This window comes from Hyla sarda, chromosome 1, assembly GCF_029499605.1.
Source record: "Hyla sarda isolate aHylSar1 chromosome 1, aHylSar1.hap1, whole genome shotgun sequence".
NCBI lineage: Eukaryota > Metazoa > Chordata > Amphibia > Anura > Hylidae > Hyla > Hyla sarda.
This window is the reverse complement of record NC_079189.1, coordinates 189449303-189737660: the sequence shown is the minus strand read 5'-3', so window position 1 is coordinate 189737660 and position 288358 is coordinate 189449303. Positions and strand designations below refer to the sequence as shown.

General features: G+C 43.7%; 3 protein-coding genes and 1 long non-coding RNA gene across 8 annotated transcripts in view; 2 read left to right on the top strand and 2 right to left on the bottom strand.

The window, feature by feature from the left end:
* The window catches only part of LOC130362128 (uncharacterized), a 23468-nt gene extending 12534 nt beyond the window's left edge, over positions 1-10934 (bottom strand). Inside the window, exon 1 of the long non-coding RNA XR_008891286.1 lies at positions 10839-10934. This is a non-coding gene — a long non-coding RNA (uncharacterized LOC130362128). The remainder of the gene's footprint in view (positions 1-10838) is intronic.
* Positions 1-86897, top strand: part of ARHGEF38 (Rho guanine nucleotide exchange factor 38) — a 118542-nt gene extending 31645 nt beyond the window's left edge. The window contains exons 2-14 of the mRNA XM_056566133.1: positions 4562-4749; positions 7513-7636; positions 13002-13149; positions 39338-39355; positions 40333-40532; positions 46040-46170; positions 50803-50907; positions 51151-51273; positions 63756-64076; positions 73584-73721; positions 75584-75782; positions 81932-82194; positions 83579-86897. Of these exons, the coding sequence (XP_056422108.1) occupies positions 4562-4749; positions 7513-7636; positions 13002-13149; positions 39338-39355; positions 40333-40532; positions 46040-46170; positions 50803-50907; positions 51151-51273; positions 63756-64076; positions 73584-73721; positions 75584-75782; positions 81932-82194; positions 83579-83764 (2144 nt within the window). The 3' untranslated portion in view covers positions 83765-86897. The remainder of the gene's footprint in view (positions 1-4561; positions 4750-7512; positions 7637-13001; positions 13150-39337; positions 39356-40332; positions 40533-46039; positions 46171-50802; positions 50908-51150; positions 51274-63755; positions 64077-73583; positions 73722-75583; positions 75783-81931; positions 82195-83578) is intronic.
* Positions 86898-95194: 8297 nt separating this feature from the next.
* Positions 95195-104051, bottom strand: INTS12 (integrator complex subunit 12). 2 transcript variants are annotated; one of them, XM_056566116.1, is made up of 7 exons: positions 103841-103896; positions 101540-101705; positions 100004-100141; positions 99674-99861; positions 99424-99583; positions 98358-98513; positions 95195-95922 (listed from the first exon to the last, which is right to left on the bottom strand). In XM_056566116.1, coding segments are annotated over exons 1-7 (1392 nt in total). In that variant the 5' UTR covers positions 103843-103896; the 3' UTR covers positions 95195-95340. The 2 variants fall into 2 exon arrangements, with proteins under 2 accessions (XP_056422091.1, XP_056422099.1); XM_056566124.1 differs by lacking the exon at positions 103841-103896 and adding an exon at positions 103913-104051 and having other exon boundaries at positions 95196-95922.
* A 46-nt stretch (positions 104052-104097) lies between these two features.
* GSTCD (glutathione S-transferase C-terminal domain containing) lies at positions 104098-263842 on the top strand. Of its 4 annotated transcripts, none has more exons than XM_056566080.1 (12): positions 104098-104236; positions 136157-136593; positions 148679-149113; positions 173831-174082; positions 193199-193292; positions 229498-229613; positions 233312-233356; positions 243439-243567; positions 251229-251362; positions 251786-251816; positions 263081-263150; positions 263575-263842. In XM_056566080.1, the coding sequence occupies exons 2-12, from the start codon at positions 136174-136176 to the stop codon at positions 263709-263711; spliced, it is 1863 nt and encodes a 620-aa protein (XP_056422055.1). In that variant the 5' UTR covers positions 104098-104236; positions 136157-136173; the 3' UTR covers positions 263712-263842. The 4 variants fall into 4 exon arrangements, with proteins under 4 accessions (XP_056422055.1, XP_056422077.1, XP_056422068.1 ...); XM_056566085.1 differs by lacking the exon at positions 104098-104236 and adding an exon at positions 104623-104707; XM_056566102.1 differs by lacking the exon at positions 148679-149113.
* Positions 263843-288358: the final 24516 nt, after the last annotated feature.

Here is a 288358-nt window from a genome sequence, read left to right as displayed (position 1 = left end):
TTCTGCTACGTCCGACCTTGCTTTTGCCTACTCCCTTGTACCGCGCCTATCTTCAGCAGCCAGAGAGGTGAGCCGTTGCTAGTGGATACGACCTGGTCACTACCGCCGCAGCAAGACCATCCCGCTTTGCGGCGGGCTCTGGTGAAAACCAGTAGTGGCTTAGAACCGGTCCACTAGCACGGTCCACGCCAATCCCTCTCTGGCACAGAGGATCCACTACCTGCCAGCCGGCATCGTGACAGTGCCGCTCTGCGACAGTGATTCTAATAGTGACGCCTCTGATCTGCATGTCATACTGAATAACAGTATTATTTCACTAACCCAGCACACACCCTATGCATGTTACAGCAAGGAAAAGTATTCTACACCCCTATTGAGGCTCTCTGTAGGCCAGAAATAGCCGTTTTTAATAGTGATTTGGCGCAAATAAATTCGGACCGAACCAAATTTTTTGAGAAAATTTGGCGTGTCAGCCAAATGGATCAAATAGTCATGGGTGCCTTAGGCTCATTGATACCCATGGAGAACAAAGGCTAGCCTGTTTGGTCAGATCTCATGGACGAGCCACTGTAGTGCAAATTTTCTTAAAAAGTTATTGTTAGCTACTATAAAAAAAAGGTGTCAAAACACACAGGCTGGCATTTATCATGGTATTTAACCTTTTTTCTGTCTATATTTGGCGCTATTTTGGCGCAAGTGTCCCTTTTTGTGAGCCTTTTGGTTTACATATTTCTGCTGATTTTGAGCTTTAATCCACCGATTTTGGCAATACGCATGATATGGACGTGTATTATGAACTGTGCCTTTTTGTGAAAAGGCGTAAAAAAAGGTGCAAAGCCACCGAAAAGTCTCTAAACTACACCAGCCCAGAGTTAGCTTAGCTTTTTGGTGTATGTGAAGAGAGAGATTTCAGAAAATGTGACCTGCACAAAATGTATTACAGTCGGGATCAAAAGTTTGGGCACTCCAGGTAAAAATGTGTATTAATGTGCATAAAGAAGCCAAGGAAAGATGGAAAAATCTCCAAAAGGCATCAAATTACAGATTAGAAATTCTTATAATTTGTCAACAAAAGTTAGATTTTATTTACATCATTTATACTTTCAAAATAACAGAAAACCAAAAAATTTCATCTGCAAAAGTTTGGGCACCCTGCAGAATTTATAGCATGCACTGCCCCCTTTGCAAAGCTGAGACCTGCCAGTATCAGGGATTGTTCTCAATCATCATCTGGGAAAACCAGGTGATGTCAATCTCAAAGGTTTTAAATGCCCAGACTCATCTGACCTTGCCCCAGCAATCAGCACCATGGGTTCTTCTAAGCAGTTGTCTAGAAATCTGAAACTGAAAATAGTTGACGCTCACAAAGCTGGAGAAGGCTATAAGAAGATATCAAAACGTTTTCAGATGTCAATATTCTCTGTTTGGAATGTAATTAAGAAATGGCAGTCATCAGGAACAGTGGAAGTTAAAGCAAGATCTGGAAGACCAAGAAAAATATCAGACAGAACAGCTCGCAGGATTGTGAGAAAAACAATTCAAAACCCATGTTTGACTGCACAATCCCTCCAGAAAGATCTGGCAGACACTGGAGTTGTGGTACACTATTCCACAATGAAGAGATAATTGTACAAATATGGTCTTCATAGAAGAGTCATCAGAAGAAAACCTCTTCTACGTCCTCACCGCAAAAATCTGCATTTGAACTTTGCAAATGAACATATAGACAAGACTGATGCATTTTGGAAACAAGTTCTGTGGACCGAGCAGGTTAAAATTGAACTTTTTGGCCGGAATGAGCAAACGTTTGGAGAAGAAGGAGAACAGAATTTAATGAAAAGAACCTCTGTCCAACTGTTAAGCATGGGGGTGGATCAGTCATGCTTTGGAGTTGTATTGCAGCCAGTGGCACAGGGAACATCTCACGAGTAGAAGGAAAAATAGATTCAATAAAATTTCAACAAATTTTGGATGCTAACTTGATGCCATCTGTGAAAAAGCTGAAGTTAAAGAGAGGATGGCTTCTACAAATGGATAATGATCCTAAACACACCTTGAAATCCCCGGGGGATTACATCAAGAGGCGTAAACTGAAGGTTTTGCCATGGCCTTCACAATCTCCTGACCTCTACATAATTGAAAATCTATGGATAGACCTTAAAAGAGCAGTGCGTGACAGAAAGCCCAGAAATCTCAAAGAACTGGAAGACTTTTGTAAGGAAGAATGGGCAAAGATACCTCAAACAAGACTTGGCTAGCTACAAAAAGCGTTTACAAGCTGTGATACTTGCCAAAGGGGGCAGTACAAGATATTAACTCTGCAGTTAATTGTGCAAATTGAAAGTGTAAAGGATGGAAATAAAATCTAACTTTTGTTGACATATTATAAGAATGCCTTTTTGGAATTTGATGCCTTTTGGAGATTTTTCCATCTTTCCTTGGCTTCTTTATGCACATTAATACAAATTTTTACCTGGGGTGCCCAAACTTTTGATCCCCATTGTAAATGGTCTGCGACCATATAATAAATTTGGTGCCCCTACACATTACCAGCAAACAAAAAAGGTGAGAAAAATGCTTCATGTACACCTACATTGATGAATGTCCCCCACAGTGCATGGACACACTACTATTTATAGGTGGTTGGTGTTAATATTATAGCTGATCGATGTAACTGTGAAATATACAGTTTAAATATATGTAGTTGGAGAAAGCACAATGCTCTCTGGAAGTTAAATGTTTTGGTATAGATTGCATGGTTTTGTTGTTACAACTTCACTACTGAGATTTAATGGGGTTTTTTACATGTATGATTAGAAAGTCGCTGAACCTGAAGAACCAGTTTGAAGGTAACTACTGTATCTGATGTGGACTCTATTGTTTTCTGTAAGCTGCCAATACAGTCTGACTGCAAAGTTTTTCACCCGGCTGACCCACTCAAATGACAGAAAAATTTCAAAGAGTTTGAAATAACATCTGAAACGGTGATGTCTTAACACTGGGATGTCCATTAGTTCTGAGAATGGTGGTTGCAAATGTCTTATTGGCAGTAAAGAGCTGGCTACATGTTTCATATTCCCCACAGACATTGGAATGTGAGAAAGGATGTGTGGCGTATTCACAGCAGGGGACCAGTAACTCATTCTTAGAAACTTAGTAGGGGTCTCAACATTGAAATCTTCTCCCACAAATCCTTGATGACATATCAAATTGCTACACCATACTCATTTTTGAAACTACAGGGTGGGCCATTTATATGGATACACCTTAATAAAATGGGATTGGTTGGTGATATTAACTTCCTGTTTGTGGCACATTAGTATATGTGAGGGGGGAAACTTTTCAAGATGGGTGGTGACCATGGCGGCCATTTTGAAGTTGGCCATTTTAATTCCAACTTTTGTTTTCTCAATAGGAAGAGGGTCATGTGACACATCAAACTTATTGGGAATTTCACAAGAAAAACAATGATGTGATTGGTTTTAACGTAACTTTATTCTTTCATTAATTATTTACAAGTTTCTGACCACTTATAAAATGTGTTCAATGTGCTGCCCATTGCGTTGGATTGTCAATGCAACCCTCTTCTCCCACTCTTCACACACTGATAGCAACACCGCAGGAGAAATGCTAGCACAGGCTTCCAGTATCCATAGTTTCAGGTGCTGCACATCTCGTATCTTCACAGCATAGACAATTGCCTTCAGATGACCCCAAAGATAAAATTCAACTGGATATGCAAAATTGCTACATGATGATGTGTTTCCCTCTTTATGCACTGAAGCTGGCACGTTCCCTGAGTTTTTCCAGCAAGATGGTGCACCACCACATTATGGGTGTAAGGTCCGAGCATTCCTAGATGAACAGTTTCCTGGAAAGTGGATTGGTCGTCGTGGGCCAGTTGAATGGCCCCCAAGGTTTCCCGATCTGACCCCCTTAGACTTTTATCTTTGGGGTCATCTGAAGGCAATTGTCTATGCTGTGAAGATACGAGATGTGCAGCACCTGAAACTACGGATACTGGAAGCCTGTGCTAGCATTTCTCCTGTGGTGTTGCTATCAGTGTGTGGAGAGCGGGAGAAGAGGGTTGCATTGACAATCCAACACAATGGGCAGCACATTGAACACATTTTATAAGTGGTCAGAAACTTGTTAATAACTCATGAAAGAATAAAGTTACGTTAAAACCAAGCACATCATTGTTTTTCTTGTGAAATTCCCAATAAGGTTGATGTGTCACATGACCCTCTTCCTATTGAAAAAACAAAAGTTGGATTCAAAATGGCCAACTTCAAAATGGCCACCATGGTCACCACCCATCTTTTAAAGTGTCCCCCCTCACATATACTAATGTGCCACAAACAGGAAGTTAATATCGCCAACCATTCCCATTTTATTAAGATGTATCCATATAAATGGCCCACCCTGTATATTAGAGGACGTTCCAGCTGAAGTTACACAGTATAGTGATACAAATAAATTCATATGAGAAATTATTGTTTATTCTAACAATGTTGTCTTAGTCACCATTTGCTGATTGTATGTTCTTTACTGTATACAGAAAAGATGGCACCTAATATTCCAGCATCAGCTCCAACCTCACCAATGCAAGACCCAGAAGAGCTCCAGAGGAGGAAAATGGACAAGAGAGCCAAAATTATTGCTGAGCTGATACAGACTGAAAAAGATTATCTGACTGACCTGGAACTCTGCATCAGAGAAGTTGTCCAGCCACTCAGACAACACCATGTGAGTAATAGGTTTTTCATTTACGCTTGTTCTTGGTTTCTATGTTCATATTACACTTACTAAACGTTTTCTGCATATCTTCCGGCAAAATTATAGCCAATTACCATCTTTAAACAAAACTTTTGACATGACATAGAAATATGTCAAAAGATTTGATTGGTTGGGGTCAGGGTGATGAGACCCCACATATCCATAGGACAAGTCAGGAGAAGCTCTTGTCTTGCTGCAGGAGACAGATTTCATAGTAAGTCAGCTGGGTTCTTCTCCAGGGTTGTTCTAGCAATTGGTGGGGGTCTGAACACCCAGACACAGCCATGTATCCAAAAAGTTTTGTTAAATGACATTAAAGTTTTAATCCGGAATATTCCTATGGTCACATAAAATACACCTGGATACAAATATTCACACTGTAGTAGGGAATTAAAAATGAGTAAAGAAAAATAATAATAATAATAATAATAAATTAAAAAAAACAACAACCTAACAATATTTTAGTTGTTACTTATACCAATCCAGTAAAATCCAGCTCCAGTAAATTACAGCTTAAAGGGGTAGTCCAGTGGTGAAAAACTTATCCCCTATCCTAAGGATAGGGGATAAGTTTGAGATCGCGGGGGTCCGACCGCTGGGGCCCCCTGCGATCTCTCTGTACGGGGCCCCGGCTCTCCGCCGAGATAGCGGGTGTCGACCCCCGCACGAGGCGGCGGCCGACACGCCCCCTCAATACATCTCTATGGCAGAGCCGGAGATTGCCGAAGGCAGCGCTTCGGCTCTGCCATAGAGTTGTATTGAGGGGGCGTGTCGGCCGCCGCCTCATGCGGAGGTCGACATGCCCCCTTCCCGCGGGCTGTCGGGGCTCCGTACAGGAGATAGCAGGGGGCCCCAGCGGTCGGACCCCCCGCGATCTGCAACTTATCCCCTATCCTTAGGATAGGGGATAAGTTGCTCACCACTGAATCACCACTGGACTACTCCTTTAATGCCAGATACTGAAACATGTTTTTTCTTCTATTCTGTTTTCTGATTGCAATTTTTTTTAATGTTATATGCTTCACCATTCACATGAATTGGAAACATTACTGGGCATACTCTGTGACCATTTAAGAGGTCATTCACAGGAAGGGGAAGGCTGATCTGTGAGCAACAGCTATTGTGTATATCTCTGTTACCATACACTGTATTTTAAAATTTAGATTTTGGCATGTTCTATTTAAATGGGCTCTGTCACAAAAAAACCAAAACGTATGACATGTCCTAGAGACATGTCAAAAGTTTTGATTTCTCTGGGTATGTGTGTTCAAACCCCCACTGATCAGGAAAACGAACCAAGAGAAGTCCACGCTAAGCGCATTCACTCTTGTCTCTGTTCCACGTGACTGAGCCAACCTTACAATGCAAGTCTATGGGTTCCTCTCGGTTATATGCACAGAGAGCACAGAGAAGAGCGCTCTGCTATGTGCTCTTCTCTCGGGTCATCTTAGCAATCATTCATGGTCTAAACACTCACACACTGCCTGATAAAAACTGACATGTCTCTAGAACATGTCAAAAGATTTTTCAAGTGACAGGTACACTTTAAAGGAAATCTGTCATCCATGAAAATCACTATGAAACTGCTGACACAGCTATGGTAGCACAGAAATTAATACTTGTAGTTAGTATGTACTTTGCTGCAATACTTGAAAAAATTCTCTGGATTCCCCGTCCATGAAAATGGTCAAAATGGCACAGTTGGGACACTCCTGGCTGCAATACTTCTCCCTGCTCCTTTTTACCCCCCTCTCTAACTATGGTTGGTAGGCAGGGCTCTCCGAGACATTCTGAAATTCCACACATGCACCATTCATCCAGGTTGACAGTAGCGTGCACCCGCTATGCAAGTTAGGGGGAGTGGCACCCTCTCTAGCCGTGCACCCCTCCCTGTTTCACAGGAGGTTTTTAAACTGATAGTGGATCCTGCATGTCACCCAGTTAGAGGCTTTATGCCTAGCAGAGGTGAGTGGATTAAGCATGTTAGGGTCCCATCCGACAAGAGGCCACCTCCACATAGCTACAGCCTTCTTTTTGTATCATTACGCTCTGTGCCTCCATAGCTATATAACTGTATCAGTAGTTTTATAGTAATTTTCCAGGTGACAGATTCCTTTTAACAGAAGTGGACTGTTCTAATGGGACAACCTGTAAAGCAGTTTTCTCTCCACAAGAATAGACTATGGGATCCAGTTGTCCAGTTGTCAGGACCTTCATGGTCCTCAGTAGTGCAGACCTGTCACCGTTGTGATTCTGTCCAGCAGATGTGCACGGAACTGTTACATTTACTCCTATGGAAATTTTTTGTAGTTCCCTGGAAAGTGGGTGAATAAGAGAGCTGCTGTGCACAAGAAAAGCAGAAGGGACCTTTGTCTCTTTCATATCCCCACCAGCCTAGATAGCTTTTTTTAACAATACTAACAAAATGAGAAACAGCATTCAGTCAATGGTCAGCTTCTGTTTCAGCATTCGATATCAGCTTTTTCATGGGGCTGAGAGTACTTTAGTTTACTTTTATTCATTATAGCTTTTCTACACAATGGATTATAGGCCATGGACAAGTGTGACCTATTTGTTTCAGTTCTGTATTCCCAGTAGTCGAGTAGTCTTATATGATCCCTTCATTAACCATATGCTCTCCAGGTGTTACAGCAATTTTAACACAGGCTACAAGCAAAGTACAATGTGTATTATACTCTTAATAAGACTCCTTTATGAACCTTTCTTCCCTAGTCAGAACACTTTGATGTGGATGCCCTATTCAGTAACATTGAGTCCGTTTGCCAGATATCGGCTAAAATGGTGTCCCTGTTGGAAGAAGCCACAGCAGATGTGGAACCAGAGCTGCAAGTGATAGGTATTCACACTTTTGCTTTCCTTGTATATGCAGTAGGTATCTATTTTCATGCTGCACCGATCTTGTGTCAGCTCTTTTTTTTCACTACACAATGGGACTCTGCATAGTGAGACACCCTATTATGCTATAGAAGCGCAGTGTAACCCTAGTACTCAATGCCCTCAAATTCATGACGTCATGTATAATAATGACTGCTTTCACATAGATGATCGAAAGAAACCTTATCCTTTTTACTACGTGGAAACATAGAGGGAGATTTATCAACGGATTTAAGCAGATTCGCCTGCGACTTTTTGTGCAACTTTTTTTAACTTTCATTTTCACAGGCACGTTGGGACGAATGGGTAGGAGATGTACAGGAGGGTGACAAGCTTGTCACCCGGCCGCACATCTCCCGCCCACGCAACACTACTACAACTCCCAGAATGTCCTTAATGCAAGGACATGCTGGGAATTGTAGTTTTGCGGCCCGGGGGGAGTGTGTTAGATGGGCGGCTGGATGACAAGCTTGTCACCCACCCACGCCGAATGACTACAACTCCTAGCATATCCTTACTGTGAGGGCACTCTGGGAGTTGTAGTCATGAAGTGGGGACAGGTGACAAGCTTGACACCTGCTTGCACATCTCCCCCCCCCCCCCCCCCAACCCTGCTGCATGACTACAACTCCTGTTATGTCCTTACTGTAAGGGCATGCTGGGAGTTGTAGTCATGCGGTGTGGTGCGGGTGGGAAATGTGGGTTACAATAAATATACTAACCTATTTTCCTTGTTTTTTTTCCCCTTCTCATTTCAGATCCGTATATCCTGTGGACTACGACCATGACCATTGTTTTTTTTTTATTTTTATTTATTTAATTTTATTCTAAAATGGCTAACCAAAGCTTTTGAGGGAGTGTTTTTTTTTTGGGAATAAAATTTTTTTAAACATCTTTTTTTTTTCTTTTCATTTACTTTACAGGCTTAGTAGTGGAAGCTGTCCATTACTAAGCCAGGGCTTAACGTTAGTACCAAAAAACAGCTAGTGCTAACCAATTATTACCCCGATATCCACCACCACAGGGGTGCCGGGAAGAGCAGCTACCAACAGGCTCGGAGTGTCAAATATGGTGCTCCTTGGCCTAGGCGGTAATAGGCTGGCACTCTATAGGCTGGGGGGGGGGGGGGGCAGTAACAATGGTCCTCGCCCACCCTAGAAATGTCAGGCTGTTGCTGCTTGGTTGTTATTTGGCTGAGAATGAAAATTTGGGGAACCCTTTGTGGTTTTTTTTTCCATAAATAATTAAATAATAAAAGAAAAACGCATAGGATTCCCTGTATTTTTCTTCTCAGCCAGATACCAACCAAACAGCAACAATCTGACGTTACCAGAGTGGGCGAGGACCATTGTTACTGTCCCTCCCCAGCCTAAATAATGCCAGCCTGTTACCACCTAGGCCCAGGAGCGCCATTTTTGACGCTCCGAGCCTGTTGGTGCCGGCTCTTCCCAGCACCCTTGTGGTGGTGGGTATCAGGGTGATAATCGGGGGTAAGCACTTAGCTAATGCTAAGCCCCAGCTTAGTAATGGACTCTGTCTATAAGACGGCTTCCACTACTACGCCTGTAAAGTAAATAAAATAAACACATTTAAAAAACTTTTATTACATAAAACACTCCCCCACAAGCCCTCATTAAATTTTTTTTGTTAATATTAAACAAAAAAACGCTGGTCATCGTAGACCACCAAATCTGAAGTAGCCCACAGTATAGATGGATCTAAAATGAAAAGAAAAAAAAACAAAAAATAGGCTAGTACATGAAAAAAGTGGTAAAAAAATTTGATTAAACACACAAATTTTTTTTGCTTATGTGTACTAATAAAATGGTATTCCAAAGGGATTTTATTGGTTTTTGCTTATGTAAGCCAAATTTATCAACCCCCTGTGATAGTATGATAAATATGTCACACATAAGCAAAACCAAAGCAAGATAAAATGCCTATAGAACTCGCTTACCAAAGCAACGATGATAAATGTCCCCCATAGTGTTTAATGAAAGCTTTATAAGACACTGCTAAACAATGTACACATATTTACATTAACAATTGATAATACTAGCATTGTCCGGCTGGGGACAGAATAAGTGTATAGACTTATGTATGGTTCTGATATATATAAGGGCCTGTTTCTTCTAAAACCATTTACAACTAGAAGGTATAGATAGGTTGTAGTAGGTGTCTCTAAATGTATTCAGTTTTCAGTGCTCCAAAAATAATACAATGTTGATCATTTTACCGCATTATAGAAATAATGCATCAACAAGTCAGTATGTCAGGTGTAGCAAGTTCTTTGCATTAATGGAGTTGTCTCAGCATACAGATTATTAGTATAGTGATAGGATATGACAATAGGGTCTCAAGTACGATGATAGGAAGGCACGCCTTTAATTCCTGTTGGCTCCATTCCACTCCATTTTTTAGAGGCTGCACGGATGATAGTAGTCACAATTAAGCAACATACAGTGAAATCTTTTCAAAGCACTGAGCTTTGAGGAGACCACTCTTTTTTTCCGATCTAGCTTTTGTGTGACCGAATTTCAGTCACCAATACTTATTACAGCCATATACATTTATTACCTATCTATCATATGGATAGATGATAAGTGTTAGATTAGTAAGCATCACTTATATTCATCGTAACTGTGCAATAGAGGCAAAAAGCTGGTGTGTGGCCTTTGGTTGGTTCTATCACACATACATATTTTATATGAGGCAGCAGTACAAACACTCGATTGTCCCTGCTTAAGACTTCTGCTTGTTGTGGTCATGCAGCAATAAAGGTCAGGGTTCGTCATTCTAGCAACTGGTGTAGTTTCCAGCAGTCAAAACACTATTACTAATTACACTATTACACAAATTACTAATCTAATTTTTATCACCTATCCTGTAATTGGGTTATAAATGAGGGTGGGTGAAATATGCCTTTAAAGGGGTATTTCAGGCAAAACATCTTATCCCCTATTCAAAGGATGCCCCCTTGTGACGTCACACCACGCTCCCTCCATTCATGTCTAAAGGAGGGGGCATACTGGCCGTCATGACCTCTCCCATAGACATGAATGGAGGGGGCGTGAAGTGACATCACGAGAGGTTAAAAAATGCACAAATCTATAGCTAGATCCACCTTTATGGACTTCTAAACTCCTTTCATGCCTATACCTTACCATGTTAGGCTCTCCAAAATCGAAAATATAGCCATTATGTAGTGAGGGGGAGATTTATTTAAAAAATTTGCCCAGTTGCCGATAGCAACCAGTCAGCTCCCTTCTTTCATTTTTAACAAGGCCTCTGCAAAATGAAAGAAGCGATCTGATTGGTTGCTATGGGCAACTGGGCAACTTTTCCTTTGCACAGGTTTTGATAAATCTCCCCCTTAGTGTATGTAAGATGTAAGAGTGCGCATAGTGAATATATAGCTGAATACATGTTTAGCAAAACAAAAAAGTAGAGATCAGGTAGGTCTCCGATAATTGCCTTTCCATCTGTTGTGAAAATACAGTTGTCAGCTTGCTTAGACTTGGACTGAGTTTTACAACAGCTTGAAAGCCACAGGTTTGAGGCCACTTTCTTACAGAACGGTACTGTCATTATAGGTGTGCGTCATCCTCCTTCTAGGCAGTGGATATTATCATAGTACAAGATAAATAGTTCTGTATATTGTTATAAGTCAGCAACAAAATACTCTGCCCCAGCAAGAAGTTTTTAAGTTGAGCCAAGAAAAATATTTGTATCAGTGATTATTCATTAAGAAGATGTTCCTTATGATAAACTCAATTCAACTGTTTGACATGCAGCTTGAAATGCCTTTACATATGTTGTCTGTCATACGATGTTATGTTAAACAATTCATACATTTTGTTACTCCCATTAGCCAAGGATTCTACGGACACCTCTGATTAACTACTATAAATGTGACTTCTACTTTTTTTATTTAGGAGAGTACAAAAAATGTGATGAGACTACAAAAAAAGGGTTATCCAAAGATAACTCCTCCCACTGTACTCAGCTTTCTTTCCAGTTCCATAGAGTTTGAATGAAGCAGCAGTATGCATACTTTACTGCCATGCCATTAACACAGGGGCACTCTGGTCTGCTGTTCCCATGGTCAATGGGGGCCTTAGTGGTTGGACCCCCAAATCCTTTGGTTAGATGATGTAATTTTAGGATAACCCCTTTAATATCTGAAGATGTTACCATATACAAGAAAATCTGCAGTGTGCATACTCGATTGCCACTGTATTCACACATGGGCACTCTGGTCTACAGTTTTCATGATCTACTCTTCTTGTGATCAGTGGGGGTCTCAGCAGTCATACCCCATCAATCATAGACCTCTCCTATAGACAGATAATAAATTGTAATCCTGGGATACACCCTTTAATATCTAGAAATGTTACCATGCACAAGAAAATATCCAGCCTAATGTCCACTACTATATCACCATTCTGCAGAAGAAACTTATAAAAATAAATTGATTAATGTTATCCTTAGTAAAACATTGCAGAAGATAGACCAATCTCTAATTGTGCTTAAATTCCAAATTAGACTGACAATAGAGGGTTACCATACCTATCCAGTCTTTCTCACATCTGTGTGCAGTGTGAGTAGAAGGGAACCATAACATGGTGAAGACGCTACATAGTTCCATAGTTTATAAGGTTAAAAAAAGACAAGAGTCCATCAGGTTCAACCTAAAACCCTACAGTGTTGATCCAGAGGATGCCCCCTCTCCCCCCTTATGAGGCTGATGCCAATTGCCCGATGATTTGCCAATTTCCTTACCGACTCCAATATGGCATCAGAAAAGTTCTCTGGATTAACTTTGTTTTCAGGGGTCAAGTCCTAAGAAAAAAATTGTGAGAACTCACCTAAGATTTCCACTCAAGGGCTTGTTCTGCTAATGGACACACAACACCATGTGGCAGAGCGTTCCATAGTCTTAGGCCATGTTCACACGGAAATTTTCTGTGCGGACGACTATACATTCCATGCTGAGTCCTCAGAAAAAATGGACAGGTTCAAATTATGAACATACTCATTACTCTAATGGCAGACAGGAATTACAGATGGTTCTTTTGTTCTTTTTAAATGCTGAAGACTGATTTTCCATAAACTTTCATAGGACACTTTAGTTTCCAAAAATACTGATGTTTTTTAAACTTAACTTTACAGCTGTATTTTTGTAAAAAATGCGGCTCATTTTAGAATGTGTAAACATAGCCTTATGTTGTTAGTTCTCTGTCGAAGAAGCAGACAATCACATATTATATGCACATAATATAATAACAACAGTACATTTTTATGAAGGTATTGATTTTTGCCTGCAGGTGAATTGTTTTTGGAGATCAAATGTCCACTAGAAGAGGTGTATAAGATCTACTGTTATCACCACGATGAAGCCCACACTCTACTGGAGTTCTATGAAAAAGATGCAGAAATGAAGGATTATCTAAGACAGTGCACACAATCATTAAAGTAAGAACCGGTTCAAATATATCTTTGCAGGTTCTCTGACCAGTTCAGACTTTTGTCTTCTATGGATGGTAGCCAAGGAAAATGACTCCTATATTTTATTGAGGAGAACACTGATCAGTAAACAAATAATGGAAAATATTTTTATGTATAAACCTGCATTACCCCCTATGTAGGGACTCATGATGACCTCAACTTACACTTTGCACGGGAATGCTGCAGCCAATCACTGCTCACAGCCAAATGCATGTGACCATTGATGACAATGATTGAGTGTCCCGTGTATGGTGAAGTTACCAGGAAGCTTCTACCAGAGACTCCAGAGTAGTGGCAGTTTTAGACAAGAAGGAATAGGACCGACCATGGCTGGGCTCTCTCCATGTGGCCCAATAGCGGCTGCATAGGCTATCTCTATGATATATATACCCTTGTTATTATAAGGGTTTTGAATTTGTATCCTTTGGGCGACTAAAAGCCCATAGAAAGACTGTAAGAGTGGATGGTACTATAAAAACACATGGAGATGTGAATCAGTTTAGGGGTAAAGTTGTTATTTGCGGAGTGCAAATTCCAAAAATATATAATATGTTCATATCTAAGCTTTTTTTTCTTCTTTTCATAGTGGCCAATTGTGGACATATGCCACTTTATGGCATTGGAAATATATGTTTGGGAATACTTCCAACATATGACTTTAATGTATAGTAAAACGCATAGCCATAGGAAGAAGTATATGTGGGAAAACATTCTTAGAATAACCCCCCCTACTAAACCAGCACACATTTCAATTATTTGTATGCAGATTTGAGCATGGATGACAATATAGCATGCACAAGCACTGATATGAGCCTGCATTCCCCGACCACAGAACACAATTTTTGTTCTTTTTAGTGATAGTCAATATCAGTCATAGGTGGATACTTCATAATGAAACTTAATTACCATTTCAATTAAAACGTGAAACCATTGATTCCTCTGTGTGCTTTAGGGGGGTTAAGTAATGACCCGTTCTTCAAAGCCAGGAGAGTATTTATATTTCAACAAAGACAACTTATAGACACCGTGGTCCGGTTTGATGCTCATCCCCACTATACTTTTGCGCAGAGCACATTGATCAGTGGCCTGCAGAGGTTCTTCCCAAAGCAAACAATCTGCTGGCTCCAACCACATCACAAGAACAGCCCAGCCTTCCTCACATAGTTTTAAAATCTCTTTCTCTTTTGAGAGTGTAAAATGTGCCTCTGTCTGACACCACAGCCCGACTGGTATTGAAATCAAAGCATATGAAAAAAAAGAAAAAGCTAATTATGTTGAATTGCAGGCATTGAGCAAAATGTTAAATAGATGCTCAAAATGGTTATTCACCATAGAATGTCGCTTTTATCTGATACTGAATGACACAGAAAAGAGGGAATATGGGAATGGTGTTCCTATTGAAAGCTTTTTAATTATTTACTCTTAAAGGCACAGTATCATAAAAGTATGTTGGTTCTTTCTTAGAGATTGATGACATAATGAGCCAACAATTTCCCTTTGAGGAGCTATTCACATTTGTACTGTATATGCACAGGTGCATGGGGGCATTAACAGAAGCATATAATCCAAATACACCCACTAAAAGGCCGACACTGTATTGTAGTTTTTACGTAAATTATTCAAGTCATATCTTTAATCATAGGCTTTAATCCGCAGAGAAATTATCTTCATTGCTGTCCGAACATGTGAAAGAGGCATGGCTTGGGGTCTGCTGTGCCCTCAGATCACAATGAAGGAGATTTATTATTCTTTTCAAGCGTATGGCTTTAATATGACAATTTCTTTTTAACTTACTTTTGCTTACATGCGACCTATTTATCAAATAGTCGCACGACCTTGATAAATAAATCACACGTAAGCAAAACCCGGGAAACCCGCTTACAAAAGCATTTTAAAGCAGAAAAGTTTTCCCTTATGTTAATAGCCGAAGTTCTTTATCTACCCTTTATAAACAGTAGTGTTGCTAGAAAGTGATGGGGAGGGGGGCGTACCGCTTCAGGTGACACCCTGACTGGCCTGCCTGGCACTAAATAGCTGCACTCAAACTATCCCACAACAACCCATCCACCCTCCTCAGAAATAAAAAAATATTAAAAACACACTATGCCGCTCCATGAATAGCCGTACTCTGGAGGCTTTTTTGTTTAATTTTGAGCCCGCATTTTGTGATGTTGGTGGGCGGTATCTTGCGTCGCTGCGTTGAGGCCGGAGTTTACGTCAGGAAGGAAGACAACGCGGCACCAACAGGCACAAAAAAAAAAGGGAAGCCCCAAAAAAAAATGCTCAGTACATTACCCACCCCAAAATTAAGCGATGGATGTTTCTTCTTTTTAAGGAAAAATTATAGCGCCACATATGAGTTATTTATGTAGTCTGTAAAAATTCTTACACAATTATTTTAAGCCTTATTCTATTTTAGCACAACATTAATTTTAAAATTCAGTGGGTATGCCCGCATGTACGTGTCCTACAACTAACAAGGTGTATGTTACGCCGAGCGCTCCGGGTCCCCACTCCTCCCCGGAGCGCTCGCTACACTCCTCTCACTGCAGCGCTCCGGTCGGTTCCACGGACCCGGGGCGCTGCGATACCGCCTCTGGCCGGGATGCGATTCGCGATGCGGGTAGCGCCCGCTCGCGATGCGCACCCCGGCTCCCGTACCTGACTCGCTCTCCGTCAGTTCTGTCCCGGCGCGCGCGGCCCCGCTCCCTAGGGCGCGCGCGCGCCGGGTCTTTGCGATTTAAAGGGCCACTGCGCCGCTGATTGGCGCAGTGGTTCCAATTAGTGTTTACACCTGTGCACTTCCCTATATCACCTCACTTCCCCTTCACTCCCTCGCCGGATCTTGTTGCCTTAGTGCCAGTGAAAGCGTTTCCTTGTGTGTTCCTAGCCTGTGTTCCAGACCTCCTGCCGTTGCCCCTGACTACGATCCTTGCTGCCTGCCCCGACCTTCTGCTACGTCCGACCTTGCTTCTGTCTACTCCCTTGTACCGCGCCTATCTTCAGCAGCCAGAGAGGTTGAGCCGTTGCTAGGGGATACGACCTGGTCACTACCGCCGCAGCAAGACCATCCCGCTTTGCGGCGGGCTCTGGTGAAAACCAGTAGTGACTTAGAACCGATCCTCTAGCACGGTCCACGCCAATCCCTCTCTGGCACAGAGGATCCACTACCTGCCAGCCGGCATCGTGACAGTAGATCCGGCCATGGATCCCGCTGAAGTTCCTCTGCCAGTTGTCGCTGACCTCACCACGGTGGTCGCCCAGCAGTCACAACAGATTGCGCAACAAGGCCAACAGCTGTCTCAACTGACTGTTATGCTACAACAGTTACTACCACAGCTCCAGCAACCATCTCCTCCGCCAGCTCCTGTACCTCCTCCGCAGCGAGTGGCCGCTTCTGGACTACGACTATCCTTGCCGGATAAATTTGATGGGGACTCTAAGTTTTGCCGTGGCTTCCTTTCCCAATGTTCATTACACTTGGAGATGATGTCGGACCAGTTCCCCACTGAAAGGTCTAAGGTGGCTTTCGTAGTCAGCCTGCTGTCTGGAAAAGCCCTGGCTTGGGCCACACCGCTCTGGGACCGCAATGACCCCGTCACTGCCTCTGTACACTCCTTCTTCTCGGAAATTCGAAGTGTCTTTGAGGAACCTGCCCGAGCCTCTTCTGCTGAGACTGCCCTGTTGAACCTGGTCCAGGGTAATTCTTCCGTTGGCGAGTATGCCGTACAATTCCGTACTCTTGCTTCTGAATTATCCTGGAACAATGAGGCCCTCTGCGCGACCTTTAAAAAAGGCCTATCCAGCAACATTAAAGATGTTCTGGCCGCACGAGAAATGCCTGCTAATCTTCATGAACTTATTCACCTAGCCACTCGCATTGATATGCGTTTTTCCGAAAGGCGTCAGGAGCTCCGCCAAGATATGGACTCTGTTCGCACGAGGCGTTTCTTCTCCTCGGCTCCTCTCTCCTCTGGTTCCCTGCAATCTGTTCCTGTGCCTCCCGCCGTGGAGGCTATGCAGGTCGACCGGTCTCGCCTGACATCTCAAGAGAGGACACGACGCCGCATGGAGAACCTCTGCCTGTACTGTGCTAGTACCGAACACTTCCTGAGGGATTGTCCTATCCGCCCTCCCCGCCTGGAAAGACGTACCCTGACTCCGCACAAAGGTGAGACAATTCTTGATGTCCACTCTGCTTCTCCACGTCTTACTGTGCCTGTGCGGATGTCTGCCTCTGCCTTCTCCTTCTCTTCTGTGGCCTTCTTGGACTCTGGATCTGCAGGAAATTTTATTTTGGCCTCTCTCGTCAACAGGTTCAACATCCCAGTGACCAGTCTCACCAGACCCCTTTACATCAATTGTATAAACAATGAAAGATTGGACTGTTCCATACGTTTCCGCACGGAGCCCCTTTTAATGAGCATCGGATCTCATCACGAGAGGATTGAACTTTTGGTCCTCCCCAATTGCACCTCGGAGATTCTCCTTGGACTTCCCTGGCTTCAACTTCATTCCCCAACCCTGGATTGGTCCACTGGGGAGATCAAGAGTTGGGGGCCCTCTTGTTCCAAGGACTGTCTAAAACCGGTTCCCAGTAACCCTTGCCGTAACTCTGTGCTTCCTCCAGTAACCGGTCTCCCTAAGGCCTATATGGACTTCGCGGATGTTTTCTGCAAAAAACAAGCGGAGACTCTACCTCCTCACAGGCCTTATGATTGTCCTATCGACCTCCTCCCGGGCACTACTCCACCCCGGGGCAGAATTTATCCTCTCTCTGCCCCAGAGACTCTTGCCATGTCTGAATACGTCCAGGAGAATCTAAAAAAGGGCTTTATCCGTAAATCCTCCTCTCCTGCCGGAGCCGGATTTTTCTTTGTGTCCAAAAAAGATGGCTCTCTACGTCCTTGCATTGACTACCGCGGACTTAATAAAATCACGGTTAAGAACCGCTACCCCTTACCCCTCATCTCTGAACTCTTTGATCGCCTCCAAGGTGCCCACATCTTTACTAAATTGGACTTAAGAGGCGCCTATAACCTCATCCGCATCAGAGAGGGGGATGAGTGGAAAACAGCATTTAACACCAGAGATGGACACTTTGAGTATCTGGTCATGCCCTTTGGCCTGTGCAACGCCCCTGCTGTCTTCCAAGACTTTGTTAATGAAATTTTTCGTGATCTGTTATACTCCTGTGTTGTTGTATATCTTGATGATATCCTAATTTTTTCGGCCAATCTAGAAGAACACCGCCAGCATGTCCGTATGGTTCTTCAGAGACTTCGTGACAATCAACTCTATGCTAAAATTGAGAAATGTCTGTTTGAATGCCAATCTCTTCCTTTTCTAGGATACTTGGTCTCTGGCCAGGGACTACAAATGGATCCAGATAAACTCTCTGCCGTCTTAGATTGGCCACGCCCCTCCGGACTCCGTGCCATCCAACGCTTTTTGGGGTTCGCCAATTATTACAGGCAATTTATTCCACATTTTTCTACCATTGTGGCTCCTATTGTGGCTTTAACCAAAAAAAATGCCGATCCCAAGTCTTGGCCTCCTCAAGCGGAAGACGCCTTTAAACGACTCAAGTCTGCCTTCTCTTCGGCTCCCGTGCTCTCCAGACCTGATCCATCTAAACCCTTCCTATTGGAGGTTGATGCCTCCTCAGTGGGAGCTGGAGCTGTCCTTCTACAAAAAAACTCTTCCGGGCATGCTGTTACTTGTGGGTTTTTTTCTAGGACCTTCTCTCCGGCGGAGAGGAACTACTCCATCGGGGATCGAGAGCTTCTAGCCATTAAATTAGCACTTGAGGAATGGAGGCATCTGCTGGAGGGATCAAGATTTCCAGTTATTATTTACACCGATCACAAGAACCTCTCATACCTCGAGTCTGCCCAACGGCTGAATCCTCGTCAGGCCAGGTGGTCTCTGTTCTTTGCCCGATTTAATTTTGAAATTCACTTTCGGCCTGCTGATAAGAACATTAGGGCCGATGCTCTCTCTCGTTCCTCAGATGCTTCTGAAATTGAACTCTCTCCTCAACACATCATTCCTCCTGACTGCCTGATTTCCACTTCTCCAGCCTCCATCAGGCAAACTCCTCCAGGAAAGACCTTTGTTTCTCCACGCCAACGCCTCGGAATCCTCAAATGGGGTCACTCCTCCCATCTCGCAGGTCATGCGGGCATCAAGAAATCTGTGCAACTCATCTCTCGCTTCTATTGGTGGCCGACTCTAGAGACTGATGTGGTGGACTTTGTGCGAGCCTGCACTATCTGTGCCCGGGATAAGACTCCTCGCCAGAAGCCCGCTGGTTTTCTTCTTCCTCTGCCTGTTCCCGAACAACCTTGGTCTCTGATTGGTATGGATTTTATTACTGACTTACCCCCATCCCATGGCAACACTGTTATTTGGGTGGTCGTTGATCGATTCTCCAAAATGGCACATTTCATCCCTCTTCCTGGTCTTCCTTCAGCGCCTCAGTTGGCTAAACAATTTTTTGTACACATTTTTCGTCTTCACGGGTTGCCTACGCAGATCGTCTCGGATAGAGGCGTCCAATTTGTGTCTAAATTCTGGAGGGCTCTCTGTAAACAACTCAAGATTAAATTAAATTTTTCTTCTGCATACCATCCTCAATCCAATGGACAAGTAGAAAGAATTAACCAGATCTTGGGTGACTATTTACGACATTTTGTTTCCTCCCGCCAGGATGACTGGGCAGATCTTCTACCTTGGGCCGAATTCTCGTATAATTTCAGAATCTCTGAATCTTCCTCCAAATCCCCGTTTTTCGTGGTGTACGGCCGTCACCCTCTTCCCCCCCTCCCTACCCCCTTGCCCTCTGGTCTGCCCGCTGTGGATGAAATTTCTCGTGATCTTTCCATCATATGGAGAGAGACCCAAAATTCTCTCTTACAGGCTTCTTCACGCATGAAGAGATTCGCGGATAAGAAAAGAAGAGCTCCTCCCATCTTTTCCCCTGGAGACAAGGTATGGCTCTCCGCCAAATATGTCCGCTTCCGTGTCCCTAGCTATAAGTTGGGACCACGCTATCTTGGTCCTTTCAAGATTTTGCGCCAGATTAATCCTGTCTCTTACAAACTTCTTCTTCCTCCTTCTCTTCGTATTCCTAATGCCTTTCATGTTTCTCTTCTTAAACCACTTATCATTAACCGTTTCTCTCCCAAATCTGTTCCCCCCACTCCTGTCTCCGGCTCCTCGGACATCTTCTCCGTCAAAGAGATTTTAGCATCCAAAAAGGTCAGAGGGAAAACCTTCTTTTTAGTGGATTGGGAGGGTTGTGGTCCAGAAGAGAGGTCCTGGGAACCTGAGGACAATATCCTGGACAAAAGTCTGGTCCTCAGGTTCTCAGGCTCCAAGAAGAGGGGGAGACCCAAGGGGGGGGGTACTGTTACGCCGAGCGCTCCGGGTCCCCACTCCTCCCCGGAGCGCTCGCTACACTCCTCTCACTGCAGCGCTCCGGTCGGTTCCACGGACCCGGGGCGCTGCGATACCGCCTCTGGCCGGGATGCGATTCGCGATGCGGGTAGCGCCCGCTCGCGATGCGCACCCCGGCTCCCGTACCTGACTCGCTCTCCGTCAGTTCTGTCCCGGCGCGCGCGGCCCCGCTCCCTAGGGCGCGCGCGCGCCGGGTCTTTGCGATTTAAAGGGCCACTGCGCCGCTGATTGGCGCAGTGGTTCCAATTAGTGTTTACACCTGTGCACTTCCCTATATCACCTCACTTCCCCTTCACTCCCTCGCCGGATCTTGTTGCCTTAGTGCCAGTGAAAGCGTTTCCTTGTGTGTTCCTAGCCTGTGTTCCAGACCTCCTGCCGTTGCCCCTGACTACGATCCTTGCTGCCTGCCCCGACCTTCTGCTACGTCCGACCTTGCTTCTGTCTACTCCCTTGTACCGCGCCTATCTTCAGCAGCCAGAGAGGTTGAGCCGTTGCTAGGGGATACGACCTGGTCACTACCGCCGCAGCAAGACCATCCCGCTTTGCGGCGGGCTCTGGTGAAAACCAGTAGTGACTTAGAACCGATCCTCTAGCACGGTCCACGCCAATCCCTCTCTGGCACAGAGGATCCACTACCTGCCAGCCGGCATCGTGACAGTGTACAGTGTGTATTATCAACCTTAAAATTAGTTATATATAATTTTTTCTATAATTAACATTAACATTAATGTAGTAGCTTTGTTTCATGATGCAGAGCAAGAACAGTTGTTAAAGTGGGTGTTAATGTCCTTTTGCATTTTCTGTAAGCCAGGTTGGACCTGGAATACATATGCGACTTTTAAATGGAGATGCAACTTTTTTTCTTCATAAATAGCGACTATCACATTTGATAAATACATGACCACTGCAAAGTAAAAAAAAAAAAAAAATTACTACATGATTTCAGAAATATGCTTTGGAGTAAGCAAAAATTAAAAAGCAGCATGTATAGAAAAGTTGCACGTGCGCAAAAAAATCTGCTACGGAGCTTGATAAATCTCCTTCAATGTCTCTCTGCTCTGAAGCCACGCCTAGCCATTTGATAGACATGAAGGACTCTACTTGCTTCTCGGAAATCCGGCACATGCGGCATTGTTGCTGATTGTGGCACACTCACAGTGGGCAAGAGAGGCTGATGCTGGACCTACAGTGTAATGCGCCGCAATCAGCAGTCATGCAAGCAGAGCCCTCCATTTCTATCAAGCAGGGGGCAAGTGGGGCTTTAAAGCAGAGAGGTGTTGTGGCCCGAGGGCATGGTGTACTCCTGTGCCTCGCCTCTTTGACACTTAAGGGCCGCAATAAAGTAAATTTTTGGGTGGATTAAAGAAAAGTCTGTAGGACTTCCGGCAATTCTGCAGATCAATTGCTTTTACAACGGGCTACAGAGTTGCTGGGAGTTTGAACGTGTATCCTGCCATTGCAACTACTTTATAGATACCCATCAAAACTATGCTATGCATAAATCAAGGTATGACTTGTATTATTTATGTGAGAACTGTAATACATTGTCAGCCATTTGGTGGGGGTTTTCAAGTTTACGAATTTAGTGACAGAATAATGTGTATTGATATAATGATTGAGATTTCAATAGACCTGGGGATACATTGATCAATGCTTTCTGTAAAGCTTGTGTGTTTCTTAATGCAGTCATTGGAAAATGAAAATCCTTAATAACAAAATTATGAATAACTACGGTGAGCATTTATGAAAATATTTTTCCTCTGAATAAGGGGTTCTGGTACTACCCATAAATATTGGCATATACACACTGTATATAATGTAATAATAATAAAAAATAATAATAAGCTATAAGCTATTGCAAAGCACTCTTTTGTTGGGATGTTTGTGTCCCAAAACATACTAAAATATATGGCAAAATATGCCTTAGGAATACTTTACCAAAAGGGCCAAAGAGGAACCAGCCCTTCCCAAGAGGCATTGAAAATATTTAATTTAGACTCTCCCTTAAAACTATATAGTGAGTGGCTCTACAGTAGTGGTTTAAAAAGCATATTGTGTAGTTTATGCTGAATGCTTGTCCTACTTTTATCCCATTCCCCTGATGGGCTGTAAAATGCAGCAAAACATGTCTGGGGGCACAGAGGGCATAATGTTGTTTTAATATACTAAAAAAAATAATGGCAGTTGAAAAAAAGTAAGGTGGCTTGCAAGGCTGAACTCCAGTGCGCCAGCAATGAATTTGCAGCAGAGTTTGCTATCATAGTCATATCTGGCAGTACCAATCTAAATAGAAGATTTTTTGTTTGTTTTGTTTGGGAGCTGCATATTGGCAGGAGTGGATGTTATCGACATATGGAGAATTTTCTTCCTTAGAAACATGGCACCACCTGTAGACACCTGGTGTTACTACACCAACATGTAGCCAGTATACGTATTACATTTTATTCTAATGCTTTTCTGTTATAAATACAGACAAAACATGAATGACTGATCATTTCTATTACAGCTGTACTGAGGACTATTTCTTAAATTCCTTTTTTTTTTCTTTCAATTAAATTAGTTTTTGAGGCTCAGGCAGGGTCTATGACTCCTGTCCACCTGTGTCCCCATGAAAGCGCTTTGTGTCTTTACTCTGGTCTAGTGCTGGGCGGTATACCGGTTCATGCCGAATACCGAAATTTTTGTCCTGCACTATATGAATTTTTCCCCATACCGCAATACCGGTTTGGCCCCTCCATCTTGGAATTAATGAATTATCAGCCCAGCGCTGCGCTGTCCCCACATTGGGGAACTAATCATATGTGACCTGCGAGCGCTGTTCTGCCCCCCCCCCCCCCCATTAATTATCAGCCCAGCGCTGTGTTGTCCCCATCGGGGTAAATACTCACATATCACCCGCAAGCGCTTCCCTCCTTATACTCCTATTTGTTGCGGGCCGCTGGGGCTAGTGGCTCCATACCAGTGGTCTCAAACCTGCGGACCTCCAGATTTTGCAAAACTACTACTCCCAGTATGGCCGGACAGCCGTTGGCTGTCCGGGCATGCTGGGAGTTGTAGTTTTGAAACATCTGGAGGTCCGAAGGTTGGAGACCACTGCTCTGTACAGTACGCTGTATCCCTATGCCCGGGCTGCAAAAGATAAACAAAATAAACTTTAACTCACCTTCCCTGTCGGTCCGGACCTGCTTCCTGGAGACGGGAACGTCGGACAGCTGTCAGCCTATAACCGGCCACAGCGATGTTCCGCCTCGGCTGGTGATAGGCTGAGCCCACTGTCATGTAAGAAGCCGGCTTCTTACATGACAGTGGGCTCAGCCTATCACCGGCTGAGACGGAACATCGCTGCAGCCGGTGATAGGCTGATGGCTCTCCGACGTTCACATCCCCAGAAAGAGCGCAAGGCCGCCGTAGGAACATGCGTTAAAGTTTATTTTGTTTACCTTTTGCAGCCCGGGCATAGAGATACAGCGTACAGTATAGAGTGTAAGCGCCAGCGGCCCGCAACAAACAGGAGGACAAGGAGGGCAGCGCTTGCGGGTGAAATGTGAGTATTAACCCCGATCTGGACAGCGCAGCGCTGAACTGATAACTAATTTTGGGGGGGCGGATACCGTTATATACCATGGAGCCGCCATAAGTTACAAAAATACAGTGATACACATATTTGGTCATACCACCCAGCCCTACTCTGGTCGTCTCTGGCCTTATCATATGGGCATTGTATGGGCACTTGTTCTATGCACATTGATTGGATGCCAATATGGAATAACACAGTGTCTAGAATAAGAATGACCATGCTGAAACACAATCAGGGAGTGTTGTCATTGGGACATCAGGGCAGAGGAACTGTTAGCAACCATTTTACATGTTCCCCATGTAGAGACTTTAAAGGGGTACTCCGGTGCTTACACATCTTATCCCCTATCCAAAGCATAAGGGATAAGATGCCTGATTGTGGGAGTCCCGCAGCTGGGGACACACGCGATCATGCACGCGGCACCCCGCTAGTAATCAGTTCCCCCGGAGCGTGTTCGCTCCGGGTCTGATTAAGGTCGACCGCAGAGCCGGCGGCGTGTGACATCACGCCCCAGTGTGATGCCACGCTCCGCCCCTCAATGCAAGCCTACGGGAGGGGGCCTGATAGCTATCACGCCCCCTCCCATAGGCTTGCATTGAGGGGTGGAGCGTGACGTCACATGGGGGGGGGCGTGTCGTCACACGTCGCCGGCTCTGCGGTCGACCGTAATCAGACCCGGAGCGAACAAGCTCCGGGGACTGATTACTATCGAGGTGCCGTGTGCATGATCGCGGGCATCCCCAGCGGCGGGACTCCCGCGATCAGGCATCTTATCCCCTATCCTTTGGATAGGGGATAAGGTGTGTAAGCACCAGAGTACCCCTTTAATATAAAACTTCTGGTAGTTCTCTTTGTAGATCTGCCCATTATAGAGCAATTTCAACTGTAAAATATAATCTTAGTTAATAAGATATTACCTGTATATCAGTCATATTCTCAGCATCTTACCTGTCAACAGATGTAGGCTGATGGACACCAGGCTGTGTCTGTAGGTATATTCAGATGATGGATTCTCAGGACAACAGTATTTAATTTCACCAAGTTTATTTTTGGCTTTTATTAATATTGTACAGGCCTCAACTTGACCCATAAGACTTTATTCTTATATTTCCAGGCTCTGGCAAAGTAATGTTCACAAAAAATTCAGGAAAGCTCTATTTGGAGCTGACTTTAAAATCAGTCAGTTTCCACTAGACTCAATGGATTTAAAATTGACAGGCTATTAAAAAAATAAAAAAAACAAAGATATACATATACCTTCTGTTCTTCCCTGCTTTCTCCGGTAACACAGCTTCTCTTCAGCCAATCACTGGGCGCAGAGGTGTCCTGCCTCAGCCAGTGTTCCCAGCACCTAGAAGAGGAGCGCCGCAAAGACTGTGGCTGGGCCAAATACATCACATTGCCAGTCACTGGCTGAGAAAGGACACCTCTGCGGCCAGTGATTAGCTAAGTGACAGTTGACATATTGGACTCCAGCACTCCGAAGAGAAGAGCAACAGAGATCGGTAGCAGCATTACTGGAGGCAACAGGGAAGCGCGAAAGGTACAGTGGGGCAAAAAAATATTTAGTCAGCCACCAATTGTGCAATTTCTCCCACTTGAAAGATGAGAGAGGCCTGTAATTTTCATCATAGGTATACCTCAACTATGAGAGACTTAATGAGAAAAAAAAAATCCATAAAATCAATTTTTAACTCCTTAACGACGAGGTGACCCGGCGTCATATCGGGTCAGTTCCGGCGGCCATCAACGGCCGGGACCCGCGGCTAATACAGGACATCACCGATCGCGGTGATGTCCTGTATTAACCCTTCAGATGCGTTGATCAAAGCTGATCGCCTCGTCTGAAGCGAAAGTGAAACTATCCTGGCTGCTCAGTCGGGCTGTCCGGGACCGCCACGGTGAAATCGCGGCGTCCCGAACAGCTTACATGACACCGGGAGGGACCCTACCTGCCTCCTCAGTGTCTGATCGGCGAATGACTGCTCCGTGCCTGAGATCCAGGCAGGAGTATTCAAGCGCCGATAACACTGATCACATGCATGTTAATACATGCCAGTGATCTGTGTAAAAGATCAGTGTATGTAATGTTATAGGCCCCTATGGGAGCTACAACATTGCAAAAAAAAAAAAGTTAAAAAAAAAGTGTTAATAAAGATCATTTAACCCCTTCCCTAATAAAAGTTTGAATCACTCCCCTTTTTTCCATAAAAAAAAATAAAGCAGTGTAAATAAAAATAAACATGTGGTATCGCCGCATGCGTAAATGTCTGAACTATAAAAATATATTGTTAATTAAATCGCATGGTCAATGGCGTACACGTGGAAAAAAAAATCCAAAGTCCAAACAAGCATATTTTGGGTAACTTTTTATTCCATTAAAAAAGAATACTCTCCTTCCTCAACATTATTCTGACAAAGTATTTTCTTGAACGTAGTCCTAGGGAATGTATATGTGGATTAGTGTAGCCTTACTCGTGCCCCCTTCTCTGCTCACCACTGCGCCCCCGCAAGGCTGACTTTCTTGTGATTTACGATACTTTGTCTTCAGCCCGAATGGCGGGATTCAGAGGGGCTCTCATGTGTGACGTAGCAAGTTGCTAGTGTAAGTACGTGCTACCGCCCCAGCCAGGGTTCTTCCAGGCCTAACACGCCATTCCCATATTACTGTTACAAGTTGTGGAAGGAGACGTATATTTTCTTACTGTTATATTTCTTTGTATGTCAAAAATGTAATAAAATTTCTATTATGGAAAAAAATTTATAAAAAGTGATCAAAAAGTCTGATCAAAACAAAAATGGTACCGATAAAAACTTCAGATCATGGCACAAAAAATGAGCCCTCATACCGCCCTGTACGTGGAAAAATAGAAAAGTTATAGGGGTCACTAGAAGACATTTTTAAATGTATACATTTTCCTGCATGTAGTTATGATTTTTTTCAGAAGAACGACAATATTAAACCTATATAAGTAGGATATTATCTTAACCGTATGGACCTACAGAATAATGATAAGATGTCATTTTTACCGAAATATACACTGTGTAGAAACGGAAGCCCCCAAAAGTTACAAAACATTTTTCTTCGATTTTGTCGCACAATGATTTTTTTTCCCGTTTCGCTGTGGATTTATGGGTAAAATGACTAATGTCACTGCAAAGTAGAATTGTTGATGCAGAAAATAAGCCATAATATGGATTTTTAGGTGGAAAATTGAAAGGGTTATGATTTTTAATAGGTAAGGAGGAAAAAACAAATATCCAAAAACTGAAAAATCCTGCGTCCTTAAGGGGCTAAAGAATTTAAAATTTAAGATTAAATGTAAGATTCTGCCATGTGAATGGGCCCTTTAAGGGTCAAAATATACTGCAAACCTCTGTGACACAAACTGACATACAGGAGATATTAAAATCCAATTTCATCATGTGGGTGAACTTATTAAAGGGTAAATTTCACAAGCCTGATGTTGCATGTAAGGGTAAAACCACACGTGTGTCTGTATGCAGTATTCTGTATACAGACACACTGTTATTCTGTGTTTTTTTTCTATAGGAGCTAGTCTTGGTGTTAGTAACTCTGCCCTATTGCTAAACAGTGGAATCTCTGCTGTTAAAAACCCACTGCAGACCCCATTGACTTACAGTGGGGCAAAAAAGTATTTAGTCAGCCACCAATTGTGCAAGTTCTCCCACTGAAAAAGATGAGAGGCCTGTAATTTTCATCATAGGTATACCTCAACTATGAGAGACATACTGAGAAAAAAAATCCATAAAATCACATGATTTTTTAAGAATTTACCTGCGAATTATGGTGGAAAATAAGTATTTGGTCAATAACAAAAGTTCATCTCAATACTTTGTTATATAACCTTTGTTGGCAAAGACAGAGGTCAAACGTTTTCTGTAAGTCTTCACAAGGTTTTCACACACTGTTGCTGGTATTTTGGCCCATTCCTCCATGCAGATCTCCTCTAGAGCAGTGATGTTTTGGGGCTGTCACTGGGCAACACGGACTTTCAACTGCCTCCAAAGGTTTTCTATGGGGTGGAGATCTGGAGACTGGCTAGGCCACTCCAGGACCTTGAAATGTTTCTTATGAAGCCACTCCTTCGTGGCCCGGGCCATGTGTTTGGGATCATTGTCATGCTGAAAGACCCAGACACTTTTATCTTCAATGTCTTTGCTGATAGAAGAGGTTTTCACTCAAAATCTCACGATACATGGCCCCATTCATTCTTTCCTTAACGCAGATCAGTCGACCTGGTCCCTTAGCAGAAAAACATCCCCAAAGCATGAAGTTCCCACCCCCATGCTTCACAGTAGGTATGGTGTTTTTTGGATGCAACTCAACATTCTTTCTCCTCCAAACACGACGAGTTGAGTTTTTACCAAAAAAGTTCTACTTTGGTTTCACCTGGCCATTCTCCCAGTACTGTTCTGAATCATCCAAATGTTCTCTAGCAAGCTTCAGATGGGCCCGACATGTACTGGCTTTAAGCAGGGGGGACACTTCTGGCACTGCATGATTTGAGTCCCTGGCTGCGTAGTGTGTTACTGATGGTAGCCTTTGTTACTTTGGTCCCAGCTCTCTGCAGGTCATTCACTAGGTCCCCCCGTGTGGTTCTGGGATTTTTGCTCACCGTTCTTGTGATCATTTTGATACCACCAAGCCCCAGATCGAGGGAGATTATCAGTGGTCTTGTATGTCTTCCATTTTTTTTATAATTGCTCCCACAGTTTCTTCACACCAAGCTGCTTGCCTATTGCAGATTCAGTCTTTCCAGCCTGGTGCAGGCCTAAAATTTTGTTTCTGGTGTCTTTTCGACAGCTATTTGGTCTTGGCCATAGTGGAGTTTGGACTCTAACTGTCTGAGGTTGCGGACGAGTGTCTTTTATACTGATAACAAGTTCAAACAGGTGCCATTAATACGGGTAATGAGTGGAGAACAGAGGAGACTCTTAAAGGGGTTATCCACATCATAACATGGTGATTTTAGTACATACCTGCCAGACAGTAATGGACATGCTTAGGAAGGATCTTCACTTGTCTAGGGGCTAAATGCCTATGTTGTGAAATTACCATAAGACTGTGGCTAGCTTTTTGTGAACTGGCATTTTTGAGTTTTCTTCTTTGCCTACAAATCCAATAATTCCATTTTCCTCCCTTCCACACATTAGCCACCCCACCCATTGGAACATAAATGAGCTGCTTCCATTCAAAAGACCTATGGTTTTCAATCAGGGTGCCTACAGCTGTTGCATTAGTTGCAGATTGATCTCTCTCCCACCAAGCGATCACTCCACCCATTGAAGCAGACAGGCTCCCTGTCATCAGCTGACTAGTGAGTCAGGTCTCAGCTGCACCTGGTGAACAAACACTTATTTTCCATCATAATTTGCAAATAAATTCTTTAAAAATCAAACAATGTGATTTTATGGATTTTTTTTCTCATTCTGTCTCTCATAGTTAAGGGTATACCTATGATGAAAATCACAGGCCTCGCTCATCTTTTTAACCTTTTGGGGACAAAGGGCATACCTGTACACATTCAGCCCGCTCCCTGTCTATAACGGGTCGGGCCCGGCACCTAGCAACGGCCGGGACCCGGGGCTAATAGCGCGTGACACTGATTGTGGTGCCGCGCACTATTAACCCTTTAGATGCGGCATTCAAATCGAAATCGTGGCATCCCGAACAACTTACAGGACAGCAGGAGGGTCCCTACCTGCCTCCTCGCTGTCCGATCGCCGAATGACTGCTCAGTGCCTGAGATCCAGGCATGAGCAGTCAAGCGGCAGAATCATTGATCAATGGTTTCTCATAGGAATCAATGTAAAAAATCAGTGTGTGCAGTGTTATAGTCCCCTATGGGAGCTATAACTTTGCAAAAAAAAGTGTGGAAAAAAAGTGAATAAAGATCATTTAACCCCTTCCCTAATAAAAGTTTTAATCACCCCCCTTTTCCCATAAAGTGTAAATAAAAATAAGCATATGTGGTATCACCGCGTGCGGAAATGTCAGAATTCTAAAAATATATAATTTAATTAAACTGCGCGGTCAATGGCGTCCGAGCAAAAAAATTCCATAGTCCAAAATAGCTTATTTTTGGTTACTTATTATATCATGAAAAAATGAATAAAAAGTTATCAAAAAGTCTGATCAATACATAAATGATATCGCTAAAAACTTCAGATCACAACGCAAAAAATGAGCCCTCATACTGCCCCATAGGCGGAAAAATAAAAAAGTTATAGGGGTCAGAAGATGACAATTTTAAACATATAAATTTTTCTGCATGTAGTTATGATTTTTTCCAGAAGTACGACAAAATCAAACCTATATAAGTAGAGTATCATTTTAATCGTATGGGCCTACAGAATAAAGATAAGGTGTATGTTACGCCTAGCGCTCCGGGTCCCCGCTCCTCCCCGGAGCGCTCACGGCGTCTTTCTCCCTGCAGCTCCCCGGTCGGTCCCGCTGACCGGGAGCGCTGCTCTGTCATGGCCGTTGGGGATGCGATTCGCACAGCGGGACGCGCCCGCTCGCGAATCGCATCCCAGGTCACTTACCCGTTCCCGTCCCCTGCTGTCATATGCTGGCGCGCGCGGCTCCGCTCTCTAGGGCGCGCGCGCGCCAGCTCCCTGAGACTTAAAGGGCCAGTGCACCAATGATTGGTGCCTGGCCCAATTAGCTTAATTGGCTTCCACCTGCTCCCTGGCTATATCTGGTCTCCTCCCTTGCACTCCCTTGCCGGATCTTGTTGCCCTTGTGCCTAGTGAAAGCGTTTTGTGTGTCTAAGCCTGTGTACCAGAACTTCTGCTATCCACCCTGACTACGAACCTTGCCGCCTGCCCCCGACCTTCTGCTATGTCCGACCTTGTTTCTGTCTACTCCCTTGTACCTCGCCTATCTTCAGCAGTCAGAGAGGTGAGCCGTTGCTAGTGGATACGACCTGGTCACTACCGCCGCAGCAAGACCATCCCGCTTTGCGGCGGGCTCTGGTGAAAACCAGTAGTGACTTAGAACCGGTCCACTAGCGCGGTCCTCGCCAATCCCTCTCTGGCATAGAGGATCCACTACCTGCCAGCCGGCATCGTGACAGTAGATCCGGCCATGGATCCCGCTGAGGTTCCCCTGCCAGTTGTCTCTGACCTCCCTACGCTGGTCGCCCAGCAAGCCCGTCAGATCGCCCAACAAGATCACCAGCTGTCGTACTTGACCACCATGACACAGCAACTCCAGTCACAACTACAGCAAGTTCAGTCACAGCTACAGCAGCAACAACCATCTCCTCCGCCAGCTCCTGCACCCCTTCCGCAGCGAGTGGCCACTCCTAGCCTCCGCCTGTCCTTGCCGGACAAATTTAATGGGGACTCTAAGTTTTGCCGTGGCTTTCTTTCGCAATGTTCCCTGCACTTGGAGATGATGTCGGACCAGTTTTCTACTGAAAGGTCTAAGGTGGCTTTCGTAGTCAGCCTTCTGTCTGGAAAAGCCCTGTCATGGGCCACACCGCTCTGGGACCGCAATGACCCCGTCACTGCCTCTGTACACTCCTTCTTCTCGGAAATTCGAAGTGTCTTTGAGGAACCTGCCCGAGCCTCTTCTGCTGAGACTGCCCTGCTGAACCTGGTCCAGGGTAATTCCTCCGTTGGCGAGTACGCCATACAATTCCGTACTCTTGCTTCTGAACTATCCTGGAATAATGAGGCTCTCTGCGCGACCTTTAAAAAAGGCCTATCCAGCAACATTAAAGATGTTCTGGCCGCACGAGAGACTCCTGCTAACCTGCATGAACTCATTCATCTAGCCACTCGCATTGACATGCGTTTTTCTGAAAGGCATCAAGAGCTCCGCCAGGAAAAAGACTTAGATCTCTGGACACCTCTCCCACAGTCTCCATTGCAATCTGCGCCTAGGCCTCCCGCCGAGGAGGCCATGCAAGTGGATCGGTCTCGCCTGACCCTGGAAGAGAGGAATCGCCGTAAGGAAGAGAATCTTTGTCTGTACTGTGCCAGTACCGAACATTTTTTGGTGGATTGTCCTGTCCGTCCTCCACGTCTGGGAAACGCACGCTCACACCCAGCTCTCGTGGGTGTGGCGTCTCTTGATGCTAAGTCGGCTTCTCCACGTCTCACGGTGCCTGTACGGGTTTCTACTTCAGCCAGCTCTTCCCTCTCAGCCGTGGCCTGCCTGGACTCTGGTGCCTCTGGGAATTTTATTCGGGAGTCCTTGGTGAATAAATTCCGCATTCCGGTGACCCGTCTGTTCAAGCCACTCCACATTTCCGCGGTCAACGGAGCCAAGTTGGATTGCACCGTGCGTTACCGCACGGTGCCCCTCCTAATGTGCATCGGACCTCATCACGAGAAAATTGAATTTTTGGTCCTCCCCAATTGCACTTCCGAAATTCTCCTTGGACTACCCTGGCTTCAACACCATTCCCCAACCCTGGATTGGTCCACTGGGGAGATCAAGAGTTGGGGTCCCTCTTGTTCCAAGGACTGCCTTCAACCGGTTCCCAGTACTCCCTGCCGTGACCCTGTGGTTCCTCCTGTATCCGGTCCCCCTAAGGTCGTTAAGGACTCTGCCTGCCTCAGGAAATGCCTCTCCCCCCCTCCCAGTCCCATCAGGCAAGCCTCTGTGTCCCCTCATGGCTCCCGTCCTTGTGTCTTCCTGCCCCGTGCCAAGCTTCACCCTCTGCCCTCCCTCCCCATTCCTACTCCTGCTGTACTGCCTGCCATTGAGGAAACCATCCATTCCTTCCCGGTGTCCTCATCCCAGGGGAGGCAGTCACCGGACAAAAAAAAGGGGAGACCTAAGGGGGGGGGTACTGTTACGCCTAGCGCTCCGGGTCCCCGCTCCTCCCCGGAGCGCTCACGGCGTCTTTCTCCCTGCAGCTCCCCGGTCGGTCCCGCTGACCGGGAGCGCTGCTCTGTCATGGCCGTTGGGGATGCGATTCGCACAGCGGGACGCGCCCGCTCGCGAATCGCATCCCAGGTCACTTACCCGTTCCCGTCCCCTGCTGTCATATGCTGGCGCGCGCGGCTCCGCTCTCTAGGGCGCGCGCGCGCCAGCTCCCTGAGACTTAAAGGGCCAGTGCACCAATGATTGGTGCCTGGCCCAATTAGCTTAATTGGCTTCCACCTGCTCCCTGGCTATATCTGGTCTCCTCCCTTGCACTCCCTTGCCGGATCTTGTTGCCCTTGTGCCTAGTGAAAGCGTTTTGTGTGTCTAAGCCTGTGTACCAGAACTTCTGCTATCCACCCTGACTACGAACCTTGCCGCCTGCCCCCGACCTTCTGCTACGTCCGACCTTGCTTCTGTCTACTCCCTTGTACCTCGCCTATCTTCAGCAGTCAGAGAGGTGAGCCGTTGCTAGTGGATACGACCTGGTCACTACCGCCGCAGCAAGACCATCCCGCTTTGCGGCGGGCTCTGGTGAAAACCAGTAGTGACTTAGAACCGGTCCACTAGCGCGGTCCTCGCCAATCCCTCTCTGGCATAGAGGATCCACTACCTGCCAGCCGGCATCGTGACAGTGTAATTTTTACTGAAAAATTAACTGTGTAGAAACGGAAGCCCCCAAAACTTACGAAATTGAATTTTTTCTTCAATTTTGTCACACAATGATTTTTTTTTCCGTTTCGCTGTAGATTTTTGGGTAAAATGACTGACGTCATTACAAAGTAGAATTGGTGGCGCAAATTAGCCATCCTATGGATTTTTAGGTGCAAAATTGAAAGGGTTATGATGATTTTTAAATGGTAAGGAGGAAAAACAAAAGTGCAAAAACGGAAAAACCCTCCGTCCCCAAGGGGTTAAGTGGGAGAACTTGCACAATTGATGGCTGACTAAATACTTTTTTGCCCACAGTATTTTTATTTTGTGTGCTTATGTGAATAAAATTGGACTCTTGATTTCTACATTTATTTGTACAGTTTTATCTGTTTTAATGCTTGTACTGATAAGTGTCAAATGTACTTTTACTAGGCACTGTCACACAAGAAAATTTCCCCTAAAAGTTCTGATTTCAGAAATGCAATATGACTCACTCATACTTGTTATTTTAGTGTTAGATATTGATCGAGTAGCATAAGTCACTATGGGAAATATTTCTTAACCCTACTGTTACAGGTAAAACCCTGTTTTAAACCAACATAATATACAGTGTGGTACAGAGTGCTCTTTCAGTGGTCGGCTTACAGTGACCTCTACTGGATGATGTGTTGTCCAGAAGGTTATGTGCAGAGCTTTGTGAATTTAGAACCCCTGTAGTTCAGCACACACACTACAATTTATTCACAATTTAGTAATATTTTCACAATTCAGTAATATTTAATAATTATAGATTAATTATTACTGTGTAAATAATACTCTTCTTTTAAATAAAACTTTAATGAGCACTGTCATTATAAAAATGTTCTAAAAGTCATAGAAATATATTAAAAAGTAGAATGTGTCGTTAGAAGTGTGCACGTGCTCACACGGCTCTGTGTTACTTGATTGAGATGGTCTAATGTAAGTCTTTGGGACTTGCTCACATAGACACAGAGCATGGAGATCGGTCAGGGTCCATGGAACATGCCAAAAGTATTTTAGTTAAGTTTTCAGCTTATTGGAAAACTTCACAAATAAAAAAAAAATCAGCATAACAAAATAATATTACAACCCAGCATAGGGGGAAATCAAACAATATAAACAAACAGGAAAAAAAATACTACTGACAACAAATACAAAAGGGCATAGGAGGGAATCAGAGGCAGATATAAGAAACACAGCAGGGTCATTCATTCAAGGACCTACAATATCTAATATCAGGACAAGAGCAGGAGGACGTCCATGGGGTCCAGACACGATCATAGTGCTCGGTCTTAACTTTGGGATTTATGAGAAATGACTCAGCAGCAAAAAGTGGTAGAAGGTCTGCCCACAAAGTCTAGCTCGGCTGATTATGTTATGATTAGACCAAGTCCTTACCACATGTTGGGAGTATAGCAAATGTGGAAGGGTGTCAGAATTGGTGGACAGCCAATCAATATGGGTATATTGGCTCCGAAATGAAGAATAATAATAAGGGTACCATTTTTTTCTATCCACATGTCTGCTAGTGAAAAAGACCCAAAGGTTGAATAAATCAAGGGCTGTTTCAATCTCCCGAGCTCCTTCCTCCTACCTGACTCGCCTTTCCCTCTACTCCTCTGACGGACCCCTTACTTCCTTCTTTGGGAATAGGGCTTTCTTGCCAGCTTTTTCTTCCTATACGTACCTTTCGTTCACCAGAACCGAGGTCACTGCGTTTCCCTCTCTTTTGACTGCATCGTCCTTGAAACCTCTCTCAAACATTGTAGCCAATTCCCTCTTCTCTGACTTTTCAATATGCCCAGCTTTAACACTTTTACGCGGCCCCTAAGACTAGTCTGAAACTACATCATTCCCTTACGTTTCTGTGCTACTTCGGCTCCTGCACCCAGAACTATCAGTACCCTGTATCCTTTCCTCCTGGACACTAGTGTGGTGACCCAGTACAGAATCACGTGCTCTTCTCTACTCATGCCCATCCTGTGTGGCAGATGCTGCTTCAATGTCCGTCTTGGGACCACTCTCCTCAGGACTCTATAGTTCACAGTATAATGCAATGTTATGCAATGGTTAATGGATTGGTATTTTCTATGCACTTGTTACTTTAAGAAACCTGTTGTCATGGACCTTGTTGCATGGGGAGTATGCAAAGGTTAACCAGGTGACTTATCTGGCCAATGGGACCTCTCTAAATTCCTCCCATATATAGTGAGGTCAGAGTTCAGTTCAGTCTCTTGCAGTGGTACAGTTTGGTGAAGTGTGAAGTCTGTCTGTGAGGTGTCGAGTCTGTCTGTGAGGTGATTCTGAAGGAGGCCTGAGGCCTAGTCCAGCAACCAAGCATCAACTACCAGTTAACCCCAGTACCCAGGTGAAAGTCAAAGCCTTGCGGTAAGCACTTCAGTCCAGGAATAAATTCAAGTCAAGTTCAAGTGACCAAAGTCTAGCGTGGGCTGCATAAAAGTCAAGCTAATCATATACAGAACAGCACAATCAACTATAAGTCCCAGAAAGCCAATAAGCTTCCCAAAGTTCACCTTGCATCTCCTTCACACTTATCTGGGCTGTAACGGATTGTACCATCTTTTCAACCACAGTAAAGCAAACCAGTTATCCATAATCTTGTGTCGGAGTAATTTTTTGCCCCGTACCTGGCACAGGAGAAGCTGGTCTACCTCAGGTACCATCATCTGAATGCATTTGTCCCCGTCCCCCCCCCCCCCCAATTTTTTTTTATAATGACAGGTACACTTTAAGGTTTTGTACATTTACCTAGGGGATGATGCTAGTGCTAGTTCTTAAAGGGGTTATCCACGATAAGGTTATTTTAGTATGTACCTGGCAGACAGTAATGTCTTAGCAAGGATCTGCGCTTGTCTTGGGGCTAAATGGCCATGTTGTGAGATTATCATAACACTGTGGATAGCTTTTTGTGAACTGGTATTTCCTGTTTGAATTTTCTTTTTTTGACTACAAATCCCACAATTCCATTTTCCTCCCTCCCACACATCAGCCACCCCACCCATTGAAACATAGATGAGCTGCATTCATCAAAAGACCTGTGGTTTTCAATCAGGGTGACTTCAGCTGTTGCAGATTGATCCCTCCACCCATTGAAGCAGACAGGCTCCCTGTCATCAGCTGACTAGTGAGTCAGGTCTCAGCCGCATTGCAAGCTGGGAAAAATCTGAGACAACAGTAATTTTTTATGCTGGTAAAAATAAATATTGGAGTGAAAAGCACAGAAGAATTGTGAGAAAACCGTCACACACAGGTACAGACACCATATTATGAACTTTACAGCCCCTGTAGCATATTCAAATCAAAAAAATTCCTGGAATACCCCTTTAAGTAAAAACATCTTTAGAGACACCTTTCACAGCTTATATCTTTCTATACTGGAAATTTGCCAGTCCTCTGCTTTATTATCATGTATTGATCTTGGGTTACATCAGGTCTTACAGTCATTCTCATTTACACTTGTGGTGTTCTGCTGGTTTCTCATCAATGATCTCACGTTTTCCAGCAACCAGTGTCTGCAATGAGAATGTAATTTTGTTGTGCTATATTGTCTATATCAGCCATGAGCCTGATGAATAATTTTAGAACACAGAAATTTGCCATGGGGAGATAAATAAAAACTGTTTTTATACTGTGTAAACTTGGCTATGTTCACATGGCTGAATTTCCAAGTAGAATCCGCTGGAGAAATGTAATATATGAATCTGCTTGGAAATGCATTGCCGTCTATGGAGATGCCACATTTCCGAGTGGTCCTAGTGCTGGCAGGGCATACTGTTTGCGGAATAGCACTTGCCATTTATGGAATGTCCTGCCATGTTTCCTGCAAATCTTCCGCTATGTAAATCAGGCCAAGAATGTGCCAGATTTATCACAAATGTAACATGTGAGTTTTACCATATGGTAAACTCAGAAAAACTTATTGCCCCACAAAATTGTGCAATTACATTTTTATTTTTTTTATTTTGTCCTACAAATAATTTTGTTGCAACTTTTTCCCACAAAAACTCAGTGGAAAGAAAAAATGTATGGGTCTTAGAAGGAGAAAGTAAGAAGGAAGAAACCATAAGCCTAAAATAAAAATTTGAGGGGTCAGAAAAAAAATTAATAGGGTACTTCGGAGGGGAAAAAAATATTTTCAAAACAACTGGTGCCAGAAAGTTATATAAATGTATAAATTACTATTGTTTAAACATTTAAAACCTTCCAGTACTTATCAGCTGTTGTATGCTCCAGAGGAAGTTGAGTTGTTCTTTGCAGTGTGACCACAGTGCTCCCTGCTGACACCTCTGTCTGTGTTAGGAACTGACTACAGTAGGAAAAATCTCTATAGCAAACTGCTCCTGCTCTGGACAGTTCCTGACATGGACAGAGGTGGCAGTCAGACTGGAAAGAAATTTGAAAAAAAAAATCAAATCTGTGCCCCTTTAAGGATCCTTCACAGCGTTGACTGGTGCTAAGCATCGTTGGACTGTGGTTCTATAGCTATTATTCTAAGGGCCCACCTTTCATCTATACAGAACATGTGCACACCCATTTTTACTTACATTGCAATCTTTGTTGTTATTATTGCATACATCAGATATATCATCAATAAGACCCTAGTGACACATGGAGTTGTATTTGGCTCCACCATATTGTTTTAGAAGTCCACTATTGTAAAGGGACCTGGGCCCATTGAAGGTTTTGCTAGTATTCTGGTTGGTCAGTACCAAAGTGGTTCTAAGTGGCTACCGGCAGAATACTGAATGCAGTTCTCAGTCTGTAGATTACTATTACAATTCTTTTTGCTTAAAATGATGTCTAGTTTATATAAACCTATTAAATAATTTATAGGTAAACATACACTTTATTACACAGCATTCTATTTTTTAACTAATTTTAAGTGAATGTTTTGTAAGTTATGAATAACAATAAAGCGCGGTCACTCCATCTGCCAACACATATGGTATCCTTGGTTACATTGTTAGTTATGTCTCTAGAAAACAACCTCGAAATTTAGCATGAAATGTGCTGTGCAGATTTTGATGCTATTTTTGATGTGGTTTTTTATGTGGCTTTTGAGGTGTGTTTGTCAAGTTCCCACCTATTTTAACGTGAGTTTCCAAGTGGAACGGTGAAATGTCACTTCTTTTCTCTGCGCAGTTTTTTGAAAAACACACGGATGTATGAACAATTCCTGTTAAAGAAGTTTCAATAGTAATGTCAATATGAGATGGAAAATGTGTGTTTTTTGTGGTGTTTTTGTGGTGTTCTTTCTTTGAAATGTATACTCATGTGTACATACCGGACTTTTTATGCACCATAGGTAGGTTAGTAGCCTATCTAAGTGTGCATACTATGGGGTAATGCTGTCCTTGGCCTTACTGCAAAATAGTCCTTTTAAAAAAGGAAATGTATGTAAATATGGATTTAAATTAATATTTATAGTTGACATGATATCTTGAAATTGTGTTCTTTTGCGCATAAAAAGCTATAATTATTTAAGCTAACGTTATCTATTTTTCTTTTTTTCACAGAAAAATATATGAAGAGCAGTAAGTATTTTTTTAACTGACTTTTAGTGAAATGTTTTAGATAGGATAGTACTCACAACAAATTTTTATCATAGTGACAAGGGCTGCAGTTTTGCAAAATTATACGAAGAACCCCAAACCACTGATTCAAATGCTAGAATATATGTCCAAGCTCAGCACCTTCCCATCTAGCCAGTGGTGCCCTCTGGTAACATAGGGAGCCTGGATCATATTTTCTGCAGAGTATCTCACAGGTCAAGCTGTCTGGATCTTCCCCACCCAAACCAATGCAAAAGTCCATTTGTATGGGAAGGTTAGGAGAAATAACTATTGGCCAAACAAATGTTCAGCCGACAATTACTGGAAATATATGGGCACTTTTAAATTATTGGAAATATATGGGCCTGTTCAATATGGCATTATTATAGCAAAACAATTAAACAGTATAGCCAAGTTCATGAAATGTATAGATAATATATTTTAATGTTAAAGGGAACCTGCTACAAGTTTTATGTTGCCAAACCACAAGCAGCACAAAACTGGTGCAGGAAGCGTGAAACTGGTTCAGGGATCATGATCCCAACACTCTTTGAATTACTTTGATACACGTAGAGAAATCATGGTTTAAAAATGCTGCTGGGACCTTTGGAACAGGTCATTGGGAAGGGCCTTTGCAGCTGCCCTCTGCCCCACAAGTGACGTGTCTCTATACACACATTTCTCAGGGCTGGCAGAGTGGAAAGCAGCCATGGGGACCATCTCCCGTGACTACTAACCTAGGTCCCTTTGAACATTTTTTACTAAGATTTCGCTATTCATAGTGTGTCAGGATTGTGCTACCTTTACCAGTTTTATGCTGCCCGTGGTTTGGGCAACATAAAACTGGTGACAGGTTCCCTTTAAGAGTAGCTATTGTCTGCTGTTTATGTCTCATTGTCTTCTTGTCTTAAAATGCATTGCTGCTCATTGTAAAACACAGCCCTATTTTTGTTCCATAGAGGTAAACCGAATCTGCTAGACATGGGATCCCTGATGATTAAGCCAATCCAAAGAGTCATGAAATACCCTCTGTTACTTTGTGAACTACTGAACTCCACTCCCTCATGTCACCCAGACTACAGGACACTGCAGGAAGCCTTTACAGCCATCAAAGATATGAATGGCAACATCAATGAACTCAAGAGAAGGAAGGATTTAGGTACAGTAACAGAATTAAATTTTCCACTACTATGTTTATTTACATTAAGAAATAATATATGCAGGTAACTAAGTTATTCTTGGAACTGCAGTAGGTTGCTGCCCACTCCAGGGCCCAGTCTTTGTTGACATTAAAGGGGTACTCCACTGGAAAATATTTTTTTTTAATCAACTGGTGCAAGAGAGTTAAACAGATTTGTAAATTACTTCTATGTAAAAATCTTTATCCTTCCAGTACTTATCACCTACTGTATGCTCCACAGGAAGTTATTTTCTTTTTGAATTTCCTTTCTGTCTGACCACAGTGCTCTCTGCTAATACCTCTGTCCATTTTAGGAACTGTCCAGAGCAGGAGATGTTTGCTATATGGATTTTCTTCTACTCTGGACAGTTCCTGACATGGACAGAGGTGTCAGCCGAGAGCACTATGGTCAGACAGAAAAGAAATTCAAAAAGAAAAGAACTTCCTGTGGAGCATACAGCAGCTGATAAGTACTGGAAGGATTAAGATTTTTAAATAGAAGTAATTTACAAATCTGTTTAACTTTCTGGCACCAGTTGATTTAAAAAAAATTGTTAATTGGAGTACCTCTTTAACGGATGTTTTAATGGCTAATATCGGAAGTTCCATTTTTTATATGCAAGTTTTAGAAAATCTTTTACCATTTTACTTACGTTAACATCAGTATATCAGTTATGAGTGACCTCCATCATGTGTCAATAACGGACATTTCATAACAGATTTTAACAATGCTAATGTGAATATAGCCTTACTCCTTTCTGTTTTCTCTCTTCTCTTTTTTGCTTAGCATCTGCAAATCATAACATTTGGTTTATTGACATAAACTTCTTTTATCCTTAAAGAGGTTCTGTAGCAGCTGGTATATCTTTTCATATTAAGCTTCTCTGACAAATTTTAATAGTGATGTTTCTATTCCAATGGAGAACTATATAACAGAGGATATGATAAAAAAAAATTAATACAGTGGTTCCTCAGCATACGATGGCCAGACATATGATAGTTTCAACATACAATGGGCTCCAAGAGCTCATCGTATGTTGAATACAGCATCGACTTGTGATACCTGTGAATGTTGGGGCCATTGTCCAAATGGCTATCCATTGGCGCTAACTGCTGCAGCTGCCGCTGGGCCATTAAATCTGCCCCATTACGCAGTGCAGAACCTAAACAGATACTTGTGTCACATGTCCCTGGCTGTTCAGCTTCCCTGTCTTACCGCCACCCCCTCGGCCATGTCCGAAAAGACTGCCACTCCTTGCTGCATGCATAATCGCTGCCCTCCTCTTCCTTCATACACTAGAGGTACCACTTACCTCTAGTGTTCACAGCAGTTCATGCATATTCCAGATCGGACAGTGACTACAGTACTGTACTAAACGGAATGTACTAAACAGTACTGTACTAAACAGAAAGTACTAAACAGTACTGTACTAAACAGAATGTACTAAAGAGTACTGTACTAAACAGAATGTACTAAACAGAAAGTACTAAACAGTACTGTACTAAACAGAAAGTACTAAACAGTACTGTACTAAACAGAAAGTACTAGACAGTACTGTACTTAACAGAATGTACTAAACAGTACTGTACTAAACAGAAAGTACTAAACAGTACTGTACTAAACAGAAAGTACTAAACAGTACTGTACTAAACAGAAAGTACTAAACAGTACTGTACTAAACAGAAAGTACTAAACAGTACTGTACTTAACAGAATGTACTAAACAGTACTGTACTAAACAGAATGTACTAAAGAGTACTGTACTAAACAGAAAGTACTAAACAGTGCTGTACTAAACAGAAAGTACTAAACAGTACTGTACTAAACAGAATGTACTAAACAGAATGTACTAAACAGAATGTACTACTGTACTAAACAGAATGTACTAAACAGTACTGTACTAAACAGTACTGTACTAAACAGAAAGTACTAAACAATACTGTACTTAACAGAATGTACTAAACAGTACTGTACTAAACAGAAAGTACTAAACAGTACTGTACTTAACAGAATGTACTAAACAGTACTGTACTAAACAGAATGTACTAAAGAGTACTGTACTAAACAGAATGTACTAAACAGTACTGTACTAAACAGAAAGTACTAAACAGTACTGTACTAAACAGAATGTACTAAACAGTACTGTACTTAACAGAATGTACTAAACAGTACTGTACTTAACAGAATGTACTAAACAGTACTGTACTAAACAGAAAGTACTAAACAGTACTGTACTAAACAGAAAGTACTAAACAGTACTGTACTAAACAGAAAGTACTAAACAGTACTGTACTAAACAGAATGTACTACTGTACTAAACAGAATGTACTAAACAGTAATGTACTAAACAGAAAGTACTAAACAGTACTGTACTTAACAGAATGTACTAAACAGTACTGTACTTAACAGAATGTACTAAACACAATGTACTAAACAGTACTGTACTAAACAGAATGTACTGATTTAAATCTTTTTTTTTTCTTGGGACGATTAATGTGATTAATGTTGTATTTATGGTTGGGGACAGTGGAATACAATGGATTGTACAGTTTTATATTTAAAATAAAATAAATTATATATATAAAAAAAAGAATGTACTAAACAGTACTGTACTTAACAGAATGTACTAAACAGTACTGTACTTAACAGAATGTACTAAACAGTACTGTACTAAACAGAAAGTACTAAACAGTACTGTACTAAACAGAATGTACTACTGTACTAAACAGAATGTACTAAACAGAATGTACTAAACAGTACTGTACTAAACAGAATGTACTAAACAGTACTGTACTTAACAGAATGTACTAAACAGTACTGTACTTAACAGAAAGTAGTAAACAGTACTGTACTAAACAGAATGTACTAAACAGTACTGTACTAAACAGAATGTTCTAAACAGTACTGTACTTAACAGAATGTACTAAACAGTACTGTGCTAAACAGAAAGTACTAAACAGTACTGTACTAAACAGTACTGTACTAAACAGAATGTACTAAACAGAATGTACTAAACAGAATGTACTACTGTACTAAACAGAATGTACTAAACAATACTGTACTAAACAGTACTGTACTAAACAGAAAGTACTAAACAATACTGTACTTAACAGAATGTACTAAACAGTACTGTACTAAACAGAAAGTACTAAACAATACTGTACTTAACAGAATCTACTAAACAGTACTGTACTAAACAGAAAGTACTAAACAGTACTGTACTAAACAGAATGTACTAAACAGTACTGTACTAAACAGAATGTACTACTGTACTAAACAGAATGTACTAAACAGTACTTTACTAAACAGAGAGTACTAAACAGTACTGTACTAAACAGAATGTACTACTGTACTAAACAGAAAGTACTAAACAGTACTGTACTAAACAGAAAGTACTAAACAGTACTGTACTTAACAGAATGTACTAAACAGTACTGTACTTAACAGAATGTACTAAACAGTACTGTACTAAACAGAAAGTACTAAACAGTACTATACTAAACAGAATGTGCTGCTTAAGGGTATGTTCACACTGAGGAATTGGGGCGGAATTCAAGCAGAAATTTTCTGCCTCAAAATATTATTACTTTTCCACAAGAACTCACAGAGATTTTGCGCAGAATTTCGCGCAAAATTGGCGTGGAAATCGCGCGGAATTCCGCGTGGAAATGCAGGTTTCATGCGGAGGAGGAGTATAAAGTATTTCTATTCATAAATTTTTTATTTATTTTTTTCATGCGGAAATTCCGTGCGAATTCCGCACAAATTCCGCGCGAATTCTGCACCAATTCCGCGTGAATTCCGCGTGGAAATGCTTCTGACTGAAAAAAATATATAACATTGATCTCTATGGGAGAACGACGCTGATTCTGCCTGAAAGAAAGAACATGTTCTTTCTTCAAGCGGAACAAACTTCCTCGTCAGAATTCTGCTTGAGGAAATTCCTCAGTGTGAACTGAGGGGCAGAAATTCTGCACAGCTCTATGGGGATTTCACTGCTGAATGATTTGGAGAGGGAAAAGCGAGCAGATTACTCGTGGAAACTCCTCTCCAATTCCTCAGTGTGAACATACCCTAAAAAGTTTCAATAGCATTGGCCTATATCCCTTTTCCCTTATGCATTACTGGACAGTAATTTTAAATGAAAGGGAAAAGGTTTATGCAGTAATATCAGGTAGGGGATTCATGGAATAACCTTCCTGTAGAAGTGGTCGCTGCAAATACAGTAAAGGAGGTTAAGCATGCATGGGATAGGCATAAGGTTATCCTGATATAAGATAAGACAAGGGACTTTTGATAGTATTCAGAATATTGAGCATATTAAATGGGCCGAATGGTTCTTATTTAATTTTTGTATAGGTATTATATTAAGTGACACATTATATAAGTTCTGCCGCACAGACAAACTTAGTCATCTGCACGTTTCTTATACTGAAATACAGCACAGGACACATAACCAGGCAGGTGGCATTGGGAAAGGCAGGGACTTGTTGTTTGCTACAGTAGATAAAGGCTGTAGATAGATGAGTGCAGTGACATTGGGTCCCACCTAAAGCTCCTAAATCCAATGTGACATCTGTAACAGAGTCCCCTCACCTACCATGTGCCGTTTAAAAAAACTGCTGCACTTCTATTCCTATGCCCCTTGTCCCAGCACATAAAATGCCATATGTCTATATCTATTCTGGCAACTGTTAAAGGGGTTATCCAGGAAAAAACTTTTTTATATGTATATATGTATCAAATGGCTCCGGAAAGTTAAGCAGATTTGTAAATAACTTCTGTTAAAAAATCTTAATCCTTTCAGTACTTATGAGCTGCTGAAGTTGAGTTGTTCTTTTCTGTCTAAGTGCTCCCTGATGACACGTGTCTCGGGAGCTGTCCAGAGTAGAAGCAAATCCCCATAGCAAACCTCTTCTACTCTGTGCAGTTTCCGAGACAAGCAGAGATGTCAGCAGAGAGCACTGTTGCCAGACAGAAAAGAACAACTCAACTTCAGCAACTGATAATTATTAGAAGGATTAAGATTTTTTAATAGAAGTAATTTACAAATCTGTTTAACTTTCTGGAGTCAGTATATATAAAAGTTTTTACCTGGAATACCCCTTTAACGTCCAGACAGAATATATATATATATATATATATATATATATATATATATATGCCATATTCCAGACATATAAATGTCAACATTTGTAGTGTCTTGTATTTTCTAATTTCATAACCGGTGACTTCGGGCCTGTTAAACTGTGAGACACAAAAGAACCACGGCACAAGCTTCATTGTACTGCGGCTTCACGCCTAAAGTCTGCGGCCAGAAACTGTTCCTCTTCTGTGAAGACTTATTATAAATTGATTCATTATCTTCTAGAGTCCGGGCTAAGGGCTTTTTGACATCCATGTCAATATAACATTACAGAAGCTGCTTGCCCTTTAACATCTGTGGGGTAATATTTGATGCCTTTTGATATCTGTTATTTTTACAGTGCTGAAGTACAGGAGGGTAGATGAAGAAGAATCTCTGAAAGACAAACTTTCCAAGCTCAGTATTCACTCAATTACAAAGAAGTCAAAGAGAGTGACCAGCCACCTGAAGATCCTGACTGGTAGAGAACAGGCACGTACCACTTACAGGAACGCTAGTCTTTAGTCCAAGCACATATACTGTACATCAGGGAGAACTTATCAATGTTGGGGATTCGTCTTTTTGTTTAGTAGCAATGTGTACATGCACCAAATTTAGTAAATGGTTGCACAGCATGTGATAAATATGGTCCTAGAACACATTTTAAACTAAAACTTCAGTAAACCTCTGTGTATGATTCCCCCGCTGTGCAAAATTATGCAACTTTTTAAAAATGCTCTTCACAGTCTCATTAATAAGCCAGGTCTGGACTGGTATATGCTTGCGGTTTAATTCAGGGCATTGAGCCAAAAATTGCATCTGTTTAACCCCTTAAGGACTCAGCCCATTTTGGCCTTAAGGACTCAGACAATTTAATTTTTACGTTTAAATTTTTTCCTCCTCGCCTTCTAAAAATCATAACTCTTTTATATTTTCATCCACAGACTATTATGAGGGCTTGTTTTTTGCGCGACCAGTTGTCCTTTGTAATGACATCAATCATTATATCATAAAATGTATGGCGCAACCAAAAAACACTATTTTTGTGGGGAAATTAAAACGAAAAATGCAATTTTGCTAATTTTGGAAGGTTTTGTTTTCACGCCGTACAATTTATGGTAAAAATGACATGTGTTCTTTATTCTGAGGGTCAATACGATTAAAATGATACCCATTATTATATACTTTTATATTATTGTTGCGCTTAAAAAAAATCACAAACTTTTTAACCAAATTAGGACGTTTATAATCCCTTTATTTTGATGACCTCTAACTTTTTTATTTTTCCGTATAAGTGGCGGTATGGGGGCTCATTTTTTGCGCCATGATCTGTAATTTTTTTTTGATACCACATTTGCATATAAAAAACTTTTATTAAAACTTGTATTAAAAAAGTAGGAATTTTGGACTTTTTTTTTTTTCGTTCACGCCGTTCACCGTACGGGATAAATAACATTTTATTTTAATAGTTCGGACATTTACGCACGCGGCGATACCAAATATGTCTATAAAAAATGTTTTTTACGCTTTTTGGGGGTAAAATAGGAAAAAACGGACGTTTTACTTTTTTATTGGGGGAGGGGATTTTTCACTTTTTTTTTACTTTTACTTTTACATTTTTTTTACATTTTTTTTTACACTTGAATAGTCCCCATAGGGGACTATTCATAGCAATACCATGATTGCTAATACTGATCTGTTCTATGTATAGGACATAGAACAGATCAGTATTATCGGTCATCTCCTGCTCTGGTCTGCTCGATCACAGACCAGAGCAGGAGACGCCGGGAGCCGGACGGAGGAAGGAGAGGGGACCTCCGTCCAGCATTCTGAATGATCGGATCCCCGCAGCAGCGCTGCGGGCGATCCGATCGTTCATTTAAATCGCGAACTGCCGCAGATGCCGGGATCTGTATTGATCCCAGAACCTGAGGGGTTAATGGCGGACGCCCGCGAGATCGCGGGCGTCGGCCATTGCCGGTGGGTCCCTGGCTGCGATCAGCAGCCGGGATCAGCCGCGCATGACACGGGCATCGCTCTGATGCCCGCGGTTATGCACAGGACGTAAATGTACGTCCTGGTGCGTTAAGTACCACCTCACCAGGACGTACATTTACGTCCTGCGTCCTTAAGGGGTTAAAAAAAAAAATTAATTAAAATTAAAAAGACAAAATCATATCAAAAGCTGCTGAAAAGTTGCAGATATTCGCGCAAATTTAGCAACTCTTCTACAACAACAAAAAAGCTCTTAACTCAAGGATAAATTCCCACATCCTTTAAAAAACCTGTTTTCTGGTGTTTTATTCAGACCTAAGGTAAACTACTGTCACTTAGCATTTGCTATGTAGAGGATCCAGAAGACAGAATAATTAAACTGACCTAAAGATACCAAAAGGACTTAACCAGAAAATAAAGGACTATTTTGTCCCTTAAGTGCAATTACCCTTTATACAATAGTCAAGATTTTAGCTTCCCCGTGAATATAAGACGTGTTAAGAACTTCTGTATGTAACGTTTGAAGCGAATTTTGGATTTAAAGGGCAAATCTTTCAACTGGTTCTTGTTATTATTATCTTAAATGTTGTAAAAATAAAGAAAATATGTTACAGTCACAATACTAAGTGATGAAATATTGCTAGGGCCTATTAATCTCTAGAGTGAAAGCACAGGAGTGCTAGTCGAGCGCAGCAGCTGCTTCACAGATTTTCCCTGCACAGCTATTCACCTGTCCCCCAGCTTGAATGGGGCTGTCTGTGTTACCATTCTCTCGTATGACTGGCTATATATATATATATCCAGTATCTCAATTTCCATATACTTCTTATATGAGGGGCATGTTACACTTTAGTAACTGCTTACTGCCTTCATCTTATTTGTAAAAAAATAAAAAAAGGAAAAGGACATACCAGCCTCCAGGGTACACTGCTACAGTAGTAAAATTTCTCTTAAAATTTTCCCTAAGATTTATCAAAGTCACAAGACATCAAGGACAAAGGGCATACGTATAAATCCAGGCAAATACCAGGAATATGACTTGGTCTATTTGGAAGTGATCATGTTTGGTTAGCATTCTGCTGACATAGGTTCTAGTTCTGCGACTCAAATGCATGGTAGATTACACTTCTATGTCCTGCAGACCAATGTAAAACAGACCAAGCATAGTCACTACTAGATTTCAGTTGGTCTACTAATTCTTGTGGGTATGCAGCAAGTATGCCGTAGTATATGCCCGAATAGATTTTTGACAGTGCCCTTACCGATACAGGTGTTGGAGACCTGAAACACATGTGAGTGGGGCCTCAGATTTTACTATTCTGCAACTGAAACATGAAGTGTACATGTCATTTGCAAAAACTTTTATTTAATGTAGATAATACCATTATATGCATGTTTTTAATATGCATTGGTTAAAAATGTGTATATTTTTTGAGTGAAAAAATGTCTTGTCCCGGTAGCTATTGCCTGCATGTCTCTGGGAGAGACAAAATACAGAACGTGAGGGCAGGACAAGCAGGGCTCTGTGCAGGCTCCTGGCTTGTCAATTATCCTGCTGTGTGAGCCGAGAGTGTGTTACAGAGCCTCATCGCACAGAGCCCTGCTTGTCCTCAGTGCATAGAGCCCTGCTTGTCCTCAGTGCATAGAGCTCTGCTTGTCCTCAGTGCATAGAGCCCTGCTTGTCCTCAGTGCATAGAGCCCTGCTTGTCCTCAGTGCACAGAGCCCTGCTTGTCCTCAGTGCATAGAGCCCTGCTTGTCCTCAGTGTACAGAGCCCTGCTTGTCCTCAGTGCACAGAGCCCTGCTTGTCCTCAGTCTACAGAGCCCTGCTTGTCTTCAGTGTACAGAGCCCTGCTTGTCCTCAGAGCACAGAGCCCTGCTTGTCCTCAGTGTACAGAGCCCTGCTTGTCCTCAGTGCATAGAGCCCTGCTTGTCCTCAGTGCATAGAACCCTGCTTGTCCTCAGTGCACAGAGCCCTGCTTGTCCTCAGTGCAGAGCCCTGCTTGTCCTCAGTGTACAGAACCCTGCTTGTCCTCAGTGTACAGAGCCCTGCTTGTCCTCAGTGCATAGAGCCCTGCTTGTCCTCAGTGTATAGAGCCCTGCTTGTCCTCAGTGTACAGAGCCCTCCTTTTCCTCAGTGCACAGAGCCCCGCTTATCCTCAATGTACAGAGCCCTGCTTGTCCTCAGTGCACAGAGCCCTGCTTGCCTCAGTGCACAGAGCCCTGCTTGTCCTCAGTGTACAGAGACCTGCTTGTCCTTAGTGTACAGAGCCCTGCTTGTCCTCAGTGTACAGAGCTGTGCTTGTCCTCAGTGTACAGAGCTCTGCTTGTCCTCAATGCACATAGCCCTGCTTGTCCTCAGTGCACAGACCCATGCTTGTCCTCATTGCATAGAGCCATGCTTGTCCTCATTGCACAGAGCCCTGCTTGTCCTCAGAATTCCAGAGAGTCAGCCAGTAACACGGAAAGGGCACTGCAGCTTGCTTGGGCAACACTTTTGGATCAGACTTCCATGCAGTCACTCTGACTATATTTGACTTGACTGGTAACTTGACTTGGTTGTAGGTAGAGACAGTAGACATAGATGGCTGGACTTACTGACATATGCAGGCTTGAGGCCTCCAGGTGTACTGGATGCTGGATCTGAGGACTGTGCTTGGCTGTCCTCAGCAAAGGTCTGGTGTAAGAGAGAGATTTGGTAGAAGAGAGATTGTAATGGCTCTCCCTCTTATAAAGGGGGGCTGAGCCAGAAGCTCATAGGTCAAGCTGCAGGTCATCTGTTTAACTGGTGCTCTCTGGGTAACGTGATAACATAACATGTGATAACTCCAAAGGTCCTTTAGACATTTACATTGGTCCTCCAAAGGTCCTTTATACTTTATATACACATAAGACATAACCTTGTACTGGCTAGACATAGTAACACTAACTTCTTTATGGGGGAGACACTGCAGGAGAGCCCCAAGGACACTGAGGGACTCAACCTGACAAAGCCTAAGTGTAGTACAGGACTATGCTTTGTACTGGGACATTACATATATAAAACATATTTGCAAATTACAGTACCCATTTAAGAAGTTTTATGTATATAAAGGTCTTACCTTGCTCATAATACTCTAACACCTTATAGGTGAAAGATCAGATATTCAACAAAGAAGAAAAAATATTTAGAGGCTTGGAAAAGACTGTTAAATCCTGCCTTAAGAACATTTCATGTACACTCCAGCATATGCAGGTAAGCTTTGCATTTAATACATTTTTTACTGCTATAATGGGAATATATTGGTGATATTATATGCTTCTCCCTTTTTCAATCTCTACCCAAACTCATCTATAGTTCTGTGGGCCACCTTATCCCAATGCTTTATTCTTGAAATCAAGACAATGCCCTAGTCACGGTTATTCCACCTGTGTGAAGTTCTACAGTATATTTATACACAGGACCACTGTTTAATAACTATCTATTGTGTTATTTCAGGATGCGTTGCCTTTGGCTGGCCAAAATGTTATTGAACTACAAGATGTATTGCATGATGACACCCAAGAAAGTCATGAAGATTTAAACCTGCAAAGCAGTGTAGGAGTACAGTATGAGCAGCTGGTGAGAGTACCTTCCATAATAACATAAGCTTTGCTAAACAACATTACAGGCTTAGATCGAAGGATGGTTCTGGATAACCAATATACTTCTAGCTGAGTATAAGTTCATATTTCATTAAAAGGGCTTTCACATCAAAGTAAACATGTAATAAAAGAATCATTACCCAGCAGAGACCTCACTGATCCCCAGAGACCTCACTGATCCCCAGACTGGGTCTTGACTGCCAGTTGCCATATTGCCACTATATTTTATGGGCTCATGCACACAACAGTCTGTGCTGAAGGCTGCATAGCCCCATATCAGCTAACCCTACATGCCAGTGGGGGTTCCACTGATATAGTGTATGTCACGATGCCGGCTGGCAGGTAGTGGATCCTCTGTGCCAGAGAGGGATTGGCGTGGACCGTGCTAGTGGATCGGTTCTAAGTCACTACTGGTTTTCACCAGAGCCCGCCGCAAAGCGGGATGGTCTTGCTGCGGCGGTAGTGACCAGGTCGTATCCACTAGCAACGGCTCAACCTCTCTGACTGCTGAAGATAGGCGCGGTACAAGGGAGTAGACAGAAGCAAGGTCGGACGTAGCAGAAGGTCGGGGCAGGCAGCAAGGATCGTAGTCAGGGGCAACGGCAGGAGGTCTGGAACACAGGCTAGGAACACACAAGGAAGCGCTTTCACTGGCACAATGGCAACAAGATCCGGCAAGGAAGTGCAGGGGAAGTGAGGTATTAATAGGGAAGTGCACAGGTGAAGATACTGATTGGAACCACTGCGCCAATCAGCGGCGCAGTGGCCCTTTAAATCGCAAAGACCCGGCGCGCGCGCGCCCTAGGGAGCGGGGCCGCGCGCGCCGGGACAGGACCGACGGAGAGCGAGTCAGGTACGGGAGCCGGGGTGCGCATCGCGAGCGGGCGCCACCCGCATCGCGAATCGCATCCCGGCTGGATGCGGTATCGCAGCGCCCCGGGTCAGTGGATCTGACCGGAGCGCTGCAGTGAGGAGAGTGTAGCGAGCGCTCCGGGGAGGAGCGGGGACCCGGAGCGCTCGGCGTAACAGTACCCCCCCCCCTTGGGTCTCCCCCTCTTCTTAGAGCCTGAGAACCTGAGGATCAGACTTTTGTCTAGAATATTGTCCTCAGGTTCCCAGGATCTCTCTTCTGGACCACAACCCTCCCAATCAACTAAAAAAAAGGTTTTCCCTCTGACCTTCTTGGATGCCAGAATCTCTTTGACGGAGAAGACGTCCGAGGAGCCGGAAACAGGAGTGGGGGAAACAAGTTTGGGAGAGAAACGGTTGATGATGAGTGGTTTAAGAAGAGAAACGTGAAAGGCATTAGGAATACGAAGAGAAGGAGGAAGAAGAAGTTTGTAAGAGACAGGATTAATCTGGCACAAAATTTTGAAAGGACCAAGATAGCGTGGTCCCAACTTGTAGCTAGGGACACGGAAGCGGACATATTTAGCGGAGAGCCATACCTTGTCTCCAGGAGAAAAAATGGGAGGAGCTCTTCTTTTCTTATCCGCAAATTTCTTCATGCGTGATGAAGCCTGTAAGAGAGAATTTTGGGTCTCTCTCCATATGATGGAAAGATCACGAGAAATTTCATCCACAGCGGGCAGACCAGAGGGCAAGGGGGTAGGGAGGGGGGGAAGAGGGTGACGGCCGTACACCACGAAAAATGGGGATTTGGAGGAAGATTCAGAGACTCTGAAGTTATACGAGAATTCGGCCCATGGTAGAAGATCTGCCCAATCATCCTGGCGGGAGGAAACAAAATGTCGTAAATAATCACCCAAGACCTGGTTAATTCTTTCTACTTGTCCATTAGATTGAGGATGATATGCAGAAGAAAAGTTTAATTTAATCTTGAGTTGTTTACAGAATTGATGTAGAGGGGTCTGGCGAGACTGGTCACCGGGATGTTGAACCTGTTGACGAGAGAGGCCAAAATAAAATTTCCTGCAGATCCGGAATCCAGGAAGGCCATAGTAGAGAAGGAGAAGGCAGAGGCAGATATCCGCACAGGCACAGTAAGACGTGGAGAAGCAGAGTAGACATCAAGGACTGTCTCACCTTTGTGCGGAGTCAGCGTACGTCTTTCCAGGCGGGGAGGACGGATAGGACAATCCTTCAGGAAGTGTTCAGTACTGGCACAGTACAGGCAGAGATTCTCCATGCGGCGTCGTGTCCTCTCTTGAGGTGTCAGGCGAGACCGGTCGACCTGCATAGCCTCCACGGCGGGAGGCACAGGAACGGATTGCAGGGGACCAGAGGAGAGAGGAGCCGGGGAGAAAAAACGCCTCGTGCGAACAAAGTCCATATCCTGGCGGAGCTCCTGACGCCTTTCGGAAAAACGCATGTCAATGCGAGTGGCTAGATGAATGAGTTCATGTAGGTTAGCAGGAATTTCTCGTGCGGCCAGAACATCCTTAATGTTGCTGGATAGGCCTTTTTTAAAGGTCGCGCAGAGGGCCTCATTATTCCAGGATAATTCTGAAGCAAGAGTACGGAATTGTACGGCGTACTCGCCAACGGAAGAATTACCCTGGACCAGGTTCAACAGGGCAGTCTCAGCAGAAGAGGCTCGGGCAGGTTCCTCAAAGACACTTCGAATTTCCGAGAAGAAGGAGTGTATAGAGGCAGTGACGGGGTCATTGCGGTCCCAGAGTGGTGTGGCCCATGATAGAGCTTTTCCAGACAGAAGGCTGACTACGAAAGCCACCTTAGACCTTTCAGTAGGAAACTGGTCCGACATCATCTCCAAGTGCAGGGAACACTGGGAAAGAAAGCCACGGCAAAACTTGGAGTCCCCATCAAATTTATCCGGCAAGGATAGTCGTAGACCAGAAGCGGCCACTCGCTGCGGAGGAGGTGCAGGAGCTGGCGGAGGAGATGATTGCTGAAGCTGTGGTAGTAGCTGCTGTAGCATCACGGTCAGTTAAGACAGCTGTTGGCCTTGTTGCGCTATTTGTTGTGACTGCTGGGCGACCACCGTGGTGAGGTCAGCGACAACTGGCAGAGGAACTTCAGCGGGATCCATGGCCGGATCTACTGTCATGATGCCGGCTGGCAGGTAGTGGATCCTCTGTGCCAGAGAGGGATTGGCGTGGACCGTGCTAGTGGATCGGTTCTAAGTCACTACTGGTTTTCACCAGAGCCCGCCGCAAAGCGGGATGGTCTTGCTGCGGCGGTAGTGACCAGGTCGTATCCACTAGCAACGGCTCAACCTCTCTGACTGCTGAAGATAGGCGCGGTACAAGGGAGTAGACAGAAGCAAGGTCGGACGTAGCAGAAGGTCGGGGCAGGCAGCAAGGATCGTAGTCAGGGGCAACGGCAGGAGGTCTGGAACACAGGCTAGGAACACACAAGGAAACGCTTTCACTGGCACAATGGCAACAAGATCCGGCAAGGAAGTGCAGGGGAAGTGAGGTATTAATAGGGAAGTGCACAGGTGAAGATACTGATTGGAACCACTGCGCCAATCAGCGGCGCAGTGGCCCTTTAAATCGCAAAGACCCGGCGCGCGCGCGCCCTAGGGAGCGGGGCCGCGCGCGCCGGGACAGGACCGACGGAGAGCGAGTCAGGTACGGGAGCCGGGGTGCGCATCGCGAGCGGGCGCCACCCGCATCGCGAATCGCATCCCGGCTGGATGCGGTATCGCAGCGCCCCGGGTCAGTGGATCTGACCGGAGCGCTGCAGTGAGGAGAGTGTAGCGAGCGCTCCGGGGAGGAGCGGGGACCCGGAGCGCTCGGCGTAACAGTGTATATATATATGTATATGGACTGTCACCTGACATATTGCGGTAACATTTACCAGGCAAGCAAGTGTTGCCAATGTGACACTTATTCCCCACTCCCTATTGTAGTAAACATGCATGCTAGGCCTATCCAAGTATGAATCAAAGTAAAACAGAACTGACGGCTCTCCTCTGCTAATGCTCACACCTGTGCCCAGATTGACCGGCAGTGTTCCCGGTCCATACAGCAATATGAAAGAAAGAATTTCCAGCACAGGACACAATGCAACAGGTTCTTTATTCCGGATCAAATGGAATGCACAGAAAACACCAACGCGTTTCGGTTCAAGCTGGACCCGAAACGCGTTGGTATTTTCTGTGCATTCCATGTGATCCGGAATAAAGAACCTGTTGCATTGTATCCTGTGCTGGAAATTCTTTATTTCATATCCAAATATGAATGTTATGGAGGAGAAAGAAAAAAAGCCTGCCCGACTTAATGCACATTTCATGTCAATGCTGTCTATAAGGCAGTCCTCAAGGTACCGTTCTTGTATACCTGTGTGTGTTTGTTTACCTGTACACATTCACATTATGGTTCTTTAGAAGTGTAGTGACCATGCAGGGTGTTGAATATTTGTTCCACTCTCACCTCCAGTTTACAATAGGGTCATTGGTGGGAGACTCTCCTTCTTGTTTGGGGAAAACAAAAAATGTTCTCCACAGCTGGAGGTGGTGTAAATATAATAAACACATATACTCTCCTTCTCTAGTCCCCTGCAACTGCTGTACTAATGGTACTGGTACCTCCCTGGAATTTTCCTCTTCTGGGTTTTATTTCCTCCTGACCTGCCCTCCTTAGTCACTAATAAGCTGAATGGGCAGGTCCTTTGGGGTCAGTATGACACAGAACCCACACTATGCAGAGACCAGAAGAGGACCAGGAGCATAGGTGCAGCAGCTGGGGAGGACCGGAGGGGGTGAGTATAGTATGTTTATTATTTTCACATCCCCAGCTGTGGAAAAATGTTATTTTCTCATGACAATCCCTTTAAGGATGTGTTGCACACCCATTTAAATTATTCAAACCAGAACACCAGAGAGCTCTTTGTTAAAAAAAGAAAATAATTTTCTTTGTAGTATTCTGTAGCTAATATGTACTGGAAGGATTAGGATTTTTAATAGAAGTGATTTACAAATCTGTTTAGCTTTCTGGCACCAGTTGCTTTAAAAAAAAAAAAAAGTTTTCCACTGGAGTACCCCTTTAAACTATAGGTCATTTTCTGATGATCCATTCTCTTTAAAGGCCAAAGGGGCTTGATTCCATGCTATTTATCCTCTGGAAACATGCATAATATTCTGAGTGATCTTATTGTCCACTTATTATCCACAATATTAAAGCTGGATTAATTAAAAGGCAGATGTGATTTCTAGATAGGCATCTGAATTAATGAACATTATTATATAGACAAGTCATAAGAACACAGACAAACTGAAAGTCCAAATGAATGTGATTAAGTTTGACCTATCCAATGAATGTGATTACTACTGACCTATGAACACAGTCACATTTACACAATAGGTAAAATAGGTAAAAAAAAAAAAAAAATTGTGAAAGGCTCACACCACTAAAAAAGATTATATACCGAGATAACCTGTGTTGCACGTACCCGTCGTGCAAAAAATGAAAATAAAAGTGAATTGGCTGAACAGTCCTCAAGGTACATAAATTGTAAAAATGCACAAGATATGACTAGTTGAATTATTTATTATTAAATGTATAGCATAAAATAAAATGTAGCATATAAATTAAAGGGGTTAGTCACCATAAGGTGATTTTAGTACATACATGGCAGACAGTAATGGACATGCTTAGGAAGGATCTGCGCTTGTCTTGAGGCTAAATGGCTATGTTGTGTAAGTAATAAAAAAAAGTGAAAAATCCCCTCCCCCAATAAAAATGTAGATTGTTCGTTTTTCCCATTTTACCCACAAAAAACGTAAATTTTTTTAATAAACATATTTGGTATCGACGCGTTCGTAAATGTCCGAACTATCAAAATATAATATTAATGGTCCCGTACAGTGAACAGCGTAAACATAAATAATTGAAAAATCCCAAAATGCTGCTTTTTAGTCACATTTTATTCCCCAAAAAAATTATAAAAACGATCTAAAAGTTTTAAATATGCAAATGTGGTATTGATAAAAAGTACAGATGACACGCAAAAAATTAGCCCTAATACCGCCCTATATACGAAAAATGAAAAAGTTATAGGTGGTCAAAATAGGGCAATTTTAGATTACTGATTTTGTACAAAAATATAAAGGTATCTAGACATGGGTATCATTTTAATCGTATTGCAGGGATACAGATGTGGAGGACGGGAATCCGCCAGGGGTTCCCTTGTTTTTCCAGAGAAAACCGACTTCGGCACTGTGAGCGTGATGACACGGGAGTCAGGAGTAGCTTGTATCAAACTTTTTATTATTATCATAAAAAGTGAAACTACATAAGGACTACGCGTTTCGGAGGGGCTCCCTCCTTCCTCAGGTCCAAGGTACAGTGTGCGGATACCGTGTTTGATATATACAAAGAACCATTAATACATTATTACATTAAACTTTTGAATTTTAGCTTGTCTGAATGCTATTGGAGGCTGAGTGTGATGTCAGCCTCCAGGATAAGTGTATGGTATGGGGAACAAATGGGCTAGTGCATTAACTCTGTGATTTTTTGCCTGTTGAAACCAATCAGTCCATTGTGGTCTATGGGGATCTCACGGTATGTAAAACTGTAAGATAAGCAGGAGGGTCTCGGCCGTACAGTGGATGGGAGACCCTGGTGGTGGTTCGAGTGAGTGTTACATTGTTGTGGTTAAACTTTACTCGTGATTGACAAATGTAGGTCAATTGGTAATTAAAGGGGTATTCCAGGCCAAAACTTTTTTTTTATATATCAACTGGCTTCGGAACGTTAAACAGATTTGTAAATTACTTTGATTAAAAAATCTTAATCCTTCCAATAGTTATTAGCTTCTGAAGTTGAGTTGTTGTTTTCTGTCTAACTGCTCTCTGATGACTCACGTCCCGGGAGCTGTGCAGTTCCTATGGGGTTATTTTCCCATCATGCACAGCTCCCGGGACGTGACATCATCAATGAACAGTTGGACAGAAAACTTCAGAAGCTAATAACTATTGGAGGGATTAAGATTTTTTAATAGAAGTAATTTACAAATCTGTTTAACTTTCCGGAGCCAGTTGATATATAAAAAAAAAGTTTTTGCCTGGAATACCCCTTTAAGAAAGCCTTTGAACCGTGGGAACTAGGTCAATTGGCAATTAACTGAGTGTTTGAACCGTGGGAACTAGGTTAATGGGGTACCAAATATGGGTAGTGGGGTTAATTGAAACTGGATGTAATGTGTAAGGCTGGGTATGAATGAATGAATGGGAGGTTAAGGATCATAGGGGGAGATTTATCAAAACCTGTGCAAAGGAAAAGTTGTCCAGTTGCCCATAGCAACCAATCAGATCGCTTCTTTCATTTTGCAGAGACCTTGTGAGAAATGAAAGAAGTGATCTGATTGGTTGCTATGGGCAATAGGACAACTTTTCCTTTGCACTGGTTTTGATAAATCTCCCCCTATGTTCCATAACCTCCCATTCATTCATTCATACCCAGCCTTACACATTATATCCAGTTTCAATTAACCCCAATACCCCTATTTGGTACCCCATTAACCTAGTTCCCACGGTTCAAACACTCAGTTAATTGCCAATTGACCTAGTTCCCACGGTTCAAAGGCTTTCTTAATTACCAATTGACCTACATTTGTCAATCACGAGAAAAGTGTAACCAGAACACTGTAACACTCCGTCCCACCCCAGGACTCGAACCACCACCAGGGTCTCCCATCCACTGTACTGCCAAGATCCTCCTGCTTATCTTACAGTTTTACATATCGTGAACCACAAAGGGCCTTGTTGGTTTCAACAGGCAAAAAATCACAGAGTTAATGCACTAGCCCATTAGTTCCCTACACCATAAAAGAATGGAGGGCTCACTATTCGCAAATATTTTTGCATATGCGCATAAAAAAAAAAATATATAACGAATATGCGAATTTCACGAATATATGACGAACATTTGTCCATATATACGCAAAATATCGCAAATTCGAATATGGCCTATGCCGCTCATCACTAGTGGTGAGTGGTGCAGCACATCGGTTAACTTTTACAAATTTCTATCTGTATCCATAAATTGTTGACCTATCAGTGAATCCCTATATTTAAAGACTGATACCAAGAGACTTTCATCACTATTTGCTATAATTACTTATAGGTGGCTATTTACTATACTCTCTCTATGTGGTCAGACCATTTTTTATATATTTTTTATTTATCTCATATGATATGATGTGTGTTTCTGGCAAGGGCCCTGCCAAAGCACCATTTTAACTTATATGCTACATTTTATTTTATTCTATTCATTTAATAATAAATAATTCAACTGATCATATCTTGTGCATTTTTAGAATTTATATACCTTGAGGACTGTTCTGCCATTTCACTTTTATTTATATTTACACCGAGATCTACATTTGAATGAACATGCTAAATAAGATTAGCGATATGGTAAGGGAAATCATCTAACTATACAGAGCAAGATCTCTACAGTAGTTTGGTATCTAACAAGTTAAAATTCATTTTGAAAATTTGAACATAAAATAGGGTTAAAGGGGGTCTCCTGAAATGACATGGTGGTATGGTTATGGCCCTTGGCAAGGCTGGCATTGTATTCTTTAGGTGCATAGAAGTCTGCATAGATAACTTGCAACAGTCTGTCAGTGTTTAATATATTTACAAATAACCCTTTAACCTGGCCACAAACATTAGGCAAGCTGCACTGGGGAATGGCATGACACTGATCACTGACAAGGAAGACTTCTATTAAAAAATCTTAATCCTTCCAGTACTTATCAGCTGCTCTATGATCCACAGGAAGTTCTTTTCTTTTTGAATTTCCTTTCTGCCTGGCCACAGTGCTCTCTGCTGACACCTCTGCCCATTTTAGAAACTGTCCAGAGCAAGATAGGTTTTCTATTGGGATTTGCTCCTACCCTGGACAGTTCATAAAATGGACTGAGGTGTCAGCAGAGAGCACTGTGGTCAGACAGAAATGAAATTCCAAAAGAAAAGACCTTCCTGTGGATCATACAGCAGCTGATAAGTACAAGAAGCATTAACATTTTTTAATAGAAGTAATTTACAAATCTGTTTAACTTTCTGGCACCAGTTGATTAAAAAAAAATGTTTTCCAGTGGAGTACCCCTTTAAATTAGGTAAGATTTTCAAAAAATGTCAGCATGTTCATAATTGATCATTTGGGACAATATAGGGGAGATTTATCTTTGCTTTTAGAGCATTTTTTTTTGTCTATGTTTAGGCGCAGTTCAGGCGCAAGCAGCATATTTAGTGACTTTTATGCGCCTTTTGATATAGACAGTGTCACTCTTTTTGCCTACCCGTAGAACTTTTTCTTTTTGACCATGCAGTAATCATGTATTTATCAATTGCGACTTTTGTCAAAAGTCGCTATTTTGTGCGCAAAGGTCCTTTTTTAGGCGCAAAGCTACAGCACCTACAGGTAGGCGTGAGAATAATTTCTACCTTCCGCAATTCAACCTTTAACCTCTTGTGGACGACAGCGTCCCACTCCCCTTCTATGACACTTGTTCAGGAGGTGAGCGCAGGTCATAGCTGGGTGGTCGTGGTGGCTATGTGCCACCAGGGCCCATCTCTAATGCCAGACATCACCGATCACGGTGATGCCCGGCTTTAACCCCTTAGACACCGCAATCAAATTTGATTGTAGCATCTAAAATGCCAGTAAAACTGTGCCGGCAGCTCTGTGAAAGTAAGTAAAAACACCTAACCTGCCAAATACAGGACCCGGGAAAGTGTCTACTTCCCTCCCTCACAAGTGTCTAGAAAAAGTGTATGTGTTAGAGCTTTTCCCACCACAGCAGAGCTGCGCAAAATTCATCATCCTGCTGCACCTTCTTGATAAATAAGATGCACGCTAGTCATACCCACCACCCAAATAAACGTGGGAAAATAGCTCTACCGTAGACATTCTTAGATAAATCTGGGCCTATATGTATAAAAAAAAAAAATATTCAAAAATTATGAGCTGAAGAAGAGAAAAAAGCAGGTGCACTCACTCAGGTAATCTTGCCAAACGAAGTCTTTATTCGATATCCATTAAAAGGTACAGCGGATAGACGCAGGGAAGCAGCCTTTATAAACCACTAACTTTATAAAAGATGATTTTTTTGATTGTTCTGACATCTAAAATGATATACATATTATATATGCTATGTCCCAGTCATGACAGATCCATCTGCAGTTTGTGCTTGTGCTTTAATGTATTTTTTCCCATGTTTTTGAGTAAGGTTATAATCACACCAAAAATTTCTGGGCGTACATTCTGCAGGTGGAGGCATAACATGGCAGCACTAGGACCTCTCAGAAATGTCTCTATAGATGTCAATGCATTTCCGAGAGAGCTCCACAGAAAGAATTAACATATCTGTTCATTTGGTGGAGGCCGTAATCATAATTTCACTGTGTGCTTGATTCAGCAGAATCCCATTGAAAACAGGGGGATAAGATGTTTACAGCGGAGTACCTCTTTAAGTGAAGGAGTGCTTCCAGATTAGTAAATTTAGGCTGACCCACTTTAGAAGCAGCATGCTTTACCAGAAAATTAATAAAATTGCTGTCAGTGTGTGGTCAATATTACATCCATCAGAAAGTAGCAAAGCACACAATAAAACGTTAGTGTGACATGAGCCACAATATCTTAGATATTTTCCTTTTGTATGCATTTGAACTTTAGATTTAGTTCAGACATTTTCAATTCTCTTATTCATTCGCTGTAAAATGGATGCATTTACAATATTTTATGGTTCTTTTCACAAAGCATTTCAGTGCCCTCTTTTCTCGAGTTTCCTATGCGTTACATGGAACAAGATAGTATGTCTTGTATCCTGTAATTCTAAGTGTTCTTTACAGTTGCAATAGCTATAAATAGTATTCACACTTTCCATGCGGTTTGGTACTACTTGCTTGCTCGGTTATTCACGGAAAGATAAAAGACCCTATAACTTTTATTATCTAATAAATAAAAAACCTGTAGTAAAGAAAAATAGTGTCTAGTGATATAGCTAAAGGAGACACCCCATACACAAACAGATGCAGGTAGGACTTGGTAAAATTATTTGGTGATTTTATTAAAGGGGAAATGAAACCATAGCCCCAAGCCCCCACAGCTGCCGATTCGATGACACTTGGTACCGCTGCTTATGGCTTTTCCCCACTTCCTGTTTAATTCATGCAGGAGATGTCCAGTCACTGGCCGGGGTGGGTCATTGCTATGGGAGCATGAATCTAGTGAGATTTACATAACCTGAGCCTTAGTTATATCTTGGAACAGGGTAAGGGGTGGGGGGTGGGGGGGGGGGGTTGTGTGTTGTAGAAAGAAAATAAGAACCCCATTCTAATCAGGGCACAGAGGCTACAAATGGATAGAAATAACTAAACTTCTTCAAACTTACCAGCATCTTTGAAGCATTTGGAACACTGTTGAAAATCATTCTTACAGTTACATGCTCCATACCTCCGTTGTTCAGTAATCCATGGTCTTTTGTATATGCAAATGTCGAGCATCCTCTGAGCTCCTCATTTGCATATACTGAAGAATTGGGATTACCAAAGACTGGAGGCAAAGATTTAGGAATGATAAGTATCATTCCCATCTATCTATCATCTATTATTCCCAACAGGTTAGTGCGGGTGACACTGGTGACAGATTCCCTTTAAGGCCCCTTTCACACTGCCGTTGCTCCCCGTCAAGAACGGTCGTTAAAGTCTCTTTCTATTTAAATTTTTTTGTGGACAAAAATGGGTCCCGGCATCTCCCATTTACTTTTATGGGGGCCATAGGGACCCGTTGTTTTTGACGGGAATAGTGGGAGAAAAAGACGACTCTTGCAGTAATTTTTCTCCTGCTATTTTCCCTGGCTCTCCTGATGCCCGTCACACTGCTGTGTCATAACGGCAGTGGGAAAGTAGCCTAAGAGGTATGTAGAGATAGTTTTGCAGACATAGGCAGTGTGTATTTTATGGCCAAACAACAATGCTGGATAGAGAAACTAATAGAATCTCAAATTAATTTTATCAGGTTCAACCTCTAGTGTTTTCAGTCAGGTTTATTATTATCCATACAGGACAAATATGGACATGGCATTCATCCACCAGAATTTACTGAAAAACGTAGAATCAACTACAGCAAAAACAAGGCAAAAGAAATCAAAAGTAGAGTGAAACATGGAATAGGACATTAAATCAATCCACACCATAATGGGGCATCTTCTTCAACTACATAATTGATAGGCACTGTTCTTTCTCAATAGTATGTTTATTTGTTAGTTTTGTTTTTCAGTATATATATATATATATATATATATATATATATATATATATTTCAGGACCCTCACTATCTTGGGGAAATGGTTGTGGAAAGTTTATGTAAGTGTGAGGACCTGTGCAAAGAATGTTTTTCTTTAGGGTAGTTGAAAGAATCTGAAGATCCATAAATAACTTGTTGTAGACCCTGTAGTACTACAGTAGTGCCACCATAAGTCTGATTTTTACTAAACTTTACAATGTTTGTATTACAGTCTAATAAACTGGAGCGACTGGTCTGTACACCACTTAGTGCTTTGCAGTCCATGTTCCCAATGCCTCAGAAGCTGATACAGAAACGCTATGATAAACTCCTGGATTACCACAGCTACCTCCAGAAACCAGCTGATTCTCAGCTTGATCTGGCAAAGAAGGACTATGAAGCTCTTAATGCGCAGCTAGTAGAAGAACTTCAAGTGTTTAACCAGGCAGCAAGAAGCATCTTGTTCAACTGCTTGTATTTCTTTATCACTCTTATGAGAGATGTCATGGCTGCTACGATGGACTCATGCTCACATGCTTCTGACAGCTTTCCAGTAAGTTACAAAGAATACTTGTTTTCCTCTGTTGCTCTTGTAATGATATCCCCCAAAAATGCAATTCTACAAATTTTACAGTGTTTACTCTGTGGTAAAAATCATATGTTAACCCCTTAAGGACACAGCCCATTTTGGCCTTGAGGACACAGCCAATTTTATTTTTATTTTTGATATTTCGTTTTTTCCTCCTCGCATTCTAAAATCCATAACTCGTTTATGTTTCCATTCACAGACCCATATGAAGGCTTGTTTTTTGCGTGGCCAGTTGTATTTTGTAATGACATCACTCATTGTATCCTAAAATGTATGGTAAAACTAAAAAATTATTTTGTGTGTATGGATATTTAAACAAAAATCATAATTTAGCTAATTTGGTGGGGTTTCGTTTTCACTCTGTACACTTTACGGTAAAAATTACATGTTTTCTTTATTCCCTTGGTCAATATGATACCCATGGTTGCATACATTTCTATTATTGTACTGCTTTTGAAAAATCTCAAACTTTTTTTCACAAAATCAGTACAAAGTTTTTTTTTTTGCTATGACCTGTAGTTTTTAGTACCACTTTTGCGTATATGGGACTTTTTGATCGCTTTTTATTAATATATTTTGAAACGTGATGTGACCAAAAAGCAGAAATTTGGGACTTTTTTTTTTTACGTTTACGTCGTTCACCGTACGGGATCATAAACATTATATTTCTATAGTTTTGACATTTACTCACGTGGCAATACCAAATATATTTATTATTTATCATTTTTTATGCTTTTTTTTTATTTAAATGGGGAAAAGGGGTGATTTAAATCTTCATTGGGGAGGGAATTTTTTAAAAATTTTTAAACTTTTGTTTACATTTATTTTATACTTTTTTAGTCCCCATAAGGGACTATCTATAGCAATCATTAGATTGCTAATACTGTTCAGTGCTATGCATAGGCATAACACTGATCAGTATTATCGGCAATCTTCTGCTCTGGTCTGCTGGAAGGCAGATCTGAGGAGAAGACCCCAGGAGACGGACGGAGGCAGGTGAGGGGACCTCCGTCCGCCATCTTGGCTGATCTGATCCCAGCGGCAGTGTCTCGGGCAATCAGATCAGCCATTTTAAGTGCCACACTGCTGCAGATGCCATGATCTGTATTGATCACGGCATCTGAGGGGTTATCAGCGCGATCACTGATGTCTGTGGCCATTACAGCGCTCGCTTCATAGCCCTGCCTTAAATGTACGGCGCTGTGCACAAAGTAACTCACTGCAGCGCTGTACATTTGAGGCGCATGTCCTTAAGTGGTAAAATGGGCACTGTCAGATCCAAAAACATTTTTTATATTGTTACTGATGAAAATGAAAGACCTTATAATATGGATGTTTAAAATATTTTTAAATATTTAATAAAGAAAACGGCTTCTGAAAATACGACCACTAGGGGTCCTCATACCTACTGGGACACTAACCAGCCCTGCAGCAGCTTCAGGCTTGTCCATGAGTCTTGGACAAGAGATGACTCATGGACAAGGCTGCAGGGGCAGACACACCAATCACCTCCCACCACCACATGGAGGGACACGCCCCCTTCCCCTAAGAGGATTTCTAACACTGTGAGCTAATAAAAAGAGGGATTTTTATAATAAATATAGGTGATAGAGGCATAAAAATTTGATGTAAATGGTCAGGATTAGGTAATGAGTAACATATTGTCATTTATTTATATTTTGTGGGATCTCACAGCTAAGCTTTAACATTATTCTGCAGATCTGTATAATTGCAATGAATTGAAATGTATATGGTTTTTAAGTTTTACTATTATGAAACATTTTAAATATAAAACAAGCTCACCATATTCTGACAAATAATATTTTTATCTACAGAGCTGTGCCAGGGCTTTCTTTTTGTGTGGGGTGAGCTGCAGTTTTAATTAGTACATACAAATTTATTTAGCCACCTTCCCTTCATTTGATAGTCTGTGTGATTTGCAACATATTTATAAGCATTTGCAAAAAAAGACTAATTTCCCCAGAAAAAAGCTCTAAACCTTGGCCACTAGGTGTCTCACTAGGCCTTGCAATCGTACAAAACATGTGGGGGAGGGGTTTAGCTAGTATAATGCAGGAGTGAGAGAGACTGCATGCATCTTGACCCTGTCTTCCTCCTCCAGAAGGTCCATACGGTGCTCCAGAGGGTCCACACTGTGATCAAAAGTAAAGCACTATGTCATGGCACATCAGAGAGGTTATTGATTAGAGAGGTTATTGATTAGAGAAGTAATGGAAAGGAAGATCAGATATGAGTACTGCTTGCAAACAACGCAGCCCTAGTCCCGCCCCCTAAAATGGACTGAATGAGATGGTAAGTTTATTTAGTTTTACATAAAAGAAATACATTAAAGGGGTATTCCAGGCCAAAACTTTTTTTTATATATCAACTGGCTCCGGAAAGTTAAACAGATTTGTAAATTACTTCTATTAAAAAATCTTAATCCTTCCAATAGTTATTAGCTTCTGAAGTTGAGTTGCTGTTTTCTGTCTAACTGCTTTCTGATGACTCACGTCCCAGGAGCTGTGCAGCTCCTATGGGGATATTTTCCCATCATGCACAGCTCCCGGGACGTGACATCATCATTGAGCAGTTAGACAGAAAACTTCAGAAGCTAATAACTATTGGAAGGATTAAGATTTTTTAATAGAAATAATTTGCAAATCTGTTTAACTTTCCGGAGCCAGTTGATATATAAAAAAAAGTTTTTGCCTGGAATACCCCTTTAAGTCCAAGGATATCCAATTAAAAGAGTCACAGTTCAGTAATGAACGCCTATGAAATCCTTTGAGTCATATCAGTTACTGTAGCCAAATATAGTAATAGTGGCGATAATAGCAACAGTTGTAGCAATTGTAGCAGTAGTTTGTGGCAACTTTTTTGCGATCATAAGATGTAGAGTATCGGATCTGTGCACCGATACTCTACATCTTATGATGGCACCCAGGTCGCTACCCCTGGCACAACTCGTCCACATAGGTAGCTGGGAGGTGGCGTGGCACAGAAGGAGACTGGCAGGATGTGGCAAGATGGCAGTAGGTCAGGGCAGAAACACAGGTGCAGGGTAGTAAGGTAGCAAGGAACAGGTATACAGTAACAGAGACACAGAACTTTCACTGTGGCAATAGACAACCAAAGTTCTGTCAGGGAACCAAGGGAGGAGCTGATATTTAAGGATAGGGTGCAGGTGTAGACACTTGATTAAATTAGCACTGGCCCTTTAAGAGTAAGAGCTCCGGCGCGTGCGCGCCCTAGGAGGCGGGGGCACGTGCGCCGGGGCTGCGAGGACAGGAGAGGTGGGAGGTGAGTGACGGGCTGGGATTCGCATGTGGGCGCGTCCCGCGATGGGAATCCCAGCCCCGCCGGCAGCGGGGACATGAGCAACGAGCGCTTACGGCCGGCGTGTCCGGCCAGAGCGCAGGGGTTACAATTTCATCAGTCCTGTTGAGAGTGTAGACAAAGCTTAAAGAGGTTCTTCCCTGGAAAACATTTTTTTTTATCAACAGGTGCCAGAAAGTTAAACAGATTTGTAAATTACTTCCATTTAAAAATCTTAATCCTTCTAGTACTTATTAGCTGCTGGATACTCCACAGGAAATCCTTTTCTTTTTTGAATTTCCTTTCTGTCTGACCACAGTGCTCTCTGCTGACACCTCTGTCCATTTAGGAACTGTCCAGAGCAGGAGAGGTTTGCTATGGGCATTTGCTCCTACTCTGGACAGTTCCTAAAATGGACAGAGGTGTCAGCAGAGAGCACTGTGGTCAGACAGAAAGGAAATTCAAAAAAGAAAAGAATTTCCTTTGGAGCATACAGCAGCTGATAAGTACTGAAAGTATTAAGATTTTTAAATAAAAGTAATTTACAAATCTGTTTAACTTTCTGGCACCAGTTGATTTAATGTTTTCCAGTAGAGTACCCCTTTAATGTGTCTGTATATGCACCAGCCAACCCTTTTTGGCCAATGATTGTCTGCATGTACCATGAGCTGATGAGCAACCAAATAAAATACAAAATAATCCTTTACCATCTATTTCTGCATATGCTAGTCCAGGAAAACAATTGTTCTCTACACTTTTAGGGTGCGTTCCCACCTGGTGTATACATAGCGTATTTCACGCTGAGCAAAATTTACGGCAGCAGTGGGAAATACGCTGCGTATTCCTTGCTCACTATACACACAGGGCTTTCCGGCGGCAGCCCTATGTGTGTAGTGATTTTTGGAGGCGGGGCCGTGTGCCGGTTTGAGGTGAGATTTCCGAACCCATGCAAAAATCGAACCGCTCCTCCCCTTCGCTCTCCAAAGTTTTCCGAAGCTAAAGCGGGGAGGGCAGAGCCCGAGGTCGCACTTCCTCACACCGGCGTGACTGTGATGCGCGGCTCCGCCTCCAAAACTCACTGCACACATAGGGCTGCTTCCAGAAAGCCCTGTGTGTATAGTGAGCAAGGAATATGCAGCGTATTTCGTGCTGCTGCCGTAAATTTTTTGCAGCGTAAAATACGCTGCGTATACGCCAGGTGGGAACGCACCCTTAATAGGCAAAAATATTTAAAATGATATTTTTGCTAAACCAATGCTAGCAAAACTATTATGCTCCCTGTTTAGTTGAGTAAGAGTTTCCCATTAAAGGATCAAATCCTAAAAATATGTTTATACGCCATCACTGTGGGGTCGGAAATGTAATATCGGAATGGATTTTCTACATGCTGGCATTGGCGAGTCTCACTTTTAAGCCTTGCGAGTGAGTTTCCAGCGATAATGGAAATAAACCAATATAGCGAGCCAGCATGTGTTTCTCATCTCCAGTACGTTGGCCATCTCAAACGCATTTCAGTATGTTCACATCTGTCGGGATCCAGGCTTGGATTAACTCCCTGTAGCCCAGAGAACCTGGGCAGCGAATGATAATTAGCACAACAATGCCTTCTGTGGCTTTGTATTAGCAAGGGAGATAAACAATAGGATGCAAGGGGTATCAGCAGTCACATGGGTCTTAGTATACTGATAAGCCACAAAAAGAAGGAGCTTATCTGTGTTGCCTCAAGCTTATCAGCTTCCAGTTTATATCCTGCTCAATCCCCACAGAGCTGAGCTGAATTCCAAACACCTCTGTATCCACACAGCCACAGCCAATCACCTTGCTCATATATCTTCTGTCCGTGTAGCGTGAATCCTTTTATTTTACTTGACATTTATTCATAGCAGATCATCATCCCAGAAACGAAAATCACTTTCAGGAGACAGACTTGGAGCTGCTTGCAGAATAGCTTTCTAAAATATATATAATATGTATGTAGCTTGAACTGCATGCAAAGTATTACACATGGCACTAGTTAAAACAGTGTTTCCCAACCAGTGTGCCTCCAGCTGTTGCAAAACGACAACTCCCAGCATGCCCGGACAGCCGAAGGCTGTCCGGGCATGCTGGGAGTTGTCGTTATGCAACAGCTGGAGGCACACTGGTTGGGGAACACTGAAAGAAAAGGTGGTGGCGCAGATCATCCATAGACAGGACAAGCAGTTCACTTCCCCTCACCTGAGTTATTTAATTTAATTTTATTTTTTTTATAGCATTTACCAAAAGGTGTCATATTCACACTGGCAGTAATACAAAATAGCTTAAATTTTCTTATATATATATATATATATATATATATATATATATATATATATATTTTTTTTTTTTTTTTTTTTTTTTTTTTTATATTTTTTTTTTTTATCAACTGGTGCCAGAAAGTTAAGCAGATTTGTAAATGACTTCTATTAAAAAATCTTAATCCTTCCAGTACTTATTAGCTGCTGAATACTACAGAGGAAATTCTTTTCTTTTTGGAACCCAGAGCTCTCTGCTGACATCACGAGCACAGGGCTCTGTGCTGACATCTCTGTCCATTTTAGGAACTCTCCTGAGCAGCATATGTTTGCTATGGGGATTTTTCTCCTACTCCGGACAGTTCTTAAAATGGAGAGAGATGTCAGCAGAGAGCACTGTGGTCATGATATCAGCAAAGAGCTCTGTGTTCCTAAAAGAAAAGAATTTCCTCTGTAGTATTCAGCAGCTAATAAGTACTGGAAGGATTAAGATTTTTTTTTTAATAGAAGTAATTTACAAATCTGTTTAACTTTCTGGCACCAGGTGATTTAAAAAAAAAGTTTTCCACTGGAGTAAATAAGGTTGAAAGAACCTGATGACTTTAAACACACCTTGAAAAGGTGAAATAAAAACGTTCATCAATACACACAAAACTCTCTGTTTAGCTGAACATTCATGTATTCAGAACCTAGCGGGTGGGTGAAACCTACTAGACATCTCTGGTGGCAGCATATCTACCAAAGAACAATGGATTTTGCCTCCATATACATTTAAAGGGGTACTCAGATGGAAAACATTTTTTTTTTTAATCAACTGGTGCCAGAAAGTTAAACAGATTTGTAAATTACTTCTATAAAAAAAAAATCTTAATCCTTCCAGTACTTATTAGAGTCTGTATACTACAGAGGAAATTATTTTCTTTTTGGATTTCTTTTCTGTCATGAGCACAGTGCTCTCTGCTGACATCTCTGTCCATTTTAGGAACTGTCCAGAGCAGGAGAAAATCCCCATAGCAAACATATGCGGCTCTGGACAGTTCCTAACTTGGACAGAGGTGTCAGCAGAGAGTACTGTGTTCGTGAAAGAAAACAAATCCAAAAATAAAAGAATTTCCTCTGTAGTATACAGACGCTAATAAGTACTGGAAGGATTAAGATTTTTTTAATGGAAGTAATTTACAAATCTGTTTAACTTTCTGGCACAAGTTGATTTTAAAAAAAAAGTTTTTCATCGGAGTACCCCTTTAACCTGTTAAGGACCCATGACGTACCGGTACGTCATGAGTCCGCTCCTGTTCTATAACGCAGGGCCACACCGGCCAGGACCCGTGGCTAAAAGCGCGCAGCACTGATCGTGGTGCCGCGCGCTATTAACCCTTTAGATGCTGCGTTCAATGTTTGAACGCCACTTTGAACGCCACATCTAAAGTGAAAGTAAATCATTGCCGGTTAGCTCAGAGGGCTGTTCGGGATGTCCGCGGTGAAATCGCGGCATCCCGAACAGCTGTGAGACAGCAGGAGGGTCCCTTACCTTGCCTCCTGGTGTCCGATCGCCGAATGACTGCTCAGTGCCTGAGATCCAGGCAGAATCATTGATCAATGGTTTCCTATGAGAAACCATTGATCAATGTAAAAGATCAGTGTGTGCAGTGTTATTGCCCCTTATGGGGATATAACATTGCAAAAAAAAGTGAATAAAGATCATTTAACCCCTTCCCTAATAAAAGTTTGAATCACCCCCCTTTTCCCATTTAAAAAAAAAAAAACTTTGTAAATAAAAATAAACATATGTGGTATCGCCGCATGCGGAAATGTCCGAGTTACAATAATCTATAATATGAAACCCAGTACCGCTCACTCTCCCAGCCAATTACTGGATCACCTGCGCAGGGACGTGTCAGTCCCGCCCTCGGCTCTATATGCGAACTTATGAAGAAAAAGGTTCGTCCAGAGCAAGGTATGCAGGTAACAGACCTTTTTCTTCACAAATTATAAACATATATCGTTAAATAAACCACATGGTCAATGGCGTACGCGCAAAAAAATTCTAAAGTCCAAAATAGTGCATTTTTGGTCACTTTTTATATAATGAAAAAATGAATAATCAATAAGTCCTATCAATACAAAAATGGTACCGCTAAAAACTTCAGATCACGGCGCAAAAAATGAGCCCTCATACCGCCCCATACACGGAAAAATAAAAAGTTATAGGGGTCAGAAGATGACAATTTTAAACATATAAATTTTCCTGCATGTAGTTATGATTTTTTCCAGAAGTACGACAAAATCAAACCTATATAAGTAGGGTATAATTTTAATCGTATGGACCTGCAGAATAAAGATAAGGTGTCATTTTTACCGAAAAATGTACTACGTAGAAACGGAAGCCCCCAAAAGTTACAAAATGGCGTTTTTTTATGAATTTTGTCTCACAATGATTTTTTTCCCATTTTGCCGGACTGGCGTCATTACAAAGTAGAATTGGTGGCGCAAAAAATAAGCCATCATATGGATTTTTTGGTGCAAAATTGTAAGAGTTATGATTTTTAACTGGCTCCGTGTCAGGAACTGTCCAGAGCAGGAATGGTTTGCTATGGGGATTTGCTCTTACTCAGGACAGTTCCTGACATAGACAGAGGTGTCAGCAGAGAGCACTGTGGTCAGACAGAAAAGAACAACTCAACTTCCTGTGGAGCATACAGCAGCTGATAAGTACTGGAAGGATTAAGATTTTTTAATAGAAGTAATTTACAAATCTGTTTAACTTTCTGGAGCATGTGGATTTGAAAAAAGTTATTTTCCGCCGGAGTACCCCTTTAAGGGGCTCTCCAGCATTAGAAAAAAATTATCAGATTTCTTCCAAAAACAGTACCTCACCTATCCTCAAGTTGTGTTTGGTATTGCAGCTCAGTTCCATTGAAGGGAATTGAGCCAAACTGTAATACCATGCACAGCCTGAAGAAAGGGGTGGTGCTGGTTTTAAAAGAAATCTCTGTTTTCTATTGCTGCATTGATTAAAAAATATGTATATTTTGGGGTGAAAAAACACTGTCTTGAACCTGCAGCTATTTCCTGTGTGTCTCAGCTGTGACAAAATACAGGAAGCGTGGGCAGGACAAGCAGGCCACTGTGCAGGCTCCTAGCTTGTCAATCAGCCTGGTCTGTGAGCCGGGGGCGTCAGCAGATCCTATTAAAAGTACCCTTCTGTCAGAAAGGGTATTTATTTCAAGTCTGCCATAAAAAAAATGGAAAAATATTTTGGCAGTATCTATTTTTCTATAAACAGCCAGTTTGTAGAAAAATAGATGGTACTCCAGTTTTGTAAAACATATTCCTTATATTCCTTATTCAAGGGACCCCATCTCAGCCTTTTCAGCACAGGCACGTCTCTGAAAGTGGGAGCTGGAGCACTTGGGGGAGAAGCAGTGGACTAGTGATTTGAGCAGGGGATACGTTTTACAAAATCGGAGCACCCCTTTAAGTTAAAGTTAATAAAAGAGACTATTTCAACCAAAACAGGCTTAAATAAACATTTCCTAGAACAGTATTTCCTAACCAGGTGCCTCCAGTTGTTGTAAAACTCCAACTCTCAGCATGCTCGGACAGCCAAAGGCTTTCTGGACATGCTGGAAGTTGTAGTTTTGCAACAGGTAGTGGCAAATTATTTGGGAAACAAGTGGAAGGTATGAAATATGTGAAAGCAGAAAAAACCCAGCTTTTCCAGTCTCAACAGCACAGTTAGAACATTTGATGACAGAGCCATAACTACATATTATTGAAGGTCCTGTACTAGGAAAAACAACTGGACTATTGGAATTTCTGGACTATCAGATGTTGGATCATTGTGTTTGCACTCATGTCGTGTCTTGTTCACTCACAGCTTATCTCCAATGTGAATGAAGTTCAGCAACGAATCATGGACGAGCTTCACAATCTAAACTTTATGAAGGAAAATAATAGTGGCACGTTTATTGAGAGAAAGCTGAGCTTTGAGAGAAAGAAGACATTATCTCCACTGGTAAGTGATATTTGGCTTCAGTCCCAGTGTGTACTGTATATGGTTGTATGCTTGATCTATTTCTCCATTGAGGGCTAAAGCGGCAGTGACACCTAAAGGTCATACAAAGGTATCACTACTAAGAACACTGACATAATAAAATCATGCATCCTATATAAATACGCTTTTGTGTACTGTTAGGACTCTTTGTTCTCTATTTATATTCACTGACCACACTGAGAACATTGCAAGGCTACATCTATAGTTAAAGAAGTTTACCACCTCAATTTGTTGTTGGAAAACTGTGGTCAATACATAAAGCCACAAGGCTCTTCAATGGTTGCCTTGTATACACCGTCAAAGTGCTAAAGCCATAGAAAGGGAACCTGTCGTCACTTTCATGCTGCCTGAACCACGTCATCAGGGAAGTCCTTGGTGACTTCTCCCTGCCCTACCTATCGATTTCTCTTTGTTTAGGTATAGGGTAAGATCTATCAATCAAGGCTGGTGGGGCGGGGAGAAGTCACTGGGGACTCTGATGACTTGTGGTTCAGGCAGCATGAAAGTTATGACAGGTTCCCTTCAGTGTGACTTTTGCATCACTTTCTCCTGACCGTAGTGCCAATTTTTTGGCACCAAACACACTAAAAAGTGGTGTAAAAACACCTCATTTCAAAGGAGTGCACATAAAAAAGCTAAAGTTGACACAATGCGCTTTAGTTTTGCAAAAAAAAAAAAAAGGGTGTGGTGTTGGATTTTGTCTATATTATAGAACATTTTAAAAGTCTTATACTTGTGTTTACATGAAAACTGGCACTAAGTTTACACTACCTTTGGGATGGTGCATACAATTTTTTTTTTTTACCGTTTTTTACCATGATTTTAGTAATTTTCTGTAAAAACACTGCAAAATTGCACGCATTACCACTACAGTATTGCTAATAAAGTGCCACAAACACAGTTTTAGCCATTCTTGAATCATAAACCTGTACCTGTATCTCAAAACCTATGATTTGTATTTTCCCACCTGATTTTTTTAGGATTTCAAAATGGTGCAAAAATGTAAAATATTCAACATATTTTCTATGCAACACAAGTGAGCTATGAAAATGTGGTGAGAAAAAAAGTAATGATAAAAATTACTGTAACGTCAATTACACCGGTTTTAGAACGTATCCTTAGCAGGCCATCTATCTCACATTTCTCACAAGGTTCTTCCATTGGTACCTAATATATCAATATGGGTCTCTCCAGTAACCAGAAAGATGAACAACTGCAAAGTATGCCTCCTTTTCTGGAGGATGCGATGTGACCGGGTATTACATGGACATGCATTCGGCAGTGTACCTTGTAATACCTCATTTCCCCTGCAGTGGCCACTGCAGCTTTCTCCTGCAAGAAAGAGCTGATCACCAGAGGTCTCTGCTATCCGCTGGCTTTAGTGGGTTCTTATTTAGAAATAGGTGGCACAACCTTTGGAAGGCTGGCGCTAAGCTGGGCCTTTTTGTCACCATGTAAGTTACTTAAAATCAGGGGCCATTCTAGTTTACGTAGAGTTTGGATAAACTGTAGAACACTTCAATATGTATTTTAGGCGGTTATAAATCAAGCGGTGACCAGCCTACTGAAGTTCAATTTGTTGTAAATTTCAGGAATATTTTACTGTTACCATGACATTTTAGAGTATACTAACCATGTCACAAAATCCTGTCTTTATCATTTCACTTTGTTTTCTGGTAATGGAACAGTTAACCCTATTTTAAGCTCTCACTCAGCCAGAATAAAGCACTTTATAAACTGACCATTAAATATTCTTTTTTACATTAGCAATTTTTTTTCGTAAACCCCTCAGTCAATAACTCCCCTGTTTGTTTTCCATTAAGCCTGAACTACCTCGACAAACTGAGAGCCACAGGTGCAAGCTATTGTCTACCTATGGCGCGGATAAAATTTACCAAGCAAAGCGCAAGTGCAACGCTTCCCAGGAACTTGATATAGATCTGTATGAGGGGGAGCTGGTGGCTATTGTGGAGTACAAGGACCCTTTAGGAAGTACTAGCAGGTGGTTTGTGGACACAGGAAGTAAGTAGAAGAGCACTCAATCAAATATTGACTTTCTTTTGTGTAATCCACTCTTTCAGCACAGTGGTTCCCTTCTTACTAAGCAACTAGAAAATTGGTTCCTACTGTACATGTAGAACATTACACAGTCTCTGAATATTTATTTTTATGACAGCCTTTATTAAGAGGCCATGTCCCTTATTTGTGAAGTTACCACCTCATCCATACCGTAGCAGGCACTGTTTTTCTATACCTCACATTTGCAGCTGTGCTGCCAATCTGTGTTTTTACAGATTAAAAGCATATACTTAAATGGCCACTGTCAGATTCAAAAACTTTTTATATGTTGTACATCTTGGCAAAACATTAACCTTTCTAATATACTTCATAGGAAAATTTTATTTCCTTTTTATAGAAATCATGGCTTATAAAATCATGGCTTTGTCCAAGCTGAAGCACAGGCTCTCTCCTGTCTGATAGCACTCCTCTGTGCTCTCTCCTGTCTGATAGGACTCCTCTGTGCTCTCTCCTGTCTGGTAGTACTTCTCTGTGCTCTCTCCTGTCTGATAGTACTTCTCTGTGCTCTCTCCTGTCTGATAGTACTCCTCTGTGCTCTCTCCTGTCTGATAGGACTCCTCTGTGCTCTCTCCTGTCTGATAGTACTCCTCTGTGCTCTCTCCTGTCTGATAGTACTCTACTGTGTTCTCTCCTGTCTGATAGCACTCATCTGTGCTCTCTCCTGTCTGATAAGACTCCTCTGTGCTCTCTCCTGTCTGATAGGACTCCTCTGTGCTCTCTCCTGTCTGATAGGACTCCTCTGTGCTCTCTCCTGTCTGATAGGACTCCTCTGTGCTCTCTCCTGTCTGATAGGACTCCTCTGTGCTTTCTCCTGTCTGATAGGACTCCTCTGTGCTCTCATCCTGTCTAATAGTACTCATCTGTGCTCTCTCTTTTCTGATAGCGCTCCTCTGTGCTCTCTCCTGTCTGATAGGACTCCTCTGTGCTCTCTCCTGTCTGATAGCACTCCTCTGTGCTCTCTCCTGATAGGACAGGAGAGAGCACAGAGGAGTACTATCAGACACAAGAGATCACAGAGGAGTGCTAGCCCACCCTCACTTACTGGACTTTGTCTATGCCTGTGCTTCAACTTGGACAAAGTCCAGTAAGTGAGGGTGGGCTAGCACTCCTCTGTGCTCTCTTGTGTCTGATAGTACTCCTCTTTGCTCTCTCCTGTCTGATAGTACTCCTCTGTGCTCTCTCCTGTCTGATGGGACTCCTCTGTACTCTCTCCTGTCTGATAGTACTCCTCTGTGCTCTCTCCTGTCTGATAGGACTCCTCTGTGCTCTCTCCTGTCTGATAGGACTACTCTGTGCTCTCTCCTGTCTGATAGCACTCCTCTGTGCTCTCTCCTGTCTGATAGGACTCCTCTGTGCTCTCTCCTGTCTGATAGGACTACTCTGTGCTCTCTCCTGTCCTATCAGACCCACCCTCACTTACTGGACTTTGTCCATGCCTGTGCTTCAGTTTGGACAAAGCCATGATTTTATGATTTCTATAAAAAGGAAATAACATTTTCTTATGAAGTATATTAAGAAAGATTATTGTTTTGCTAAAATGTACAACATATAAAAAGTTTTTGTATCTAACTGCCCATTTAAATATATAAAAAAAAAGTCTATAAAGTCTATTCCATATCAGGGGAAGTTAAATAAGTATTTAAAGAGTAAAAAAATACAAAAGTATGTAATATTTTTTTTCAAAAGAACATTTTACTCATCTGATAAATCCCCCTCAGTCCAGTACTTTAGTGAGACCAATCATTGTCAGCATCGGTGAAGCCAGTGGCGGCCATGTGCCCAGGGCCGGTTTTAGGGGGGGCAACCTGGACAATTGCCCAGGGCCCCCATGTCCAAAAGGGCCCCCTGAACTCTAGGAACATTACTGCATTATACCACGATTTGCGCAAAATCGCGGCAAAAATGCTGTGGGTTTTATGCAAATTTCAGCAGACTAAAGTAATGTGAGAGTGACCCTGTGGGAGCCTGGGCTTCAGAGAGCCCACTGAGCAGAATTGACACTCACACTGTATGGTAAAGGACCTTCCTGATGATGCCATCGCAGGTCCTTTACCATACAGTGTACAAAGAGGAGGAGGGGGTAATAGGGAAAAGCATGGGGGGAGGGGGCTGTGAGGAAGGTGGGGAGACCAGTAAAAGTGATGAGGGGCATATAAACTGTATATAGGGGGTAAAGTTAGCAATATATGTGGGTATAGGTAGCAGTATATGAGGAGCATAGGAAGCAGTGTATAATGGGAGAAGGGGGCCATAAGGAGCAGTATATGTGATAGGGGGTCATAGGGAGCAGTAAATATGTGATAGGTGTCATAGGGAGCAGTATATACAGAATATGATAGGAGGTCATAGGGAGCAGTATATATGTGAAATACGGGGTCATACAGAACAGTATATGTGAGATAGGAGGTCATAGGGAGCAGTATATATGTGATAGGAGGTCATAGGGAGCAGTATATATGTGAAATACGGGGTCATACAGAACAGTATATGTGAGATAGGAGGTCATAGGGAGCAGTATATATGTGATAGGAGGTCATAGGGAGCAGTATATATGTGATAGGAGGTCATAGGGAGCAGTATATATGTGAAATACGGGGTCATACAGAACAGTATATGTGAGATAGGAGGTCATAGGGAGCAGTATATATGTGATAGGAGGTCATAGGGAGCAGTATATATGTGAAATATGGGGTCATACAGAATAGTATATGTGAGTTGGGGGGATATACGGAGCAGTATATGGGAGATAGGGGACATACGGAGCAGTATATGGGAGATAGGGGACATACAGAACAGTATATATGAGAGAGGGCCATGGGGAGCAATGTGTGGAAGGGGGAGGGTCTTTTGGTCCAGTCTGGGGTCTGTACACCAAAGATCATCACCAATACACAGAATATCTGATCAGTGAGACCTGACCCCTGGGACCACCACCGATCATAAGGAGAGAGGTCCCTTGTCCCCCAAATGAATGGAGCAGCAGCACATGATCACCTGCAGCTCCATTTGTTCTCTATGGGACTAATAAACATTGCTGATTGCTGCACTCACATGTATGGAGACCCCATAGAGAATGAATGGAGTGACATGGGTTCATGTGCTGTTGCTTTAATCACCCAGGGGTTCCAGTGGACGGATCCTACCGATTAGATTTTTACACTGTCCCCTAGGTATGCTGTAGACATGGTAATGGGGCAGCAGCAAGCAAAGCAGGTTGTCTGTGTAAAGGATGGGGGTTGTGTTACTATAGAGTTTTGGGTAGACTGCAGAAGGGGCCACAGATGTCTTGGTATAGTCTTTAGTTATCAGGAGACATCATCATATTTGCCTGGGCTGGATGGGAAAGAGAACATATACAATCAAAGAAGACTCCCCCTGTGGTCACTAGAGTTAATAGTCCTGTATGCTGTGACTGCTTCTGATCAGGTGAGAGCTGCTCTAACATGGCCACAATACAGGAGTGTTTTAGGGTCTGATTTATTTTTATTTTATGGTTAAAGAGCAACTGTTGCATAAAAATAAGTCCATAACCATCAGCACAGCCTATGAGCTGATCACTGGTATACTTCAGCCTACGAGCTGATCACTGGTATACTGCAGCCTACGAGCTGATCACTGATATACCTCATCCTACGAGCTGATCACTGGTATACTGCGGCCTATGAGCTGATCACTGGTATACTGCGGCCTATGAGCTGATCACTGGTATACTGCAGCCTACGAGCTGATCACTGATATACTGCAGCCTACGAGCTGATCACTGGTATACTGCAACCTACGACCTGATCACTGGTATACTGCGGCCTACGGGCTGATCACTGGTATGCTGCGGCCTACGAGCTGATTACTGGTATAATGCAGCCTACGAGCTGATCACTGGTATAATGCAGCATACGAGCTGATCGCTAGTATACTGCAGCCTACAAGCTGATCACTGGTATACTGCAGCCTACAAGCAAATCACAGGTATACCGGCCTACGAGCTGATCACTGGTATACTGCGGCCTATGAGCTGATCACTGGTATACTGCGGCCTACGAGCTGATCACTGGTATACTGCGGCCTACGAGCTGATCACTGGTATACTGCGGCCTACGAGCTGATCACTGGTATACTGCAGCCTACGACCTGATCACTGGTATACTGCGGCCTACGAGCTGATCACTGGTATACTGCAGCCTACGAGCTGATCACTGGTATACTGCAGCCTACGAGCTGATCACTGGTATACTGTGGCCTACGAGCTGATCACTGGTATACTGCAGCCTACGAGCTGATCACTGGTATACTGTGGCCTACGAGCTGATCACTGGTATACTGCCGCCTACGAGCTGATCACTGGTATACTGTGGCCTACGAGCTGGTCACTGGTATAATGCAGCCTACGAGCTGATCACTAGTATACTGCAGCCTACGAGCTGATCACTGGTATACTGCGGCCTACGAGCTGATCACTGGTATACTGCAGCCTACGAGCTGATCACTAGTATACTGCGGCCTACGAGCTGATCACTGGTATACTGCAGCCTACAAGCAAATCACAGGTATACCGGCCTACGAGCTGATCACTGGTATACTGTGGCATACGAGCTGATCACTGGTATACTGCGGCCTACGAGCTGATCACTGGTATACTGCAGCCATCTCTCTGTTTTGGCACTTTGTGTCTTCTATGCTGTAAAAATTACTTTTACCCACAGTTGTCAAAAGTCAGAGAGGAGTGGCCAGGGATCTACAATGCCGTGGGCTGCCAAATCTCTCGTCTCTGGCATCACCGCACTGCCCCAGCCTGACTAGCACGCGGCTCTGTTTCTTTCTCAGTCAGTAAGCGGTGCTGGGGCGGTGCTGAGATGTCGGAAAAGAGATTGCAGATCCCTGACTACAAGGAGAGCCAAAACAAATGTATGGCTGCAGTATACCAGTGATCGGCTTGTGCTGTGCCAACTATTTTTATGTGACAGTTGCGCTTTAAACAAAAAGTTTTCACTATGGGGGAGATTTATGAAAGCCTATGTAGAGGATGATACTCTCATTTTTAAAAAGGCAACTCCACCACTGATTTGTTGCACAGGTTTTCATAAATATTCCCCTATATAGCTTAGATTTGGACCCTATAATGCATTTGGGTTATGGCCTTCAGCTGAGATGCAACACAATTCAACATGGTGATCTTTGTCATGGGCCCCATTTTTATTTTTGCCCAGGGCCACACAGTCTAAAACCGGCCCTGCATGTGCCATTACAGCACTTCACTGGTGCTGGCATGTAAACAAAATCTTCCAGGAAATCCCACTAGGTTCACCTCACTTTCAGACTGAACTTTGCTAGTATACATCCGGATGCTGGCAAAAATGTATGTTGATGTATACTGTGGAATACTCACTGCAGGCCCACCCACTTTAAAAGGGTACTCCCCTGGAAAAAAAAAATAATTTTTAAATCAACTGGTGCCAGAAAGTTAAACAGATTTGTAAATTACTTCTATTTAAAAATCTTAATCCTTCCACTACTTATCAGCTGCTATATGTTCCACATGAAGATCTTTTCTTTTTGAATTTCCTTTCTGTCTGGCCACAGTGCTTTCTGCTGACACCTCTGTCTATGTCAGGAACTATCCAGAGCAGGAGCAAATCCTCATAGTAAGCCTATCTTGCTCCAGTCAGTTCCTAAAATGGACAGAGGTGTCAGCAGAAAGCACTGTAGTCAGACAGAAAGGAAATTCAAAAAGAAAAGAACTTCCTGCGGAGTATATAGCAGCAGATAATTACTGGAATCTGTTTAACTTTCTGGCACCAGTTGATTTATAAAAAAAATGTTTTCCAGGGGAGTACCCCTTTAATGGACTGAATAAATAGAGAGGCTGGCAAAAAAGGTATGGTAAAATATATTGCAGTGGACTTGCAGCAGGCCAAGCACAAAAAATCTGGTTAAATTGTAATCTAGTGTGCTATGGGTCCAAATACTGAATATTTAATCTGTAGTGCTTATGCCGTGTTCACTGTAATAACATATCACAATCCATGAATTATGGAGTGAAAATGGTAACTGCACTGCTATGTATACTATATGTTTACCATTATTTCCTTTTACAGTTCTACAAGGCTATGTCTACTCCTCCTTCCTAAAACCCTATAACCCAGGACGGCAACAGAAAGATTCATCGGACAGTGCTTTCTGTGAAGACGATTTTGATGACCTAAGTCTGTTTGTCTCATCCCGACCGTCTCGTGACAGAAACAGTCATGCATCACAGGGTAGTGCGGGAGATAGCAGCCCATCCTCCAATGGAGATGATGAAAAACAAGAGATAAACGAATTAGATACAGAAGTCTACCAAGATGCCGATAATGGTCATGTAAGTATCCCTATTTAGCCACAAATATGGCACAGACATCTTATTTTTAGTTGTTTTAGAAGAATATGTATTATAGAACAAAAGATTATATAATTGAAAGTAATTTGAAAATATAAAATTGACATATTGTCCCGACATGTCAAAAGTTTTGATCACACCGGGTTCCAGTGCTGAGACCCACTGCAATCATAAGTTGCAGCCTGGTGAAGTCCGCAGCAGTGTGCGCTTTACTCCCTAGCTGTCAATCAAAGCTGACTCATTTGCATAGACTCTTAGGACCCATACTCCCTTTTCTTCGCTGAATTCCCACATCTGCAATGCAATAAAATAAGCGAAGGATAAAGTCTTATTGACCAATGGGCTTTTTGGGTGATTTCTACCAAAATAATTTACATGTTCCGCATCAGATTCAGATCGGCATTAGAAGTTTGGCTACAGAACTTTTAATGTGTAAACAGAGCAGCAGAATCTCATTGGAAATAATGGAAGGCTGTTGGGATCCATCTACGAATTTCCTTTTAAAATTTCTGTGCAGAGTTTACTCAGTGTGCATGGGTCCTAATAGATTGAGCCAGACGGAGCACCGGCCAGCTAATGAAGCATGCTGCCGAGCACTTCACTTTAGATCGCAGCAGGTCTCAGGAGTGATCTAAACTTTTGACATGTCTCACAAATTTTTCTGTCCCAATTCTGCAGGAGATTACACCATAAGGCTAAGTTTCCACTTGTTTTTTTTTCTGGCAGTTTTTGGAATGCTGCCACTGCAGTTTTTGAGCGAGCGGAGATTCTGCCTGGTGGCCGCCGCCATTGATACTTCGGCGCTAGGACCGCGGGGCACTGAGCCGTCACCATTGATGACTATGCAGTGCTCGCGGAATCCGCACAAAGAATGAACATGTTCTTTCTTTGCGCGGAACAATTTCAGCGGCGGAATTGTCCACCGCGGAGATTCCGCAGTGTGAACGGGTCTCGCGGAGACCCGCTCACACTAATGTTAAGTTCACACCGCGGAATTCCACTTGCGGAGTTCCGCTCGTGGAATTCCGCGAGAATTACGTAGTGTGAACATGGCCTAACACTTCTCCTCCCTTATGGATCCACTTCTGACTTTGGCTCAAAAACTGCAGTGGAAGCATTCCAAACACTGTCAGAAAAAAATCAAGTGGAAACTTAAATCCTAAAGCCTAAATCCATAGCAAAATCTGTTAAAAGCAAATTCCACCTTAAGATATCCACCACAGGTCAATTTCCCTGCAGCTAAGTTCTGCAGCATGTTCTTGTATGTGCTGTGCATGTCATTAGTGCAAATTGTCATGTAAAAGTTATAGTCAATTTTATTTGACAGTTTTTGTAATGTTATCTTTATCGTTTGTGTGCATTTCAGATTTTTTATGCTGTTTATGCTTTTGAAGCGCGGAGTAAACAGGAACTCACCCTTGAAGAGCATCAGAGAGTCAGAATCATTAAGTTCTGTGACCTAAGTGGAAATAAGGAGTGGTGGCTTGGAGAAGCATATGGCCAAAGAGGTTATGTGCCGGCAAATTATCTTGGGAAGATGACATACGCATAGACGTGTTCTCTCATAGGATAATATTCGTTTTGCTCTTAAGAATCCTATCCAATGTGAAGGATCTATTTCCTGTGTTTAAGGTTTCAAAGTATGACCAAAATAATGTGACACGGTACCTGAAGTCAATGTGCCCACTGACAGGTTAAACTGATTGTAATCGCTACAGAGCAAAAATAGTTCTGGTTTAAAGCACTTATATGTATGATGTCTATAATAACAGTGTAATATGGTGTATGATACTAAAATAGCGCAAAGTGTATGAAGTATGATCATTGAACTGAACTTAAAGGGAACATGTCACCAGTTTTGTGCTGCCCAAACTGCTGGCAGAATAAAACTGGTGCAGGCAACGCGTTCAAGACACACTACGATTTACTCTGAAACACGTGAGCATTTCAATGTGGTCATTGGGGCGGGTCCTGGCGGCAGCCCTCTGCCCTATACATGGATATACTATACACAGATAGGGACGTGTCACTCACTGCTTGCATGGTGGAAAGCAGCCGCCGGGACCGACCCTTGTGACTAATTCTGCATATGTAAACTATGATTTTACTAAAATGCACAAGCTTTTCAGAGTAAGGGTATGTTCACACTGCGGAATCCCCGCGGAATTCCGCGAGTAAAAGTCCGCACAGTGAACAATACCATCAGTGTGAATGGGTCTTCCGCGAGATCTGCTCACATTGCGGAATTTCAGCGGCGGACAACTCCGCCGTTGAAATTGTTCCGCGCAAAGAAAAAACATGTTCATTCTTTGCGCAGAAGTCTGCGAGCACTGCATATCCGTCAATGGTGACGGCGCAGTGCCACGCTGTTCTACCGCCGCCGGCTGCCAGTCTGAATCACCGCTCGCTGTATTCTGTGAGAGGAGATTCCGTTCACACTCTGTAGTGTGAACATACCCTAAATGATAGTGTGTAATGATTTTGCTGCCTGCAGTTTGGCCGTCACACATCCTCCCATAGACATGAATGGAGGGGGCGTGACGTCACGTCCCCAGTCCCGGAAACCCGGAGGTTTCCGAAACTGGAGATTCAGCGGCAGGGAGATCGCAGGGGTCTCAGCAGCGTGCCCCCCACGATCAGACATCTTATCCCCTATCCTTTGGATAGGGGATAAAACATTTTGCCCAGAATACCCCTTTATGTACCCCAAACCAGAATAGTGAATATGTCTACAAGAAGTCAATCTACAGACAGTCTTAAAGACTTCCCCCATGGTTTTTATGCTTTAGAGGATCGGGCATGCCTGTGTATAACAAGGAGAACCCATTCAATTTAATTGGCACCATGTAATCCAATATTTCTCCTGTGGTGGCACAGTTGGAGAATTTAACCATTACCACTGGGTGCCTGATAAACAAATCTGACATATTTAGTGCCTTATATATGAGCTTTTCCTAAACTTAACTTGAAGTGACAAAAGTTTAGTATTATTGAATGAGATGACCTGATGTTGGGTTTGCCCAATGTGTTGCAGGGGTGAGGGTCCAGAAATAAGCCCTAGTGTTTCTTATTGGGATTAGGAGATCCTATTTTTGAATTTTAGACAGTGCTCATGTGATACCAAAACTACATTGGAGTAGCCAGGATTGTAGGAGGGAATCATTGTACTTTCTAGACATTTCAGAATGTCACATGAAGTAATGCTGCTGTTTCAGATATATTTTAGGATTTTTTAGAGGTAATTTGCTATTTATATTATTGATTAAATCTTGGATAACTTTTATTGTGCAATTACATCAAAATAAGTTAAAAGGAAAATACAAGCTGCATAAAAGTTCTACTGTTTGTAAAGTACAGAAGACGTAACATATCATGTCCATGTTTGTCCATGTCCATAACCAATTTTGTCGATAGAATGTACCTGGCATTGCACCTCATTCAGATTCACTTCCTAAGCGTGAGATGACGTTGTAAAGTGAAACTCCAGACAAGTAAAATGGTGACCGATCTTTTAATTCATTTTAGGGTACTACTTGTTACCTTAAAATTCTGAGAACTCTCATCTCAGTATTACCATTATTCAGAGTGACTGGGGGTTAGAAGGGCAAGAGGATCGTGAGGTAAAGCTTTAGCCAATATCTGCAGAACAGGAAGTCCAGTATACAGCCCAGTAAGATTCCGCCATATTATTTCATGTTGTGTTAAGGATCTATAATGACCAGAGCACCACAAAAAGTTGAATTTGAGAGACCAAAATAAAGGAGTTATAGTCATGGTTGGTTACATGACATTAATACCTCCATCCAAAAAAGTGCTGGTAAAAAGTGTACTTACCTTCCTTATTCCTACCACTGCTGTTCTCTCAGAGCCAGTCCTGTCACAAAGCACTTCTTGTGGTTGGGGTTGGTGCACCCCCCCCAATCAGAGGCAGGACACCAACATGGCCACTGATTAGCTGAGTGATCAATAAATGCACCAACTCCAAACACAAGAATCACTGTGCAGCAGGACTGGCTATGGGAGAAAGGTGGTGGCCAGAATAAGGGTGTTAAGTTTATGTTCTATGTGGTTTCCAACAGTACAGCACATTTTTTTTTTACAACTCAAAATACCCCTTTAACTATAAAAATATGGCAAGAGTTTCATCCTAGGGTTGGGTTTAGGAAGGCGCAAACCTTTTATTATAGTCTCTCTCTGTTTTGCCTTCACTCCTGGTTTGAGCTAAAAATATAGAACAAAATGCAGACCAAAATGCTACAGACGAACACAGTATATACATTCCTTCTTATACTACCATTCTTTGAAGGAGGGAAGCATCCTGAGAATGGGTTAACAGAAGGGAACTGTACGCAGAGTTCACATTCTTACTATCAAGGCCACTTTCCTATTGTATACTTGGTTTACCAGGGGAGCAGTAAAATTCTTATCCATCACTTATAAGGTCATGTCTCAAGCCAGTAACCAATAACACTGAATCAAGATTCTGACAGCACTTGGGTTGGCTTCTACTCCTGATAAAATGCTCTTACATGTTGCAGCCATCCTTCGTTACTTCTACAAGCCTCAGCCCTTCTCCTATCTTTATTTCCCAGGAATGGAAAGGGGCCTGTACCTAGAGGAGAAGTCTAAACAAGACTTACATCATTAAAAAACAAATCTGGTGCAAAATCTGTGCCTAAGGCTGAATTCACACCACGTTTTGTTGTTACAGTGATCGGATCCGGCTGGGAAATGTGCAAACTGGGTCCTCCCGTATCCCAGCCCGCATCTCATTTATTTGAAAGAGTCACATAGTGACTCTGGTCGGCTCATTTTTGCCCCGAATCCGGTTTTCTGACTGGACTGAAAACCGTGGTATGCTACAGTTTTTAGTCGGGCCAGAAAACCGTATGCAGGGCAAAAATGAGCCGACCAGAGTCACTATCTGACTCTGGTCGTCTCTTTCAATTGAATGAGATGTGGGCTGGGTCCGGCCGGGATACGGGAGGGCCTGGTTTGTATATTTCCTTGCCAGATCTGGTCACCGTAACAACAAAACGTGGTGTGAATGCATCCTAAGGCTGCCCTACAGCAAACTAAATCCAAACGAACTATTAAATGAAACTAGAAGCCATTTTATGTATAGTGTTGTGCTCGGTGTTACATATTAGAGCAGTGTTATCTACAGATGTGATATTATGAGCTGGACAGTACAGTATTTTCCAACCTCACTCGTAAAGTGTCTGTTAAAGACATGTCATGCTATAAATATGTCTATTGTGGATTATAATATCATAACATATAACCCACTGTAATACCATGTGCAGAGATGGTAAAAGGACTTTCATGAAATTATGCTCTACTGATTCCAAATGAGTTATAAGAGGGCGTATTATGGTTACTTTAGACCATAATATAGTTTGTAATATTAGACTGGGTTCACATCACCTTTTCCCAATGTCCAATGTTTCCATTGTCCGACCAAGGCCAAAAGACTGTTTTTTTGGCCTCTGTCTGACTAGTATACGTTGATATACCACAGGGAATGATGGGATAGCAGAGTGTAGTAGGATATTCTATTAACATCCAATAAACATATTACATAGTAGTATATGGGTGACATGCATCACGGGCATCCATTTAACAGAAACGTCATAAGCTTCTCAATAACTTTTCATGATGTATTTGTTAAACTGAGGCAATTATAGCCAATGGGTGACAGATCTGATAAAGAGGACCTATGGCCAACCCACAAAAATGTTAGTTTTACTGTCAATACATAGTTTAGGGTGCCCTGATCGCACACCTTTTGATAGTTTTTGATACACTGTCCTGTTTCTTAGGGTTTATAGTTTGTCTGACAAGTCAGGGAATCAGTCAGATGGTGGATATCAGGTGATGCGCGGGATTATATAGTCAGGGGGTGTGTATTAAGCATACATGCCCCTCAATGTACAACATTCAGACCTCCTGACTAATATGCAATCCCTTTATTAAAATGAAGGTCACTCCCATCTGACTGATTTCCTAAATTGTCAGACAAACTATAAACCCTTATATCTCAGGATGGAGAGGTGTATCTAGAAAGTGTAAAAAGGTGTGTGATCAATTGAGGCATCCCATGTAAAAAGGTGTGTGATCAATTGAGGCATCCCATGTAAAAAGGTGTGTGATCAATTGAGGCATCCCATGTAAAAAGGTATGTGATCAATTGAGGCATCCCATGTAAAAAGGTGTGTGATCAATTGAGGCATCCCATGTAAAAAGGTGTGTGATCAATTGAGGCATCCCATGTAAAAAGGTGTGTGATCAATTGAGGCATCCCATGTAAAAAGGTGTGTAATCAATTGAGGCATCCCATGTAAAAAGGTGTGTGATCAACTGAGGCATCCCATGTAAAAAGGTGTGTGATCAATTGAGGCATCCCATGTAAAAAGGTGTGTGATCAATTGAGGCATCCCATGTAAAAAGGTATGTGATCAATTGAGGCATCCCATGTAAAAAGGTGTGTGATCAATTGAGGCATCCCATGTAAAAAGGTGTGTGATCAATTGAGGCATCCCATGTAAAAAGGTGTGTGATCAATTGAGGCATCCCATGTAAAAAGGTATGTGATCAATTGAGGCATCCCATGTAAAAAGGTGTGTGATCAATTGAGGCATCCCATGTAAAAAGGTGTGTAATCAATTGAGGCATCCCATGTAAAAAGGTGTGTGATCAACTGAGGCATCCCATGTAAAAAGGTGTGTGATCAATTGAGGCATCCCATGTAAAAAGGTGTGTGATCTACTGAGGCATCCCATGTAAAAAGGTGTGTGATCTACTGAGGCATCCCATGTAAAAAGGTGTGTGATCTACTGAGGCATCCCATGTAAAAAGGTGTGTGATCAATTGAAGGATCCCATGTAAAAAGGTGTGTGATCTACTGAGGCATCCCATGTAAAAAGGTGTGTGATCAATTGAGGCATCCCATGTAAAAAGGTGTGTGATCTACTGAGGCATCCCATGTAAAAAGGTGTGTGATCAATTGAGGCATCCCATGTAAAAAGGTGTGTGATCTACTGAGGCATCCCATGTAAAAAGGTGTGTGATCAATTGAGGCATCCCATGTAAAAAGGTGTGTGATCTACTGAGGCATCCCATGGAGATACACATTCAGATATCTGATGTATGCCAAAAGGGGATGTATGAAGACAATGGGTACAATGAGCAGCCCCACAACATATCCTGAACATAGATTTAAAAAACTGTGTGAACAGAACCTAAGATGGATCAGGCACTATTAAGTGACACAGTATGAGACACTGGATAATGAATGTTCTTGGGTTAACCCTTCAGAGGCATTCTCTTACTAATGCCCAGCTTAAACAGCACCTATCTAATGACAATAGATGGCAGCTATAATCATAAGGTGACATCTCTGAGAGGGTCACGAGCGTGGTTTTATGCCGACTTTGATGATGAGTCCCTACATAATCATTTTTTCCCTCCTGCCCGCTTCCTATTTATGCAAGGCTTGACCCGTTTTATTATGTAGCCTCCCTTGTTCATTCTGACAATTCCTTGTTCAGACGTATCGCCCATGATTAAGAGCGCAGTCTGAGAAGCGACCGGTCACCATTTATCACTGTTGCCATGGTTTCAGCAGAGGCAAAGGCCAAACAACCTATTGAGCTCCACATTAATGACTTGTAAAGCTGTGCTGTGTCGCTGAGTTTTGCCCGTGTGGTTATAAAATAACTCTTCAGGCAAAGTCATGAAGCTGAGGCGGCTTTGTTACAAGACTCTTGGCCTTCTAATAGGCCTCTCAACACACGTCTGACTTACGGTCGTGGTAGAGGGATTAATAATTAATATGCAATGTTTTTAGTCTATTCATGTGTGAGACAGGAGCAGATGCATGTACACGAAGGTTTGTTAACACTTTACCTGCCAGAATGAAGCACACTGTGAAGGCTGTAATGCATATGTGCAGTGTGTTGAGATGCAGCCAATATTCCGTAAAATTATAAATGTATAAATGTGAGGCTCAAACATGGATAAGAGTTGCTACTATGGTCAGCAAATGCATCATCTAGCATCTTTATTACTATTAATTAGCTTTTTGGAAATGTAAAGAAATCTTCTGTGCCTTACTTTAAATTGTCCGCAAGATGACAGATCTTTTTTTTTCTTTTTTAAGTTAGTTCCCCAGAGCAATAAAAGGGTACGTCGCCCCTAGACATTGTATCCCCTATCCAAAGAATAGGGTATAAGATGTCTGATCACAAAGGTCCCTTGTGACGTCACACCCTCTCTCTCAATGCAAGTCTATGGGAGGGGGTGTGATGTCATGAGGGGCCGTGACGTCATGATACTCCAGAAAGTTTCGCGAGTCATCAGTTACGGAGCAAAGCTTTGCTCCCTGCAGCTAATGACAGGGGTGCCGCAGGAGAGATCCTTTGGATAGGGGATAAGATGTCTAGGGGCAGGGTACCCCTTTAAGCAATGTCTGGTTAACATGAGCCCTAAGATAGTTCCTGGCATTTGCATTAAACAGATCCATAGACCCCTATTACCTAATAGAGGCTAAAAGTATTTCATTTTAGGTCCAATTCAGGATGGTATCCATCAGGGTTTAATGGATGGACTAGTGCAGACTTCCACTCAACTCCTTATAGCTGGATCTGGTAGGTAACAAAATAATAATAAAAAAAAGTATACTGTGCAGTAGGGCTGCACAATTTATCGCAAAAACAATCAAATTGCAATATTAGCCATTTGCGATTATGTGCCCACAAATTGCTGGAATTTTTACCTTGTATTTGAATTTTGACAGTGAATCAGCCTCAGACCCGATCACCGTGTGTATAATATGGTGGCTGGGCACAGGGAAAATAAAAAACTGATGCTTGCCTAGCCCCGGTCCCCTGTAGGTCTGCGGCAGATCCTTCCTGTTCTCCGATTGGTCCCGGTGTCTTCTCAGTGTTTCCTTCTTTTGGCACAAGTAGCTAGCAGTAAGGCTATGTTCACATCCTAGAATTTCTGCATATATTTATAGCCAATACATTTCAATGGGATTCCACTGTCCCATTCACACAGCCGAATTTCTGCTGCAGAATTCCTTGCAGAAATTCTGCCGTGTGAACCTTGCCTTAAAGCACAAAAGACACCCGGACCGCTCAGAGAAAAACGCGATCTGCTGCAGACCTACTACGAGGATTTAGAGTTAAGTAAGCATCGTTTTCTTTTTATGTTTTGACTGGGCCCCAACACCATACTAAAGGGAATGGACATGAAATGGTGCGAGAATTTCACCAATTTATTTATTATATTAAAATTGCAATATTTATGTCCATAATCACAATATGACATTTTCCCTAAAACATGCAGCCCTACTGTACAGTATACATTGGAGGTATATGTAGAGAAGTAAGTAGCATAGGGAAGGAAAGAAGCGGAGCACTCACACGATCGCTGGTCTTCAATTCAAGTTGTATTGACGGAGGTCCCGTTACCGGTGGCTTCTGCAGGGAGGGAGCAGGGGGGAGCTCGGACGGCGGCCACAGTCCGTATCGCGCCAATGGGCGCGATACGGACCGTGGCCGCCGTCCGAGCTCCCCCCCTAATCCATCTTTACCTCCCTGCAGAAGTCACCGGTAACGGGACCTCCGTCAATACAACTTGAATTGAAGACCAGCGATCGTGTGAATGCTCCGCTTTTTTCTTTCCTTATGCTACTTATATCTAATTTTGATTCTTGAGACGTGATACACCACAAATGATCTATTCTGGGTTAGTACCTCCTCTCTCTCCACCTGGACATATATGTGTGTTACTTAGTTGCCGGTGCCAATTGTTTTCACTACAGCTTTTTGTACTCTTTTTGTCTGGTCGCATCTCTCTATATGTAGAGAAGTCTCCTGATTTATATGTCTGAGGGACAATTGCATACTCCAGCATGAAACCAGCCTTACCATTATTTGCCTGTGTTTATACTAACAAGATGGTACCTCTGTAGGTAGCCTGTTCCATGGTCATAAATTTGAAGGAATGCAGCCTAAAATGTAACAGCCCCATGACCATGGCAACATTGCATGACCAAAAGCCACCATGTAGTTGCAACTTAGTTCATGCCCCAGCCATACAGATTGCACCTGTCCAAGAAGGGAGAAAGCCATCGGACAGGGTTGGGGGCCAGGGTACAAGAAAGATAATAGCTGTTTACTCTCAGGACAAATCCTTTACTATTATTACAATACTGATTATAGTCCAGTAGTCCAATGCTCCTATTACTTGCAGGTATAGGTACATGTCTAAAAGGGTGACACATAAGACGAGTGAATATACAACCTGTGACAGTGACACCAACATCATCCCCCAGGAGCAGTCAAGTGTCATGTACCAATACAATATTACACAAGCAAGTAAAGCAGGATCGTAGGAGGCGACACACATCCATAACTGTCACTTATTTGCCTGCAAATTTGAAGTCTATAAATTAGCCCCACCGATGACAAAAGGGTTAATCCTTGTACGGATCTACGGCTGTACAAAGTGAGAGTCAAAATGGAAATATGTTTTGGGCTATTATCTGAACTGTGGACCTATATATGTATTTAGAGGTGCTGGATTGTGCATTTGTGACCATGTAGCCAGTTAGAGTTGACGCTTCACTATTATAACAAACTTTCTGTGTAAAGAATATCCTGCTATATGGTTGAACAAATGTAAACTGTATGACAGCAAAACATTTGATTTGTATATTTTGTCAACATACAACTGTAAATGTACAGATAGAAGTTTACAAAAGAAATGATATATATATATATATATATATATATATAGAGGTTAATATATAATAAATGTTTATATTCTGAGCTGTGTGCGTATTATGTACTACTTAGAACTGTTTTAATATGTCTTGTGAAAAGAAGTCTAGATTCTGACTGAAAAACAACGGCTTCGGTCTAATCACGTAAGTCAGACCAGAAACCTATGCATGGGGATAGAGGGATTCAGTGAGTTTTGTGACAACAGGAGCACTTTATAGCTCAGAAGCATCTGATGGCAAACTCTATGGGGCAGATTTATCAAAACTGTCTAAATGAAAAATGGTCTTTGTTGCTTATAGTTATCAATCATAGTTCATCTTTTATTTCTTAAAAACCGTAAAACTTACATTGGTGATTGTGATTGGTTGCTTTGGGAAACAAAGACAATTTTTGGGGAATTTAAAGGGGTACTCTGCCCATAGACATCTTATCCCCTATGTGTCCCCCATAAGAATGAAGAAGTAGTAGGGCATGCTCTCTGCTGCTTTATTGTGGGTTTAATGCAGATAAATGAATGCTATCAAGATCCAGCAGGGCATGGTGGCACCCTGCAGTGAAAAAAGATAAAGCTGAGTAGTTTGTTGTTTTTACACTTATTAAAGGGGGTATTTGAGGATTGAAAAAAAAAACAGAGCCAATTTCTTCTAAAAACAGAATCACGGCTGTTCTCAGGATATATGAGATATTACAGCTTGGTTCCAATCACTTCAGTGGAATTGAGCTGCAACACCTCACACAACCTGAGGACAGGCATGGTGCGTTTTTTTTGGAAGAAAATCAGCTCTGATTTTCTAATCCTGGATAACCCTTTTAGGACCATAAGGCCGGGTTCACACTGCAGAATAAAAATAGGAAAACATAGCCACACATTTGTATTTCGATCTACTTGCTTCTCAACGTAATTTAAAAAACTAACAGGTTGTTAGTATACATTTTGATCAAAAAGTACAAGCCCACTCGCTACGTCAAGGCCACCTAGTCAGTGTCCCTAACCTAACACTGGTGTAGTGCCGGGTGGCGACCACTGACTCCGAGACACCATGCCCGCAGGGGGAACGACCCAGTGGCCAGGCAGCCCCACTGCTGCCCGACCAAGCCCCTGGCTTTGGGCTGCACCACCCCACAGACAAAGCATCACAGAAACAATGGCCACCACAGAGAACCAAACCAGTGTGAACACCTACCAAGTGCTCACTGCCAGAGGGCTGAGAGAATGTAAGGAGGAAACCCTTATGCAGTCTCCTGCTAATTAAAAACACCTGGGCCGAATGGGTGGAGTCTACAAATGTACAGCACAAATAGAGAAACATTGCCGCACATCTACCATTTGTATTTTGATTTACTTGCTTCTCAGCATAATTTAATAAACAGCTTGTTAGTATACATTTTGATCAAAAAGTACAAGCCCACTCGCCTCGTCAAGGCCACCTAGTCAGAGTGGGTCCCTAACCTAACACTTTCATAGCCAGCACTCTGCCCCACCCATTCGGCCAAGGCATTTTTAATTAGCAGGAGACTGAATAAGGGTTTCCTCCCAGCATTCTCCCAGCCCTTTAGTAGGGAGCACTTGGTAGGTATTCACATTGGTGTGGTTGCACTGCTGCGGTCATTGTTCCTGTGATGCTTAGTCTGTGGGGTGGTGTGACCCCTAGCCAGGGGCTTGGTTGGGCAGCAGTGGGGCTGCTTGGCCACTGGGTCGCTCCCCATGTGGGCATGGTGTTGCGGTGGTGGCCGCCGTCTGACGCTATGCCAATTTTGGGTTGGGGACCCCCTCTTAATAGGTGGCCTTGATGTGGCGAGTGGGCTTGTACTTTTTGATCAAAATGTATACTAACAACCTGTTAGTTTATTAATTTATGCTGAGAAGCAAGTAGATCAAAATACAAATTGTGGATGTGCGGCTGTGTTTCTTTTTCACTATTTTTGTTTCACACTGCAGAATATCCAGACAGAAATTCCACTGGAGATCCCGTGGGCGGCGCTAGGACTGTGCGCATTGCATTGCCGTTCCCATAGACAGCAATGCATTTCAGAGCGGTTCCTCCGAAAGATGTGTGAACCTAGTATAAAGGGTGGATGTGTGGAAATGAAAAGAACACACTGGAATTTATATTTTATAGATGGATGCTGTGGGCCATACCACTGACAATCTCGCCACTACCTATTATTTTGCAGTCAAGTAATGTGAATATAAAATGAAATCCAACAAGACCGTTTATATCTAAGACTGTAATTTTACTAAATTCAAGTTGTGCAGGTAAATGACAATGGCATATTAAGTTAAACTAATACAGTAACATATCATGCCACCAAGGCAGTCGTTGACACCACATGGTCATTTCTTCAGTTTTTTCTGAGCAGCTTTCTTTTTCACCATTTGTAATCGCTTCATTGCATTTAACTGAGATTCTTGAGACGTAGGTCCTTTGGTGCTAGACTGCTGAGAGCTGGGATCTACCGGAGCTTTACTACTGGAGCTTCCGCTGCTCCCTGCAGAGCTGCCTCCTCCATTACCACTGCTCATCTGACTGCTAATACTACTCCCAGAAGAACTTACGCTTGGACTTGGAAGGCTTGTTTTGCTGACATTCTCACTGCTCATGGTTCGGCTAAGGCCTGTTTTCCCCAATATTAGAGGTGGTAAGGGTTTTAACGGAACTGTATTTGTACTGCTGCTTCCAGATCCTGGCTTAGATGCCGATCCCGTTTTTATGGGCATCAAGCTACTTGAACTTAAAGACTTTTGACCTGCAGATAGGGTTGGGGGCTTTCCACCAGAACCCTGTGTTGTGTTACCTAGCTTGGAGGATGCAATTGGTGCAGAGGCAGTTTTTGCTCCAAAGGCTGCCCACCCTGTAAGACCACTTGCAGCTGACGATGATGTTCCAGAATTGGAGGAATTCCCAGATGCTGATACCTTTATATGTAAAGAAGAAATTAAATATTGAGATGCCAATGATGTTAAGAACATATAATTACTTATACTTTAGGTGCGAATTTCATGTGTTCCTTCAACGGAGCAGGTGGATTTAGTATATATAGAAAATCTAACAAAAAGGATACATTTTATTCACAACACATAATTCTTATATCAATATATACAAACACATGAACACACATCCAAACCTGCTTATTTACCCTTAGAAATGAACATACGTGTCCGAATAAGATTTAGATAAGGCAGCACTCTGGGCGACACAGAATAATATTGACAAAGAAAAAAAAGACGGGTTTACTCAGCACACACCATCTACCTTTACCCATTGTTATCTTGTCTACACAAAATATGGTCTGCCAGATGGCACACTGATCCTTTCACAACTTGTGCGTGGAACAGGATTATTAATAGCTGGAAAGAACACTTGGTCTGTGCACTGACCGCACCTTGTGCTACATCATGGAAACATATACAGTATTTAAGATGGAAGCCTGGACTCATTTTCATACTTAGAGCTAGAAATGTATCATAGAAAGATTTATTAAACAGAATATCTAGATTGTGTCCATGAATTGTAAACTAGAACTGCGGCCACTATTAAGTTCATTGAACCAAGTGTACCAAGAGTATCACTCTGTAAACACCATGTCCGTTTTATTGTACTTATCTCTCAAGTTGGATGCACTTTGAATGAATCGGTCATCCCTATATCATGCTCAGAGCTGCAGACATGGGTAGATAGCTGAAGTGAGATAAAACAGATGATATTTGCCTCTTAGCTAATGGCTATTTGCAAAGTTTTAAAATCGTATTTTCCTTCCAAGGATCAGTACCATTGCAGTAGTGCGGAGCTGTAGCACACACAAACTGCCTCCCTCCCCCACTCCTCCCTGCTTGGAATCCAGCACTGAGCCCTGTACATCCATCATGCAGGGCAGGGAGAGGTAGGGGAAGGAGAAGGCATGCATGTTGCAGCTCAGCACCACCTCTATGATACTTGGAAGGTAAACATGATTTTAAAACTTTGAACACATTCATCAGCTAAGAGACAGGTGTAATTTGTTTTCTCACTCCAACAGCTATCTGCCCATCTCTACAGCTCTAAGCACGAGCTCACAGATTTTCTTTAAAATGTAATTTACAATTCCGATGGCATGCTCAGTTTGGTTTACTTTTTGTTTAATGCCTTTTGCTATTCTTATGCCTGGTGTATTCCCCAGTTATGACTGTGAACCATAACTGTCCATTTATCAATAAACTTGTTTGGTGTGATACTAAAAAGTGATTTACAAAAAAGCATATGACAAGATGGATTAGGGCTTTTCCCATCTGCACATCTAATGCAGCATATGGACATTATAGGGAGGAATATAATACCTTTTTGGCGAGCTTTACAAAATCATGGTATGTGGATATGCTGCAGAAATATTGCACATTTTCCACAGCAAATCCCTTTCTATGCTATGCGTCTGAATAAACAAAAATGCTAATTTACTCCACAGTGGATCTAACACCATTGACACGCTTTTGATATAAATCGCACATTGCTGGTCATTTTCTGCAGCAGTTTTTTTTTCTGCAGCATGTGATTAAGATTTGGGAAATCTCCTTAACCATTTTGGAAGTGCTGTGGATTTTCCACACAGAAAATCCACAGTAAAACCACCATGTGTGGCCATACTCATTGTTTTAAAAAAATATATATTTTAAATGTTGATAAATAAGGTTTAAAAATGTTTTTTATTTACCCACAAATGAGAACAAGGGTAAACATAAGCCACAATAGGGAAAGCCAAGAGACTCACGACAGGTTAAATCACCATAATGCAGTTTCCAGGGGTCAATCTTCACTGCTGTTTGTGATTAAATTGCAGGAATACTGCACGTGTTTACTTTTATGTGGTTCAATGCCAGCAGCATAAGGCGTATTCTCACCAAAAGGGATAGTTTCGGTAATCCCTTTCTGAAAATCAGGAGGTCCGACTGCTATGACACCATGAAACGCTGGGAATTAATAGGGCTGATGGCCAAGCGTGATGGCGTACAGAAAAAAACCTGAAAGGGCCGAGTACAGTATAAGGGATAAAAGGTGTTCTCCGCTGCTCAGCGTTTGGAACAAACTGTTCCGAACGCTGGAGCCGGCGTTGGGAGCTTGTGACGTCATAGTCCCACCCCCTCATGACGTCACATCCCGCCCCCTCAATGCAAATCTATAGGAGAGGACGTTACAGCTGTCACGCCTCCTCCCATAGACTTGCATTGAGGGGGTGGGGCATGAGATCATGAGGGGGTGGGGCGTGAGATCATGAGGGGGCAGGGCTATGAAATCACAAGCTCCCAGCTCCAGCGTCCGGAACAGTTTGTTCCAAACGTTGAGCAGCGGAGTACCTCTTTAAAGTAAAATATAGCAATACCTTAACTTCTGTTCTTTTGAAAGCTAAGAATGTGTTTGCAGAATCTGCTTTGGGCTTCATTTCAGGTTTGATGATGGATGGGTCCTTTACAACCAGCAGGGTAGCAGAAGCAGCTGAGGGGGAAGGTTTCTGAGAGGGCTTTTGATTCTTCTGTGCCTACAAGAATAAATTATTAATGAATTACTATAAACAAAGACCAGCTTAAATAATGTCACAAACGGGTGCAGCGACTCTTAGACTGAAGTGTCTCTATCCTGGGGAACAAAAAGTTACACACAAGGTTATCAAGCTTAAATGGACCAAGTAATTACATGTACATAACTTAATAGAGTAGCCCCAGCTCTCCAGACAATGGTTAGTACGAACATTAGAACACGCTGCAGGGAAGGCAAAGCCAAGGCAACCACCAAACCTCAAAGCCTTACCTAAGAACCACCTGTGCAGGTAAGGTAAAGGCATCCAATAGTTATCTATGCATCTGACAAGATCTAAATAGGTTGAAAATGTAATTCTAATTTACAGGGTTGAAGCTCTGCTTTTCTAATATAGAGTTCCAAATCACTTTAATGAATAATACAAAGGGAAGTGTAAAAGAAAGCAGGAGATTTTAAAAGGCTATTCTGAGTTAAAATGATAACCCATATCAGACCCATAGAATAAACGCCAGTGCGATCTAAAAACCAAGGCCCCAGGTCTTTGTTATGAATGGAGTGGGGAGCCACGCATGCACCCCACTGCTCCATTTATTTTCTATGGAAGCAGCCAAAGGTAGCCAAGCAACGTACTTCGGCAGCTCCACAGACTTGCCGATCCATTCATAACAGAGACCTGGTGCCTCATTACAGAACCCCCTGCTATCGGACACTTATCCCCTTATCCTGTTCCAACTAATCTTAGTCAAAGATAGAAGATGTGTTGTTACCCTGTGATACCTTAGGAAGTTGGACTGGCCACGCCACGCCACATCCCTCCAACGCATAACACAACACTTCTTTTCTCTGTCTATGCCAAAGGTGATGTTATCTGACAGTTTTACAGTTCACACTCACAATTTTACCAGACTTACCATTCTCTTCATCTGCCTAGTACAACGTGCACAGTACCAGACCAGGCGGGGATCATTCACATCCTTATCTGTGACTTGAGGTTTGTGACAGTCTTGATGGTAGAGATTATGGCATTCCTGGCATTCTACCAGCTGGTTACCAGAAAAAACTGTCATTTGCCTAAAATTATTGAAATAAAGTCAAATAATGTCCACAGAAATTATTGTCCAAAAATATGTTGCAGTGTAACATAAGGTTTTGGTCACTCACCGACACACTACGCAGGCTAGCCCCATCTCCATGGCAAAGTCATCCGCACTAGTTTCATCAAAGCTGGAGAGATCAGGTATAGGTATGTCCTTAGTATTTGGCACAGTGACCGGAGAGGAGCGCACCTCTGGTTTCTCCAAGCGAGGTTTCTTTGGCAAATCCACAGGGTCACTAACATCCACTTTCATCTACCACAACAAACACAAAGTGACCATGATACCAAGACACTGCAAGCAAACAATATTCTCACTGTACAGTATATTACTATAAATGGTTTATGTCCAAAACCTGAAAAACAGAAAACAAAATTTGTGTTTAAAATCTACCTACCTTATCCGATGACCTCTTCTCTGCCTCTTTCTTCACTTTCTCTGTTGGCAGTGGTTTCAGGATACTGCCTGCAGTAGAACTGTTACTAGTCTTAACATCTGACTTTGGTTTAGGTAGAATCACTTTAGGCTCAATGTCCTAGGGGGAAGAAAAAAAAAAAAAAGACACAAACATCAAACTTATTTTATTTAAAGTTGTTCTGTCGGTCTCCAAACTTCCAAAGACTAGGCTTGTAGTTCTACATGATACTTTGAAGCTAGCCTGTATTCTTGTCTTGTAAAAAACGGATAATCTCTCATTCCCTGGTAGTTTACAACTTTGACTCACTGACCTTTGACCTATATTTCATGGACTACATTCCTGGCAGCAAATTATTTTATTATATGTTACTGTTGTTTTTTACTGTCTTTCCTCCTCCTAAGCATGCTATTTCTTAAATGGCCATTGTTTTAAACAACGTCCTTCTATTTTGAAATTGCTCCATTAACCAAAAATGACTCCTTACGCAAGGAAAATAGCTCTAAAAATCTTGGCCACTAGGCGTCTCCCTTCTCTACAATCTGTTGTCCACAGCCTGTAGTCAGGTGAAATCTGTCTCTAGTCACAGCTAGATCAGGACACATCACAGGAAGCAGCAGTTCAGTGCTGTTTTTCTTGCTGTGATAATGCTGCTGTTTCTTTCCTTTCTGCTCATATATCACATTACAAATCCAGTGCATTGTTAACCCCTTCTCCCTCCACAACTACAGCACTGTAATGTGTAAATCATCAGCACCGTGCCAGCCTGTCCAGGCCAGTGCACTTTCTCCAGCACAGAAGGGAAAGGAAGGCCATGTACGTATACTACTGGCAAACAGCCATGCTTTGGTCTTGCCCCCTGAAATAGAGAGAATGAGAAGTAGTTGTGCACCATGATAGGGACTTTCTGGAGCCTTATAACAGTGAGAGCAGGAAAATCACATTGTCACCACTCTGGCGGGTTAATGTAACAAAACCATGCTGGGTTTTAAAAATCTTTTGAAACAGGTACACTTAAATTTGTTGTAACATTCAACAATTCAGGCTATTTACCTTCACCTCCTGAAGTGACACATGTACCCAATTTCACTCTGTGTGTAGGCAGTTGCAACAACCCACTTCTCTAGCAGTCACAGCAACTTCCACAGCCAACTAATCACCTCTGGTCCATTTTACCAGTACTCACAGTAGCCGACCATCTTATTTCCCTAAGTAGTCACAGCAGTTCACTTGCACCAAGCTTCCTTACCAGTAGGTACAAAAAGGTTTCCCGTCCCACCTATCACAATATACCCTCTTCTTGTAGGTAGTTATATACAAGCAATCTATTACTGGCTTAGGTATGTAGCCTACAGAATCAGTCTCTGCTAACATTATATGACAGCTACGGTGTGCTTTCTCTGCCCAGCAGGTGTAGCATTCTGCTGGGAATAAAGGACTATAAACAAAACGATACACCATAAATATTCATTTGAGAGATACCCTTTCATGAAATGTTATTTTTATGCATTGTCAAACCTTTTGTGGGGGTCGATATCCAGAGTCAAGGCCCTTGCACAGAGATTCATCCAGCAAGGCTTTTAGCCTCTCAGCAGAATCTTTGCTTTTAGAGTGGAGGTAACCAAGTGCTTTTAAAAAAACTGGATCCAACTCGGAGTTTATCACAGCCGCCATGTTTAGACCCCTAAAGAAAAGTGCAGACAAAAAAAATTAATAATCTGTAAGCTGAAATGCTATTCAGGACTCAAAAACAATACCAACAGAACAGTACATAGTCTAGACACAAGATCAACATCACTGCCAAGGTTGCTGATTTGCTGCGGCAGTCGCGTGACTAAAGACATCCGATGCTGAATACCGGAGGAAGAACAGGGAATCAGAGTGGGAACATAAGCACCATAAAAATAAATTATACTCACCTGCCCAAATTCCCCTCAAAGCCATTCTGATGATGCCCAGTCCCTGCGTATGTCCTCCTGACTTACAGAAAATTAACATTTCCAGTGTCTTGAGATTAAAGCAGGAAGCACTGGAAGTGGCTGTCCAGGTATTTGTAATAAACCTGTTTTAGTAGTGGCAAGGCTGGGCTGAAAAAGTACCCTGCTGCAATCCACTGCCATTCCAACAGTGCCCAGTCCCTGTGTCCTGGCACTTGGTGATGAATCGACTAATAGCGTATGTTTTCATAAGCTCATTATAGCTATGTCATTGCAGGGATTGCCTATGAGTATTTGTTGGGGCTGCAATTTAAGATTATTTTCCTTATCAATTAGTTGGCCAATTATTATTTTTTAAATTAATTATAGTAAACAATTAACAATAGTGAAGAAGATTGTAAGATAGATAAGGGAGGATGTTAACAAGGTATCTGTACCAAAGGGTGGGTGGGAGTTAATAGGGGGAGAATTGGAACAGACTGGAGCTCTTCTGTATGTAAGAAATACATTGTGTGTTGAGAAAGAGAGGTTAGTGGGATAGGCTACAAAAGGCATAGGCAACCTTCGGCACTGCAGATGTCTTGGACTATATCTCCCATGATGCTCATACAGCCAAAATGCTGCAAAAGCATCATGGCAGATGTAGTCCAAAGCATCTGCAGTGCCAAAGGTTGCCTATGCCGGGGCTGGAGGCTGAGAGGAGAAGCTAAAAAAAATTATGTTTTTTTTACTATAATTGTCTTTCTTTATAAGGTGTTCAGTGAAGAGGGGGCCCAGCACACATGATCTGGCATCTCCTCTCTGACAGCCTAGGACTGGTGTTAGGCCCCTTACACACTGCCATTGCTCCCCGTCGATAACGGCCGGCAAAGTCCCCTTTTTTTCCCCTGACTTTAACGGCCGTTCTTATGACAGGGAGCAACGGGCAACAACAGGTCCCTGCGGCTCCCATTAACTATTATGGGGGCGGCCGAGCGCCGTTATGAATTGCAGGAGACAGCACATGGAGTAATTTTACTCCCGCTATTCTGCCCAACTCTCCCGACGGCCGTCACACCGCCGTGTACTAACAGCAGTGTGAAAGAAGCCTTAGTAACATAGAGATTGTGTGTGCAGCGCACTCCGAGCCTCACCACCACACAGGCTGCTGGGGACCACAGATGCAAAATTACAGTGACAATCGCTCTGTATGTGCGAACTCTGGAAATTTGTTGACCACCTGATGGATTATTAGTTGCCAACTATTTTCAGAATTAAATAGTTGGCGATAAGTTATTTAGCCCGAATATTTAAAAGCAAGGTAAGTAGGCAGCGCGCCAAAAACCCAATGTCCATTCTCCACCACAGCACCCGGACTTTTGACAGGAAGCCAACACATTTGCCTACTGTTGGACCTGAGAATGGCGCGAGCAGGCGCTGAAACGCGCTGTCCATTATTTTATCGTGAATATATCTGTATGTCCTGTGTGACTGTGGTGGTTTGGAAATTCTTTATGCGCCCATATTAGACCATTATTTTCCCTCTATTTTGCAGGCTCCTTTAAGGTGAGGAATCCATAGTAAAAACCCAAAAGAAGTGGAATATACGAGCGTGCTTGTGGGGACTTGCTAAACGTAAGCGCCAACAGGTTCCCACACCCCACCATGGGAACTACAGGGTCTTGTTAACACCTTCAGAGCAATGACAGTACATACACATCCATACCGGGGTCCAGCATTAGGCAGGGGTAGGACAGAGGGTAGAATCAAGAAAACACAACAACAAAGAACTCTATTTGGGCATGATGGGAGTTGTAGTTTTGCCACAGAAGGGGAACACTGATCCTCATTGTGACACACAAGAAGAGTTCTCAATAAATCTGTTCCCCACAAGAAACCGTACATGGTAACTGGAGGCGGTGTCCCCTTTTATCCTCCTCGGTATTACATACATATTATGAACAAGTCTCAGTACCTGGCTGGCCGTAACTCTGCAGATCAGCGACCACTTCCGGGTGTATGGAGCGGCGGTCCGTTCTCCCCCTGTTCCCTGAGCCCGAACTGAACGTTCCGCTCGTCTCGCGCTCGCAGAATAGTTCCGCTTAGTACCGTGCCCGGTGACGGGTGAAGTACACTCTGTGTGATCGTTACCCGGGGCTCATACTATACGGAGTCATAATAGGGCGTCAGACGGGGGGATCGTTTTGAGGTTGCACCGCTGGCCCGGAAGTGTCCTTGCACATGTCTGTGTGAGAGGAGCATCACCTACAGTGACTAGTGAAGTAGCAGCTCAGCACAGGTAGAGGACAGCTCCACGTATCATGTGTATTGTCACAGAGTCAGAGAACTCCATACCCGTATAGCAGCTGTGCCTCCTTTGCCAGTGACACCCAATCAGGTAGCAAAACTACAACTCCCAGCATGCCCGGACAGCCAAAGGCTGTCCGGGCATGCTGGGAATTGTAGTTCTGCAACAGCTGGTTGGGGAACACTGCCTTCTGTGCCATGTGTATGCCAGCATCCTGTCAGAATGGGATGCCAATGTATACATGCACAGGTACCATTGACTTCAGTGGCTTGAATGTAGTCAGCTAGCGACTACATTCAGGTCATTTCTCCCGTGTATACTTGTTTTCACTTGGACTGAAAAGTGTAGTACTTGAATGACTGTGTGCAGGAAATGACGTCACTAGCTGACTACCTTCGTGCCATTGAAGTCATGGGGCCAGTGCCAGTTTGTGCATCTATACATCTGCACCCGTTTAGACAGGTTGGCAATGAATATGTGCTACGGAAGACAATGGGGGTGTGAACCCAGACTAAGACACTTGGGGTAGGGTCACATGTGCCAGATTTTGCTGCATATTTTCTTCAGCTGATTTTGCTAACCATTGACTTCAATGGGTAGGAAAATATGCAGCAAAATAAGGCACGTGTGACTTAAAGAGGGACTGCGGTGGAAAACATTTTTTTTTTTTTTTTTTTATCCACTGGTGCCAGAAAAAAATAAAAAAAATGTCAGAGCTTTAAAAAGCTGTGTATGTATCTTACCATTCTTCTTGCTCACATAGTTTAATCTCCCAGCAGGATAAAGTGGGTGTTTCCCAGCAGGCATGACATCACTGAAGCCTGCTGGGGGACCACTTCCGCCCTCACGTGGTTGCAGTGCTGTGATTAATAGAAGACCTCAGGCTCTGTGCATCTTTCAGTGAGGCTCTGTGCATCTTTCAGTGAGGCTCTTTGCATCTTTCAGTGAGGCTCTGTGCATCCTTCAGTGAGGCTCTTTGCAGCTTGCAGTGAGCCTCTGCGCAGCTTTCAGTGAGACTGCGCATCTTTCAGTGAGACTCTGCGCATCTTTCAGTGAGGCTCTTTGCATCTTTCAGTGAGGCTCTTTGCAGCTTTCAGTGAGGTTCTGTGCATGTTTCAGTGAGACTCCGCATCTTCCAGTGAGGCTCTTTTGCAGCTTTTAGTGAGGCTCTTTGCAGCTTTCAGTGAGGCTCTGTGCATGTTTCAGTGAGACTCTGCTCATCTTTCAGTGAGGCTCTTTGCAGCTTTCAGTGAGGCTCTGCGCATCTTTCAGTGAGGCTCTTTGCAGCTTTCAGTGAGGCTCTGTGCAGCTGTCAATCAAACTTAGTGCAGAGAAACACTTCCTAAGTTTGGTATCCTGCCAGGCCGGGAGGAGTCCAAACTCTCTGTATTAAGTGTGGCAGGGAACAGAATAGAGCCACCTAGTGGCCGTATTTTCTATTACATTTTAAACATATTTATGTTGATAATTTTAAAAGCAAACAAATGGGAAAGTGTCTGCTAATTACACAAGGAACACTATAGTAAACGTTTTATTTGGTGACAGGTACTTTTTAAGCCAGCCTCCAGTACTTCTCAGCTGCTGTATGCTCCAGAGTAAGTTGTTTAGTTTTTTCAAGTCTGACCACGGTGCTCTCTGCTGACAACTCTCTATGTTTCAGGAACTGTCCAGAGTAGGAGCAAATGCCCAAAGCAAACCTCTCCTGCTCTGGACAGTTCCTGACATGTACAGAGGTGTCAGCAGAGAGCACTGTGGTCGGGCTGAAAAGAACTACACAACTTCCTCTGAAGCATACAGCAGCTGGTAAGTACCAAAAGGTTTAACACTTTTAAATAGATTTACTCTGGTGGAAAACTTTTTTTAAATTTTTTTTAAATCAACTGGTGCCAGAAAGTTAAACAGATTTGTAAATTACTTCTATTAAAAAATCTTAATTCTTGGAGTACTTATTAGCTGCTGAATACTACAGAGGAAATTCTTTTCTTTTTGGAACACAGTGCATTCTGCTGAATCATGAGCACAGTGCTCTCTGCGGACATCTCTGTCCATTTTATGAACTGACCAGAGCAGCATATGTTTTCAATGGGGATTTTCTCCTATTATCCACAGTTCGTAAAATTGACAGAGATGTCAGCAGAGAGCACTGTGCTTGTGATGTCAGCAGAGAGCTCTCTGTTCCAAAAAGAAAATAATTTCTTCTGTAGTATTCAGCAGCTAATAAGTACAGGAAGGATTTAGTTTTTTTTAATAGAAGTAATTTACAAATCTGTTTAAAGGAAAACTGTCAGATATTTTCTCCCGCACTATCCGCAGGTACTGATGGATAGTGCGGGAGACGCTGATTCCAACAAGCCCTACCTTGCCCGGATCCGGAGCTATCACGCCCCCTTCCGTAGGCTTGCATTGAGGGGCGGAGCGTGACGTCACATGGGGGCGGAGGCGTGACTTCACACGCCGCCGGCCCTGTAGTCGCCCGTAATCAGACCCGGAGCGAACACGCTCCGGGGACTGATTACAAACGGGTTGCCGCGTGCATGATCACGGGCGTCCCCCAGCTGCGGGATTCCCGCAATCAGGCATCTTATCCCCTATCCTTTGGATAGGGGATAAGATGTGTAAGCACCGGAGAACCCCTTTAAATTGAATGCCGCTGGCAATTTAGGGCTCAATGAAAGAGTAGACTACAGCATGTTCCTCTAAGTTGATTTTAGAATGTCAGTTTAGGTTTTAACTATTTGTATTTTTCATTATACATTCTTGATTGTACACGTCATCGGGTGGAGGCTCAAAAACGGTGACGTGGGACGGAACAGGTAGGGTCTGACGAAGCGTGCTGATGCACGCACAACAGCTGTTACCCGGCTCATTGCTCACTAGCTGCGTCCCCGGTAGACTCGTCTATGTGCACCCTGTTACACTGCATCGCTGAACAAAGTATCAGTGACACCGTTATCCTGGTGAGTGATGCCCTTCATTTCCTCCGAGTCTTGTATGAATGAACTTGTTTCCTCTGGGCTTATGGAACCCCAAGGATTTCTAGTGTCTACCGGCTTATATGGTTATCATTTATCTTACCGCATATGTTTGTGTACCTGCTGCCATTCAGAGCCAACACATAGAGGGAGAGTTAGGGGGAACAGTGCCGACTGCTTGGATTTCGACTGTTTCATTTAAGAATTCACTGTTTAGTCAGAGCACACCCCGTTCCTTGCTAAGATACACTCAAGTGGGTTAAAATGGAATCGATGATTCTTCGAACAGTATACCTGAATTGCTGGATGGTGCAGTGGGTGCCGGATGAAGGGACATCAGCTACTTCTTTAATCAATGTAACACCCCGGACATGCTTCAAGTTATAAGCGTTAAGAACCTTGAATTTAAAGTGCTATCATTGGCTGAGAAAGAAACTCTCCTTTTCTGGACTGTCAGTTCTTTAAGATCATACAACAAGTGTGAACAGGTCCCTAGGGGACTGAGAGGAACTCTCGCAATTTGCTGAAGATCTTGACTTCCTGCAGGTATGGAAAAACATCCATCAAGAGTTCCCTGTAGCTAATGTTAAGGGCAGTCATAGAACGAGCAAGAACATACAAAAATCGCAGAGGAACTTTTGAGAGCAAAAACAGAGTTGAGAGCACTTCTGGACGAGGAACAGTTCCAATCCTTCTCCAAAAAGTTAGAGAAGAAAATAGTGGCGTTACAATCTACAATCTATAATCTATATAAGACCAAAAGAAGGACAAGTTTATCCATGATAAACTAGATTTTGCAGCAGACAGAGCTTTTCCTCCATGTGGAGCAAGACATCAGCGCCCTAGATGTGCTCGGGACAACGGAAACAGACAAAAAACTTCGGATTACTGGACGACTGAGTCTGATTCAAGCGGTAATGAGGAACATTAAAGGTGTAAAGAAAATAGGACTGTTCCTCAAAATTTAAACAATGATGGCAATAATAAAAAATCTGGTGCACCTTCCTCTACTGACTCTTTAGGATGAAATCCAGAAGGGGGCAGAGGATAAAAATACGGCAGGGAATCCTCCAGGCCCAAAAGGAATCCACAGAGGAAGAAAAAAGTAACCTGGCACAATTAAACGACCATGTGGACAATTGTGCTGTCATCAACCTTACAGAAAAAGAATTAGACTCTGATACCATTTCAAACATCTATATGATTCGACATTGCATGTCACAGTGGTTGGAAGACAAATGACAAACTGTAATGACAACAAGTGGTGCAGAGAGGCAAACCTCTAAATAAACAGATCATCACATTAGAAAAATGGCGTGTAGTGATACATGTTCTGTACTGGGCGTGAAATTGGACATCACATTCTAAGCTCAGGGCATCAATGTCTACACAAACCATCAGAAGGTGCTTGCATGATAAGGAGGCGGTCCTCTTTGGATTTGTCGAAAAAAAGGGTAAGGCGAGCCACCCAGTGGCGTCAATTCCCTGTATTGCGGATGGAGACGGGCCCTTTGTGATAGACCCTGTGGCCATTAATGAAGTGTTCAAGGGCTTTTATAGTAACCTGTATTTCTCTAAGTCCCCCTCAGTCCAGGATGGGATTCTGCCTTTTCTGGAAGGTTTGCCTCTTATTCCTTTGACTACTGTGCAGGCCTCCGCCTTAGATAAACCCTTCCCGGGTGAGGAAGTTGCGCAGGCTATACGTGACTTGCCGCCAGGGAAGAACCCAAGACTAAATGGTATGGTGAGGGATTGGTGTAGGCTGAATGAAGAGAGGCTTGTCCTGATTTCCCTGAAACTGCTCACTTCTGCTTGTAAACTGGGTGCCCTTCCTATTGCTGCTCAGTATGGACATTAAACTACTTGCTAAGATTTTGTCGAGTAGCTTTTGTCATTCACCCTGACCAGACTGGGTTTATGCCTAATAAAGCCACTGATATTAATGTCTGTAGACTCCAAATGAATATTGCTGCTGCTGGGGAAGAGGTTTCTTTCTCCGGGGTTCGTAATCAGTCTAGATGTTTATAAGGCATTTGATTCAATGGAGTGGCAGTATCTCTTGAGCTTGTTTCAGGTATTTGGATTTGGGCCTCTGCTCCGCTCCTGGGTTCGCCTATTGTATGACAGGCCTAGGGCTCAGATCTGCACGAACCTAGATGTCTCTTTTGCATTTCTCCTGGGTCAGGGGACACATCAGGGCTGCTCATTATCCCCTCTCCTGTTTGCCCTGGTGGTCGTGCCCTTAGCAGCAGCCATTCGGGCTTCCCCAGACATAAAACGTATAAGTACAGGCTCTCTAGTTAAAAAGGTATCCTTGTATGCCGACGATACCCTGGTGTATTTGGCAAATGTGGAAGCCTCTCTGAGCTCCTTTACAGCCTGCAGGTCAATTGGGCCAAATCGTCCATGATGCCTCTATCCACTAGAGCAGCCATACCGGTCTCCCTCCCAGTGGGTCTGCAAGTCTTAGACAGGTTCCGATCTCTGGGGGTGGAGGTATCCCCTTCCCTGGCAGACTTTATCCCCTTTAATTTGGAACCTCTTTTGTCCACCACAGAGGCTTGCTCAGGCACTTCATCAGGTACAAAAACAGTGGGGTGGCATGGCGGCCCCTAATATGCATAATTACTTCCTTGCTTCTCAATTGGTGTATGCAGCTTGGTGGATCGATCTGGATCTGTCTAATGTAGCCAAAGCCTTGGCAGGAGCCCTTATGGGTTCCTATAGGAGTCTCGCCAACACTTTATACAGGTATTCTTCCTCCTCTTCTTACCCCGGTCCTATCCAAACGGTGGCAGCGGTGTGGTTTGTGGTGTCTGGGTGCTTTCTGCTGTCTCTCCCAGAACCCCCTGTGGGCAAATGTACATTACCTTCAGGAGTTGGTGGCAGATGGCTTTTGGGGTACCCATGGTGTCAAGTTTGCTATCCATTTATTTGGGGACAACCAATCGTTCCTGTCCTTTTCTGAGATGCAGGCCCAATTTCATGTCCCTCGGAGCGCCTTCTTTAGGGATCTCCAGTTATGACATGCGGTGGAGGTGCAATTTGGCTTTCTGGATATAGCACCAGCATTTCTTGAGGTGAAGTTGCTCCTGGGTACCACAGGCCTTGCTAAGCCTCTAACTGAAGCTTATGCTCTGCTTCAATCTGCTGGGCCCAGCCCTTCTGCTTTGGCCATCACGAAGTGGGTAGAGGATGTACCAACACTATCTGAAGAGAACTGGAAGAAGTTGGATCGTATGTATTATTCCACCATGGTCAGTCCTAGGGACATGGTAATCCAATCATGTTTCATCTTGTGCTTATACTATACCCCTGTGAAATTGAAACGTATTGGTGTTTCCCATTCAGATGTCTGTTTCCGCTGTATGATGGACATAGGGACATTTCTACATGCAGTGTAGAGTTGCCTCTGTGTGGTGCTGTTTTGGAGAGAAGTGATGCAATTTTTGTCAGACCACTAAGACTCCCTGTACCTTCTGGCCTTCTGTACCTTTGTTTGCTGGGTCTTATCAATGAGGTGGAATCGGGTTCTTATAGACTTATCTTGATTCATTTCCTGCTTTTTTCTGCCTGTAAGATAGTGATTATGGCCCGAAAAGACACTAATTACCCTCCTATCTCCTGGTGGATCAGTATGATCAATAAATATGTCCAGTTATACGAGTCCCTGTACCTTAGTAGGTAGTGCCCGCATAAATTTGATAAAGTATGGATGCCGTGGTTGGTAACATAGTAACATAGTTCATAAGGTTGAAAAAAGACCAGAGTACATCAAGTTCAACCTATAACCCTAATGAGTTCCTACTGAGTTGATCCAGAGGAATGCAAAAAAAAAAAAACCCTACTCGAGGTAAAAATTCATTCCCGACTCCAAATTCGGCATCAGAATAGATCCCTGGATCAACCTTCTGTCCCTATAGATCTAGAATCCATAACCTATAATGTTATTAAAAATGCATCCAGGCCCCTTTTAAATTTATTTTACAGAGTTCATCATGACCACCTCCTCTGACAGAGAATTCCACAGTCTCACTGATCTTACAGTAAAGAACCCCCATCTGTTCAGGTGTAGAGACCATCTTTCCTCAGGACATAGAGGATGCCCCCTTGTTATAGATCATGGGAAAGATCTCTGTAAGGTCCTCTGATATATTTATACATAGTTATTAGGTCGCCCCTAAACTAAATAACCCTAATTCTGATAATATTTCTGGGTACTGTAGTCCTGCCATTCCCCGTATTACTCTGGTTGCCTGTCTTTGAACCCTCTCCAGCTCCCCTATATCTATCTTGTACACTGGTTCCCAGTACTGTTCCCAGTACAGTGACCCCCCGACTTATGATGGCCCCGACATATGATAATTTCAACATATGATGGCCTCTCAGAGCCCATCATATGTTGAAGGCAGCCTCGACATATGATGCTGCTGTGTGTCGGGGCCATCGTACAAACAGCTATCTGACAGCGCTGACAACTTCAGCAACTGACAGATAGTTGTTTAATGTGCTCCGTGTGCCCCGTTCTGCCTCCTGTTACTCACATGCTGTCCTGCTAACTCATGCAGGCTTCCACTGTGAGCTCCGTGTAAGCCCCCCCCCCCCAGTGCAGCTATAGCCAATAGCCTGCAGCATCTTGCTGCAGGCATCCAATGAGCTGCTGGCTGCCCTCCCCTTCCTTTCCTATAGAGCTGTAGTCGGCAGGATCATAATGGAGGACATTCTGTCTCCCCTGAAGGTATTTAAAGAACTGTACAGTACTGTATGCGATGTCACACATCCGATACAATACATATACACACTATACATCAATGTTTCCCTATCAGTGTGCCTCCAGCTGTTGCAAAACTATAACTCCCAGCATGCCCAGACAGTCAATGGCTGTACATGCATGCTGGGAGTTGTAGTTGTGCAACAGCTGGAGGCACCCTGGTTTGTTAAACACTCCCCATACACTCCACATACAATGGTCATCCCAGAACCAATTAGCAGTTTCCCATAGAGATATGTATTCAACATACAATGGTTCCAAGGCCCCAGAGCCAATTACCATTTTTACATAGACATATGTACTCGACACATGATGGTTTCAACATATGATGGTTCTACTGGAACCAATTAATATCATATGTTGAGGGACCACTGTATTCTATGTGTGGTCTGATTAGTGATTTGTACAGCGGTAGAATTATTTCTTTGTCGTGGGCATTTATTCCCCTATTGATGCACCCCATGATTTTATTTGCCTTGGCAGCAGCTGCCCGACACTGGTCACTACAGCTAAATTTACCAAGTCCTCTTGCACGTCAGTTGTCCCAAGTGTATTCCCATTTAATACATAATCCCAGCCTGGATTTTTCCTCCCCATGTGCATTACCTTACATTTATCAGTGTTGAACCTCATCTGCCACTTATCAGCCCAAAACTCCAACCTATCCAGATCCATTTGTAACAGTGCACTGTCCTCTATAGTGTTTACCGCTTTACAGAGTTTACTATCATCTGCAAAGATTGCTACTTTACTATTCAACCCCTCTACAAGGTCATTAATAAATATATTAAATAGAACAGGACCCAAGACTGGCCCCTGTGGTACCCCACTAGTAACAGTCACCCAATCAGAATAAGTACCGTTAATAACCACCCTCTGTTTCCTATCACTGAGCTAGTTACTTACACACATTCTCCCCCAGTCCAAGCATTCTCATTTTATGCACCAACCTTTTTATGTTGCACCGTATCAAATGCTTTTGAATAATCCAGATATACGACATCCGGCGATTGACCCTGGTCCAGTCTGGAGCTCACCTACTCCTAAAAGCTGATCAGGTTAGTTTGACAGGACCGATCCCTAATAAAGCCGTGCTGATATGGAGTCATACAGCCATGCTGTTTTGGAGGCCTTGACTGATTTTCCTGGCAGGTTGTCCCAAGATGTTTAGTGCTCCTTGGATTTCTCCTTTGATGACGGGGGGAAGATTGTGTGATGAGAATGGTGGGCTTGTTCTGCTCAGGAGGTTGCTCAGTACCAGCCCGTATATGTACCCTCTGCTAATGCGATCTCTGATGAATGTATCCTTGGTAGGAAAATGCTGTCTGTATTAGACGATGGCTGTTTTTATTACATGATTCTGCTGTGTATTTTATCTCCCTGGGCTGGTGCTGTGCTGACTGCCCAGATTTATGTTTTGCAGTCACTGATAGAGGCGTCTCGGCACCACCTACATAACCCAGAAGCAAGTTAAGGCTCCCACGGCAGTGTCACAGTTCATTCAGAGTGCTCACATGAAGTAGAAAAGCAAAATTGTACAGATGTAGTTATTGGAAGTACGGAGCATTCACCCAGACTTCTCTTGTATCAAATGCGGTTTATTTGTCACATCACAGGGGAGGCAGAGAAGAAGGACAGCGTGGGGGAGATACAGACAGGCGACGGTACGTTATTGCGCTACCAGCGCTTCAGGGGCCTGACGTCGCCTGTCTCTCTCCCCCACGCTGTCCTCCTTCCCTGCTGCCGCAAGTGATGTGACAAATAAACCGCATTTGATCCAAGAGAAGTCTGGGTGAGTGCTCTGTACTTTCAATAAAGACATCTGTTCAATTATGTTATGTTTTGTATTTCTTATTTGACCAAATAAGAAAAAAAAATACTTAAAAATAAATAAATAAAGCTGTTTGCATGACATTGGGCTATGAGCCAGCTCGCTTCATAATGGCTAATGCCGGACATAATAACTCAGGGTGATGTCCACCATTGTCAGGATTCGGCAGGCTGGAGGTGGATCCTCTGTGTCGGAGAGGGATTGGCGTGAACCGTGCCAGCGGACCGGTTCTAAGTTGCTACTGGTTTTCACCAGAGCCCGCCGCAAAGCGTGATGGTCTTGCAGCAGCGGTAGCAACCAGGTCGTATCTACCGGCAACGGCTCAACCTCTCTGACTGCTGAGATAGGCGCGGTACAAGGGATAAGGCAAGAAACAAGGTCGGACGTAGCAGAAGGTCAGGGCAGGCAGCAAGGATGGTAGTTAGGGGCAACGGCAAGAGGTCTGGAACACTGGCTTTGGATACACAAGGAACGCTTTCACTGACACAATGGCAACAAGATCTGGCAAGGAAGGGAAGGGGAAATGAGGTTAAATAGACAGGGAGCAGGTGAAGGCTAATTAGACTGATTGTGCCAGGCACCAATCATTGGTGCACTGGCCCTTTAAATCTTAGAGAGCTGGCGCGCGCGCGCCCTAGAGAGCGGAGCCGCGCGCGCCAGAACGTGACAGCCGGGGACCGGGACGGGTAAGTGACTTGGCATGCGATTCGCGAGCGGGCGCGTCCCGCTATGCAATTCGCATCCCCGCCGGCAGTGTCAGTGCAGCGCTCCCGGTCAGCGGGTCTGACCGGGGCGCTGCAGAGAGAGGAACGCCGCGAGCGCTCCGGGGAGGAGCAGGGACCCGGAGCGCTCAGCGTAAAAACAATTAAAGGAAATCTGTCATCAGTTTCACCTGCTCTAATAGGTAGTGCAGGTGACACTGATGACAACGATACTTACTTGAACTCGTTCTGTGCTCTGGTTCTTTGGCTATCTACCTTGTGTTGGGGCCGACTTGGAGCATGGGTGGAGCTTCATGACGTCACAGTTGCTGTTTGGTTTGCTAGCAGCAGGACCCAGCAGAGAACAACGGTGGTGATGTCACGAGATTTCCTTGAACCCTTTAGACGCCGCAATCAAAGTTGATTGCGCCATCTAAAATGCAGAAAATCAAGTGCCGGTAGCTCAAGGACGCTGATCTGGTCACCTGCGACAAAATCACGGAGTGCTGATCAGCTGAGAGGACAGGCGGAGGGTCCCTACCTGCCTCCCTGCCGTTGGCGCTCCAATAATGCAGGAAGCCTCCGAAGCCTGTACTAATGGAGCACCGATAACCTTGATCAATGCTGTGCTATTGCACAGCATTGATCAGTGTCCGCAATCAAAATATTACGTGTCATAGTTTCCAATGGCAGTTTTTTTTCCTAACAGTGTGTCTATAGTTGTTGCAAAACTACAACTCCCTACATGCCGGAACAGGCTTCAGCTGTCCGAACAACAACTGAAGACACACTGCCCTATGGAAGAGGCGATAAGTTGTCTAAGGCTGCAGTACTCCTTTAACCCCTTAACGACGCCGGACATAAATGTGCGTCCTGGTGAGCTGGTACTTAACGCACCAGGACTGTTACGCCGAGCGCGCCGGGTCCCCGCTCCTCCCCGGAGCGCTCACAGCGTTCTCCTGTTCGCAGCGCCCCGGTCAGACCCGCTGACCGGGTGCGCTGCGATAATGCCCCCAGCCGGGATGCGATTCGCGATGCGGGTCGCGCCCGCTCGTGGTGCGCATCCCGACCCGCTTACCAGACTCGCTCCCCGTCTGTGCTGCCCTGGTGTGCGCGGCCCCGCTCCCTAGGGCGCGCGCACGCGCCGGGTTTTTGCGATTTAAAGGTCCGGTGCGCCACTGATTGGCGCATGGGTTTTAATTAGTGTCTTCACCTGTGCACTTCCCTATATTACCTCACTTCCCCTGCACTTCCTTGCCGGATCTTGTTGCCATTGTGCCAGTGAAAGCGTTCCTTGTGTGTTCCTAGCCTGTGTTCCAGACCTCCTTGCCGTTGCCCCTGACTACGATCCTTGCTGCCTGCCTTGACCTTCTGCTACGTCCGACCCTGCTCTTGTCTAATCCCTTGTACCGCGCATATCTCAGCAGTCAGAGAGGTTGAGCCATTGCCGGTGGATACGACCTGGTTGCTACCGCCGCTGCAAGACCATCCCGCTTTGCGGCGGGCTCTGATGAAAACCAGTAGCAACTTAGAACCGGTCCACCGACACGGTCCACGCCAATCCCTCTCTGACACAGAGGATCCACCTCCAGCCTGCCGAATCCTGACAAGGACGTACATTTATGTCCTGTGCAAAACCGCGAGCATCGGAGCTATGTTCAGGTATTGCATGGCAGGTCCCGGCTGCTGATAGCAGCCAGGGACCCGCTGGTAATAGCGGACATCCGCGATCCTGCCGATGTCCGGCATTAACTCCTCAGATGCCATGATCAATAACGATCACGGCATCTGCATCATCGCGGTCACTAAAATGGATGATCGGATCACCCGCAGCGCTGCCGCGGCGATCCGATCATCCAGAGTGGCAGACGGAGGTTCCACTCCCCTGGCTCCGCTGCCTTCCACAGTTCTTCTGCTCTGGTCTGCGATCGAGCAGACCAGAGCAGAAGATGACCGATAATACTGATCAGTGCTATGTCCTATGCATAGCACTGAACAGTATTAGCAATCAAATGATTGCTATAAATAGTCCCCTATGGGGACTATTAAAGTGTAAAAATAAAAGTAAAAAAAATTTGAAAAACACCCTCCCCCAATAAAAACGTAAATTGTCCAATTTTCCCTATTTCACCTCCAAAAAGTGTAAAAAAAAAAAAAATTTTATATACATATTTTGTATCGCCGCGTGCATAAATATCCAAACTATTAAAATAAAATGTTAATGATACCGTACAGTGAACGGCATGAACATAAAAAAATAAAAAAAAGTCAAAAATAGCTGCTTTTTTATAACATTTTATTCCAAATTTTTTTTATAAAAAAATGTATTGAAGGTTTTATATAAGCAAATATGGTATCAATAAAAAGTACAGATCACGGCGCAAAAAATGAGCCCTCATGCCGCCGCTTATACGGAAAAATGAAAAAGTTATAGGTCTTCAAAATAGGGGGATTTTAAATGTACTAATTTGCTTCAAAAGTTTGCGATTTTTAAGCGCAGCAGTAATACAAAAGTATGTTATCATGGGTATGATTTTAATCGTATTGACCCAAAGAATAAAGATCATATGTAATTTTTACCGTAAATTGTACGGCGTGAAAACGAAACTAAACTAAACCAAAATTAGCAAAATTGCTGTTTTCTTTTTAATTTCCCCACACATAGTATTTTTTTTGTTGCGCCATACATTTTATGGTAAAGTGAGTGATGGCATTACAACGGACAACAGGTCGCGCAAAAAACAAACCCTCATACGAGTCTGTGGATGAAAATATAAAAGAGTTATGATTTATTGAAGGCGAGGAGGAAAAAACGTAAAAATAAAATTGTCTTTAGAGGGGTACTCCTCACCTAGCATCTTATTCCCTATCCAAGGGATAGGGGATAAGATGTCAGATCGCCGTGGTCCTGCTGCTGGGGACCCCCGGAGCATCGTTACGTCACGGCTCTTCCCCCTCGTGACGTCACAGCCCGCCCCCTCAATACAAGTTTATGGGAGGGGGCGTGGCGGCCATCACGCCCCCTCCCATAGATTTGCATTAAGGGGGCGGAGCCATGACATCACGATGCTCCGGCCCCTGTATCGCCGGTCATTACGCACAGAGCGAGCATGCTCTGTGCAGTAATGACAGGTGGGTGCCGCAGCAGAGATCCCGGGGGTCCCCAGCAGCGGGACCCTGGCGATCTGACATCCTTTGAATAGGGGATAAGATGTCTAGGGGCGGAGTACCCCTTTACGGCCAAAATGGGCTGAGTGCTTAGGGGGTTAAGTGAGCTCACTTCCTCCCAGTGCATTATGGGGCAGCATAGCCATGTGGGAGGAAGCAACGCAACCACGCCAGAAAGTGTGCAGACTCTGCTTTGCCAGGCCAGGCACATAAAATGCAGAGGATGAATTAAGCTTAGTTCTCCCCATTTCATATCCTATTTCCTCCATGTGTTCAGTCAATGAACATGAAATTGGGGGTGGGTGGCTATATGAAATGAGTAGAACTGTCCAGAGTAGGAGCAAATCCCCATTGCAAACCTCTCCTGCTCTGAACAGTTCCTGAGACAGACAGAGATGTCTGCAGAGAGCACTGTGGTCAGAAAGAAAAGGACAACTCAACTTCAGCAGCTGATAAGTACTGATAGGATTAAGATGTTTTTAATAGAAGTAATTTACAAATCTGTTTAATTTTCTGGCACCAGTTGATTTGAAAACATTTTTCCTTTATCACCCTTTCCAGGTGATAAAGCTCCATAGGTGATCTATTGGGAACGTTGTAGATCCTGAAAACCGCTATGTAGTGTTGTGCTTCTGCTTAGTGCAGCTGCTGTATTCCATTGGCTTTTTTCTTCTTTGAAAGAAATGGTACCCACACAATATTAGGGGCTGACTTCTTTTTTTGTTGCCAGCTTGGTATGATAATGGAAAGCTAGTAGAGATAGTGTGATGCTCTGGGCAGTGTTCTATTGGGAAACCTTGGGTCCTGGCATTCATGTGGTCACTTGTTCCGCCTAAATAAACAATGTTGAATACTAAGTACACCCCTCTATGTAATTGTATTCCCAATCCTCTTTCAGCAGGATAATGTGCTCTGCCACACTGCAAAATCTTTTAGAAAAGAAAAGTTTAGGTATTGATATGGTCTCACTGGTGGAATATGCTGGAAAACTAGTCAAATTTATGGAGACTTCACAACTTTAAGGATCTTATCTTAACATCTTGGTGCCACAGGACCCCTTCAGAGGTCTTGTTTGTAGAGTAGCACTTGGACCTCCTTTAGAACTGCAGCAATTCATCATGTTCAACTTGGTGCTGAAATTGTTCTGCAGGAATGTTGGGGCACTGACATTCTCTGAACTGCCCATTCTACCTCATCTCGAGACTCGCTGTAAGATAAAAATCTTAGCCTGTGATGACCAGGAAAACCCGCTCTCATTTTTCCTGGAACAAATCCATGACTATATGACCCTTGTGCCATAGTGCATTGTCCTGCTAAATGTGTCCACCTGGCATAAGGGTTCATCATTTCATGCTGCCAAAATCTTACCCTCCCATCAACAGAAATCTGGATTCATCTGACCAAGTAATATTTTCCACTGCTCAGTGATGCAATTGTTAGCACTCTTTTGAACACTGGCATCTGCTCTTTCTGTCTTTCTTAAACAGCGATGGCACCTGAACAGGTAGTCTACTGATATACCTTACCAGAACTAGAAACAATGGCCCAGAATTATCAATCTCTCTGATACCAAAACTGTCTGGTTTTGCCTGTAGCAACCCATCACAGCCTGGCCAGTCTAGCACTGATGACCAGGCCTTGTTCAAAGTTGTTTAGATAAGACTAGGTCCACACTGCGTTCCTGTCCCTGTTAATCTTTTCCATCGTGATCCCGCTGAAAACGGGATGCCAGCGTATACTCTTAAAGGGAGCATCGGACCCCATTGACTTCAATGGCCAAACTGAGTCACCTATCGGGTGTGGAAATAAAAAATAAATAAAAACTTTCCATGGGACTAAAATGGAGCACAATCCACTTGTCCTGGTACACACAATAATTTCAACCAATTTAAATAATTTTATTCTGCATCCTGAGGTCACATGTCTAATTTTCTATAGATACCACGTGACATGACAGGGTCAGTGTTTTTTAATAAAGTGGCCATTCAGTGTATATTACCAGTAAGAATTGTCCCAGTATTTAGATGTCCAGGCATTTGGAATCCTGTACTTTGGGAGTATATTAATTATAATAAAATGTTATTTAACCCCACTTGCCTGTGCCCTTTTGTGTGCACTCGAGATTCCTTGACAACTGCCTTTTCCATGGATTATTATTTGCTTCTTGAGAATATTGAAGCCCTTAAGATCAATAGCCTAATTCCAAGGTGACACCGCAGCTTCCAATTACGGGGCGCAGCTAAACCTGGTGACATATTGTTTATATGCGGAATATATTTTTGTCATGTCTTGATGGATTAAAGTCTTATTGCTAAAATGTAATTTATATTTTCCTCTTGAGGGTTTTTAGTTTTTCCGTCTATTTCCCAGCATTGTGGGCTCTGAATAACATGCGCCGAGGTGGCTCATTAAGCAGCAGGTAAAATTAAGAATCACAGATTAGCGTGGATTTGGCTCGCTGGCTGCTGAATATTCTTAATGTGCTAATAATACCCCTGTGCCCCTGTGTCTATGTTCTGCTGCTTGGGTCCCTGATTAGAAAGGGATCAATGTCTGCAAGCTGAGAAAGCACAGCGTATTACCAAGAAATATTTCATTTTTGTCCTTTTTATGTTGCACCTGATGTCACTTATTATTGGCTTCTTTCACATCATTTAACACGTGGGTTAGTGATTTAGTAGATTCTTGTTGGGTTGCTTTTTGTGTGTGTGTGAGGGGGGGGGGGGACTTTCTTTTTAATGAATTGGTATTTTCCTTTAGGGTAGGGTCACATGTGCAGCATTCGCAGTGTATTTTGCTGCACATTTTCTGCTGCTGATATTCCTACCTATTGAAAATCTGCAGCAAAATATGCTACGAATGCTGTACTTATCACCCTAACCTTGGGGTAACCCCCCCCCCCCCAGTAATTCTGAAATGCTGCTGTTAAAGGGGTACTCTGCAGGGTTACTCTGGGGACCCCCGCGATCTCCCTGCTGCACCCAGCGTTTGTTTAGAGCGTCGGGTGCAGCGCCGGAGGCTCGTGACATCACGGCAGCGCCCCACTTGTGACATCACGGCCGTGCCCCCTCAATGCAAGTCTATGGGAGGGGGCTTGAAGGCCTTCACGCTCCCCCCTCCCATAGACTTGCATTGAGGGGAGCATGGCCATGACATCACGAGCGGGTGTGACCGTGACATCACAAGCCTCCACGCAAAGTTCACTACGTGCACCGGATGTCTGGAATGCTGCAGCCGTGATAGCAGGGATCCCCAGCAGAGAGACCCCCGCGATCAGACATCTTATCCCCTATCCTTTGGCTGGGTGGAGTGTGTTACAACTGACAACAACGGATCCCGACAGGTCCCACTGACTTTGAATGGGGTGCGTCGGGTTTCCACTTGATGTCCGTTATTTTGCAGGATTTTACCAGAGAAAAAAAAAATGACCCTGCAATACCACGTATGTTTATGTTTATATTTGTTTACTTTTATTAGGGGAGGGGCTTATTAACATTTATTACCTTTTTGTTTTTACATTTTTTTCTCACAATTTATTAGTCCCCATAGGACAGTGTTTAAAGGGCTTATCCAGGAAAAAACTTTTTTTTATATATCAACTGGCTCCAGAAAGTTAAACAGATTTGTAAATTGCTTCTATTAAAAAAATCTTAATCCTTTCAGTACTTATGAGCTTCTGAAGTTGAGTTGTTCTATTCTGTCGAAGTGCTCTCTGATGACACGTGTCTCGGGAACCGCCCAGTTTAGAAGAGGCTTGCCATGGGGATTTTCTTCTAAACTGGGCGGTTCCCGAGACACGTGTCATCAGAGAGCACTTAGACAGAAAAGAACTCAACTTCAGAAGCTCATAAGTACTAAAAGGATTAAGATTTTTAATAGACGTAATTTACAAATCTGTTTAACTTTTGGGAGCCAGTTGATATATAAAAAAATTTTTTTTCCTGGATAACCCCTTTAGCAAACAGTGTGTCTCCAGTTTTTGCAAAACTACAACTCCCAGAATGCCTGGACAGCCATAGGCTGTCCAGGCATCCTGGGGGTTGTAGTTTTGCAACATCTGGAGGCACACTGCTTGGAAAACACTGCCATGGGGACTATTAGATGCAATCTTGTGATTGCAGACACTAAACAATGTTGTGCCATAGGAGTCTATAGCACAGCATTGATCAGTGTTATCGGCGCTCCATTACTACTGGCTGTTGAGGCTACCAGCATTATTGGAGCGCCAATCAGATGAGCCGGAGGCAGGTAGGGATTCCACAATGTGCTTTTTTTCCCACCCATAGAAGTCTGTGGGAGGAAAGACGACAAGATTTACTGAAAGAACTCCATACCCTTAACATGCTACAATGTGGAAAAACACACACAAAAAACCTCCATGTGCATCTCGCGGTGTTTTTTGTGAGCCCAGCCTTACTGCAATATTTCGAATGCAGGTCAGAATTTCCAAGATTCTGATGGTGGCCAAAATCATTTGGTGCTAGGACTGTGCAAATTACACGGCCCCCATAGTCCACAATGTATTCTGCAAAGTATTCTACTGAAAGAACAAGCAAAATGATTATTTCGGCAGCGCAGCTGAAATTCCGTGTGCAGTGGAATTCTATTGTCATTGTTGGGACTCCAGAAGTTCTGAGAGTCATTTCTAAAATTCCTCAGTCTGGATTAGGCCTAGCGCACAACAACCAGATTGTGTGTTTTATTTACCCTTAGGGTATGCTCACATGCCGGAATGTCCGTGCGGAAATCTGCTAAAATATTCTGTACAGACATTCCGCTGCATTGAGCAATGTGTCTCATTGATTTCAATGGGATTCTGCTGCACTGTGCACATGGTGAAATTTCCGTTCTGGAAACATCTGGCATGGAAGTTCAAATTCCGTTGTCCACAGAAAGAATGGACATGTCCATTCTTTCTGCAGACTTAGCACGGAATGCATTTCCGTCTATGAGACAGCGCATTCCCAAGAGGAGATTCCTTTTAAATTACCCAGTGTGAACATACCCTAACTGAACTCTACAGTCTCTGAGCTCTGCCCAGCAGCTGCAAATGAAAGCAAAAATATATGGCACAATGTTAAGTACATTATTTAGCACTATGCACTGAAGGCATCATGATTCTACAGCATTTTTTCCCAACCAGGGTGCCTACAGCTGTTGCAAACCTAACTACAACTCCCAGCTTCCATTTGGCTGTCAAGGCTTGCTGGGAGTTGTTGTTTTGCAACAGCTGGAGGCACCCTGGTTGGGAAACCCTGCTCTACAGTCTAGCTCAGCTCAAAGGGAAAGGAAGCTTAAAGGAGTATTCTAGTAAAAAAAATAAAAATAAAAATGTTTTTTTTCATATCAACTGGCTCCATAAAGTTAAACAGATTTGTAAATTACTTCTATTAAAAAAATCTTAATCCTTCCAGTACTAATCAGCTGCTGGAGTTGAGTTGTTCTTTTTCTGTCTCAGGAACTGTCCAAAGCATGAGAGGTTTGCTATGGGGATTTGCTATGGGGATTTGCTCCTACTCTGGACAGTTACTGAGACAGACAGAGGTTTCAGCAGAGAGCACTGTTGTCAGACAGAAAAGAACAACTCAACTTCAGCAGCTGATAAGTACTGGAAGGATTAAGATTTTTTTTATAGAAGTAATTTACAAATCTGTTTAACTCTCTGGAGCCAGTTGAAAAAAAAATGTTTACCACTGGAATACCCCTTTAAATATCCAGCTCTATGCACTCTATACACTGTGCTGAGCCAAGGTCCCACCTGCATTTCCTGACTTTTGTCTCAACCGGCTGCTGCAGGAGACAATTTGCTAGTAGGACTGCAGGCAGCACCAGAAGGAGGACCCCTGGTGGTCAAATTTCTAAGGGTTAATTTAACACATAAAATTACAACATTTTATTAAGACGTATATTAAACAAGTGATTTAAAATTTTCTAATCTATAATTTATTAAATTTCATTCATAGTGACAGGTACCATTTAAGGTTTAATAGTTTTTTTTTTTTTTTTCCGTTTACAATTCAGGTATTAGTTTGTTTTTTTGTCAAAAGAGGCTTAAAAAACTATACTAAAACTGCCCGTGTGAAAGCGTCCTAAAGGCGCTGTATTATTGCTGCAAGGCCCAGCCTGACGGCAGTAATATGCATGGTAAAATTGAGCCATAATATGAAACACGCCAAATGTGGGAAAAGTCTGTGAAATCCACATAAAGGGGGTTTGCAGGAATATAAGATGTTCCTGTTTTGTGGCCGGTGGGCTTACAAAGTAGACCTTTCCAGCTATAGATTCTTGTACGGGTGTCATGTTATTATGAACCATGTGCATACCTAAGTGGGTATCTGCTTCTCTTTCATTGACTGTAGGTCTATTCATATTTTTCTCCCAAGGAAATAGTAGGCCTGTGTCTGTATTGTAACATTTTCCCCGTGCTCTCTGGGTCATTGTGTTTGTGTGTCACGTAGTAGACTCCGTAATGCTGGTACACAGCGCCACCTTGTGACCAACACAAAGATACAAATCAGCCTTTTTACTATTTTGGTCACAGTATGAAATGAATTGCAAAAATGCATCCAATAAATAAGTCATAGAGCATAATAACCTGTTACCGTCTTGGGAAAAATTCAGTTTTTCATGTTAAGAAATAAGTGAAAATTAGAATTGAGAACAGAGGTTTATTTTTTTTTCTTCCATAGAAGACTGTTCCATTTTTTTATAACCATGTCCTGACATCATGACACACATATATAGGTGCCCTTTAATCTCCTGACCAGAGCAAGCTGTTACAGCTTATGGAAAGTCCAGCTTTGTGTTATTCTGGCTGGCTTTTAGGGGCACATTGTGGGAGACTGGGGATCATGGCTGACACTGGAGATTTACTGGGGCCAGAACTGTTTATAGGTATGAAAGGGCATATATTAAACTGCTGACGACACTATATAGAGATCGAAGAGAGGGGTGTAAGGATACCATGTGTTGTTGTCATGTTATCCCAATGTCTGAGGAAAACATTGTTTTATTTCCTGGCCACCGCCACATCAAGTGTCCAGGAGGCAGGCTCTTCTTGTTAGGTGCCCTGACCACTAGAGCTGTCAGTCATAGCTGAGAGGAGAGGCTAGTCAGCTGTTAATATATAGAGCCCTAGGGACCAAATTAGAAGAGTCCACCTCCTGGACACTTGCCTAGTGGCAGCTGCATCAGGTTGGTTTCCAATAGTGAGGGATAGAAGATTTTCATTGATCATACAGACAGCTGCACGTTTTATTGTGCATCCACATGCAGATCTTGAACAAATCTTTATTGTTTTTACTGAACTGTATGTGGATGAGGCACTGTTCAAGCTCGCACAGAAACAGCATATTAAATAAATGAGCACGTTTCTATTAAAGGGGTACTCCACTTCCCTGATTCGGAAGCTCCGCTCCCCAGCGTCCAGAAGTTTATTGTTCCGAACGCTGCGTGCAGGCTTCCGTGTTCAGGGCCGCCCCTTGTGATGTCACACCCACCCCTTCAACGAAAGTCTATGGGAAGGGGGCGCGACGGACGTCACGCCCCCTTCCCATAGATTTTCGTTGAGGGGGCAGGCGTGGCATCACGAGGGGCGGCCCTGAACAAGCAAGCCCGCACGCAGCGTTAGGAACAATAAATTTCCGGACACTGGGAGAGGAGCTTCCGAAGCAGGGCAGCGGAGTACCCCTTTAAATGACTATAAACACACCCCAAGGGTATGATCACAGGGGTGTATTTCTTTTCAAACTCGAAGCGTATTTCCCGCTGCGAGTTTGAAAAGAGTGAATTCGGGTAGAAAAGCAGACATGGTGCACATCTACAATCTTGTATAATGATCTGATTGCTTCTCAGCATAATATCAAAAACTAACAGGTTGTTAGTATACATTTTTGATCAAAAAGTACAAGCCCACTCGCCACGTCAAGGCCACCTATCCAGAGTGGGTCCCTAACGTCCCTAGCATAAAATGGCACAGCACCGGGCGGCGACCACCACCGCCGCGACGCCAATGCCCACAGGGGGGAACGACCCACCGGCAGAGCAGCCCCAATGCCACTCAAACCAGTCTATGAGCCGCACCCCCCCGCAGACACGGCGCCACGGCAGCAACGGACACCGCACAGCACCACACCAGTGTGAACAGGGATGTAATAGCTCACTTACCATACTCTCCCAGTCAGACTGGGAGGCAGCTAGGAAAGAAATGGCCCATGTGCAGCTAACTACTGCTTATATAGGGTTGGGCTGAGGGGGTGGGGAAGAGTGCAGCACATGTTAAAACAAAGAAAAAGGAGGGGATAGAATCACAGTGTGAATTCGGGTAGAAAAGCAGACATGGTGCACATCTACAATCTTGTATAATGATCTGATTGCTTCTCAGCATAATATCAAAAACTAACAGGTTGTTAGTATACATTTTTGATCAAAAAGTACAAGCCCACTCGCCACGTCAAGGCCACCTATCCAGAGTGGGTCCCTAACGTCCCTAGCATAAAATGGCGCAGCACCGGGCGGCGACCACCACCGCCGCGACGCCAATGCCCACAGGGGGGAGCGACCCACCGGCAGAGCAGCCCCAATGCCACTCAAACCAGTCTATGAGCCGCACCCCCCCGCAGACACGGCGCCACGGCAGCAACGGACACCGCACAGCACCACACCAGTGTGAACAGGGATGTAATAGCTCACTTACCATACTCTCCGGTGCGGCCCATAGACTGGTTTGAGTGGCATTGGGGCCGCTCTGCCGGTGGGTCGTTCCCCCCTGTGGGCATTGGCGTCGCGGCGGTGGTGGTCGCCGCCCGGTGCTGCGCCATTTTATGCTAGGGACGTTAGGGACCCACTCTGGATAGGTGGCCTTGACGTGGCGAGTGGGCTCGTACTTTTTGATCAAAAATGTATACTAACAACCTGTTAGTTTTTGATATTATGCTGAGAAGCAATCAGATCATTATACAAGATTGTAGATGTGCACCATGTCTGTTTTTCTACCCGAATTCACAGAGTTTGAAAAGAGGCTGGCTCTCCCCGGGCTGTACGCAGCAAATTTTTTGACAGCGGAACCTCCGCTGCTGAAAATCCACCACAGACCCCATATACGGTGGGGCTTTTTCAGCCACCAATTGTACAAGTTCTCCCAATTAAAAAGATGAGAGGCCTGACATTTTCATCATAGGTATACCTCAACTATGAGAGACATAATGAGAAAAAAAAATCCATAAAATCACATTGTCTGATTCTTAAAGAATTTATTTGCAAATTATGGTGGAAAATAAGTATTTGGTCACCTACAAACAAGCAAGATTTCTGGCTCTCACAGACCTGTAACTTCTTCTTTAAGAGTCTCCTCTGTCCTTCACTTGTTACCTGTATTATTGGCACCTGTTTGAACTTATCAGTATAAAAGACATCTGTCCACAACCTCAGTCACACTCCAAACTCCACTATGGCCAAGACCAAAGAGCTGTCGAAGGACACCAGAAAAAACATTGTATACCTGCACTAGGCTGGGAAGACTGAATCTGTCATAGGCAGCTTGGTGTGAAGAAATCAACTATGGGAGCAATTATTAGAAAATGGAAGACATACAAGATTACTGATAATCTCCCTCGATCTGGGGCTCCCCACAAGATCTCACCCCGTGGTGTCAAAATGATCACAAGAACGGTGAGCAAAAATCCCAAAACCACACGGGGGGACCTAGTGAATAACTGGTGAGAGCTGGGACCAAAGTAACAAAGGCTACCATCAGTAACACACTTCACCACCGTCATATGGTCAGATGAAACCAAAGTAGAACTTTTTGGTAAAAACTCTACTCGTGTTTGGAGGAGAAAGAATGCTGAGTTGCATCCAAAGAACACCATAAGTACTGTGAAGCATGAGGGTGGAAACATCATGCTTTGGGGCTGTTTTTTGCTAAGGGACCAAGAAGACTGACCCATGTAAAGGAAAGAATGAATGGGGCCATGTATCATAAGATTTTGAATGAAAACCTCCTTCCATCAGCAAGGGCATTGAAGATGAAACGAGGCTGGGTCTTTCAGCATGATTTGATCCCAAACACACTGCCTGGGCAACTAAGGAGTGTAAAAGCTTTGTAAAAAGCATTTCAAGGCCCTGGAGTGGCCTTGCCAGTCTCCAGATCTCAACCCGATAGAAAATCTTTGGAGGGAGTTGAAAGTCTGTGTTGCCCAGCAACAGCCCCAAAACATCACTGCTCTAGAGGAGATCTGCATGGAGGAATGGGCCAAAATACCAGCAACAGTGTGTGAAAACCTTGTGAAGACTTACAGAAAATGTTTGGCCTCTGTCATTGTCAACAAAGGGTATATAACAAAGTATTGAGATTAACTTTTGTTATTGACCAAATACTTATTTTCCACCATAATTCGCAGGTAAATTCTTTAAAAATCAGACAATGTGATTTTATGGATTTTTTTCTCATTATGTCTCTCATAGTTGAGGTATACCTATGATGAAAATTACAGGCCTCTCTCATCTTTTTAATTGGGAGAACTTGCACAATTGGTGGCTGACTAAATACTTTTTTGCCCCACTGTAAGTCAATAGGGTCTGCAGTGGGGTTTTAACACCAGAGATTCCACTATTTAGCAATAGGGCACTAACACCAAGACTAGCACCTATAGAAAAAAACACAGAATAACAGTGTGTCTGTATACAGAATACTGCATACAGACACACGTGGGGTTTTACCCTTACAGGCAACATCAGGCTTGGGAAATTTACCCTTTACTAAGTTCACCCACATGCTGAAATTGGATTTTAATATCTCCTGTATGTCAGTTTGTGTCACAGGGGTTTACAGTAGATTTTGACCCTTTAAGGGCCCATTCACATGACAGAATCCAGTGTAAAATTATTTTGCGAAAATTCATGGGTATTCTTTCAGTGGAATCCGCTTAGACATGCATTGATGTCAATGGAGACAGTGCATGTCCGAGTGGTTCTAGGGCCTGCCGCACATTAAATAGCGGAAAATCTGCAGCAGATTACATTGACTTTAATCGGGGTCTGCCCATGTAAACACACCCTTAGGAAATACGTTCACATGAGCGTATGTCTTTTCAAACTCTCAGCTGTTGAAAATCCACTGCAGACCCTACTGACTTCAATGGGGTTTGTGGCGGATTTTTTTGTAGCGGAGATGCCGCTGCCAAAAGTTTGTTCTGAATAATCCGCAGAGACCCCGCCCCTTTTCAAACTCGCAACGAGAAATACACTGCAAGTTCGAAAAGAAATATACCTGTGTGAACATATCCTAATACAGTGTTTCCCAACAAGTGTTCCTCTACTGTTGCAAAACTACAACTCCGAACATGCCCAAACAGCCAGATCTCTACCTATATGCACAAATGGGAAAAATCTGTCAATTTGCGAATAGGTAGGGGTCTGTCAGTAAAGGCAGGTGAGGGGACTGCCCTTATGTCTTGGAGCCCTGTCCCTGGACAAATTTATAAAGACAATTCCTCCAAAATATCACAGCCATTCAGATTGAGTTATATAGCATTGTGATTTGTGATAAGGAAATCTGTATTCTGCTATCTGTATATGATATTTCATGCTGCCTGTGGTTTGGGCAGTATGAAACTAGTGACAGGTTCCCTTTAGGGCCGGGCTCACACGTAACATTTTGGTCAGTATTTTGTAAGTCTGTGGGTAGCAACGTATCTGCTGCAGGTTTTCTGCAGTGGAATTTCTATTTGAATGCACCCTCAAAGTATGTTTACACATGCATATTTTGCTGCAGCTTTTGCAGCAGATTTTACACAGCGGATTTTGCCTGACTTCAGTGGGCAGCAAAATCTGCACATGTGAACATACCCTAAGGGTTCGTTCCCATGGGCAGATTGCAAACGCCCAGTGCTGTAAGTTTAAATAGGGAAGGGCTCTCCGTGGCAGATTTTCCCCAGCAGAATTTTTGCTTCAAGAAATCTAACGCAGACCCCCTTGAAGTCAATGGAGTCTCTGGTGGATATTCCGCAGCAGGAAACATGCTGTGAGTTTGCAATAACATCCGCTGGTGTGAATAAGCCCTTAGGGTATATTCGCACACAGTGGATCCGCTGCAGATTTAAAGCTGTGGATCCACAATTGTAAAATCTGCACTTGTGGTTTATATAAGGCAATCAAAAATAGATAAGAATTGCTTTGTGGATCCGCAATTGCGGATTTTATAATTTCCTAATAGGAACGTTCACGCGTGCGTTTTTTGCTTGAGATTTTCCTACCCATTGCAGAAAATCTGCAGCAAAGTACGCATATGTGAACATTCCCTAATGGAGTATTTAGACATAGCCACTGATGTGCGGTTTATGCCATGTTATATTTTCTTGAGAGAATATAGTGCTGTAGCTAGCACAGGTGAGACTAAATTAAACTGCAAAACCAACTCAATTCGAACTAATGCTACATGCAGGTATGCCGGTAGGACTGGGTAGGAAATGTTTAAATGGGCACTGTCAGATACAAAAACTTTTTATATGTTGTACATCTTGGCAAAACTTTAACCTTTCTTAAATATTTCATGAGAAAATGTTATTTCCTTTTTATAGAAATCATGGCTTATAAAATCAGGGCATTGTCAAAGCTGAAGCACAGGCATGGACAAAGTCCAGTTAGTGAGGGTGGGCTAGCACTCCTCTGTGCTCTCTCCTGTCTGATAGCACTCCTCTGTGCTCTCTCCTGTCTAATAGGACTCCTCTGTGCTCTCTCCTGTCTGATAGGACTCCTCTGTGCTCTCTCCTGTCTGATAGTACTCCTCTGTATTCTCTCCTGTCTGATAGTACTCCTCTGTATTCTCTCCTGTCCGATAAGACTCCTCTGTACTCTCTCCTGTCTGATAGTACTCCTCTGTGCTCTCTCCTGTCTGATAGCACTCCTCTGTGCTCTCTCCTGTCTGATAGCACTCCTCTGTGCTCTCTCCTGTCTGATAGGACTCCTCTGTGCTCTCTTCTGTCTGATATGACTCCTCTGTGCTCTCTTCTGTCTGATAGGACTCCTCTGTGCTCTCTCCTGTCTGTTAGCACTCCTCTGTGCTCTCTCCTGTCTGATAGGACTCCTCCGTGCTCTCTCCTGTCTGATAGCACTCCTCTGTGCTCACTCCTGTCTGACAGCACTCCTCTGTGCTCTTTCCTGTCTAATAGGACTCCTCTGTGCTCTCTCCTGTCTGATAGGACTCCTCTGTGCTCTCTCCTGTCTGATAGGACTCCTCTGTGCTCTCTCCTGTCTGATAGGACTCCTCTGTGCTCTCTCCTGTCTGATAGCACTCCTCTGTGCTCTCTCCTGTCTGATAGCACTCCTCTGTGCTCACTCCTGTCTGATAGAACTCCTCTGTACTATCTCCTGTCTGATAGCACTCCTCTGTGCTATCTCCTGTCTGATAGCACTCCTCTGTGCTATCTCCTGTCTGATAGCACTCCTCTGTGCTATCTCCTGTCTGATAGCACTCCTCTGTGCTATCTCCTGTCTGATAGCACTCCTCTGTGCTATATCCTGTCTGATAGCACTCCTCTGTGCTCTCTACTGTCTGATAGCACTCCTCTGTGCTCTCTCCTGTCTGATAGCACTCCTCTGTGCTCTTTCCTGTCTGATAGAACTCCTCTGTGCTCTCTCCTGTCTGATAGAACTCATCTTTTCTCACTCCGGTCTGATAGCACTCCTCTCTGCTCTCTCCGGTCTGATAGGGCTCCTTTCTGCTCTCTCCGGTTTGATAGGGCTCCTCTGTGCTCTCTCCTGTCTTATTGAACTCCTGTGCTCTCTCCTGTCCTGTAAGACACAGAGGAGTGCTATCAGACAGGAGAGAGCACAGAGGAGTGCTATCAGACAGGAGAGAGCACAGAGGAGTGCTATCATACAGGAGAGAGCATAGAGGAGTGCTATCAGACAGGAAAGAGCACAGAGGAGTGCTATCAGACAGGAGAGAGCACAGAGGAGTGCTATCAGACAGGAGAGAGCACAGAGGAGTGCTATCAGACAGGAGAGAGCACAGAGGAGTGCTATCAGACAGGAGAGAGCACAGAGGAGTGCTATCGGAGAGGAGAGAGCACAGAGGAGGGCGGTCAGACAGGAGTGAGATCAGAGGAGTACTATGAGACAGGAGAGAGCACAGAGGAGTACTATCAGACAGGAGAGAGCACAGAGAAGTACTAGCCCACCCTCACTTACTGGACTTTGGCCATGCCTGTGCTTCATCTTGGACAAAGCCATGATTTCTATAAAGAAGAAATAAAAATGTTCTTATAAAGTATATTAGAATGGTAAATGGGCACTTATGTACTACAACACATCTCTAATATAGATTAATTATTTTTTTTTCATTAAAATAGTGTATTTTATATTTGAAAACCGGCCACTAGGGGGTCTCCATCCTAGTGGCCAGCTGCAGCCTGCCGTCACTACTGAATTAGGACCGATGCCGGCTGGGCAATCGGTCCTTATTCAGTCAGCCGGCACTCCCTGCCTGTCAATCAGACAGGTGGGAGCGAGCGCTGTGAACGCCAGGGCTGCGCTCATTGGCTGCTTGGCCTCGCAGCTATCTCACTGGCTTCCTGCCCCCGGCATGTACAGTCTGGAGGCAGCACGGCAGTGAATCTCATTGCTGTGCTGATGCTCCAGGACTGTACATGTCCTGTACGGGTAAGTGAGGTCTTATTTCACTTACCCATACTTTGTTTCAGTCCCGGGTCTCGGTGGTGAGCACGGTAGGTGGGCGATGATCCTATACTCCTCCTCCCTAGATAATAGTACACTGCTTGACAGGAAGGAGGAGACCCCGGAGCAGCCTGCCGTGCTTTTTGCCGCACATATATGCGCGCTCCCGACTGGTGCGCAGCATAGATGAGGTGAGGGCGGAAGTCGGCGCTCAGCAAGCGTCAGTGACGTCGCGCTTGATGGGGAAGTCGGCTTCTGGCAGAGCTAGGGAGACGAGCAGATGATCAGCTATTTACAAGGTAGCAAAACATTTTTAAAAGGCAGGGAGGGGGTTAGGGATAGTTTATCAATAGGTAAGGTAGCTACTCTTTAATGTTACCCTTGCTTGTTATAGTGGTTGACTGTATGTGTAAAGGTGCGCTGTCTTCTAGCATGATCCATTAGCCGTGTCCCCACCTATAAAGCCCCCATAAATACTGTGCTGTGTGGCACTGCTGGAATTCAATAATCGTTGGGATTGTGTTATTCTGAGGAGGAGAAATAAACACTGGCTGAGCAGATTGATTTTTTTCTTTCCGTGTACAGCATTGGTGAGGCTTAATTTTAAGAATGTATGAAAGACATGGTTTTATATTCCCAGAAACGGAATCCAATTTTAGATAATCCATAGGACAAAGCAGCTGCACCATGTGCGTCAGGCTTTGTATTGATAAGCATGTCTAGAATACATTATTTCAGGGCGGCATGGCTGGCAGTAGCACTAACGTCAACAAGAGATTTAAAGAGAAAGTCCCAACTCTGAACTCCTCTCAAAATCTAAAAGGTGCGAGTGCCATTTACCCAAATTCCTTTGTGCCAGTTTTATTGTCATTGTGCTCCAGGAAGCTATGAGAAAATGATTGATGAGCTATAGGCCACTAGGATTCTTAAAGAGGGTATTCCAGTTTTATTGCAGTTATATGAAACAGCCATAAATAACAGTTCTAAAATGTCTATCTACTGAGGCATACAACGGTGTCTGATGGGTCAGCAGTGTTATATCCAGGGCTCATCTGACGTCGATCCATAATTGTAGCCCAAGGTAAATCGCTGGTACACTGGAGACCAACGTTGCTGACAAATATACAGTCATTTATTGTGATCAGCTTCCAGTTTATATAGGGACAAATTGAATAAACCAATATTGTGTGTCTGAGTATATAGATTTTGTAGCCACTGGGGAACATTTTCTTGGTACACCTTAGTACCAATTGAACATTGTTTAAAGGATACCTCTCATCAAATAAACTTTTGATATATTTTAGATTAATGAATGTTGAATAACTTTCCAATAGCATGTTAATGAAAAATATGCTTCTTTCTATTGTATTTTTCCCGATCAGTCCTGTCAGCAAGCATTTCTGACTCATGCTGGAGTCCTAAACACTCAGAGCTGCCAGCCTGCTTTGTTCACAGCCAAACAGGTTGTAAACAAAGCAGGCTGGCAGCTCTGAGTGTTCTCCTTTGTGGACAAAGCAGACTGGCAGCTTGTAGTGTTTAGGACTCCAGCATGAGTCTGAAATGCTTGCTGCCAGGACTGGTAGGGAGACCCCTAGTGGTCATTTCTTCAAAGTGGAAAATTAAATAGAAAGAAGCATATTTTTTAATAACATGCAATTGTAAAGTTATTCTGCATACATTAATTTATAATATATCAAAAGTTTTTTTTGATGAGAGGTACCCTTTAAATGCAACAGCCTACCTAGTATTGTTGCTGACCATGGCCATCCCTTTATGACCACAATGTAGCTATTTTCTGATGACTATTTCCAGCAGGATAATTTCACAATGCTCTCATTATCTTTGACTGGCTTCTTGAACATGACAATGGCCCTCATTTACTTAGAAAATCGGGTTGTAAGTCTATGTTGCTTTCTTACCCGACTGCTTTTTTCCCCTGGTATTTATTATTATGTCGCATCCTGTTTGTCGCACGTGGGTTTTGTTAGTTTGGTTTCCAACTCCTCTGATTTGTCGGGAAAAAATCCACAGCAATTCAACAAATTCGGGTTGGAAACCTGTATAAATACGTGGGAAAGCTCAGAAATGTCAGGTTACGCCCCTTTTTCGGGTTTGGGAGAATCCACATCGGGTCCGTCGGGAAAAAATGTTGCATCGTGTCGCAGACTGGTGCACGATGTCTGCGACATGTCGCAGACAAAGATGCGCCAAAAAAAACCCGACAAAACAAGTTGGGTTTAGAATAGTAAATGAGGGCCAATGAGTTCACTGTACTCCAGTGGTCACCAGATCTCAATCCAATAGATCACCTTTGGGAACTGGTGGAACGGGAAATTCACGTCAAGGATGTGTAGCCGACAAATTTGCAGCAACTGTGTGATGCCATCATGTCCTTATGGACCAATATCTCTGAGGAATATATGTATGTATGTGTGTGTGTGTGTGTGTGTGTGTATATATATATATATATATATATATATATATATACAATATATATAATGCGCTCAGATAGCGAGGCGATTATCGGCAATTTCGCGCAATGTGCGCTTCTTCCAGCCTTGAGGCCGGAAGAAGCGCACACGGCGCGAAATTGCCGGTAATCACCTCGCTATTTGAGCGCTTTGCATGGTCTGCTGCCCGGGTCCATCGGCGTCTCTAACTAGGAGCATTGAGTCACTTACTGTGCGGTGAGTGCGGATAATCTTTATTTTCTGTTGTTACATTTGTATCTTACACATCTATTTGATACTTGTTTCCAGCACCACCGCTGACTCACCTTTCAGTGTTCCATTGCTGCACAGACATCACAGTAAAAGCGACCAGAGCTGATTTAACCCTTGCGTTTCCCTAATAGCTGGTAGTGCCATCCTGCTCCCCTATCCACAATCATATATAATTTGTGAATGTTTTTAAAAATATCTATGACTTTCAAATCTGCAGTTGTAGATTTTGCTTTGGTTCAGCAGCAAAACCAGCAACAGTGCGGATCTCTACTTCCCCAGTTGAAGTCAGTGGAGGAAATGTGCACCACTGAGCATTTTCCCCTGCAGAGTTTGTGGAATTTAATGGTACGTTCACATATTCGTAATCTGCTGCTGGTTTTTCTTAGCTGAAATTGCACAGCAGATTTGTAGCAGCAACATATTCTGCAAGTTTAATTTCCACTGTAGAAAACCTGCAGTGGATTATGTATATATGCACGTACCCTGAAAGGGTTTTCTGGCAAATGACTGTTTGGACGACCCGCAGTTCCAGGACATAGAGATTGAATAGCCAGAGGTCAAAGGCTCTCTCATTGTGTACTGGCTCTCTATTGTTATGCTGCTGCTACAGAGGAACTTATAATTTCTTATTCAGATATATTGGACTAGTCCCTACAGTAAAGTACCACACCATGAAAAAACGATCCTTTAATGCAAAGTGTAAGTGGAGACTAGTGTCTTCCGAACTAAAGAAACAAGTCACTAGAAGGCTGGACACATGGAGAGATGACCAGAGGAAACTATAATATATTTTCTTCACTTGCATCATCCCACCTACACAGACCGGGAAGATTTCTCATAATGCCCCCTGAATATTGGGGCTTCACAATAAGATCATCAAAGCTCCCATCCTAATATTCCTTCCTTAGAAATTGTGTAAAATAATAAAATAGTATATACATCTTTGGCAGTAAACTAGTTAACACTTTATGGTTTTCATTTTCAGTAATGTGAAGTCTTTTACCTAATATAGTACAACATGAACTTTTATTGCTTCACTTATGCCATTTTTTTGTTCTTTTTCTTTCAGTTTCTGTTGCAGTAAATATGAAAAATACTGAGAGCAGTAAGGATACTGAAGAGGAACTTTTCCTTGATATTGACCTTCACCATGGGGACACCATACTACCTCTCCATACATCCATTGTACTGTTTCTGATGTCATATTGTGATTGCAAGACATTTAAAACGTTTCTGGTGGTACCAGAAGAGGGCCACAAAATCCCCAAGGAAGGCTTCTTGCCAAGTAACCTGGTTGTCTCCATCATCTCCAGAAAAGATCTTCCAGGAATTGTTCAGAGCTGTCGTCTTCCTGCTGTTATTGAGGCATCTGGCGTCTTCTGTAGAGCAGGCTTGGCTGTGGTTCTTAGACACATCATACAGAAAACGTACTCTGCAGATCCCTCCAGAAAGGATGTGCTAGAACTTCTAGGTTTTAAAAAAACCTGCTTAAAGGCTTGTGCTGAAGTAAGTGTAAATCCACAGAGAATTGTAGTCTTTATAGGAACTTTCTATAGTTTCACTTGTAATTTGGAGTGCATGAGTCTATGCCTACTCTTATGAGATGGAAGACGCCTTCCCAATAGTTGTCGGGCAGTTTTCCACAGATTGGATTTTTTAACCCCTTAATGACCACAGATGTAAATGTACATCCTCGTGCGAAGGTACTTTGCACACCAGGACGTACGTTTATGTCCTGTACATGACTGCGAGCATTGGAGCAATGCTTGCGTCATGCACTGCAGGTCCTGGCTGCTAACAGCAGCCGGGGACCTGCCGGTAATTGCAGATGTCAGCGTTTGTGCTGATGTCCGCCATTAACCCCTCAGATGCTGTGATCAATACAGCATGTTTAAATGGATGATCGGATCGCCCGCATCGCTGCCACAGGGATCCGATCATCTAAAATGGCGTCTGGAGGTCCCCTCACCTGCCTCCGGCCGTCTCCTGGGGTCTTCTGCTCTGGTCTGAGATCAAGCAGACCAGACCAGAGCAGAAGATCACCGATAACACTGATCAGTGCTATGCCCTATGCATAGCACTGAACAGTATTAGCAATCAAATGATGGCTATAGATAGTCCCCTATGGGGACATAAAAAGTGTAAAAAAACAAAACAAAAAAGTTAAATAATGTTAAAAAAAAGTCAAAATTTTTTTTTGAAAAATCCCCTCTCTCACTAAAAATGTAAATTCCCTTTTTTTCTAATTTTACCCCCAAAAAGTGTAAAAAAAAATAAAAAAAATTATAAACATATTTGGCATCGCCACATGCGCAATCTATCAAAATATAATGTTAATGACATTTTTTTTATTTTTATAAAAAGTGATTTCAAAGATTCATATACGCGTGTGGTATCAATAAAAAGTACAGATCACGGTGCAAAAAATGAGCCCTCATACCACCGCTTATATGGAAAAATGGAAAAGTTATAGGGAGTCAAAATAGGGCAATTTTAAACATACTGATTTTATATAAAAAGTTTTATATATTTTTTAAAGCAGTACAACAATAGAAAAGTATGTAAAGATGGTATCATTTTAATCGTATTGACCCACAGAATAAAGAAAACATGTAATTTTTACCGTAATGTGTACAGTGTGAAAACAAAACCCTCCAAAATTTGCTAAATTGTGGTTTTCATTTACATTTCCTCACATCTTATTACAAAGTGCAATTGTTCATGCAAAAAACAAGCCCTCATATGGGTCTGGGGATGGAAATATAAACGAGTTATGGATTTTAGAAGGAAAGGAGGAAAAAAATGAAATTCAGTAAAATTGGCCTGGTCTTTAACCCCTTAAGGACCCAGGACGTACGGGAACGTCCCCGCACCCTGGGCTTTAAGGACCCAAGACGTCCCCTTACGTCCTGGCGTTTTCCGGTCCCTGCCACGCGCCGGGCAGAGATTGGAAGCGGATGCCTGCTGAAATGCTTCAGCAGGCATCCAGGGCAAACGCAGAGGGGGGCCATGTCGGCCCCCCATGTCGGCGATCGTCGCAAATCGCCAGGGAAATCGCCCCTGCGATCTGCGGCGTTACCGGCTGATCGGGTCTCTGGGACCCGACCGCCCGGTAATTTTGCATGATCCCGGTTGTCACAGCCAGCCATGACCATGCTGAAGTTAGCTAACCGACCAATCCGCATGGGGGGGGGGGGCGGTTACTTCCTCCCGCCCTGCCCGGCCCCTGGAAGTCCGGAGAGAACGGGAGGAAGACCGGAGGACGCGACGGGGGAGTGCTGGGGCCTGGCCCCGGTACTTACCTCGTCCCTGAAGACCCGGATCCCGGCGGCGGTGGCAACAGGTGAGTGGATCTTCGGCGGCGGCGCGGGACCTTTGCATCAGTCCATACCGCCGTAAATCGATCTGGACTGCTCCATCTGGTCCCCTTACACTACAACTCCCAGCATGCCCAGACAGCCCTTGCAACATCTGGAGGTCCGCAGTTTTGGGACCACTGTGCCCTTCCAGATGTTGCAAAACTACACATCCTCAGCATGCCCTTACTGTCCAGGCATGCTGGAAGTTGTAGTTCTGTGACATCTGGCCCTTCAGATGTTGCAGAACTACAACTCCCAGCATGCTTGGACAGTTTTGGCATACTGGGAGTTGTAGTTTTGCAACATGCAACATCTGGAAGGGCACAGGTTGGGAACCACTGTATTAGTGGTCTGCAAACTGTAATTCTCCAGATGTTGCAAAACTACAACTCCAAGCATGCTGGGAGTTGTAGTTCGGCAACATCTGGCTCTAAATGTTTGGGAGTAGTGGTTTTGCAACAACTGGAGGCACACTGGTTGGGAAACATTGTCTGTTTCCTAACTCAGTGTTTCCCAACCCGTGTGCCTCCAGCTGTTGCAAAACTATAATTACCAGCATGCACTGATAGACTGTGCATGCTGGGAGTTGTAGTTTTGCAACAGCTGGAGGTCCCCCCCCCCCCTGTGAATGTACAGGGTACATTCACATGGGCAGGGGGCTTACAGTGAGTATCAGGCTGCAAGTTTGCAATGCAGCAAATTTTGCGCAGAAGCTCAAACTCGCAGCTGGAAACTCCGCTGTAATCCCCCGCCCGTGTGACTGTACCCTAAAAACACTACACTACACTAAAACAAAATTAGGGATGCACCGATATATCGGCGGCCGATACATATCGGCCGAAAATAGCTATTTCGGGGAAATGCCGAAACAACAAAAAATGTGCCGATAATGACCCACCTTCCCTGCCCACCCACAGCACAAGTTACAAACACTGCCAGTGGCAGAGGCACTCGTGGGGGGTGCAGGGGGGGGCGGCCGCACCGGGCGCAACATCTGGGGGGCGCGCTCTCCGGGATAGGAATACTTATTTTTATGTGCCTGGGCCGGCTCCCATGTGTGGCTGCAGGCGGGGGCCGGCCAGCGCATATAAAACCTAATACTGTATACTAAAAACCAGGGGGCCTCCAGCTGTTGTGAAACTACAACTCCCAGCATGCCCGGACAGACTTTGCCGGTCCGGGCATGCTGGGAGTTGTAGTTTCACAACAGCTGGAGGCCCCCTGGTTTTTAGTATACAGTATTAGGTTTTATATGCTCTGGTCGGCCCCCGCCTGCAGCCACACACGGGAGCCGGCCCGGGCACATAAAAAGAAGTATTCCTATCCCGGACATCCCTGTGTCCCGAAAAATCTTTTCGGGACATAAGGATGTCCGCCGGTCACTCACCATTCCCCGGCGTCCTCCTGCGATCCTCCTTCGGTCCCTCGCTTCTCCGCCTCTATGGTCGTACGCACGGGACGTCACTGACGTCCCGTGCGTACAACCATAGAGATGCAGGAGGACCGCAGGATCGTCGCAGGAGAACGCGCGCTGGCCGGGGCCTGGTAAGTGACCGGCGGCACGTTATCTTCAGCGTTCTGGTCACCGCTCCTCTGGTCCCGACGCCTACTGCTATGGTCCATAGGCCATAGCAGTAGATGTGACACCGGGCCGGAGGAGCGGTGACCGGAACACTGTGGGGGCAGCAGTACAGACATACAGCCTCCAGCCATACACTGTATATGGCTGGAAGCTGTATGTCTGTGGGGTGGGGGGAAGCTGCCTACTATTGTGGGGGAACTGCTGACCTAATGTGGGGGGGAGCTGCCTACAAATGTGGGGGGAGCTGCCTAATATTGTGGGGGGGAGCTGCCTACAAATGTGGGGGGAGCTGCCTAATATTGTTGGGGGGAGCTGCCTAATATTGTTGGGGGGAACTGCCTAATATTGTGGGGGGGAGCTGCCTAATATTGTTGGGGGGAGCTGCCTAATATTGTGGGGGAACTGCCTACTATTGTGGGGAACCTGCCTACTATTGTGGGGGAAATGCTGACCTAATGTGGGGGAGCTGCCTACTATTGTGGAGGAGCTGCCTACTATTGTGGGGGAGCTGCCTACTATTGTGGGGGAGCTGCCTACTATTGTGGGGGAGCTGCCTATTAATGTGGGGGAGCTGCCTATTAATGTGGGGGAACTCCCAACCTAATGTGGGGGAGCTGGCAATCTAATGTGGGGGAATCTAATCTAATGAGCGGAGCACTGCATTTTACCAGAAGACGGGTAGAAGTCATTTCGGTGCTCCTCTACACAAAATAAAATAAAAAGTAAAAAACACTACATATACACTTACCCCTACACAGCCGCCCTCCCCAATAAAAATGAAAAACGTCTGGTACGCCACTGTTTCCAAAATGGAGCCTCCAGCTGTTGCAAAATAACAACTCCCAGTATTGCCGGACAGCCGTTGACTGTCCAAGCATGCTGGGAGTTTTGCAACAGCTGGAGGCACCCTGTTTGGGAATCTCTGGCATCCACCCCTATGCAAATCCCTAATTCAGGCCTCAAATGTGCATGGCGCTCTCTCACTTCGGAGCCCTGTGATGGTATGCCATGTGTTTTTTTTTTTGCTGTCCTGGCACCATAGGGGCTTCCTAAATTCGACATGCCCCCAAGCAAAATTTGCTCTCAAAAAGCCAAATATGACTCCTTCTCTTCTGAGCATTATAGTTCGCCCGTAGTGCACTTCAGGTCAACTTATGGGGTACCTCCATACTCAGAAGAGATGGGGTTACAAATTTTGGGGGGTATTTTCTGCTATTAGCCCTTGCAAAAATGTGAAATTTGGGGGGAAACACATTTTAGTGAATTTAAAAAAAAATATTTTTACATATGCAAAAGTCGTGAAACACCTGTGGGGTATTGAGGCTCACTTTATTCCTTGTTACGTTCCTCAAGGGTTCTAGTTTCCAAAATGGTATGCCATGTGTATTTTTTTTTTTTTGCTGTTCTGGCACCATAGGGGCTTCCTAAATGCAACATGCCCCCCAAAAACCATTTCAGAAAAACGTACTCTCCAAAATCCCCTTGTCGCTCCTTCGCTTCTGAGCCCTCTACTGCGCCCGCCGAACACTTTACATAGACATATGAGGTATGTGCTTACTCAAGAGAAACTGGGCTTCAAATATAAGTATAAATTTTCTCCTTTTACCCCTTGTAAAAATTCTAAAATTGGGTCTACAAGAACATACGAGTGTAAAAAATGAAGATTGTGAATTTTCTCCTTCACTTTGCTGCTATTCCTGTGAAACATCTAAAGGGTTAAAACGCTGACTGAATGTCATTTTGAATACTTTGGGGGGGGGTGCAGTTTTTATAATGGGGTCATTTGTGGGATATTTCTAAGATGAAGACCATTCAAATCCACTTCAAACCTGAACTGGTCTCTGAAAAATAGTGAGTTTGGAAATTTTGTGAAAAATTTGAAAATTGCTGCTGAACTTTGAAGCCCTCTGATGTCTTCCAAAATCAAAAAAACTTCAATTTTATGATGCAAACATAAAGTGGACATATTGTATATGTGAATAAAAAAAAAATATTTTGAATATCCATTTTCCTTACAAGCAGAGAGCTTCAAAGTTAGACAAATGCAACATTTTCAAATTTTTCATTAAATTTGGGGATTTTTCACCAAGAAAGGATGCAAGTTACCACAAAATTTTACCAGTATGTTAAAGTATAATATGTCACGAAAAAACTGTCTCTGAATCAGAATGATAACTAAAAGCATTCGAGAGTTATTAATGTTTAAAGTGACAGTGGTCAGATGTTCAAAAAATGCTCGGGTCCTAAGGTGTAAAATGGCTGGGTCCTTAAGGGGTTAATGGGGTACGCCACTGGAAAAAAAATATTTTTTTTAAATCAACTGGTGCCAGAAAGTTAAACAGATTTGTAAATTACTTCTATTAAAAAATCTTAATCCTTCCAGTACTTATGAGCTGCTGTGTAATCCACAGGAAGTCCTTTTCTTTTTGAATTTCCTTTTTTGTCTGATGACAGTGCTCTCTTCTGACACCTCCGTCCATTTTAGGAACTGTCCAGAGTAATATAGGTTTTCTATGGGGAGCAATGTGGTCAAGCATGAAAGGAGATTTAAAAAGTAAAGAACTTCCTGTGGATCATACAGCAGCTGATAAGTACTGGAAGGATTAAGATTTTTAAATGGAAGTCATTTACAAATCTGTTTAACTTTCTGGCACCATTTGATTTAAATAAATATATATATATATATATATATATATATATATATATATATATATATATATGTATAGCAGCAGAAGAATGCTGCAGCACACTGCCAGCACAAAGATATAGGTGAAACATGAATATGCAGTTAAAACATGGAGAGCTATACAGCTATGGTGTAATAGATGCAAATGTGAAACTATGAAATAGTGAGGCACTTAGCTCGCAAATTTGTCTCTGCCGGCGGTCAAATAGCTTGGACCGTCCCACCGCGATAAGGTGGCCTCCTTGGGACGGACCCTACACTGTGAATATGCCTCTGTGTGAACAGTTCAGTAAGCATGGCAGGGTCTGGAACATCCAAGACACCTTATATACACACCTGATACAGACCCTGCCATATATATACACACCTGATATATATTTATATATATTTTTTTTTATTCATTTAGTTTTTTTTTTCCTGTGGAGTACCCCTTTAAGGTCAAAATGGGCTTGGTCCTTAAGGGGTTAATAGAGTTTTCACCATTTACAAAATACCTTGCAGACTCCAAATGATGATGTTACCCTGTAGATTCTCTGATGCCATTATCTTGGTTGTTTAGTTCCCGCGACAGAACATAGCCAATTATTGGGCAAATGACCCAAACATCTTTCAAAATATTAGCCGGTTAACCTGCCAAACAAATGTTCATCGTCTGCTTGGATCTTTTGTGAAGCCGTTTAAATTACCGTTTCCCATCATCCTGTGAAAATGAAATGTGCAACTGACAGTGATGAATTTAAAGGGCCACATGGTTGATCAAGCCTTTTAAAGGTCACAAAGATCGGCGCTCATTGTTTGCAACCTGTTGGCCCTTTGTTGGTCACCTTCTTTTTAGTCAGGTTACATGGCTTGTTTCTACCAGACAATGCATTTTTGGGGGGAAGCAGCTCTTGCCTTAGTAGACTAGAAAAGCAGCCACTTGACTGTCATTTATTCCAGTGGGCAATAATGTAATATATGATCATGCTAAGTTTCTTTCCACACTGCATTCTAAAGTGTCTGGTGGTCATATACTCAGGGAGACTCCCAGACGTATATCTCTGACATATGCCTATGATGGATTTTACGAAGTGGTATCTGTCATATATAGGGTCATAAAAAAGAAAACAAAAATATACCGCAAGATACATGTTTTTTTAATTGGATCCTGTTCAATAAAATAGTGCAATAAGACTGTGCTATTCCATCCTGCAAATAAATGGAAACTCCCCTGCACAGATGCCAAAATTACACTTTTTCCTTCTCCCAGGGGATGAGAGTCTATGGATACATCTCGATCTCCTGTAATCGCCAGGAGGTTTCCCAATGCATCCATGAAAATTAACTACTTGTTCAGATGCTAAAACAAGAGCCCAATCTAAGTGTCCCATGCCCCCCTCCTTTTCAGCATGTCTCCCCATCTAACCATGCCCCTCTTCTTTTTGGCATGTCCCCCCATCCATCCATAGCCTCCTTTCTCTTCAGTGTCTCCCACCATTCATCCATGGCCTCCCTCCTCTTCAGTGACTTCCACCATCCATTCATGGCCTCCCTCCTCTTCAGTGTCTCTCACCATCCATCCATGGCCTCCCTCCTCTTCAGTGTCTCCCAACATCCATCCATGGCCTCCCTCCTCTTCAGTGTCTTCCACCATCCATCGCCTCCTTCCTCTTCAGTGTCTCTCACCATCCATCCATGGCCTCCCTCCTCTTCAGTGTCTCCCAACATCCATCCATGGCCTCCCTCCTCTTCAGTGTCTTCCACCATCCATGGCCTCCTTCCTCTTCAGTGTCTCCCACCATCCATCCATGGCCTCCCTCCTCTTCAGTGTCTTCCACCATCCATCGCCTCCTTCCTCTTCAGTGTCTCTCACTAGTGATGTCGCGAACATAAAATTTTCGCAAATGTTCGCGAACCGGGCGAACCGCCATTCACTTCAATGGGCAGGCGAATTTTAAAACCCACAGGGACTCTTTCTGGCCACAATAGTGATTTAAAAGTTGTTTCAAGGGGACTAATACCTGGACTGTGGCGTGCTGGAGGGGGATCCATGGCAAAACTCCCATGGAAAATTACATAGTTGATGCAGAGTCTGGTTTTATTCCATAAAGGGCATAAATCACCTAGTATTCCTAAATTCTTTGGAATAACGTGCTTTAGCCCTGCAGGCAAAAAAAAAAAATCACAACTGTGACGTGAACTGACTGGTTTTATTTCACAGCCAAAAAAGGTATATTTTGTTTTATTTGCACAAGTGTCACACCAAATGTGATTTGCACTAGGGTGACACAATTAGCCCTGCAGGCAAAAAAAACTCACAACTGTGACGTGAACTGACTGGTTTTATTTCACAGCCAGAAAAGGTATTTCTTATTTTTTTTATTTGAACAACTGTCGCACCAAATGTGATTTGCACTAGTGTGACAATGAGCAAAAAAGGTTGCCAGCGGAGTTCCCCTTTTAAGCAGAGGTCCCAAACCAGGGTGCCTCCAGCAGTTGCAAGACACACAGACTGAACTTATAGCCCTTTTAATACTGTAGTTAGTTGCTTGAAGGAAATTAAGTTTTACACTGGAGTACCCCTTTTAACCAGCGGTTCCCTCCCAACCAGGGTGCCTCCAGCTGTTGCAATACACACGGACTGATATTTGAGCCCTAAAAAGGGCTTTTTTGGGTGCTGTCCTTAAAGCAGATGTTAGACTAGTGCTTTAGGAGTAAAGTGGACCCTAAATACACCACTTAGCAGCAACCTAGTTATCGCTTTCCCTATTACAGCAGGAGCAGCTTCTCTGTCCTGCCACTTTCTAAGCCTGCAGCATGCTGAATGAGGCTAAAATGGCGTCCGTGCAGGAGGTAGACCTAATAACTATGTATAAATATATCAGGGGACACTACAGAGATCTCTCCCATGATCTATTTATACCCAGGACTGTATCTATAACAAGGGGGCATCCTCTACGTCTGGAGGAAAGAAGGTTTCACCAGCACAGAGGGTTCTTAAGAGAAGTGAGATTATGGAAGTCTCTGACAGAGGAAGTGGTCATAATGAACTCAATATAAAAGTTTAATAGATCTCTGGATGTGTTTCTGGAAAGTAATAAAATTACAGGTTATGGATACTAGATCTATAGGGACAGATTTATTTAATTTTTGGGAAACTTTGCATCGCTTAAGACAATTATTCAATTAATTTCCTTTAAATAAGTTTCACCCTGTGTAAAAGCTGAGCGTGCCAACAAATGTAGAGGAACCTCTGCGATCATGAAATGCCAACAATTTATTAGATACATTGTGGCTTAGTGAATGTTTACATATTTGATGCCAGTAACTCCTAGGCATGCATGTACACGGTTACACTGTAGGAAGACATGTTGTAGCAGGGCCCCCTGTGCTGCAAAATCTCTACCTGAATTAACCTCTAAGCATGTCTCCAGTGCTACCCTGGCATCTGTCTGCCGTGTCAGCGACTAATCTCCTCACAATGTTCATGATCGTTCAGGAAGAAATGTTTTGTCTCACTTTCTAGCATTGGATTTCCAAATATGTATCATTTTCCATTGAGATGAACTTGTCAGATGTTTGTTCTTGTAACCTGTCAGATACCGACTTTGCTTGAAAATGTTTCATAGTATTTTTATGTCTGTCTGGATGACATATTGGTATCATTACCAGTGTATGGGCTGATGTAATGCAGGCAAAATGCTACAAATTCTTCATCTAAATCTACTATTGATATATACCATCAGGGAAAAGAAAGATGTGATTTGGTCACTGGTACTGCATACATGGTGGCTCATTCATGATATACTGTATGTCGGCATAGAATTCTGCTGGCTTCCCAAAGTCTGCCATGAAAGTAAGGTAATTATAGATGTGAACATAGACTTACATATACTGTAGTGCACACAAATGTATAATACATCCATATAGACATAAAACTATCTGTTTGTCAGCCTTCCTATTCTTTTAAAACCAGAGCTCTTTGAACACTTTCCCATCTACCTATAAGGGACATGACAGGAACTGCAACAGAGAAAGGTAAGATTCATTGTCCATTGGACTGGTGGTTACACTATGTGGTATTAAAGGAGTACTCCAGTACTGGAAATTTTATCTCCTATCCTGAGGATAGGAAATAAGTTTCAGATCGCGAGGGGTTGGACAAGAGCCCCCATACGGGTCTCCGGCCAGATAGCGTGTGTTCATCAGCAACGGCTGACATGCCCCCTCAATACAACTCTATGGCAGAGCCGGAGTTCTGCCTTAGGCAATCTCCAGCTCTGCCATAGCTCTGTATTGAGGGGGCGTGTCGATGGCCGCTTCGTGTGGTGGTGAACACGCGCTAACTGGCCTGAGTGTCGGGGCCCCGTACGGGAGACTGCGGGGTGTCCCAGCGGTCGAACCCTCGCAACCTTAAACTTATCCCCTATCCTTAGGATAGGGGATAATTTTTGCAATACTCGACTACATTAGAAAAGCTGTCAAAGTGAACATGCAACTGACACTAAAGGGACATTGTGGGAGATGAGGTTTTTTTCTGTCTGGCATTTGTATGGAGGCTGTGTCTAACCCTCTGTGAGAATTGTGGGGGTTGTTCTGTCATAAAGAAATGGGGGCTGATGCTGGCACCTGGAGAAATACAGGACGTCAGTGAGAGGAGGTGGTAGCTGACTTTATATTTGACACTGTTACACCCAGCTCTGCTTTAGGCTTTTCTATGTTCAAGCAAAAGTTAACATGAAAATAAATATATAGTATAACATGTACAGATTGTATTTAAATGGGCACTGTCAGATCCAAAAACTTTTTATATGTTGTTACTGATAAAATTGAAGACCTTTTGTAATATGGTTGTTAATTTTTTTTTTTTATATTTAACAAAAAAAACGGCTCCTGAAAATCCCACAATTAGGGGTCCCCATACCTACTGTGATACTAACCAGTCCTGCATCAGCATCAGGCTTGTCCATGAGTCATGGACAAGGCTGCATGAGCAGACACACCTCCCACCACCACAAGGCAGGGACTCATGCTCCCTTCCCCTTTCTAACACTGTGAGCTAATGAAAAAGGGTATTTATATAATTTTATATATATATTAATATATATATATATATATATATATATATATATATATATATATATATAATAAAATATAGGTGTAGAGGCATAAAAATTAGATGTACATAGTCAGCATTAGGTACTGAGTAAGTAACATATTATTATTATTTTTTTTTGTTGTGAAATCAGGACAGGACAGGTATGCTTTAAGGGGTCTTTTAAGACATTTTACTGTATTTAACCATGTCCATTGCTGCAGAGGTCAAGTAAATGTAAGTTTAGTCATACCTGTGGTTCTGTTCATAGTGATCAGGTAGCTTCAAACATTATATTTTATTGGGTCTTTCAAGTGTCTTGAAGGCATGGCCAAGCCAGCTTCCTCAATATCCAACCACTCCCAGTGCAACCTGCCAAACAGGTTTGACATTGCTTAAATCTTTTTTTGCACTATTGAAATCCTGCTCCTGCACTTTGAACCCCGCAGATTTCAGTAGACATTTATTACATCAATTACATTGCAATGGGAAGTGTTAGAGAGTGATCACAGAAGGGAAGCTACAGCAAGTCACTGGTTTGGCCATGCCTCCCAGATACCTGAATGACTAAATAAAAGTTCTGGTTTGAATATACCAATAAGGCCCCTTTCACACTGCCATTGCTCCCTGTTGAGAACGGCTGTTATAGTCTCTTTTAAAAACATTTTTACGGCAGTGCGAGAGAAGCCCAAGTATGATTGAAATTGTTTTTGTGTGTCCTATCCAGCAGTGGCTGTGGTTTAATAGGGAAATATCTAGACAGGCTCCCTTCAGGGTAGATATGCTGCCAATAGATCATTTCTCTCACTTGACATTGAGTGTTTTAGCTTTTGAGTCAGAAAATTGTATATATTTATCAATTTATGAGTTGCTATAATATGTTTTTGTAGGTTAGCCAGTGGACCAGGCTTTGTGAGATCAGCATCCCATGGGCTGTGGAAACCTTTCTGAAAGACCCTTCTGCCACTATTCCTCCAGAAGTTCTTCAGCTTGAGAGAAAACTGGGAGAGCCAGTTAGAGTCCACAATGATGATAAGATACGTCGACAGAAAATGCAGGAAATGAAATCTAATGAGAATGGTAAAAGAAAAGAAGCACAGAAGGAAACTACTCAAAACAACTTTCAAAAACCTCCTAGTCTGGAACTGACAGCAGCTTTGTCCAGACTTAGTGTCCAAGATCCACCCATAAAAACTGCAAGAGAACCTGCCCACATCAGGAAAGCAAAGACCTCAGACCTCCCGTCTCTCGAGCATGTCTTTGCTGAGGGCCTCTATTTTACCCTGACTGATGTTGTTCTGCTGCCTTGCATCCACCATTTCCTGGTAAGACTCAAATTCCTTTTTTTAATGAGCTTTTTAGATTAAAAATATGCATCATTATCTTGCTGCTAGGCCACACAAAATAAGAAAACCGTTGGTAAGCCAATCACATTTCATTTGGGCAATGTGTAATACAGAATGGCTGCAAAGAAAATGAGCTGTCCATTTCCAGGGCTTGTGCATTATTATTCTCTGCATAGAAAGCTACCATAGGATTTATGCCATGTATTTTGTGGCATATATTTCTGGAAGACAAAGGAGGCGAATATACTAAAACTAGGGTTGGTTATTAATGTAAGGACAAAGGGGCAGTTGGCCGCACATAGGGATGGAGGAACAGGCGAGTCAGAGCTTGTGGTTATAGAGAACAGGCCCGCATGATTATTATTGTAGCCTTCCCATATGTTGTTAGAAGGTGGCCAGCCCCTTTAATTAAACCCTTGCCAGTGTTAGGCCACGTTCACTGAAAATGTGCAGAATGTCTATCCAGAAAATACGGACGGACATTCCGGCCATTTGCTTAATTTGGCGGCACTAGAAACGTGAAAATGCACTGTCTTTATAGACTGTAATGCATTTCTGAGCGGAATCCGCAGAAACATTGAACAGGTTGGTTGTTTCTGTGGACACCGAAATCAGGATTTCTGCGGCAGAAATATCTACCGTGGAACTTCTGCCATGTGCAAAGTGAAGCAGGATCCCATTGAATTCAGACTCTGCTCCAGCTAAATTTCCAAGCAGAATATTTCAGGGGAATTTAGCTTGGATATTCCGTGGTGTGAACATAGACTTAGATCGAATTGGATTTACCAAGAGGTGCCTCATGTGGCAGCCTCCGAAATCTATATCAGCTCTCGGCTGTTGTAGATTTCCACTACAATGTACGCCTGCCAGCAGGCATCAGGTTTGCTGCGCGGAGTTTACAGCCCCCTGGCAAGAGTTATACAGATGAGCCAAATTCACAAACTTTTGCGACTTTTGGCAAATCTGTGCTTTGCTTGGAGCTTAAGAAATTTCCCCCAAAATTTTCCACGGGAATCTAACCTAATAACAAAAAATGTTTGTAAATGTCTGAAAACACCAAGAGTTTTATTGGTGGTGCATATCAAATTATAGAGTTATGGACAAAGGTTTTGAGACTGACAAAAAAAGATGTTCCCAAAGTTTGCTCTTTCAGTTTTTATAGTGGCAATTTGCATTAACTATTAATTGTTACGAAGAGGGATTAAATGAATTACAATAAATTACAAAGCCATTTTTTTTCCATGAAAATAACCTATTCACAATATCCCATTTCCATTGAATTTTAAAATAACATAATTTTAGTGATCTTCTCATTAGCTGAGGAGAAGGTGTTAATGATGACAATTTATCTGATATCACTCTGTCATGCTGACTGAATTTGAAGAGCAGACTGTTGCCAGAACCATCTCCTAAAGACGATTCAGCTATGTGACCAGGATTTTTTTTATTTGCTTATGCTACAGGGGCTGTACAGTTGGTGTAGTTCATAATATAATGTCTGTACATGTGTGTGATGGTGGTCTCAATTCTTCTGTGATTTTTGCCCCAATATTTATTTTTACCAGCATACAAAATTACTCATGTCTCGGGATTTCCCAGGTTGCAGTGCATCAAGACATGAAATCACTAGACAGGTGTGCAAAGGGAGCCTGTCCTGCTTCAATACGTGGAGTAACTGCTGGGTGGAAGAGATTATTTTGCAACAGCTGTAGGCACCCTGATTAGAAAACACTGAATGGATGCAGCTCATTTGTGCTGCAATGGGTGGGGTGACTGATGTGTGGGACTGTAACTTCACACTTACAATTATGGAAATACCAAGGTCACAAAAAGATAACCTGACAGGTATGTACTAAAATCACCTTATGGTGGATAACCCCTTTAACACCAGTGCAGAGCTTGCTCAGAATTCACAGCAGGCATGAAGAGTTTTGGAGGGTGTACTGGTGTCAAAAAGGACAACAATGAAGCTACTTATCTCCAGGAAAAGCATCAAGGACAGATGGACAGTACAGAAAGTACAGGGATTGGACTGCATAGGACTGGGGTAAAGTTATTTTCTCTTTAGACTTCTTGGGACATCTGAAAGACTGTACAGTATGTCAGGAGAATAAAAGGTGAGCACTACCACGAGTCCTGTTTCATACCAACAGAGACTAGATGTGTGTGGGGTTGCTTTTCATTTAAAGGAGTGGGCTCACTTACACTTTTGCCTAAGAACACTGCCATGAATAAAGAATGGTATCTAAACATCCTTCAAGAGCAACTTTTTCTTACAATCCTGGTGGAGCGCTCGCAGCGTTCTCCTGTTCGCAGCGCCCCGGTCAGACCTGCTGACCGGGTGCGCTGCGATAATGTTCCCAGCCGGGATGCGATTCGCGATGCGCATCCCGACCCGCTTACCAGACTCGTCCCCCATCTGTGCTGTCCCGGCGCGCGCGGCCCCGCTCCCTAGGGCGCGCGTGCGCCGGGTCTTTGCGATTTAAAGGGCCGGTGCGCCACTGATTGGCGCATGGGTTTTAATCAGTATCTTCACCTGTGCACTTCCCTATTAATACCTCACTTCCCCTGCACTTCCTTGCCGAATCTTGTTGCCATTGTGCCAGTGAAAGCGTTTCCTTGTGTGTTCCTAGCCTGTGTTCCAGACCTCCTGCCGTTGCCCCTGACTACGATCCTTGCTGCCTGCCCTGACCTTCTTCTACGTCCGACTCTGCTCTTGTCTACTCCCTTGTACCGCGCCTATCTCAGCAGTCAGAGAGGTTGAGCCGTTGCCGGTGGATACGACCTGGTTGCTACCGCCGCTGCAAGACCATCTCGCTTTGCTGCGGTCTCTGGTGAAAACCAGGAGCAACTTAGAACCGGTCCACCGACACGGTCCACGCCAATCCCTCTCTGGCACAGAGGATCCACCTCCAGCCTGCCGAATCCTGACAGTAGATCCGACCATGGATCCCGCTGAGGTCCCGCTGCCAGTTGTCGCTGACCTCACCACGGTGGTCGCCCAGCAGTCGCAACAGATAGCGCAACAAGGCCACCAGCTGTCTCAACTGACCGTGATGCTACAGCAGCTTCTACCACAGCTTCAGCAACCATCTCCTCCGCCAGCTCCTGCACCTCCTCCGCAGCGAGTGGACGCATCCAGCCTCCGTTTATCATTACCGGACAAATTTGATGGGGACTCTAAATTTTGCAGTGGTTTTCTCTCACAATGTTCCCTGCATTTGGAGATGATGTCGGACCAATTTCCAACTGAAAAGTCAAAGGTGGCTTTCGTGGTCAGCCTTCTGTCTGGGAAAGCCCTGTCATGGGCCACACCGCTCTGGGACCGCAATGATCCTGTCACTGCCTCGGTTCTTTCTTTCTTTACAGAGATTAGAAGTGTCTTCGAGGAACCAGCCCGAGCCTCTTCTGCCGAGACTGCCCTGCTGAACCTGGTCCAGGGTAATTCTTCTGTTGGCGAGTACGCCATCCAATTCCGTACTCTTGCCTCCGAATTGTCCTGGAATAACGAGGCCCTCTGCGCGACCTTCAAAAAAGGCCTATCCAGTAACATCAAAGATGTGCTGGCCGCACGAGAAATCCCTGCTAACCTGCATAAACTTATTCATCTGGCCACCCGCATTGACATGCGTTTTTCCGAAAGGCGTCAGGAGCTCCGCCAGGATATGGACTTTGTTCGCACAAGGCGGTTTCTCTCCCCGGCTCCTCTCTTCTCTGGTCCGCTGAAATCCGTTCCTGTGCCTTCCGCCATGGAGGCTATGCAAGTTGACCGGTCTCGCCTGACACCTCAAGAGAGGACACGCCGCCGCATTGAGAACCTTTGCCTGTACTGTGCCAGTACCGAACACTTCTTGAAGGATTGTCCTATCCGACCTCCACGTCAGGAAAGACGCACTCCGTCTCCGCACAAAGGTGAGACAGCTCTAGGTGTGAACTCTGCTTCTCCACGTCTTACTGTGCCTGTGCGGATTTCTTCTTCTACCTTCTCCTTCTCAGCTGTGGCCTTCTTGGATTCCGGATCTGCAGGAAATTTAATTTTGGCCTCTTTCGTTAACAGGTTCAACATCCCGGTGACTAGTCTTGCCAGACCCCTCTACATCGCCTCTGTTAATGATGAAAGATTGGATTGTACTGCGCGTTACCGCATGGAACCCCTCTTAATGTGCATTGGACCCCATCACGAAAAGATTGAATTTCTGGTCCTCTCTAACTGCACTTCTGAAATTCTTCTTGGACTACCTTGGCTTCAACGCCATTCCCCAACCCTCAATTGGACCACCGGGGAGATCAAGAACTGGGGTACTACTTGCCGCAAAAACTGTCTTATGTCTGCTCCCAGTCCTGTCAGTCAAATCCCTATGGCTCCTCCGATACCAGGTCTCCCCAAGGCCTATCTGGACTATGCTGATGTTTTTTGCAAAAAACAAGCAGAGACTTTGCCTCCTCACAGGCCTTATGACTGCCCTATTGACCTCCTCCCTGGTACTACTCCACCCCGGGGCAGAATCTATCCTCTGTCCGCTCCGGAAACACAAGCCATGTCGGAGTACATCCAAGAGAATTTAAAAAGGGGATTTATCCGCAAGTCTTCCTCCCCTGCCAGAGCTGGATTTTTCTTTGTCTCCAAAAAAGACGGCTCCTTACGACCTTGCATTGATTACCGCGGTCTTAATAAAATCACTATAAAAAAAACGCTATCCCCTACCTCTTATCTCGGAACTCTTTGACCGCCTACGTGGCGCCAACATCTTTACCAAATTGGACTTAAGAGGTGCATATAATCTCATCCGCATCAGGGAAGGGGACGAGTGGAAGACCGCGTTTAACACCAGAGATGGACACTTTGAATATCTGGTTATGCCTTTTGGGCTTTGTAACGCCCCTGCTGTCTTCCAAGACTTTGTAAATGAAATTTTTTGTGATCTTCTATATACCTGTGTTGTGGTCTACCTGGACGATATTTTGATTTTTTCTTCTAACCTAGAAGAACACCGCCGGCATGTCCGCATGGTTCTTCAGAGACTTCGGAACAATCAATTATATGCCAAAATGGAAAAATGTCTCTTTGAATGTCAATCTCTTCCCTTCCTAGGATACTTAGTCTCTGGCCAGGGACTCCAAATGGACCCGGACAAACTATCTGCCGTATTGGATTGGCCACGCCCCTCCGGACTCCGAGCTATCCAACGTTTCTTGGGGTTTGCCAATTATTACAGACAATTTATTCCACATTTTTCCACTATTGTGGCCCCAATTGTGGCCCTAATCAAGAAAAATGCCAACCCTAAGTCCTGGCCTCCTCAAGCGGAAGAGGCGTTCAACCATCTCAAAACTGCCTTTTCTTTTGCTCCCTTACTCTCCAGACCTGATCCATCTAAACCCTTCTCACTGGAGGTAGACGCCTCCTCGGTGGGAGCTGGAGCGGTACTCCTACAGAAAAATTATTCCGGACATGCTGTTACTTGTGGTTTCTTTTCTAGGACCTTCTCTCCGGCGGAGAAAAACTACTCCATTGGTGATGGAGAACTACTGGCCATAAAACTGGCTCTCGAGGAATGGAGGCACCTGCTGAAGGGATCCAAATACCCAGTCATTATATACACGGATCACAAGAATCTCTCTTATCTTCAGTCTGCCCAACGGCTGAACCCTTGCCAGGCTAGGTGGTCGTTGTTCTTTGCCCGTTTTAACTTTGAAATTAATTTTCGCCCTACTGACAAGAACATTAGGGCTGACGCTCTCTCTCGTTCATCGGATGCCTCTGAAATGGAAGCTTCCCCGCAACACATTATTCCTCAGGACTGTCTGATCTCAACTTCTCCAGCTTCCATCAGACAAACTCCTCCTGGGAAGACCTTCGTCTCTCCACGCCAGCGCCTCAGGATTCTCAGGTGGGGACACTCCTCACACCTCGCAGGCCATGCTGGCATCAAAAAATCCGTCCAGCTCATCTCTCGTTTTTATTGGTGGCCTACCCTGGAAGCTGATGTTGCTGATTTTGTTCGGGCTTGTACAGTCTGTGCCCGGGACAAGACCCCTCGCCAGAAGCCTGCCGGTCTCCTCCATCCTCTGCCTGTTCCTGAGCGACCATGGTCTCAGATTGGTATGGACTTTATTACAGATTTACCTTTATCCCATGGCAACACAGTTATTTGGGTGGTCGTTGATCGGTTCTCCAAGATGGCACATTTTATCCCTCTTCCAGGTCTTCCTTCTGCGCCTCAGTTGGCGAAACAATTTTTTGTACACATTTTTCGCCTTCACGGGCTTCCTACGCATATCGTCTCGGATAGAGGCGTTCAATTTGTGTCAAAATTCTGGAGAGCTCTCTGTAATCAGCTTAAAATCAAATTAAACTTCTCGTCTTCTTATCATTCCCAATCCAATGGGCAAGTGGAAAGAATTAATCAGGTTCTTGGTGACTATTTGCGACATTTTGTTTCCTCCCGCCAGGATGACTGGGCCGATCTTCTACCATGGGCCGAATTCTCGTACAATTTCAGAGTCTCTGAGTCTTCCGCTAAATCCCCATTTTTTGTGGTGTACGGCCATCACCCTCCCCCCTTCCCACTCCCATGCCTTCTGGTTTGCCCGCTGTTGATGAGGTGACTCGGGACTTCTCCACCATCTGGAAAGAGACTCAAAAATCTCTCCTACAGGCCTCATCCCGGATGAAGAAACATGCCGACAAAAAAAGAAGAACTCCCCCTGTTTTTTCTCCCGGAGACAAAATATGGCTCTCCGCCAAGTATGTCCGCTTTCGTGTCCCCAGTTATAAACTGGGACCACGTTATCTTGGTCCTTTTAAAATCAAATGCCAAATCAACCCTGTCTCCTACAAACTCCTTCTTTCTCCTTCTCTCCGTATTCCTAATGCTTTTCATGTCTCTCTCCTTAAACCACTCATCCTTAACCGCTTCTCTTCCAAGGTTGTTGCTCCTACTCCTGTTTCTGGGTCCTCTGACATCTTCTCGGTTAAAGAAATTCTGGCATCCAATACAGTCAGAGGTAAAAAAAAAAATCTTGTAGATTGGGAGAATTGCGGCCCAGAGGAGAGGTCATGGGAACCCGAGGACAACATCCTTGTCAAGGACCTTATCCACAAATTCTCAGGTTCTAAAAAGAAAGGGAAACCCAAGGGGGGGGGGGGGGGTACTGTAACGCCGAGCGCTCCGGGTCCCCGCTCCTCCCCGGAGCGCTCACAGCGTTCTCCTGTTCGCGATGCGCATCCCGACCCGCTTACCAGACTCATTCCCCGCCTGTGCTGTCCCGGCGCGCGCGGCCCCGCTCCCTAGGGTGCGCGCGCGCTCGCCGGGTCTTTGCGATTTAAAGGGCCGGTGCGCCACTGATTGGCGCATGGGTTTTAATCAGTATCTTCACCTGTGCACTTCCCTATTAATACCTCACTTCCCCTGCACTTCCTTGGCGGATCTTGTTGCCATTGTGCCAGTGAAAGAGTTTCCTTGTGTGTTCCTAGCCTGTGTTCCAGACCTCCTGCCGTTGCCCCTGACTACGATCCTTGCTGCCTGCCCTGACCTTCTGTTACGTCCGACTCTGCTCTTGTCTACTCCCTTGTACCGCGCCTATCTCAGCAGTCAGAGAGGTTGAGCCGTTGCCGGTGGATACGACCTGGTTGCTACTGCCGCTGCAAGACCATCCCGCTTTGCGGCGGGCTCTGGTGAAAACCAGTAGCAACTTAGAACCGACCCACCGACAAGGTCCACGCCAATCCCTCTCTGGCACAGAGGATCCACCTCCAGCCTGCCGAATTGTTGCTAAAAAGGACCGTTCTCGTCTAATTTCTCCACCTATTAACTGTTCACAACACAGTCGCTCTAATTTTCAGAACAAACCGGTCATAGCACTCACTTATTCTCCCCAATTTACACAGGTCAAGAACATTATCAATAGACACCTCCATTTCCTGAGACAGGATGAAACTGTAGCAAAAATATTATCTAAAGGTTGTCACATAGTCCCAAAAAAGGCAAAAACCCTGGGAGATATTCTTTCCCCTAGCTTGGTATTGTCCAACACAGTTAATAGAAATAACTGGTTGAGTAATAGAGGATTTTTTAAATGTGGCGGTAGGATTTGTAGAACTTGTAATTATGCTAAATTATGCACACAATTTTCCAATGCAGAGCAAACCAAAAATTATCAGATAAAAGATTATATTAATTGTAACCACCACAATGTAGTCTATGTCATTGAGTGTTCGCAGTGCCAACTTAAATACGTAGGCTCCACTTCTAGGAAACTTAGGGTCAGAGCGCTGGAACATCTCAATGACATAACCAGCAATGCCGTAAGAAACCGATCGGCAGCATCTTTACATTTTAAAACTGTACATGGTGGCCACATTAACTATTTTCAAATTTATGCTATAGAACGTGTTCACATAGGACCCCGTGGTGGTTGTGTGCGGCGAAAATTGTTGGAACGTGAGGCATTCTGGCAATTCACTTTGGGCACCAGTGCACCGAAAGGTCTGAATTTAAAGAGAGAATTGCTGTTCCATTATTAGCGCCGCAGTCACACACACACGTTTGTTCCATTTTCACAGCGGATTATAACTGGTGTACATTTTATATGTTTTTTTTTTCATATCACCATGTTATTCTCCTGTGTTGTACAAGCCATTTGTGCAAAATTGCATATTAGTGTATTGTTTTTAGCTTCTTGTACTTTTACTAACATTTTGTTCATGTTTTGTATTAGTATCCTCCTCTGCACTGTTGTCAGCGGTCCAAGTGTAGTTTAATTGGTGGTTAACTCTCCACCCACTACCTGGTCGGTATTTAACTGACACCTGTGCAGATGGATGACATCACTGACGAAGGGCGCATGCGCCTGAAACGCGTCTGATCTGCTGGTTGCTTTTACTGCTTTTACTGTGAGTTCTAATAAAGTCTGGATTTCTATTGACCCACGCTGGATCATCTCCTCTTCTTGCCGAATCCTGACACCTGGATCAATTTGGTGATAACAATGCTTTTTCCAGTATCATGAAGCACCGTGTCACAAGGAAAAAGTGATAACTACACTAATAAGTGAATAAAACATTGACATTTTGGGTTCAAGACCAGGAAACAGATCTCAATCCCATTGAGAACCTGTGGTCAATTCTCAAAAAGCAGGTGGACAAATGAAAAACCTGAAATTGTGATAAACTGGAATGGGTTGTCATTGGTCAGGATTTGACTGTGTGTTGAAAAAGAAGGGTCAACACGTAAAATATTAATGTTTTGCATAAACATGATGTTTTTGTCGATAAAAGTTTAAAAGCTTATGAAATGCTTATAACTGTACTTTAGAAGGATCTTACTAAAACATCTAACAACACTGAAGCAGCAAACTTTGTAAAATCCTAAATTTGTGTCAGTCTACACTTTTGTATATGTGAAGTGATCATGATTTTTTTTTTCTTACCTACCTCTAGCAGTTGTTTGTGCTGCTATGCTGATCCAGTTCTGATGACAGTGTAGAGAATGTTTACCATTTTCTGCGGCAGTGCATGGTAAACAAAGTTGTAAGTATGGTCTTTGTTCACAGGTGATGACTTCATACCGGCACTCATAGACTATCCTATTACTGGGAGAACTGACAGATGTGAACTCCCTTGGTTATCTCACCAAGACATGGGGAAACACGTCTTACTTGAAGACAAAGTCGTGCAGACACATAGGCTCCATAATTACAGCTGATACCTTCTTCAGTAATGTGTGGTTTCCGATATCACAAGCTCAGACTACTGTCATAGCTATCACATATTTTCACTAGTATGTCAAATGTGTTGTCTGGATCACGAATGTTGGAAAATGTTTAAGTTTACTTTATCACGTGACATTGTAAATGTATGCCCGCTTCCTTTCTATGAATCGCACTCAGGGGTTAGTTCCGACAGCTATCAGCAGACAGGACCCGTGGCTAATGCTGGACATACCCGATTTGGCCGATATTGCAGGGTTCCAATCAGCTGTTAGAACAAGGGACGGGAAGTCTTTTATCTGCTTCCATGCTGTTGGCTCGGCACTCCAGTGCTGCAGGAACCTAAGTAGCCTGTAGTAATGGAGGGCTAATACACTGATAAATGCTGTGCTTTGGCACCGCATTGTTCAGTGTATACAATCTAAAGATTACATGTAATATTCCCCTATGGCAGTGGTCTCAAAACTCGCACCAGGCATCTGGACTTTGTATCGCCCAATGCCTGGGACATGCAGTTCCGTGAGCCGGGCAGTTGATTTCTTCAGGCATTTAGCCCTGCATCGGGCAAGCAGGGCTAAATGCCGGAAGACTTCACACACTTCGGCAAACACTGCTACATGTGACCCGGTGCACATATGATGGGGCAACCCCGTCACTAAACTGCTACTTACATCTGCCTGTGGGGACTTCCTGGCGGAGGTGCGCTCAGTGAGTGACATCATCGCAAGCGCCGGACAGGGACGCCGACGTCCTGCGCAGTGCATGCGATGACGTCACTTATCGCGCGCACCTCCGCCAAGTCCCCGCAGGCATATGTAAGTAGCGCAGGCCAGGTGGGGAATCTGCTACGGCTACCTAATGTGGGGAATCTGTTTTAAAGCTACCTAATGTGGGGAATCTGTGCTAAGGCTACCTAATGTGGGGAAACTGTGCTTAGCTACCTAATGTGGGGAAACTGTGGTGCGCTACCTAATGTGGGGAGACTGTGCTGCACTACCTAATGGGGGGAACTGTACTGAGGCTACCTAATGTGGGGAAACTGTGCTGTGGCTACCTAATGTGGGGGATCTGTGCTAAGGCTACTTAATGTGGGGAAACCATGCTGCGCCACCTAATGTGGGGAAATTGTGCTGCACTACCTAATGTGGGGAATCAGTGCTGCGCTACCTAATGTGGGGAAACTTTTCTGCGCTACCTATTGTGGGGAAACTGTTCTACGCTACCTAATGTGGGGAAACTGTGCTGTGGCTACCTAATGTGGGGAATCTGTGTTACAGCTACCTAATGTGGGGAATCTGTGCTACGACTACCTAATGTGGGGAATCTGTGCTACGGCTGCCTAATGTGGGGAATCTGTGCTACGGCTGCCTAATGTGGGGAATCTGTGCTACGGCTACCTAATGTGGGGAATCTGTGCTACGGCTACCTAATGTGGGGAATCTGTGCTACGGCTACCTAATGTGGGGAATCTGTGCTACGGCTACCTAATGTGGGGAATCTGTGCTACGGCTACCTAATGTGGGGAATCTGTGCTACGGCTACCTAATGTGGGGAATCTGTGCTACGGCTACCTAATGTGGGGAATCTGTGCTACAGCTACCTAATGTGGGGAATCTGTGCTATAGCTACCTAATGTGGGAAATCTGTGTTATGGCTACCTAATGTGGGGAATCTGTGCTACAGCTACCTAATGTGGGGAAACTATGCTACCTAATTTGGGGAAACTGCTACCTTCCTAATGTGGGGAAACTGCTGCTGCCTACCTCTCCCCCAGCAGTAGCACCCGCATCATCCGTCAGCTCATGCTATTACCACAGGGGGGTAGGGGGAATGGGAGTGCTACTGCTGGTGGGGGGTGTTGCTGGTGGATGATGGGGGTGCTACTGCTGGTGGGTGGTGTTGCTGGTGGATGATGAGGGGCGGATGATGGGGGCATTATATGTGAGGTGTGCATGATGGGGCATTATATGTTAGGGGTGCATGTGGCCCAGCCTCACCCAGCCGTTACCTCTAGTGGCCCCCAGATAATTTGAGTTTGAGACCTCTGCCATATGGGGACAAAAAAAATAGTGAAAAAGGAATAAATGTGAATAAACCCCTTCCCCAATAAAAGTTTGAATCACCCCCTTTTCCTATTTTTTTTTTAAATAAAGTAATGTAAGCAAATATAAATATAAATGTATGTGGTATTGCCACGTGAGCATAACTGTCTGAACTATTAAAATATAATGTTAATTTAACCCCATAGTCAATGGCCTAAACGTAAAAAATACCAAAGTCTAGAATTTTGTATTTTTGGTCACTTCATATACCAGAATTTTTTTTTAAAAAGAGATCGAAAATTCCCCTCAAAACATAAAAAATATCAACAAAACTTACAGACCAAAGCACAAAATTTAGCCCTCATATATCCCTGTATATGAATAATAAAAAAAGTTATAGGGATCAGAATTAAAAACTTTTAAGCATATTAGTTTTCGTACAGAAAGTTTATAATTAATTAAATTCAAACCTACATAAACTGGGTATCATCTGGACCTACAGAATAAAGATAATGTGTCATTATTACTGAAAGTTGCACTGCATAGAAACGGAAGTCCCCAAAAAACAACAAAGGGCTTCAAAGTTCAGCAGCAATTTTCCAATTTTTCCAAAAATTTTCTAAATCAGAATTTTTCAAGGGACCAGTTCAGTTTTGAAGTGGATTTGAGGGGCCTTGGTATTAGAAATACCCCATAAATGACCCCATTATAAAAACTACACCCCCCAAAGTATAAAAAAAATGACATTCAGTAAGTGTTCTAACCCTTTAGGCAACGGTTTAGAAACAAACGCACAGTGATCTCCAAACTATGGCCTTCCAGATGTTGAAAAACTACAAATCCCCCTCATGCCCAGACAACAAACTGCTGTGTGGGCATGCTGGGAGTTGTAGTTTTGCAAGATCTAGAGGTCCACACTTTAGAGACCACTGCACAGTGATCTCCAAGCTGTACTCCTCCAGCTGTTCCAAAACTACAAATCCCAGCATGCCCAAACAGCAAACAGGTGTCTGGGCATGCTGGTTGTTGTAGTTTTGCAACATCTGGAGGGCTAAAGTTTAGAGACCACTGTATAGTGGTCTCCAAACTGTAGCCCTCCAGATGTTGCTAGTCATCTCATCGGCTTCCCTAGTCTGCACCAGGGAGCCAGCTGCACTTCATCGCCGCCGCCGATGGTAAGTGACCTCCGGCGCCAGTCACAGGACAGTTCCCCCATTCTGCCCGGACTACTATGGGTGGGCAGAACGGGGGAACCGAACTTTAACCCCCCTCGCCCCCGATATGCTATTGGTTGGTCGCTTTTGATCAACCAACAGCAGGGATAGGAGGGGTGGCACCCCTGCCACCTCACTCCTATCCCTTCAGGGGGATCGTCGGTGTCTTTGTCAGCAGCGATCCCCTTTATTTTCCGGGTCACTGGAGACCCGTATGACCCGGAATCGCGGCAGATCGCCGATCTGAATTGATTTGATGATTTCAGCAGGCATCCCGGTCCGTACGCCCTGAGTCCTTAAGTACCAGGGAACGAGGGCGTACCTGTACGCCCTGGGTCCCTAAGTGGTTAATATGTTGCTACTGATAAAATTAAAGACCTTTCATAATATGGTTGTTTAAAAAAAAATTATATTTAAAAAGAAAATGGCTCCTGAAAATCCCACCACTAGAGGTCCCTATACCTATTGGGCCACTAACCAGTCCTGCAGCAACATTAGGCTTGTCCATGAGTCATGGACAAGAGATGACTCCTGGACAAGGCTGCATGAAAGGAGGTATTTTTTTTATAATAAATATAGGTGATAGAGGCCAAAAAAATTACATGGTCAGGATTAAGTATTGAGTAACTTTCTTTTTCTGCTAAAAATAAGCCTCATATGGCTTTGTCATAGCAAAGTTAAAAAGTTGTGGCACTTGGCAGGTGACAATGGAAAAATGGAAAAAAAATTGCTTGTGCATTAATGTACCGAAGGCATTCAAGGGGAAAGAGTTATTATTTATCTATTGATTTCCTGTTGTATTTATAGCACCAATATGTTGGGGAAGATTTATTAAAAACCTGTGCAGAGGAAAAGTGGAGCAGTTGCCCATAGCAACCAATCAGGTCGATTCTTTCATTTTTAAAAAGGTCTCTAAATAATAAAATAAGTGATCTGGTTGCAATAGGCAACTGGCAACTTTTTCTGGTACCATTCTCAATGGAAGATTTTAACGTTAATTCTCAACCATTTGCCTTCACAGGATGAGTATGTTCCTCCTAAATGGCAGGCACTTGTCAGATTAGGAAGAGCATACTCATCCTGCAATTAAACTGTCACAGCCAAGTTAAATTACTCCAATTTGCCCCCTCCCCCTCAAACTTTGTTTACTCTCCAAATTCCAGAATAAAAATTGAATTCCAGGAATAAAAATTGATACCAAATACTTATATCAGTTGAGTTACTGAACCTGATGCTTACACAAACCATTCTGTATGCAAGTCCATTTATGGCTAGTCACCCCACATCTTATTATGCAGGAGGCCAGAGGTGACATCCCACCAATACAGGTCCTATTGGTCCAGTAATGTACTGCCGTGAAAAAATTACACTCCAGACGTTCACCCTAGAAAAAAATTGATTATTAATGCTGTTCAAGGGGAGGTTGGAATTAAGTGAAGTTCAAGATATGGAGCCAAGCTTACAAGCTCTGTGAAAGTGGTTATACTTTTATATTCCATATCTATGAACATGTAGTTCCCCAGATCTTTCCCCTCGAATTCCCCACCACCTTTAAAGGGGTACTCCGCTGTTCAGCGTTTGGAAAAAACTGTTCCAAACGCTGGAGCCGGCATCGGGAGCTTTTGAGCTGCGCCTTAAGAATATCTCTGTATTTTGCACCATTCAGCTTTTTTTTTTCAACTCTGACCTGTCTCCCTGTCCCAGCCACTGAAAAACGACCCCACGGAATAATGCTGCCAACACCATTGTTCACTGTAGGGATGGTTTTTGGCAGTGAATTCAATAGGATTTTGCTTCGCTGACAGATCTTTCTGCCACGGAAATCTAGATTCCGGTGTCCACAAAAAGAATAGAAATGTCTATGAGATTTCGCACTTCTGAGTGGTCCTAGTGCACGCCAGATTAGTCAAATGTGCAAAATGTCCACACGTGTTTTTCGTGCTGTCATTCCACACATTTTCCGTGGTGTGAACTAGGGATGTCCCGATACCGATACTGGTATCGGTATCGGGGCCGATACTAGCCATTTGCATGGTATCGGGGACTTGTTTAATGTCCCCAATACCATGCCCGATACCTGGTGCCGCTCTGCTGCCCCGTTCTTCGATCCACCCGTTCGCATCATAGTGTATCATGGAGGAGCATGTGACACGCACGTCACTCCGCCTCCTCCCCTGCGCCCAGCGTAACGCTAAGGAGGAAGCAGAGTGACGTGTATGTCACATGCTCCTCCATAGGACGACACGATGCGGACCGGAAGACGGGAGAACGGGGCAGCAGAGCGGCAGCACCAGCACTCGACAGAGGAGGTGAGCTGCCTGCAAGGAGGGGTCTGCTACTAATGTCTAAGCGGGGGGGCCCTGCTGCTGCTGTCTAAACGGGGAGGGCCCTTCTTCTTTCTAAATGGGTGGGGGGGGGCCTGCTGCTGTCTAAAGGGGGGGGCTGCTGCTCTTCTCTAATGGGGAGGGCCCTGCTGCTGTCTAAAGGGGGGCTACTGCTGTCTAAAGGGGGGGGGGGCTGCTGCTGTCTAAAGGGGGTGGCCCTGCTGCTGTCTAAAGGGGGTGGCCCTGCTGCTGTCTAAAGGGGGGGCCCTGCTGCTGTCTAAAGGGGGCCCTGCTGCTGTCTAAAGGGGGCCCTGCTGCTGTCTAAAGGGGGCCCTGCTGCTGCCTAAATGGGGGGGCCCTGCTGCTGTCTAAACGGGGGGGCCCTGCTGCTGTCTAAAGGGGGGGCCCTGTTGCTGTCTAAAGGGGGGCCCTGCTGCTGTCTAATAGGGGGGAGGGCCTGCTGCTGTCTAAAGGGGGGGCTGCTGCTGTCTAAAGGAAGGGGGGCTGCTGCTGTCTAAAGGGGGGCCTTGCTGCTGCTGTCTAAAGGGGGGGCCCTGCTGCTGTCTAAAGGGGGGGCCCTGCTGTCTAAACGGGGGGGGGGCCCTGCTGCTTTCTAAACGGAGGGGCCCTGCTGCTGTCTAAAGGAAGGGGGGCTGCTGCTGTCTAAAGGAAGGGGGGCTGCTGCTGTCTAAAGGGGGGGCCCTGCTGCTGTCTAAACGGGGGGGGGGGGGCCATGCTGCTGTCTAAATGGGGGGGCCCTGCTGCTGTCTAAAGGGGGGCCCTGCTGCTGTCTAAAGGGGGGCCCTGCTGCTGTCTAAAGGGGGGCTGCTGCTGTCTAAAGGGGGCCCTGCTGCTGTCTAAAGGGGACCCTGCTGCTGTCTAAATGGGACCTGCTGCTGTCTAAACGGGGGGGGGGGGGCCCTGCTGCTGTCTAAAGGGGGGGGGGGCCCTGCTGCTGTCTAAAGGGGGGGGGCCCTGCTGCTGTCTAAAGGGGGGGGGCCCTGCTGCTGTCTAAAGGGGGGCCCTGCTGCTGTCTAAATGGGGGGGGGCCTGCTGCTGTCTAAACGGGGGGGCCCTGCTGCTGTCTAAAGGGGGGCCCTGCTGCTGTCTAAAGGGGGGGGGCTGCTGCTGTCTAAAGGGGGCCCTGCTGCTGTCTAAAGGGGGCCCTGCTGCTGTTTAAATGGGACCTGCTGCTGTCTAAACGGGGGGGGGGCCTGCTGCTGCCTAAAGGGGGGGGGCCTGCTGCTGTCTAAAGGGGGGCCCTGCTGCTGTATAAAGGGGGCCCTGCTGCTGTCTAAAGGGGGGGCCTGCTGCTGTCTAAAGGGGGGCCCTGCTGCTGTCTAAAGGGGGCCCTGCTGCTGTCTAAAGGGGGCCCTGCTGCTGTCTAAAGGGGGCCCTGCTGCTGTCTAAACGGGGGGGCCCTCCTGCTGTCTAAAGGAGGCCCTGCTGCTGTCTAAAGGGGGGCCCTGCTGCTGTCTAAGGGGGGGGGGGGCCCTGCTGCTGTCTAAAGGGGGGGGCTGCTGCTGTCTAAAGGGGGGGGCCCTGCTGCTGTCTAAAGGGGGGGCCCTGCTGCTGTCTAAAGGGGGGCCCTGCTGCTGTTTACATGGGGGCCCACTGTCTAAAGGAGGGCTGTGGTCTACAGGGGGGGCTGCTACTAATGACTGCCGGGGGGCTGCTGCTAATGTCTGCAAGGGGATACTACCTACTATTAAAGACAATCTTACAGCAATCACCTGCACTAACTTGAATTTATATGTAGATAGTGCAGGTGACCCGGTTTCTACCGCTGCTCACCATGTGGTCACCGGTCTCACTGCCAATGCAAATTCCCTGTTCTGTCCAATGGAGAAGAGAGATATCTTGGCTCATACTACAGCAGCCGCCTCCATTGTACACAACAAGGACCCACATATCATACGGTAAACAGTGCCAGAAACCGCGTCACCCTGGTGTCAGATTCCCTTTAAAATATAAGTACTCGTACTTTGTATCGGCGAGTACTAGAATTAAAGTATCGGTACTCGTACTCGGTCTTAAAAAAATGGTATCGGGACATCCCTAGTGTGAACCTGACCTTATATAAATAGGGCTGTATCTTTGCATATCCTGTCCATTCAGCTGAATTTACCACAGATTAAGCCAATCAAAATGAAGAAACATCTCAGAGATGATCAAGCGGAATGATAGTCCCTCAAAACTAAATGTCAAGTGTCCTAGCAAAGTGTCTACTTTCCAAATTTTAGTTATTCCTATTTCATAAATTTGCATACATTTCTGAAATTTAGTTTTTGCTGTTATTATTATGGGGTACTGAGGTCGCAATAATGGAGAAAATGTATATTTATTTTTTTATTTTAGCACAAGGTGACAACATAACAAGATTTAAAAAAGTGAACGGGTCTGAAGTTTTTCTCTGAATGCATTATAGGAACATACACATAAAAATAGCCTTAAAATGGTAAATTGTTAAATTGTGTCACCATGTCGAAATACTGCTACTGTAATACAGGGGGGAATGTCCTAATAGGCTTTCACAGTCTATGAAACCCAATGGCTTGGATAAGCAATGCATTTTCTACTTGTTCCATACATGTCATAAATACCCGACAGGAACTGTAGCAGATGATCTATTTAGGAGACAATAGAGGAGCATAGCCTCACAAGGCTCTTATAACTGGCAGCTGATTTCTGTGGTTTACGAAATACCACCTATACACAGCTTCACTGCACGCCATGGAGTTCTGAATAGATGAATACATACCTAGCTTGTTCACTATACTACTCTCCAATGAATCTCTTCAGTACATATAGGATTTCTTTTTCATATATTTACTTTATAATTGTTTCTTTTTGTATTGTTTTTGCACTAAAATTGTAAGAAAAATGTAGAACAGTTGATTATGGAAGTAAGGGGCTGTAGTATTGATTGCTGGATCCCTGCCGGCACGACACTTGAGCCATGAAATAGGCATCTTAAATAATTAAGCCAATTGACTTTGTAGGCACAACAATCAGCCTGTGTAATACCACCCTTACTTGTAGTCTGTACTTACCGGTATTCTCTTTATACTTAGTTTTTTCAAAAAAGTGCAGGGGGCAGATTTACTTAGGCTACCTTCACACTGCCGCTATGCCTTGTTCTGTTACGGGTCTGTTAGGCTCTTTTTTTTTGTGCTCAACGGACCCTGAAAGGGGTGGAGCATTGCAGGCACCGCTGGTTCCCAATGGATCCCACTGACTTTGCATGGGGTCCGTAGGGTGTCTGTTATTCTGGAGTTGAGCGGAGAAAAATACAGGACATACATACGTTTTTTTCTCCGCTCAACTCCCTTCATTTTGAAACGAAACTCCCTTAAGTGGCGCTCAGCAGCAGTGTGAAAGTAGCCTAAGACTGGCACTTTACTTGCTGGTCTTCAGTAAAATCCCGCTGGCATTACATTTGGCAGATTTATTACACCTATTAAAAAAATCTGCCACTTCAGCCACGACTACCCTTGCACTGCGCTGTGAAATCTACACCAGCTCTGAGTTAGTGTAGATATCAACTACAACTTATACTAGTTCACTAGTGTAAGCTGGAATAAATTCAGCATGCTCTTGAGGCCAGTCCCCTTTGCACAGGCAGGGCACCTTTTAATGGTCAAAAATTTAGCAAACTGTGACTTTATGCCACTCTACGATAGGCCTAGACATTTAAAAATCTCCCTGCTTGTGTTATTGTTTTTTATTTTCATTTTTTATTAAACACAGCTGCACTGGAGATTTAAGATTTAAAGGGCCAGTATGCTCATTAGTGTAATTCACCTGTGGCTCATTTATAAATTCCTCCACCCTCCTCACTCTCTTGCCGGAGCTTTGTTGCCTTGTGCCTTAGAGAAAGCGTTCCTCATTATTGCATTGCCGTGTATCTGATCCCTTGCTTTGTGACTTTGACCTTGCTCCTCTGCCGCCTGCCTACTGAACTCCTGCTACGTCTTGACTACTCTACTGTGCCACCTGCCCTGACCTTCTGCTACCCAGACTACAAGCTGCCTCATCCCTCCTGTGCATCGCATCTCTTCATTCGCCTGTGTGGTCGAGCCGTGCCAGGGTCCCGCCTGCCGCAGCAAGTCCATCGCGATTTGCGGCGGGCTCTGATGAAAACCAGCGGCACCTTAGACTCCGCTACGGTCCGAGTCATCTGCCACACAGGTCCAGTGGATCCACCGGGGTTCCTGTCTTCTGAAACGTGAGTGTTACAGGAAGATCCGGCACTGGATCCCGCTGAGGTACCCCTGCCGGAGGTTGCGGATATTCCCTACGTTGTGGTACGTCAGTCGCAGCAGTTGGCCCAACAGGCGCAACAATTTTCTCAACTTTCAGCCATGATGCAACAGCTTTTGGCCTTGCAACAGCAGCAGGTACCATAATCTGGCCCACCTCCAGCTCCTGCAGTGTCTTCTGGCTCCCAGCTACGCCTGCCTTTACCTCCCAAGTATGATGGGGATTCCAAGTCATGCAGAGGCTTTGTTACACAATGCTCCATGCACTTGGAGCTCATGTCTGAACTGTTTCCACCGGAACATACGAGGGTGGCCTTTGTCATTAGTCTACTGTCCGGTAAAGCCCTGGCTTGGGCTACATCCCTTTGGGACCATGGTGATCAAGTATCCTCCAATTTGTCGGCCTTCTTGGCAGAATATTGCAGTGTCTTTTAGGAACCCACACGTGCCTCTTCAGCTGAGATGGCGTTGCTGAACCTCTGTCAAGGGAATTCTACCATTGGTGACTATGCGGTTCAATTCCGCATTCTAGCCTCTGAACTTGCCTGGAATGATGAGGCCTTGTGTGCCACATTCAAAAAAGGACTGTCAAGCAGGATTAAAGATGTCCTTGCAGCACCATCCTTCATCTTCTTTAACAGAACTTATCCACTTGGCCACACGCATTGATGTGCATTTTGCTGAGAGACGACAGGAACTACGCTTAGAGAAGGAACCTGCCTGCCTGACACCCATGTTTCAACGTCCACCTCTTCAGTTTCCTGCGCCTCTTGCCGAAGAGGCTATGCAAGGAGATCGTTCTCGTCTTACGCAACAGGAGAGATCACAACGACGCAATGAGAATTTGTGTTTGTATTGTGCTAGCCCGGAGCACTTTCTCAAGGACTGTACAGTTCGCCAACACCTAGGGTACGTGGGAGAGGCGTCCCTGGGTGTGAAAACTACCTCTCCACGCTTAACTATTCCTGTACAAGTCTTTGCTTCAGTCAAGTATTCCTTCAGCACTACAGCATTTTTGGATTCTGGATCAGCAGGTGACTTTATTGATGGGGTTTTAGTACAAAAGTATTCTCTTCCTTTTACTTGGCTTGCCAAGCCCTTGTTCATCTCCTCTGTTAATAGACAAAATCTGGACTGTAAAGTTCACTTCCGTACTTTTTCTCTCGTCATGCAAGTGGGAGTATCGCATAAAGAAAAGATTGAATTCTATGTTCAACCACGCTGTACTTCTGAAATTCTTCTTGGCCTTCCTTGGCTACAATGCCATTCTCCACAACTGGATTGGAGAACTGGAGAAATAATTCTCCGGGGACAATCCTGTCAAAATCTTTGCCTCCAACCAGTTCTGCGTGAAGTTTTTTCTTGTCTTCCTCCTTTACCTGGCCTGCTGACCACCTTACCAAGATTTCTCTGATGTTTTCTGTAAGAAACAGGCTGAGTCTCCACATCATCCTTACGACTGCCCTACTGATCTTCTGCCTGGTACCACTCCTCCTTGTGGAAGGATATACCCTCTATCAGTTCCTGAGACCAAAGCCATGGAGTATATCCAGGAGAATCTCCAAAAGGGATTTATCCTTAAGTCCTCTTCTCCTGCTGGAGCAGGTTTCTTCTTTGTAGGGAAGAATGATGGCTCACTCCGTCCATGTATTGACTACAGGGGACTTAACAAAATCACGGTCAAAAACCCTTACCCTCTATCTCTTATCTCAGAACTTTTTGACCGTCTACGTGGTGCCAAGGTCTTCTCCAAGCTGGACTTACGCAGTGCGTATAACCTTATTCATATCCGCAAGGGAGATGAATGGAAAACGGCCTTCAATACTCGTGACGGACATTTTGAGCATCTTGTAATGCCTTTTGGTCTCTGCAATGCTCCAGCCATTTTTCAAGAGTTTGTCAATGATATCTTCCGTGATCTTCTCTACACCTGTGTTTTCGTATACCTAGATGACATCCTGATCTTCTCTTCCAACCTAGAGGAGCATCGTTCTCATATGCGTCTGGTTCTTCAGCGACTACGGAATAATCATCTCTACGCCAAACTGGAGAAATGCCTGTTCGAGAAATCTAGTCTTCCGTTTCTTGGCTACATTGTCTCTCATCAGGGCCTGCAGATGGATCCAGATAAGTTGTCAGCAGTATTGGATTGGCCTCATCCTTCGGGCCTATGTGCTATTCAACACTTTCTGGGATTTGCTAACTATTATCGTCAATTTATCCCACATTTTTCATCCTTGCTCTCTCCTATTGTAGCTCTCACTAAGAAGGCATCTCATCCTAAATCTTGGCCTCGAAGTTAAAGAGGCCTTCTCCCGTTTAAAGTCTGCGTTTGCCTCTGCTCCCGTGCTTACAAGACCTGATCTGGAGAGGCCCTTTGCTTTTGGAGGTTGATGTCTCCTCTATTGGAGCTGGTGCCATTCTCACTCAGAAAAACACCAAGGGCAAGAGTTTAACTTGTAGGTTCTTCTCCAAGACATTCTCTCCTTCCGAGAGGAATTACTCCATTGGAGATCGTGAACTCGTCGCTATCAAGCTAGCTTTGGCGGAATGGCGACATTTATTGGAAGGTTCTTCTCATCTGGTCAGCATCTACTTCGACCATAAGAATCTTCTATACCTTCAGTCTGCTCAGCGTTTGAACCCCCGCCAGACAAGATGGTCGCTTTTCTTTTCTAGCTTCAACTTCTTTATTCACTTCAGTCCAGCAGACAAGAACATCAGGGCTGATGCTCTCTCCAGGTCCTCTGACTTCATTGGTTTGGACTCCACTCCTAGGCATATTATTCCTCCTGACCGTTTGATTCCTGCCGCTCCTGCCAAGATTCAGCAAGTTCCTCCGGAAAAATCCTTTGTGCCCGCCAGATTGAGACGCAAGATCCTGAAATGGGGTAATTCTTCCTTGACATCCTGGGATACGCAAGACTCTACTTCTTATTTCCCGGCACTACTGGTGGCACCATCTTGAACGTGATGTTTCTGATTTTGTTCAGTCCTGTGAAACATGTGCCCGTAACAAAACTCCTCGACAGAGACCTACAGGACTCTTACAGCCTTTACCCATTCCAGAGATTCCCTGGTCCCATATCGCCATGGATTTCATCACCGATTTGCCACCTTCCCATAATAACACTGTCATCTGGGTCGATGTAGATCAGTTTTCCAAGATGGCTCATTTCATCCCTCTACCAGGTCTTCCTTCTGCCCCGCAGCTGGCGAAGTACTTCTTGTGACATGTCTTTCATTTACATGGTCTTCCTCAGCATTTCGTTTCGTATCGAGGTGTGCAGTTTATCTCTAAGTTCTGGCTAGCCCTTTGTAACCGTCTGGACATCAATCTGGACTTCTCCTCGGCCTACCATCCTGAGTCCAACGGTCAGCTTATATTTGGCATTTAGTTTCAGCTCGTCAAGATGATTCGGTCGACCTTCTCCCCTGGGCTTATTTCTCATATAATCTTAAGGATTCCGAGTCCACAAGGTTGTCCCCCTTTTTTGTTGTCTACAGACTCCATCTCCGTTCTCCTCTTCCTCTCCTAGTCTCCTCCGGTGTGCCTGCTGTTGATGTGCTGGTCCGTGACTTCTCCACCATCTGGCAACAGACCCGACAGTTGTTATCCCAGGCTTCTTCACACATGAAGGCGCAAGCTGATAAAAGTAGAAGACCTCCTCCGTCCTTCTCTCCTGGTGACATGGTGTGGCTTTCATCCAAGTACATCCGCTTCAAGATCCCTTGTTACAAGCTCAGTCCCCGCTACCTTGGTCCCTTCCAGATTCTACACACAATCAATCCTGTTTCCTACAAACTCCTGCTACGTTACGTATTCCCAATTCCTTCCACGTCTCTCTCCTCAAGCCTCTTGTCATAAACCTGTTCTCTCAGAAGAATCTTGTCCCCACACCTGTCTCCAACTCTTCTGACGTCTACAAAGTTAAACAGATTCTTGCGACAAAAACTGTGAGAGGTAAACAAGCCTGAGGAGAATATCCTGAACCATGACCTTCTCAGGAGTTTCCTTTCTCGTAAAAGGAGGGGTAGACCAAGGGGGGGGGGGGTACTGTTACGTTATGCGCTCCGGCCGCACACGCTGGCTGTGAGCGCATGGTCCTCTTACCTGCTGCTGCCGATGGGGCTGGGACACGTATCGCGGGACGCGCCCGCATGCGAGCTCAAGTCTGTTACTCTCCGGGTGTTTCTCCTGCTCCGCCTCTGCCTCTCTGCTCCAGCGCGCCTGGGCCCGTCCCCTAGGGCGCGCTAAGTCCCCTAGGGTGCTTTAAGATTTAAAGGGCCAGTACGTAATTCACCTGTGGCTCACTTATAAATTTATCCACCCTCCTCACTCTCCTGCCGGATCTTTGTTGCCTTGTGCCTTAGAGAAAGTGTTCCTCAGTATTGCCTTGCCGTGTAACCTATCCCTTGCTGTGTAACTTTGACCCTGCTCCTCTGCCGCCTGCCTACTGAACTCCTGCTACGTCTTGACTATGCTACTGTGCCGCCTGCCCTGACCTTCTGCTACTCAGACTATGAGCTGCCTTATCCCTACTGTGCTTCGCATCTCCTCAGCCACCTGTGTGGTCGCATCTCCCATGCCAGGGGTAGCGACCTGGGTGCAGCCTGCCGCAGCAAGTCCATCCCACTTTGCGGCGGGCTCTGATGAAAACCAGCGGCACCTTAGACTCCGCTCCCTGGTACGGTCCGAGTCATTGCCACACAGATCCAGCGGATCCACATCCACTGGTGTTCCTGTCTTCTGAAACGTAATTACATGCATCACCTGCTATAGTACAAAGGCTATGGAACTGATTATTACTACTTCTGGCTGGGTTATCTAGAGCAAGTTGCTGGACACCTTAGAATTTTTTGTAGAATATTTTTCTCTTTTTATGATTGCGTTGTACCTATGGTGTAAAGATATTGCAGGCTGCTGCTTCCTGTTAAGAATAAACTTCATCAGAGATGGATATTTGACAATATTATTGAAATGTTTTCTAATAATTGAATACTACTCATCATTTGGACTATTTCTGAACCGCACCACTAGGCTCATGGTAATAAGCACATAGCAATGTTTTAACACAGGGTTAAGGTTAGGGCTATTTGTAGGCTACAACTTAAAAATAAACTTTACATTGCTTAATTTTAGGTTGCTCTCCAGAAAGTATCACCAGAGAAGATCTATGGGCATCCACTAATAATAGGCTGGTATCAACGGGTCCTCCAGGTCCAAGGAGTGCAGAAGGCAGCAGCTGCTTCTAATATCAAGTTTCTCCACTTTCTTCCTGTGGATTCCCAGCACCAAGAACACTCTACAGCATCCAGTATAGAAGAAGAGGAGAAAGAAATCCCAGAAATCCACTTCCTAGGAGGCCCGAGGCCAACTATGACCAAGCTAAAAGTAAGATAACCCAAATGGTTGATCTTCCGAAAACACAAACTGAAATGGCCACTGTCAGATACAAAAACTTTCTATATGTTGTACATCTTGGCAAAACATTAATCTTTCTAATATACTTCATAAGAAAATGTTATTTCCTTTTTTATAGAAATCATGGCTTATAAAATCATGGCTTTGTCCAAGCTGAAGCACAGGCATGGACAAAGTCCAGTAAGTGAGGGTGGGCTAGCACAGAGGAGTCCTTTCAGACATGAGAGAGCACAGAGGAGTACTATCAGACAGGAGAGAACACAGAGGAGTGCGATCAGTCGGGAGAGAGCACTGAGGAGTGCTATCAGCCAGGAGAGAGGACAGAGGAGTGCTATCAGCCAGGAGAGAGCACAGAGGAGTGCTATCAGCCAGGAGAGAGCACAGAGGATAACTATGAGACAGGAGAGAGCACAGAGGAGTGCTATCAGTCAGGAGAGAGCACAGTGGAGTACTATCAGACAGAAGAGAGCAGAGAGGGGTATTATCAGACAGGAGAGAACAGAGTGGAGTGAGATCAGTCGGGATAGAGCACGGAGGAGTGCTATCAGTCGGGAGAGAGCACAGAGGAGTGCTATCAGCCAGGAGAGAGCACAGAGGAGAACTATGAGACAGGAGAGAGCACAGAGGAGTCCTTTCAGACATGTGAGAGCACAGAGGAGTACTATCAGACAGGAGAGAACACAGAGGAGACCTTTCAGACATGAAACTGAAATGGCAACTGAAATGGCCACTGTCAGATACAAAAACTTTCTATATGTTGTACATCTTGGCAAAACATTAATCTTTCTAATATACTTCATAAGAAAATGTTATTTCCTTTTTTATAGAAATCACGGCTTTTAAAATCATGGCTTTGTCCAAGCTGAAGCACAGGCATGGACAAAGTCCAGTAAGTGAGGGTGGGCTAGCACAGAGGAGTCCTTTCAGACATGAGAGAGCACAGAGGAGTACTATCAGACAGGAGAGAACACAGAGGAGTGCGATCAGTCGGGAGAGAGCACTGAGGAGTGCTATCAGCCAGGAGAGAGCACAGAGGAGTGCTATCAGCCAGGAGAGAGCACAGAGGAGTGCTATCAGCCAGGAGAGAGCACAGAGGAGAACTATGAGACAGGAGAGAGCACAGAGGAGTGCTATCAGTCATGAGAGAGCACAGTGGAGTACTATCAGACAGAAGAGAGCAGAGAGGGTATTATCAGACAGGAGAGAACAGAGTGGAGTACTATCAGACAGGAGAGAGCACAGAGGAGTCCTATCAGACAGGAGAGAGCACAGAGGAGTCCTATCAGACAGGAGAGTGCTACCCCACCCTCTCTTACTGGACTTTGTCCATGCCTGTGCTTCAGCTTGGACAAAGCCATGATTTTATAAGCCATGATTTCTATACTTTCTTATGAAGTATATTAGAAAGGTTAATGTTTTGCCAAGATGTACAACATAGAAAAAGGTTTTGTGTCTGACATTGCCCATTGAAGCTTTACTGCAAACAGACATAGCTGTATTGAAAGTGGCAGTGTCTTATGATGCGACCGTGTGTGCCAAAGTGAAGGCGCAAAGTTCTGGTGCAATTTTAAAGAAAATGTATTACCTTATTACAAGCAGGTACTGAAATATGTTCTTTTTTTCTAAACTATTTATATTGTTGATTTTAAATTTACTTCCATTTTTACACTATTATTACGGGGGAAGCCATCTTTCCTGAGCTGTTTTTAATAGCACTTAGAGATATGATTTACAGCTAGCATCATGAACATAGGCACAATAGTATGTGAGATGGGTGGGGGTTTAGCTCTAAGGATCATCTATTATGAATAACCTGTTCCCATATTATCTATATACTAGTGGCACCTTTCTTTGAAATAAGTCTGTGATAAGGGGAAGAATGCCAAAAAGTTATGTTGCAAAACAGAAAATGTCAGCTTACTATTAGGTTTAATGGCCAGAATGAAAACTGCAAGATTTAATTATTATTTTATAATAGATAGATATATTCAAATAGAAAATAAGAAAAAAAAATCACCATGATATTATTTAAAAAACGCAAAATGGTTTATTGTTTGCATCTGGGTTCTGGTTTACATTTATGACAGAAACCACAAGGCAGTAATGGATCCATTTTCCCACAAATACCACTGTCATCCAAGAGACTCTATTTATATATGATTGGGTCAGCCAGGTATTGCCATAGTGTTCACCACTGTTTATCTGTGAAGAAGCCTCCATCCCTAACTAGTAAGTGTCATGTAAGATTCCAAAATCCACTGCTGTCCAGAACAGGAAGCTGGCAGAGCTAAAAAGTTTAAATATATAAGTAGAGCATTTTGTAGGATTGTGTTTCAGAGTTGGAGTTTTACTTTACACTTTGGATCTCTTAAATACAGATATACAGAAGTTGTATTTCTTTGTTTTGTTAGATAACAGATCCTAAGCAGCTGTTCATGGAAGCAATGTGCTGCCTGCATTCCACGCTGTCGGCTCTATGTACTTTTTGGCTGCAACTTAAAACACAATAAAATAAACATTATATTAGAAGAGGTAAATGTTAATATTAGCAAAATTGGCTGTGTAATGGTGATGTGATGATATAGTGCTTGCTGGAACTGCCAGGAGGGAAGGGAGGGATTGTGGAGGAAAGGATTGTAAAAACATTATTATAGTTACACTATGACTGCTAATGACTGCATTTGACCAATAAATGTTATTATACAGTATAACATTTTAAAGCAGGCCTACACAACTTGATAATTCATGGGGGCCAAAATAAAAATATGCTTATCAGGGCCATACATAGGTTTTTGGCAAGGTATTCCACGTCATCTCATATTGTTAAACTGTAGGACATGCTGAGGTAAATATAGTGGTATTAGTACTTGTTAGACTCACCGCAGATGGCAGGTATCCAGGGAGTAGTAGATCCGTAATACCACGGTAGTCTGGAACAGGTGATGTAGTAGATTCACTGGACTTGTGTGGCAGATGACGCGGGCCGTGCCAGGGAGCGGAGTCTAAGGTGCCGCTGGTTTTCACCAGAGCCCGCCGCAAGGTCGCTACCCCTGGCACGACTCGACCACACAGGAGGCTGAGGTGAAGCTTGGTACCAAAGGAATAGGCAGGACGTAGTCAGGCAGGCTAGAGGTCATGGCAGGCGGCACAGGAGCATATTTAGTAGGGTAGCAGAAGGTCAATTACCTGGCGGCTAGAAACACGGTCGGGTCACGGAATACAAAGGTCTGGTACACGGCAAGGAATAATAAGTACTGCTTTCTCTTAGGCGCAAGGCAAACAAAGATCCGGCAGGGGTACTAGGGAGGAGCAAAAACTTATAAGAAAAGTGCAGGTGTGAACACTAATTATGGGCTCACTGGCCCTTTAAATTTCAAAGCTCTGGCACGCGCGCTAGGAGGCGGGAGCGCACGCATCGGAGCTGAGGGACAGAGGTGATTGACGGGCTGGGACTCGCATGCAGGCGCGTCCCGCGATGCGAATCCCAGCCCCGCCGGGAGCTGACACAGGGGAGAAGATGCACTCACGGCCGGTAAGTCCGGCCGGAGCGCGGCTCGTTACAGTACCCCCCCCCCCCCTTTCGTCTCCCCCTCTTCTTCTGGGACAAAAAATTTTTGAGGAGATTACGGTCCAAGATGTTTTCCTCGGGCTCCCAGGACCTCTCCTCAGGACCAAAACCCCTCCAATCGCCGGAATTTTTTTTTTTTTTTTACCACGTAACATTTTAGAGGCCAGGATTTCTTTAATTTGAAAAATATCTGAGGAACCGGAGACAGGAGTTGGAGTGGAATTTTTTTCTATGAGAATAACGGTTGATAACCAGAGGTTTGAGGAGAGAAACATGAAAGGAGTTAGGAATACGTAAAGAAGGTGGCAAGCGGAGTTTGTATGAAACTGGATTGACTTTTTGTAATACCTCGAACGGACCCAGGAAACGAGGACCAAGTTTGTAACTTGGGATTTTAAACCGGATTAATTTAGAAGATAACAAAACTTTATTACCAGGAGAGAAGGATGGAGGAGATCTTCTTTTCTTGTCTGCCTGATTCTTCATTCGGGAGGATGCCAGCGATAAAGATAAAGAGTTTGTCGCCAAATGGAGGAGAAATCTTTGACAAGTTCATCTACAGCAGGGAGACTGGAACAGACTGGAACCGGAAGAGGAGACCTGGGATGATGACCAAAAACAATAAAAAACAGAGATGTCTTTGTGGACTCAGTCTTTCTGATTGTTGGAAAATTCTGCCCAGGCTTCTGACGAGCTGAAACAAAATGGCTCAAATAAGTCTCCAAAATTTGATTTACCCTTTCCACCTGACCCTTGGACTGGGATTGGTAGGCAGAGGAGAAATCCAAACTGATGCCAAGACAGGAACAGAGGGCTCGCCAGAATTTGGACACAAACTGTGGTCCGAGACGATGTTTTCTGGAAGACCATGAAGACGGAAGATATGAAGTAAGAAGTGCTTAGCCAGTTGTGGAGCTGATGGGAGCCTGGGAGAAGGAATGAAATAAGCCATTTTAGAAAACCGGTCTACCACAACCCAACAAGTGTTATTATGTGATGGTGGAAGGTCGGTAATAAAATCCATAGCAATGTGAGTCCATGGAGTATCGGGAATGGGCAACGGATGCAAAAGTCCTGCGGGTCTCAGTCGAGAGGTCTTGTCTCGAGCACAAGTGGTACAGGAACACACAAATTCTGAGACATCGTGTTCCAGACGTGTCCACCAATAGTGTCGGGAGATAAGAAGTGTCTTGTGTATTCCAGGATGGCCAGCCAATAAGGAAGAATGACCCCAGTTTAGAACTTTGTGTCTCAATCTGATTGGTACAAAAGTTTTACCAGGAAGCTGCTGTAGAAGATCGTCAGGAGCTGCAGAAATCAGACAATCAGGAGGGATAATATGTCTTGGAGTTGTATCCAAACCCACAACATCAGAAGATCTGGAGAGGGCATGAGCTCTGATATTCTTATTAGCTGGGCGGAAATGAATGAAAAAATTTAATCAGGAGAAAAACAAAGACCACCTTGCCTGACGAGGGTTCAAACGTTGGGCTCACTGAAGGTACAGGAGATTCTTGTGGTCAGAATAAATACTGATCGGATGAGGAGATCCTTCCAATAGATGTCGCCACTCCTCTAAGGCGAGCTTTATAGCAAGCAGTTCACGATCTCCGATGGAGTAGTTTCTCTCTGCTGGCGAGGTTTTAGAAAAGAACCCACAGGTCACAGTTTAACCCTTGGAATTTTTCTGGGTAAGAATGGCACCTTCTCCAATGGAGGATGCATCAACCTCCAAGGCAAAAGGTTTTCCTGGATCCGGTCTTGATAGCACAGGAGCTGAAGCAAAAGCAGACTTTAAGCTGGAGAAGGCTTCCTCGGCCTCAGGAGGCCACAACTTCGGGTTAGCGCCCTTCTTGGTGAGACCTACAATGGGAGCGACCACAGAAGAAAATGTGCGATGAACTGGCGATAGTAGTTTGCAAATCCCCGGAAACGTTGAATAGCCAGCAGACCAGTAGGGCGAGGCCAATCCAAAACCGCAGGCAATTTTATTGGATCCATTTTCAGTCCTTGATGAGATACATTATATCCTAGAAAAGGAAGACTGGATTTCTCAAAAAGGCATATTTCCAGTTTGGCATAGAGATTATTCCTCCGAAGGCGTCGTAGGACCAGACGAACTTGAGTACGATGCTCTTCCAAGTTGGAACAATAAATGAGTATGTCATCCAGATAAACAACTACACAGGTATAGAGAAGGTCACGGAAGATATCATTGACAAATTCCTGGAAAACAGCTGGAGCATTGCAAAGGCCAAAAGGCATCACAAGATACTCAAAATGTCAAAATGTTTTCCATTCGTCTCCCTCTTGAATTCGAATCATGTTGTATGCACCACGTAAATCCAGTTTGGAGAAGACTTTGGCCCCCTGAAGACGATCAAAAAGTTCAGAGATCAGAGGAAGAGGATAATGATTCTTGACAGTGATCTTGTTGAGACCTCTGTAATCAATACAAGGACAGAGAGAACCATCCTTCTTGCTGACAAAGAAGAACCCGGCTCCGGCCGGTGACTAAGACTTCCGGATAAATCTTTTTTGGAGGTTCTCTTGGATGTATTCTTGCATGGCTTGAGTCTCTGGGACAGACAGAGGTGGCATATCAATCGTGGCAGTTGTAAGGACGATGTGGATGCAAAGTCTCGGCCTGTCTTTCGCAAAAGACATCAGAAAAATCTTGATAGGGGGTAGGCAGACCAGGCATGCGAGAAATAGCAGTAAGAATTTTAGGCTGGACCGACTCTAGACAACGATTATGGCAGCATTGTCCCCAGCGAGTGAGCTCTCTGGATCTCCAGTCAAGCTGCGGGGGAATGGAGTTGGAGCCAAGGAAGACCGAGAAGTATCTGGGAGGTACAATGAGGGAGCACAAAGAGTTCAATCCTCTCTTAATGTGAGACTCCGACCTGCAGAAGAAGAGACTCTGTGCGATATAGCACTCTACAATCCAGATTTTGTCCAGTGACGGAAGAGATGAGCAGTGGCTTGGCAAGGCGACTCACAGGAAGGCGATATTCATGCACGAGAGAGGCATCAATAAAATTGCCATCAGAACCAGAGTCCAAAAATGCTGTAGCGAAGAAAGAAGTCTGGGCAGAAACGTGGACTTGTACGGAGATATTCAAACGAGAAGAGACGGTGCACACACCCAGAGAAGTCCCTCCTACATATCCTGGGTTCGGATATTTTCCTGAATTCTGATAACGGGAAGAACAGTCTTTAAGGAAATGCTCCGGACTGGCAAAATATAGACATAAATTCTTGCTTTCTTTTTGGAGCTCCTCCTGTCTTTCGGAAAAACGTACATCAATTCGTGCAGCCAAATGGATCAGCTCACACAGGTTAGATGGAGAATCTCGTGCAACAAGACCGTCCTCTATATTACTAGAAAGTCCCTTTATAAATATAGCACACAAGGCCTCGTCGTTCCATGCCAATTCTGAAGCAAGGATACGAAACTGGACTGCATAGTCTCCCACGGAGGAAGTCCCTTGATTTAGGTTAAGAAGAGCCAACTCGGCAGAGGAGACACGTGCAGAATTCATCCAGGAAAGCCATGAGGTTGAATGTAATTGGATTGCTACGATCCCAGAGCGGAATAGCCCAAGCCAGGGCCTTTCCAGACAAGAGACTGATCACAAAGGTCACCATAGCACGCTCCGTAGGAAACTATTCCGCCAAGAACTCCAGGTGCAAGGATCACTGCATAACAAAGCCTCTACATTGCTTAGAATCTCCATCAAACTTTGTGGGAAGACGAAGCTTTGAAGCTGAAGGAACTGCAGGGCCCGGTGGAGACTATTGCTGCATAGACAGAAGTAGCTGCGCCATGGCGGACAGTTGATTTAATTGCTGCGCCTGGTGGGCCAACTGCTGCGACTGACGGACCACTTCGGAGGAGAGATCCGAATCCTCAGGCAGGGGTACCTCAGCGGGATCCATGGCCGTATCTTACTGTTAGACTCACTGCAGACGGCAGGTACCCAGGGAGTAGTAGATCCGTAATACCACGGTTGTCTGGAACAGGTGATGTAGTAGATCCGCTGGACCTGTGTGGCAGATGACGCGGGCCGTGCCAGGGAACGGAGTCTAAGGTGCCGCTGGTTTTCACCAGAGCAAAGCGGGTTGGGATTGCTGCGGCAGGCGACACCCAGGTCGCTACCCCTGGCACGAGTCGACCCAGGTCGCTACCCCTGGCACGAGTCGACCACACAGGCGGCTGAGGTGAAGCGTGGTACCAAAGGAATAGGCAGGACGTAGTCGGGCAGACTAGAGGTCAGGGCAGGCGGCACAGGAGCATAATGCAAACAAAGATCCGGCAGGGGTACTAGGGAGCAGCCAAAACTTATAAGAAAAGTGCAGGTGTGAGCACTAATTACGGGCGCACTGGCCCTTTAAATTTCAAAGCTCCGGCATGCGTGCGCTAGGAGGCGGGGGTGCGCGCGTCGGAGCTGAGGGACAGAGGCCGGGGACGGAGGTGAGTGACGGGCTGGGACTCGCATGCGGGCGCGTCCCGCGATGCGAATCCCAGCCCCGCCGGGAGCTGACACAGGGGAGAAGATGCGCTCACAGCCGGTTTGTCCGGCCGGAGCGCGGCTCGTTACAGTACTACACAGGCTCTGCAGAGTTACATCCAGGGACTTACAGGTGACAGCTCATTTGATAGTAGTTCACTTTTCCTGACTTTGTAATCCAGCCCAAACCTCCAATGAGACTTTTTTAAACCAAGACTCCCCTATATAAACTCCTCATTTCTAGGGCCTCAAATGGTAATAATGCCCAAATTTAGTACCTCCATACTAATAGTGCCTCCATTTGTGCTTTCTACATAGAAGTTATTTCCCTCTTTGCCCTCATATAGTATGTAATCTCCCCATTAGGAAGTAAGCTGGCTCAGTGGTGAGCACTGTTGTCTTGCCATGCTGAGGTCCTAGGTTCAAATCTCACCAAGGACAAATTAGGTAGGCACTCACAACTCCTTAGTTGTGCCCCTTTTACACTATTTTCCCCCATCTTAAGTAGCTCTTTCCCCTTAAACAACAGAATCACACCCAATTAGGCAGATAGACTGACCCCCCCTCCTGATTAAATAGGCAGTCCCCCTGTTAGTAGTGCTCCCTATGAAAAAATAAAAATAAAATTATACACACCTGAAACCTTTTCCCATGGTGCAGCAGAGTGATGATGTCACAGGGAAGTCAGCCATTAAGTTGACTCATGTAATTGGAGGGGGAGTGAGCCAATGGACCTTCCTTTACATCAAGGGCAGGTATAGCCAATGTTAGCAGCATGTGCGTTTATTATGCCTGCCCTCCCTGCATGGCCACAATGAAAGGATCCTGTACTTATTACTAGACCAGAACCTTCCTTCACATGATCATGATCCATTGGATTCATGGTAGGCCACAGGTAGTCCATGTGCTTTATATTGTGCAGGCCTGTTTAAACATGTACTTAAAGATGGAAAACAATTTGTTTTATTTTTTAATCATCTGGTCCCAAAAAGTTATACAGATTTGTAAATGACTTCTATTTAAAAATCGCAATCCTTCCAGCACTTATCAGCTGCTTTATGCTCCAGAGGAAATGATTTTCTTTTTGAATTTTTTTTCTGTCTGACCACAGTACTCTCAGCTGACACTCTTTTATTATAAAATTAAAAAACAAAACACAAAAACAAGTCCAATTAACTGTAACAAAAATTTGCAAAACTGAACATAAATACAGACTTTCTGTCTCAAAAGCACAACAGAAATTTTTCTAACAGGCCAGCCCAGTTAATCTAACAAAAATGACCTACCAATATTGTCCAAAACCACACACACACACACACACACACATTCCTTATAAAACATAAATAAAGCTTTCCTCACCATAAAAAAAAAAAAAAAAATATATATATATATATATATATATATATATATATATACACACACACACATGCACCTACATACACATATATACATTACTCTCCATCTCCCCTTTTTTTCCTTCCCCTTTTTATAAATAACAAAAGAAAAATATGGCAAACTGCCGTAACTAAAAATTATCCAACTTGGCAAAAAACACACAAGGGAAAAATTTTTATAAAAAGAAACATGTATATCAGCCTATATAACAATATACCATGTATCAACAATAACATATATAACAATATAACACAAATTACAGCCTACACTAAATTATCCCATCACCCACCACACCCTCTGGACATGGGTAAAAGTCCATAGAACACAGTTTGTCCACATTTTGTCCATAACTGACCCGTTCCAGACCACCACCACCACCCAAAACCCCCACCCAACCTAAAATACACCCCTACCACCTAATTATAAACAGAATAATATACACAGAACAATATACACAAAAAAACGATATAATATCAACAATACAATACACCAAACCCCCCACAAGGCCCAAGTTTGGTTGCCTGCAAGCCCTTTACAGTCTATCCACAGAAAACAAAACAAAAGGCTAAGGTGACATGCATAGCCCCTCACCAGGAAGAAGGATGGCAATCTTGATAAAATGAAATTTAAATACCTTTCCCTATCAACCTCTAACCCTATCGCTATCCCTCCATAAAACTGACCCTAAACTTACCCTAACATACATGCACTATCCCTGGCCAAAATTAAGGTACCTTACCTTAAGGGCCTAGTACCTAGGGCACATCAAAAGAAAAACCTCTCCACAGGAGAGAAGCCCTACTGGTACCAAGACTGCCATACTCCAAAGACCTGATCTTCCCGAGGTCACCGGTGATGTTCCTACAGACCTCCACCTCGGAGAGAACTTTCCGTTGGGTCGATACTAAACACCGTGCATTCCACGTGTAGTACCTAACCACTAAGCTAACTAAGAATAAAGTGCCCCGATCTCGGCCACCCAGGGTCCTGAATGCCCCATAAGCCCACTCCGGATAGGTAAGGCCAGCAAGTTGACTCCAGCCAATGGAAGCACCCACCCGGTTGTAGACCCCTATATTAAAGGGACAATGAAGCAGGAAGTGGTCCATGCTTTCCAGCGTGTCCCCACACTCTTCTCGGGGACATCCCCGGTCATCAGAGTTCCTGCACTTCAGGTTGTCCCTTACATATAGCTTCCCCTAAAAGAAGCGCCAGGCCAAGTCCCAAAACTTCTGGGGGATCCTTTTTATGTTTAAAAGGTAATACCCCACCCTCAGATCCCGACCTGGGCAGTCCCTGAGAGCCTGAGGCTTCTGGAAGTGGGTCAACAGAACCCATTTGTCAAGGAACTGCCTCGACTGGGTCCTGATCTCCCACACTCCCAGACCCCACCGACGTATCGCCTTCAGAGTCGGGGTAGCATAAGCCTGAAGATATCCATGGGGTGTACGGTAGTCCTTCACTTGTCCTCCTCTCTCCCATTCCTGGAAGAAAGGCTGAAACCATTCCCTGCAGGAGATTACCCACGGAGAAGCCCTCTCTTTCCAGAGGTTTGCGACGTTAGCTTTCAAGAAGGTGTTTGTAAAGAACACCACGGGGTTAACCATAGATAAACCCCCTAGTCTCCTCGTGCGGTACGTAACCTCCCTTTTGACTAGGTTCATCCTGTTCCCCCATAACATCTGGAAAAACAGGCTGTAGATCCTAGTGTAATAAGCCTCTGGCAAGATACATACACTGCCCAGATAGATAAACAAGGGGAGCAGGTACGATTTGATCAGGTGTACCCTTTTCCTGAGGGTCATAGACCAACCCTTCCACTGGTCCACCTTCTGAGTGGCATCCTGGAGCTTACCATCCCAGTTTTTGGTGGGATAATCATCCTGGCCGAATGTGATGCCTAAGACTTTTGCTGATTCTTGGGGCCCTGGAAGGGTGTCCGGGAGATCAAACGTGGGATCCCCCCCCTCCCAGCCAGAGACTCTCACACTTATCCCGGTTGATCTTAGACCCGGATGCCTCCGAGTATCGGTCCACCTCCGACATCACCACATCGACCTCCTCTCTCGAGGAGACGAAAATAGTGACATCAACAGCGTACGCTACCACTCTCTGGGTAACAGCCGGCTCCGCCAGACTCATCCCGACTCCCGCCAATGGTCCGCGACTCACCCTCCTAAGGAAGGGATCGATCGCAAACACATATAAGAGCAGGCTCAAAGGACAAACCTGACGGACTCCGGACCCCACCTCAAAAGAGCGGCCAGACCAACCGTTCACCAGCGGGAAACTCTCTGCCCCTGCATACAAGATCTTAAGACAATTAACAAAAGTACACGGTAAGCCATATCTCAGGAGGACGGACCAGAGGTACTCGTGGTTCACCGGATCAAATGCTTTGGCCTGATCCAAGGACAGCAAGTACCCCTTCCAGAAACCAGCACTACTCTGCTCCACTGCCTCCCTCACACTAAGGAGAGCACTTAATGTGCTTCGGCCTGGAACAGTGCAGTGCTGGGCCTCCGAAAGGAGCCGGGGTGCAAACTTCACCAACCGATTAAACAGTATCTTAGCCAGAAGCTTCCTGTCCGTATTGAGAAGAGCTATGGGCCTCCAATTCTCAATATGGCTGGGATCTTTACCCTTTGAGAGAAGAATCATGGCTGACCTCCTCATTGACTTTGAGAGTGCCCGAGGAGAGACACTTATTGAATACATCAGTCAAGAGGGGAGCTAAAGACTCCTTAAAGGTCCTGTACCAATCCGATGTTAAGCCATCCGGACCTGGCAACTTCTTAGGGGCAAGCCCCTAGATCGCCAGTCTCACTTCCTCTTCCCTGATTTCTTCTGCCAAAACATCAAGAGGGGGGTCTACCCCTGGCTCAGGAATGGTTTCAGCTAGGAAAGCCGATATCCTGTCTCGATCTAGATCCTTGCTTCCCAAGAGGTGTGAGTAGTAGGATCTGACAACCTCCAAGATCCCTGATCTGGACCGATTCAGAGATCCTGTACTATCAATCAGTCCTGAGATGATCTTACTACCCACTGACATCTTGCAGTTTCTGTAAGGGTCAGGCAAGCGGTACTTCCCAAAATCCCTCTCAAAAACCAAAGATCGTACTGACACCTCATCAGCAAGGATTTCCCTCTGGAGATATCCTCTCGGCTACCTCCAGTCGAAACGAGAAGCTCTAGTTTCCTCCTCAGACCCTGATACAAGCGGTACCTGTTCAGGGACCTGAGGCTCGAGAGCTGGCGGAAGAACCCCGCAACCCGCTTCTTGAATATCTCCCACCACTCTGACTTACTACTACATAGGCCCAGTAAAGGTACCTGACTCTGAAGAAAATCCTCAAAGGACTGTCTTACCTCCGCTTCCTCCAGGACGGACGAATTCGGCTTCCAATAACCTTTTCCCATCCGGGGGTCTCTGAAACATTCAAGAAAAACAAAATCATACAGTGATCGGAGAACTCCACCTCAACCACGGACACTGCGGAAGAGACGGCTTCCTCCTTTAAATAAAACCTATCTATCCTAGACCTGCGACCACCTTGATGATAGGTGAAGCCTGCGTGGCCCGAGGGGCACCGGATGTGGGCATCCTCTAGGCGAGGTTCTCTAGTTATGCTAATCAGTGCCACACTATCGCAAGTCAGCGGACCATTGGAGCCTCTCCTATCTTGGGACCTCGTGACATTATTGAAGTCCCCTCCAAAGATCACCTGCCGACTCGTAAAAAGAAAGGGCTTAATCCTCATAAAGAGATCTTTACGGCCCCGCTTAGTTTGCGGGGCGTAGATGTTAATGAGCCAGAGCTCTTGTCCCTTCATGAGGACATCTAAGATCAGGCACCTCCCCATTTCTAATTCAATAACCCGTTGGCATTCAACAGGAGCGGTAAAAAGGACCGCCACCCCACTATACGGCTCAGCCGCAAGAGACCAGTGGGAGGGACCGCGCCTCCACTCTCTTCTGGCTTTTACCAGAGAGGCTAGATCTGACAACCTGGTCTGTAAAAAGAAAATGTCGGCTTCAACACGGCCGAGAAAATCAAAGGCTGCAAATCTAGCCGTATCAGACTTTATGCTGGCACAGTTAATAGATGCCAGCGTCAATGGGGTGAGTGCCGCCATACAGGGTGATTAAATTAGACGGCCACACCCTTTACTTTTGTTTACCCTTCTTTTTAGCCCCCTCATCCCCCAAAGACAACGAGAGGGCAGGACCACTCTTGGATCCTTTTTTTAGACTCTGATTGGTCCATAAGGTCCCGGTCTCTGTCCGGCCCTGGTCTAGCCCTGCCCTCCGAGGACGGTGCCTCGACAGGACAGGGCCCAGTTCCCCCAAGAGGCTCCTTCTCCCTAGGCACCTCGCCCTCACCTTCCCCCTCCAAGGAGGGGGAGGAGATGGTATTGAGGATGAGGTATCGGTTTGACAGGTCAATCAGAGGGGGGGGCAGCCAGGCTTCCACTTTGGACCTGGCCCGTAGTATCAGGAGCTTCAGAGGGCTCTGACCTCTTCTTTCTCCCTTTCCTTTTGCCCTTAACTTTCTTTTTGGGCCTCACCCCACTCTCCTCATCCACACTTTCATAGTGGTAGGAATCGGAAGGGTCGGCCATATTGCCATCCTCTCTGTGAAGTCTCCTGGTCTCCTCATCCAGCACATTCTCCTCCAGGGCTTCAGTAGTTACAGGGCCAGCTTCAGGAGCAGGGACTGACGCTACCCCCGCCACCTGGGCACTCACCAGCTCCCTACACCTGCTATGATTTTCCTCCCGCCTTAGTTTGGCAGGGCCCTTTTTCCTCCTCACTAGCCCTGTTGTGCCCCCATCCCTGCCCATACCCTCCCCAGCCGAGGCAACTTCACAGCTCTCCTCAGCTGGAGCCGTCGCTGCACGGGCGAAGGTGCTAGGACAACGGCCACACCTGTGACAGACCTTAGGTTGCCCGTAGTAGAAGACCTGGATCCTATCACGTTCAAGGAAGGCAGCTGACGGAATGTGGGCAACTGTACTCCCTGAATGCTTGAGTTTGACGGAAAACGTCCAGGCCCCGGACCAGATCCCGTGCTCATCCAAGTTTTTCTTGGGCATGTCCGTCACATCCCCATACCGTCCGAGCCAGGTCATGATATCATTACAAGAAAGTGACTCGTTACGGGTCAAAACGGTCACTTTCTTGACTGAGTTCTGACAGGAAATCGCCTTTACGGCGAAATCCCACCAGCCGGGCTCGTTCTTTGCCACTTCGTAGTTTGACCAGAAGAGTTCGAGACCCTCTGGCTGAATGAAACTGACATCAAACTCGGATGAACCGTAGGGGTGAATCAGGGCAAAGTTGTCACTTGCCCTGAATTCCATCTGAAGGAGGAGCTCAACCACTTTTGCGCGAGGTGGACACGCATCCTCGCCCCTCCAAATCATACGGACCACATTCCTACAGTTATTGTCCTGCCCGGGTGTCAGGAGGGACCAGACCACCTCCCCATTCCGCTCTCGGAAAGCCCCCAAACCGTGCCTCTCTATCCAGAAAGAGAGGTCGTGAGAGGAGAACCAAAAAAGTAGGACTTGCTTGGCCCTTGGCGCCTATTCCCCAAACATCAGTTCCAGCTGGTAGTAGTTCATTAAAACAACTGGCCTTTATTGATACAAAAGAAAAAAAGAAGCACCCTTCTTTTGTACCAATAAAGGCCAGTTGTTTTAATGAACTACTACCGGCTGGAACTGATGTTTGGGGAATAGGCGCCAAGGGCCAAGCAAGTCCTACTTTTTTGGTTCTCCTCTCACTATTGCTGCACCACGACCTGGAGGTCACGGTGAAGGATGCCCAGGCTGTCGCCCGTACTTTCAACAACAAACCCCAGCGAGTCCACAAGCTCATCAAGGTGTTGTGCCCTCAGCACAACGCTACACGGTAAGGTGCAAAAGACACGCTCACACGCCAACCCACCTTGTGATTCTCCACTAGGAGATGTCCCTGTTACCTTTCTACAGCGGCCCCCCTGTTAACTTTCAAAACACAGGGGCCGCCGGGAAGTAGCGCACGCAGGGACGTCATTGACGTCCCGTGCGTGCGCCCATAGCAACAGAGGAGCGGAGATTCAAGGAAGAGGATGCGCGTGCCGGCCGGAATGGTAAGTGACCAACATGAGCTGGTGTGGGGGAAACTATGTGGGGGAAACTATACTGCACCTAATGTGGGGGAAACTATACTGCACCTAATGTGGGGGAAACTATACTGCACCTAATGTGGGGGAAACTATACTGCACCTAATGTGGGGGAAACTATACTGCACCTAATGTGGGGGAAACTATACTGCACCTAATGTGGGGGAAACTATACTGCACCTAATGTGGGGGAAACTATACTGCACCTAATGTGGGGGAAACTATACTGCACCTAATGTGGGGGAAACTATACTGCACCTAATGTGGGGGAAAATATACTGCACCTAATGTGGGGGAAACTATACTGCACCTAATGTGGGAGAAACTACTGCACCTAATGTGGGGGGAAACTATACTGCACCTAATGTGGGGGAAACTATACTGCACCTAATGTGGGGGAACTATACTGCACCTAATGTGGGGAGCTATACTGCACCTACTGTGGGGGAACTATACTGCACCTAATGTGGGGGAAACTATACTGCACCTAATGTGGGGGAAACTATACTGCACCTAATGTGGGGGAAACTATACTGCACCTAATGTGGGGGAAACTATACTGCACCTAATGTGGGGGAAACTATACTGCACCTAATGTGGGGGAAACTATACTGCACCTAATGTGGGGGAAACTATACTGCACCTAATGTGGGGGAAACTATACTGCACCTAATGTGGGGGAAACTATACTGCACCTAATGTGGGAGAAACTACTGCACCTAATGTGGGGGAAACTATACTGCACCTAATGTGGGGGAAACTATACTGCACCTAATGTGGGGGAACTATACTGCACCTAATGTGGGGAGCTATACTGCACCTGATGTGGGGGAACTATACTGCACCTGATGTGGGGGAACTATACTGCACCTGATGTGGGGGGAAACTATACTGCACCTAATGTGGGGGAAACTATACTGCACCTAATGTGGGGGAAACTATACTGCACCTAATGTGGGGGAAACTATACTGCACCTAATGTGGGGGAACTATATTGCACCTAATGTGGGGAGCTATACTGCACCTAATGTGGGGATACTATACTGCACCTAATGTGGGAGAAACTATACTGCACCTAATGTGGGGAAACTATACTGCACCTAATGTGGGGGAAACTATACTGCACCTAATGTGGGGGAAACTATACTGCACCTAATGTGGGGGAAACTATACTGCACCTAATGTGGGGGAAACTATACTGCACCTAATGTGGGGGAAACTATACTGCACCTAATGTGGGGGAACTATACTGCACCTAATGTAGGGGAACTGTACTGCACATAATGTGGGGAACTGTACTTCACTTAATGTAGGGGAACTGTACTGGTGCAGTACAGTTCCCCCACATTAGGTGCAGTACAGTTCCCCCACATTAGGTGCAGTACAGTTCCCCCACATTAGGTGCAGTACAGTTCCCCCACATTAGGTGGCACCTAATGTGGGGGAACTGAATTGCACCTAATGTGGGGGAACTGTACTGCCAACCTAATGTGGGGGAACTGTACTGCCAACCTAATGTGGGGGAACTGTACTGCCAACCTAATGTGGGGGAACTGTACTACCAACCTAATGTGGGGGAACTGTACTGCCAACCTAATGTGGGGGAACTGTACTGCCAACCTAATGTGGGGGAACTGTACTGCCAACCTAATGTGCGGGGACTTATACTGCCAACCTAATGTGGTGGGACTTATACTGCACCTAATGTGGGGGGACTTATACTGCACCTAATGTGGGGGGACTTATACTGCACCTAATGTGGGGGAACTATACTGCACCTAATGTGGGGGAACTATACTAACTGTGTGTATGTGTGCATATATATATATATATATATATATATATACACATATGCACGCGCGCGGCGTGAGTTTGTGCTTTAGGGTGCACACCCTAATGCAATAGGCTGCGCACGCCTATGGCATTTATTCATTTTGCATTGCTCCTGTTAAATTTTATTTAATACCACTGTTTACTTCTTTTACTGAAACATTAAATAATTCTTCAAATTGAAGACATCTACAAGGTGTAAAATGCTAAAACTTATGTAGGGTGACACTCTTTTTATATTGCTGCATATGACTTACATCATTTCTTTATGGCAAATTTTTAGGTCATGTGGGTGCTGGATTAAAGAGGTTTTCCAGGCAAAATTCACTGATGACCTATCATCAGGATAGGTCATCAATATCAGACCAATGGGGTCTGCCTTCCGGCGCCCCTGTCAGAGCCGCAGTTCAGCGTATACACCAGTTTTTGCCAGCCATGGTGTCTCCAGCTCTTGCAAAACTACAACACCCAGCATGCCGGGAGTTAAAGTTTTGCAACAGCTGGAGACACCCTGGTTGGGAAGCACTGGTATACACAGTGAACAGAGCTGAGAGCACGCAGCTCTATACATACACTTCATTGGGAGATAAGCTGCAGTAACCAAGTACTACCACTATATACTTGTACTTCTGTGTACTTTGAGCTCTGTTCACACTGTATACCAGTGTTTCCCAACCAGTGTGCCTCCAGCTGTTGCAAAACTACAACTGTTGCTGGACTGTTGCTGTAGGGTCAGTATTCTATCAGTCTGATATTAATGGCCTTTTCTGAGGCTAATTTTGCCCAGAATACCCATTTAGGGTGTGTTCATACATACAGTATTCTGCGCATATCTGACGCTGCAGATTATAAAGAGTACCTCTCATGATCTTGTTAAATGTTTTAATCCTCATAGTTCACTGCCCCCCATCATGATAAACCTTTATTTTTATAATTTTTTAGTTTTCTACCTTGATATTGCCCTTGATATTTTCTGCTCAGTCAGATTCACAGAGGTGCATTACCCAGCAGGCAGGGACATCATCTGAAGCCATACAGGGGAGAACTTCTTCACTCACTCTGCTACACACAGCCCACAGCAGCTCAGTGTGTGAGATGAGCTCTGATTGGATAAGGCTGCACCCCCCCCCCCCTTCGGCATTTCCTGCTTTTGGACTTCTGCCAGGCCAGCAGGAGTCCAAAGTCTGTGCAAAAGATAGGGGAAAATGTGCTCTAGTCAAGTAGGGAGACACCTAGTGGCAGCTTTTTTAAACACAAATAAAATATAGGAAACTTCATTTTTAAACAAAGTACATTAGAAAGATGTTTTATTTACCATAAGGAGTGCAATAGCAAAAATTTGTATTAATGAGAGTGCTCATTTAATTGCAGCAAGTTGCAGCATAAAATATTTGACTTCAAATCTACAGCAAAAAATATGTGCAGGGTACTGTACGTGTGAATACACCCTTAAATTACTTTTAGTGCACAACCCAAAACAGTCTGAAGAATGTGTTGGGAGATTAAATTGCATTACCCTATTTATAAAAAAATTCATCCCATTATTATAGATTCCTAGGTAATGAAGAATGTTTGTTATTTACTTTAGTATTTTGTCTTTATCATACAGGATCATGGCATTGAGGCGGCCTTTGCTCCTCATCCCTGCCCATCCCAAGCTATTGACTGGGGAAGTCTGCCTGCAGAAGTTAGGCCAGCAGAAGGTTAGTGTGAATATTTTTAATTAGACTTTAAAACGTACCTGTCAGATCCCACAAAAAATAAATAAATAAATAATTATAATATATATATATATATATATATATATATATATATATAAATGTGTGTGTTAATCAGTCCCTCATCCTGACCATGTACATCTAATTTTTATGCCTTCATCGCCTATATTTATTATAAAAATACCTCTTTTCATTAGCTCACAGTGTTAGAAATCCTCTCAGGGGAAGGGGCGTGTCCCTCCTTGTGGTGGTGGGAGGTGATTGGTGTGTCTGCTCATGCAGCATTGTCCATGAGTCATCTCTTGTCCATGACTTACAGACAAGCTGAAGCTGCAGGACTGGTTAGTATCCCAGTAGGTATGGGGACCCCCTAGTGGTGGGATCCTTAGGAGCATCTTTGTTTATTAAATATCAGGGATGTGGAAATCCTATCGCCCAACGCCCGGGACAAGTAGTTTTGGGCGTCGGGCAGGTGAATTTTTTTATAGATTTAGCCCTGTATCGGGCAAGCAGGGACAGACAGACTTCTACCTTATTTTTCTTTAATGCCGGTGTGATGTGCAGGAGCCGATGCAAGTCTGCACCTCACACCGGCGCTCAGAGTGTATGGAGGGGGCAGTGGCGGCCTCCAGCTGATTTCAGTAGCCGGGGGCCGCTGCTCAGAGCCCCCCAGCCGGTGTCAGGGGATCTCAGGAGCGAGGGCAGAGCCCGAGATCGCATGTCTGCTGGAGATGATTAAGCCACGTCCCCTCATCCCCCCTCCCGGAGGATGGAGAGCGCAGCTCTGCATAATAAAAGATGACAGGGGGAGAATGAGGACATCCACAGCTCCTCCCTCCCCCACACACAGCCTCTCCCTTCCCCCTGCTCTGTGTACACAGGACCTAATTTATCACGGGGAGGTTTCAAGTATTCACAGGGAAAATACAGAGCGGGGAAAGGAAGTGTGTGAGGAGACTGCACTGCACGGGCTGGGGATTTCACCTCACATCGGCTCAGGTGAGGAGGCCGAGCATGCAGGCGGCGGGAAGGGTGGTTGTATATGTATGTAATGTATGATTAGGGGGGTGTATCAGTGGCGGGTGTATGTATGATATGTGCATATGTAAGGTGTATGTGTCATGTGTATATATGATGTGTGTATGGTGTATGTGTGATGTCTGTATGTAATGTATGATATAGGGGGCAGCGGCAGGTGTATGTATGATGTGTGCATATGTATGGTGTATGTGTCATGTGTATATATGATGTGTGTATGTGTGATGTTTGTATGTAATGTATGATATAGGGGGCAGCGGCAGGTGTATCTATGATGTGTGCATATGTATGGTGTATGTGTCATGTGTATATATGATGTGTGTATGTAATGTATTATATAGGGGGCAGCGGCAGGTGTATGTATGATGTGTGCATATGTATGGTGTATATTTATGGTGTGAGTGTATGTGTATATATGATGTGTGTATGGTATATGTGTGATGTGTGTATGTAATGGGGGGAAGCAGCGGCGGGTGTATGTATGATGTGTCTTTGTATGATGTATGTAATGTATAATATAGGGGACAGTGACCCGGTGTATGTATATGTGTATGCATGATATGTGTATGCATGTATGTTTTGTACAGGGGCGGACTGACGAGTGCTGCTGCCAGTTGTGCTAATTAATTTTTTTATTTTTAATGGTTTCTGGCCACCCGCACTAAATTGCACCCCCAGAATCCCACCCTTCGTACTCACCCGCCGACCAAGAGCCCCACGGATGCGCGCAAACACACTCGAACCAAAACTACAACTCCCAGCATGTTGCACCATAACCTAATCTGTAGAACTATAAAGTGTAACATGCTGGGAGTTGTAGTTTTGGTTCGGGTCAGCTGCAGAGCCATAGGCTGCATCAGGGCATGCTGGGAGTTGTTGTTACTAACTGTAATTCCCAGTATTCCTTGACACGGCCTATGGCTCTGCAGCTGACACAAACCAAAACTACAACTCCCAGCATGTCCCACAATAACCTTAACTGTACTACTATACAGTGCAACATGCTGTATCAGGGCATGCTGGGTGTTGTAGTTATCTAGTAACTAAATGCAACTTCCAGCATTTTCTTACGCATAAATTAGAGTAAATAAAATGCAGCACATAAACTGGAGAAGCAGAACCCCCCCCCCCTCCCCCCCAGTAACACAGCGTTGTTCAGTGTTTTCCAAGCAAAAGACTCTATATATAAGTCCCTATCAAGACTGAAAAATACTGATTAAAATATGTTAAGAGGTGCGTATATATGTGAATAAGCCCCTTTCCTAATAAAAGTTCCGATAATAACAACAGATCATGTCACACAAGATTACCCTCATCCCTGTATATGGAAAAATTGTCGTTATAGGAGTCAGATGGGGGGGGGGGGGGCACAATTTTCTGGGCTTGCCTCGGGTGTAAAAGGAGCTAGCCACAGCCCTCCCGCCACTAATAGCCTGGCATGCTGCGATCACCGTTACCGCTATTAAACCATTAGATCACCGCTGTCTAAGTTGACAGCAGTGTCTAAAGAAATCTTATATCCATCCCTGGTGGTCTATTGGGGGGGGGGGGGGGGTCGTACTATTTTGGTTGAAATTATTTTATCTACCAGGACAAGTAGATTGTGTTCCGCTTTAGTCCCCTGGACAAGTAGTTTTTTTTTTTTTTTAAATTTCCACACCCCTGAATATTCAAAAAAAGTTTAAACAACCATATTACAAAAGGTTTTTAATTTTCATCAGTAACAACATCTAAAAAGTTTTTGGATCTGACAGTGGCCATTAAAATATTTTCCCATCTGAAGACATTATGTCCTCTTCACAGGAAATGGAATAACAAGCTGAATTTCGCAGGTCCGGTCACCGGGACTCGCACCGATCCCGAGAATGAATTCTATGCGGCCAGCATTCCAATCATTTTCTATGGGGCCTCAGAGCGCTGAACTCAGTGATGTTCTGATATTGTCAGTCCCATTCCTGATTAAATGAGTTCTCTAATATATAACAAACAAGGCAAATGATGATTGGAGATGCGGGCCTAGAATACGATTTCTAGCCTGCTGTATAGAAGATAATAAAACCGATTCTACAAATCACTGTCTGCAGACAGAAGGACTTATTACTACATGCCCCAAGTTGTCTTGTTCAGGTATTACATAGGGAGTTGTCAATAAGTCACAACTATCAGAAGGAAGGCATTGGTATGTAGCTAAGGCATGGGAAAAAACAAACTGCAGGCTGCGCCCTGTGTAGCAGCATGCATGTCACAGGCAGCGTGCAATCTTCAGCCCCATGCAGGAAATAGCAGAGATGATTTATAAACAGTACCCTTATATCATCTACAGATCAATACCCCTGTATAGCCTTGGATTTTTTCTATGTAATGGTCTAGACATATGCTGCCTGATATCTTATCCAGAAACCTACAAGAAGATACAATTAGTTAAAACCTTCGCTTAGCTCTTTGTACCAGGCAACTTCTTTCCAGATTGTATACATTTGTCACCTTCTGCTTTATACACCACTTTTACTGCAGCCCTCCTATGTGACAGATCATAAGTTCAATACCTTTTCACCCAAACTCTCCTATTTGCCAGACCTCCCATTCAGAGCAGTCATGTGTACCAGAACACTTTTTCCGAGCTCATGCCAGAGCACCTAGCTCTTCCACTTTTCCTATGGTTTAGGACAGTGATGGTGAACCTTTTTGAGCCCGAGTGCCCGAACCGTAATGCACGCCAACTTTTTTCCCCTCAAAGTGCCAGCAGAGCAATTAAATCAGAATACACATTAGCTTGGCAGTATAGTTCCCCCACATTACGGGCAGTATAGTTCCCCCACATTAGGTGCATTATAGTTCACCCACACTAGGGTTGGCAGTATAGTTCCCCCACATTAGGGTTGTCAGTATAGTTCCCCCCACAAGGTTGGCAGTATACTTCCTCCCACAAGGTTGGCAGTATAATTCCCCCCACAAGGTTGGCAGTATAATCCCCCCCCCCCCACAAGGTTGGCAGTATAATTCCCCCCACAAGGTTGGCAGTATAATTCCCCCCCACAAGGTTGGCAGTATAATTCCCCCCCACAAGGTTGGCAGTATAATTCCCCCCCACAAGGTTGGCAGTATAATTCCCCCCCCACAAGGTTGGCAGTATAATTACCCCCCACAAGGTTGGCAGTATAATTACCCCCCACAAGGTTGGCAGTATAATTTCCCCCACAAGGTTGGCAGTATAATTCCCCCCACAAGGTTGGCAGTATAATTCCCCCCACAAGGTTGGCAGTATAATTCCCCCCACAAGGTTGGCAGTATAATTCCCCCCCACAAGGTTGGCAGTATAATTCCCCCCCACAAGGTTGGCAGTATAATTACCCCCATAAGGTTGGCAGTATAATTTCCCCCACAAGGTTGGCAGTATAATTCCCCCCACAAGGTTGGCAGTATAATTCCCCCCACAAGGTTGGCAGTATAATTCCCCCCACAAGGTTGGCAGTATAATTCCCCCCACAAGGTTGGCAGTATAATTCCCCCCACAAGGTTGGCAGTTTAGTTCCCCTACAAGGTTGGCAGTATAGTTCCCCCCATAAGATTGGCAGTATAATTCTCCCCACAAGGTTGGCAGTATAATTCCCCCCGCAAGGTTGGCAGTATAATTCACCCCATAAGGTTGGCAGTATAGTTCCCCCCACAAGGTTGGCAGTATAGTTCCCCCCACAAGGTTGGCAGTATAATTCCCCCCACAAGGTTGGCAGTATAATTCCCCCCACAAGGTTGGCAGTATAGTTCCCCCCACAAGGTTGGCAGTATAGTTCCCCCCACAAGGTTGGCAGTATAATTCCCCCCACAAGGTTGGCAGTATAGTTCCCCCCACAAGGTTGGCAGTATAATTCCCCCCACAAGGTTGGCAGTATAATCCCCCCCCCCCCCCACAAGGTTGGCGGTAAAGTTCCCCCCACATTAGGCAGGCAGTGTTCCCCCACATTAGGCAGGCAGTGTTCCCCCACATTAGGCAGGCAGTGTTACCCCACATTAGGCAGGCAGTGTTACCCCACATTAGGCAGGCAGTGTTACCCCACATTAGACAGGCAGTGTTACTCCACATTAGACAGGCAGTGTTACCCCACATTAGACAGGCAGTGTTACCCCACATTAGACAGGCAGTGTTCCCCCACATTAGACAGGCAGTGTTCCCACACATTAGGCAGACAGTGTTCCCCCACATTAGACAGGCAGTGTCCCCTCACAGACATACAGCCTCCAGCCAAATACAGTGTATGGCTGGAGGCTGTATGTCTGTGTCGGAACATCGAAGATGACGTCCCGCTTGTCACTTACCATGCGCGTCATCCTCGGTCCTCCCCGATGCTCCGCTCTGCTCTGCTGTACGGGCAGACGCATGGGACGTCAGTGATGTGACGTTCCTGCGTGCTCTACCTCCCGGCGGTCCCTGTGTTTTTAAAGCTAACGCGGGACCGCAGAGAGGTAACCGGGACATCCTTGTGTCCCGAAATGACTTTTCGGGACACAGGGATGTCCGGAATGTGACAGGGGCCTGTGGCCGCGTGCCCACAGAGGGGGCTCGGCATGCCACCTGTGACACGCGTGCCATTGGTTCGCCATCACTGGTTTAGTACATCTGCTATGACTGGAGTAATAGGCTAATGTTTTCTCCTATTTCATTTTTCTGTCTATAATTATACATCTAGACAGAGACGGTAACTGAGCACACAAAACCTCAGCTACAGCCTTAAGAAGTGGGAGTAGAAGCTTGCACCTGGCTTTACAAAAATGTGTGAAATTATAAATATTGTGTGCAACACTATCAATTAAAACCAGTAAAACGTGATATATGTGTAACTATGCAATTATCTTTCAAAATGCATAACTTTATTTCACAAAATATTTTAAAGTGTCTGTCGTAAAAAAATAACTTTAGTAGATTTTAGCTAATTTAAGTGCTTCATAGCATGTTCAGTATTTTACAAAATGTATTGCCATATGCACCTGCCAGTGGATACAAACATATTAAATATAAAAATACTATCAGTAACGAAATTGGCGCCAGGACTGAGTGGATCAGTTTGATTAGATTTGGTTTCTATAAATTCAGTCTGTGTGCACGGATATACCTGAAAAGTCATGTATGACAGTCTGAGGTCTCCTAGTACAGTATGCAACACATTTTAAGCTTTTTAATGTATAGATGGCATTAGTAATGTCAAAGTGACAGTACATATATGGCTGTGGGTAAATAATTGGTAGCCAGTAGTAACAAACAGCAGGTAAAAATACACTCCATTTGATTTTTTATGCTTTTTAAAGTGCATCTGTCATATCACAGAAAAAAAAGATTGCTTATATATGTTACTCACTAGGTCATATGTATCCCTCTGATGCTTACTCATTCTGAAATCCACTGCTAATGAAGGAATGTGTCCGAGGCAGCACTGAGCCCGCCCTCACATGCATTCTCTTCCTCCCTGTATCTGCTGTGTTATCATCCAATTACTGCAAGCTGCTCTGTAACCTTCTCCCCTCTGTTTTCAGACAGGAGTCTGATAGACAGGACAGGGTTTGCACAGAGGAGTTCTAGTCTGGCCCTCACTTCCTGGACTTTGTCCATGCCTGTGCTTCAGCTGGGACAAAGATGATGCTGCAGCCAGACAGGATTATGTTCTGGATGGTATGGGGACCCCTAATAGTGTTTTTTATAAGCCCTGATTTCTATAAAAAGGTAATACAATTTTCTTATGAAGTATATCACAAAGGGTAATGTTTTGCCAAGTTGTGCAACATAGAGCTGGGCAGTATGACCAAAAATGTGTATCACTGTATTTTTGTAAATTATGGCGGTTCCATGGTATTTAACGGTATTTCCCCCCCATCATGTGACCCGTGGGCACTGCTTCTCCCCCCCCCCCCCCCTCTCATGTGACCCGTGGGCGCTGCTTCTCTCTTGGGGGCAGTTGGACATCAATGGTATCTTTACCTCTAATCAATGGCAGGTTTTCCTCTCAACACATGGGAGACCACCCACCATGTCCCTGACTGAAGTTTTACTTTCTGGAACAAAGCCAATTCTTTGCAATTTTGCAGTAATTTGCAGTTTGTAGCACAATGGAAAACCATCTGAGCTTCTCAACTTGTAGTGATTTTGGTCATGACAGCTTTTTGTTGTACAGAAGATAGCAAAATTCTATGATGGAGGAGTCATGAAATGTTTTCTTTACAAGGTGTATGCAGTTAAGACTCTAGATAAAATATCTAGTTTTGTTATTAAACCCTTCTTAAAGAGGTTGTTCAGTGAGGACTATCTTATCCACAGGATAGAACATAAGTAGCTGATCGTGGGACCCCTGCTCTCAGTGAGGAGCGTGTACGGTAGACAGCACATGCTTCATTCATTTCTATAGAAGCGCTGAAGAGTCCTGAGTAGCACTCGGGTATCTCTGGCGCTCCCATAGAAATAAAATGTGGATAGGGGAGAAGATAGTTTTCACTGGACAACCACTTTAATGGTATAGTGTATACAAGTATCTCTTTGGTATAGATCATCATTACTATGGTACCCCAACAGTGAATCATAGCATGACAATCTGGCTGTAATATTCTCTAAACACTGAGAATCCCTGTTATGAGGAATGGACGTGCTGTTTTTAGCTTTGGGTTATGGGAACGTTATTTCTCTAGTGTTAGGTCTTATCTCTGGCACATTAAAGAAGGAATTCCCTTTTTAAAAAATTTGGGCGTGTAAAACCTTTGATAAATTGTACATGGCCATTTAAATTCCTTACATATTTACTGTTATCTACAATGATCTAGTCTTCTATATACATGTTATGTTATATATACAAACCAAACCAGTCAATTTTAGGACAAAATGTACTATCTTACTGTTGCTTTTTTGTATAGCTTTTATTGTAAAGTTTATGTTTTTTATTTTTGTAATATTTTATTACAGCTCATTGAACAAACATAAACAGCACATTGTGTTGTTGACCAAACAAAGTGAGGTCTACTGTTCAAATCTGATGGGTCTTGTCTGTGTGTATGTTCTGTGATAACTTGAAAATGCCTTATTGATTTTTCTCAAATTAGCATGATAACATATTAGTGGTGGATACACAACCCTAATAAATTTGGCTTAAATCACTCTAGCAGAAGGGGATGACCACCCTCTACATACGTTCTAGGTAGTGCAAGTAAGCTTCCGTGCTGCTGTGTCGGATCGACTATTGTATTTAGTGATTGTACGTTGGTTTGGTCCAAAGTTAGTGTGAGATATACTCTGGGATTAGCTCTGGGATCGTCCTTCATGCAGCCAAGAGGACAAGTTTTCACCTCATTAAACCAGGTCCACACCAATTTCTCTTCATGGAACTGACTCTGTCAGGTTTACTTAACCCCTTAAGGACCAAAGGCATACCGGTAAGCCCTTGGTCTTTGGTGCTTAAGGACAGAGGGCATACATATATGCCCTGGTTCCATTACCCGTGTTTGAAGCATGCTCATGAGCTGAGAACGCTTCATACCCAGTGGTTCCCAGTTGCTATCAGCAGCCACAACCCACAGTTAATGCTGGGCATCGTCTATCGGGCCAAAGGTATCCTTGTAACCTAAAGGACCTACAGAATAAAGATAAGGTGTCATTTTTACAGAAAAGTACACTGCGTAGAAAGCCCCCAAAAGTTACAAAATGCCGTAGAATTTGTTTTGAAATTATTGATGTCATTACAAAGTACAATTGGTGACGCAAAAAACAAGCCCTTAGATGGGTCTGTAGGTGCAAAATTAAGAGTTATGATTTTTAGAAGGTGAGGAGGAAAAAACGAAAGTGCAAAAACGAAAAGTGGCCTGGTCCAAAAACAGAACATAGCACAAAGTAAAAGCCTAGGCCGTTTAGCCACTGAATGCACAGTACAGTCCCTGTCTGCCAACTGGTGGGCTGATCCCTGTCAGTTAAAAACACATGTTCCTGTAACCTTACTCACTGTTTTCACTTTACAGTATGTTATGTTCTTCCCATCTGGCCCATCCAACTGTCCCTTGCACTAGGGAAAGAGTACCTCACTCGTGTTACCACACTTGTCACTGTCCACATTGTATGGGCCACTCACAGTCCCCCCACTGTGTGTCTCCTGGAAAGGACCTGCGGAAAGCTCCCTCCCTGCTACCAGGTGAGGGATTCCACTAGCCCAGCTAAAGAAAAGCACCCTTTCACTGCCTCAGTGTCACATTAGCTAAAAGACAGTTGGGACAGATCATTGGATTGACCCATTATTGTAGGTAGTGACTGTGCATTGGTTCAGTCCACAGTTAGGGTGGGTTCACACCACGTTTTTGTATCAGGTTTATGATTAAAAAAAACGGATTGCGAAAATCTGCCTTCGAGAGGGTGTTGGGACAGCCCCATACGCCTTAGATGGTCGGCATGTTTAACTGAAATATGTCTGATGTGGATTGCAATATTTAGCGTAGCTAGGGAATTTTCAGTTCATTTCTGCTGTCATTGTTTACTATCAGACAAATGTATCCACCCCCTCCCATCAATGTAATGGACGTGGTCAATTGTAGTCTACACAGAAATTACGGCTCATATCTGTCATTTTCACTGAGATTACATGATGTAAATGCAACATCAATTGCTGTCTTTTACCTAAATGGAATATATTATACAGTGTATATGGGGAAGCGATGCTAAGAAATCACAGAGAAATCCTCAGTATTTTGCTGTGAGCGGCTTTAAATGCACCTGAATGTGTATTTCCTTACAAAGACAGCCGATGGAGTTAAAAGCTTCCGCTTCAGCCTGATCTATAGGGACATACTTATGTCTTTGACCTAAGCAAACCACTTCTGTATGTGTTAATCCCTTGTAAAGCTGTGAGCTCACGGGTTATTGACTGGGATGCTGAGTGATTATTGGGGTAGGCTGAATCCTAATGAACCCTTCTTGGCAGATGCATCTCCTTACTATTGGCACGGGATTTTCCTTCTAAGGCTCAGACATTTCATCATTGCAGAAGGAATTTTTTGGAGGGGATTTTAAACAAATCACATGGCAGAACACAGAATAAGCATCTTGTAAAAAGTACCTTAAATCCCTTATCGCAGACAGCGTGATTTATATCCTGAGCCTCTGTGTGTGTGTTTTCCCCCTTTAAGGGAATAAATGAATATTGTAAACCTGGCTATTGACATACAGATGGATTGTCTTCTGGGAAATGCTTTTAATCTTGTGTAGCAGCAAAAGACGCTGGACAGGTGGCAGGCATGTATGTAATGTGATGAAGGTTATAGACAGGCGAGGCGCTAGCTTGAACTGTGATCTGAGGCAGATACGAGGCAGCTGTCATAAAAACCTTTGTTACATTATGACATGTTTCAGCCCAAACAACTGTTTCAGTCATTTGGGCTTTTTATAAGCAGCAGCAGCTCTCTAGTTTATGCCATCTCATAGCTAAGTGATTACATAGTATATATCTTTACGTACAGACCCAGGATTATTTAAAACTCCTGTGTCATGAGATTCTTCAAACATGGGCATTTATAACATGCGTATAAAGGGTTAAACTACTGGTATACCATGTATCCTTACCAGCAGTTCAATTTTTGTCTAGTCTGTCACTGAACTGCTCAAAGTTTGTAACAAAAAGGGCTTTCTTAGTAGTTCTGGGACAGTTTTTTAGACAGGATGGGATTAGAGCCTAAAAATGTCCTAGGATTCGGAATTTAAAGTTATTAAATGGTCACTATTGCTTCAAACACCTTTCCTACATTTGATAACTTATGTGATTCCTAACATATATGTAAATCACCTCAATGACCAAAAATGAATTACCCCAGAAAAAAAAGGCGGTGTCTCTTTCTGTATCATTTCTAATTGCTGTCAACTTCCTGTTGTTAGGCTCAATCCGTCTCTGAACATTTATCAAAGCATTTAGTAGGTTTTTTTTGCTTAAAATTGTCGCAAAAAAGTTGCACGTGTGACTACGCCCTTTTTTCTTATTGCATGTTCAGTGTCCTAAGCAAAAAATAAAAATCTTGCTTACCAAAGCAAAAAGTGATTTTTGACTTGCAGTGGTCAGAGATTTATCAAGTGCGAAAGTCTCAAAAAAGTTGCATCGCATGAAAAAACCTACTAAATTTACTCCAGCTCAGACATGGAGCAGAAAAAGCCACTACCAATGCAAAAAAAGAAAAGTGCTTAAGTGAAAGAAATTTATCAACAGGCTGAAACCAGTTGATAAATACGTCGCGCATAAGCAAAAATATTGTAAGAAAAAAATAACTAAAAAAAGGAAAACATAAGCAAACATTGATAAATGTCCCCAAGGACACTAAGAGGGTACACACAAAGTGGGGCTCACCAAGGCTTCCCTCTCATCCCTGACCACCCTTTAAGGAAAATGTGTTCTTTTTACCATCTACCTCCCTTTAGCTTGTCATTATCATCATCATCTAAAGGAGTACTGCAGCTGTAGGCAACTTATCCCCTATCGGCAGGATAGGGGATAAGTGTCTGATCGCGGGGGTCCGACCGATGGGGCTCAGGAACTGCCGCAGCTCTGCGCGGCATATGTTTGTGTCGTCGACCTCATTAAGAGGTCGGCAGACACACTCCCTCCATTCACCTCTATGGGAGAGGCGGGGATGCACAAACGCTGCATCTCCACCTCTCCCATAGAGATACGTGGAGTGGGCGTGGCGTCATGCTGCGGCCCACACACCTTCTGCATGGGGAGAGCCTCTACAGAGCCAGGGCCCTGTACTGGGGATTCCAGTGTTTGGACCCCTGCGATCAGACACTTAGCCCCTATCCTGCGGGGGATAAATTGTATAAGGCTGCAGTACTCCTTTAATAAAGGTGGGATTTGTTCTGCATTACCATTACATTTCTTGCTGTGCAGCTGCTTTCCCTTTCTGCAAACATAGCACCTCAAAGCACCTAAAAAATTGCCCAAAAAAACTTATCCCCTACTGTGCAGATATGTTTGTGTGTGTTGTGCTGTGATTGGCCAAACAACTATGGGAAAGGAAGTCCAAATGGGAGTACTGTTGGCAAACATCTCAGCTTGGGTCCTGCCCCCTGAAAGGGAGAGAATGAGAAATAGCTGTGCACCATAAATGAGCCTCTCAGAGGCTCATTAACAGCAGGGAGACCACTAAAATTGCATTGTCAGCACTCTAAGGGTTAATGTAACTAAAGCCTGACAGATTTTAAAAGGTCATACTCTTTAAAGGGAATAGGTCAGTCAGTAAAATGCCTTCACACTCTCTCATCATTGACAGCCAAGGCTTTGGCATCTAGGAAGTGTCTGTGAGGCGGTCTCCACAGCTTTCCCTCACCTGCCTGGCTGGGTGGGGGAGGTGTCAGAAAGCCTTTTTTTTCCCCCTGAAGCCCCACATTATTTCACATTAAGGTTATAGTCACACAATGGAAATGCGCAGCAGCGGAGTCCCATAGATTCCAATGGGATTCTACTGCACTGTGCACAAGGCGGAATGTTGATGTTTCTGCAATGGAAATCCCGATTCCGGAGTCCGCAGAAAGAATAGACATGTCTGTTCTTTCTGCGGAGTTAGCGCAGAAATGAATTGCCGACTATTTCCATACAGTCCTAACGGCATTCTGCTGTCAGTGGAATGTCTGCACGGAAAATTTCCACCGTCTGAAAATAGCCTTAAAGGGCTTCTCCGGTGGAGAACTTTTTTTTTTTTTTTTTTTTAATCAATCGGTGCCAGAAAGTTAAACAGATTTGTAAATCTGTACTTATTAGCTGCTGAATACTACAGAGGAAATTATTTTCTTTTTGGAACACAGTGCTCTCTGCTGACATCATGAGCACAGTGCTCTCTGCTGACATCTCTGTCCATTTTAGGAACTGTCCAGAGCAGCATATGTTTGCTATGGTGATTTTTTCCTACTCTGGGCAGTTCTTCAAATGGTCAGAGATGTCAGCAGAGAGCACTGTGGTCATGATTCAGCAGAGAGCTCTGTGTTTCAAAAAGAAAAGAATTTCCTCTGTAGTATTCAGCAGATAATAAGTACTGGAAGGATTAAGATTTTTTTAATAGAAGTAATTTACAAATCTGTTTAACTTTCTGGCACCAGTTGATTTAAAAAAAAAAAGTTTTCCACCGGAGTACCCCTTTATCCCCTTAACAAAGCAGGACGTAAATATACGTCCTGGTGATGTGGTACTTAACGCACCAGGACGTACATTTACGTCCTGAGCATAACCACGGGCATCGGAGCGATGCTGGCATCATGCGCGGCAGGTCCCGGCTGTGGATCGCAGCCAGGGACCCGCCGGTAATGGCGGACACCCGCGATCCCGCGGATGTCTGCCATTAATCCCTCAGATGCCGTGATCAATACAGATCACGGCATCTGCAGCATCGCGATCACTTAACAGGATGATCGGATCGCCCGCAGCGCTGCCGCGGCAATCCGATCATCCTGTACGGCAGACGGAGGTCCCCTCACCTGGCTCCGCTGCCTTCCGGGAGTCTTCTGCTCTGATCTGCCTTCCTGCAGACCAGAGCAGTAGATGACCGATAACCCTGATCACTGCTGTGTCCTATACATAGCACTGAACAGCATTAACAATCGAATGGTTGCTATAAATAGTCCCCTATGGGGACTATAAGAGTGTAAAAATAAAAGTAAAAAAGTAAAAGTAAACAAAATGTGAAAAACCCCTCCCCGAATAAAAACGTAAATTGTCCCATTTTCCCTATTTTACCCCCAAAAAGTGTAAAAAAAAATTATTTTACATACATATTTGGTATCGCCGCGTGCGTAAATATCCGTACTATTAAAATAAAATGTAAATGATCCCGTACGGTGAACGGCATGAACGTAAAAAAAAAAAAAAAAAGTCCAAAATAGCTGCTTTTTTATGACATTTTATTCCCCCAAAAATTACCATATTTATCGGGGTATACCACGCACCGGCCTATAACACGCAGCCTCATTTTACCAAGGATATTTGGGTAAAAAGAGTTTTTTACCCAAATATCCATGGTAAAATGAGGGTGCGTGTGTGTGCGTGTATACCCCGATATACCCCCAGGAAAGGCAGGGGGAGAGAGGCCGTCGCTGCCCGCTTCTCTCCCCCTGCCTTTCCTGGGGGTATATCGGGGTATACACGCACACACACGCACCCTCATTTTACCATGGATATTTGGGTAAAAAACTCTTTTTACCCAAATATCCTTGGTAAAATGAGGCTGCGTGTTATAGGCCGCTGTCTAGAGCGCTGCTGCCGGCCCTTCTCTCCCCCTGGCTATCGGCTGCCCGTTCTGTCCCCCTGACTATCGGTTCCGCCCCACTGCCGGCGCCGATAGCCAGGGGGAGAGAAGCGGCGCCGACAGCCAGGGGGAGAGAAGGGGCAGCGGCACCCATTGCCGGCGCCGCTGCCCCATTGCCTCCCCCCATCCCCGGTGGCATAATTACCTGGGTCGGGTCCGCGCTGCTGCAGGCCTCCGGCGCGCTTCCCCTGCGTCGTTGCTATGCGCCGTGCATAGCAACGACGCAGGGGACGCACGCCGGAGGCCTGCAGCAGCGCGGACCCGACCCAGGTAATTATGCCACCGGGGATGGGGGGGGGGGCAACGGCGCCGGCAATGGGTGCCGCTGCCCCTTCTCTCCCCCTGGATGTCGGCGCCGCTTCTCTCCCCCTGGCTATTGGCGCCGGCAGTGGGGCGGAACCGATAGTCAGGGGGACAGAACGGGCAGCGGCGCCAATAGCTAGGGGGAGAGAAGGGCCGTCAGCAGGGCTCTAGACCCCAGGGAAGGCAGGGGGAGAGAAGCGGGCAGCAACGGCCTCTCTCCCCCCGCCTTTCCTGGGGGTGTATCGGCGTATAACACGCACTAAAAAGTGCGTGTTATACGCCGATAAATATGGTAATAAAAAAATTTATAAAAGTTTTGTATAAGCAAATATGGTATTAATAAAAAGTACAGATCACGGCGCAAAAACTGAGCCCTCATACTACCGCTTATACGGAAAAATGAAAAAGTTATAGGTCTTCAAAATAGGGGGATTTAAAATGTACTAATTTGGTTAAAAAGTTTGCGATTTTTTTTTAAGCGCAACAGTAATAGAAAAGTGTATAATCATGGGTATCATTTTAATCGTATTGACCCAAAGAATAAAAAACACATCATTTTTACCATAAATTGTACGTTGTGAAAACAAAACCTTCCAAAATTTGCTAAATTGCGGTTTTCTTTTTAATCTCCCCACACAAATAGTATTTTTTTGGTTGTGCCATACATTTTATGGTAAAGTGAGTGATGGCATTACAACGGACAACTGGTCGCGCAAAAAACAAGCCTTCATACTAGTCTGTGGATGAAAATATAAAAAAGAGTTATGATTTTTTGAAGGGGAGGAGGAAAAAACGAAAGCGAAAAAATAAAATTGTCCTTAAGGTCCAAATGGGCTGAGTCCTTAAGGGGTTAAACTTATTTGGCAGTTGTTAGAGATTCTGTGGGGTTTGATGGGGCCCCTGGTTCACTCAGTCTAAATCTGGTGACAAGCCTCCCTTTAAATGTGCAAATGCCATTCTGTCTTTAGGAATACGGTTATTCTGAAATTATATACAGAAACCAGGAAGCTTGAATGACAAGAACCATAAATCTATGTCAATAAAAATTCTTTGATGTGGGTTCTGCATCAAGTAGCCTGGATGTGGCCATGCCTAAAACAGTGTGTAATTGTTTGTTAGTTTTTTTGTTTGTTTTGTTTTTTTATTTCATTTGCAGTAAAATGATAGTGTTAGAAAAATTGCAACGTTTCAAGCTTTCAAAAGCTCTGGAAGGAAGGGCCGCAACAATTCTGTAGGGTGGGTGGTTGTGTGGCTGCAGAGAAAAGAGCAATTTGTGTGCAGTAGGACCTGGCAGAGCCGTGTGCCTAAAACAGTGATCGAATCCACAACATATAGGAGGACATTTATTATTGTGTTTCTGCCTTTTCTTGGCTGCATAAAGGCTCATCCTTAGGCGAAGCGTGTTGTTGCGCCTTTTTAATATATTTGCTAACTGATTGTGAAATCCAGCGGTGCGTTGTTTCCGATGCAGTAGACGTTATTTATTATGTGCACATAAAAAGACACAACTACCTTAAAAACGTCACAAATTCCTCGAGGCAAGCTTTTAATTGTGGCTGGAGCCACAGCGAAATCCGAGCTACAATTGAAAAGGTGCAATATTTATTAAGGCCGTGCGCCTTTATAGTAAATTTGGCACAAGTTAGGCAGTTTCGCCCCAAAAAGTGAGTGGAGAAAATCTGCATGCATTAAATTATATTTGTGTGCATGTACATTCACACATGACAAATCTGTTCCATACGCCGCAGACAACCTCTTTTCTGTTATATGGACAGGTTTTCTGTAATAGCAAATCTGCTGCTTGTGAACAGAAAAACAGGACACTGGAAATGAACAATTTTTATATTCTGGAGTTCTCCTTTAATCTTTCCAGTACTTATCAGCTGCTGTATGCTCCACAGGAAATTATTTTCTTTTTGAATTTCCTTTCTGTCTGACCACAGTGCTCTCTGATGACACCTCTGTCCATGTCAAGAACTGTCCAGAGTAGGAGCAAATCCCCATAGCAAACCTCTCCTACTCTGGACAGTTCCTAAAATGGACAGTAGTGTCAGCAGAGAGCACTGTGATCAGGCAGAAAGGAAATTCAAAAAGAAAAGAGCTTCCTGTGGAGCATACAGCAGCTAATAATTACTGGATGGATTAAGATTTTTAAATAGAAGTAATTTACAAATCTGTTTAACTTTCTGACACCAGATACACAACCTTTTTCACATTAGTACTTGTCTGGCAGTAATACTATGGTCCCTATTGTCGGGTTGCAGCTGCCTATACACGTTTTTAAAATATATGTATATTTTTGTCCCTGCAGCTATTGCTTGTGTGTCTCTATGAGGAGTCCAAATACAGGAAGTGAGGGTGGACAGGCGGGGCTATGTGCAGTGAGGACACGCAGGGCTATGTGCAGTGAGGACACGCAGGGCTCTGTGTAGTGAGGCTCTGTGACATGCTACGGGCTCACACATCAGGAGAATTGACAAGCCAGGAGCCTGTACAGAGCCCTGCTTGTACTGTCCTCACTTCCTGTATTTGGACTCCTCACAGGCAATAGCTGTAGGGACAGCACTTTTCACCCATAAATATACACATTTTTTAACCAATGTATATTACAAATATACATATCATTGTATTATCTACATTATATAAAAAGTTTTTGTTGACGACAGGTACACTTTAACATTAATGTAAAAATAAAGACCTTTTTTCTTGTAACACTAGGGGGCAGTAAGATCTATTCTTGATCTATTCAAGCACTGTGCATCACCATCACATACATCTTTTCTGGAGGCAGGTGAAGCCATAAACTTTCTGTAAACTTTCTCTAAACTACACATCCCACAGTGCTTGAAAGTTTGAGGTCACTTTCCTTCCTCCCACACATCAGCCAACACACCCATTGAAACACAGTGTTTTCTAACCAGGGGGCCTAAAGCTGTTGCAAAATTGATGCAGGACAGGCTCCCTCTGATCATCTGACTAGTGATGTCAGGTCTCAACGCACTGCAACCTGGGAAATCCCGAGACATGAGTCATTTTGTATGCTGTTAAGAATAAATATTGGGGCGATAATCACAGAATTTTGAGAAAACCGTCAGACTACACGAACTTTACAGCTCTTTACTTTACGTCAAACTACACTAACTTTACAGCCCCTGTAGCATAAGTCAAATAAAAAAAAATTAATCCTGGAATACCCCTTTAGTTCACACACTAGCAGCTAGCAGTTTCCCGCTGCGAGTTACGCTACCATTGATTTAAATGGGTCCGCGGACAGACCGCAGATCTGACACTATTGCGGACTGCCTGTGGACCCATTCAAATCAATGGTAGTGTAACTCGCGGCAGGTTTCCCGCAGCATGAAACCCGCTGCTAGTAATAGCGTGTGAACGCACCCTTAAGCAGAAAAAAAAAAACTGCATGTCCTAATTTTTTCTCCGCTCAACACCTGTGAAACAATGGACCCCACGGGACCTACTGGGATCTGGCAGTGTCCATTGTGTTCCAATCTGTTCAGGTTCCATTCAGCGTAAAATTAAAGAGCCAAAGGGGTTCAATCACAACAACAGCATGCACGTAGCCAAATTTTTACAAAATAAAAAATATAAAAAAATGTCCATTGTTTGCCCTTTATGATTCTTAAAGGGGTACTCTGGTGGAAAACTTATTATTATTATTTTTTAATCAACTGGTGCCAGAAAGTTAAACAGATTTGTAAATTACTTCTATTAAAAAATCTTAATCCTTCCAGTACTTTATTTGCTGCTGAATACTAAAGAGAAAATTCTTTTCTTTTTGGAACACAGAGCTCTCATACGTTTTCTATGGGGATTTTCTCCTACTCTGGACAGTTCTTAAAATGGACAGAGATGTCAGCAGAGAGCACTGTGGTCATGATGTCAGCAGAGAGCTCTGTGTTCCAGAAAGAAAATAAATTCCTCTGTAGTATTCAGCAGCTAATAAGTACTAGAAGGATTAAGATTTATTTTATAGAAGTAATTTACAAATTTGTTTAACTTTCTGGCACCAGTTGATTAAAAAAAAAAATAATAAGTTTCCAACCGGAGTACCCCTTTAACACATTATTATCTATCCCCACCATTTCCCAGAAAATGACTAGATCTCCATATACCCCTAGTACCCTCTGCTCTGTACTCCTGGAGATTTGGTTTTGTAGCCTTTCTATATAGAATTTGTATGAAAAGTTCCACAAATTCTAACAGTACCATATATAAAAAATGTGGTAAGAAGGATGTGCAAAGTAGTTGTCTGACACCAGCTTTTGGGGATAGCTTTCCCTCAAGTCAGTGTTTGATTTCATTAGGAAGCCTTAGGACATGACTTTAGCCAAGCCAGACACTTCCCAGAAGGAGGAATGACCCATCTGTAGACATCTGTCCCAGAAGCCTTTGCCCCTCTTCTGTACAGAGCTGGGTAATAGTTGTTCCTTGTCATGTCCTAAGGCTTTTTAAAGTGCATCCGTCACTTTTGTACGAGGTACGGAGGTGCAGACACCAGCAATTAGGGCATAAGCAGATGAAACAGAATCTACCTTTTAAAAAAAAAAGATTGTAAATTTGCAAATATCGACGTTGCTTTATAATTCCCCTGAACAGTCGTAGAGGACGACAGAGTCACAGCAGTTTGCTCCCCCGACTCTGCCTGCCTCCCCGATTGGTGGAATTACAGATCACAGCGATATGTGTTTACAAGCTGCAGGCAAAGTAAATAAAGATACTGTGTGTTTTATCTTCTTCTGCCCTAGTTGCTGGTGTCTACACCTTCGTAGCTCGTACAGAGGGGACAGATGCACTTTAATGGAGTCAAATACTGACTTGCAGGGAAAACTGCCTCCAAAGGGTGGCGTCAGAGTGCTGCTGTGCATGTTTTTTCCAAGAGCCAGTGAAGTGTCGGCCTCCTTATACAGTGTGTGCATTCACCTTTGAATAAATAATACCTCAGCAGGGTTCGATGTCTTCTGGATTAGCTGAGCAGATAGAACTTGAAGGCATTTCCTTTCTTAAGAAGAGTTGTTTGTATAAAATCTTTAATAATTGCTGAGAAACTTTTTAAAGTGTAATTCCTATCTCTAAGAACTAGTGATGTGGCATGAGACATGTCGGAAGTTGTCATTGATGGTGTTGTAGTTGCGTGCCTTCCTGTCATCACTGTACTAGCTTTCTTTCTGTTACTTTGTATATCAGGAATTAAGCACTAGATATAGAGCAAAGCAAAAAAAATAAAAAATTATAATAATAATAGCAGTTTGCCTAAGGTTTCCTCTTTCTCACAAATTCAGATGATGATTGACTGTAATCTATTTTATATGTATTGTTTGCTTGACTTTTGTGTGTAGTAAACCTCTCCTGCTCTGGAAAGTTCCGGACATGGACAGAGGTGTCAGCAGAGAGCACTGTGGTCAGACTGAAAAGAACTCCACAACTTCCTCTGTAGTATCAGCTTCCTTGATAAGTACTGGAAGTTGTCTAGATATTTTAATAGAAGTAATTTACAAATCTCTTTAACTTTCTGGCACCAGTTGATTTAAAAATGTTTTACACTAGAGTACCCCTTTAAATAACTTTTTACACAGAATGCTGTGCCATTATGCCATCAGTTAGGGCTTGTTCACACGAGTTACGGCTCCGTCAGACAGTTTGACAGAATGATGGGAGTTGGGTAAAGAAAAGAATAGTCATTGTTTTTCTTTGCTCAACTTTGCTAAAATACCAGATCCCAGTCAGACGTCATTCAAGTCAATGGGATCTATCCGGGTCCGGTGGTGTCAGTTGTGCTTCAACCCGTTCTGGGTCCGTTCGTTGCAACAACAAAAAAAGAGCCAAATGGACCAAGAATAGGATGGAGCCTAGCGGCAGTGTGAACTGAACCTTACCAGTCCTTATCCTTTTCAATATGTGTATAGTAGTAGAATGGAGGTGATGAACTGAAGCTTAGTCATCTGGCACCAATAATGTCCTGTAGAGATGAGCGAACTTACAGTAAATTCGATTCGTCACAAACTTCTCGGCTCGGCAGTTGATGACTTTTCCTGCATAAATTAGTTCAGCTTTCCGGTGCTCCGGTGGGCTGGAAAAGGTGGATACAGTCCTAGGAGACTCTTTCCTAGGAATGTATCCACCTTTTCCAGCCCACCGGAGCACCTGAAGGCTGAACTGATTTACGCAGGATAAGTCATCAACTGCCGAGCCGAGAAGTTCGTGACGAATCGAATTTACTGTAAGTTCGCTCATCTCTAATGTCCTGAGGAATAGAGAGACAGAATGTCTGGTCCATTTTTCTTTTTCTTTCAATGGAAGCTATTGGTGAGCATCATCCAAGCTCCTTATCTGTTGTAGATCCCAGGAGAGGGAGTCCAGTAAGTGTGCACACACGCCATATTTCAGGGAACTTGTTGACGGGACGTTTCTGCTGTGCACCTTCACTAGTGTGTACTATGTGTACTTTTCGGATTACGTTTTGTTAGCTGATCAAGTTTAGAGCAGAATATAGAATTCAGTGCGTTCATCCCGACCGCACATCCATCATCGTAACTCATTACTCCCTTACTCCAAGCTGTCAAGTGCATTTCTTTTCACAGGTTTTACTTAATGTTCTTGGCAAACTGGATGATTGTGCTCATCTTCTATGTTACATCACGTGTGCTTAGAGGATTTTATGTCATGTGGTCTTTAGGATTCGCTGACAATTTTATCTTTGTGTTCTGTAGTAATAGGCAGCAGTCTATCGCTGATCTGTAAGCTGATCATTTCTCTAGGTCAGTGGTCTTCAACCTGCGGACCGCCCAGATGTTTCAAAACTACAACTCCCAGCATGCCCGGACAGCCGATGGCTGTCCGGGCATGCTGGGAGTTGTAGTTTTGCAACATCTGGAGGTCCCCAGGTTGAAGACCACTGCTCTAGGCCAATAGATGCAAATTGTGATGCTTATTTATAAATAATATGTATGGTTTGCATTTGGGACATACTGTATAAACAGGTGTTGGTGCTGTTAGGATTAGAGATGAGCGAATTTACAGTAAATTCGATTCGTCACGAACTTCTCGGCTCGGCAGTTGATGACTTTTCCTGCATAAATTAGTTCAGCTTTCAGGTGCTCCTGTGGGCTGGAAAAGGTGGATACAGTCCTAGGAGACTCTTTCCTAGGACTGTATCCAGCTTTTCCAGCCCACCGGAGCACCTGAAAGCTGAACTAATTTATGCAGGATAAGTCAGCAACTGCCGAGCCGAGAAGTTCGTGACGAATCAAATTTACTGTAAGTTCGCTCATCTCTAGTTAGGATCTTTATTTTGAATCTGCTAAGCACCAGGTTGTTGAGGCAGGTGTTGTGTCTCTGACTTGTTTCTCCTTTCTCTCTTTTTCAGTCCCTTGTCTGTGTCTGTGTCTCAGTTGTTTGCCTCCTTAAAGAGCCCAGGTGTTGTGGATTACTTAGCCTTCCACCTTGCACCAAGGAGATAGGTCTAGTCCTCCGGAAGGTAGATGTCCGTCAGAGACAGGAGAGTTAAATTGGCAACGGAAAATACTGTCATTTTTTTTCAACACTGACGATATGTTTTAGAGACCAGTATACGGTAATAACAAAAAGGGGGTGTCCAGTTTTGACAATCACTTTTTATTAAAGGAGTACTCCGATGCAAATTCTTTTCTGAGGCAAAAGAAGCATCAAGCAAAGTTATATAACATTCTAATATACTTGCGCTTTCCATATGGCCCTTTTCCCGGTCTTCTCCTGCATTTTTCCGCCGACCGGAAGCTGGGTCCTTTTCCTGCATTTGATGACGCTCGACCGCTTATTCCGAGCGCTGCGCCGGCAACTTAGCCCGGTGACTCATACCTCCCATGAGTCATTGCGGGCTATGCCGGCCTCCCAGCCCGGAGTCGGGTACTTTCCCCTCACTAATATATTCATAAATGCGCTGAGCTGAGCTGCCATAGGCTCAGCTCAGCAAATGCGGAGGGGGCATGATTTATTATAATTTCTGGAGGGGGCCGAGCAGGGGAGATACAGGCAGGAGCTGGCCAGATGTGACGAGCGGGCATGCTGGGAGATGTAGTTTTTACAGCGCGGGCCAGGCACATAACGTGAAAACAGCTGGGCCCTTCTACACGATTGAGGGCTCCATCAAAAGGTATTTTAATGGGCTACATTATGGTATTCATTTTTTTGGGGGGGGGCTGCTGCATCAGAGTTTTCCTTTAAAGGGGTAGTCCAGTGGTGAAAAACGTATCCCCTATCCCCTATCCTTATCCCCTATCCTAAACCCCTATAAGCTGGGGCCCCCTGCGATCTCTCTGTACGGGGCCCCGGCTCTCCGCCCAGATAGCGGGTGTCGACCCCCGCACGAGGCGGCGGCCGACACTCCCCCTCAATACATCTCAATGGCAGAGCCGGATATTGCCGAAGGCAGCGCTTCGGCTCTGCCATAGAGTTGTATTGAGGGGGCGTGTCGGCCGCCGCTTCGTGGGGAGGTCGACACGCCCCCTTCCCGCGGGCTGTCAGGGCTCCGTACAGGAGATCGCAGGGGGCCCCAGCGGTCGGACCCCCCGAGATCTGCAGCTTATCCCCTATCCTTAGGATAGGGGATAAGTTGCTCACCACTGAGTCACCACTGGACTACTCCTTTAAGCCATTTGCTGACTATCTAATATGCAGGTAGTCTACTGACTCCCGCCATTACCTGGTGTTCAGGAAGAAAACAGGCAAGTTGGATTTCAAGATGTTTGTTGTTGGGTAGATAAACCATCGCTAAAGTGGTCTGGCAGAGGCTTTCTCCCTGTTCACAACATATGAATGCTTAAAGGGGTACTCCTGTGGAAATTTTTTTTTTTTTTTTTTAAATCAACTGGTGCCAGAAAGTTAAACAGATTTGTAAATGACTTCTATTTAAAAAAAAACGTAATCCTTCCATTACTTATGAGCTGCTGTATGTTCTACAGGAAGTTCTTTTATTTTTAAAGAAATTTTCTGTCTGACCCCAGTGCTCTCTGCTGACACCTCTGTCCATATCAGGAACTGTCCGGAGCTGGAAAGGTTTGCTATGGAAATTTGCTCCTACTCTGGACAGTTCCTAAAATGGACAGAGGTGTCAGCAGAGAACACTTTGGTCAAACAGAAAGGACATTCAAAAAAAAAAGAACTTCCTCTGGAGCATACAGCAGCTGATAAGTACTGGAAGGATTAAGATTTTTATATAGAAGCAATTTACAAATCTGTATGACTTACTGGCACCAGTTTAAAAAAATTTTCCCCACTGGAGTACCCCTTTAAGTGAGCCAAGCATGCATGTGTGTGTGGGGATCAGGACAGACTGGTGTCTGCCACATGAACATTCGGCCAACAGCTATTTAAAATGTATTGCCATCTTTCTCAATATTAATATGCCAATAGCATTCACTTCTCATGTTTCCATAAGGGGGGGGGGGGGTAGTGGATTATCAATGTATCTACTTTATTGTGTATACATGTTGCAAACAATTTGTGACATTTTGGCTTCCACACCACATTTGCTGTGACTTTTGCTGTGGTATCTTATTTAACAAAGGCGGCAAGTTGAAATGATCATAAAACTTTGGCACAATCTCACTCCGGCCCAGACCTCACTTTAACACTTAGATGGAAGCTAGTTATGGAGGGCATGCAAGCAAATAATGGGAATAATCCCCCTAAAGACCCCTTCAACCTGACATATACCACCTACAAGTCAACATCTTGAATAAGTGTCACCTCCTCTATTTTTAGGTGTTAGTTATAAATTCGCAAATTTAAGTATTTTAATAGACAAAGGGGGAGATTTATCAAAACCTGTCCAGAGGAAAAGTTGCTGAGTTACCCCCCATAGCAACCAATCAGATCGCTTCTTTTATTTTTTAAAAGGCCTCTGAAAAATGAAAGACGCAATCTGATTGGTTGTTATGGGCAACTCTGCAACTTTTCCTCTGGACAGGTTTTGATAAATCTCCCCCAAAGCCTTTAAACTCTTCTTCCATAAAGCTGCCTATTGTGGTTCTTCTCCGTTTTTGCTTTCTTGGACAGATCACCTAATGGAATATATTAGTTAAGGCGGTCACTGTTCGCCTGCCATTATTCAGCTGGTTTTCTAAGAAACAAAAAAAGACGCGCCAAGGGCTATGAGGTTTCGGGCTCTGGCTTGCTGCCAGCATTTATCTAGCTGAAGGTACAAATGAATGTAGAGGTGTAGGGGAAGGAGTCTGGTGTGGCAGCAGCAGCTGACAGTATTATGATAAGAAGCAGATCTTCACGGCACATTACTTGACAGATAAAAACAAAGGGCTTACTGTAAATCTGTCATTCCATTGCCTTAGGAATGTTCCAGGTAGGGAGGGACAGCATGATAAAATTAATCCTCCCCTAGCATAGCAATTCGCTTTTTTTTCTTTTCTAATATTTATCAATCAACGCAGGTTTTGTAAGAAACCTTTGTTAGTTTTTCCATTAGTAGACTTTTTATAACTTACTGAAGAAGTGCTTTTTTTTGTTTGCCTGTTTAAGCCATTTCAATCTTGGAGTCATTACTTTGTATAGCAGCACATCTCCACAGATTTACTGAAAGTCACTTAAAATGACGGGTGCATTTGGTAGTTTTTAAAGGGAAACTGCCAGCTGAAACCCAATACACAGGGTTATAAGGGTGTGGGTGAACCAGACTAAAATGAGGCATAACTTACCTGAGGTTCGGTTCCAGAGATAGACCTCTTATTTGCCAGCATTACTAATATGTTAAATGCCAGCTTTACACAACAGATACGGGACCCCGCAAGGAGGCAGGGATGTTGGGTATGCCAGGTCATGTCTCCATTGCGCAAAGTCCATTAACATATTAGCAATGTCGGCTATTAGTGGGCCTATCTCCTATATGTTAGACCTCATTTTTATCTGGTTTACCCCATCCTAACCTGCTTAAAGGGGCTGTTACCAGGAGCATTAAAGGGTACCTCTCATCAAGTAAACTTTTGATATATTTTAGATTAATGAATGTTGAATAACTTTCCAATAGCATGTTAATGAAAAATATGCTTCTTTCTATTGTATTTTTCCCGATCAGTCCTGTCAGCAAGCATTTCTGACTCATGCTGGAGTCCTAAACACTCAGAGCTGCCAGCCTGCTTTGTTCACAGCCAAACAGGTTGTGAACAAAGCAGGCTGGCAGCTCTGAGTGTTCTCCTTTGTGAACAAAGCAGACTGGCAACTCGTAGTGTTTAGGACTCCAGCATGAGTCTGAAATGCTTGCTGCCAGGACTGGTAGGGAGACCCCTAGTGGTCATTTCTTCAAAGTGGAAAATTAAATAGAAAGAAGCATATTTTTTAATAACATGCAATTGTAAAGTTATTCAGCATACATTAATCTATAATATATCAAAAGTTTTTTTGATGAGAGGTACTCTTTAAGCTATGTTCACATGATGGAATACCGCACCGACTTTCTGCTGCAGCAGAGTATTAGTATTCCCAGCATACAACTAGAAAATATATCAGAACTATAATAGAATAATATAGTGCTGAGGGAAAGTGCCTAAAATATAACTTTTATTGGTTACTTAGATAAAATCTCCCCCAAAAAAGTCAATGTGATGTGCCATCACCCACATAAAAATACTGTACAATAATTGTGCCGTAAATAAAGAACCCACAGTTACCAAAATGGAATTGATAACTGTAGCCATTCAGAATTCAAGATTATTGGTGCAACAGAAGGCAGATAAAAAAAAAAAATCCCATCTGGAAGCTCAAAAACTAAGCACAGTGTTCAGATGGATACACTAATGCTGCGGTTTGGTTAATGCGAATCTGAGCAATTCAGGCCGTAATATATATGTCAGCTCCAAGGTCCTATTTGCTTCATAGATACAACCATCAACGCGTTTCTGTCACACTATTGAAGATGACGTCATCAGAGAGGTATAGCTAAAATAATAGATTACACAGGGTAAATATTGAAATATTGTGCTAAGATAGATATGTCCTGAAAAGGAACTATTGCTCAGTTGTGCCCAGTCTTATTTCTGAAAGGCAAAACAAGCATAAGACCATTAGGTTTAAACTCTAGCAAATGATTTTGCTCATACTCCATGTTATGTGTGCACAAATAGAAATTTCTGGAATACCATGATAGTAAACATGCACTGAAATATAACATTTCATGTTATTTACATGACTGTAGTATTGACTGGACAGGACCCAAAATGATCTGTAGTTTTTATTGGTTTCACGTTTGCGCATATATTTCTTTTTGATAATTTTTATAAAATTTTTTCTGGAATGTGATGTAACCAAAAATTTTCAATTTTAGTGTTTTATTTTTTTTTTATTAAGTTAATGCCATTCACTGTATGGAATCATAAACATCATGTTGGATAACTCATCTCATCATGCTCGGACAGCTCCACATGCAGCGATACAAATGTGTTTTTTTTATTTGAAAAATGGGAAAGGGAGTGATTTTCATTCTTATTAGAGGAGTGGCTTATTTGCATTTAAAAAAAAAAATTTGTACTATTTTATTTACACTTTTTAAGTCCCAAGAGGGACTTTTACATGTTTATATTTAGAGTGCGAACATTGAATAATGCTATGCTGTTGCATAGCATTACTAAGTATTATAAGTGATTTGCTGATTCTATCACAGTGCTCTATCACAGTGGCGGATCCAGAGTCTAAACTCAGGAGGGGCACTATCAGGCTATATTTGTATGGGGAAATGTCCGCACTTATGAAAAGCTCAGCATTTGTAATAGTGGCAGGGAAGGCCCTTGGGGGGGGGGGGTAGCAATTGACCCACTACCCATAGGCTTGCATTGAGGGGCTTGACTTCACGAGGGGGTGGGCCGTGATGTCACGATACTCCGGCCCCTGTATCGTAATTCATCAGCATGGAGCGATCTTCGCTCCGTGCAGCTGATGACAATCGGGTGCTGCAGGAGAGATTGCGGGGGGTCCCCAGCAGCAGGACCCCCACGATCAGACATCTTATCCCCTATCCTTTCGATAGGGAATAAGATGTCTAGGGGCTGAGTACCCCTTTAAGGAAGGTTTCAAAAGGATATGTGGCAGTTTTTCATTCAGTTTTTGAGCCAAAGAATGAAAAGAATAAAAGAATGGAAAATATAAAATACAAAATTATACTACTTCCTGCTCTGTCCACTTCTGTCTTTTAAACAAAAAAAACCACTAACAAATAAAAACTGTTCCAAAAATTTGTTTGCGAACCCCCTACCCTAAAGAAGCACTCCAGTTTTTATTGTTTTCTGTTTTTATTTGACCATATGATTCACACTCACCATCACTAGTCCTACAGTGCCATGTGTTTTATGCCATTATTCCAGCACAACTGTATCCTTGCAATTCATTATTGTACCTGGGTAACGTGATCACCAGCCTGACCCACAGAAAATCACATGCTTACTGGGTCAGAGAAAGTGGCACCAGGCATACACAATAACCTCTACATTATTTTCTAATAGTAGTCTATGATGCATCATATAAGCAAAAAGGCAAAACAATTCCTGAGTGCTTTTTTAAGGCTATAGATGTCTTTGGAATAATAATAATAATTAAAAAAAAAAAAAAAAAATATATATATATATATATATATATATATATATATATAATATTATTATTATTTAACTTTGCACTAAGTTTAAGTCTGCAGTCTTCATTCCTTCATTCATTTGCAGAACCTCTGATATGCATTTGCAGCCATATTCTGGATTCAGAGTTTTCCCATGTTGGTGTGTCCTCCTAAGACCAGGTTTACATGGCAGAGTTTGTGCGGAATGTCCGCACAGCAAACCTGTGGAGTCATTCTGCACATTTGCCCGGTCCGGTGGGTGCTAGGACTGCTCGGAAATGCGCTGTCTCATAGACGGCAATGCATTTCCTTGCAGACTCTGCAGAAAGAATAGACTTGTTTATTGTCTATTCTTTCTGTGGATACCAGTGTGAACAGTGCAGCAGAATCCCATTAAAATCAATTCTGTGTAGAATATTTTGTATGGACATTCCGTGCAATTTTGGCCCATGTGAACATACCCTAATAGTACATGCTGGATGCTCTCCTTTTTCTCTATACAGCCAATGTATTTCTCTCCAGCAAAGTGCTTGTGTGAGTCCGTTCTCCATATATGCTTTCCTCTTTGTTCACACTTTTAGCTGTTGCGTACAACCTCTTCTCCCTCCTTACTGCTCCCTCAAACACTGAGAACAAAAAGTCTGCTTGATATATTTTTCTTATTTCTTTTAGGAGCAGCTAAATGGTAGAAACATTTTAATATAGACTATTTAGAAAGACACTTTCAGGGGTTTTCCCGGCTGCAGTATTATTATCATTATTATTATTATTTTTTTTTACTTTACCTCCCCTGATGCTCCCCCTGTGATATCTTCCATTCCCTGCTGCACTCCTGTTCTTTCTCCTTCCTGTGACATTTCACTCTCCGCAGTTTCTGCGGAAGCGATATGTCATCAGAAAGAGGAAGAATAGGACCGCAGGGAAGACTGGAAGATCTGGCAGCGGGGTGGGTGTAAGTATGCTGTCTTTTTTATTTTCACATTATAAAATAATCATGCAAGCTAGCAAACTCATTTTATTTGCATTATGGAAATTAGTGATTTAAGAAAATAATGAGTGCAAAGGTGTCCATAACTTTTAAATATATATTTTTAAATAAGTTATTTTCAGGAGAAAAATGAATAAATTTCTCTAAGGTCATGTATGAGGTCACAGAAAAACAGGGGAAAAAAAGAGAGAAAATGAGGAACACCTAGAGTAAAAGAAGTACGGTATATCAGCTCCAAGGATCACAATTGCAAAATGGATTTTACCTGAATGGAAGATCATTTTTTTATTGATCATATATAAGTATACTTGAAGAAGATGTCCAAAGGAAAAAAACATAGCTCTGCTGCTGTGATGAGGTTTCGCACCCAGCATGTAAGCTGGTCGAAACACGGCTTCTCCATTCATTTCTATGGGAGAGGCGGAGACATGTTAACACTGTGTCTTTGCCTCTCCCATAGAGATGAATGAAGGGGGCAGGTTTCAACCTACTTCCGTGTTCGGTACAAGACACGCTTTAGAGATGTAGAGCTGTAGTCGAGCCAGGGCCCCGTATGGAAGATCGCAGGGGGGTCTTAGCGGTTTCACCCCCCCCCCCCCCCCCCCCACAATCAGACACTTCTTCCCTTTCCTGCAAATAGGGGATACTTTTTTTCAGCTGTTAACCTAGGGCTGTGTTCACGTGTTCAAGTTTTTAATTGCAAGGAATGGATTTGAAAAAGGAGACGTCGCAGTCTTTCCTTTATAGATTTTCTCAAATTCTTATCTGTTCCTGACTTTGTATTCCCTAAGGGAGATTTATTTCCACACCCTTTCTGTCATCTACATGGTAACTGAAAAATACTGGAGGCCATTTTCTGAGATGTACTTGGAAGATTAAAAAACTAAAATTTGTCCTATTGGGGTGAAGCAGTACATCCTCTTATATAGACATATTTCAAGTCATGCACCCCAATTATAGTAGTACCTTTAAGATTTCAGGCATTGTTGGTTATAGAGTATATCCATAAATGTAGGTCTGTTTAGCTTAGTCATTAGAATGTGGAATATATCTTACTTGACATGAATATTCAGTGGTGAAAGAGAAGCGATCCTGTTGCGGCGCTCGCCGGGCGAGCGCCGCAACAGGATCGCTTCTCTTTCATCACTGAATACTCCTTACAGACTGTCCAGCTGGACGGGAGGATCCAGGCAGCACACTGTGAACCATTACCCACATCAGCTGGGCCCCCGAAGCTACTGTAGATGTTATGCTCTTAGCGTAACATTACCAGGTGAGCACACTCTATTTGTGTTGGTTGGATTTACGGCACATAGACGGGCGCATTGTCTCTTTTTTTTTCTTCATATTCCACTGTTACTTGACATGAGGATACACATTAGCAGAGGATATAGTAATCCACTGTGTAGTCTGTGAGGATGATTTTTCAATATTGGGTTATCTTGGAGACAATAGTTGATTCAGACTAAATTCCATGAAGCTTTCTGTTTCTCACGTGAGAAATCCAATCATTTCACAACAATTTTTAGTCCTTACCAAATTCAGACGTCCCACGTACAAACATAACCAGTGTCCCTGCATTTTTATACATTGTTTTGTTCCCTCAAAGCCCACAGTGGGTGGTAGAATAATTTTCTTAGAAAGGGAATGGAATCTGCTTTGAAAGGGATTGTGCTATTCTGTTTGAAACACGGCTGGAATGTGTATTCATCACGCTACCTGATGACTTCCTAAACACTGCAGCACTCAAGGTGAAATGTGCTTTGTAACCAGTCAGAACCATCAATGTGTCTTGTATATTACTGTTGTCTGGAATATGGTTTGCCCATTTGGATGGTTTCTGATTGATAAATAATTTATGTATCCTTTCTCATCTCTGAGGAGGGGTCAGCATGGTTAGTCAAAATCTATGATATATAATACTTAAATTACCGTACTCAGGGAGAGGGGAAATACATTTGACTGCAGACCTCTCGATGACAACTAGAATGGATAGCAGTGGTGATTGTCTCGTAACCACTATCTGCTACACGTGAAAATACAATTGTCAGGTCCGCCAGTGGAAAAAAAGACTTTAACAATGGTGAACCATTTTTACTGCCCAGTTCTGTAGACTATAAGCTGGCTACAATCTGTGCCAGCCCTAGCCTTGTACAGTAAAAGGAGCTTATGTCAAATTCAGTGGCTGACATGATAACATTTGAGTTTACACATGTTTTTCCTGGTGTTTTTTTTGGAATGCTGCCACTGCAGTTTTTGAGCCAAAGCCAAAAGTGGATTCGAAAGGAATAGGAAATCCAAAGGAAGGACTTATACTTCTACTTTCTCCTGGATCCACTTCTGACTTTGGCTCAAAAACTGCAGTGGGAGTTTAAAAAAATAAACCCATGTGGAACTTAGCCTAAAGATGCTGGAGAAAAAAAGGTTAAAAACTATGACACACAATTTTACCCAATATGGTTGAATAAGGCAAAACTAAATTATTGGCGAAGTTAACAATATTTAACATACAGGTGTAGGTAGATAAGCAGGATGGCACTATCAGGAATTAAGGTAGCTCACGGGTTAACTCCTCACAGGTCACTAGCATATAGATATCTGTGCAGCAATGGAACACTATCAATAGAGTCAGCGGTGCTGCTGGAAACAAGTATCAAACAGATATGTATCAATAAGTTTTAATGTCAGAATACAAAGAATATCCGCACTCACCGCATTCACCTGAGGCCGGAAGTAGCGCACACGGCGTGAAATTGCCGGTAATCGCCTCGCTATCTGAGCGCTATGCATGGTCTGACACCCGGGTCCTTTGGCTTCTCTAACTAGGAGCATCTAGTCGCGGTCTATGCGGTGAGTGCGGATATTCTTTGTATTCTGACATTACCACTTATTAACAATACCGTATATACTCGAGTATAAGCCGACCCGAGTATAAGCCGAGGCCCCTAATTTCACCCCAAAATCCCAGGAAAAGTTATTGACTCAAGTATAAGCCTAGGGTGGGAAATACATCATCCCCCCTGTCATCATCCAGACCCCCGTCATTAACATCCTCATCATCATCACCCTGTCATCATCCAGACCCTCATCATCATCACCTGTCATCATCCCCTTGTCATCATCCCACACCCACCCTTCATCATCCCCTTGTCATCATCCCCACCCCCCTTCATCATCCCCTTGTCATCATCCCACCCCCCCCCCCTCATCATCCCCTTGTCATCATCCCCACCCCCCTTCATCATCCCCTTGTCATCATCCCACACCCCCCCTTTATCATCCCCTTGTCATCATCCCCACCCCCCTTCATCATCTCCTTGTCATCATCCCACCCCCCCCCTTCATCATCCTCTTGTTATCATCCGCCCTCAGTGGTCTTCAACCTGCGGACCTCCAGAGGTTTCAAAACTACAACTCCCAGCAAGCCCGGGCTTGCTGGGAGTTGTAGTTTTGAAACCTCTGGAGGTCCGCAGGTTGAAGACCACTGTGGCCTTCGACATCATCCAGCCCCCTCTCACCCCCTTTAGTTCTGTACAGTACTCGCCTCCGCTCGGCGCTGGTCCGGTGCTGCAGGACTGTCCGGTGAGGAGGTCGTCCGGTTGGATAGTGGTTCCGGGCTGCTATCTTCACCGGGGGCGCCTCTTCTTCGCGCTTCGGGCCCAGAATAGAGGCGTTGCCTTGACGATGACGCAGAAGTACGTTGGTAATGAACGTACCTCTGCGTCGTCGTCAAGGCAACGTGACTATTCTGGGGCCGGGCCCGAAGCGCTTAGAAGAGGCCTCCCCGGTGAAGATAGCAGCCCGGAACCACTATCCAACCGGACGACCTCCTCACCGGACAGTCCTGCAGCACCGGACCAGCGCCGAGCGGAGGCGAGTACTGTACAGAACTAAAGGGGGTGAGAGGGGGCTGGATGATGTCGAAGGCCGCAGTGGTCTTCAACCTGCGGACCTCCAGAGGTTTCAAAACTACAACTCCCAGCAAGCCCGGACAGCCGATGGCTGCCCGGGCTTGCTGGGAGTTGTAGTTTTGAAACCTCTGGAGGTTCGCAGGTTGAAGACCACTGCGGGTGGAGAGTTCACTCGAGTATAAGCCGAGGGGGGTGTTTTCAGCACAAAAAATCGTGCTGAAAAACTCGGCTTATACTCGAGTATATACGAAATATATTTAAAGTGACCCTCTGCAATCCCAACAACATGTACAATAATGTGACATATTATACCTTCTTGCCCTTTGTTTCTTACCCAAAGTGAAAATTCACAAATGAAAAAGATGCCAAAAACTGGGTTGAAAATGCACTAAACAATTCTTATTGTGAAAAAGTGGAAAGCCGCACTACTGAACTGTAAGGAAGTGCCACTGCAATCTGTCTCATTCCCACAGTAGTCAAAGGGGCAGAAAACCCCTAATATCTGAGGAACCTGAGGAAGGGGGGAATTAATAGAGTGAAAACCTTGCTAGACTCAGGGCACTCTAATCAGGAGATGTTAACAACCAGAATGTTTGGGGAAGCCACAGGTCCCCTTTAAGAGAAGTGTTTGACAGCAACTTCTCTTTTGGACTGACTACTGTATTTTCTTTTTTCACTGGCTATGGACCTTTCTTTAAAAAAAAGTAGTCTGAACAGCTGATTTGCTGAAGGTATAAATGACTGACATAAAGGAAGGCAATGTATTTGAAGAAGATGCATAGACTGTCAAGGTGATGAGAGCAGTGTGTACAGTACTGAATTGGAGGTAAACCTTGGCGTGGCCCTCAGACCTGCACACTACTAATTACTGAACAATCAATTGTAAAAGACTCATTCAGCAGCGGTAATATCATGGGCTTTACCAGGCGACAAGGAGAAAGAGCGATGGGAGATAGAGGTTACCACTACATGTCAGTTCCTGACTGCGCCTGTTTATGTTTACATTGGGGCTACATCTATCAGCCATGTGTATGCCGATGTGCCTGGAGCAGTTCACTTTTCCACTTGCTGACAGGGAGACTGATCATTGAGAACATTAGTAAACTGCAGGTGAAACCCCCGTGGAATGTCGGACAGAATAATGAATGTTCTGAAGAACAAATGCTTAGCTGAAAAGCTTTCTGGTTCAGGGCGAAGCGAAGGTTCTATATAAACCTGCCTGCGTGCAGAATTCTATTTAAAGATTAGCTGATTTTACTCTTCTCTCCTAGCTAAAAAAATTTTTTTACTGTCGATGTTATGTAAATGTTATCCCTTATCAGGCTTAATATGGAAGCAATTTTTTTTAACTTTTTTTTTCAATTAGAAAGTAATGATGGCTTTTTTTGCCTCCTACCTATGGGTAGTTCTCACCTGCAATTGTGTTGGATGCAGCAGTGTTTTAGTTTGTAGTTCTGCTTGAACTGTGTTTAGTGACTATAGCTCACCTGTATTGTCTAATGGGAATGAATCTGCGGTTGGCTGTTATTCACTTCTTATGTTATCCGAGGCTCAGACTGCTGTCTCTTCACCAGCAACTAAACCACCAATAACATCTGCTACACAGATTTAGCAATAAAGGTGGATCCTGGACAATGGCTTTTTTTATTTATTATAGAGAACATTTCGCAGACAGTGCGGACCGCTCAGAAATGCGCCATCTCCATAGATGGTTATGCATTTCCAAGCGGATTCCGGATTCCGACGGAAGGCCGTACATTTTTTGGGCAGAGACCGGAATCAGGATTTCCGCAGTGTGCACAGTGCAGCAGAATCCCATTGAAAGCAATGGGATTCTGCTGCAACAGAATTTCTAAACAGAATTTTTTCTGATTGCACTCAGAAATGTTGTGGTGTGAACATGTCCTTGGTGTCTTCTTTGTGATGACGTTTGAAAAAGAGGCCACTTTTATCTATATTGTAGATGTCCCTTTCTGTATAGCCTGCAATTACGGTATACAGTCAATCATTCCAAGCTATAACATCTTCTCTCAAATCTGTACATTCACCAGAAGTTACTGGTGCACCCTAGAACAATCTTGCAGCCTACTTAGTCCAGAAATGGTGATACCCCCGCTGGAGTCCCAGCAGTCAGAGCCGCCTGTGATCAGATAGTTACCTTCTATAATAAAGGTGTTTTCTGGGAAAAATGTATTGATGATCTATCCTCAGGATAGGTTTTATATATATATATATATATATATATATATATATATATATATATCAGATCGATATGGTGCTGACACCCAGCACCACCGCCTGTCACAGTGAAATAGAACACGTACCAAACTTAAATGTTGTAGTGGTCACGCTGGGTTACTGCAGCTCAGTAACTTTCCTGTTAATAGACAAGGTAGGTAACTGTGAATACCCTTTTAGTACACTTTCTATTTATTCATGTCCATGGGGAGGAATTTTTCGGTTACAGAACAGTCTGTAGAAGTGATATATGTCTGTAGGTTTCTATTTATGATTCCATTTTGTTGAGTTAGTTCCATCTAGCTTGACACAGCTTATAGTTAACCAGTGTTTAGCGGGTTAATTGAATAGACCAACTTATTGTAAAATAATATGGTTATTGTTTAGTCCCCCCACCCATATACTGTGCATGTATATATATGCATATATATATATATATATATATATATATATATATATATATATTTATATATAATCAAGTGGATCACCTTGTATATGTTAGTTGGGGGATGACTGCACATGCTTATTTATCGTAGTTCTCTACCAGCTGCATTTTCTCATGAACATGAAAGCATGCACATACAACAAAACTGTAATATAAGCAGGTGCCTGATAAGATTTAGCTTCTTATCATTTATAACCATGAAAATGTTGCTTTTATGGATGCCTATAAATGATGGTGCTGAGATGAAGATGATTTATTATTGGTCTCTCCGGTCAAGTTTATTCTTATATAAATAGAATTAGGGGAAAAATGTGTGCCAACCAAATGTTCTTCCACATAGCGTTTATAACAGTTTTTAATATTTATAGGTAAAATGTCTAGTGACCGTGCACTGAGGAAACAACAGCAACTGAATAACATCTTATCAGTGGTCACTAATATGGCGAAACCAAGTGACACCATTGTGGACTTTTGTAGTGGAGGGGTAATGTACTACTTTCACAAAAAAAAAAAAAAAAAAAAAATATATATATATATATATATATATATATGTGTGTATATATATATATATATATATATATATATATATGTTTAATTATTATTATTTGCATTTATAGATTTCCCTTATATTACATGTATGATGTTTATTTATGCATGTGATGGTATTCCCATTCTATCACATGAAGATAACTAGGACATTTGAAAGTTATTGGAGTATATGCCTAAAGAATTCTTTAATTTATTTTCAGCAAGTTTTCTTAGAGTTTTATATTAGAGAATAGGTATAGCTAGAAAATGTAAATTAAATGGGCACTGTCACTTGGAAAAAACGATTGACATGAAATAGAAGTCCTTGTCATGTCAGCTCATGTGATCAAGATGCGCGTTCAATGTAAGTCTATAGAACTTGTCTCAATCGCATGACAATGAGCACCGAAAGGAGCATGTGGTCTTCTCCTGGCCCATTCTCCTGATCTGTCTCTACGACATGTCAAAAGTTTTCTAAGTGACAGGTAAGCTTTAAAGGAGTATTTCAATGCTTGATATGTTTTCCCCTATCCAAAGTATAGGGGATAACATGTCTGATCATGGAGGTCTGGCTGCTGGGGACCACCCCAATCTCTGCCACAGCACCCCAGTCATCCAGTACACGAAGCGAACTCTGTGCAGTGCCGTATGACTGGCGAACACAGCTGCCACGCCCGCTCCATTCATATCTATGGGAGGGGGTGTTGCGGCCGTTACGCCCCCTCCCATAGAAATAAATGGAGGGGGCGTGGCGTAACGTCACGTCCCCGTCTCGGAAGCCCAGAGGTTTCCGAAACTTCAGACGCAGCTACGCATAGAATGCGGGCTGCTGCAGGGAGATCGCGGGGGGTCCCAGCGGCGGGCCCCCCGCGATCAGACATCTTATCCCCTATTCTTTCAACAGGGGATAAGATGTTTTTGCCCGGAATACCCCTTTAAGTGCTGAGACCTCTGCTGCACTCTACTGAGCATTGTGTCATCTTAGCAGTGTTTAGCTTTTCGAGAGCAAAGTAGCATATTTGTGTTCATGCGCTGTTAACCCTGCCCCTCTGGGGATCAACTGAGCACAACCAATGAACACTTCTGCCTATTCATTTCAGTTAAGACCCCACACTTATCAAAAGGATAGTGGTACTTCCAAATGTTTTCCTTGTTTTCATATATTTATTGAACATTTAAAGAGTAGCTGTAATCAAACCATATTTTCTAAACTAACTCAGATTAAATTTCCAAGCTTTAAAAAGCTCTGTATCATACCTTTCCTCTTGCTCACATTGTGTGAACTTCCAGCAGGAGAAAGTGGGCATTCCCCAGCAGACGCAATGTCTCTGAAGTGTACCTTATAGGCGCGATGTCACTGATGTGTACCTCACCATGCCCCGCACGCACCTTCTGAGTTTGGTCTCCTGCCAGGCTGGGACAAGACCAAACTAACTGTTTGACTTGCGGCAGGGAACAGAACAGAGCCACCTTGTGGCCGTTTTTTCTGTCACATTAAAAACATATAAAGGTTGAGAATTTTAACAGTAAGTAAATAGCAAAGGGTCTTATAATTACACAAGGAACAATACATTAAAAGTTTGGTAACAGGTACTCTTTAAAGGGTTGCTTACCTTTTGACATAATTTTTTTCCAGGGTTTCTATTTGTAGCTGAAAAGTAGATCACATGATGTGGAGAACTTGATGGCCTCACGAAACATTACAAATACTACATTTTTTATCATTTTTAATGGGTCGTATTAAAGAGAGGAAAACATGGGGGAAGAACAAATACTTTTCGCCATCAGAAGACTTTGTATCATATACAGACATTTTCCAACATGTGGGAACATTCCTTGGCATTATTCACCGTTCAGATGTTGCCAACTCACTACTTTTTAGCCCACTTTCTTTTACAGTCATGGCCGTAAATGTTGGAACCTCTGAAATTTTTCAAGAAAATAAAGTATTTCTCACAGAAAAGGATTGCAGTAACACATGTTTTGCTATACACATGATTATTCCCTTTGTGTGTATTGGAATTAAACCAAAAAAAGGAGAAAAAAAAAGCAATGACATAATGTCACACCAAACTCCAAAAATGGGCTGGACAAAATTATTGGCACCCTTTCAAAATTGTGGAAAAATAAGATTTCAAGCATGTGATGCTCCTCTAAACTCACCTGGGGCAAGTAACAGGTGTGGGCAATATAAAAATCACACCTGAAAGCAGATAAAAAGGAGACTTAGTCTTTGCATTGTGTATCTGTGTGTGCCACACTAAGCATGGACAACAGAAAGAAAAGAGAACTGTCTGAGGACTTGAGAACCAAATTTGTGGAAAAATATCAACAATCTCAAGGTTACAAGTCCATCTCCAAAGATCTAGATTTGCCTTTGTCCACAGTGCGCAACATTATCAAGAAGTTTGCAACCCATGGCACTGTAGCTAATCTCCCTGGGCATGGACGGAAGAGAAAAATTGATGGAAGGTGTCAACGCAGGATAGTCTGGATGGTGGATAAGCAGCCCCAAACAAGTTCCAAAGATATTCAAGCTGTCCTGCAGGCTTAGGGAGCATCAGTGTCAGCGCAAACTATCCGTCGACATTGAAATGAAATAAAATGCTATGGCAGGAGAACCAGGAGGACCCCACTGCTGACACAGAGACATAAAAAAAGCAAGACTACATTTTGCTAAAATACCTTGAGTAAGCCAAAATCTTTCTGGGAAAACATCTTGTTGACAGATGAGACCAAGATAGAGCTTTTTGGTAAAGCGCATCATTCTACTGTTTACCGAAACAAAGAAAAGAACACAGTACCTACAGTGAAATATGGTGGAGGTTCAATTATGTTTTTTTTTTTTTTTTGCTGCCTCACTGGGTGCCGTGAATGTGTGCAAGACATCATGAAATCTAAGGATTACCAACGGATTTTGGGTAGCACTGTACAGCCCAGTGTCAGAAAGCTGGGTTTGCATCCGAGATCTTGGGTCTTCCAGCAGGACAATGACCCCAAACATACGTCAACAAAGCGCTGGAGAGTTCTGAAGTGGCCCACAATGAGTCCAGATCTAAATCCCATTGAACACCTTCCAATAAGAGAGACCTGGAGCAGTTTGCTAAGGAAGAGTATTCCAACATTCCAGCTGAGAGGTGTAAGAAGCTTATTGATGGTTTTTGGGAGCTACTGATTTCAGTTATTTTTTTCCAAAGGGTGTGCAACCAAATATAAAGTTAAGGGTGCCAATAATTTTGTCCAGCCCATTTTTGAAGTTTGGTGTGACATTATGTCCAATTTGCTTTTTTTCCCTCCCTATTTTTGTTTAGTTCCAATACACACAAAAGGACATAAACATGTGTATAGCAAAACATGTGTTACTGCAATCCTTTTCTGTGAGAGATACTTCATTTTCTTGTAAAATCTCAGGGGTGCCAACATTTACATCCATGACTGTATTCTCATTTTTTGTGATGTGATTGATTGTTATGGGCATTGGCTTCTTTTACCCCAGTTTTTAACTGCAAGTCCAATCAGTATATCCATATATAAATATGGATATTAAATAACACTATCATACTGCTAGATGTCACAGATGTGAGAATGATATTCATCATTTCCATGCACTTTATGTATGACTGCCAATACTCACTGTGTTTTCTTGTCATGCAGGGTCACGTTGGGATTGTTTTGGCATATATGCTGCCATCATGTCAGGTAAGCATCTGCAGTATATAAGACTGCGTCAGACCACACAAGTACATGGATGTATTTAAAAGCTTAATAAAAATGCATTATTTTATGGGATATTTAATTCCCTATTTTATAAGCTTTTTTGACAGATATTTATGTGTGTTAGCCATAAATGGAAAATAAAATTTTGTGAGACTAGACACACTGTTAAAAAACTAAAGAACACTGTAAATGCTGTTTAATTTCAGAGGTTAATTTATTCCTTATAAAATACTTTTAGTTTTTTGGTCTGTTTTTACCATTAAATCATTGCTTTGTTGTGGTAGCCAATAGAAAACATTTGCTTCATTGTAGTAGTTTTTATATGGATAGGAATGTTGCCAGTTCTTTTTACAGTTAAAGGCACAGTAAGCCTTCATGATTGTATTTATTTTGTATTTTTCTGTTGTAGATATAACAAAGTTAATTCATTCCTTTATTAATACATCTTTGTTATTTATATAATATTGGATTTTCTGTAGTCCCATTGGTTTCTACTTTAAACTAATGAAAAATGTGCTGCCTCTCAGATAAAAGAAATCATGTCCTTAGGCCCCCTTCACATATATACGGCATCTAGCGGCATTTCCCTCTGGCACTGTAGAAGAAGCGCCGGAGGGAAACTAATGATAGAACTGATCTCATTCATTTGAATGGGACCGTTTAAATTCATCCGGCATCTCAATTTGGATGGGCACACCACATGAGTGCCAGACAGGGGAATCCATTTTGCTACATTCACCCGTCCACCCTGGACAATTAATGAATGCCAGATACTTAACGACTGAGGCCAACTGATGCACTTTGTCATCAGTTGTGGCCAGTTTTAGGCTAGGTCTACTGGTTGACATTTATTAAAACCTAACCAGAGGAAAATCTGCCCATAGCAACCAATCAGATTGTTTCTTTCATTTTGCAAAGGCCTTGTTAAAAATTAAACAAGAGAGCTGATTGGATGCTGCGGGCAACTGGGCAACTTTTCCTCTGGACAGGTTTTGATAAATCTTCCCCACTGAGTCTGACACCGGATATAATTTAACCCAGCCTTAAGAGGCCACTACACAGTGCTGTGTCCTGACTCCCAGACAGCTTGGGTGGGAAGTGGAGTTGTGTATGAACATCTTTCTTCGGCCCAAAATTTTATTCTAGGTGATAGCTCTGATCCAATCCAACAGGGGAGTTACTTGTTACTTAGAAGAGGTACTGATTCTCCTGGCGAGACATTCGCTGACATTTAGGTGAGTTATTCTGTGAGAATACACTGTCCTATATTCCTATATGAATATACAGTATGCCCTAATTTTGTTTAACAGAAGACGAAAGGAAGTCTGTAGGTCCCAGGAAATGGCAGGCTCTTTGGCACTGACCAGCAGGACCAACTACTCAGTCTACTTTGTACAGATCAGACCTAAAGGGACTTAAGTGGAGGAGAAAAAAAATGTCAGTTTTTTTCCTCCTCATTCTTAGTGAATGGGACCTGTCGGGTTCCGTTGATGCCCACTGTCACAACCTCTGTCCCAGCCCCATTATCAGCTGTGGTAAAGGAGCTCCACCACACTGATGTGAACTTAGCCTAAGCTGCTTACAAATTAGTCATATTTACTACCAGAACTAATGTCAAAGTTGCTGGTGGATGAATTCATGGAGCAGTTGCTTCATGTGAACAATGATGGTGCAGGTTTGTTGTTTTTTTGGTTGTGTTTTTTTTCTTTTTCCTTTTTTTAAAGAGGCCATGGACATGTTAATGATATGCAAATTATACAACACAATATTCAAAACATCTTGATTAATCCAGTTTTGAGTATGAGTGTCATTTGGAAAATTTCATGCACTTAGACCTCTTTGCATTTTATTAATGAGGTTATTAATGGTTGTCTGAAAAATGTTCTGTAATGTAATGGTAAGTGGTTAGTGTACCTGGAATGAAGACAAGAGGGTCAGGCTACTGTACAGAATGCCACCTAACACCATAATACTGGAAGTAGGACCAATGTGACTTATCGCTTGCACTCCAGCCCCATTGCCGTGTTGCTCTGCACAAGATCATCTTTGAAAGCAGTGGCCTAAGGTCAATGCAGCTACCTGTATCATAACGTCTGGCTTGGTACCCTAATGTGATGCAAGCACCTATTGATGGTTTGTGTAGACACCCTAGACTTGGCATGGATGTTTGATTTCACTTGCAGTACAGAATGGATAATTATGTACAATTCTTGTAACTTGACAATCTGTCGATGCAGAGATGCCTCTGTGTACCATTGCTGATTATTCCAGATCCTTGTTGGTATCCCAACCATTAGGACATGCACCGTTGATCAGTGATATTTATCAGTGGGGCAACATGAAAGGGACCCATGGGATAGTTTTCAGAGTGCAGTCAAAGGAAAATGGTCACCCGTTCACCCGCACTATAACCCTATACTGTACACTTGGTTATAGTGTGGGTGAACAGGAGACTGATGCAGGGCCTTGGACTGCTATACCTACCTGCAGTCTGGAGCTCAAATCCTCCAAAGGTCCCCTTGTTACAGCGCTTTAAGGCGGGCTCGCCAGCTGGATTCAAATATTCATAAGCACTGGTCACATGAGCACTCGTGCCTACTGAGCGCTCATGTGACCGGTGCTTATGAATATTTAAATTAGCTGTCAAAGCGCAAGTCAGCGCTGGAAGATGGGGACCTTTGGAGGATCGGGGCTCCGGACTGCAGGTAGGTATAGCATTCCGAGACCCCGCATCAGTCTCCTGTTCACCCACACTATAACCCAGTGTATCGGGTTATAGTGTGGGTGAAGGGGTGACCGTTTTCCTTTAATAGTTTATTTGCATAATACAAGATATATGTGCTATATCTCAGAAATGGCTGAGCAGATTGGGGGAAAGGGTTACATTGTTTTATTCTGGATCACTCACATTGACCACCTGCTTATTCAGGTTAGTGGGGTTGATCAATCTGTCAGTCTCCCTTTAAATCTCCTGTTGATTTCAATGAGACCTAAAAGTGGAAGCGCACAGAAGTGACAAGTCACTTCTTTTTACACATAGGACAGGGGTGTCAAACTCAAATTCATTGGGGGCCGCATCAGCAGTTTGGTCACCCTCAAAGGGCCGGTTGTATCTGTAGGACCCCTCACCCCCCCCCCCCCCCCCACATACCGTATATGCCGGCGTATAAGACGACTGGGTGTATAGGACGACCCCCAACTTTTACATTTAAAATGTAGAGTTTGTGATATACTCGCCGTAGAAGACTACCCCTCCTACCGCAATGTACAGTACCTTGTAGTTCCCCCCACATTAGGTGGGCAGCATGTTCCCCCACATTAGTAGACAGTATGTTCCCCCACATTAGGTTGGCAGTATAGTTCCCCCCACATTAGGTAGGCAGTATAGTTCCCCCCACATTAGGTAGGCAGCATGTTCCCCCACATTAGTAGGCAGCATGTTCCCCCACATTAGGTTGGCAGTATAGTTCCACCCACATGAGGTAGGCAGTATAGTTCCCCCCACATTAGGTAGGCAGCATGTTCCCCCCACATTAGGTAGGCAGTATAGTTCCCCCCACATTAGGTAGGCAGTATAGTTCCCCCCACATTAGGTTAGCAGTATAGTTCCCCCCACATTAGGTTGGCTGTATAGTTCCCCCCACATTAGGTTGGCAGTATAGTTCCCCCCACATTAGGTTGGCAGTATAGTTCCCCCCACATTAGGTTGGCAGTATAGTTCCCCCCCCCCACATTAGGTTGGCAGTATAGTTCCCCCCCCCCCCACATTAGGTAGGCAGTATAGTTCCCCCACATTAGGTAGGCAGCATGTTCCCCCACATTAGTAGGCAGCATGTTCCCCCCACATTAGTAGGCAGCATAGTTACCGCACATTAGGTTGGCAGTATAGTTTCCCCCACATTAGGGAAGCAGTATAGTTCCCCCCACATTAGGTAGGCAGCATGTTCCCCCACATTAGTAGGCAGCATGTTCCCCTACATTAGGTTGGCAGTATAGTTCCCCCCACATTAAGTAGGCAGTATAGTTCCCCCCACATTAGGTAGGCAGTGTAGTTCCCCCCACATTAGGTAGGCAGCATGTTCCCCTACATTAGTAGGCAGCATGTTCCCCCACATTAGGTTGGCAGTATAGTTCCCCCCACATTAGGTAGGCAGTATAGTTCCCCCCACATTAGGTAGGCAGTATAGTTCCCCCCACATTAGGTAGGCAGTATAGTTCCCCCCACATTAGGTAGGCAGTATGGTTCCCCCCCATTAGGTAGGCAGCATGTTCCCCCACATTAGTTGGCAGCATGTTCCCCCACATTAGGTTGGCAGTATAGTTCCCCCACATTAGGTTGGCAGTATAGTTCCCCCCACATTAGGTAGGCAGTATAGTTCCCCCACATTAGGTAGGCAGCATGTTCCCCCACATTAGTAGGCAGTATAGTTCCCCCACATTAGGTAGGCAGTATAGTTCCCCCACATTAGGTAGGCAGCATGTTCCCCCCACATTAGTAGGCAGTATAGTTCCCCCACATTAGGTAGGCAGTATAGTTCCCCCACATCAGGTTGGCAGTATAGTTCCCCCCACATTAGGTAGGTAGTATAGTTCCCCCCACATTAGGTAGGCAGCATGTTTCCCCACATTAGGTTGGCAGTATAGTTCCCCCCACATTAGGTAGGCAGTATAGTTCCCCCCACATTAGGTAGGCAGTATAGTTCCCCCCACATTAGGTAGGCAGTATAGTTCCCCCCACATTAGGTAGGCAGCATGTTTCCCCACATTAGGTTGGCAGTATAGTTCCCCCCACATTAGGTAGGCAGTATAGTTCCCCCCACATTAGGTAGGAAGCATGTTCCTCCACATTAGTAGGCAGCATGTTCCCCCACATTAGGTTGGCAGTATAGTTCCCCCCACATTAGGTAGGCAGTATAGTTCCCCCCCACATTAGGTAGGCAGTATAGTTCCCCCCACATTAGGTAGGCAGCATGTTCCCCCACATTAGTTGGCAGCATAGTTCCCCCCACATTAGGTTGGCAGCATAGTTCCCCCCACATTAGGTTGGCAGCACCCCCCTCCCTCCCTCCCCACAGACATACAGCCTCCAGCCATATACAGTGTATGGCTGGAGGCTGTATGTCTGTGTGCGGCCCCCACTGTGATCCGGTCACCGCTCCTCCGGCCCGAGGTCACAATCTACTGCTATGGCCTATGGACCATAGCAGTAGGTGCCAGGACCGGTCGAGCGGTCACCGGAACGCTGAAGAGAAGAAGATAACGCGCCGCCGGTCACTTACCAGGCCCCGGCTGGAGAGCGTCCTCCTGCGATGATCCTGCCGTCCTCCTGGTCCTCCCGCGTCTCTATGGTTGTACGCACGGGACGTCACTGACGGCGGAGGACCGAAGGAGGATCGCTAGAGGGCAGACGTTGGTAAAGGCTGGCGGCCGGCAGCGGCTACGCGGGCCACATGACGAGGTCTGGCGGGCCGGATAGGAAAAAACATTCAATAGTTTTTAAGGAAAAACAACACTTTATTATGTAGAAATCTGCAGCCTTCTGTAGCGTACTACAAGGTCATTAACAAACATATTACTAAGAAGATGACAGCATACTAACCCCTGTGACACCCGCTGATAACTGTGACATAATCTGTTCCATTAATATCCTTATTAACTGAATTACAGGCATTTTCTTCCTACCTCTTCACTTTTCTGTTACTCTTCTGTACTTCAAATAAGTATTTATGGGCCACACTTTAGCTTAGAGGATGGTTTTATCTATAGATATAAAACTCAATGTGTTTGTATGTATTAATCAAACAAGTGATCACTCACGCAACTGGCTGGGTCTCTGTGCAATAATAAAGGTACTAATCCCTGTATAGTGTACCAAAAATGTAAGGCAAATGGATAAAGATAATAGTGAGCGCTGGTGAGGATTTTACTACAATTAATCAACATTTTTGTAAAGCATGCAATAATTATTTGCACATACCTGTATCTGAAGTAAATGAATGGGTAGCTGTAGAAGTAGATTCACAATAGGGGGTTATGTCAAACAGTGTGCTGAAAAAAGGGGGTAAAATGGTTGTTAAAAATCAGGGGGCCCTACTTTATCCCACTGCTACTAAAAATATCTGCATATAGTTTGAATAAAACTCATAGTCAAGCCCTTCCAGTTTGATGATCAGCGTACCTCTATATTTAATATGGATCAGGGAGATCCTCCATGGTTAGTGATCACCAATGCTTCCTCTAAAGTTCTAAAAGTCTAAAATGTACGCTTATTAGGTGCAATTCACAGTCATTGGTTCTAAAAGTGTCGTTATATTTCAATGCATTAGTCTGATACCTGCTTTATTTGCTTCTGATTGTCATCCTGTACCTGAATCTTGTTGTGGTTCTCCTGGGGTTTTTCCGTGGAGTATGGATATGCTTATATTACTGTTTACTTGTGGGTCCGGTGCAAAGGAAGCAGCAATAAAATAAACACAGGTAATTTTTTGGAAACAAAAACGTTTTAGTTTTTTCCCTGTAAGTAGTGCAAAGCATGCAAAATGATGGACAACAATACACCTACAGTTATTGTCCAAAATTGGAAGGAAAAGGTGGAATATAATATTAAAGATCACCTTCACTGTGCAATGGTCTCATATATGGAATTACTTGTCCCTGTGAGAAACTATACGTATATAATATCATAATATCCATCATGGATATGAGGGGCATCCTTTGTCCCTACATTACAAGGAGAAGCACAATCAATCCACCAAGGACTACCTTTTTTGGAATTGAAAAAATTCCCCATCATTGGAGGGGAGGCAACTACATAGCACAACTTTCGATAGCAGAATCAAGGTGGATATTTAACCTCAACTCTATGACTCCTCACAGACTAAATGCAGAATTCGAAATCTTCGGTTTTCTATAAACATGCACAAATAATTTTCGAACAATAGACTAAAAATTAATAAATATACAGAGAAAGAAAAATAAAAGTGAAAGAAAATAAATAAAACTCAAGCCACAAAATCAATTAAAACATAATAATAAAAACATGATGATAGGAATATGAAGGGTTAATGTAACAAACTGTAAGAAACAATATATATACATATATATATATATATATATATATATAACTCAATGTGTGTGTGTGTGTGTGTGTGTGTGTGTGTGTGTGTGTATGTATGTTCCAGCATCACATCCAAACAGCTAAAGATATTAACATGAAACTTGGCACACATATTACTGATATGTCAACAACAAACATAGGATAGGTAATTTAACCCTTACCCACCCCCATTTGTGACGGTCAGGGTTTTTGTTTAAAGTACCATGCAAATCAATGGGAAATGTATGTTCCCACATAACTTTCGTACGGCTGGAGATATTTCAATACCTGGTACACATATTACGCGTCGGGATAGGAGGAGGAGATATGAGGATGGGATAGGAGGATGGGATAGGAGGACGGGATAGGAGGTTGGGATAGGAGGTCGGGATAGGAGGTCGAGATAGGAGGTCGAGATAGGAGGACAGGATAGGAGGTTGGGATAGGAGGTCGAGATAGGAGGATGGGATAGGAGGTCGGGATGGGGGGTTGGGATATGACAACAATATATGAGGACGGAATATGAAGTCAAAAGCTTCCTCTGTTGATTTTCCTCCACAACAAGGATTAGGAAGGAAAAACCGGGCAGCGCCGGCTACTCAGCTAGTACTATATATTTGAACAAAGAGAAAACTAGAGTATTATAATACATGGGCGGGATACGAAGGGTTAAATGCAAAGGAAAAAGGACCGAAGAGCATAAATAACAGACTGAGATCCTGTACTTACCAACCTAGACGGAGGAGACCGATTCTAAGTTTCTGAAACGCGTCGCATGTTATTGTGGACCTTAGGAGCCACCGTTAGTGACGACACTATCATACGCCAGTTCCAACAGGCGACTATTATGTTGCATGCAGTTTGGCAGAGACACCACCGGCCGGGCTGCTTCCTTTGCACTGGATCTACGAGTAAACCGTAATACAAGCATATCCCTGCTCCACGGAAAAACGCAGGAGAGCCGCATCAGAACCGCAACAAGATTCAGGTATAGGACGACAATCAGAAGCAAATAAAGCATGTATCCTACTAATGCATTGAAATATAGTGACACTTTTAGTACCAATGACTGAATTGCACCTAATAAGTGTACATTAAACTTTTAGAACTTTAGAGGAAGCATTGGTGATCACTAACCATGGAAGATCTCCCTGATCCATATTAAATATAGAGGTACGCTGATCATCAAACTTGAAGGGCTTGACTATGAGTTTTATTCAAACTATATGCAGATGTTTTTAGTAACAGTGGGATAAAGTAGGGCCCCCTGATTATTAACAACCATTTTTTAACAACCAGTTTACCCCCTTTTTCAGCACACTGTTTGACATTGCCCCCTGTTGTGAATCTACTTCTACAGCTACCAATTCATTTACTTCAGATACAGGTATGTGCACGTAATTACTGAATGCGTTACAAAAGTAGTTGATTCATTGTAGTAAAATCCTCACCAGCGCTCACTATTATCTTTATCCACATGTATGTATGTATGTTTCACCATCACTTTCAAATGGCGGGAGATATTCCGATGAAACGTGGTACACATGTTACTTATATGTCAACTATAATATAGGATAGTTAAATTAATCTTAACCCACCCCAATTTGTTAGGGTCATGGTTTTTGTTTAAAGTTCCATGCAAGTCTATGGGACTTCCCATACCTTACGCCACACGTTCCACTCTGCATCATGGTGAATGAGTCAGTCTAGTTTACAAGCTACACCCTTCCCACATGCCATGGCCCATCTATTTTCTGCCCTTTTCTTGTTTTTGACTTAAAGGGGTACTCCACCCCTACACATCTTATCCCCTATCCAAAGGATGTCTGAGCTCGGGGTTTCTGCCGCCTGGGACCCCGCGATCTCTCCTGCAGCAATCCCGTCATCTGATGACTGGCGATGCAGAGGCTGGAGGATTGTGACATCATGGCCCCACCCCCCTTGTGACAGCATGCCCTGACTCCTTAATGCAAGTCTATGGGAGGAGGCCACCACGCCCCCTCCCATAGACTTGCATTAAGGGGGTGGGGACGATCCTCTGGCCCCCACATCACCAGTCATCAGACACAGATGAAGCTCGCTCCGTGCACCAGATGGATAGGGGATAAGATGTCTAGCGCCAGAGTACCCCTTTATGACCAAAAGCACAATTTTTGCCCAATACACTTGCTTTACAGGTCCTTTAACCACAATCTCTTCATCCAAACTCAGCCCCACTCTACTCCATAAGTTCATCATGTCCGGGTGCCATCCACACCCCTCCCACTAGACACACACTGGCAAAAGTCACTCCACTTCTTTTTTTGGCATAACATTTCTTTATCACAGATCAGCCCCACCTGAGGACTGGATATGAGGTTGTGAAATGAGGATGGTCTATGAGGTTAGGATATGAGAATGGGATATAAGGACAAGATATAAGGTCGGGATATGAGGACAAGAGTGTGGGGTTGCTTTTACCACAAGGTTTAGGTCGGAATACCAGGCAATACTGGGTACTCTCCTAGTAGATCTATAAAACTCAACGCATGTGCAGATGTATGTGTACATGTATGTTCCAGCATAACTCCCAAATGGCTGAAGATGTTTTGATGAAAGTTGGTAAACATGTTTTTTACATGTCAAATAAAAATATAGTAGAGTTTAGGGATGTCTCGATACCAACATTCTCCACAGTCCAAGAGTAAAACATTTAAATTATACTTTATCGTGACTTTGGTCTGGCGGCAGGATGTTTAAAACGCCTGGTACACAGCTAGTTCTATATAAAAGACAACCCCTGAGTAGTAAAACCATGGAGTGAATTATCTAGTCTTGTTTTACTGCAGTTATTTTCTGGCATTGGATGATCTTTACCACTATAGTGACTATGCTGTATATTTATTGTGCACAGTTTTCTCTATTATTTACCCAGGAAATGGAATTATAAATGTAATACAACAACATAAGATGTTTTGTCCTCCTTCAGATAATTCTGATAGAGAATAAAGAGGAGTCTTTGATACGTGCCAGGGACAGAAGTAATGGCTTGGGACTAACAAATATCTGGTTCATTCAAGCAAACCTGGATTACTTTACTGGGGAGTTTAATATTGGGGTAAGTCACTTGTTATGTCTAAATATATTTCCTCTTAGTTTTCTATGTAATGCAGTATAATCTATTTTCTGCAAAGCAATAAATGGCAGCTTTATACTGGTTGCTTTATGTTATGAGAGAAAGACTTACAAATTATGAAATACAGTACATGTTTTTAGAGTAAGGAGATTGGGTCAGATGCTGACCCAATTTTAGCACAAGCTATGGGCGAACAGATAAACCTGTTAGGTCACGTCAACAACATGGCAGCCATCTTGAATGCCACCATCTTGAAATCAACTTTAGATTTTTTTTCAATGGGTAGTTTTTTTTTTTTTTTTTAATGTTTTAAGAGAATTTGACCAATACCAAATTTTTGATGGAAATGTCATGCCTCTAAAATATTGGTGTTTCTTGGAACGGAGTGTGTAAGAAATGAAATCTACACGATTTAGTATGACAGAGAAGATGCTGTAGGAACTATCATTTATGTATTCTGGAATCAGACCAATAAAATCTTATCTGTACAGGACTTGCAGATTATAATTATGCTGATACTGTAAGATACAAGCATGTCATTACTAGTTTTATTTCCTCTGTATGTATTTGCATTGCAATGGCATAAAATGATAGTGATCATCACTGCAAGCAAACCTAATTCTAAAAAAAAACGAATTCTGGATTGAGATGTGTCCTGGCTTAATTTCTGTATAACCCCAACGTATACCAAGATGTCTGATATATCGATGATGGAAAAACATATATGTCTGGTGGATGCCATCCATTTCCAATAGGCTCCCATGTTAATAAAAATACATTATACGTTTAATGTTTTTTTTTTTTTTTTTTTTTATTGTTTTTTTTTTTGCCAGATGGTTGTGAACAATGCCATCAAATAGATGTCACCCATAGGCTACCAAGTTATAAAATAAAAATACAAATATATGTACATATACAGTACAAATATTTTATCCTGACACTCAGATAATAATGTTGCCCCAAATAATGCAGCAATGGGATAAAAGAGTGGTTAAAAGTAATGGAGTCCTGACATATTGCTTATCATTCTCTGCTCAGTACTGGTATAACCTGATATACAAGGGCTGGTAGGGCACAGCAGGATGGTCTTACAATAAGCTGCCTGTACCCTGAACAGTAGGGGAAGTAGGCTTTCTTATGAAGATACTAGAGTAAGCTCTGTAAATGGAGAATATAACAGGCAATATCACATTCACATTCTAACTGTGAAGTGCAGTCAAGCTAGCTCTATTATAATGGTACTGTTGCTGTTCTGTGACTGAGGTGCTGTGATATGCAATGTTAAAGGGGTTATCCAGGAATAGAAAAACACAGCTACTTTCTATCAAAAACTGCTCCCTGTCTGTCTCCAGGTTGGGTGTGGTTCTGCTACTCAGTTCCATTGAAGTGAATGGAGCCATGTTGTAATGCCATACCCAACCTGGAGACAGACGGGGAGCGATTTTTGAATGAAATTAGCTGTGTTTTTCTATTCCTGCATAACCCCTATAAAGATGTACTGTGGTTGACACATTTTATAATGGTCAGAAGATATAGAACAGGCACAGCAATGCCGAGCACTGCCGGTGATATATATGCTGAGTATTCTCAGAAGCCGTGGGTGGATCACTCAATTACGGAGGTTGCTGAACTTTAGTTAGTGGTGGTGCTCATAACGCAATGTAATCTTATAGTGCTCATAACGCAATGTAAATAACTGATAAAAAGAGGAAAGATGCACTCACCACATTCAATTGCAGAGAAAACTTCTTTATTCGTAGCAGTGTAGTCACAAGCGAGACCCTAGCAGCCAGTACAGGAGTTAGTGTGCAGGACGCTGCAGACATCTCAGGTGTGAAACAGCTGTCACACCTGAGACATCTGCAGCATCCTGCACACTAACTCCCGTACTGGCTGCTAGGGTCTTGCTTGGAACTACACTGCTACGAATAAAGAAGTTTTCTCTGCAATTGAATGTGGTGAGTGCATCTTTCCTCTTTTTATCAGTTATTTACATTGCATTATATTACATTATCATGGTGCTTACTCAGTAAAGACTAAAGGGTTCACACAACTTCGCCAAGCTGCATAGCTTTAAAATTCCAACACACTCAAAAGAAGCAGTCATCTAAGCTATACTGCAGCAGTCTTGGTCCTTTTCTGCGATGAGCAGAAAGCTATTTCTATTGGCTGCTCTTCAGTAAAGCAAGAAGTGCTATTCAGAGACGTGGTTGTGGGGAGGGTGCCTGAGCATGTGTGTCCAGCAGCACTCAGCTCAGTTGGTAAACATTCATATTGCTATACACTTTGAACACCAGGGGGAGCAATGCTGTGTAAGTAAATGTCATAATTCTTTAGTGGCTGTTTTTATAGCAGGAAAATAAATGGTAAATCTTGTTAAATTGTCTTTATCTTTTCCCCTGGAAAAAGTTTTTTTAATCAACTGGTGCCAGAAAGTTAAACAGTTTTGTAAACTATTTCTATTTAAAAATCTTAATCCTTCTAATACTTATCAGCTTCTACAGAATATGCTCCACAGGAAGTTCTTTTCTTTTAAAATTTCCTTTTTGTCTTACCCCAGTGCTCTCTGCTGACACCTCTGTCCATTTTAGGAACTGTCTGGAGCAGGATAGGTTTGCTATGGGGATTTGCTCCTACTCTGGACAGTTCCTAAGATGGACAGAGGTGTCAGCCGAGAGCACTGTGGTCAGACACAAAAGAAATTTAAAAAGAAAAGAACATTCTGTGGCACATATAGCAGCTGATAAGTACTGGAAGGATTAAGATTTTTAAATAGAAGTAATTTACAAATCTGTTTAACTTTCTGGCACCAGTTGAATAAAAATAATAATAATAATGTTTTCCAGGGGTGTACCCCTTTAAGTCAATCAAGTTCATGTATCGGCAATGAGACCCCCTACATTCTCACATTTACCTTTAAATCTGCCACATGTGAACTTACACTACATCAGAACAAACTTGTATTTTGGACACATTATTGAGTTGAAGCAGTTTACAACAAAATGTCATTGTGGAATTTTTCATTTTTTGAGGCCGAGCTTGGGTAAACAATGTATCAGATGAGCGAGTCTCGTAAAGATGTTGGAGGAATGCTGACCCCTAATGTGGTTTTACCTAGTGATGAAAGCAATCTGCCATGACCTCTTCTCCCACAATGCCATATATATACACAAGTAATGTGCAAGTGAGTTCTATCATCATCCAGTCTGTTATGACCTTTGACAGCTACACCTCCTCCTACTTTAAGAAGCAATTGTTGTGCAAGGAATTGGTCCCCCCAGATCACGGCCGTTCATCATATTATCTGAAGAACCTGTTCTACATTCCTGGAGCTACATTGCTTAGTGTGGCTCTCTGTTTATACAGAATTTCTTGCAGGAATGTTTTTGGATACACATCTTGCAATATTATAGAGTTATTTTGTCTGCTGTTACTTAAATAAAGAGAAATGCTAGCTACTAACATGCATGTGGCTGTCTACTAATCCGAGTAGGCCGAGGAAGCACAGGGATGTAAAAATGTGGTTAACATACACATGATTGATATGGGAAGGAGAGAGAAGAGGGGGATAAGGAAATGTCCGCATACCTGTCTGCAAAATTAGCAGAATACCAGGCCGAAAAACATGATCGAACATTCCGCAATTTTTCATGTTCCTCCGATGCTAGGATTTCCGAAAGAATGACCCCGGAATTAGAATTTCCACTGCAGAAATTCCTCCATGCATATGATACAGCAGAATTATTTTAATAAATTATGATACTCTACTGCAGCAGAATTTCCGAGCGGAATTTTTCTGCTGGACACTGCTCGGAAATTCCATTGTGTGAACAATGTAACAGAAGGAAAACAGTGGGCCAGAGACTGTCCAAGCATACTGGGAGTTGTACCTGTAGTTTTGCTACAGCTAGAGGCATCCAGGTTGGGAAACAATGGTCTAAGTCTACACTAAGACAGTGTTTCTCACCCAGGGTTCCTCCGGCTCACTGCATGCCAGAAGTTGTAGTTTTACAACAGCTGGAGGCACCCTGGTTGGGAAAGATTGGTTTACAAATTAGATTGTTTTAGTATATCTGGGCCTAGGAGAAAAGGAATTACTGGAATTGATCATTCTGCTTAATCAATAACATTGACAAACTTCTAAGATTTACCCCTCTTTTCATCATCATCCTCTTCCCTCCAAACCCCCAACAATGTAACACCTTACAATAGAAGACTCCTTATCAAGAACAGTCTCAACTGTATAGTCACAGGATCTGCCCTACTATATTTCTATACTATACTGGTGATATGATTTCTAAAATTACAGCGGTTCCTCAACTTATAATGGCCTTATCATACAATATTTTTAACATACAATTGTCTTTTCTGGACCATTGTAACTTGAAACCAAACTCAACATACAATATTACGGACAGACCAGATCTGTGAAATGTGTCAATGGCTGGAAGAACCAACCAATCAGAATGGGCATTTTACTGGTAAAACCCCTGTATTACTGAAGCGTTTGCACTGAATTCCTGTCTGGTAGCGCCACCTACAGTACAATGAGGTACTACATGTTCTGTACTACTCTTTACCTGTCCCAGGGTTAGCTGCTATTTTGGACACCAGATGAGGGTGGCACTATTTTACTGTTTGGGGACACTGTGTGTACTGTACAGGACCCTTAACCCCTTAAGGACCCGGGCTTTTTCCGTTTTTTCATTTTCAATTTTTCCTCCTTAACTTTAAAAAAATCATAACTCTTAAAAATTTTCACCTAAAATTATATATAATGGCTTAATTATTGCGTCACTAATTCTACTTTGTAATAACATTAGTCATTTTACCCAAAAATCTACGGTGAAACGGGAAAAAAAATCAATGTGCGACAAAATTGATGAAAAAACACTATTTTGGAAGTTTTGGGGGCTTCTGTTTTTACGCAGTACATTTTTTGTCAAAAATGATACCTTATCTTTATTCTGTAGGTCCATACGGTTAAAATGATACCCTACTTGTATAGGTTTGAATTTGTATCACTTCCGAAAAAAATCATGAATACATGCAGGAAAATTTATACGTTTAAAATGGTAATCTTTTGACCCCTATAACTTTTTTATTTTTCTGTGTTCAGGGCACTTTGAAGTTTTTAGCGGTACAATTTTTGTTCTGATCAGACTTTTTGATCACTTTTTATTCACTTTTTTGTGGTATAAAAAGTGATCAAAAATGCGCTATTTTTGACTTTGGAATTTTTTTGCGCATATGCCATTGAACGAGCGGTTTAAAAAGCGGTATATTTTTATAATTCGGACATTTCTGCACGCGGCGATACCACATATGTTTATTTTTATTATTATTTACATAATGTTTTTTTTATTTTTGGAAATGCCGGGTGATTCAAACTTTTATTAGGGGAAGGGATAATTGAAAGGGTTAATGATTTTTTTACACTTTTTTAATGCAATATTATAGCTCCTATAGGGGGCTATAATATTGCATTAACTGATCTTTTACTCTGATTGATCCATCTCCATAGGAATGGATCAATCAGGGTTTTCGGCGATTGAATGCCCAAGCCTGGATCTCAGGCTTGAAGCATTCATTCGGCGATCGGACTGCAGGAAGGAAGGTAAGAAGACCTCCTCCTGTGCTACAGCTGTTCGGGATGCCGCAATTATACCGCGGCGATCCCGAACAGCTCCCTGAGCTAGCCGGGCACTTTTACTTTCGTTTTTAGCCGCGCGGCTCAGCTTTGAGCGCGCGGCTAAAGGGTTAATAGCGCGCGGCACAGCGATCAGTGCCGCACGCTATTAGAGGCGGGTCCCGGCTTCACTATGACGCCGGGCCCGCCGCGATATGATGCGGGGTCACCGTGTGACCCCGCGTTATATCGCAGGACCGGGACTCATGACGTATGCATACGTCATGGGTCCTTAAGAGGTTAAAGGGGCACTCCGGTGAAAACCTTTTTTTTTTTTTTTTTTTTTTTTTTTTTTATCAACTGGTGCCAGAAAGTTAAACATATTTGTAAATTACTTCTATTAAAAAATCTTAATCCTTCCTGTACTTATTAGCTGCTGAATACTACAGCGGAAATTCTTTTTTTTTTTTTTTAACACAGAGCTGTCTACTGACATCACGAGCACAGTGCTCTCTGCTGACATCTCTGTCCAGTTTAGGAACTGTCCAGAACAGCATATGTTTGCTATGGGGATTTCCTTTTACTCTGGACAGTTCCTAAAATGGACAGAGATGTCAGCAGAGAGCACTGTGCTCGTGATGTCAGCAGACAGCTCTGTGTTTCAAACGGAAAATTATTTCCACTGTAGTATTCAGCAGCTAATAGGTACAGGAAGGATTAAGATTTTTTAATAGAAGTAATTACAAATCTGTTTAACTTTCTGGCACCAGTTGATTTAAAAAAAAAAAAAAAAAAAAAAAAAAGTTTTTTCAGGTGTACCCCTTTAAGAAGCTCATGTCTTCTACATAGACAGTGATGTACAGCTTTTAGCAGCTCTTTCTTACTTTTATATGAAAAGACTTGCTTTATCTGTATTGATTATCTACGTATTTGTCTTAAAGGAGTATTCCAGGATTCTTTTTTTTTGTTTTACTACAGGGGCTGTAAAGTTAGTGTAGTTCATAATATAGTGTACCTGTATGTGATGGGGCTCTCGCAATTCTTCTATCATAGAGGCCCCAATATTTATTTTATTTTTACCAGCATACAAAATGAATCAGGTCTCGGGTTTTCCCAGGTTGCAGTGTGTCGAGACATGACATCACTAGTCAGGTGTGAGCCTGTCCTGCTTCAATGGGTGGAGTGACTGCTGGGTGGGAGAGAGAGCAGTAGGCACCCTGTTAGAAAACACTGGTATTTTAATGGAATGCAGCTCATTTGTGGTTTAATGGGTGGGGTGGCTGATGTGTGGGAGGGAGCAAAGCATGTCCATTACTATCTGGCAGGTAAATACTAAAATCACTTTATGGTGGATAACCCATTTTAAATCCTCACTTTTTCCTATTTTTGGATGACATTTTGGGGGCTTCAGAACCAATTACCAGCTTTCCATCTTAACAAACAATGGTTATCCTGGAACCAATTAACATTGTAACCTGAGGGGCCACTGTATTGCAAGACACCCTTGTTGAACACGTTCTTGGTCTATTTTCAGAGCTTAGTGACATTTTTATGTGTAACCCTTGAGTACTTGGGTTTAGTCTTGTAAACTAGGATTGCCTGGCATTTATAGAACTCAGTCTGCTCGCAGGGATGAGTCTATATGAGAAAGCTATTGTTACTTTCTCTGCTTCCAGATCATCTAAGCTCGTATGAAAGCCCTCCTGTCAGTCTTATACATAGTTATTAATCACTTCATGTTGTATCTGTATGTAGCCTAAAGGAAAGAGGAGGCTACTGCTGGAGCATGGTAAGCCAGTATTGGCAGATAGGTTTATTCAGTTCAATCCCAGATTAAGATAGTGACATACAGTGCATTACTTATTAAAGAGCTCTTACACCCCATACATCATGGCTGACTTATTGATTATGTTGTGGTCCTTACTAATGGAATCGTTTTATGTGGTTTGCCCCTAGGATTGATCTTGTGTTGATCCCTAATTTATCTTTCCTTCACTGGTTGTGTCCTTTGTAGGTGGCACTACATGCATGTGGAGTGGCAACAGATATGGTGATAGAACACTGCATCGCTGCTAGAGCAGCATTCGTCATCTGCCCGTGCTGCTATGGTTTTATCCAGAATACAGTCAAGACCACATTTCCACGAAGGTAAAAGAGATCTCCTATAATGTATGTTATGCCCATTATGTCACATATAGTTACAGACATAGTATGCAGCTAGCGTGTAATGTAAACAGCTTTGGGTCTGTAAACATTTTATAACCACTGTTGTTCTATGTCTTGTTTAATGAAGGAAGAATAATAGAGATACCAAATTTTGTTAAAACCAATGACAATCCACATCCCATGCATGCGTATAGGGATTCCAAAACCCTGTTACTATGCTAGGGAAAATTTCTGCATGGATTTTTGCCTGTACTGTGGTAAAATATCAGTTACCCTAACCTGGTAAAACTCTGTTCATACTGGCAAAGTGGTAGCACTCTTTATACTATCATATTGTAAAAGATGGGATTTTTGATCCAGAAACCAATAAATACTTTTTTTTTTTTTTTTAATCTCTAAATCTAGTTGCCGCTTCCAGAATGTACTATCTTACAAGGTAATTTTATTTTTCTTTATATATCATTATTTTTATTCTGCTTTGCTTTCTTATTATATGTATTGAACAGTTACAGGGCTTTCCCACAAGAAGTTATAGATATCTGATGCCTGGGGGCCCCACTGCAAAGACACCCTTAGATCTTTAGAACAGGCATCCTAAGCCCCTCTTAGAACCTTTTAGCATGACCACAATGAGGAGAAGCTTTAATGGAGTGACCATACCATTCAATCTCTATAAGGTAAACTGAGACAGCGTGGCTGTGGTCCAGCTACCCCATAGACAGTGAATAGAGGGGCATTACACATTCTTGACCTCCATTCCACTTCACTTACGCTTCTTCATAATGTGGTCGTACAAAGATGCGAAGGCAATGGATCCCTGTTCTAGTATTCCTAGGAGACCCACCAGGTTTTTTCTAAATATATTTTATTATGTTTTCTAAACAAACAGTGCTACCAATGGTACATGAAATAAAAGTAAAGTGCATACAACACCAGAACAGCAAATAAGACTGTCAATAGTGGACTGATTAGACAAAGAAATAAGAACAATGCAATGTCACAAAATATAATAGTAGTCAGGTAAACCACCTTGGGCAGGGTGGGAAAATGGTGAAGCAGCAGGCCATTTCTCCTATGGAGAAGTCTAGGGAGAATCTTTATTTTGATCACTGTTCCCAATCCGCATTTGCATCTGCGCTAATAGATTAGCCAATTAGACAACATAGACTCATGGGGCTCAGGGATTATGGGGCTCTACCATCAGGTAAAATATCGACAAAATATTCAAATATATACAGATGAAGCAGAATATTTGCTTAGTATTCAGATCCATATTTCAGTGTGTGGACAAGGCCTAAGATGTAAGAGATTGGGATTTAGTTGACTTCATGTTGTAGTTAATATTGAATCTCTACAGACAGGTCTTTATTACATGATTGCAGCTTAATGAACAGAAGTCCTCCCTGGACAAATCATTAATAAAACAATATAGACTTCTTCTTAATCTCCTTAAGTAGTGTGGGAGGTTTCATTTTCCTGTGGGGTCGCCGACCTCCAGGCTAATGAATTCTCAGACGTAGAACTCTTTAGTCAGCTTAAGCTATTTTGTTGTTGTCTTAGTAAATCAGCCAGGTCATATTCTCACAGCTAATGCTCTCATATGATTTGTGTCTGAAACGTACATGTTGCCAAGTATTTACAGCCTAATCCTAACAGGCGACTCTGTAGCTGTATTATAGATGCTATAGGAACTCCATGTAGTGCAGAGCACTGCTAAACCTACAGGTTCTGGTAAACAGATGCCTTTAAAAGATCTTAAGGTGGCATTAGGACTTTGAGATGTAGTACCTAAATGTTTAGGTTTCTACACATCCTGTGTATAAGATCCACTGCTTTACAGATGCTTACGCATAAGACTTCCATGTAATTGAGACCTAAATGACAGCTCTCACTATAGAATACCAATAGTACAAACTAAAATATATCCATGAAATTGATCAAGTTTACAAAAAGTGTGTGTGCTGGGCCACAGATATCTTGTAAAGAATAGCACTCCTTACTGGCATACTGTTCATTCAACATAGCTTGTAAGGCTGAAATAAGGCATGCCTCCAGTTATAGGGGTACTCCACTGCTCAGGGTTTGGAACAAACTGTTCCGAGCGCTGGATCCGGTGTCGGGAGCTTGTGACATCATAGCCCCCACCTTCATGATGTCACGCCCCGTCCCCTCAATGCAAGTCTATGGGAGGGGGCGTGACGGCTGTCACGCCCCCTCCCATAGACTTGCATTGAGGGGGCGGGACGTAACGTCATGAGGGGGCAGGGCTCTGATGTCACGAGCTCCTGGTGCTGTGAACAGTTTTTTCCAAACGCTAAGCAGCAAAGTACCCCTCTAAGCATATCACCCTGCAGTGTTGATCCAGAGGAAGGCAAAAAAGGGTAATGAAAATCCTTTTTGACTCCCTGTCTGAAAATCTGAATAAATCCCTGGATCAACAATCCTTCTCCAGAATCTTGTGATTATAACATGTGATAATATGACTCTCCAGAAATTCTTCAAGGCCACTTTTGAACCAAAGTATCACTGCTCTTACAGTAAAGAATCCCTTTCTATGTTGATGTAGAAACTTTTATTCCTCTAGGCGTATAGGATGCCCTCTTGTTATTATTACAGTCTTAAGTGTAAGTAGATCATGTGAGAGATCTCTGTACTGCCCCTTGATATATTGATACATAGTTATTAGGTCACCCCTAAGCTGTCTGTTTTCTTATCTAAAGAACACTAATTCTGATAATCTTTCTGGGTACTGTAGTCCTCCCATTCCCCGTATTACCCTGGTTGCCCGTCTTTGAACCCTCTTCAGCTCCGATATATCTTTCTTGTACACTGGTGCCCAGTACTGTACACAGTGTTCTATGTGTGGTCTGACTAGTGATTTGTACAGTGGTAGAATTATTTTCTTGTTGTGGGTTTTTATGCCCCTTTTGATGCACCCTGTGATTTTATTTGCCTTGGCAGCAGCTGCTTGACACTGGTCACTACAGCTAAATTTACTGTTGACTAAAATTCCTTTTCCATGTCAGTTGTCCCAAGTGTTTTCCCATTTAGTACATAATCCCAGTCTGGATGTGCATAACCTTACATTTATCAGTGTTGAACCTGATCTGCCACTTCTCAGGCCAAACCGGCAGCTTATCCAGATCCTTTTGAATCAATATACTGTTCTTTGTCTTCTACTTTACACAGTCTAGTATAATCCACAAAAACTAATATATCAACAGCAGGACCCACAAGTAGTGATGTCTGACATGACAGATTAACATACTTAAATCTAAATAGGTTGAATTTAGTTTTAAGGGAATAAGTCACTACCTTCTAAGTGGGCAGCATTATGTAGTGACCAATTGTGTCTGTTATATTTGCCTGTCGTGTTTCTGAGAAATGTACACTTTATCATTAGTATTTATAAGCTGTGAGCACTTCCAGCCCTCCAGATGCTGATAGTTTTCACACATATTTCACACACATTATTTTTTCTACCAGGTTTCACACATATTAGTTTTCACACATATTCAGAGCACGCCACGTAGTCTACTGTTCCTGACTCGTCTTCAGAACAGTCTCAGTTCTTTTAGTACTTTATCACATGCTTGTTGCTAACACGTCTTCAGAGCAGGCCATGTAGTCTACTGTTCCTGACTCCTCTTCAGAACAGTCTCAGTTCATTTAGTATTGCATCACACGTTTGTTACTGACACGTCTTCAGAGCAGGCCACATAATTCCACTGTTCCTGCCTCATCTTCAGAACAGTCTCGGTTGTTAAGTACGTCATCCACATACTTGTTACTGAAACGTATTCAGAGCAGGCCATGTAGTCTACTGTTCCTGACTCCTCTTCAGAACAGTCTCAGTTCTTTAGTACTGTATCACATGCTTGTTGCTGACACGTCTTCAGAGCAGGCCACGTAGTCTACTGTTCCTGACTCGTCTTCAGAACAGTCAGTTCTTTTAGTACTGTATCACATGCTTGTTGCTAACACGTATTCAGAGCAGGCCACGTAGTCTACTGTTCCCGACTCTTCTTCAGAACAGTCTCAGTTCTTTAGTACTGTATCACATGCTTGTTACTGACACGTCTTCAGAGCAGGCCACGTAATTCCGCTGTTCCTGACTCGTCTTCAGCACAGTCTCAGTACTTATACTACAGCGTCACGTACTTGTTATTTCATACGTTCCCGGAGCAGCCCATGCAAACCACTGTTCCTGACCCATTTCTCAGAATAGTCTTTAGGTAGGGGTAGCAACATTACCTGTTGCTGACGCGTCCTCAGAGCAGACCATATGGTTGATTGTCCCTCACTTGTCCACAGCAGTCTCAGGGGCCGGTGCAGTGCTTCACATTGCTCACCGACTCACCCACAGAGCTGTCGCAATGACGGTGACATCAACTTCAGGCTTGTTTACTGGCACGTATTCAGAGCAAGGTTACACGCTCGACTGTCACTGACCCATTGCTCGCACCACCGTCGGCTTGTGACTCTCCTTTAGACCTGTAGCGCTATTAAACCACTTTAGAGCTAGTACGATGGGACAGATGTACGACACCCGCAGTATGAACTAGGTAGTCATGTATGTAACCAGGTTCCCTGTTTGTCTTTGTTTAGTCGTTTTCAGAGGACGGGCTTATCACAGCTCGTTGGCTGTCCAGGCCTTCGGAGGTCAGAGTACAGGTGCGACATTTATAACGTTCTTGTAGTCTTTTCACCTAGTTAGTATCCGTTAGAGCGACAGACATGCTCATGGGTGCCAGGAGCCGTTCCCCACGCGGCTGAGTCTAGTCTGTTCTTCACTCCACGTTTCTCACCAGCACAGTAGCTCACAGGGGTGGTAGTCACCCCGTTCACGGTGCTGGTCACGCACAAGCACTGCCACGTTTCAAACACTCGGGTGACCCATCAGCTGGAGCCTGGGGGCAAGCCACACGTGGTTTCTAGCTAGGGCCCGGTATACAATCTGGTACGGGCTAGACCACTCATGTAACAACAGTTCCAGCACTCCAATAGTCTGCAGGTGGTAGTCATTCCAGCTTCTGGTGCTCCGGGTCACGGTGTTGTGGGGTCCTCTCGGGTGGCTTATATATTTACCGTTGGTTTGTTTTCTGTTTCAGAGGTGCTCCGCAGCATACAGGAGCCTTTTTCTCGGTCAGTACTCTGAGATTCAAGGTGCGTACCGGTTGCTTAGGGGTTCGGTTCAATTGATGTTCCTGCTTTCTTACGTTGTCACAATTTGTTCACCGGCACCCATTTACTTGGCCGGACAGGTTGGGCCACAATGTCGCATTGTTCAGACATCGAGGACACCATGTCTTTGCCTGAAACTCCCGTCAGGAGCTCCGAGAGGGATAGGCCAGGCTAGAAGCTTACCGTAACTGGACTATCCCTCGGCTGATGGAGGAGCTGCGCAAAAAGGGAGTGGCCTATCCTGCATGCGCCAGGAAGGCAGAATTGTATAAACTGCTCATGGCAGAGTCTGCAGCTTGTCCCAGCCAGGTTGCAGGGACCTCAGTGGCTGAGCCCACCCCGGTGGCCCAACTTCAGGACATGATGAACACTGTACTCAACACCATGGCGGTCTTCCAGGCCAGGCTAGAAGCCATGGACTGCAGAAGGGCACAGGCTGTCCAGGCGGCGACCCCGGACCCCGAACCTTGCACGCAGATAGTGCCAGTGGCTTCGGGCTCTCAGCCTTCCTTCCAGGTAGAATGCTGGAAGCCCCTCGAGTTGACCCAGCGCAATTTGCGAAAATTCGCAAAGAGATATTGGAGGGTGTCCCTGTTGATCGCCACTCACGATCTAACGGAAGCGAGAGTAGTTTCCTGTGGGGAGCTATCCGTGACTTTCAGGAGTAAAGATGCTAGACTAAACCGCAAATTGACGATCCCAGAATTCGTCATTGCGTTTAGTAATATCGCGACATCGTGTGCTCAGCCAGACCAGAGCGGAGAGAGAAGTTGGACATGTACCTCCTAAACGTGACAGATCTGGGGTACAGATACGGCGGTACAGCTTACTACGACTACCACAAGTCCTTCGCGGCCAAAGCAGCCGCCTCCTTCGCTCAACACAATTACACCTCTGACTGGTCTCGGATCGATACAGAGTTATTCTGTATGCACTTCGCGGGCTTGAGGGCCCCGTCTTGTTTGGTGTGTCAGTCGATCTCCCACACGGCAGCATGGTGCGACCAGTCTCAAAATGATGGCCCTGTGGGTAGAGGTACTGGCACGGGGACAAGCGGGGCACCTAAGAGTTCTGCAAGCGCTGACAAATTGGGCAGGCCAGTCAGGTATCTAGGCAAGAATCAAATTTGTAATACAGGTTATTCCACGTGTGCTTCCTCTGTTTCCGAGCCCATCCGCGGTCGGTTTGTCCTCAGAAGTCCTGACTAGGCGTGGTCCAGTTCACGGCGCTGGGCAGGATTCTTGGGGCTCACCACGACCAAGGGTGGGTGAGGTGGCTCCTCACGGGGTTCACACAGGGTTTCCACACAGGGTTTCCACACAGGTTTGGTGGCTCTGCCACAGTCCACCTTTGAGTGCCTCAACCTTAGGTCGGCACTCAACAATCCGACAGCAGTGACGGAACTGCTGCAGATTGAGGTCAAGAAGGGTTACGTCATTGGCCCCTTTGAGACGCCACCTTTCGAGTACTGGAGGGTGAGCCCAATTGGTGTTGTCATCGGCAAATTCAATAAAAAGCAGCGTCTTATCTACGATTTGTCGGCGCCTCATTCTTCTACAGTGCCCAGTTTGAATTCGCTCATCCTCTCTGAGGAATTTGGGATGAAATACGCCTCAATAGATCAGGCAATGCAAATGATCCTACAGCTGGGCACAGGCACTTGGCTGTCAAAAATTGACGTTATGGACGCTCTCAAGTTGCTCCCCGTCATGCAAGAATTGTGGCCTTAGTACGGCATCAAATCGCTGGATTCTTATTATTTTGCAGTAAAACTCACTTTCGGATCAAAGAGTAGTCCCTGGCTCTTTGACCAGCTGGCAATCGCTCTACACTAGGCGCTAGAGCAGGTTGTAGGAGGCACTACTTGGACAATTTCCTCATAATCAAGCCCCCGGGCATATGCCCTTATCAACTAGAAGAAAGCCTCCGAGTATTCAAGCAGTTGGGCATCCCTGTGTCTCCCAAGAAGGTTGAAGTTCCGGCTAGTTCTTTAACCTTCTTGGGCGTTATCTTGGACGGGGTAAAGATGGAGGCCAGGCTTCCCCAGGAGAAGCTGGATAGGATTAGGGCAGTCATTCTCAAGTTCACCAGGTCACGGGTCACTACCAGGGTAGAGCTGCAGAGCTTGCTGGGTATGCTAGTGTTTGCCATGAGAATTATACCACAAGACCGTTCCTTCGTTTCTAGACTCCTGGAGCTTTTGCCTACAGCGCCCAGTCGGGACAGCATGGTACAGGTGGGGCATGAGGCAGTAGCTGACTTACTTATGTGGCAAGAGTTCCTCAGCAGTTGGAACAGGGTGTCGTTTTTCAGGCACGAAATATCAAACGCATCGCCCAGGGTTTTTTCTGATGCCTCAGCCATATACGGCACTCACTGGGTGGCAGGGGAAAGGCCAATCCAAGTAAGTGGCATCCCGGGGTTTTCAACCTGCTCTGCACTCTTTGAAATTTACCCCATTGTAGCAGCAGCAACAATCTGGGGTGCGGATTGGTCTCGACACTTGGTGACCTTCATATGCGACAACGCAGCCTCAGTAGTCATTATTAACAAGGGTAGGTCCAAATCTAGCCAGATTATGCGATTCCTCAGGAGATTAGTTTGGCTTTCACTACAACATGATTTCCAGTTCACGGCCCACTTCATCGAAGGGGTCCCCAACGTTGCGGCAGATGCATTGTCTCGTGCTAAGTTTCATACTTTTTTTCCAGGTCGCTCCAGGGGCGGATCCTGTGGGGACTCCAGTGCCCCCCTTCCATTCGCTAACATGGGCTGAGCCAATACAGACGAATAGCCAACACACTCATCGCAGGCTCTCTTTCGGTCAGGATGAAAAGATGTTATCAATTGGCTTGGGATGCTTACTAAAAGTTCCTGAACTCACATCCAGAGGATGCTGCAGAGTACATATCTTCCCTACTTTGTTTTGTGGGGTTTTGCCACTCCACCTTGCATTTGTCCCTCTGTACAATCAAAACGTACTTAGCGGGCATTCAACATTTTACAGCCATTCAACATCCCGGCAGGCCCTCGCTGTTTTCAGCACATCCCATCAAGGCCATCCTAAGGGGCATCAGCAACATTTCCGTCACCAGAACCCCTACCCGTATACCAATATCCGAGGAGCTATTTAGAGGCATGTCAGACATGCTAGACAGGTACCCTTTTGGGTTCCTGTTGAGTCTGGTCATTAAGGCCGCAATTTACCTGGTGTTCTACGGGTTCCTCAGACCCGGGGAATTCACCCGTGTAACAGGCAACAGCAACGTTTTACTCAGAGAACATCTAGTTAGCGCAGGCAACTCGTATGTTCTCAAGCTTGCGTCAACTATGACCTCCAGGTGCGAAGTACAGGTCAAATACTTCCTGACGGGGCACAAATGGTGCCCTGTAGCAGCGCTCAGGCAACTACTGACGGCCACCAAGAGTGGCCTTACTTCTAGTCCCCTACTTCCTGTCAAGGGTGCACCTTTGTCAGCCAACGGTTTCATCAAATATGTCCGCTCACTAGCCGCGGCACTAGGGCAGGATCCAAAGGTAATATCAGGGCACTCATTTAGAATGGGGGCCGCCTCCGCAGCCTCCCGTCACAAGGTTCCAGCCCATCTAATTAAGAGCATGGGAAGGTGGAACTCCTTCTGTTTGCTCGCTGTATCCCTAACCCCCAGGCCGAGATAGCGGACATTTTCACTTACTTAGCTCTATAAATAATCTGCACATATATTCAATAAAAGGTTTTTCATCTTCCTAGCTGTGTGTTCTTTGCCCTCTATATAGGCGTGCCCTCGACTACGGTTTGGGCACACCACAGACCGATAGGTAAGGTTGCTAGAACAGCTTCAGTAAGTACGTAACGCATTAAGCCACGACCACAAGTGTTAAGCTCTTGCAGCTGTGTTTGTGGGAGGGGCGGTGGCTCTATAAATACCACCTCCTACCTTCATTCGGGGGGTACGTGGTGTTTTGAACACCCACCCAACCCTCCTTTATATTTATCAACTCCATAAGGGGCATGCCCTCTATAGGCGTGCCCTCGACTATGGTTTTGGCACACCACAGACCGATAGGTAAGGTTGCTAGAACAGCTTTGGTAAGTACGTAACGCATTAAGCTACGACCACAATCAAAGTTCAGTGTTTTATTCACACTTGGCAAACAGCAAAAACAGTCTTAGTTGCAGTTCAAAGAAAAAGGAACAAAGTCCACTTGCGTTCCTTAGGTGTTAGTTCACACCTGAGTCCATGCCATACGGCAGTAAGCAAGTCTTTTTCAAGCCTTCAGGCAGGCTGTTCACCAGCTTCCAAACTTGGAGCAAACACAGGAAAGATTCCACCTCACCACTCTGGCAGAGTGAGCTCCAACATGCAAATCCCCCGCAGCTGGTGAAGCAAGCTGCCTTTAAGGCCAACAAAAGGCGGCCTGGATTGTGGGGAATGGTCCCCACCCTACACTTGACCATTCCCAGTAAGAGCCGTCCCGGATTGGCCTTCCAGCCATACTATGGCCACAGTGTCCATCTGCATCGCAGCACAGACACTGAATAAATACCGGCTCTTACTTCACCAAGGCCAGGAACCCATTCTGTGCTCTGGTTCTTTCGCAATCTTCCGCCTTGTGATGTCAACACTGCTGTTTGCTAGCAGATGGACCCAGCAGTGAACAGCAGCGGAAGATTGCACAAGAACCAGAGCACGGAACGGGACCAGGTAAGTATGGTCATCATCACTGTCAACTGTACTACCTGTCTGTACCAACAGATTAGTGCAGGTGAAACTGATGACAGATTTCCTTTAAAGGCCACTACAACTACCGAGTGCAGATATTTGATTGAATATGTTTGGAGTAAAGGTCCAAGTTGTAACTTGGTTTTCTTCCTTTTAGTTGCTGGTCGCAAGGATAGATATTTTCATATGAAAAGTTTAGAGTAGTCACATTCCTTTTTTGTGTGTGGCTCAGCCCCCAGCAGCCATTTGTAAGAATGTGCAGAGGATATGTGTTTGCACAAGTTGCAGGAAAGAATGCCTCACTTTACAGACTCTAGTGCTGTTAGGGATGTGTGGTACTTTTAATAGTTCTATTTATGGACTTAGCCTTGATAATTGGCGGAAGGCCCAAGGTTGGAGGCATTAGCCAGACATTGTCTCTCCGGCTGGACAAGCAAATTTAGTCCCCTTGTCCATTAATTATCTCCACTAAGTCCTACTTTGATGGAGTTACACAGTTTAAAGATTTCTCTTTATTCCTCCTCAAAGCCAATACTTCAAATGTGGAGTGCAGCCATGAAATCACAATGTATTTCACTTTCTCTGCTTAATTGGCTGGATTAGGAAAATAAAGAGGTAAAATACACAAATCATACAATAAACATTAGGTATAATACAGATCTTTTCTGTTCAGTATACACAATGTATGTATTTTAGCAGTTATTCAAACTCTACTATTTCTTAGTTTGTTTTCTAAGTCACTGGCAAGGCTTAAGTGCATTCAATGGGTATTAAGGGAACAACATGCTATTTTAAAGCTAACCGGCCTTCACTGGTTGGGCAACACATTCTCCAAGAATGTCTGTCTGTTTTTTTTTTGTTTGTTTTTTTTTCCCCCCTGTTATCAAGTTATTTTGATGTGTCTAAAAGAATTTCCTCTGCCATTTAACTAAAATATATATTGAATGTTCAAGCATTATGATGATTTTAAGTATTAATGTTGTGGTTGTTATTCGGACCTGCTGTAAAAGATGCTGATCTATATCAGCAAGGTACAAGAGCTCTATAGACTGCAATACAAAGGTGTGTTCCGCAGCAAGGGAGAGATTTAGACAAGTAAAATTACATAATGATGGTAACATGTTTATTAAGTTGAAAAACACAAGGTAGATGTAACTGTATAAAACTGTATAGACATGGCAAGACGTGTGCAGAAGGCCATAGAGAGGTACAAGTAGTCCTCTGTAGATCCACCTACAATGCTCTATTATACCCTCTGTATGGGTGAAAGCCCTTATAATACAGAATCCAGTGGAGGTATATTAAAATGCAATAAATGCTTTCTAGATTTCAGTGGGTGCCCTATTACATGCAGGTTCCTGTTAGTGGCCACCCACTATCTTTTACCTATGTAGGAAACCAAGATATGAAAGCTATATATTCTCAAAAGATGCAGCAATGTTTTCTCAGTGTATTGCAATTCCTAGAGAGTACTAGTTCTGAACTGGATTACATTTTTCCTGTGTTATCATAGCAAAAAATGTTTTAAATAATTTATAAACATAGGGGGAGATTTATCAAAACCTGTCCAGGGTAAAAGTTGCTGAGTTACCCATAGCAACCAATCAGATCATTTTGCAGAGGCCTTTTCAAAAATGAAAGAAGCAATCTGATTGGTTGCTATGGGCAACTCAGCAACTTTTCCTCTGGACAGGTTTTGATAAATCTCCCCCATTGTGTATGTCTATTATACTGTGTGTGTGAATAGATAAATGTCTCAGTCATTACATATAAGTTCCTCTCCTTTTTCCAGGAGCACATGGTGCTGTGTAGATTTGCGGATCAGACAGCTGTCCAGCTTCCTGCGGAGCGGAGGCAGATAGGTATGCATCTGCTATGCCTTTTGCTTGTAGTATGCATGCTCTCTGTTTCTAGAATGTGAAGAACACTTAAGATAACAACAAAGCTATTTAAATATCATTGCATGCATACTAAATAAAGGTTTAACAAATGAGTTTGTGTTCACAGAGGATTGTTACCTAGTGAATATCTTGGGCTTCAAGCTACCGACTCTTATCACCTTTCACCTTCACTCTGTATGTGACTCGTTATGACCTTATTGGTGTGTTTTTTAAAAGCATTGCTTCTAGGGGAGAATACCATGACAATACAGAGCATCTATGTATATTATATCATATTAATGGTGTATGTCCAGTTATTTTCCTGTGTTACAGTTAAGGCTTTTTTGTGAGATTATGGGCAGGCAAAGGAAATGTGTTATAAATTGCTTCATGTGCTATTTTGCAGGGAAGAACTGTATGGGTTTGGTGGACCTAGATCGTGCATGGGCAGCCGAACAACATGGCTACAAAGCCCACGTTATCTCAATGGAACCAGAAAGTTGCTCACCAAAAAATAATTTAATTGTTGGCTGTCTGAATTAACTTGTTTTTTGTTTTTTTATTTGTTCAATTTTTACTTGTCTACTTTTTTATTCTGACCGCATAGAATATGGCATTTTTATTTTAAACACATCTCCAGTACATTTGAATTAAAAGCTATAATAAAACCATCAAATACCTTACCTTGTAATTATTTATATTTTATTGGGGAAATTTAAAATCCTAGAGGAGTCCTAAAGCAGGCCTTAGATTGTGGCCAGTGGTGAATAGGACCAGTCTGTTATCTCAGGAAGGAGGGGGGATGCGGAGATTGGTTGAGCAGGCCTATTTGTCTTCCTATGGGATCAGTGAAGTACTAGTAGAGCAGTACTATAAATCATGTGGCCTTTGGGGACCTGTTATGGATTTTAAACCACAGGTCTTCTAGTTATGCCTCTGAGCACGTGTTTTATGTTACATTACAACCCCTTCTCTCTGGCCATTTTTCATTTTTGCACTTTTGTTTTTTTCCTCCTCCTTACACTTTAAATTTTCCACCTACAAACTCATATGAGGGCTTGTTTTTTGCAACCACAAACCATAAAAAAATATTTGTGGTCAAAATTGAAAAAACCCCGCCATTTTGTAAATTTTGGGGGCTTCCGATTCTACGCAGTGCACTTTTCAGTACAAATGACTGACACCATCATATCTTTATGCTGTAGGTCCATACGGTTAAAAAGACACCCAATTTATAGAGGTTTTATTTTACTACTTATAAAAAATGATATCTACATGCACCAAAATTATTATGTTTAAAATTGTCATTTTCTGGCCCCTATAACATTTTTATTTTTTCACATATTGGGGATGTATGGAGCTCATTTTTTGTGCCGTGATCTGAAGTTTTTATCGGTACCATTTTTGTTTTGATGAGACTTTTTGGTCGTATTTTATACATTTTTTTTTAGGGTATACAAAGTGACCAAAAATACGCAATTTGGGACTTTTTATACGTGTACGCCATTGACCGTGAGGTTTAATTAACATTCTTTTTTTTGTAGGTCAGACATTTACGCACGTGGTGATACCACATATATGTTAATTTTTATTTTTTTACATATTTTTTTAAAAATGGGAAAAGGGGGTGATTCAAACTTATTTGGGAAAGAGTTAAATCACATTTATTAACTTTTTTTTAAAACTTTTTTTTTACACTTTATTTTTTTAGTCCCCATAGGGGACTATTACATGCAAATTTGATAGCATAGCATTGATCAGTGTTATGTGTCCTCGATTGCTCAAGCCTGGATCTCAGGCTTGGAGCAATCAAGTGACGATCGGACAATGGGAAGGAAGCTAAGTACCCTCACCGCGGCGGTCCCAAACAGACCACTGAGCTAACCTGCAAAGGCAATCTCCCGTTTTAGATGCCGCGATCAATTTTGATTGCGGCGTCTAAAGGGTTACTACTGGACATCAGCCCGATCAGCGATGTCTGGTATTACCCACGGGTCCTGGTTGTAACCGGGACCCACCGGGTATGATGTGCGCTCACCTGCTGAGTGCGCGTCATGCCGCGGGAGCCTGCAGTGGACGTAAATATTAGTCCATTTGCGGGAAGGGGTTAGTGGGCAATAAAAGGGTATTTATATGGCACCCAAGATGTTGAGTATATTGCTTTAGGACAGGTCACCTCTTGTACCATAAAAACAATTAATGGTTTCCGAATGTCATGTTTGACTAAACCAGTCTGCTCAACCATCACTAGGAAGAATGTGTGTCCTCTGCAGCTATTAATAGGTAACATAGTTATGGAGCTCAGCTAAACTCTGCTTATTGCTATGCAGCACTTAAAGGTATGATCTTGTTGTCTATTTTACCTTATGTGAACCTTAAACATATTTATTATTCCACAGCCCCATAGCTTTCTTATTAAGATATATCACTATAACACTGTTAATAGTATCTGGCTATTTACAATATAATGAAGTAAGATAATTCGGCCTCCACTCGCCCTCGCCTTAGGCCTGTATACACACCCGCAATGTGTATTTCATGACACAGCCTAGAGCCAGATATTATGCACAGTCTGTCAGCCTGCCAAACCTTCTGCATATAAATCATGAGTTATTATGCTATGCGTATGAGAATATTGTACAAATCAATTGCTCCCGGCACTCGGGGTTTATTATTAATACCTTAAGTTAATAATTAGGTTCTATATCTTCATAAATAAGAATTAGTCAGTATGAGCACATGATTGTAAGAAATGATGCATAATCCTAATGCGGAGTACAGTTTTCTTATGACTTCAGTGCTGCTGTTTGCTACAACTGGAAGAAAACTGTCACAAGGACATTTAAAAGATGTCTACAGAATGTGTCGGTTCATGGTGTACACATCATTTGGTTCACTGCACACAAATAATGGGGATTCTGTTACATTATGTTATTCCTTCTTCCAAGTACTAGAATGTGATGGCACGTCATGGGGTCCAAACAGATCCAAAGTTCCAATGCAGCTGTTAAAGAATGGATATACTTTTATTGCTCCAATGTATTTAAGAAAGAGAAAATAAAGCAAATTAGCTTAAAGCCTTGATTAACATTGTCCTAATACCAACTTGTGTATACAGCTCCATGCAAATCTATGTGTCTCCATGGTTAGTATAGTTCATAATATAGTGTCTGTTCCCGTGTTTGATGGTTGGTCTCGCAATTATTTTGTGATCTTTGCCCCGATGTTTATCTTTAGCAGCATACGAAATGAGTGTCTCAGGTTTTCCCAGGTTGCCGTGCCGTCACTAGTCAGGTGTTGAAATGAAGCCTGTCTGCTTTAATGGGTGGAGTGACTGCTGGGTGGGAGGGAGATCATTCTGCAGGGAATTGTAGTTTTGCAATAGCTGGAGACCCCCGGGTTAGAAAACACTGGTCCATTGTTTACAGCACAGCATGGGAGCTCATTTGTGCTTTAATGGATTGGGTGGCTGATGTGTTAGAGGGAGAAAAGTGACCTCACACAATCAGGGGACATGGTTGGAGGGAAGGAACTCCAACAGGAAATAGCCACTTCACAAAAAGCCACAGTGTTATGGTAATCTTACAACATAGCCATTTAGCTCCAAGACCAGCACAAATCCTTCCTAAGCATGTCCATTACTGTCTGTCTGGCAGGTAAGTACTAAATGGTGGATTACCCCTTTCAGAACATGGCAAAGAGTTGAACAATCTACTTATATCAACAGTATCGGGATATAGTAGAAGTCATGCACGGCTGTTTCTGGGGATGGAATTGAAACAAAAATGTTAAGTAAACAGACATGGTGTTTAAAGGCTGAAAACCAGCGCTACTTCTACAAATGGAAATGTATTAGCAAGGAGCTGATAAGAAAAATGTTGGTGCCATACTGTCTGGCTCACCTTCTACCATATATCTCATCTTTTCCTTTCATGATTTTATGTATACAATAGAATTAACCCCCAAAAAAGTGTGTAAGGACGCCTTTATGTGTCCTAGTTGAGCAATGTTTTATTAAAGGAACGCCAAATGGTTTGCTGAAGATGATACTTTTTATAGCTTAGTTTTAGTTGAAAGCTTTCCAGACAATTTAGGCCTTTCCTCGGGCCTTGTCATATTTTGCATTCCTCTGATAGGCAGACTGTATTTCTTTCTGAAGTATTTATTACCCTGCTTGACAGGAATTTTACAAGAATATGTGTCTCTATGGATGTTGTTCAGCATGTAGTCATTCTGTATCCATTCACCTGTCCTACAAGAGTTCAAGATTCTTGCTTTAATAATCCAAGACTATCACTGCCAGAAGTCATATTTGCAGACAGCTGATTCTGCTGACAAATGATGTAAGAGGAAGGTCGCGGGTGGCCTAGTTCCTATGAACTGAATCACATGTTTTGCTTTGCTCCTGTCTTTACAGAATTTAAAGGGGTACTCTGCTGGAAAACTTTCAGCAGCTGATAAGTACTGAAAGGATTACGATATTTAAATAGAAGTAATTTACAAATCTGTTTAACTTTCTGGCACTATTTTATTTAAAAAATGTTTTCCAGTGTAGTATGGGATTTTTTAAATAAACTTTTCAAGATACTTGCTGCAGTGACTATAAACATTCACACCCAAAGGTTAAAAACCTGACCTAACCATGTCCCGCCAGCTGACACAGGTACAGTACAGATACAGTCCACCCCTCACATTTTTGTAAATTTTACAAATTTTAATTTATATCTTTTCATGTGACATCACTGAAGAAATGCTACAATGTAAAGTAGTAAGTGTACAGCTTGTATAATGGTGTTTAATATTGTGTCCTCTTACAGTAACTTAACACGCAGCTATTAAAGTCTAAACCTTGGCAACCTAAGTGACTACACCCCTAAGTGGCATTGTCCAAATTGGGCCCAAAGTGTCATTATTTTGTGTGGACACCATTATTTCTCAGCACTGCCTTAAGCCTCTTGGGCATGGAGTTCACCAGAGCTTCACAGGTTGCCACTGGAGTCCTCTTCCACCCCTCCATGATGACATCACAGAGCTGGTGAATGTTAGTGACCGTGCAGTACCCCACCTTCCGGTTGAGGGTGCCCCACAGATGCTTAATAGGGTTTAGGTTTGGAGACATGTTTGGCCAGTCCATCACCTTTACCCTCAGCTTCTTTAGCAATGCAGTGGTGGTCTTGGAGGTGTGTTTGGGGTCATTATCATGTAGGAATACCTTTCCAGTCCCTGAAGTGCTAAAAATAAAAATCTGCCTGTTCATGAAGGGGTATCTGGTTTACTATAAAAGTGGATAAAAATGTAATTTTAATAATTTACCAGCCCTCTATACTGAGAGATGATTGTTGTGTTACCTTGTATGAAGTGTTGAGCAACAGTGAATGTGGTCAAAGCTTTCTCTGTAGGTTCATTCAAAGAGTGACATTTACTCTTTAAAATTTCTGTAAACATGATTCAATGGGACTGTGAAAAAATGTGAGACCTCACTGAACTAAATCCTCCTAGTATACAGTAACAACATATAGTAGAAAAAGTTTATCAGCTCACCTGAGCATTGAGTGCACGGCAGTCCTCAAGGTAAACAGCACCGTAAAAACAAGGATTTATTAAGTTCCTTTAAAATTCCATTTTGAGAGGCAGTGTAAGAGAGTACATTAAGTGGTATTACCACAGTAACAGCATAGGATACATCCCTTTTATGCTGACTCGTTTCAGGTCAACAGACCTTTAGTCATGGCAATGCCATGACTAAAGGTCTGTTGACCTGAAACGTGTCGGTGTAAAGGGAGGTATCCTATGCTGTTACTGTTGTAATACCACTTAATGTACTCTCTTACACTGCCTCTCCAAATGGAATTTTAAAGGAACTTAATAAACTCTTGTTTTTTGGTGCTGGCTCTTTCAGCTGTTTGTAGTAACAAAATATCATTGTGTTTATGCAGTACGTAATAAATACAAATAATAGAACAAACCAAAAATATAGCACAACCACTAGTTGTACTGTAAGTTATAAACTATGTGAACCATGATAAAATAGGCACAAGACAATTTTGAAAAGAGCGATAAATTAATCACTTTCTTAGATATTTGCTTTAATACCATTCTTAGTGCAAACCATATCTCCCTATGATAATGTAAACTTCTTGAGTAGAAGGAATGCAGGACTTTATTATACGAACCATATACAGTAAACGTCTGGAATAACTCATACCCACTTATCCAAGTCAGTATGATCACTGCTGAGAAAATAGTTACAAACATACCTGTGTTATTTATGTGTAAATATGTAAAGATTAATAAATAATAGTATCCAAAGCAGTGGCATTGCATGCACCTGACACCAGGGGCAACTGCCCCAGTCTTTTTTCAAGTGGTTCAGTTCAGCAGTATCTTCAGAGCCAGCCATTACCCCTGATCCTTAACCTATTTTAATTCTTAATCCTATCCTTAATTCTATTAATGTATTTTCGTTAAAAACCCATCTATGCCGTGCAGTTCTTGGTTTTAGTTTGCTGTTTTAAACCCAATTGTAAATGGCCCAATATAAGTGCATACTGTGTTAATACTAAGGCTAAATAATACTGCTGTTAAATTTTTATTTTAACCCCTTAACAACTACGGACATAAATATACGTCCTGGCTTGGCGATACTTCACGCACCAGGATGTACACTTACATCCTGTGTATGACCGCAAGCATCGGAGCGGTGCTCGGGTCCTACAAGGCAGGTTCTGGCTGCTATCAGCGCAGATATCTGCCATTAACCCCTCAGATGCCGTGATCAGTACACCTGCCTCCGTCCGTCTCCCGGCGTCTCCTGCTCTGGTCTGAGATCGAGCAGACCAGAGCAGGAGATAGCCGATAATACTGATCAGTGCTATGTCCTATGCATAGCACTGAACAGTATTAGCAATCAAATGATTGCTATAGATAGTCCCCTATGGGGACAAAAAAAGTGTAAAAAAAAAAAAAAAAAAAAAGTTTAAAAATGTAAAAAAAACTGTGAAAAATCCCCTCCCCCAATAAAAATGAAAATTGTCAGTTTTTCCCATTTTACCCCCAAAAAGCGTAATTTTTTTTATAAACATATTTGGTATTGCCGAATGTCTGAACTATCAAAATATAATGTTAATGATCTGTACGGTTAACGGTGTAAACGTAAAAAAAAAAAAAAAAAAAGGGTCAAAAATGCAGCTTTTTTTGTCACATTTTAGTCCCAAAAAAATTTATTAAAAATGATCTATAAGTTTTATATATGCAAATGTGGTATGGATAAAAAGTACAGATGATGGTGCCAAAAATGAGCCCTCATACCGCCCTATATATGGAAAAATGAAAAAGTTATAGGTGATTTTAGATTACTGTATTTGTACAAAAAGTTTGAGATTTTTTTTAAGCGGTAACAAAATATAAAAGTATCTAGCCATGGGTATCATTTTAATCATATTGACCCACAGAATAAAGAACACATCATTTTTACCGTAAAGTGTGCAGTGTGAAAACGAAACCCTCCAAAATGTGCAAAATTGTGGTTTTCATTTAAATTTCCTCCCTAAAAAAATATTTTTTGGGGGGTTCGCTGTACATTTTATGGTAAAATGAGAAGTTTCATTACAAAGTACAATTGGTGACGCAAAAAACAAGCCCTTATATGGGTCTGTAGATGGAAATATAAGAGAGTTATGGATTTCAGAAGGAGAGGAGGAAAAAACAAAAACGCAAAAATAAAATTGGCCTGGTCCTTAATGTGAAAATGGGCTTGGTCCTTAAGGGGTTAAGCTGGTTTCATACCACCAGGTTTTTTTCTACCTTTTAAACTATACCTCTTTTTTTAATTCATAAAGCACAGAAGGAACTACATATTTTGGACAATAGTTTAAGTATATCTATAGTGATCACCAGTTTAGCAAACACTTTGGGGAGATTTATCATTACAAATTCGGCAAAAAATTTCCAAAATGTGTATATTTTTGGGCAAGCTCTAGCTATGCACAAAAAAGTTATGCAAGTTGGCGCACTCTAGTGGGCAGGGCTTGTGGCAAAGGCTCTGTGTCCCAAATCTACTACAATTTTTATCTGTTAGAAGGCAAAAAATTTATGGAAATATCCACCACCTCACAGCTGATGCTCCTAGAGTCATCAAAAAGGTGTGCACCTCTTAATAAATCCAGTGAACCTCTGTGATGGTGTGTTGTGAGACTTCTGTGATGGTGTGTTGTGATACTTCTGCGATGGTGTGTTGTGTTTGAGATGCTGGTCTTAAAACATTGCAATTTTTCCACAGATAAGCTTTTCTAATATATATCAGTGCATTGGTGCACCCTGTTTGTGCCACCGGAGACAATGTATCAGGGACCTATTTATGGAAATGCAGTTTTTGTGGGTGTATATAAACAGTGCTAAAATCATTAGTCAATTGGCGACACCCAGGATTACATTGTATCACCCAACTCTATGGGACCACTAAAAATAGCAGATATATAATGAAGTACAGTGCCCAGGCATCTAGAGCAGTCCCACAGTGTTTGAATTAATCAGCGGTCCACTATGCATTCTGCTGCACCATTTACAAAGGACTATTTTAGTGATCGGTGGGGGTCATAGAAATCTGATCCCAGCTTATAACTTTTCACCTATCCTTTTGATTTGTCATATTGTAATTTTGGGAAAACGTTGTAAAAAAAAATATATATATATAACATTTTGTACGGGATGGTGCGATCAAGTCGTATATGGGGAAATTTATCAAAACCTGTTCAGAGGAAAAGTTGAACAGTTGCCCATGGCAACCACTCAGCTTTCTTCTTTCATTTTAAAGAGACCTCTGAATTAAAGAGGCAATCTGATTGGTTACTATGGGCAACTTAAAGGAGTACTCTGAAGCAAAACTTTTCTCCACCAATAGCAAGCATTGCCAAAGTTATATAACATAATAAATCACCTCCATTGACTTGCAGGCAGCCATCACTGTGTTTTGTGAAAACCGGAAGTACAGCTGGTCTGTGTGGATTATGACTTTCGTTCCCCATTATGCAGCCGTCCGCAGCCATCTTGAGAACGAAGCGTCATCGTTCTCTGTATCCTCCCCACTGTATGCCGGCCCCCACACCCTCGAGACGGGCACTCCCACTCCTAAATATGCATGCCCCCTTCATTTGCTCAGCCGGCATTCGTTTGGCAGAGTAAACGCCTCCCCAGCCTCCCTCCTATCATGCTGAGCTGCGCGCGCCTGCGCACTCAGCATTTACTTTGGACCAGGCATGTGATCTTCCTTGTCCAGTAATATCCCTGATAGTTACGCTGGCGTAACTATCAGGATTATTCACAAAAGGAGTTACACATAAAAGTAACGTAACACCCGTCCTATGCGCACGACCAAATGCAAAACGGACCTAATGATTCACAATAGTCTGCCTATTGGGGAGGGGAGAGCAGGAGGGAGGGGAGGGGCTGAGGAGGAGGAGGGAGGCACGGCGGGACAGGAACTTGAAGCAAGGCAGCATGGGGAATGATGATTTTTACGTCACCCTCCACACCACCATAACCAGGAAGTGCCATGAAATACGGAGCGCTGCACCGGGAGAACAGCTGGACCAATTGCAACAAGAAGTACATGGCCAAAGAGGTACAGCCATGGGGAACATTTGTGGGATATAAATTTATGAATCAGAGTACTCCTTTAACTTCTCCTCTTCACAAGTATTGATAGATCCCCCCCCCCCATAGATCTTATGTTTTACTACCTTTGCACCATAAAATCACTTTATTTAAAAAATAAATAAATAAACATTCTGTCACAATATTGTGATAGCCTTATAGCCATATATATATATATTTTTTTTTTTTTTTTTTGCAGCCAACTTAGGTGCGTATGGGCTTGTTTTTTTGCGGGACGATACATACTTTTTATTGGTACAATTTTTAAGGTACATGCGAAACAGTGACCCCTCGACTTATTATGGCCCCGACATATGATCATTTCAACATATGATGGCCTCTCAGAGCCCATCGTATGTTGAAGGCAGCATCGACATATGATGCTGCTGTGTGTCGGGGCCATCATACAAACAGCTATCTGACAGCGCTGACAACTTCACCAACTGACAGATAGTTTTATAATGTCCCGTGTGCCCCGTTCTGCCTCCTGTTACTCACATGCTGTCCTGCTAACTCACGGAGGCTTCCACTGTGAGCTCTGTGTAAGCCCCCCCCCCCAGTGCAGCCATAGCCAATAGCCTGCAGCATCTTGCTGCAGGCATCCAATGAGCTGCTGGCTGCCCTCCCCTTCCTTTCCTATAGAGCTGTAGTCGGCAGGATGGTAATGGAGGACATTCTGTCCCCCCTGAAGGTATTTAAAGAACTGTACAGTACTGTATGCGATGTCACACATCACATACAATACATATACACACTATACACCCCATACATCAATGTTTCCCTATCAGTGTGCCTCCAGCTGTTGCAAAACTATAACTCCCAGCATGCCCAGACAGTCAATGGCTGTACATGCATGCTGGGAGTTGTAGTTGTGCAACAGCTGGTGGCACCCTGGTTTGTTAAACACTCTCCATACACTCCACATACAATGGTCATCCCAGAACCAATTAGCAGTTTCCCATAGAGATATGTATTCAACATACAATGGTTCCGAGGCCCCAGAACCAATTACCATTTTTACATAGACATATGTACTTGACATATGATGGTTTCAACATATGATGGTTCTCCTGGAACCAATTAATATCATATGTTGAGGGACCACTGTATTTGAAATTGATCATTTTGATTCCACCTTTTTGCATGTTTATTCTTTTCATTTTATTATTCATTCTTTATATGGACTTCTGTGGCCTTTTTTATGGCCCTCACTGTGCAGCCTATACACTGTTAGTTCCACAATGTGAAACCCAGCCCGTGGCATGGTGTGTTAAAGATGTCCAGAGGTAAGAAATGTATCCCCTATCTCCAGGATAGGGAATTAGTGTCTGATCAGAGGTTTGACCGCTGGGACGCTGTGTCTCCGCCTCTCCCAAAGAGATGAATGGAGGGGGCGTGTAAGGACCAGCTGATGTGCTGTGTGCAAAATGTCACACACAGGAGCTGAGCAGGGGCCCATTACGGGAGATTGCGGGGGGTATAGTTGATGTTTATTACCGCTGGACATCTTCTTTAACCTGTTGGGGACGGAGGGCGTACAGGTACGCCCTTGCGTCCCGGTACATGAGAATGGAGGACGTACCTGTACGCCCTCCCGTTTTTCCGATCACCGCTGCTCGCCCGGCAGTGATCAGAACGGGATGCCTATGGGGTCCTGAGACACCCCCCCATAACGGCGATCGCCGTGATTCGCTGGTCAATTCTGACAAGCGAATCACGTTTTTTCCGGGCTGATCGGGTCTCTGGTGACCTGATCGCCCAGAAAATAAGGATGATCAGGGCTGTCAGAGAAAGCTTCGACCATCCTGAAGGATAGGAGTAAGGTGGCAGGGGTGCCACCTCCTCCTATCCCCTGCCATTGGTTGGTCGCATGCGACCGACCAATAGCAGATGGGGGCAGGGGGTTCAAAGGTTAGCTCCCCCACACTGCCCACCAATGGTGGTCCGGGCAGAGCAGGGGGAATCGGTAAAGGAGCTACGTACGGTGGTGGGTGGCATGCGGCGATCAGCGTCGGTAGGAGGCATGCAGCGATCAGGTCAGGCGGCAGTGCGGGTGCACACTGTGGCCTTTCAGATGTTACAAAACTACAACTACCAGCATGCCCAGTCAGCTGGTGGCTGTCTGGGCATGCTGGGAGTTGTAGTTTTGCAACATCTGGAAGTACACAGTTTGGAGAATACTGTAGTTATGCAACAGCTGGAGGGGTACAGTTTGGAGACAACTGTGTAATGGTCTCCAATCTGTGGCCCTCCAGATGCTGCAAAACTACAACTCTCAGCATGCGCAGACAGTCCAGGCATGCTGGGAGTTGTAGTTCTGCAACATGTAGCCCTCCAGATGTTGCAGAACTACAACTCCCAGCATGCCAGGACAGTCTGGGATTGCTAGGAGTTGTAGTTTTGCAACATCTGGAGGGCCACAGTTTGGAGACCACAACACAGTGGTCTCCAAACTGTACCCCTCCAGCTGTTGCATAACTACAACTCCCAGCATGCCCTTTTGCAACAGATGGAGGCACACTAGTGGGAAAACACTGAGGACCTGTGTGCCTTCAGCTGTTGCAAAACTACAACTCCCAGCATGTATGGTCAGTGTATGCTGGGAGTTGAAGTTGTGCAACTGCTGGAGGTTTGCGCCCACGGGCGGAGGTTTACAGTGAGTTTCTCGGGGAGTTTCAGATAAGTTGTCTAGGGGTGCGGAGTACCCCTTTAAAAAAACATTATTTTGTGTAGTATAGGTGATGTGTGTATTTGCTACAAAGTAAAAATCGGTGTACTTTTTACATGGTTTGTATGGGGTCTTGTGTGATAACATTTCTGGAATTTCACTGAACATACTCAGTGTTTGATTTCTGCAGAGTGGTTACTATGCTGGTGTTTTTCAGAATAAAATGTGGGGGAGTGATTTGTTTTCCTTTCAGATTTCTTACTCCTCTGTCCCAGTTGAATCCAATCATTTACACTCGCTTTGAAGATTCATTTGGCTCCACGTCAAGAACATATAAGCTGTCTTCTGAAAAGCTATACATTTACTCAACAGCAAAAACCTGCTTGAATTCAGATTCAATTCACTACTTAAAAAAATTAATAAATAAACTTACACATTTTTTAATAGAGCATATGGATAATATTTTTCTATATGTTATTGAGATTTCATATATAAACAATGGGAGATTACAAGAAATGTGGCATAGTTAGTCTGGGGGTGGGGGGTTTGATCTGTGAAAGATAGTGGGTATGGGTATTTTTTAGGAAGTATGCTGTTTTTTGCTTGATGCAACATTTATTGTTGAACTAACAATAGAAAAAAGGAAGCAATGTAAAAAATACAATAATAATAAGAAATATTCAAATCCACACATTTTATTTAGCATATGTAAAAACAAAAAAAAACAAATCATTGTTGAATGAGGCAACAAATAGCTTTTCTTGTAAATTAAAAGAATAAAAAAATAAAGGTAAAAAACTAAAGCGGGAGGGGAGAGAAGAATTATAAAGAGGAAAAGGGACCAGTAGAGTACAGAGTAACATGGCATCAGAGGCTGAATCCAACCTAGCCACCTTGCAAGGTTAGGAGAGTCCTTGAAGTCTAGCCGGCAGGCCCAGGTAGCTTAGAATGTGTCTGCTTTGCCCAAGTCATCAACAAACAGCTTCTTTATGTGGCATAGATAATTGTGTGCCCTTACCCAATATGCTGTCTCAAAGAATTCCCAGAAACTTGATTATAAATTGCAAATACAGTATTCCAAAAAATTTTCATCCCAGGACAATGACAACATATGTGCTACACTGAGCCTTCAGCCATACAAGAGAGCCAACAAGAGTCCGGTACTGAGGGGCAGTTCTGTTTCGAATTATGTTTCACCTCTGTTGACGCAGAGTTAGGTAATAAGCCCATTAACCAATCTGCCCTAAATAAGGCATTAACCAATCTGCCCTAAATAAGAAAAAATTCTGCACCTGATCCAGACTAGATCAACATTCAAAACATGGTTTATATATTATATATGTAAGTTTAAATGTCTTTTGTTTTTTTTCCTAACATATCATCTAGGCCATTCGTTAAAGAGTAGCTCCCACCATCCTTTTTTTTTTTTTTTTTTTTTTTTTTTTTTTTTTTTTGTCTTCTCTGTCCCTGCCTATTGCCCATCTATCCCTAACCCCCTCCCGGCCTTATTTTTATTTTTTTTACTATTTTATAAACTCTTTTGTCTGCCTGGTAGTGTGCTCACACCAGGCAGACTTCCCCAGCAGGCGTGACATCACTGATGCCTGCTGAGGGGGGGGGGGGGGGGGCGACTTCCGCCCTTAGTCCACCTATACAGGGTTACTCCAGCTGTTTCACCACTACAACTCCCAGCTTGCCCTGACATCTATTGGTTGTCATGGCATGCTGGGAGTTGTAGTGGTGAAACAACAGGAGGTACCCTGTGCAGCCGGTCAAAACCTGTCCAGAGGAAAAGTTGCCCATAGCAACAAATCAGATTGTTTCTTTCATTTTGCAGAGGCCTTGTTAAAAATGAAAGAAGCGAGCTGATTGGTTGCTATGGGCAACTGGGCAACTTTTCCTCTGGACAGGTTTTGATAAATCTGTGTCTTATTTTGTTTTATTTAATTTTGTTATATCAATAAGCTCCAGATATGCGTTCTTTTGGTTGGGAGAATTCCTTTGGAGCAGTGCTGATACAGTTCCTTATTTCTTCTGCTTTGAGAATATATATCTTTTTTTCTATCTATTTCAAGTGGCAGGACCGGAGCTTGCCTGTTTGCCAGTAGTGCTCACACCATCCAATTACATGAAAGCACCTACTTACAAGTCCTCCTCCTGTATGCTATGTTATGGCATAGTGCTGAAGAAAGTGCATTGCTTAGACTGAACAGTCTGACTCTGTGCTAGGGCATGATTTACAGTTCAGTTCTATAGGTGGCATGAGTAGGTAAGAAGGGGTTTTTAGATTTATTCGGCTTCCAAGGTGCTATGTGACCATAAAAGAAACAACGCTGTAGCATACTGTGTCCATTTTAGGACATCGTCATTCGTCAGATGTAACTCCATCCTCCTTCAGGTGAAACGGCGTCCTGCCTCCTCCCTCGGGCCAATCTCCATCAGGAGTCAGCCGCAACTCCCATCCGCCTTTGTCATCCTAAAGTCTCTCATCCGAAACTCCGTCATTCCTCAGACAAAAAACTTTCCTGCTGTGCAGCAGAGCCGAGTCATTGGTCGTAGGGGTTCTATAGGGGTTCTGCTGTACATGCTATTCAGTCGGCTCTGCTATACAGACTCTGTAGCACATGTAGTTTCTCTAGTACACGTGCAAGTTTCACAGTTTCGACTTTGCCATACATGCTGTGCAGCATCGGCTCTGCTATGCGGAAGGAAGTTGTGCCTGAGGGAGAATCATCTGAGGCATGACAGCGTTTTGGACAACAGTTTCGGATGAGGGATGATGGAGTTGTGGCTGAAGGAGGACGGCGATTGGTGTGAGGGAGGAGGCGGCATGCCGTTTCACATGACGGAGGACGGAGTTGCGGCTGACAACTGACAAAGTTATTTTCTTTTTGAATGTATTTTCTGTCTGATCACAGTGCTCTCTGCTGACACCTCTGTCCATGTCAGGAACTGTCCAGAGCAGGATAGTTTTGCTCTGGGGATTTACTCCTACTCTGGACAGTTCCTAAAATGGACTGCAGTGTCAGCAGAGAGCACTGTGGTCAGACAAAAAAAGAAAAAAAAACTTCCTGTGGAGCATACAGCATCTGATAAGTACTGGAAGGATTAAGATTTTTTTAAATAGAAGTCATTTACAAATCTGTTTAACTTTCTGGCACCAGTTGATTTAAAAAATAAATGTTTTCCACCAGAGTACCCCTTTAAAGCATATCTGTCAATTCAGGTAGCTTTTCACAATAATCTTTGGTGTGTGCATGAAGAATAACATCATTTTTAGCCATTATGTGACATGTATCTGTCATTTTTAACCAGGTTTCCGCTTTGCAAGGGAGACACAACCAGTGTTATATATGGGCAACAGAACCGGACAGTTGGCAGATTACACACAAATTTACTTTGGCAATGAACTAAGAAACCATGCATTATATGGTGACATGTATACAGTCTCAGCAGACATTCACATGTCACAGGCTGAGGAGCTGTTTTTAGCCAGGCTCCTGTAGCTGTCTTATACTTGAATTTTGTCTCAGTCTACTCAGCTCTTTTCAGACGTAAGCTCTCCTTTGAGGGGTCTCTCTTGTTCCACATACTCTTCTCTCAGGGCCTTTCTACAGACTCTCAGTTCATTCACTATATATCTTCATCTCCTGGAGGTCCTACGGCAGCACAGAACAGTATGGGTTAACGTTTTCGTTCCCTAGAAAGAGTCAGAAGAGACAAATAGAAATGAATCTAATTAAAAATCAATTTAGCTGATAAAAGGACAATTGAACAGGCACATACTGAGTTTTTTTTCTTCTACCATTTGCAGAAACAGATTCTAGGCCAGCATCCTATAGGTTAGCGTGAAGAAAACATGTACATTTTTATTGGGGTACCCTGCGTACAGTGGGGAGACCTCTGATGCATTTGGATACTCAGATTCCTGGAGCAGTGAGTATTCTTTGTGTATGGAATGCAGTATGCTAAGGTGGGTTATACTACCAACAGAGATGACTTCTGTTTCTGTTCCCCTGGAGCATGTTTGGGCTCAGCAGACAATGCATGATCACTTTGGCTGAGCTGTGTTTAGGTGAGTGCATTACTTGCTTATTTTCTTTCTGCTGTTGGGTGGGACCTTCTTCCCTCGTTCTGTTTCTGGGTCAGTTTCTGGTCCTGGTAATGGGGCTGTGCGCTCTCCTGGCCTGGCTAAGTGGCATCTTTGGTTCTGATTGGTCAGCGCCATCCATGGCAATGCTGGCCCTGAAGTCTGGCATCACTTCCGGCACGGAGTGCTCTTCTACCAGCAGGGCTGCTCACGCTGTCTAGACCCTACCGGCCAGCTGAGCCTTCAGGATCATAAAGTGGGCCACCTATAGAGTACTGTAAAATGCTTTGTCTGGCTGTACATGTTTAACATGCTCTTATTGTTTTTAGTATTGTTCCTAATTGCCCCAAAGGTCCACAGCGAGAGGCAAAAGGACACGGAGGTCATGACACTGAGCCTGCACCTTCTGTTAGCCGCCATTGTCTAGGAAAGTGTGGGAGAAGTGTGTAAACAGCTACCACAGGTGATGAAGAATTTCAGTCTGAGGCTAAATATTTCTTCACATGGTTCTGCTCTCAATTCTTCACACTAATGCAGGACATGCGACAGACTAAGAAATTGCATGTAGAGACCTCAGACCATGTTCCCCTTGCCAAAACATCTTCCACTGTCTGCATCTGACAGTGCCTCTAGCGATATGGGAAGACTTCTACTCATTTCATAGAGAGAATACCTCTTAACCGCTGACGCCAGTGAAAGCAATTCTGGGGTATAACAAAGATGTTATATGAAAACAAGAATTAACAGTTAAAAACAGGACAGAAGGTATGTAGAAGAGGATAAAGGACTAGCCAACTGCCTCAATAAATACTTCTTTTCATTTTTTACAGAAGAAAATGAAGGAAAAGTATCTCAGTTAGGGATAAAGACTAATACATTTTTTGATGCATGTGTCTTTATAGACCAGTGGTTCTTAACCTTGTTGGAGGTACTGAACCCCACCAGTTTCATATGCGCATTCACTGAACTCCTCTTAATTGGAAAATTAAAACATGATTTTTTCAAATTCAAAACATAGGAGGTATATATTTATACATAGGTGCACAAAATGAACAAAACCATTCAGACAAAGAACAAAACCATGAAAACATGATTTTCACACAAAAACATAATGAATATTTACTGCAAATCAGTGTGACTTCTGCTGTTGTCTTTCAGAGACCAGTTCAGAAATGCACGGCTTTACCTTGGTAAGTGCCACTCTCATGTCATTTTCGCAACAATGGCAGTGTTCCCCCCACATTAGGCAGACAGTGTTCCCCCCCACATTAGGCAGGCAGTGTTCCCCCCCACATTAGGCAGACAGAGTTCCCCCACATAAGGCAGGCAGAGTTCCCCCACATTAGGCAGGCAGTGTTCCCCCACATTAGGCAGACAGAGTTCCCCCACATAAGGCAGGCAGAGTTCCCCCACATTAGGCAGGCAGTGTTCCCCTACATTAGGCAGGCAGTGTTCCCCCACATTAGGCAAACAGTGTTCCCCCACATTAGGCAGGCAGTGTTTCCCCACATTAGGCAGCCAGTGTTCCCCCACATTAGGCAGACAGAGTTCCCCCACATTAGGCAGGCAATGTTCCCCCACATTAGGCAAGCAGTGTTCCCCCACATTAGGCAGGCAGTGTTCCCCCACATTATGTAGGCCAGTGGTCTTCAACCTGCAGACCTCCAGATGTTGCAAAACTACAACCTCCAGCATGCCCGGACAGCCAACGGCTTTCCGGGCATGCTTGGAGTTGTAGTTTTGCAACATCTGGAGGTCCACAGGTTGAATACCACTGATGTAGGCAGTGTTCCTCCACAGACATACAGCCTTCAGCCATATACAGTGTATGGCTGGAGGCTGTATGCCTGTGTACTGCCCACTTCAGTTCTCCGACCACCGCTCCGGCTATAGCAGTAGGTTTCGGGACCGGTGGTCGGAGCACTGAAGATGACGTGCTGCTGGTCACTCACCAAGCTGACCGTGAATTCGCGATAATAATTTGAAATGCGAATATTCGCTCTCAACACTACATGTTACCAGTAGGGTACCTCAGGGATCTGTACTGGGACCAATTTTGTTTAATATCTTTATTGCAGAAGGTCTCAATGGTAAGGTATTGGTCTTTTTGCTGATGACACAAAGATATGTAACAGGGTTAATGTTCCTGAAGGGATACACCAAATGGAAGAGGATTTGGATAAACTAGAGGAATGATAAGAACTCAAGTTTAATGTAGATAAGACCAAGATAATGCACCTGGGATGTAAAAACCCCTGGGCAGAGTATAGACTATGTGATACAGTCCTAACCTCAGTATCTGAGGAAAGGGAATTAGGAGTAATTATTTCAGAAGGCTTAAAGATATGAAGACAATGTCACAGAGAAGCATTAAATGCTAGCAGAGTGCTTGGATGTATAGGGAGAGGTATTAGCAGTAGAAGGAGAGAGGTGCTCATTCCGCTGTACAGAACACTGGTGAGACCTCACTTGGAGTATTGTGTGCAGTACTGGAGGCCGTATTTCCAGAAGGATATAGATACTCTAGAGAGAGTTCAGAGAAGAGCTACTAAACTAGTACTTGGATTGCAGGATAAAACTTACCAGGAAAGGTTAAAGAAACTTAACATGTATAGCTTGGAAGAAAGAAGAGACAGAGGGGATATGATAGAAACTTTTAAATACATAAAGGGAATCAACACGGCAAAGGAGGAAAGGATATTTAAAGGAAGAAAAACTGCCACAAAGGGACATAGTTTTATATTAGAGGGCCAAAGGTTTAAAAGTAATATGTTATAGGGTTAAATTGCCAGTTGCAAAGAAATTTGGCTAATAAATTTGTTTTACCAGCACTGCCTTAAGCCCCTTAGGCATGGAGTTTACCAGAGCTTCACAGGTTGCCACTGGAGTCCTCTTCCACTGCTCTATGATGACATCAGGCAGCTGGTGTATATTAGTGACTTTGTGCGTGGATGTTCCACAGATGCCCAATAGGGTTTAGTCAGAGTCTTGCTTGGCCAGTCTGTTACCTTTAACCTCAGCTTCTTTAGCAAGGCAGTGGTCATCTTGGAGATGTGTTTGGGGTTGTTATCATGTTGGAATTCTGCCCTGTGGCCCAGTCTTCGAAGGGCAGGGACCATGTTCTGCTTAAGTACAATGGCATTCATGGTTCACTCAATGAACTGTAGATCCCCAGTGTCAACAGTACTATTGCAGCCCCAGACCATGACACTCCCACCACCATGCTTCACTGTAGGCAAGACACACTTGTCTTGGTACTCAACTGGTCGCTGCCACACACGCATGTCACCATCTGAATCAAATAAGTTTATCTTGGTCTCATGGGACCACAGGACATTGTTCCAGTAATCCATGTCCTTAGTCTGCATGTCATCAGAAAAGTGTTTGTGTGCTTTCTTGTTCTTCATCTTCAGAAGAGGCTTTCTTCTGGAACGACAGTCATGCAGACCAATTTGATGAAGTGTTTGGCATCTGGTCTGAGCACTGAGAGGCTAACGCCCACACCAATAACCTCTACAGCAATGCTGTCAGCACTCATACATCTATTTTCCAAAGAAAGCTTCTGAACACTGAGCATGTGCACTCACTTCTTTTGAACCTGGCAATCTTCTTATAGCAAAATATACCTTTCTTAAAGATAAGCATTAAAATGCACATTAAAATCCATAGAAACCAGAACACATACAGGACAGTACATATAGAAGAGACACCCCAACACAGGAACTTAGGATACAAATATGAACCCATATAAGCAGTGGCGTACCAAGGGGGGGGCGGGGGGTGCGGCCCGCCCCGGGTGCCACTCTCAAGGGGGGTGCCAGGGGCGGACTGACCCGCCGCCGCCGCTGCTGAGGTCCGGGACACTCGTCCCAGATCCCCAGCTGACAGCGCTACATTCTCCTGTATGCGCGATACACGCACATACAGGAGAAGGCGTCCCCTCTGTGTGAGCCGCATCTGCAGCTACACAGAGGAGACGTGACCTCCGCCCCCATGCAGCACGCAGGACAGGCGCCGGTGACGTCACTCATCGGCGCCTGTACTGTGGAGGGGAGAAGATGCGGGGCCCTGCAGCTGAGGAGATCGCTGCGTGGGAAATCAGGTGAGCATCCTGTTTTTTTTCTTTGCATTTACCTATAGGGAAGGGGGGGGGAGAGGGGGGGTGCTCTGCATTTACCTATAGGGATGGGGGGGGGAGAGGGGGGGTGCTTTGCATTTACCTATAGGGAAGGGGGGGGGAGAGGGGGGTGCTCTGCATTTACCTATAGGGAAGGGGGGGGGGTGCTCTGCATTTACCTATAGGGAAGGGGGGAGAGGGGGTGCTCTGCATTTACCTATAGGAAAGGGGGGAGAGGGGGGGGTGCTCTGCATTTACCTATAGGGAAGGGGGGGGGGGAGAGGGGGGGTGCTTTGCATTTACCTATAGGGAAGGGGGGGAGAGGGGGGGTGCTCTGCATTTACCTATAGGGAAGGGGGGGTGCTCTGCATTTACCTATAGGGAAGGGGGGGAGAGGGGGTGCTCTGCATTTACCTATAGGAAAGGGGGGAGAGGGGGGGTGCTCTGCATTTACCTATAGGGAAGGGGGGGAGAGGGGGGTGCTCTGCATTTACCTATAGGAAAGGGGGGAGAGGGGGGTGCTCTGCATTTACCTATAGGGAAGGGGGGAGAGGGGGGTGCTCTGTATTTACCTATAGGGAAGGGGGGGAGAGGGGGGGGTGCTCTGCATTTACCTATAGGGAAGGGGGGAGGGGGGGGTGCTCTGCATTTACGTAAAGGGAAGGGGGGAGAGGGGGTGCTCTCCATTTACCTAGAGGGACGGGGGGGGGGCTCTGCATTTACCTATAGGGAAGGGGGGGTGCTCTGCATATACCTATAGGGAAGGGGGAGGGGGGGTGCTCTGCATTTACCTATAGGGAGGGGGGTGCTCTGCATTTACCTATAGGGAAGGGGGGGGAGAGGGAGGGGGGTGCTCTGCATTTACCTTTAGGGAAGGGGGGAGGGGGGGGTGCTCTGCATTTACGTAAAGGGAAGGGGGGAGAGGGGGTGCTCTCCATTTACCTAGAGGGACGGGGGGGGGGCTCTGCATTTACCTATAGGGAAGGGGGGGGTGCTCTGCATATACCTATAGGGAAGGGGGAGGGGGGGTGCTCTGCATTTACCTATAGGGAGGGGGGTGCTCTGCATTTACCTATAGGGAAGGGGGGGAGAGGGGGGGTGCTCTGCATTTACCTAAAGGGAAGGGGGGGGGGGAGGGGGGTGCTCTGCATTTACCTATAGGGTAGAGGGGGGTGCTGTGCATTTACCTATAGGGAAGGGGGAGAGGGGGGGTGCTCTGCAAATATTTTTGTATTTTTTTTTAACTTACGGCGGTTCCACGGTATATAACGGTATTCCCCCCCCCCCCCAAATCATGTGACCCGCCAGCGCTATTCTGCTCACCCCAATTAATGATCAGCCCAGCGGGGTACTACTCACATATGTCAAGCACTGCCCTCCTCCTCTTTGTTGGGGGCCTCCGGCGATGGAACTCACTGTACGCCAGTGGTCTCCAACCTGCGGACCTCCAGTTGTTGCAAAACTACAACTCCCAGCATGGCTGTCCGGGCATGCTGGGAGTTGTAGTTTTGCAACAGCTGGAGGTCCGCAGGTTTGAGACCACTGCTGTACGCTGTATACCTATGCCCGGGCTGCAAAAGATACAGAAAATAAACTTAACTCACCCACGTCGGCCGCACGCTGGGGACGGGAACGCCGGACAGCCGTCAGCCTATCACCGGCCAGAGCGATGCCCCGACCCTTCCAGTGATATGCGGAGCCCACTGTCATGTAAGAAGCCGGCTTCTTACATGACAGTGGGCTCAGGCTATCACTGGCCAGGGCGGGGCATCGCTCTGGCCGGTGATAGGCTGACGGCTGTCCGGCGTTCCCGTCCCCAGCGTGCGGCCGACGTGGGTGAGTTAAGTTTATTTTCTGTATCTTTTGCAGCCCGGGCATAGGTATACAGCGTACAGCAGTGGTCTCAAACCTGCGGACCTCCAGCTGTTGCAAAACTACAACTCCCAGCATGCCCGGACAGCCGTTGGCTGTCCGGGCATGCTGGGAGTTGTAGTTTTGCAACAACTGGAGGTCCACAGGTTGGAGACCACTGGCGTACAGAGAGTTCCATCGCCGGCTGTCCGGGAATGCTGGGAGTTGTAGTTTTGCAACATCTGGAGGTCTGCAGGTTGGAGACCACTGGCGTACAGTATAGAGTTCCGGCACCCGGCGGCCCCCAACAAAGAGGAGGAGGGCAGTGCTTGACATATGTGAGTAGTACCCCGCTGGGCTAATCATTAATTGGGGGGAGCAGAACAGTGCTGGCGGGTAACATAGGATTAGTTCCCAGATGTGGGGACAGCGCTGTGCTAGGCTGATAATACATTCCCGAGGGGGAGGGGCCCAACCGGTATTGCGGTATGGGGGAAAATCCATATCGTGCAGCCCAAAAAATGTGGTATTCGGTATGAACTGGTATACAGCCCAGCCCTAAATATACCTATGGGAAAGAGGGGGGGGTGTAGCTCTGCATACACCTATGGGAAAGAGGGGGGGTGTATCTCTGCATATACCTATGGGAAAGAGGGGGTGTAACTCTGCATATACCTATGGGAAAGAGGGGGGGGTGTAACTCTGAATATACCTATGGGAAAGAGGGGGTTACCTGGCTACCTACCTACCTGCCCTTTTACTGTGCAGGACACCAAGGAGGGCATTACTACAGTTTGTGGGCCTATAGATGGGAAGATTGTGTAGAGGAGGGCACTGAAAATATGCAGAGTCTGACATGTTTTTCCTGCAGATGTTAAGAGATCCACATGGAGGTCTTATCCGGACGGAGAAGAAAAGGAAAGAGGACGCCGCTGATCAGAAAAGATGTAATTGTGAGTCCCAAAATGTAACTGTAATCGCTTATATGGTATACACATCCTGTGTACAGCTGATATCTACCGCCATATGGTCCTGTATATAATCACTTATATTGTATACAGATTCTTTATAGTATAGTGGTCTGTGTATAGTGGTATTATTCAGTACAGTATGGGGGTATTATCCAGTTATTGTGTGGTGGTATATATTTACTCCTTGTATACCAGTATGATCCAGAAATTTATGGAAATCATGGAAATTTACCTACGTCAAAGTGTTTCTTATATATATAAATTTTAGTTTATTGTGTGTGGGATTTGGGTGGAATAGGAGCGTGGCAGAAGATTGACGAGCTGCAGAGCCTAGCAGGGGCCCTTGCCTTTTTTTGGTCCGGGGGCCCCGAGTGTTGTCAGTCCGCTAATGGGGGGAGGGGAGGGAGGGGGTGTAATTAAGGGGGGGGGGTGCGTGTGTGTGTGTGTGTGGGGTGCCAAACAAAGGGTCCGCCCCGGGTGCCAAATGCTCTAGGTACGCCCCTGCATATAAGTAATAGAAGCTAAGGTAACCCACCAATAAATATTGAAATGCAGAAATATTGCCTGCTCTTTCAGTGGATGCTGAGGTGGTAACCAAATACAAGTATGATCCAAGCCAAAAAAATCTTACAACGTTGTGTGGTTCCAAATCCATACATACCTACCCCAACATAAGTATGAGTTTCGCCCCCTGTTTTTTTGTGTGTATATATATATATATATATAGATAGATAGATAGATAGATAGATAGATAGATAGATAGATAGATATATATATATATATATATATATATATATATATATATATATATATAATTTCCTTTTTAAACATTTTCTGGGGGCCTATCATAAGCCATCATTAGATGGCTTACATAGCCTCAAACAACCCATTACGGAGGTGCTGATGGGTCCCCTCGACACCAGCAATTACTGATGTTATAATGCTGTGATCCATTAACTCATCAGAAAGAGGAAGAACAGTACAGAAGCTGGGACCGGAACTGATCTGATAGTGAGACATGCGAGGGAGTACCTGAGGTATGCATGCCAGCTTTTATTATTTTACTGCACAGGAAGGCATACACCTAAAATTTGCCTGAAAAACACCTTTAGAGCAAGTTCATACAGTTAAAGTGGTACTCCAGTGGGAAAAAAAAGAAATTCTAATCAATTTGTGCCAGAAAGTTAAACAGATTATGTAAATTACTTATGTATAAATATCTTAATCCTTCTAGTACTTATCAGCTGCTGTATGCTGCAGAGGAAGTTGTATAGTTATTTTCTGTCTGACCACAGTGCTCTCTGCTGACACCTCTGTCCATGTCAGAAACTGTCAAGAGCAGGATTTGTTCCTGTTCTGCCAAAGCTCCCATTGAAGTCAATGGAAGCTTCAGGGCATGGTCACCCCCCTCCCCCCCACATGGCACAGAGCTGAACACCAGAGCAGATTATGCTTGCCTGTGTGAACAGGCCTTTAAAGTGTACCGGTACTGTCATTATCAAAAATGTTTTATATACTGTAGAAAATAACATTATATGTATATTTTTTATATACTGTACATTAGTTAAAATATCTGTATATTTTGTCCCTGTACCTATTGCCTGTGTGTCTCTGTGAGAACACCAAATACAGGAAGTGTGGGTGGACAAGCAGGGCTCTGTGCACTGAGGAAAAGCAGGGCTCTGTGCATTGAGGACAAGCAGAACTCTTTGCACTGAGGACAAGCAGGGCTCTGTACACTGAGGACAAGCAGGGCTCTGTGCACTGAGGACAACAGGGCTCTGTACACTGAGGACAAGCAGGACTCTGTACACTGAGAACAAGCAGGGTTCTGTGCAATGA

Excerpts from the sequence above, each read along its gene's own strand:
- INTS12 (XM_056566116.1), bottom strand. Across the intron at positions 100,142-101,539 it reads GATATCGACCCCCACAAAAG|GACATTGAGCCTAAAGTGAT; the intron begins GTTTGACAATGC and ends TCTTCCCCCTAG. Across the intron at positions 99,584-99,673 it reads CTAGCCTGCGTAGTGTGTCG|GCAAATGACAGTTTTTTCTG; the intron begins GTGAGTGACCAA and ends CAATAATTTTAG.
- GSTCD (XM_056566080.1), top strand. The coding sequence starts at position 136,174 with ATGAAAAATACTGAGAGCAGTAAGGATACTGAAGAGGAACTTTTCCTT. Across the intron at positions 174,083-193,198 it reads CAACTATGACCAAGCTAAAA|GATCATGGCATTGAGGCGGC; the intron begins GTAAGATAACCC and ends TTTATCATACAG. Across the intron at positions 193,293-229,497 it reads AGAAGTTAGGCCAGCAGAAG|GTAAAATGTCTAGTGACCGT; the intron begins GTTAGTGTGAAT and ends TAATATTTATAG.